The sequence below is a fragment of the Solanum dulcamara genome, chromosome 11 (genome assembly GCF_947179165.1).
Source record: "Solanum dulcamara chromosome 11, daSolDulc1.2, whole genome shotgun sequence".
NCBI lineage: Eukaryota > Viridiplantae > Streptophyta > Magnoliopsida > Solanales > Solanaceae > Solanum > Solanum dulcamara.
Window position 1 is genome coordinate 52,919,974 of NC_077247.1, and position 276,989 is coordinate 53,196,962.

Below are 276,989 nucleotides of genomic sequence, written 5' to 3' on the forward strand. Positions count from 1 at the left end.
ATTTCATTTTGACATTCATCGTAATCGATAGCACTGTCAAGTGAAAACTGTGCAGATAAGGTTAACGAACGAAGGAAAAAAGAACGTAATGACAGTTTTGTTGATTAATATGCTCATGCATACGTTTTCCATTTTTGCTTGAAAAGACAAAAGGATATTGTTCCTGCTGGCTTGCAATTGAAAGTTCGAGTGTAGTGATCAAGAAGAACTAAGAACTAAATGAGTGTGTGCTTGTGTCATGATCGAAGAAATAATTGCCTAATAATAAACATAAATGCGACAGAGAGCTGAATTGCAGACACTGATACGACTGATCAAAATATAATGAACAAGATCCTACATGTCTCACGCAGTACATAAACTGATGATGCTAGTATATATTTCCAGACAGCGAACTAGCAAACAAATAGAATGGTGCACTTTCAAAATCTAAGGACCTCGGAAACTCTCTACTTTATCCAGTCTTGAGGTGCCTGAGCTTGAGGATTCTCCCATTACATCAGGAGGAGATGCTGGACGGGGTTCACGCTTCAAAGAAGTTGGCAATCCTGAAACTTCCTGAAATTTTTTAAAAAGGAGTAACAGTTCTTTAGGCTAAATTTAAACAATTCCATGATTAGGAGAGAGAATGTCATGTTGAATTCTTTGCTCCATTTCTTGCATAGCATTACCAATCACCATAAGAATTGAGATGACTGATTTCCCGCTTAATATTCAATAGCAAGCAATTATACCATTACAACAACATACCCAGTGAAATCCCACTAGTGAGGTCTGAAAAGAGTAGAATGTACGCAGACCTTACCACTACCTTGTGGAGGTAGAGAGATTGTTTTCGAAAGACGCTCGGCTCAAGTGCAACAAATCCAGATACAAAAAAGGAGACAATGGAGAGAATATAGCAAGTAACAAGGAAACAATGCGAAGTCTACCAGAAAGGAGCCGTAAACAACAATAAAATAATGTGATAATTGAAACACAGTAAACAACATACTAGGATAGATTATTGAAAACCATAATAAACAATGATAAAAATCAAAACCAAGAACTACAATAAAACAACTAGTACTATGGCAAACACCAGCCATCCTAAGCAAGACAACACTACACTACCTACTGACTTTCTACCCTAATGCATGTCCTCCACACCCTCATATATACCATTAACGTTTCAAAATTTGAGTAAATCAACAACTGCCAAAAATCAAAAACTAGTTGCCGCTGGAAACACAGGCCTTGGATATAGATTATTGCTATGATTCCTTCAGACAGAAATATCAGGTGCAGAATGTAATCTTTCCTTTTCATAGTGCAGTGACTTCACTATTTTAATCTTTAATGCAGGTATGTGTGCTCTGATGAAACACCACAACATATAAGGCCATAAGAATCATTTCCTCTGAACTCTGAAGTTATCTCATTTTAGGGGTTATAAGAAGAAAAAGTTAAATGCTTCAACTCAATCGTTACAGACACAATACAATGCTTCACTCTCAGCGGTGGCCCTTGAGTTAAGCTGTGTTTAGTTTAATATGTATCAGTAGCAATAGCTGTTTCCAGTTAGCCAGTCCCTGATCTTTTTATTTGGCAAAGGACAGTTGAAAATTTTACTGCGACATAAAGTAACAACATAGAGGATGAAGATGAATCATGAACTACAAACCCTACATAAAGGAACATATTTAGGATGCACCACTTATTAGATCTATCAAACAATTCTTACCAAAAAAAACTTGGATCACATAATAAATGAAAATTTTGTTGGAAAGAACAACTACCTTTATTTTTTAAGGTTTTGTTCAGTCACTCTAAGTTGGAATGAAACTGTAGCACACTTTTGAATTAAAAAAAAAGAAACTGTAGCACAGGGTTTAATGCAGAGTTTTCATTGTTAGGTTTCATGCAACAGTCTCCATTAAGAAAAAGATGGCAACTTACAGAAGAATACAAGAAAGCGAAGAGTAAGATCACATGTCTGAGATCCGCAAACTTGAGTATTTATTACACAACTATACTCATGAGATTGTTCCCATGTGACACTGCTACAGCAAGAAAAAACATTAATGCACCTTACCTTCATCAAATGCAGTCTCAAGTCACAAGGCCGAACTTGATTACCAATACAGGCCATAACAAAATTTGAATATTGAAACAAGACATCTGCAGCAGCTTGCTTCTTTTCTTCAACCTGGAATTGTACATGAGAGTTAAAGCTAATAACAAAATATAGAAATAAAAACTGCAAAGAAGTCTCATGCAGACATGCACATTGCAGAGTTAAATGGTAATCAAACTATAACTTTTCAGCAATTGGTGGTCACTCCTAAAATAAGGAGAACATTAATAGTTCACTAAGGCCGGCAATAATATCTTATATATGTGTACATGTTTCTAGCCATGCTTATTTTCCATCTTAGATGGGTTAACTAATTGATTTATGCACCAGCGGCGTTCCAAATACATGTATAAAAAAGACCAATGACAACAAATGATTAACAAAACAATAATCATCAAACCAATGTTAAGTAGATTTTTTTTTTTGTTGATAAGGTAAATAATTTATTTAATGTGGAAAACTCCATAAACAAGTTGAATACCAGAAAAATAGAGAACCTACACAATAATATGGTTCTCTATGAATGTAAGACAGTCTTCAGTACTGATAAGCTAAGTTGCGGGGACTCTTCATATTTGTTGCCGCACCCGTGTCGACACGAGATGGGTGCGGGTGCAGGTGTGGGATACGTGTGGGATTCGGCCAACCCACATCGGATACTTTGACCAAGAGTCCATGGACAACCTACATCAGATACATCAGACGGATGCGGGTGCGGGATGCGGTCATTCCACATCAGATACTTTGACCAAGATACTTTTCCTCTTGGTTAATATTCATAGCTTCATGTTTCAAGCCAAATAAAGAGATGCTAAATATTCAAGCAGTTGTGTTCCGACTTATGGTAGACAGTAACAATGGTTTGTAAGGAGAGTTGGTTGAAGGTCTTGAATGACTTTCTCTATCTTTTCTGAGGGAAAAAATATTTTTATCTTTATAACTATATTTTTTATAATATTGAATATTTTAGCCGAATCCCCGCACCCGTATCCATACTCAGATTCGTATCCCCGAATCTTAAAATTTAGATTATGCCGAATCCGACTCTCAGATTTGCATCCGTCTCGGACACCCGCACCCGAGTCCGAGCAACTTAGCTGATAAGAACTTCATGGTGCACCAAAACTAAGTAAAAATAAGAGACTATTTCAGAGAAGAAAAATATATGCATATATTTCTATCTATCGCAGTCAAACACCTCCATCAATCCTCAGACAGATGAAGAAAACTCTCTCATTTAGTGGGGATTTCCACTTCAACTTTATTAACAACCAAAATTTCCTATACAAAATTATTTCATGGCCAAAAAAAGGTTCACTCTTGATTATCGTTTTTCACTTTGTTCCAGTTCCTTTCTTCGATTCTTTAGCTAGCAGTTCACCAAACTTGGTCAAAGTTTCAGTCAGAGGAAAAAACCTCCTTTTCTTTTTGTTCCTCTTCAAAGAAGGATTAAGGGTAGATTTGCCACCTCTTAAGCCTTCACTGATTGCAATCCCTGCAATTGCCTTTAAGGAGGTGATCTTTTTGCCAGATAATTCAAAACTAGAGTCTAGAAATCAATACTCACTACTTGCTTAAAAACACTAAGTAATTTCTTCACATTTGTTGTCGTAAGCCTTGATATGCAGATTTACCCGGTACCTCTGTTGGTGGGAGGTAGTACGTACCTGATGAAATAGTAGAGGTGCGCCTAAGTTGGCCATGACACCACTATAATTAAACAAGGATTAAAAAAACACTACTTTCTTGGTGACCAGGCCATCCAAAAGAAAAGTAGTTTCAAGTACCTTGGGTCTATCATACAAGGCAGCGGGGAGATTGACGATGATGTCACACATCGTATTGGGCAGGGTGGATGAAATGGAGGTTCGCTTCCGGTGTGCTATGTGACAAGAAGGTGCCACCACAACTTAAGGGCAAGTTCTACAAAGTGGTGGTTAGACCGGCTTATATTATATGGGGCGGAGTGTTGGCAAGTTAAGGTCTCTCACGTTCAAAAGATGAAAATTGCCGAGATGAGAATGTAGAGATGGATGTGTGGTATACCAGGAGAGACAGGATTAAAAATGAGGCTATTCGGGACAAGGTAGGAGTGGCCTCGGTGGAGGACAAAATGCGGGAAATGCGACTGAGATGGTTTGGGCATGTGAAGAGGAGAGACACAGATGCCCCAGTGCGGAGGTGTGAGAGGTTGGCCATGGATGGTTTCAGAAGAGGTAGGGGTAGGCCGAAGAAATATTGGGAAGAGGTGATTAGACAGGACATGACGTAGTTACAGCTTACCGAGGACATGACCTTAGATAGAAGGGTGTGGAAGACCCATATTAAGATAGAAGACTAGTACATAGTCTCGTTATTCTTTCGTATTAGTAGGCGCATTAGCGCACTATAATTTCTTGTGCTCTGATTTCTATTATTATCTATTACTTTCTGTACTTTGATTACTTTATTTTATCTGTGTCGCTTTCGCTATTTGCTTTCCCATATCACTTTGAACTTTTTAGCCTTATCTGACCTCTTTTTATGCTTCTATTGAGTCGAGGGTCTCTCGGAAACAGCCGTCTTGCCTTGGATCTGCGTACACTTTATCCTCTCCAGACCCCACGTTGTGGGATTTCACTGGGTTGTTGTTGTTGTACTTTTTTTTTTAAAAAAAAAAAAGATGCAAGAAGAAGCTCCTTAATTACTCAAAAGAATTAATTGATTACAAACTTAACCAATCGAGATATCCTTAAATAATATTCTGAATTTCTGCATTTGAAATGATTAATAAATTTTGATAAATTTGTTTTCTATCCAATTTTGATATTCATTCAAGACTCAGATACTACCAAGGGCACAAGATTTCAAGATCCAAGGTTCAATATTCTTTCTTTCATTCTTATAAGTACTTTATGTTTGGTAATACTGGTTTTAATTGATCAAAGATACCGACTATACGGTAATCTTGTATGTCATCACTTCTTCCACTAAAAAAAAGAGAAGAAATTGTTAGAATTTTTCAACTGCATCCGATACAAGGACTAAATTAATCACTAAAGACTTGAAACAAAAACCCAATAAGAAGCTCCGATTAAAGCTTTAAATACCATAAACGGTGTCGGGAGTCTATTAAAATCAAAAGCACAAGATCTAAAGTCGCAATTAAAAACTTAAAGCAACTACAACTAGGGTTACAAAGCAAAAGTATATCAGAGTCAGTATAGATGAAATAGTTAACAGGATAATTGGAGAAATCAGAAAGCTTGGTACCTCGTAATCGTCCTTCATGCCTGGAACATGGGTTTCTTCTCCCTTCCTTCTTCTCCCTCAATTAACCTCAGTTTTAATAGTCGAGTTTTATTTTTGGATCATATATCAATAGTTACCTTCAGAACTATCAAATGGCCCATTAGCTCAGTTGGTTAGAGCGTCGTGCTAATAACGCGAAGGTCGCAGGTTCGAGACCTGCATGGGCCATTTTTTTTTTAAAGTTAAAATTTCCCTGGCTAGTCATGTTATTAATACACTCTCTGGTTTTTCCTTCTTATTTTTGTTTGCCGTTCCCAAGCATATGCCCCAACTATTTCATATTAACTGAATTGTTTCAATATTTAAAATAAATAAATTGTTCAAAGTTTAAGAGAACTGTTAAAAATTTCTTTCATTTTCTAGGTGATAATATCACGAGAGTTAATTATTCATATTTATGATTTTATTTTTAATTATTTATATTTTCAAGAATAGTTTGAAAATAACTAAATGGGCAAAAGTTGAAAGTGACATTCAATTTATGTCTTAAACTTTTTTCTTAATAGGTGTGAATTGTCTCACAAATTCAGTTAATATAAAATAGAGGGAGTATATTTTTTTTTCTTTTAACACATTGTATTTTTTAAATTATTATTTTTCAAATAATAAAATTTCTGTTGTTTGTATTTTAGAAATTTTGAAAAATAAAAATATAATGTCTAAAATTTAAACTTGAAATCAAAGTTAAATCTTAAATTCCAACAAGGGTCAACCTTTAATCTATATAATATAAAAAATTATTTTGTTGAAATCAAAGTTAAATCTTGAATTCCAACAAGGGTCAACCTTTAATCTATATAATATAAAAAATTATTTTGTTGAAATCAAAGTTAAATCTTGAATTCCAACAAGGGTCAACCTTTAATCTATATAATATAAAAAATTATTTTGTCATTGTCTGTACTTTGTAATTTTCTTCAGATGTGACTTGTACTATAATGTTAAAAGCATAAGTTGGTGTTTCTCTGTCAGGGTAGATGATTTCCATATTTGAATTACTAATTCGTTCAATAGAAAGGATTAAGAGTCTCCGCCACGTATAAATATACTATCAAACTTTAAAGAGGAGATTTTCTTTTACTTTGATATAATAATTGAATAAAAATTGTTTAGTTACCAAAATAATTCAGGGATCTTCACATAAATACTCGGACAGATCAACTGTTTACTTTTTCTATTCTATATACATAGATTATATATTTAATCATACATGATCATATGCATATTGTAAGTGAATTATACGTATATTATATATTAATTGGCTAATTTTAGTTTAATCAATTAAATGGACAACTATTTATGTTAATTCTTCAAAAATTATAAATTATAGGATATCCCTAAATTATATTCTAAAAAGTTGCAAACTTTTGCTTCTATTATTTTCAAAACTAAATATATATGTTTTTATAAATATTATTAATATGAAAAACTCAAAAATTAGTATTCCCTCTGTTCGAATTTATCTTGACACTTTTCGCTTTTCGAGAGTCAAACAGTGAAATTTTGACATTGAAATTTTTAATTTTTTAAAAACAAAATTTATATTTGAAAACTACGTAAAAAGTAGTATAAGTCATAATAATTGCCAATTAAAAATAATTTAAAAATATATAAAAATAATTATTGTCAGAAATAGATTTATTTGAATTTTGAAATTGAACCAGTGACATATAAATTTGAGATGGAGAAAGCATTATACTATATACTAATTTTCGAACACGCGCGTTGAACGTGTATCCCATGTTATTCAATACAAAACATTTACAACTGATATAAATATTGCCTTTTACAATGATACATTATATTTCTTAAACTCGATTAAAGGATTTATATAGTCAAAAATTCTATAAAATCTTCTAATATTTCATTAAGATAATATTTTGTCTTCATTTGCATACTGTAAATATAGTAGTGTGCTCCGAACCTCTGATTTAAACTGTATTTATTTAATTGTAATCTACGTAACTTTCTTTGTATAAGCAGAAGAACTATATATTTAACAAAAAAAAAAAGAGAGAAAGAATATATTCTAAAAAAAAATTTAACAGTGGATCTGAAAATAACTTATAAGTATCATTTCTATCAACACTTGCATAGAATAGTACCAAAAATTTGATGCCTTAAATTATATTCTTTGGAAAATAGCAATATTTCCGATCATCTTCCAGAGATATGTCTCCTTTGTTTTTTTAACATCACTTACAATATAAACTTTAGTATAAAAATTATCAGCATTGTGCAAAACAAACATAGATATATCTCGATTTCATTGTAATTCATATATCATGATAAAAACATATTTCCCTTTGAAACATTCGTTTTCTTTCTATTTGTATTCTCACATATTATGAGGTATTCGATTCAAATATAACTTTAATACTAGTGCCTCTAACAGTTCTAAAAAGATTAACATAATTTTTATTATGTCATATTCGGCCTATGACCGATCAAAAAGGGGCACCGAAAAAGAAACTAAATAAATAAATAAAATGAATAAACAAAAATGAGAAAATATTTCTTAACCAAAGAGAGAAATGTCATACTCAGTAAATAGATCAAATGGAATTTGCAAATTCAATTGTCCTTCACTCCTTCTAGGTGACTTTAAATAGAAAAACTTAGGTAAGGGAATTGAAAAGAATAAAATTATTAGCAATTTTCGAGCCAATAAAAAAATTCATAAATCTCCTACTTAATTATTGTGGCCCTTAAATCTTAATCTTCATCAGTTACTTGACAAAAATAAATATCCTTTGACCTTTAATGTTCATCGGTTACTTCACGATCTTAAATAAAGAATGAAAAAAAATAAAAAAAAATGGAAAAGTGTTAATTGATGAAAATTCATGGGGGAACGGAAAAGTCGTTAGACTTATTCTAATAATGAGTATTTTACATTTTTGTGCAATACTAATACAATATATAGTTGGTATGTTTTAAATATAACTAATTTCTGGACACATGCGTTGCATATGTGTCCCATATAATTTTATATAGATCCATTAGAACGATTAAAATTTTATGAAAATATGCATGTAATGATTAATGAAATACAACAATTGCAAATAAATCTTTAAGAATATGGCGAAAACTCCAAATGAGAGGCGGGTCTTAATGTTTAAAATTAATTCATTTGAAACAACCAACCGTAAAATTTGAACTTCCGTTAGTACTTAATTAGCAAACGTTAAATAAAGTCACAAATGGCCAATTTGAGCCCAAACAATAATACAGACTTTCAACAATAATAAATTTATAGAAAATTAAATTAAAGAAGTCTAATTGGAGAAAACACAAAAAATAGAGAAGAAAAATACAACCAATTGAAAAAAGGGCTCTGAAACTAGTGGAAAAAAAAGTGCTATACATGCCTGGGAAACAAACTACATCATTCATAAGACTTTAATCATGACAATAAAGATGAAAAAAAATTAAATTATTAATCAATTAGTACAATAATGATCTCTAAGTATTTCACTATTTTATCTATAGAATGAAAAGAATAATGTAGGAGTCTCATAAAACAAAAAAAGATTAATTTATCTAGATAAAAATGAAGGAATATAAAAAGATATCTTAAAGTTTTAATTATATATTTGGAAATTGTGAATATGAAAACATGATAGTTATGTATATTAATAGTAGTAATTAAATAGATAATTAGGTATTAGTTATTAAGGTGAACATTTAAGGTAAAGAAAAGAGAATAGCAATAAATAAATTAAGGAAATTAAAAGATTAGTCCACACTGTGATTTCAAAAAATGGCAAAGAAAAAAGAACGAAGAGCAAATGGAAGTAAATGTAGGCAATTACAATAATTGCAAGAGTTATTATTGTAACTGTAAACTTTTAATGTTACCAAATATTTATAGGTATTGAATTAATATATTATTTTAACACAATACATTATATTCCTTCTGTTTTAAAAAGAAAGGTCTAATTTGACTTGACACAGAGTTTAAAAAAATAAGAAATATTTTTCAATTTTGTGATCTTAAATTAAAGTTATATCAAATATACTAAAACGTTCTTTAATCTTATGGCCTTAAACAAGTCACATAAAAAATAGAAATTAAAATATTGCAAAAAAGAAAAATGAGTTTTTTTTTTTAAAACATATTAAAAAGAAGTTTTTGAAATAGAGGAAGTAACTTTCATTACTCTCACTTTATAATATTATATTTAAAGTCCGCTTGTGGAATAGAGGAGAAAATGAAAAGGTATTATATGCAGTAACTATCATGTCAAATTTATTTAATTAATTTAATATTTTATTAAATTTTTATTCAGTATAACTATAAAATGATAATCCAATTTTTGATTAGGTTCTTCCCATTTTTAATAATTAATAATATTTAAGATAGAATACATGAGTCTACTACCATGAAATCTTCAATCTTTATGCAGCTCACTAAATTATGTGTTCCAACTTATTTGCATTAGGAATAACAACTATAACTTACAAACACATGTTAATTATTCCAAACTATAATATAATATGCATATAAAATGAGGTCATTCCGAGAAAATCAATCTTCGGTAATCAGTTACACTAAACTAAAAATAAAGAGAAATTAACAAATAAAAGAGAGGGACTAAGAATATTGAAACCTATTTTTTTTCTTAATTCATTATTTTAACATTTCTGTCTTTTTTCATTTAAGTTTAAAACTGTTACTTCATGTTGAAGAGTGACATCAGGATCTTCAGAAATTAAACAAGATATAGAACACATAATCAACTAAAGGTTGTGTTTTTTATATGTATGCAACTTATTTTAGGGCTTTTAAGTCAAAATAATTTTTGAACACCTTTGTAGTATTGAAATAATTGGTAAAACTATTTTTAAACACTTATTTTTAAGCCAAATAACAAAAATAATCTAAAAATCATAAGTTAGAATTCCTAATTTTTGACTTATGCTTGTAAGCCATCTCCTCGGCTTGAGCCGAGTGGATGATACGTGGCGATAGTTATAAATCCATCCAAACAAACTCAAAGTAACTTTTACCGTGGTATTCACGAAAATAATATTGGCCATGTAAAAACAACTTTCAAACATTGCTACAATAGATTTCATGTTTTTTTTTTCAAATCAGCACCGTAGCCATCGTTGTTAATACAATAAACATGGCTTCACATTATTTTTTATTTAAATCTGACATGCATTGATTAAGCATGTCATGCAAAATTCTGGATGACTAATAGTTATAGTAATTATAATTTTTTATCTGCAATAAAAGTTCTTTGCACTTTGTTGCTATGGTGAAACTGAGACAAAACTAATTTGAGCGAAAAAAATTCTGCTTAATAAACCATCTCTTTTAGAAAGTAAAGACTAACAATTAGGGGTGGGCGTTCGGTATTCGGTTCGGTATTTTCAAAGTTTGGGTTCGGTAATTCGGTAATCGGTAATTCAAAGTATATATCAAATACCGAACTTTCAAACTTCGGTTCGGTAATTCGGTAATCGGTAAATCAAACTTCGGTTCGGTACGGTATTCGGTAATACCATATTTTTTTAATAGTTAATATACAATAAAAATTTATCCGCATTTAATATTTACATTAACCTAAAGAATACATATCTTAACTTACATTTTTATTAGTACACCATAATTAAGTAATATATGCATTTTAACTTACCGAATATCAAAATCGAAATTGCTCGTAAGCCACATTCTACGGAGGAGAAATGATACATCGTAAACAAAGAGAAAATAATTTATGAATTGATACAGAATAAAAAAAATATTACCATGTAATAAAAATAATGAAAAAGAGTGAAAACAAAAATCTCTAATATATCATACATAATTTTTATACATATATTTTTCTTTGAATTATCCAAAAACTCTACATCACTGCACTAATTATTAATTAGTTCCTGCAAAGATATGAAAGAGTTGGAATCTTTCGTTTTCAATGTAACTACCAAACAATTTATGTAGATAACTAACGTGGGAATCATGCAAAGTGAAATTAGAATTCTTAATCAATTGCATAAATTTAAAATTAGAATTTATAATTTTTACATGTACATGAATTAAATTTTAACAGTTATCCATAATGTACGTGTAAGTGTGCATATAATATACGGTAAACGTGGGAAAGTTGAAATGAAAATGGTAAGGAAAATGAAAAAATGAGATAGTTTTCTCTTACTATACTCTTATTTTTTTGGTAATTTTTTTCCAGTTTTTTTGTAAAAAAATAAATAAAAAAAAAATTAAAAAGTTCGGTATTCGGGAAATCCCGAATACCGAAACCGAAATACCGAATACCGAAACCGAAATACTGAAATATCAATTTCGATACCGAATACCGAACCGAAATATCGAATTACCGAATACCGAAATAGCCGATTCGATTCGGTAATTAGGAAGCGTTACTTTCTAATGCAACTACTCGAACTTGAGGAAAAAGTAAAAATCCTCCGAAGGAGCGAATCTGTTTGCAGCTAAGCGTGGGTTTTAGGGTAGTTTATGCGGCAGGTTTTATTTCGTTACTAATTAGGATATTAGGTTTTATTTAAAAAATAATATTTTAGTAATTTAACTTTTAAGTTTTGGGGTTCATATTTTTAAAGTAATATAAATAGATAGATGTAATATAAAATGATATGATTATTATTTAGTTTTGAATTAATTTAAATATTTACTTTTAATATTAAATTTAATAAATATTTGATTTAATATAAAAATAAAATTTTTCATTTTGGATATTCCCCTTTTAGTAATTAATATATATTTATGGAAGGGATTATAATTTGATTTTTTTCACTAGGAAAGGCTTTTCTCTTTTTGAGAGTGATGGGGTTCCTCTTCCATGTAATCGAATTACCGAAATTGACATTCTTATGGAGACATCTGAAATTGATGGTGATTGTTTCCCTGACTCGTCTGGGTCTCTATAAACCTCCCCCAGAAGAAGACGATGCGGATTCCAGCTACAACCCCAATAGTTACATCCTCCTACTAGACGGCACTTGCCCTTCCCTCGTCACCGTTCCAATCGAGGTCGCCACCGCCGCCGTCAAGCTCAAAGTCCCCATACTCCTCTACAGCGATTACCTCCTCCTCCGCCGCCGGAACTGCGGCCAATTTGTGAAGGAATGCTCAATCTGCCTTGAATCCATGGAGCAAGACGAGGAGGTTAGAGAGCTCATCACCTGCAGCCATGTCTTCCACAGGGGATGCCTTGATACTTGGGTGAACGACGGACACGTCACCTGCCCCTTGTGCAGATGTATGTTGCTACCCCCTAAGTTGACTTCTTTCCGATCTAATTGTAGAAAGCCATTCATTTCTAGTTCTACTTAGTTTTCGATGCTTATTACAAACTTTTACACAAAACTGTAACAGATACAAAATTACTGTTCGGAGTGATACAGACATTTCCTGGACAGATTGCCATACTTTTTCTAATAAAAATCTTCTTAAGCTAACTATAAAAAGTTGGCGAAAAAATAGCCAGTGCAACGCTTATTAAAACTTTTGAATAAGCTATAGGACAGATATAAAGTTAGTGTGAGTGTAGACAATTCCTGTACAGATTGCAAAACTATTGCTAATCAAAACTCTGCTTTAAGCTCATGAATTTTCTGAGCTTCCATTTTGTTTGTTTCTTTCTTCCGTTTTTGTTATTCAGTCGATAGAGAGGTATGATGGTTAGGCTTTTCTTTTAGTCAAAGAAAGAATGGTTGAAACCATCAACTTGCTGTCTATGGGCTTGGTTAAATAAGCATCCATACCAACCTGTAAGCATTTTGCTTCATCTGATGACATTGCATGAGCTGTCAGTGCAACAATGGGAATGTGTGTTCCTGTCCCCATTTCTGATCTTCTAATTGCCTTTGTTGCTTCATAACCATCCATCTTTGGCATCTGTTAAGAAGCAATTATATTAGAATGACCATGTGGTGGGAGTTAGAATCTAACACACAGCAATTTCTTATAACTGTTAATTCATGCTCGACTTACTTGACAATCCATGAGGATCAAGTCATAAGGAAGGGAATAAGAGCCTTCAGCTTGGGAGGTAATGGAACCATCGTCTTCCTGAAGAGTATCATTTCTACCTTCATCTGAATTGGACACAGGTTTCAGTGCATCCACTGCCTGCTGTCCATCTCCTACAACAACCACTTTAGCTCCCAATTTTTCCAGCATTATTGTAGCGACTCTTTGCAGCACTGGTGTATCCTCAGCAAGCAGTATACATATACCTGCTAGAGATTTCTGTCCTGCTACCTTATTTGAGCTGGCATTAGTGACCTCTTTGGCGGAGGTGCTTGTTAAATTCTGTTCTCTGTCCCTCGTTTGTCCTAGATGATTTCTTTCAGGAGCATTTTCTTCAAGATCTACGCTATTGAAGTCAATGAAGTAGTTGTTTAAAGTCCCATAATTTGAGAGAGAGGCTTTGACAAAATTTTCGTCCCTCTTTTTTTCAGAAGGGAATGTACTTGCACATTTATCAGTTCCATTATCTGACTTGTCAGAATCATCCGAGCAGGTGATATCAGAGTGGTTAGGATCAATTTCAAGACATTCATGCAAATCTCCTTCTACTGTTGCATTGTCAAAAGACTGCAGCTCAAGAGATTTTTCTTTTATGATAGCTTCCAATATCTGAATCATTTTCCCCTTATATAGTGGTCTATTGACCATAAGTAGGTGTCTCCTTCTTCGGAGTTCCATCTTAATGGTACTCGATGTATCATGGTAAAGAATCCATGCAAACTTTGCTCTTCCATGGTATTTATCAAGAAAATTTAGCTGTTCCTTCCATATACTCGTGCTCAAATCAAGGATGCCAATGTCAACAACTATGACAAAAGGTGATGAGGCACTAGGATCTTGAATACTCAAATCTTCAGGTTCTAAGCATTCACAAGGTGTGTCTTGCAAATGGCTTTTGGATATAGAAATCCCCTGAAGGATTTGAGTGAGCTCATTCCAGTCAGATGCTCCGCAAGTATGCACCCCATTTCTCTCTAACCACTGGGACATTATTACTCTACCCATTCTGCCATTGAGTGCAAGCAATACCTGCATTCAAGTTCCATCGTGAACGAATTGCTCAGACTTTCAAAAAATTATAATCATTATAATTCAAGGTACATGAGGGTGTTTCACAAGTTCAAAGTAAATTAGATATTCTTAATGAGTTTGGGGATTGTGAGGTCTAGTTGGGGATGGAATCATGATAAGATATTCAAGCTAAGGAAAGTACTTCTGGAGCACTGAAATGGAGGAGAGTTGCAGGAGTGCTATGCGAAAGGAGAAACCAAGCAAAGTGAGATGCAAGTATGTGTGTAAATAATGGATGTGTGGTAATACCACATTATACAAGATTAGAGATGACTGAATCCACAGAGAATGATAATAACATCTGTTATACTCTAGTATTCAAGTGAACCTGTGAGTTGAATGAATACATTTAGTCCATGAAGTTTACGTACCCTCATTTTATGTTCCTCAAAACTAAACTGGTAGTGCTGCCCAGCGACTTCTGCAGGACAGTTCAGTTGAAGGTATAGTTGCATCACTGTCCCTGGTCCATTTTTCTTTACAACTTTAATCTCTCCACCCATTTTGTTAACCTGTATATCATCCTATCATCATTAGAAACTGCCGAAGCAGTCAATATATCTTCACTTTTATGCTTAAAGCCTATTCCAAGGGGAAATTTTTAAGAAATGATGGTCAGTGTAGAACTTTTCTTAGAGAATTGTTGTTCATGCCGTCCTTTACCTTGTAAGGGGCTTAAGACCATATCAACTCCTAGAAAATCATAAGATAAAATCTCAAATTCTTGAAATTTATTTAAGAAAAGAATTGAACTCACCAGGGTACGTACAATGCATAGTCCAAGGCCAGTCCCACCATGCCTGAGTATGAAAGTAATCAGACAATGAATTATTTTTTTAAGGTATTCACTATCTCTAAGGTGTGCAGGAAGTAAATTCATTCGTTCATGCATGTATTCTGTTATTTAACTAACAAATTTTACCCATAGATGACAATGATGTGAAAACTTCTTACAAGCGAGTTGTCGAAGGATCAGCTTGCTCGAAACTTTCAAATACAGATTCCCATTTACTTGGATCAATTCCTAGAGCAACAAAAAGGGAAAATCCATAGATAGAGAGTTAATATGCAGTAGCAGAAAGTGGGAAAATAAGTTAACAGGTGAACTTTATGGTTATGTTGGATTTGTGTTTCTTACCACAACCAGAGTCCTCAACTTCAAACCACAGGATCATTTTGTTATCTTTCTTGGAGAATTTTTTGCCCTGGCTTTCTTGTCGCTTCAACTTCACTTTAGGAGCAGACCAAGAATCTTTCTGATTAAGTGAAAAATTACCTCCACGAGCACACCCACACCATCCCCGAAGAATGATGTAGCCCGCTGTAAAGTATTTCAAATTGTAAAATCATCAAATGCACTTGTATTGCCAGAAAATTATTTATCAAGACCCTAATCTCTTCATTTAATCAGAGTTTATATAGGGTGTACTACTCTGTGTAATTCTTGCAAGGGCACAAATCAAAGGACTTGAAAATGTACTTATTAAGAAGTTGCACTTACAGGTTGTGAACTTGAGAGAATTGCTAATTAGATTTGCGAAAATTTGAACAACTCTGGCAGAGTCTCCTTTAACTAATTTTGGCATATCATCTGGAAATATGAGAAAATAATATGCATTCAGAAAACAACGTGAAGTCTCAAATTCAACTCTTAATCATAATTGTATGGAGAACAGTGGATGCACCAGAGAGATCTAGAACTATCTCAACATTGTGATTAATGCACTGGACAGAGAACATATCAACAAGTCCTTCAAGTTCTCGAGCCAAGTCGAATTCTGTTTCTTCCAACACCAGTTTTCCAGATTCTACCTGATAAAAAAAATATAAGACAATGAATCTAATTCTTCTCAGGTCTAATTAAACCACTCTTTTGATTAATGAGCTTAAGCTAGCTGCAACATTACCCAAAATAGTCTATTACCATTTCATCTATGCTATAATTTCTCCGAGGAACAGTAGGATGGCTTTAGTCAATCAAAGAGTAAACTCTTTCCAATAGAATCATCAAAAGAGTTGTTAGTATGCTCTACTATATCAACGTTTACAAATGTTTTGATTCCTTAGTTTGCTTTTGCATCTTACCTTGCTGAGATCCAAAATGTTGTTTAGAAGCCGAAGCAAGGCAGTTGAGCATTTACGAATCTGAGTAATAGTTGCATACTGTTCATTTGTAAGAAAACCATCACTTATAAGAATGTCCAGCAAGCCAATAACTGCAGCCATAGGTGTTCGTAATTCATGACTGTGAAAAAACAAAGCATGGAGTAACTGTAGATATGTACAACTTGCACATATGAGAAACTAAATATTTGAACTGAGAATGAATCTCTTGCTGAGGAAAGATCTAGAGTAGAAGAGTGGAAGTTAGCTACTTATTCTCTATATCAGAGTTAAAAGTAGAAAACAGTCCGAAAGAATGGAAATATAAACAAAAAGCTAAAAGCTCAAAAAAAGTGTGCTTCATTGAACAATCAAAAATGTTAATGCAACTTCTGCTCAACCAGAAGAGAGTACGTGTTGGTTAATATTTCTTGGTGCACATGCATGTTGAACCTTGATTTGAGATGTAATAAGACTTCAGGTACATTATAATACCTATTCCAATCTTATTAAATTTATATGCTAGTAATGGAAATCCAATGTAAAGATCTGTGTTTTGCTCTCCTGGAGAATCCTTTAGCCGCCGAAGTCAGTGACTTACTGAAATTGATCTGGTCTTATAGTGACAAAAAGTGACTAAGACGAAGAGGTTTCTTTTTCTCACCTTTACAGTATAACCTCTTCGTCACCACCACTGAACAACACAGTTGGATAAATAAATCTCGTCTCTGAGAATCTTGAAATGCAAAAAATCCCATATTTTCATGGAGTTAGGCTTTGGTTTGATGCAATTAACCATATGGAAGGCAAAAACCAGACCAGAGACAAAGGATTGACACTGCTGAAACATCTGATAGCTTTATTTCAGATAATTTATTTTCAGAAAATGGCTTTTACTTGCTTATATGAGCTGTGTGTTTCATAAAACAATGTGAATATTTTTCTTTTGAACAACTGCTGGAATTTTACTCATTCTTATTGCAGTAAATCCCCAATGCAGGTACAAATATATTAAGCTAATAATAAAGGACTGATGAGTATTCACCTCATGTTTGCTAGAAATTGGCTTTTGTAATTGCTCGATGCCTCTGCTTTCCTTCTTGCATCTAACTGGCTTATCAGCTCTGCTCTAAGTTTCATTTCCTTTGACACTCCATCTGTTAGTACGAAGATGCAGACACATCCAATGATTAGGATGCATATTGATGCTGAGATCAATATTACAAGAGTCTTGATAGCCCTCTCATCTACCTTTCCCATTATGTATTTCCTTGGAATGATGATAACTCCTACCTGCAAAGTTTGCAGATCAGTAAGCACTGGAAAATCAGCAGAAAGAGCTTATCCAACCATGATACTGAAGTGTGCTAAGCTAACAATTTACCATTGGAAGTCTCTTTAACTGCAGGAAAAATGAGTCAATATAATAGAGCTGATTCCCAAGTTTAGCATTCTCTATGTGCACTTCTTGACTTGGGGGAAGCCTCTTTCCATATTCCTTCTGTAAGCACTCAGCTCCAGATCGTATAACTGGGTCTTCAGAATCAATAGCCATCATTAGCTTTGGTCCTTTTGTAGTATTCATCAAGAGAGGGCTATTCGTGGAAGTAGCGAGCAACCATCCTTCTTGAGAGGTTAAATAAATGTGACCACTGTGGAACTCAACAATTTCTTTCATCAATTGACCTACACTATAAAGTGCTGTAGTAACTCCCACAACAGCAACAATGGTTTTGTTCGATGGATCCCAAACTGGCAGTGCTGCTGAAAGCAACGGCGAGTCTGTATACTTGCTCACAGCCACATGCCATGAAGCTGCACCATCTGGTACTTGTGATATACCAGCAATGTTGATCAACTCATCAGGTGGAATTATGCTTCGCTTTCCATTCCTTTCTCCAGTTGAAGGATCTAAAGGTTCTCGGTACCAAATTGCTGAGATGTTGTTGTGTATAGCTTGGTCATTCCATCCTTGACGAGACGATAACAAATTTACATCATATGTATTACTTATAGAATAATTGGCAAGATCAGAGTATATGTAGAATGTATTGTTACTCCTGTGATCTCTGTGGAAAGCCTGAACAAAACCATTTTTATAGTTGATGGTTAAAGAATTAAGAGCTTTCCGACTAGCAAACAGAGCCCAGGTTACATCCTTCATGGATTCGTACAGCTGCTGAGGGGCAAACATTTGAATTAATAAAAGATAATAAGAAGAAGTTTGCCACTGTTTCAAAAGTAAGAATAGCGCCAAATTAATAAATTGAGCAAAAGGAAAAAGAAACAACCTCAACTTGTTGAGCTTGATCGACCGGTTTGCTATACTTTCTGATTACGTACTCTGACAACTTAACCTGAGCAGTGGTTATTTCAACAGTAGAATTCAAAATGTTCCACATCCTTAATATTGGTCTCTGCAGAAGTTCGTGACGAAGACCAAATGCAAGTGTGTTCAGTGACTTTGTTGTGTAAACTCTGGTAAAATGCCATGTTAATAAAGTTAGCATTCCAATCAAAATAGCTAGCATCACCTGCATATAACCATAAAGAACAAACCCAAAAATCAACAATCTTTATACATCTCCACATCATTTAACTTAGTATGATAACATCCAACAACACTTTATACAGTCTCAAGATGAAAAAAAAAATCAAGATCCAATTTTCAAACCAAAGAGATAGCAATCAACAAAAATTGGAAAGAAAAACTAAAACAGCCAAAATTTAGCTCTGTTGTTGCTTGCATACGAAATTCACCTACCATGATTGCAAGACGAACAACGAAAACACCACGATACGATGAGTGACAAATACTAGTGTCAAATGGAAGTTCTTCATCGACTTCAACATCCTTATGATAGTTTCTTGGGGTACCACTACTACTATTACTACCACTACCACCACGCGAAGGAGATTGATTTCTTTTGAAAAAATCAGCAAATCCAAGCATCTTACTGAGGACCCTTTCAGGCAATGATCCCTTTGGTGTAATTGGTGGTGATGGAGATTCAATGCTCAGAGTAGTAATTCCATAAGCTGCTTTAATATTTGCCATTAATATTCTTTTTTCAACTGTATGGAAAAAGAATAAATCATTAGAGTTGAGGAGGAATTTGGAAGCTCATATAAATGACAGAGACTTAAAGAAGGACTAGTCAGTGTTATTATATAAAAATGCTGGTGCCAAATGAACCAATGTCAGTGTGACACTGAATAGTGGGAGTTGTGTGTGTGTTATTTATTACTACTTTGTTCCTCATCCACATACCAATGTTTTTTTTTTCCTATTCTATCTTAACCGTCACAATTACAGGCTACATAGTTCAATCATCTTTTATTTTTTACCCAACCACCCACCACACTAGTAGCTCATGCCCTTCTATGGCACCACTCTAATTAAAAAGACATTTAGTGACAATAGAGTCATAATTTTTTTTTTAAAATTTGTTGTAGTGTAAATGCTTACTCACTTAATTAAACAATTTAATAATAATTATAAGGTTATGTGAAAATGCAAATTATTTAATAATGATCAAGTGATAACTATGTAATAATGATCAAGTGATAACTGTGAGTAGTGTCATGTATTTATCAATTTGATATAAACTTTTTATCTTTTTTTTAATCACACCTGTTATTTATATCTGATTTGAGACTGTCAGACTAATTTGAATTCAGCCTGAGAAGTTCTACCTTGGGAGTAAAACTCTTCCTATTAAAGACGACTTCATTCTTAGGGTCTGATCGACACCATTGATCGAGTACTTACCACTTCACCATAATCAGAAGATGAGATATTATTTCTTTTTTTCCCCAATATTATGCAAGGCGTCCCAATACATGCCAAATATTATGAAATATTCCAAATGGATAGAGTGCAATCTAAATTAGGGCAGAAAGAATATATAGAGTAACGGGTAAAATTTTCACCCAGAAATATGAAAAGGAAAAGACTTCTAATGTCTTAATTAGTAATATTACAACTTAAAACAGGGTCAGACATAAAATGTCAAATGTTTTTTAATCAAGACTATTTTGGATAGAGTGGGTATTTGATACTATAAACTTCAAGCTTCCGAGAAATCCTTAATCATTGAACCCACCACTTGAAACTTTTTTTCTTTTTCTTTTGGTACTTTTTATCATATGTAACTTCTGAATTAATTGTACAAATGTAACTTGAAAAGAAACAAGGTTTTGTAGCTATTGTAAATAAAGGGAAATGTCACACAAAACCCCTCAAAATTGATAGATTTTAGTTATTAAGTCTATTTTTTGGGGATATGTTTGCTGAAACATACCATTGGATAGATTGAGACCAGTGACAAGTGAGTAGTCACAATCGAAACATTGTACTGGCATTGGCTATACAAAAGATGTAATTGTCTTATAAGACCTTAAAATTATAATTGATTTTAAAGGTCACAAGGTTTCCAAATGTAAGGGGGGACATGGACACTATCTCTTATGGATCCATAAATGGAGTATGGTCTACACTGCCTTGCTGTGTTGAACTGGACTCCCTCTTTCTTGTTTTTTTTGTTTTGTTACAGTACTCGTGCAACATCCCATTTACAATTGCTCAATAATGTCACCTGACTTGAAATTTCACGCTGTTATAAACATGATCTTGACCTCGGCATTACTTTACTCGATTGCATTTTAGTGAAATTGAGGTAATACCTCAAGAATTTGGCTTTACTTTTTTTTTTCCGAAGTAACTCTCATCAAACTAGCACTAATTCAACTTCTTGCACTATAGTTGGATTATGCTTTGCCTAAGTTTATTCAAAATTTGTCTCAACTCGATTAGCTCGATTATACTTTAAAAATAAATTTTATCCAATAGGCTTGATTATTAAAAATTATTAGTTTATGTGTCTAAAAGAATGACATAATTTTAGTAACACTTTTTTTCTTTTTTATAATAATTTAACTTTAACTTCTCATTCTACCCTAATTAATGAGATGATTAATAGTTACACGTATGTTTATGACTTGTTTTTAGTCATTTATGCCACACGTTTCACAAACCTTAAATTTATTCTTAAATTACTTATCCAATCAAATACCTTTGTATAAGAAACTGAGGAAGTGATGACTAATTTAATTTAACGAATCGATACGGCTTGTTGAGCTCAGTTGAACTATAGAAACGCTTGACTCAACTTGATTACCGTAATCATCGATCCACCATAACTATAACCTGCACAGAAATCAGCCCAACCTAAAGTTCACAATGCACAGTTCACAAGATTTCATAATTACAGTCCAACGTTACAACTTACTAATCACAAGTATTACATTTATCAATCACAAATATCAAGGTTATCATGCACAATCAATAATCAAGACTCATGAAAAATAGTCTAATCCTATATACCCGTCGGTAAAGACATCTGCATCAATCACACTTGCCGAATAACCTCGATATCAGTAACAATCGCCAATAATGACTCAACATCTATAACACTTACCGACAATAACCTCGGAATCAACACACTCGCCGACAAGAACCCAATTGAATTTGACTCGAACTTGTGGCTCAATAATATCGTAAGTTAGATTGGGGTCCGCTCGATAGTAGCCAAACTAATAGCAAATCATATACTAGTACTAGTAAATAAAAGTAAACACTATATACCGTCTGCTTTTATTTGAATAATCTCGATACATTCGTCGTAAATCAACGTCACTACACTTTGGAGAAAAATTATAAAGTCATGTTGTTATCTGAAAAGAAAATTCATTAAAAGAATAATTAAAAAATCATATGATCAAAAATGGTGTTGAATCCTACACATCCACCCATTTAAGACCATATTTTTCCTAAATTAGGAGAAGGACCCTCTACCTTTTCTTTTTTTGCCAAGGACCCTCTACTTTGATGATACTAAAGTTTGCATTCCGATTCCATATTAGAGAATTGAAAGAGAAAGGTTCACCAAAGAAATCAAAATTTTGAAGAACCCAAATATTCGAAGCAGACAAGCCATAGATTTGCAAGATTGCAAAATATGGGAGACACAACACGTGTATTTTTTATTGAATTACACCCAGCAAAGTCATAAAGGGTATCCCTGAAAGCGCACACAATTCATCTCTTCCTTTTAATCCATTTCAAGAAGAATTGCGCAATTTCTTATTTGGTAAATATTTAATGATATTATCATCCCACTTATTTGGCAAGAAAAATAAAAATGTACTTTTTTAATTAAAAAATTATTTATTTTAAAAATAGTTTTAGAATAAAATCTTTTTATATTTCTTAAATTTTATGTCCAAGTTCAAATTAAATCACATAAATTAAAATGAGTAATTGTTATTGTACTAAGATATTGTAAGCTATACGCTAATTTATCCCAATTGTGTGACCAAACAATCAGCTTGACACTATATGCTTTATTCATCATTAATTATTATTTTTGAAATATTTATATATTTAGAAATAATTTAATATTTATGTTGTCGTTTTGCTTTCATTGTAGGTTCCACTATATAAAAAAACAAGTAGTTTGGTAGTACTAAATATATACCTTTTTAAAGCATAGTTTATGAATCAAAGTAGTTTTTATTTATTTTTAGGTTGTCCTGTGACCTATTTCCACTGGGGTGCAACTCCTTTTGCCGATATAAGAAAATGGTCTAAGAAATAAGTAGTTGAATAAAGAAGGTAAAGCTCAAAGAACACAAGTATGGTATGATGCCTAGATACGTCAAGGCGGGAGTATTCCCGGTTCGATTTGGTTCGATACGCATTTCAAATATGTTTTGAGATGGTAAATACGTATCTTTTTTAAGTGCTTACATCAATTAACCAATCATAGCATATGTTAAGCTATATACCTAGACCTGAGTATGTTAGCCAATAAACCAATAATCAATATTACTATTACCTCCTTCGTTTCATATTATTTGGCTCTTGTTAATCTGATGATACACTTCTTAATTTTTTATTTATTAGAAGTATATTTTATTGAACTAACCTAATTAATGATGTTTTGGTATTTTAAATTTAACTACTATTACTTTATATATATAGTTATTTAATATTAAGAAAAATAAATAAAATTCTTTTGTTTTGTTAAAATAGACAAGTATAATGAAATCTTTGTTTTGGTTTAGAGGCCAAGCAAAATAAAATGGAGGGAATGTGCTATTTACAACTTATTATATAAGTAGACAAGTTGGGGTACTCTCTTTAGCGTCCATGAAATGTCAAAGGTCGCACGAAAATAGTCCAATTTTAAGACTTTTTCTTAAAATCTTAAAGTTCATGATCAAATATAATTGCAAGAGGTTGCTATAAATTAATAAAATACTCTTTTTAGCTCTTTATTTTCTATTTTAGCTTTGATTTTGTGGGCTTCATCCTCAAGAAGATTAATTGATCACTCACTAATAGTGGTCTGATTTGTGGTCTTTATTCATTTGATAAACATCTGTTGCCACTCTTTAGCAAAATAAACATATAGTGTTAGGTTGCATTTACAAAAGCTCTAATTTACCAAAGAGAAAATCTTGTGGCACTTTTACTTTTTTAAAAATATTCTCCTTTGAACCAATTATGTGGTCAATGTTATGATCATTATGGGCAAAGTGGGGAATTGAACGTGCGCATGGTGAATGGACCCACTTTGCTAGAACTCGTAGTACATTAATGACATTTAAATTAAAATATTTTGTCATATGCAACGAATTAAACATCTCCATTTGAGTCCCATTTCCAGTTTTCTGTAATATTTAAGGAGGTACATAGATAAGGAAAATCAAGAAGCAAAGTGTGCAATACTTTTGATGGTTCAACAATCATAGGGTTATAATATGTGTAATGAGGCGGGGCTGGTGCAGCAGTGGAAATTCAAATTAACTCTTTGCACCCGACTCTGCCGTTAATTGGGTATAGGAAAGTTTTATGATTTGAGAGATGTACTGGAAAGCATTGGTAAATTCATTTTTAGATACGGATAAATATATATGTAGTGGATTTTGAAATGTATATTTAACATCTATATCTATTTATCACTTGTACATGTATATAATTTGGAGAAAGATATTGAGTTTTGTTCAACCTGCAAACTCTTGAATGAATCTATTGCTTGCAATTTTCAAATACAGAAAATATACTGCTTTCACAAAATAAATAAAAAGAATGATTTCATACATCAAGATTATGAATACAAATTTGTTTATTTGTTTTGTGGATGTTTTTAAAGTATTTGGTCGTCAAGAATAATTCAGTCATATCTTGATCTCTTCATAAATATTCCATAAATTTATGGAATTTTTGAAATGCCTTTTCAATGATATATTTAGGCATAAACTAAGGTTTATAATAGAGTAATCTCCAAGAATCCTAACTGAAACTGAACTCATCTCGTAGAGTTTCACAAAACTTTGATGTCCATAAGAAGCTTCAGAACCGACAAAAAAAATAATAATTTGGCAACAACGTCGATGTGAATTGGTTGACACTAAAAATCAATTGAGTATTTGATTCGCTACTTTAGTAGTTTGGTAAAGTGTATAATTTCTTTTTATGTCCATTGGGATTTGAGAGCTTTAGCTAGTAGTGGTACTAATAGAAAAGGGAATTGGAAAACTTTAAATTCTATGCATTTTACTACTGTTGAGTGAGTTGGTACCCGCATTATCTAGAGATCGAGAAAGATATACTAATAAATTAAGTACATGACCAACGACCATCACTAAGAGGTGCTTATCTACACCGTCTATTACTTACCACTACTGTTTGGTACAATGGGGAGTCATTTATTTATTTTTGTTGGAAAGTGACAGATTTTTCTGGAAAGTATATCTAGTGTTTGGTTAGCAGAGTTTAAAAAATCTCTTAAAGATAGATAATAATTTCAGTGAATTGGATAATGTTTCTAGAAAAAAACTTTTAGAGTATTAGAGATCGAAATAATGTTTAAGAATTTGTTATGATTCAAACCTTGTCCGTTTAGCCTTGACATGCTTTATATATTTATCTTTTGGGCTACACCATCATCGAGCTCAAAAGCATGCCCATCATGTCAACTTTCGTTATATCTTATAAAGTTTTTCACTTAGTTCTCTCATTCTAATGTGGGATCTTTCTTGAGAAGCTTGTCATCCTAAAAGTCAAATCAATCCTCTTATATGATATGTCCTTATCGATCTGACCTCCGTCAGGGCATCACATACACCCTTTGCTTATTGGAATAGCGATATATATGATGTTAAGAGTTGAAAGGGTGGTGAAGGAAAATGGTATTCGTCCATAAGGAAAAGATGAAAAATTTCTGACAACCAAACTTTTAAAAAAATATACTAAAGCATTTTCCAAAAGTATTTGATATCATACCAAACACCAATATTTTCAAGATGGAGAGTGGAGACAACGACCGAATTTGCTGATCAAATTTTTGAGTCCTTTTACACGATTAACCGCACTGGCTTCCTCAGTAGAAAATCAAATGGTGCCATGTTTCCACCAACCCACACAACGTTACATGGCTTTCGTCACATCGGACCCAAAGATAACATTGTCAGATCCGAATGACAATTAGGAAAACTATCAAAGAACATTAATGGACATGATTAATTAATCCATTAAATAACATCAAATGGGGCACTAACACTTGCAATTTCATATTATTATCGTACTCACATGTCCAGAAGTTACTAAATCATGAAGCAGAAAATGATGTTTTCCGAACTGATGACATATATATAAAAGAGAGAATGATTTGTGACATAATATCCAGACTTTAAAGTCTAAACTATGTATACTTTGATATCCAGATAAGCTAATAACCATACAGACGCTAAAGGACGTATAATGAAAAATAAAAAGGTCGTTGTTGATCCCTATGTAGGCTTATTCCTCTTTTTCATATTATTTTCACATTTTCTGCTCAGTCGGCCTATGATGCCTTCTGGGTACCTGTTGTCTTGGTACTCATACTACACTCTGCATCTACTTTCGTGATGCAAGACCGAGCACCAGCTACCGTCAGGAATAGATCGAGCCTGTTGCAGTCAGATTCGGAGACTAGGGTGAGCACTTGGCGTTTCTGGATCACTTTTGTCTCCTTCAGTATAGATGACCCGTCTTTTGCCTTTTGAGACTAGCCAGTTGTTGTATATATTTTCGGTCCACTTTCGGGACTTGTACTCGTCTTTTATTTTGTAGCAGCTCTGTACTTGTGACTTCCAGGTTCTGAGAGGGATCTTTAGTTGTTTAAATCATGATTTAGTTTACTTCCGCTTATTCATTCTGTTTACTTTTATAATTCGCTACTCTTATTTGATTTCTTCCCTTAAACCCATTACTTAAAATTCCGGGTTGAAGAGTTGGCTTACTTTGAGCAAGACAGGGCATTAGATAGCCACAAATCTTCCAAATCGCACTAAAGCTAATACTAATTAAATTGGAGATGGAACGCAGTAAAGTAGTTTTAACATTATGTGATGGTGCAAAATATTCAAATCCTTTGTCCTAATCCGGCCCTTGAATTGGATAACCATGGTGATCAATAAGAAATCAAACAAATAACAACTTGTGAAATATCAAGTTGTAGTTTTGCTTATACCACTAAATGAACCAACCCCAGAATAATTACTTTCCTGTTTATCCAACGTTTGGTTGTCTTCAAACAACGCATGTCCTTTAACTTGTTAAAAGGTAAATGCTATTAATGTCAATCCTTATTATTCTCAGCTATCACCAAAAGACTGCACAAATGCTCTATCGCCCATATTCTGTTACCATCAGATGAATGTATCCTGCTTTCAGAACAATAATATTCCCACTGGGGATAAATCTGAATAACAGTAGCGCTGTGCAGTAACAAAATTGTACTTGAAGGAATAAAACCCGTTGGAATATCATTATATTCATGATTACAACTAAATATACAGTCAATTATGGATAACATGTGTGTCTTGTCAATGATTAAAGCTATATCAAAGCAAGAAAACACAAAATGCTAGAGGGTGAAAAAGTAGAAATTCAGTGGAAAGCTTAATTTACTAAGACTAAAATCCTTATACTTTATATTATTATAACATATACAAATATATCTGACATTGAAATTTTTTAAAAGAGGCCTCAATTGACAGCTCCACCAGTGAAACTACAAGAAAGGTCAGTACTATGTGCTCTTGGCCTTCTTCAAAGCAGCAGCTTTAGCACTAGACTTAAGTTGGGTGGCGCGATTAAAGGAACTTTTGGGGTTAAGAGCCTTTCTGATCTTGAACACAGTCCAGGCAGTCCCAACAGCATGCCCTGCTGCGTCAAGCCCTTCACTTGCCACTTTTGCTGCCTCTTCTCCATACCTACAAAAACCAAATTTCACTTCTTCTAAGTTAATTTCAAAAGATTTAAGCAGCATGTATTCATCTTGTTGTATTGCCTAAATAACATAGTGTGGGTTCAATCCGTCTTAATATACTTTAGTTAATTTTCACGAGATGACACATGACAAAGCAAGTTGAAATGTATTTCTATGGTAAGACTAGACTTCATAAATAAGGATATATCCAGGAGAATTCATCAGACTGAGCTTTACTTCTGCGAAACAAGTTCAGCTGTCACGGTGGATGATGTTGACATCACATTCTTTCCAGCAACTTCAACAGCGTCACATATTCTGCCTATAACAAATTAAGACAAATATCAGGCTCTTATTGAAAGACAAATTATATACGTTGACACATACTGATTGTGATTCACTCTAGTAATGCAGATACCAAATGCAATATGCAAAGCACTCAAAAATCCTTCATTCCTCAAATCTTCATTTCCTAAAAAGGTTAACCTGATACATGTGTCTGTGAATGTGAATAAATTCTTTTTTGTTTTTTTTCGGTCCTAAATCTGACTCTTGGAAGAAAAAATAATTAAATGGAAAACATATAGACTTTGGAAGGCTACAAACTCCCAGTCAGAATAAAAGGGAGGACGTTTGACTTACTAAATCCATCCAGAGTAGCAAGGACCATCTCTCCTGGCAGTATCTTGAAGAACTTTTTTCCTGCTATGGAATTTACAACTGAACTAGTGAAGAATCCTGAAACCTGGAGAACTCCAGAAAGGACTCCTAGTGCTACTTTCTCAGTCATCTTTGTTACTCTTTTAACCCTGAAAATTAAACACAATGCAACTTGAGTACCAAGTTTATTCTTCTCTTAGATGATTTATGGCTAGACATATGAGTATCCTTGATAGTGTATTTAATGTATGCAAACCAGCAACAACTAGCTCAAACGAAGAATTCATGTTTGAGATACTTCCATTTGCCATGTGGGGAAACATGGCAGAAGGGTAGATATTGGGGAACTTAAATTCTGGATTTCTCTTGTATCATAAACTCGATCATCTGAAAGGGGCATCTGCTCACAAAACAGTGGTGATATTCTGGATTTACAGAGTTATAGGCATTTTCTATCGAATTAGAAAGCATGTAATAGACACTAGCTAATCACACCAAGGTGAACCAAATTATGCAGTACGAGTAATGGACAACAAGGAAGATCCATTAATGTTTCAAACTGAAAAACATTTCCAATCCATTTTAGCAAAATCCTTCAAACTGATATCTAAATTTTCATACTCACAGGTCATTAGGGATCATCTGCAATACCTCAAATACTAGAGACTGCAAAAATTTGTCCTAAAAGTTTACCAGCTGGTGACCAAAAAATTCCCCTCTTTTACCCATTACAACCATTTATCCTTTTACTTTTGTTCAAAAACTAGAATAACATGTGAAAGAATCATGATGATTATGTGGTAATCAGTTTAACAAACTTCATCAGAAAGTGCCCTAGTATCCAGCCAGTTATTGTACTCCTTCAAAATCTCAGCTCAACTGATGGATATAAAATATATGGAAACTTCCTAGCGAGAAAAGATAACTTGAAACATATATAGAAGAATAGGGAAGCAATTTGGGAATTCAGTCAATAATTTGGGATAACCAGAAAAGAAAATTCTCCTCTTATAAATACTTTCCTAGTAGTCTATAAAATTCTCCTCTTATAAATACTTTCCTAGTAGTCTATGTGAATATACGAGGAAAAGATTTTCCTTTGTGTTCTAGCTCCTTATTCATCATTAGAATTCAAGAAGGAGCCTTGGTAATGAATTCCAGTTACCTTGCAGAAAATTAAGAACCCACAAAAATGCTAATCCAAATTAATAACAATAACAGCAAAGCATAGATAATAATCTAAGAGTCGTCATAGTGTTGATGAGATGAAACAAGCAAATGCCATCAAATATTAAAAGGTCATTACACCTTTGAATCCTCTTCAATGTCTCAGGACTAATCTCGGCCTTAGTCCCTGTAATCATCCTTTGTTTTAAAACCTCATTTCCGCGCATCAATCGTTCTGCTGACACATCTCCACACCACAAAATCCCCTTAATCAGCTGCCCTGATCCTTGAGCAACTAATTTTGCAGCTGATCCACTATACTCCTCCACATTGGGTGCTAACGTGGTCCAGTATTGAGCGCATCGCTCTTCTAACACTTCCTTCTTCTTCTCCGATTTCAATTCATCTGGAGACAACTCCCTTGCCACTGTTCCTCCCATTGCCAATGCCGCATTTTCCTCCACCTTCTGAACAGAAAAGGTGCTGTAACTTTTCAAAATATCATCCAGCTCCTTCAACAATGCCTCCTGACCCTTTGAAGCAATCGTCAAACCATAATTCAATAAATCATCCATCGGTCCCTTATCTTTTTTTTTCTTTTTTTTACTCTTTTCTTTCTCATCATCACTGGAATCCGAATCATCCTCTTTCAAAACTTGAAATGAGAAGAAATAATGCGAATCATCCAATTTCACCGCGGTCAGGTCCTTAGTTAACGGCCATTGGATGTCGTCTCCCACATTAGCAAGGATAGCAACGGTATTCTTATCTTGCAGGAGACGAAACAGAGATAAATCTCCGGTAGCTAGCTCAACAGAGTAATCTTTATCGATCAAATGGACGAGTACACCAGGGATAACGAGAAGGGTTTCCTCGTGGGACTCAGGAGGGGCAGATGGAGCAGAAGAGATAATATGGTAATTGTGAGGGATGAGATTCTCGGCATGGTCAGTTTCGTCTATGGTTGGATAAAGATTGGGACGAGAAGAAGAGGTTGACTGGAGATCTGGATCATTGTGAATGACACGTGGATACAATGGGGCTTTATGGAGACTAGGGTTCTGAGAAGCCATTGAAGAGCTTAGGGAAAAAATGTTGAGGATGGAGGAAGAAGAACAAGATTGGATTTTTTTGGAGGAATAGGTGGCAAATCTGCTGAGACACGTGGAAGATTTGTTTGGATGAATAACTGCTATAACTGTCTCGAATTTTTCCCGCGGAAGTCCATTTGGATTTTCTTTTCCTTTTTCTCAATCACGTATTAATAATAATATCATACAAATAGGAGAAAAAGGATGTAATCTTTTCTTCTCTTGTCCTGGACAACAAGAACAACATATCCTTCATAGTCCCACAAACAGGAGTCTGGGACTCAGAGAGGATAGATGAGATGTTTTCCATAGATAATCCAAAGCAGTCCCAAACAAGAAGTATCTAAGTACAAAAAACAATAGATAAAACAGTAATAAAAGAGAAACTACAACAGAACAACACGATAAACTAGGTATAAACAACAACAACTACTAACAGAAATTTATTTACAAGAAACTACATGGGCAATACTATAACAACTAATATGAACAGACAACAAAACGAATACTCTATTTCCTACTAATCTTCTACCCTAATCCATGTCGACCACATCCTCTTATGCTAGGTCATGTTCTCTATAAGCTAAAACTGCACCATGTACATAAAAAAAAAAGGAAATCTTTTTTTCCTTCTGGTTTTAGAGCTCATTATCTTTTTGGACAAAAAGATGGGGTAATTCTTATTGGAAAATAAAGTTATTGATAGCTAGTTGACTGAAGAAATGATATAGAACAGATATACAGAGAAAACTAAGGTCCAAGATTGTGATCCATTTTGATCATCTTTTATGGCAGAAACATTCTCCTCCAATTATTTTCCAGAATAAACATAATAGATTTACTTTCTTTGGCATACATCATATTTATGAAGAAATTGACTAAAAAGAACTGTTAATGGGCTCAATGAACCAGTTCTTTTGACTTTATTGGGTAGAAAGTATGCAATTTTGTTTTCAAAATTTAACGATGAAAGTCCGTATCTCCATGGGACCAAGCTCGACTATAAGAAGAGACATGTCTACTGGACCCCCTCTAATTGGTGCAGCCTCACTACCACTGTCATGTTCTATATTCCAACTCATCTTCTTCATCTCATTCTTGCCTTGATTCGCCGATAAGCTTGTTTCCTTGATTGCCTTTATCTGAATACAATGCAAACATGTGTCAATGCCCTCTAACAAGTTCAGCAGACATTCCAAGTTAGTATCTTAATATGCATTAGTTAATCAACACAGACAGAGAGAAACTCCCAATATCAGTAAGATTTTAAAGCTGTATTACCCTTTTTCCAGCAAACATCTCCTTCAGTAGAACTTTGGTTATTGTCGAATAATCAGCATCTTCACCAGCCTATCCACATCCACAACACATAAAATATTACATAACGGTCAGTAGTGATATCAGTTAACAACGCACAAAACATAGGTCCAAACCAATAATGATGTCGTGTGTCACACTCTTAAATTTACATTTTCTGTTTCAGAATTCAAGTAAATGTAAGCTGTTTCTCGGTGAAAGTAAGGCTGTAACAAGCAAATGACACGAGACTTTTATGAACTTCCAGTTTTCAAGAACAGCTTTTAGTTTATTTTTACCTCGTATAGATGAGCCAAACGGATAAGTACACCTCCGTTATCCAACTCCTGGAAAGAAAAAAAAACAGAAATGACTTTCATTAATTTATCAAAGGAAATGGATCCCTCTAATCACTGCATGATCTATACATAACCTGGAGAGTAATCAGTGCAACATTAGGAGGTAAACTATAATAGGGATTCATGATGGTGGCTTTGGTTATATGCGAAGCTTTCCATTCTTCCTGATTCTGCAAGATCAAGTAGTACAATATCAAGATATCAATTAGTAATATTGATCATTTAAAATAAAGGAATATCATAAGGTGTGGAGGGCCTGCCGAATTTGGTCCTCTTCATAAATCATAATATGTTGAAATTACCTCATGTCCAAAAGCTAAAACAAGAGGTGAATAAATTTCTTGGCCAGTTGTTCTGCGCCAACGTGAACCATCACCCTTTTTATGAATTCCCAGATAGTAATTCCCTCGAACCTGGAAAAGCAATATGTGAATAGATAAGTTCAAAAGAAGCATTCAAGTCAGAGTTTGCTACATTTTGAATTCAGAGATATTCTGATTCAGAGTAGTATGGGATATTCAGAAACTCTCACTGCAGAAGTAGAAAAACTATTGCGGCCTAGGACTGCTTTGGAATGCCATATCAGACTTACCGTGAGTCCCTCACACATACTTCCAACACAGACAGTCTCATCAAGGGCTTCACCCACTCCTCTAGCATCATCATAGAGCAAGCGCCTGGTTTAATATGAAATCCATTGCATTTGTAAGTCCAACAATTATATTAAGCATGATATATTATAAACAAACTAAAGAAAAAACTTCAAATGATATTTAACCTATGCAACATGAGTTCTATTTCTCCATCCTTAATGCTGGCTCCACCTGTTGCACGATCCACCAAAACAGACAATTCTGATTTGTTATCTGTTATGTACATTCCAAGATTCACCTGAAAATTGAACATAATTAAAAAAAAAAAACTGAGAAAAACAAAAGCAGCAATAGGCTAGCTTGATCACAAAACTGCAATTTCAATTCAAGCAAGTTTGTGTAAAGAAAATAACTGGATAATAGTTCCCTGCAACAGGTTGAGTAACTTGGAGGTCCCAATCAGCTCGGTAATCTCTAACCTGATAAGCAACAAAGTATCACTCAAATTGACTCTAAAACGAACAGAAAATTGAGATAAAGATGAAGCCTGGTATTAAACATAAGATGCAGGATTGAAATCCTGATGACCATTTTCCTAGTTCATATATTGCCAACATAGAAAATGTTTATAAGAAAATTGGTGTTCCATCAACAAGAACATTGAGACAGTATAACAGACAGAAAAGCATGGTCAGCTAGAAATCCAACATCAAAGAATTATCTATTTCCGACTGAATAAATAGGAATACAACTCAGCGACATTTGTTTCAATATGTTGATAAACACTTCAAGGAATTAACATGGAGATTGATATACATGGAAAAATTGGAAAAATTGACTTTCAGAATAACATGGTATCTCGATACTCAAATAATGGTCGAATACCGACCTTAAAATAATATCCTGTTAGCATTACCTCTAGTCAGTACATCCTTTAAATATATGTAGAAGTTCACCACCTTTAGCCATCAGTTCTGGATTACTGGTAAATTATGTAAGAACTGTGAGAACTGATGGTGCAGAGTTTCATTATGGACTTCATGCTTTAAGCAATGACAATGGTATGGTTTAATTTGCTAGTACTTGGAACCCTTGCATGGATAGGCAGATCTGAGGATTTTATATTTTTTTTACTTGTAAGAGTTTTATTTTATAGAAACTCTAGTGTAAACTGAAGTAACTTTGTCTATGGAAGTGTCACAGTAACAGTCACTCACTGTGATGACTCTGTACAAAGTCTTTAAATTTATAATTACCAAGAAACCTGAACAAAGTGCAACATGTTACCCAAGTATAATCTAATGAAATTCAAAGTGTAAAGACAGTAAACATGAACTAAGAAGGGGGAAATAGGAATGAAATGTCAAGCTTACTCTTTTAAGAAAATCTCTCCCATTAGAGTCAGTATAGAACACTTTATCAGTGGCCATATTTGCTGTCATTTTGGTAATAACCTCTTTTCCAACACTATCTTCTGTTGGTATAGGACCAATCTTCAATTGAAGAGGTATGTCAGATATACAGTTTATAGACTACCCTTCAATGTGAAATGACACTGGCCAGAGTTGACTTACAGTGAATTCGAGTTCAGCGTGTTCTTTGTCTTTGTAAATCCTAATTACCTGAAACATTGACATATCAAGACATACTAGAATCCAATGCATACAGTTTATAACTGAATAAATTGGCAAAGATCCAAATGTTTTTGGTGCTGACTAAGATTGAGTTAATCAAGGAACCATGCACCATACCTGAGATATCCATGAGTTGAATTGCTGGTGAATTTCATCGACCAGGGGCCCACGCATAACCTTTATTGAAACCTGCTAGCAAAGAGGAAATTAGTTACTGCTATGAAGAAAACTAGATAGTGTGTCAGATATGCTAATCAAAACTTCAGTAAAATCAGAACTAATTGATTTATCGAGGAAGAGACGGAGAACCACAATTGCAATAATCCGTTTTAGTTGCTAAATAACAGGAACCAAAGGGAGAAAAAGCTACTCACTGATCTCGCAACTATGACTGGGGTTGATCCATCGGGTCTGAAAATGTAGGCACCAGAATCCTGCAATGGGTAATACAATTAACATCCAAACTTACTGTGTCTCCTTTACAAATGATCTCTAACATTTTATTATACCTACAAGAACATCAGCAAGTACCTGATCTGAGTTTGCACTCGAGCCATACCAAAGATAGCTTTGTTGTACAGGTATATCAACCTAATAATTGTCCTTTGTTAGTCAGGAGGATGAAACGTCCCTCAACATAGAAAAGAAAAACAAAGATTAACTAGATAAAATATGGGGTAATATGAATCATTTTGTTCACAATTACAATCATCAAGCATGTTTGTTGCAGCTATTCTCTTGCACAGAAATAGAACAGAAGATCTTTTGTTTGTTACTATAATTTCCTGTAATGTAATTTAGTAGATATAATGCATTTGATAGCATGTAATAGAGTATATTCTGTTGAAGTGAGCGTTAAACCACGTCTAGGTAAATAACTAGCATGTTTTATAAGTCTTAAATCGGCAAGACAAAAATGGTAAGGTCATAATATATAGACTACCGCTTCACAGACTGCTATCTGATTCCTTCAGTAAGATCATAACACCAACATAATGCATTCAATAGGTTGCCAGGTTGAGATACTGACATAACTAAGAACTTACCCCTGTTTTAGAATTATATAGACGTTTAAGTTGACCGGTATTTGAGGAAAAGGATGCCTTTAAGTTCCCTGGTCCAATTTCAACAGTCTCGTTCAGTGGAATGTCCATCTTTGTGACATAGCCAGGAGAGCTCCCTGTATAATTTCAGCAGAAATTGAAATTGATGAAGGATGGATTTATGATTTTACTCTTTGAAAACAGGCAATGTCTTCTGATTTTTGAGTCATCTATGAGCAGATTAATGATGTAAAAAAGACATGGAGAAAGAAAATTGAGTTACCATTCTGTGATGTTTTAGAAATAAAATAAGTATTCCAGCCAAGAGGTGACACAGACACTCGAAAGAAGAGCCAATATTTGGGAGCTTGTTTGGGTGATATTCCGAGATACGCCTCAACATAAAACTTTCTCAAGTTGCTGGTAACATTATCCAACTCTATAAATTGTGCCTCAATCAGATTTCCCGTGGAATCTTTTACAATAAGATTAGCATTGTTGACCTGTTAAAGCAAATACGATTAGATACCCATCAACAGCGAATAAGCCATTTCAAAAATGCATAAGAGAAAGAAAAAGGATTAGGCAAATAGATCAGTTATATAATTTGTCTGAATTATATAGGACTGACATATATAATGAAATTAGCTGGTGTTATGATAAAATGAGCAACGGAAAAAAAAAACAGAAAAGACTATTCATTCACCGGGATCTTGATGATATCAGTTCGATTCCATCCAAGAGGATTGTATGCCACAACAACCTGAAATTGGGAGTATTGGTGTAAAAATATTCTTGCCAGTATATTCATAAGGTATGAAGCAGGTTAATAAATAGAAGGCAAATTTACCAAATTCTTCCCCTCAGTGATGTCTTCTTCAGTTGGTGGACAATAACTTGTATTGAGCAATTGACACTGTACGACATGAAAGAAAACCAGAAAGAAGGACATGTCAAATAACTTGTAGTTATTTGAGACTTCTCTCCTAATTTACTACTTCTCCTAAACATGTCATTTGGAAAGAAAAAACTATACAAACAGAAACTTCTGAAACTCCTACATGTGACTGTTCTAAACTTTAATGATCTTATTAAGAATTAGTTTCTAAGCTTTATTTTAAGCTTGGAGAACAAAAGGGAGAGCCAAGTAACCAAAATTTCACCTGGTTGAATAATGATGAAGTGGTAGAACAAGGACCTGATTTGGAATTAACCAGGCATGATAAAGCAGAATTCACCACAACTTCTGACTGAAAATTGCGCATATGAAAAGAACTATAAATATAAGATCACTCTAAACAAAAGCGTGAAAATTAAAGTTCAGGCAGACAAGATCAAGTTCAAATTAAGAATAGGAGCCCACTTCAGAAGCTCCAATAGCCAAGCGTTTCACATAGTCATCAGTTGTATGTTGTTTAGCAGTACCAGTCACAGCATCATGGTGTTGTGTAACTCCCAGAGCATCTCCCAAGCTAAACGTGTTGAATCCATTTGATTTCCTCCCAGTTAAGAATTCAAGCTGGCGAGCAGCCTGTCAAAGGAATCCAAGGGTTAAATTTGATCTCTTCAACATGTATTCTCACTATTGAACCCATTATACTTTTGCAAATATAGATTCAAGTCTTAATATTTGATGAAGTTTTTGTAATTTTCATATAGATGCGTATGTTCCGTGAGCAAAATGTTGGGTTTAGTTGAACCCGTTCAACCTGTTTGTATCTGCCTCTGCAGCCTATTTTGGTTCAAATCAGTTGTAACTTCATTTCTCATGACCGCATCCTAGATTAAGTGAAGTAGTGACCCACAGAGACTCCAATGTTAGCAAGATAAAGAACATTCACCAATCACCGTGTACATTGACGTACAACAATAATAAATGATGAGACATTATACAATAAACCACTTAAAAGTATATTTATTTAACAGTTTAAACTTTTAGATGAGATTAGTTGCACATTCCAATATGGTATTAGAGCAAGCATGAGGTCAATTAAAATTAAGCCCACATGTGAGGGGTGTGTTGAGACATAATATAATAAAGTAATTAAAAGTATGTTTTCTTTAATAGCTTAAACTATTAGATCAGATGGTCGCATTCCAACAGTAAGGATAGTGGAAATTAGGACAAGAACTAGGTTATCAAGTTGGAGATCATAGTTTCACAATTTTCTTTGCTACATTCAGGTTCGTTTTGACGTTGATGTTGTAATATGGAATCGTGGAACCAGAAGAAAGAAGCTAAGCAGGCTCACCAGATAATATCCACTTAGCATACGAATGTATCGCTTTAAAGCTGGTCGACTGGTAAAGAAACCAGTCCAATAAGAATTTCCACCATCTGCATATCTGAAATTAGTTAGAGATGTTAGATAAACTTCATAAAATTTCAAGATAAACCAGAAGGTAGAGAATGTCAACCAAGTGCTCACGGAAAGTAATCATCAGTTTTTAGAGGCCAAGATTCATTGGTTGCATGTTTTGCATCAACATAAATTGATGGAGTAGAGTACAATGCATTAACTCGACCGTCCTGTCAAAAGAAAATGAAAGCAAGTGAGTCTCTGTGATTTTGCAAATATTTAAACTGGACTGGAACAAATAGAGATATTTATGTTCTCCATAAGGATTCCCTCATGAAGTCTTCCAGCTAGCTGATAAATGTACTGGACGACACCGAAACAGGCTAAGAATCTTGTTTTGGATTAAGATTTTTCTCTGTTGAATAAAGTTATTACATTTTCTTGAAATATAACTTAGGAGAAGACATAGCACAGCAACCACTCATACAGTTGAAGAAACAAGTTCGAGATTTTTGTGAAGGATTTCACTATCTATGTTTTCTGTAGAGCCTGAAGTATTTACCTTGTTGACGTAGTGAATTAATTTATCCATTTCCTTGAACCAAGTTTCAGCATATTGGTATTGGAAATCATCTCCCATGGTCCACATGATGTGATTCGTGCGTGTCACATTTGCCTGCACATCACAACATCCAGCTTTTCATTGATTGCATTTACACATCTATTTCTAGTTACAGTTCTATGAGAATTGATGAGTCTAATAACTGAAAAGAACTGTAATCAGGGTGTACTTGTGTGATTGCAGCATTGATGAAGTCATTAACCCGTATGTCGACATTTAGGTCAAAGATAATAGGATCATCCTGCAATTCATATACCAAATATATGAAATTTGTTCTCCTTTGATATACTAAAATAAACCATAGAGAGGCTTATTTTTTTATTTCTGACAGAACCTGGACTGGAACAAAATCAGCATCATCCACTTCGAAATGGAAACCATGTGGTGGACTATAATGTACAGGAAATGCATTGGTAAATATCTGAAAAGCACCCACAAATGGTGTTAACCATAAGTGAGCAATGATATAAAATACCTAAATGAACAAAGCTTAAGAATGCTTCATCAACCTGGGAGGAAGAACCAAATGTTCTTGAACCACGCCATATAACCTCGAGAGCTTTATCCTCCTTACGTTTTGCTCTGTCTTGATAATCAATACGCGCAAAGTGAACAGAATCAAATCCTACCTGTGAAAGTTATCCGGGAGAAGTGAAAGAAGGATCAATATTTAGAATCAGATCAGGATGATAAACTTCAAAATAATTAATGTCAATAAGAATTTAAGTTGTATACACTACCAATATAAAGGCTTATTACACTAGTGTAGTTGAACATAACAATTTAGCTATCATTTTTATTCGTGCATAGAACTTAAACTCTAAACTACAACTTATGAACACTCAGCCTAAATACCTCTGCCCCAAGAAGATAGGCTTGCACGGCAGAGTGCCCAAATGGATCGATCTGCCATCCTGCACGAGGAGTGATATTGAATTCATTCTTTATCAGTTGATGGCCTAGTGTTGTCTGATCAATCATATCTATGTAATGGCAAGTCGCTTCATCGTGCATACACCAACCACCATTTCTGTTCCAGAATTCTCTTTTTCATCAAAAATCACTGGAAAAAATAAAATATAAGTTCCTTACAAGTAAGCTAACATACACGAATTCCAGCTGACCAGAAGCTACAAGATTTTTCACTTCTTCTTGAATTTCTGGGCTTTGCCTTCTCCACCACCGATGGAAAAATGCCTACAGAAAGATTAATACAAACATGCCTAATAAATTGTGCATATTTTTTTCCTTACAACAACTACGTCTCGATACCAAACAAGTTGCTTATGCACACAAAATTAGAAAACACAGTTATTTCTTCTAGTTAAGAAAAACATATTTACCATTTCAGCAAAGACAAATTTCCTATTCCGGTCACGACGTAACGACATAACAACTGAGTCCAGCACATTTTCAACACAGGCACCCTGCAATGCATCAATCATTTTTTATTAACAACAGCTAACACATAAACTGACATAATTTCCAATTTCAACATACAAGATGTATATATGACCTGAATGCTATTATTTGATCCAACATAGTACTGATCAATGGTCTTTAACCAGCCAACATCATCGTGTGAATGAGGAACCAAATGAACATTCAATTTGCTTTCAACAATGCCACCACCAGTATTGTACTTTAGGTATCCATTTACACCAATTGCCCCATCAGAACAAACAGTAGAGAAAATGAACAGAAAAACTAAAGCTGGAGTGACAAAAATTCTCATTTTGAAACCCAACTATGGTTTCTCTTTGAACCGTGATAAACCAGTTTACTTTTTATGTATAGATTGAATTGTCAAAATTCATTTTTCTTCTACTTTAAGATTTACATTGATGCTAGAATATTGATGGGACCCTGTGAAAGTTCTTACAGTCAAAATTAACGTAGATACTCATATAGCCCCTCGATAGCGACTTATAAATAGTGATTTAGTTATTTTTAAATCAATACAAAGAGTTATCATTCATTATCTCTTCAAATTTCTTTCTAGTTTCATCAATTCCATAACAGTAGTATCAGAGTCTTCATCTCAATGGATTTGTAAGTTGATTGAAGAAGAAAACTTCTAGTCATTTTTAATCCATACCTTTTTTCAACATAATTTTAGCCTGTGTTTTTATTTCAACACGGGGCTCCAATATTATTCCCTCCGGCCTATTTTACCTGTCTATGTTCCTTTTACACGCTTCTAATTAATAAATCATAAATAAAAAATGATATTTTTATTAATTTACCATCAATATATTTTCAAAATCCCCACAAATCTTCATCAATTCCCCAACAAGAATGACATGAAAATTCTGAAAGAATAGTCAACATTAAGGAGTGACAAAAATGCATCGGATTTTCCCATAGCATGTACCAGCCGTCCTGTCACAAATCACAATAGGAGGGAGGGATATTGAATTTCACATGCAACAAATATGGATGTTTTATTAATTATTCCTGTCTGTTTTTTTTGTCTAATTCCCAAAAAATAAAAATAAAAAAGATGAAAACTGTCGAGTAATAATTGGTTATTGGTGGCGTAAATAATTAGGTACGAAAGAAAAACACTAGGGAGTAGGGACAACAGCACGTAAACTAAACTAATCAGGAATGAAAACAAGGAACTTGTCAAACAAGAATCTTTTTTAACAAAAAGTGGTTTACTTCACCCTTTGATTGATAGGAAAATATTATACTTGACATTGGTTAACCTTAGCTTGTATCCTCATAAGGTGTCGTAGTGGTAATTTAAATATAATACTATGTTTAAGATTTTATTAGTATTATTTATATTGTTTAATTCATATTACTAACAATAAAGAGACCTAATTTGGTGTGGTACAATCGTTGTTATTTCTCTTTTCCATTTTCTTGTTACTATATTCAATTGGAGTTATAATTACAGTTTAGTGTTCCTGTCATGAATAATACATTTGCCATTTCATCACTAACGATATGGAAGAAAATTCAGTCTATAGCGACATGGATTTTACTTTAGTTGTACACGATTATATACATAAGATACATGCATTATATATTTATCGGCTATTTTTAGTTTAAGCGGTTTGATGGGCGGCTATTTAGGTTAATTCTTCTAATGATGAAAAAAGAGAATAAGCTTGTTGTTTTCTTATATGATCTTGGTGAATCCTTCCTTCATGATCAGTTAACTTTTGGAATTGATTTAGTCTCAAAATTTATTTATTTTTAATATAATACCAGAGCCAGACTTTTTCCCATTATTTGTTGAGTACCCCCCACCCCCCTCCGTGTTATCTTATTCATAGATATTATATTGTCCACACTTCATATGCCTAATGGTTGGATATTATATATAATGTATCCCACATAGTCTCAGACAATTCTTTTCTGATGATAATTAAGTTTTAAGGTTGAAATAGGCACAACATTCATTTTCTTAATCGTGAAGGTATTCAAAAGTCTTTTAAGGGATTGGATTATTTCGTCCATTACCTCACGAAGTGAGTTGAATATAGTCATAATAGAGCTAGGCCAATAACGCCAAAAGGTTCAACATCAATACATATTAAGCACATAATTCAGTTTCAATGGTTCCAATTATTGTACTGCAATTATTGATGACAAGTTAAAAAGACTTGAGATGAGACATCCAAATTTGATAAAAATTCACAGAATTTAGTGGCTGTTAGTGAACATGATGTATGCTTTCTCCTTTTTTAACATTTTATGCATGTGAATAAAGTCGAAATACAAATCAACCAGCAAGCGATGAATATCTCCCATTATTCAACAATCATTTCGAGTAAAGCAATATGGTCATCGTTCTCCTATGATGTTTGTTAGTGATTCAAAAGGGTATTCAACGTCCATTGGCTCATTTATGAGAACAGGGCCCCTATTCCAACCAACTGATATTAACAGTTTGTGCAAAGACCAAGTCCTTTCCTTAGGTAGCTATGCTACAGTTGATGCCTTTTAATACACAAGGACGCCCTTAAATTCTAGACATAAATGATTCACCTTTATGCACACCTACAAAAATTTCAACCTCTGGTGAGGACCATATTGGACCTCTCCAACACTATTCTTAACACCCTAAAACGTACTTCCCGGTAAGACAACTCTTGGTATAAAAGATCCGAAGTATCTCAGTGAAGAAGGGAAGTACTCCGGATCCTCATTTTTAGAGATAACATAAGATGTTAACAAGAGGCTGAATAAAACGTCCGACGGCTTGAAACTTTTTACTTTTATCACTTCCCAGACATTTGGCCATGCATAATTTTTCACAAAAGGAGAGGATGTGTTGTTAAAGGTAAACACCATCTTGTTTGCTAGGATCTGTCCATCACGTGATACTTTGAGAGAGAAATACAAATCATCTGGAAGCCACAAAGCAATCTAACTGAAGAGTTTCATAATCTTATAACAGTATATTTTAAAGGTTCAATTAGTCCCTCAAGAGTACAAGAGAGTGTCCTTTCCCACAGACATTACAAGACCCATTCCAATGAGCAATTTCAGCAGCAGCATACTTGATTACCATGTCAACTTCTTTTCCTACAAAGAATAACAGTAATGTTCATATTAGCAGAGCATAGTAGAAGCATATATAACAAGATGCAGCTTTCCTAAAAAATAAAGAGTCTAGAGGTAATATACCAGAGCTGCAAATAGTTGTACGCATCTTTACTTCTTGTCCTCTTTCTGTTCCTTATCATTGTCCTCATCCTTCTTCTGCCAGGACAAATTAGTTCATTGTCAAATTAAGAACAGAAAAAAAAACACAGAAAACATGCTATTTTGGTAAAACGATAATGCATAGCATCCCTGGCTTTCCTCCATCCACAAAGAAATATTATATAACCAATAATGAAAAGACAACAGGAAACTACATGAAGGAATGAAAGCAGAATCATCAAGAATAACATGATTGCACTCAGTGTATCTCTTGTCTGAAGCGCACCAATTCTGAAGTGCATGGCTTCATCCATTAGGGGTCGTTTGGTACGATGCATTAGAAAAAATAATGCATGCATTAACTTTGTGTACTACAAATACTTTACTTGGTACACTTTTTCAACCTAACTCTATTTGGTATTACGCTGTGTCTAACTAATACACGGGAAACCATGGTATTAGTAGAAATGCAAGTGGTTTTGAAGAATGCATTAGCATGGTTAAAGACACAATTGCTCCTCAAAACCTTTTCCACATTTTTACCACCATATTTGTGGAGGGTACTATTGTAAACAAATACTTTTTTTTTAGAAATTATGCAATGCATGTCATTTTTAATAATACACAAAACCAAACACTACATAAGAAATAATGCAAACATAAATTACTAATACATCATATTCAGCACTATTCTTAAAATCCTACCAAACGACCCCTAAGTGATATAGCTTGCTTCGCAATGATTTATCGGTTTAAGCGACAGAGAGGAAGGTTTTTAATAACACAGCTTTAGCGCCTTAGTGTATACAGAGAAGCACTGCCTAAGCAAGGTGAAACGATAAGCCTACGTAGTACCTGGCTCCAGGGATTAAGTTTACCTCAAGCGAGTCACTGACAATACTACTATCGCACAACATAGAAAAAAATCGTATGAACATGGCCAAGGGTTTAATGAACAAAATGCCAATCAAATGTACAAATACAGATGCATTAACCAGAAATAACGATTATTAAACAGGAAACTAAACCCGAATTTACTGAACATGCTATTTGATAAAATCTTGTAATCGATAAACTAATTAACTCACCTCAGACTGGCCTTGCATGGAAGCAAGCAAATCTTTAACGGAAGGATCGTTTGGATCAACACCTGGAAGCTGTCAATCAAATGCAAAATTAAGTGAATGTCGCAGAAGATATATAGTGCGATCCTTAGGAAAAACACATACTTCCTCCAGTGATATAATAGAGTTTTGCCTACAGAAGACTTACTGAGGCAAGGATTGATGACACGAATGATTGATCTGCCAACAGCTTGCTCATATCTGTCTGATTTGACTGATCATTTGAACTGTCTTGCACAGACAATTGAAGAGCTGCAAGCACCAGAAGGTTCGAGACAAATCAGAAGTGTACAAGTGCAAGTGTTGACCTTTTCAAAGAATTGAGAAATTTGATAGGGTAAGTCAATGCCATCTAAAGCCTAGTAATAGAGCCTAATATAATCCCTTTTGGCATTTAAAGGAGCATTTTAGGATGGAAAAAGACAAATAAAGCATGAATATAGGCATTATAAACCTTAACTACTATGCAAGCCCTCTTATTCGTTCATATTTTCATATAGTGACAACAAGAAATGGAGATCAGATGGGTGGTCTTTCTTTTCTTTTGGTCCATAGGCGTGCGTGGGGCTCCCATCTCTTTCTTCAAACTTCAAAATATAATACTCCTATTGTGGCACACTTCCCTTTTAAATTTGTCCTAAAAGAAACACACTTTTCTATATTTAGAAACAATTTAACTTTAAGCTTCTCATTTATGCTTAATGAGATGAATTGTAGCCACACAAATGCCCATGACTTGTTTCAGGCCAGAAGTTTTCAAAGTCTTCCATTCATGGTCCATAGGTGTGGGGCTCCCTCTCTTTCTTCAAACTTCAAAATATAATACTCCTATTGTGGCACACTTCCCTTTTAAATTTGTCCTAAAAGAAAAACACTTTTCTATATTTAGAAACAATTTAACTTTAAGCTTCTCATTTATGTTTAATGAGATGAATTGTAGCCACACAAATGCCCATGACTTGTTTCAGGCCAGAAGTTTTCAAAGCCTTCCATTCATGGTCCATAGGTGTGGGGCTCCCTCTCTTTCTTCAAACTTCAAAATATAATACTCCTCTTGTGGCACACTTCCCTTTTAAATTTGTCCAAAAAGAAAAACTCTTTTCTATATTTAGAAACAAGTTAACTTTAAACTTCTCATTTATGCTTAATGAGATGAATTATAGCCACAAATGCCCATGACTTGTTTCAGGCCAGAAGTTTTTTAAGTCTTCCGTTCATTCTTAAACTACAAGCTCATCCATCACCCACGCCACATAAATTGAGACGAGGGAATAGTTGTTTTCAATCAGGAGATCCATAGAAATACATAGAATAATCCAGAATTAGTGAGAAATGCAAGAAAACAAGGAATAAATATTGTGAATGAACTAAGCTAGGAGTTAAAACTATGTATATATATGAGATTGTGACAGGATACCAGCAAAGCAACCATCATTTAAGCCTGCAGATATCGTAACGTACCAAGTGCCAAGTCTTGATCTTCAGAAGCTGCTTCTGACATGTCAGTGTCTCGTGTAGCAACATTGGAGGACGAGTCATCCATCGACATTGCAAGAGCTTGCTGTAACAAGGCATTCTCATCTTCCTGTAAGAGATCCAATTATAATTAAGGTGTTGTTTCATCTTGGCTTCCAAAAGGCCAGCATCACATACCCTTCAAGCTAACACCCAGTTTTATTAAAGAACACTTCAGTGTAAACAAACTACAGGAAGCGATCTCCTCTTGCATAAGCGTGAACAAGGTAAAGTGCAACGCCAGAATAAATCTTACAAAGGTCTTTAAGAAGGCTCAAGAAAATAGAGGATTCATGTGATTCCAGAAAACCAATGTGTAACTAACTATACATGGTTTGACTAACCAGTAGAGTCTTGGATACCCCAACTCCCCTTTCTCCCCCCGAAAAAGGAGGAAAATGCCAATAAACCAAAACAATCAGAGACTTAGACAGTTGATAGGAAATAACATATTTACTTACATCCGAAAGAACAAAAAAGTTATATTTTCCAACTATTACTCAGAGAAATCAGATATGAAGAAGAAGGATAAGATACGAACCATTAGATCAGCTGCTTTGCTTTCAGGTTCAGAAGTTCCTGCATTGACATTTTCAGCCATAGCAACATCCTGGGAAGTAGACTGATTTTCTCCTTTCTCTTGGTTACCAGCTTCTTCTGCAGCCTTCTTTGCAGCTGCTTCTTGCCTCGCCCTTTCTTCCTCCATTGAAACTCGGAGTGCGAGAGCAAGTTCTGGATCCAAATTAGGATCTACACCAAAATCATATCCAGACACTCCACCAGCAGCAGCCGCTGCAGCAGCAGCAGCAAATCCACTGCCACCCTCACCATCACCAGTAAAAATAGGAGTACTGCCAATAACAGATGAGGGATACAACTTATTACGGAATTGCTTTTCACAAGTACATGCAGAAAAATCTTATATATTTATGATACAAGATGGTTAGATAAGAAGATTTTCATATCAGGGGTCACCTTATAAGCACATCAGAGAGAGCATTAGGACCAGGAGGAATATGAATGATGTGACTACTCTCGTTGTTATTAACCGCAGCAACTAGTGCCTCTAGCTTCTCAGATTTCCCTTCATCATCTTCACCAAAATTAACCACATCAAGAGCTACACTATTCTTCTTCAATTTTCTCCCAATCATCTCCAAGACCTTCTTGTCATATTTAACAGGGCTGAAACCAGTGAGATGTCAATAGAATGATCAAAAGTTGAAAGCAGCAAAGACAAGACAGAGAAAAGCATCGGGACATCACCTGCCAGCAAAAACTATGATCCTTTGTTGCTGCTTCTTGTTTTGTCGGTGCTTCAAAGCTAACTGGGCTACCTGGATTCCAGCAGCCAAATTCATCTCACCGCCTATCTCCAATCCTGAATGAGGGAAGACAAGACCCACTCAGAAAAAGCTAATTAGAAGACAAGACTTTATCAAACACCCTAAGACACTAAGAGATACTACAATCATGTAGTATAGAACTGAAGCACCAAATGGATTTTGGAACCATCTTTGTGATGACATAAATATATTCATTGATGGCAGGCACCAAGAAGATGCAAAGAGTACAAAAGTGATTCTAGCTCCATAATATGGGGATTAAGATAAGACTGGAAGCTCCCACAATATAAAAAGGTCAATGTTATTTAGAAGGGACAGTAACCTAGCTTTTCAAGGAGTAGTTTGGAGTAGAGATACCATCAAAATATAGTACAATTTCATTCCGGAACCACACACCAAAAGTACTGATTGGACAATTCTCCAGATTTTCTTCATCTACAGTAAATGTAGAAGGGACAGTAACCTAGCTTTTCAAGGAGTAGTTTGGAGTAGAGATACCATCAAAATATAGTACAATTTCGTTCCGGAACCACACACCAAAAGTACTGATTGGACAATTCTCCAGATTTTCTTCATCTACAGTAAATGTAGGACAGTGAATACTATAAGAGAAGACGAGGCCCCCAGCATCCTTAGTTGCAATTACAAAGCGCCCTCCAAGGCATAAGTCATATTTTTTCCTCAGGTTCTATGCATCTTAAATTTCTTTGAAATTACAAAGTAGCTTCAATTCTACACCTAAATAATCCAGAATTTAAGTTTATGCATAAGAGCACCTTTCAACTTTTTGAAAGTTATTTGTATTCCTTGGAATGCTGGTCACCTCCAAAATTTTACACTTAATAGAAACTAATTAAAGTAATCCTATGAAGTCAACTAACTAAACTTCCTCTATACATTGTTCCTTTTACTTTGTTATCTATACTATTTTGATGCCAATAATTTTTTCTTCTTCAATATTTTCATCATAGTTTTTTGCTATTGACCTGTTTTGAAAATATTTTTCTTGAGCTGTGGGTCTTATCGGAAAGGGCCTCTCTACCTCTCCCAAGGTAGGGATAAGGTTTGCGTACACCCCACCCTCCTTAGACCCCACTTATGAGATCACATTGGGTATGTTATTGTTGGACCTATCATCCTTATTTACAATATTGTCTTTCTGAAAAGGCATAGAACAAGTTATTAGGCACAATAAGGAGATGAATACTAACAAAACCAGTGTAACAAGCCATGGAGTAAGGGCAAGAAGTAGTTAATCATGCAATCACAGTTATTCTAGCAACTCTAATGATAGATTATCATAATCCATTAATCCGAGTAGTCACACCTCTTCTAAATATGATGTGTAACACCCAAAACAAAGTCCGTGGAAACAATTAACAACAGCAAAAAAACTGAGCCCTTTAAGACCCACTTTTAAAAACTTATCTCCACGTCTGCTCTCCTCCAGTTAACATAATAAACCTAGCGCCCAAATATATTCCATGCCAAGGTAACAAAATCTCAGAGAGCTAGATAAGTCGTAATAACTGCCCTCTACAATGCAAGAAATCAGAAAACATAAAAAAAGCACAGAACGGAGCTTACCGTGCATACAAGCTAAGATTTTTCCAAGATCGCTAGTCGGAGTGACCAACACTCGAACCCCTTTACCAGCCATGGTCAGAAGTCCAACTGTATTCTCGGGATTAGACTGGATCAAAAAAAAAAACAGTAAAACATAGGACAATTGGTTTTTACTAAAATTGAGAGACCATCCAGATATATCACAAACCCTAGAAAAAGTATAACTTTTAAAAAATAAAATCGAATACCTGGGTTTTGGCACCACAGATGAGATTAACAGCGTCTGCTAGAGCTTGGAACCTATTGGGCGAGTAATCACCGTTTCGCATCCACTCCGAATTGTCGATGCAGATCATTGTCGCCTGATAGAAAAAAGTTAACAAAAATTAGCCCTAGTTTACTATAACATTGTAAAGATAGAACTGAAATTGGAATCGATAAACAATAAGCTAACCTCGAGCACCATGGTTAACGATTGAAGAAAAAGCTAATGATTATAAGATTAAACTGAGAAATCGTTTCGCTTCTCTCTCTGAAATTTGGAAGGAATTTGGGTTTACTTGCGGAGGGAGTTGCTGCTTAAAGGACGAAAAGTCCCAATCACAACGGAAGCGGTACAATGTGGGTCGGATTGATTAATTTCCTAGGGGACACTGTAGGTATCTAAGGCCCAATTAAAAGAGCGGCCTTATTTTATACGGGTTTCCGACTTTGCCCGTAGAGTAGTGCTGTTCAAAATCGACCGCTATCGATAATTCAATCGCAAAATTGGCTTATTGGCTTATTGGTATTGGGTTATTGAATTAGCGGGTGGGGAATGGATTTAAATTTTATAATTAACGGCTTATCGGTGTGGGGGACGGATTACTCAATTTTGTTATTAGGTAAACCATTAATCCGTTAAGAATTTATTATATTTTAATATATTTTTATCCCTAAACATATAAAATATGTATGATATTGATAATTATAATTTGTAAACCTAAAGATAAGCCTCAACAGGCTGAGCCCATTTAGTTAAACGGGCCTAACCCATTTAGAGTACAAGCCCAGCAACAGCAAGTCATCAACTATATTACATTATTACTATACCCTAATATCTAAATCCCTAATTTTACTTACCTAAACCGAAATAAGAGAAGCACTGAAGCAGCCCTACTACTTGACGCCTCTGTCTCATCTCTCATTTTCTCTTGCGACTTGCGAGGCCAAGAGGTGGCGTCGCTTATCTTCTCCTCCACTAGACCTAGCTGGTTAATTTTTTTTGGTTAAAAATTTTTCCTTTGGGTTGATTCTGAAGCGCGAGCTTAGTTTGTTAGCTTGTATAGCTGGTGCATTTGTTTAAATATTGTCAAATTAGGATGAATTGTCCAGCTAACATGATTGTGTTTGACGTATTTATGTCATTTACACACAGTATTACCTCTGATTTTTTGATTTATTCTTGTGAAGCTTCAAATAATACTTTTAGCTATTTACACGAAGGTGATTGAGGTATTTATACAGTTTAAACAAGTTATTTCCTCTGTTTTTTCCCCTTCAATTTTTCATCATTGATATCAGTTCTATTTTATCTTCCAATCAAATGCTCCTCTTAGCTGATCAGAGGCCTTGACGTGTTTATTTCAAGTGCAATTATTTTCTTTAATCTTCAAAGCTCAGTGATATGCTTTTCTGTCATGTCAAGATTTTCCATTGTATTGAAGCTACATGTTACCAAGATACTCTTCTTGACTGCCATGGTGGCTATAGCTATATATGAATATATTGTGAAGTTTAAGTGGCGGTTTGTTATTAATCTGTTCACATATCTGTTTAACTTACTTCTTACATTGTGCATACCTGTTGAGAAGGAGAATTGAGGTAAATGGCAGAAATTTTACATGTTGTTACCACCGATACGTAAAGTATTTGTCTCAGACAATGTAAAGACTTTGGCTCGAACAATGCGTCATCTTCGGGTCAAACGGTGTAAAGCCTATCGCTCGATAACCGTCCGATAATTGCTAATTCGATACCGAACCATCCGATATCTTATAGATTGGCTAGCGAATTAGTATTTTTAAAAGCCGATAACCGTTAAGTCAAACCATTAAGCATAATAATCTGTCAAATCTGTCCGATAAGCAGCCCTACTGTAGAGGTGGAGCAATCAATTTTTGAGTTAATTTATGCTTATTGAAACTAAAAGTCGACTAATTTGATTTATTAAACAAATAAATCAAATCAAATAAAATCAAACGAAGGAGTTTTGCAATTTCTGGTTTTTTAATGCTTTTTAGACTGCTATCTTTTATTTAAGACTACTATATAGAGAGAGACTACTATATATATATTTATATAGACACGCAAAAGTAGGAAGGGTACTATCAGAATCAAGGAAAATCATCGTTCAAGAAAAAAAAATTAAAAAAGAAAAGAGAGACAAAATGCAATAACTAATCAAATAGACGATGGAAAATAAATCTTCAAAATAGATAAGACATCCTAAATATAAAACCACTTATTCAAGAAAACATGAAGACCTGAAAAGAAGATGAGGAGTCATGACAAGCGAATTAAATGATGTTATTCAGAATGAAATTATGAATCAGAGATGAGCTTTGATTTAGTAGTCTTGCACAATATAGACACATGGACATGTAAGTAAGTGAGAAAGAAGAAAAAAATATAAGGATGAAAGATGACACATAGACACAAAGCAAGTGAGAAAATAGTTAAAGATAAAAAGGTGAAAGACACCTCATGACAAGAGAAGACAATGTGAATAATTATACCGAGAGACTCTTCAATACACTTCATAGTTTAACTTGAATTCGAATTCGAGGTATATATATACTAGTTATTGATATGCGCGGGCCTAATAAGATTAACTCTATATCTATAATTTATTTAAGTCGTAAGTATAATTTAGACTTTGTTTATAAAATACAATATAATACTTCATTAATAACAACAAAATAATTAATTATGCTCCAATTTTCTCCATTTAAGGCCATAATTTAAATCATATTTTAATTATGAAATTGGAGTTGTGTTTGGTTATACTTTTTATAATATATGAAATAATATTTATTTTTGAATGCACTACAATTTTAATATGAGTTAAAAAATAAGCTATAAGTTGAAACACAACCACAAATTAAATTTAGAGTTTTCATGATCAATCACTGAGTTTCAGATAAAGTAGAATTTATTTTGAAAAAATATGAATCGTAACTTTTATAATCAAATCGAAAACCTAGAAGTGAATGAAAATGAGTGACAGCACAAATGTTTTTAAAAATCTTTTTCAACAAAAAGAACATGCAGTTGCTACAATAAGTTTTCTTTGTCCTTTGGTTCTTTGAGTAATACAAATCTTACATTGAAAAATAGTAGAAAGTCATCAAATACTCTATTCGTTCACTATATTAAAAATATGTCAAATATTATTTTTTTTCTTTTCATGTTTTGCCCTTAATATTAATTATTTATTTTCTAAATGTATAATAAAGTGTTATAGTTGAAGCGTGAAATGAAAAATGCAAGCAGGCTCCTATCTAATAAAGGTGAATAAGCAAACAAGCACGTCAACAGACTGCTTACTTATTCATAATAATAATAATTGTTTTGTCATATAATTATTGTTAATCTAAAAATAGATATGTGGAAGTATTCTAAATAATATAGAGATATGTGTAAAAAATACATTTAAATTATCCGTCTTTTTTGAGTTTCATACCTAAATTATTGTAAATGTAATTTCATACCTAAATTATCACTTATTAGTTTGAGAAACACACTTCTCCCTTTTATTCTACTCTTGGTGTGTGTACTACACTATCTCTTTCCATGTAAAAATAAATTGTGACATTACACTCCACATGAACAAAAATAAAAATTAAATAAATTATTAGAATTAGTTAAAATTAAATATTAAAGATTTACTATCCCCTCCCCTCCACCAAAAAAATTATAAAATAATTTTTCTTCTCCCACTCCACCACTTTCTCTCACTATAACCCCCCGGTCCCCTCCAATTTTTTTAGTTTTATTTTTATTTTTTAAATTTCTTTTATAATTTTTTTCTAACCCGCCCCATCTAACCCTCTGCTCCCAAATTTTTTTTCTCATTTTGTGTTAGATATACATATGATTTTAGGAAAGTATTTTTTTATTTGTCACAAGACTTTTATTGCTATTAAATTCGGTGCGCAAGTAGAAAAAAATATTTTCCTAAAAATACATGTACATATCTAACACAAAATGAGAAAACCGTGAAAGAAAAAAAAAAATTAAGAGCGGAAGGTTAGATGGAGTGGGTATAATTTATTTATTTTTAAAATAAAAAATAACATTTTTAAAAAAAGGATTTGGGGGGGGGGGGTGAAGTATGATTTTTTTAAAAATATTTTGTAAAAAAAATTAAAAGGACGGGGATTGTGGGTGAGAAAAATATTTTAAATTTTATTTTTTAAAAATTATTTCTTTTGGGGGGTAAGTGATAGTTTAGGTATGAAATTCACACTGAAATAGTTCAGGTATGAAATTCAAAAAAATAGGATAGTTTGAATATGTTTTTGACACTTATTTGAATAATATACAAATAATTTACATTTTTTGTATAGTTTTCAGATTTTTAAAAAAGTTAAACATTTTCTTCTAAAATTATCGCGTTTGACATTTGACAATCGTAAATTGTAATGACTCGTGGTAATGAAGGTTTGTGAAATGACACATTAATTGAAGTGGGGAAATTAGGTATGTCTCTAATTAGAGCGAGATTTATTTTTAAAAAATTTCGAGGTGAATAGGAGTCTTAAGTTATTTAGTGTTACCAACCTTAAAAGGTCATTAATCTTATTGCAACACATGTTTATTATAGATAGACATCTTTATTATAGTGCTCTCTAGGTTCAACACTTTATATTTATCACTTATTTAAGATCACATGATTCAAAAATCTTCTTTACCTTTTTAACACATATCCTAGCCAAATTAAGACATTTAAATTAAAACGAGAGTAGTAAAATAAGTTGCTTAACTGATTCCCACCATTTAACAAAGAAGGGAGTTTCCATGAGATGATTCTTTTGGCATACTGAAGTTTTACATTCACTGGATAAAACTTGTCAAAACAAGTCTGTCTGTTTGTTTGTCTTTTTCTTTTCTTATAATTTATAATTGTTCATAAAAAGATCTTCTTAAATAGATAACCAGAACTGGATGGACAACAAAATTAGATGCATCTATAGCTGCGAAAATTTGGACAAAATCAAGATGAACAAGATTACTAGGTATAAGGTTGTGGTTCCTGTAGTATAAGGCGTGAAACTGTATCTTCTGATCATTGTTTTGATCAAACCTCTCTTTGATTTCTAGGAGAAAGTGGAATATGTAACTCATCACATTCTGAGATTTCATTCGTGTAACTTTGTTCAAGAGGGACTTCTTGTTCCGACACAATGGTACTCTCATCAAATACCTCTGTGCTGATAGTAGCAATGGTATGAATTTGATCTGCCTCATCCTCCTCCGCGGGGTCTAATGATGTGGTTGCTAATAATGTGTCTGGAGAAACAACAGAACCTTCTAGTCTGGTTTTCACTTTGTGTCGCCATCCATGTAGTGAAGTCCTAACGCTCTCTGAAACAATGGTCTTCTTGTATCTCGAACCCATCTGATTAAACATCGATCACTGATTTAAAATAAAATGTGTAGAAGGATTATCAAGTATAAAAGAAAGAGATTACTTAGTGTTCTTTTTAGGTGACCTGGGCAACAATAACATAGAGGGGAAATGTGACAAAGCTACACCAGAATTGAGAAATAACCCTGCATCAACAAGTTACAAGGGTCATGCCAAAATGAGTGTATTCAGCAACAAGTTAACAAGGAAGTTAGACACAAGATAGGTACCCAAATGACAAGCGGATAACGAGAAATGTCTGATTGTCTGTGAAACATGAAGATCCCTTAATTTCCCACTGCATCAGAAAAGGAAATTAATTGTAAGCCCCATGTACATATGGAAAAAAAATTGTATTCATGCAGTGACTGGAATTTCCGCATTGCCTCTTCTAAGGATTAGGTAAAAAACATAAAACAGACACAAACTACATATGAAAGCATTGTCTGTTTTGCTCTTTGTGTTGCCTGGCCCTATGCAGTTTGTTCTAAGTGTTGAAAAGTCCTATAAATGTTCTTTAAAAGTTGTACAAGTTCTGTTTCCAACCAAAACTAATAGCTTCTCCAGTTGAAAATTTTGGTCAAATTATATTGTAGAGGCTCACAACAAGGCAAAATAATCAAGAGTGTCAAACAAGAAAAACACAAGGCAGAAGATCTATGTCCCTCGCTCTGATCACACAAGGGCGCGGAGTAAATGGAGAGTACGTGAATAGTTAATGTCTGAAAATTGCATCTATAGGCTACAAAAGGGAAATATTTGGTGAAGAATTAGAACTTCTAGCAGAAAAGGAAGAATTTAATTCATTATAATTTACAGGCAAAGCAAAACCTCTATCAGAACACTAAGTTCTCACGTTCTTACCAGTGACCATATGTATGTTGCCATCTCAAATGCATTCTGTATATGATTGACCGAGAAGAACAATCAGTAAAGCATATCCGAGGATGCAATATCATTGAGCTAAAATTAATTGTAATAGTCTTCTTGTTACTATTTGGATATGAGGATAAAAGTTATGTAATTGGTCATACCTGGAATGATACAAATTGTATTATCCGCAGCAGAAACCTAGGCGTCCCAAACCAGAACAGCTCATCTCTGAGGTTAAACCGATGAAATCCTTCCAATGGACTACTGTCCATGATTTCAACTGCCAGCTTGACCACCACGCGATGAAGCTTGGTACCAACCAAAAGGATTAACTTCCAATAACAATTTTTGACAAAGTCAGAAATATGAGAATGAATTATTCTTCTGAAGCAAAATGAAAAAAGAAACAGAAAATAACAAGAACTTACGATAGCTGGAAAGGAGGAGATCCAAAAGTAGATATTTGTGCCTGGACAATGATCATCAAAACTATAGTGAAAAAAACATGCTGAGGCAGATGTTACAGTGAATATCTAGTGGATAAAAATTACCATGAAAGCTTAAAAATACACAAAGTATGACGAAAATCCATAGTGGAACACTGCAACAAGAAAAAGAAAAGGAGTCTTAGATGGCTGGATCCATAGTGGAATTGTGCAATAAAGAAAAAAAAATGTACATCTTAGATGTTTTTCCATAACCATAGTATCTTACAGTTTGTGAAATATTGCATTTGGTCCAACGACAAGGGACATATATGTCAGACTTTGTCTTACAGTACAATATAAATGGACATAAACACATCATATATGCCTAGCGAGTTATATGAATTCTCATAAATTCTTTAATAAGTACTTACGATAGTTCACGCTGAGCAGCTATTTTAATGCCATGAGATTGAAAAGATAAGTAATTCTAGTTGAAGGGAAAGATAGGGAGGCCAAGTGATAGATTTAAAGCAAAATGTTCTTGTTGGTGAAGATAAAACAGAGAACTAGGAAGAGACAGTATTTATATTCCCTCCCTTAAGAAAACATGACAGCTAACGCGAGTCAAGCAGTCAATCTTAATATCTTTACTGGTTTACCCAAACATGATCACCATAGCTATTAAGTGGAAATACGGAACGATAATAATAAAAGAAGACCATAAATTATGTAACCTCAGTACTAGAAATTCCATATATCTGTATGATTGCAAATATTTTATATGGAGTTATTATTGCTTAGCCATCATGTAGTATGATTCATAATGTGGAAGACCTATTACCGAATATTACGTTGTGACACAACAGTTATATTCAAAAGGTAAACTTCAAATGGATGTGATTGTACCTAATGCCAACAATATCACGAAATTCTTCCTCCATGCTTCGAAGCATGTACTTATGGAAATCATAAGATAATGGCAGCTGATGAGTCTGCAAGAACACAAGAACACTATTAAGACATGGAATTGCTTTTCTGTCGAAGGGATACATAGAGGTGTAAGCCGTGAAATCATGGGCTCCATCCAACGACCACAACAAATACATTTGGCAGTATAGACCATCACTGGGAAGTCAATGTAATTCTAGAAAGTGAGCCCTTTATTTCATGGATTAGTAAATGCTTCTATCAAAAAGTCTGACCCACTCAGCAACACATTGACAAGAACTTAATCAGTGAAACTACATAGAAGTACCTAAATAGGGCCTGCTTGGTATTTATTATGTACTGATTCAAATCATTTACACAAGTGAATGTTGTATTAAGTGGTTATTAGCTTAAAGAGTAATTTTCAAAAATAACCAAAATTCGAATATGATTAATGAACTGATTTATACAGTTAAAATTAGGTGAAAATAACAAATGGGGTAGCATGAAGTCCACCATAGAAAATCAGTCAGTCTTCACTTCCAGTTTTAATGATGATAGAGTGAAATATTTGCATTTGTGGAGCATAACAATACATGACTTACAGTAATAAAACCCAAGCGCAAAGCCATGTAGTCAGCTTCATTTATAGAACTCCAGAACTGGCGGCTGAAACAAAGCTAAAAAGGGAATATTGAATTAAATATCTTGAATTGCTGCTCATTGTAGCACATGTTAAGACTCAAGAGGTTGGGAAGATTAAAGCATGACGGTGAAATTTTCATTAGTCGTACATAATGAGAAGAGAAAATTATTAAATTTGATTGATGCCAATACAAGCAGGACATAGGAATATGCTTTCATGCACTGGTTTACAATATAAGACCTAAACATAATTCTTCAGTATCGTTAAGATTTGTGACTTGGACCTGAGTGAACAATGACTGTTTGCATGGTCACAGAATTAGCCAAATGACATTGCAGATTAGTATCACACCAAATCATAGTTTTAGCTGCAAAAGCCACCTGAATTTGTTATTCTCTATTACTTTATAGTTTTTGATCTTCTTATTGCGTACATGTTAACACTGTCCCATGCCACGCTTTTCCAGAACCAATGTACACAGATGTGCAATCTTTCAAATAAACATCTTGTATTTACCACTGTTGAGCCACCTCCATCATTGGGCTACGATAATTCCCCTTAAATTGAGATAGCAGAAGCATTGCACATAACAAGGATTGACAACCAGAAACACAAGACTTTTTGTGAAAATACCAGCCAAACAAGAGCTCTGTGCTGGCTCCATGGGTGAGTGGTCTGGTGAAAAGTAAAAGTTGATAGACGCCCCATTCTCGTGTTGTTTGGGACAGCTTCTTCAGAACCTAAGGTTAAGCTTTCAAGTTAGTGTCCTAGAAACGACAAATAAAGTATGAATAGTAGTATAGCTGGAAATTTTAGCACCTTCCAGTGTTTGAAGAGCCATTGACTTGGCATAGTTTTCCCATGTTCTCCAGCTATATATCTGCATGGTTAATTCATGTTCCTTGATGGATTTGGGAAGAAAGTTTTGAAATGTAATAAGAAGTTAATCATGAAGCTGATAGCCAACCTTGATCATTGCCAGGGCAATGGCAAAAAAGCTATAAGATACGTGGCTAACACCGAGGACAATCAAAAACCGATGGAGCTGCTCCAGGCTTTCCTTTGAAGCAAATGATTGGAGACCCTGGTAAAACCAACATGAGTGTTCTCTGTTCATGTGAATCCAGTATTAGCACTGGCCACTTTACTAAAGTCAATAACTAAAACAATTTGAAACTTGCAAAGGGAATTAAATGAAGCTGGGAAAATGTGATAGAACTTCCATATTCCTTCATAAAAACAAGCTTCACTTGTTGTCTGAGCTAGGGATTCCTAAGGAGTCTTTGTTTAAAATGAGTCTTATTTTCAAGTTCAAGGCACCTTAAACTTCCAAAAAAATATTGTGCTTCTTAACGTGACCAATCTTCTAACCGATGAGTGTTAGATGTAGTAATATCATGGAACTTCAGAGATGAAACCATTTGAATATTAGTTATGAGCCATTTAGGACTTACATAAAGTAGTAACTCTCTAATGGAACAATCTCATGTGACAAATTTTAGCTTACAACAGTAAACTAGAGATTCCACAGTTGCAAGTTATTTTCAGTAGATGATAGCTCATGAAGGATCAACCAAAATTTATTTACAGACATAATTAGGACCAAAAAATATTAAAAGTAAATGTCAATTTAGATTTTGAGTAGAACATTCATTACTGGGCTACCTCAGGACAAAAATCTTTATGTCCACTGCTTAACAGCAGCCTTGAAGTTGAGAAATTCGAGTATGAAGAACCTGATAAAACAAATCCTGTAATTGCTGACTCCGTCTTGTTTCTTGGCGGAGAACATGGATAAAAGTGGCTGTTCACGGCTGACGATTTGACACAAATCTTTGCAACATAAATGATCCAATGACCCATCAACAGTGATAGCAGTCCAAAAACCATAAGCTCTGCTTGCAGCCAAAAAAGGAGGAAGAGGAAGAGATAAAAGGAAAACAAATGAGTTCATCAAGCAATCTTAAATTGGCCTTGGATGGATAGAATTGTGGTGGGATGGATAGTATCCGTCCACTTTAACTCGAAAATGCTAGTAGCGTTTAGAAGAATCAAAACCATTGGTTTAGGATTTATTACACTTCAGTTCTGAAACCAGGGGCAGAGCTAGAGCTTCGCCTACAGTTTGGCAAAACCTGGTAGCTTTAGTTCAAAATTCTGTATTTGTGTTTAAATTTTTAATCAGAAGTCCACTAAGCTGCCTTTTCTAGAACCGGGAACTCATAAACTCAAAATCCTAACTCCGCACTGTTTGGAACATATATTTAACTCTATTTTTACTTATTTCCATATAGAATATTCAAGTAAAAAATAACTGCAGAAACCTTCTATATATGCACTGATCAGGAAAGGCTCAATATACAGATGATTAATAGGTGGCTTACCTTCCTTGATTTTCTCTAGTGCAGCATAAAGAGGTTCCCTCTTTGTCCTATGCAACCACTATCAGAACAAAATACAGAAAGCAGAGAATTCATTATTATGAAATTAAAAAAAAAATCATAAAATTCAACAAATCGAACAGAAAATTTTCAACTGCCAAGAAAGATGGTCTTTTTTTCTTACCTTTCCGAACTTCTTCAAACTGCCATGGATCAAGAAACCAATGCTCACCAAAACAGTGACGACTGTAGCCACAGCCCATGTGGGTGTTTCAGCAAACGACTCTCCTTCCAAATTCCCCATCTTGACAGATAAGTATGAAACAACCTTAAATAGACTGCATAAACCCTATTCACATCATCTTCTTGAAACAGAAGAAAATGTGTTGGAGAAAGATGGAAATTTTTTGAAGTGCAGAACCTGTCATTAATATTCGTCAGCTGAATTTGGTTGACAACTTCATAGACAATAGTCATGAATATTTAGTAAGGCCATGGGGTGTTACGAAACAATGAAAACATAATGGTCCCATGTGAAATGCCTGATGCAAATCTTTTGTCCATATGTTGTATAACCAATTGACAAACTGACCATCCTTGTTCTAAATGCCCGCCCACCGATGTTGTAGTAGTAGTTGCAAGTTTTCCTCTTTTCTTAACAAAATGATATCAGCTAGGTTTAGCAGATAATAAAGAAATCTAGATTGTAGCTATGGAAATTTGAACTCTGGTATTCAAAGATTTTCACCCACTTTCATAGTTGGAGCCACCATATGACATTTGGGTTCACGTTAGCACTCACTAATCACTACACCCTTTTTGTCCCAATTTGTACTACACACGATTCCGCATTAATCGATATTAGCATATCAAATTTTGCATCAAATGTTATATTTAGTGTAAAATTTGGTGTGTGAATACTGTAGTACCAATTGTCCTTTATTATTTTATTATATCATATTTTTAATTAAATATTATATAATTGGTATGTTTTAATTAAAATATTTTATTAGTTTTATGTAATATTTTTATAATATTAATTTTAGATTAAAATTTTAATTTTTTTTATATATTATTTTCCCTTACTTTAATTTTTTTGAAATTAAATTTATGTTAATTCTACTATAAATTTGAATTGGATATAAATACAATTAATCTTGACAAAAATTAAATATGCAAAATTATAAATTGGTGAATATATTAACTTCATGTATTATAATGCACAACATGATAATTGAGGATGAGCGTGATCTTAACGCACCAATTCAAGATGATTCAACTCCAACGGTAGAAATGACAGTAGATGAAAATTATCGATTTCAATAATTTCTTGCTCGACATAAAAAAATTAAGGACAAAGAAGCTCATTTTGAAGTACGTAATGCATTAATAGAGCATTTATGGGAGCACCGTAGTGATCTTGAACGCTGAAATTCATGTAGAACTTAAAATAAAATTTTCAATTGTGTAATGTTTATTTAATTATATTTCGTTAATGTTTTCACTTTTATTTGTGTTATCCATTATTATGTATAATATGTAATATTTGTTAGCAATTTATATTATTTAAAAAATTATGATATAAAATAATTTTATATTAAACGACTATAATTTGAAACAATATGATAGTGAATGTTTTTTAGAAAGAATTTTGTTTTACGAAATAAGAAAATATAAATGAAATAAGAAATAATAATGTAATAATAAAGAGAAAAAAAAAGATTCTTTTAGCACCAAATTTGGTGCTACGGTTGGAGATGCCCTTAAAAGAAATAAGGAATTTTCTTATTTGACAAAGATTTTAATAACGCTACCGATATTTTGCTCATGCCAGATCCTACTTATTTAGCAAAAAGTCTAAAAACGGATGTACTTTTCTATTTAAAAATTCATTTATTTTAAAGTGAAGCTTTGGAATATATCAAAGTTTCATATATTTCTTAAATTATGTGCCCAGTCAAATTATAATAACAACATATTCAGTGTAGTTTTACAAAATGAATCTGACCTAGTCAACCTTCATCAACTAATTTTATTCAAACCCCATATATAAATTGATTTATAAATTGTATGCATATTATTAATTTAAGATGTTGTAGGAATCAAAAACTTCAAATTTTAAATGTGTTTTTGCCAACTTTATTAGTGTTGTCGCCAAGATTGACCTAGTCTTATATTAGACCTTAAAATAAAATGTTCTTTTTTGTAATTAACTGACTAAAGAGTTGTCGTATTGTTGGCGAGGTTGGTTTCTATGTCCAAGGATGGAGTAACACAATGCATCATACAACATATACACAACCAACCTTTAACTGCATCAGCCTTCTCAAGGTGTCACAGGTCAACCTTTGTGCTAAATATTTCTTCGAAAAGAATGATACTAAAACTGAATACACGGCTAACGCAGCATCAAGTTTCTTATTTCAACCTCAAAGTTTCGTAATGGCCATAATTTCATACTCCCTTCATCCCATATAAGTTATCCACCTTATAATAAATAGTTACTCCAAATTACTCCATCCATTTCATATTAAGTGAATTTGTGAGACAATGTACACATATTAAGAAAACATTTAAGGACATAATTTGAATCATACTTTCCACTATTGTCCTTCGTAAAATCATAAATATAACTTTGCAAGTAGTGTGATTTATCTCATAGAAAATATAAAACTTCAATAAATGAAAGCGCAAATATGAAAAAAATTTCAAACATCTATCTTGAACTTTGAACAATTCAATTATTTTGAACAATGAAAAATTCCTCAAAAATTCACTTAATATGGAATAGACAGAGTACTTGTTAATTTACCAAATCAAAACAATTTTTTTTTTTTTTCATTTTACCCTTACCATTAATATTTTTTGAAAGCTTAACCAAGTTTATAAGTTTCAAAAAGTTTCTTTTCCAAAGGAGTAGATCAAGGGTAAATTAATAAAACTATCCATCTTATTTATAATTTCTTAAAAGCGTGTAAAGAAGAAAATAAACAACTAATATATGACAAAATAAATGAGTAAGTAATTGAATAAAAAAAAAATATTATCTGGTATTGTTCTTGTTCTTGGTGTTAAACATGAATTGGCTATTTGAAATTTTACCTTATCAATTTGTCCCCTCAAATAACTCTAATATCTAAATCAACTTGCATGTATTTCGATTAATTTTACGAAATTATTATTACCTCCCAAATCCCACCAACACAATATTGGCTTCGGCAAATCCTGAACAGATCAAAGAAATCAATTACTAGCATTTTTTGTTCCACAGGAATCTATCCTTGTCATTTTTAGGAAGTGTGACATACTATCCGAAGATCCCACATGCGTGTGGGTCTTGCTGGTTCTGACGCTATATGTTTATTTTAGTTGTGGCAGTTAAATATGGACAAAAATATTATTCTGTCGATCCATTTAAGTGATATAATTATCTAAGTCCAAATAAGTTATATTTCACATAATTAATAAAATATATTTTAAAAAATCCAAATTTCTCCATGTTTAGGTATATAGATTTTTATGTAATCAATAGGTATTATTTAATCAAAAGTAGGTTAAAAAAAGTAGGAATGAAAATAAATTTATTAAGATGTATATCTAAGTTAAAAGCACCACTAGACGCATACTCCATATAAATAAAAATGAATAAAGTTAGCTCACTTATGTGCCAGCGAAATTTAACTACATTAAAATAGTTGCAAATGTACACAAATTAATCATGGCACTATTTCACTAACAATAATTTAAGCCTACATTCAAGAGGGCCCATTTGGCAGTTGAAAATTTATAAAAGGGCCAATTTCAAATATATATAATACATTAAATGTATTTTACTTAAATTTTATAGTGAAAAAATTTAATTATAATTTATTTCTACTATTAAATGTATTTTGTGTTTGGTTTGTATCAACTAGCGATGTATCATAAAAATGACTTATGTATAAAATCATGATGTATCAGCATCATTCTTATGTATCAGAAGAAGGATTTTTGAATTTTTTTACAAATGTTAGGGAATAATTGAAAATATAGGAATATAAAGTGTGTAATTTGGTAATTTTTCCATTAATTAATTTATATACAACAAATATAATTATATTTTATTTACATAAAAAATAATCAAATATCATAGGAAATATACAGTGATTATATAATATAGCCTGTCAAAGGTCATAAAAAGTCATAGAAAGTATAGACTGACTATATAATATAGATTTACTTATACATGAGTTATATACCGAATATACATTATGTTATATTCTATACATAAAATATATACTAAGTATACATGAATATATACCAAATATACATAAAAATACACAAAATATTTATTTTGTTGATAATTAAAATGATCAAATTACCAGTGTAATTATCTCTTTAGTAGTTGGAGTTATGTCCACGTTTTAAAAACTGTTTTGGGAGAGAAGTAAAAAGAAAATTCAGCTTCTAAAAGCAATTTTGTACTACTACTGAAAACTTAAAGTATCAACAGTATTTTTTTTCTTAAATATTTGATCTAACATCTTACTCTAAATCTATAATTCTCTTTGCCAGCTGCCAGTAATATGAAAATATCCAACGATCTCCTAGCTAGCCGTCCTATTTTTAATTATTCAGCAGTAACCTTTCTTTCGTCTGTGTCGATTGGTTTCTCATTTATGTGCAACTGTTGTCTCTAGTAATTACTACGTAGAGTGACCGCAATATGAAAAATGTAGATGTCAAAATCAGGCTTTGTACAGTTCTTTTGTTTACATGTAACTCATTTCTCATCGCGGCCCAGTGGATTGGAGGGCACGTGCATCTCTTATGTATATATATATATATATTTATATATTTTGTAAAGAACTATTATATTATATTTTAAAAGAATCCTTCAAACAGATTTATTGAGTCATTTGAGTGCAGATGTGCAACCTGAGGTTGTCTGGTCTGCTATATCATTTTTCGTTTTTAATTGACAAAATACTGTTCATCTATCTTTATGGTGCTACTGTTGTTTTCGAATTCTGAATCCGCCTAAGGGCTTATCTAATGTAGAGAAGTAAGCTGGACCAAGACCAAATCCTGATTAATTTCTTTTCTTTTATCGGCGGACAACTTCTGACATCGTTTTCCTTCTTTTTTACACCGTTAATAGCCCACAGACGGAGTAAAAGAAATAGGATCGAGTCTAATAAATAAGAGTCAATAGTTTTAAAAACGATATAACTAGCTAGTACTCTCTCCGTTTCATATTAAATAAATTTGTGAGCCAATATAAATATATTAAGAAAAATATTCAAGGATATAATTTGAATCATATTTTTTTACTATTGTTCTTTGTAAAATCATAAATATAATTTTGTAAGTAGTGTAATTATCTCCTAGAAAATATAAAATTTCAATAAACAAAAGGACAAATATGAAAAAAGTTTTAAACATCCATTAAAAAATCTCTCAAAAATTCATTTAATATAGAACGGAGAGAGTAACAAATTTAAACCTCGATGTTTGTACAAAGGGAAAAGATAAAAGTCCCATAGTCCTAAAATTGAGCGAGAAATACAGAAAATACATTCTAATGAACAATTTATTCTTTCGTGGTTGATTAAGAAATTGATTATTTGAAGACTAAGATTAAGGTGATCAAAGCTCATCTTGTGATTTGTTCACAGCAAATCCATTCTCCACCCAAGCTTGATACCCCCCTCCCATGTTGCTGGCATGCTTGAATTCCTGCCAATTTCATAATCTCATCTTGTTTATGTTATAATTCTTTCAGTATTAATTCGAATATAGTAATTGTATAAATAATTTTACAATAACGTTCTTAAGCAGAAACAGTAGCAAAATTGAAAAGTTAGTAAGAATTAAGACAAGAGAGAGATTGTATTCAACTTACAGCAGTAAGAAGATCAGTAGTTGCATACAGGGACCTCACACCACTTTTACATCCCTTCACAACAGAAAGTTTACCATCAAATTACAGTATATAACTAACAAAAACGTTTATCAAATTCTAAATCGACACGTTATGTTGTTTCTGTGGGAATTCAAAATGAAGAATCCCAAATTATGAATTTACCACAATTAGCTTTTCTTCCTTGTCACATGCTGAAGATACCTGCTCCATAAATTTTGGATTCTTCACCATACCTGAAAGAACCAAATATAGAAACATCATTTATTAGTACGTAATTATTACAGGAAAATTAAGACCCATACAAAAGAACGAATAAGAAAAGAGAGACCTTGGGGAGCATTTAACATATAGGGAATATTCAAAGAGTTCTCTACATGCCCTTTCTTGAATTCTTCTTCTGTCCTGTTCAATATGAAATGAAAATAATATCAGAAAATACATATTTCTCAACAAATAGATCTTCAGCTTAACTCAATCCAAAAGTTAGCTTATAAGGAGTCTAACAAGACTAGACATTTGCTGCATGGACAATTTATGATGAAGTTTTATATGGGTAAATCATAAATTGAGTTGGGCTTCAGAAATGTATCTTGAGCCTAACAACATTTGAAGATCTAAATTTTGTGTTAATTTTTTTACCTAACATCAAGATAACGGTGTCCAGATCGGATGAGTTGACGAGCTGCATGAACATCTACTGTAACAACCTCTGCTCCTGAGCTACAGAACAGAAGCAGAACAACAAGAAGAGATATAATACCATTCCGGAAAACATTACCCATAATTAATTGAACGAAAAATTGTGAGTATTAAGAATTTTTTTCTAATGTATCCGACTTGACTAGCCATGACAATAAATGGAAGTAGTACTTTATAGAAGTTTTTTTTGAAAGTGAAACTTTTGACTTCAGTGGTTGCTGCTGAATCAAAGGAGATCTATTGGCGTTTTCGATTGTTTTGACTTTTGAGAATGAAAATTAATTGGCAAAATGGAACAGAAAAGCCAGTGGATTTTGGGTGATGAGGCGCCGTCGGTTGTTTTCTAGCACTATGATTCGTGCGCGTAGGCTGTAGAGTTTCCAAGTATTGGACAAGGAGCAAATGGGCCATATTGTAGAGCCCACCAAAATTGGGTAGGCAAACTTCGACAATGACACAAAATCGATAGGGAAATTTACATATACTAGTTAAAAAAATATTTACCATTTATAGCAATAATAATTTTTTTCATTGAACACTTATAATACAATTTTAATACATATTAACGAAAATAATTTATAAAACTCATATAATACAAGTTTTATTCATGGATAATTTATTTATCACATACTTTAATACACTTATAATACATTTATATTGCATGCATAATTCACTTTTAATACATAGTAAATATATCATAATATTGTTATATATTGCTATAAATGGTAATAAATAAAAAGTATCGCTAAAATCAGTAATTATTTATTAAAAGTATTTTTTCTAGTAATTTTTCCTCATTAATACCTGCATAATTCTAACCCGCTGCCAAATAAAAGAGTTTTTTTTGGTTTTAGAGACAAGCAGGTAGGAATTAGTAATGTTGACAAATTAGTTAGGTAGAGATTAATAATATGAAAATTAATTAGGCGCGTTAGTAATGTGAGAATTAGGTATAAAGAGATGAGTTATGCCCAAATTATTTTTTATAAAATGTTTAGTTTAATATATTACAAATTAGTATAAATGTATACTTTAAAATACTTGTTTACTATTTAAATAAGATAAAAGAATTCTTACTTATATTATAAGGGTTAATTTTGTGCTAAATTTTTGTAGCTCAGTTGAAACTATTTAAATTTTCATCTTATTGATAAAGGTTTAGATTCTCCGTCCCTCCTTGTTTTCCCTTCCCCTGTCCGGCTGTCCTTTATCCCCTCCCCTATTTCCCCTTCCCCGTCCCCAATTTCAAACTTAAAAGTGCTACTTTGTCATTTTCAAATTTTAATTCATGTATTATGAGTCTATACATTCTTATTCCACGCTTTATTTCGTATAATAATATATACATTCATGCATTGTTATACATGCATTATGGTATTAAGTATTAACCTATTACATTTTGGATTTAGATATCATAATTTAGTTAGTAATTTTTATATAGACATATATAATAAATGCTGGTTTCGGTTGAATCAGTTGCGGACATGCTACATTAATTGGCCTCTGATTTTTTTTTTTTTTTTAATACTCCTACATCTTACCACTGCTTTAAGATTTTTCCTTCCAATGTCAGGGCCCTTCATGATAAAGAAGAGAGAGCCAAGAATGGATTGACAAGAAATCAATTTTTCCTCATTGCCTTTATCTGCAGCTTTGGTTACTATATCTTTCCAGGTTACCTTTTTCCAATGTTAAGTTCCCTTTCTTGGCTGTGTTCGTTGTTCCCTTCCTATGTCCTAGTCCAACAGTTGGGTTCAGGGCTTCATGGTCTTGGAGTAGGCGCCATTGGGCTCGACTGGTCCAGCATATCCTCCTATATTGGAAGCCCGCTAGCTAGCCCATGGTTTGCTACTGCAAACATTGCTGTTGGTTATTTTCTCCTTATGTATGTTGTTACACCTCTTATGTACTGGTTCAATGTTTATAAGGCCAAGAATTTTCCAATATTCTCGGATGGCATGTTTAAAGAAAACGGTCAAGACTCGAGTACAACATTTCAATCATCATTGACCCTAACTTTCACATTGATTTAGAGAAGTATGACCATGAGGGTCGTCTTTATCTCAGCATTATCCTTTTACTGACTTATGGATTCAGCTTTGCCTGCCTCACTGCCACGCTTGTTCATGTCTTCCTCTTTCATGGACGGTATGCTGCATACTTTACAGTTATAGTGGGTAAAATTCATTAAAAGTTATTTTAACTTGACAATAGTTTTCGGATTAGACACTTTAGTATCCAAAAGTGAAACATCAGTTGACTAGTTATAGTGGTGCAGGGATCTATGGCATCTCAGCAAGTCTGCTTTACAGGAGAAGAAAATTGACGTGCACACGAAGCTCATGAGAAAATACCAGCAAGTTCCTGAATGGTGATTCACGATTATACTACTAATAAATATTGCAGCAACTGTATTTGTATGTGAATATTACAAAACCAGCTTCAATTACCATGGTGGGGGTGTTTTATTAGCATGTGGCCTTGCCTTCTTTTTCACCCTTCCGATTGGAGTCATTACTGCTACCACAGACCAAGTAAGCCCATGTTTACAGTTCAGTAAAATAGCAGCTTGAAATCATCAATACCTACAGTTTTCGTCCAAAGACTTACTGTAGGATTTAGTTAAAATTATAGCTTGGTGTCAGCGTTGTGAATTGATTGCTCTACTCATTTGGCAACTCTGATGTTCCACGATCTTTGTTGCTCAGACACCTGGTTTGAATGTGATCACGGGGTACATAATGGGATACTTTTATCCAGGATATCCAGTTGCTAATATGTGCTTGAAGGTGTATGGTTATATCAGTATTAAGACGTAAAACTTGGACATTATATGAAGATTCCCCCTAGGGGAATGTTCATGGCTCAGGTTAGTTTTTATATCTTTTGGCAAAAATTCAGCAAATTGAAAAGCTTGGTCTGCAAAGGTGTTATCCAAATTTTAGGGGTATAACTAACTATAAAGACCTGTCCCAAATCTGTTTTTTCTTTTTGGACTATTTATCAGGTAGTTTGGACCTTAATATAAGCATTTGCGCATCTGGGAACAGCATAGTGGCTAATGGACACTGTCTCAAATATTTGCGATAGGACTCTGCTTCCTCAAGACAGTCCATGGACATGCCCAACTGATCATGTATTCTATGATGCCTCAGTAGTCTGGGGTCTGATTGGGTCACAGAGGATTTTTGGATGGCTATTACTCAGCCACAAATTGGTTTTTTCTAATTGGCGCTGTAGCTCCTGTGTTCGTTTGGCTGTTACAGAAAGCTTTCCCAAACCATCAATGGATTAGATTGATTTCAGTGCCTGTGGTATTAGCCGGAATAATTAAAATGCCACCTGCTACTGCTGTCAACTACAACAGTTGGATCATCATTGCATTTTTTTCAGGATATGTTGTATATCGATACGACAAGAGTTGGGGGAGTCGTCACAATTATGTTTTATCTGAGGCATTAGATGCCGGATTAGCATTCATGGGTGTATTGTTGTACTTGTGCTTAGGAAAGGAGCATGTTAGCCTTCAGTGATGGGGAAGTCATACAGATACATGCCCTTTGGCTTCTTGTCCAACTGCGAAAGGGATTGTGGTTGACGGGTGTCCTATTTCTTAGACGGATTTTCTGCAGGACAAGTGGTATGGCCATGGTTCCCTCTACATAGTTCGTCTGGTCATGTCTCTCCCCATTGTTACAAGACTTTTGTTTGTGACCATGGCTCTTGCTTGTGTCGATGGGTTTCTACTGGACATGTCATTAGCAGCAAGAACAGGAGGACTCTATGTCAAGTTTTATGACGAGCACAAGATGTCACAAACTTGTGCCAGAAAATCATGACTCAAGAAAATTCTCTGTGAAAATAAAACTTGGATTGCTTCCACTGTTCCTCCACCTCCTGTGATGAAGTGAAAACTGCTTCTGGGACAACAAACAATATTGTAAATTTATTCATATAATATTTTCATTGTTGATGAATCTGTTTCAAGTACGAAAAAAGAGAACTATATTATACTTGCCAATTTTCCTCAATAGTTCAATTTATTTTCTCCTCTAGGTGTAACACCATGTCTAGTAGTTAGCTTTTACTACTCCTATCTCATATTACTGTCTAAATGATTTTGAGGGTCTAAATTCTTCGGTACCCTTGTTTTATTTTCATATTTCTGAAGAATTTGGTGAAATATGAGTCTGGGAAATACAAAAAAAGTAGGATGACGTAGTATCATTGAAAATTCAGGCTGTAATGTTTTTGCTATTTATTTGAAGAATCAGGTTTCCTCTAGGACCTCTACTATAAATTAAAGTATGCTTTGCTAATTGTGCTAGAGATTGCACATTCAGTTTCATCAACATAAATTATAAAAGGTCTAATCTAATATTTTCTTTGATTGTTGCTAATGGATAGTGAGGATTCATGTAACCGACTCAATTAGCTTGGTACTGACGTGTAGTTGCTGTTGTTATATTGTTGCCAATCTATCCTAATTTAGAGACTTTCTTATTGAATAGGTCAATGACCGTCTGAGGAAGTCCTTGCTTACTACTGCATGTCACGCGCATACATACATGTTCAGGTTTTAGATGTGTTCTATGACAAGTTGAATGCCATTTTTTTTTCTTACACCTAAAAGTGATCTGAGTTACACATCTATTGGACATTTTAAGGCAGAAAAGAGTCATTGAACTTGGATCTGGATACGGCTTAGCTGGATTAGCTGTTGCAATGACGACAGAAGCATTAGAAGTTTTCATATCAGATAGAAATCCTCAAGTAGTCAGTTGAATCCTTTTTATCCAATGGCTAGATGAGCATAATAATATTATTGAGTTTGTCCATTGATCACTCTCTGACACGAATATGTGCCGATATGATGCAGTTATGCTTTTACGATTCCTTTGTTTCTTCCAACTTTTTTCGTTCATCAGTATCCACCTGCATACCAAAGAATTACTGCTGCTTTTCCACTTCCTTTGATTATCCTATACAAAAGAGGTGTCTTCTCTTATATTCCCGGGACCATCCTTATTTAAGGATGAACAAGCACCAAGTAATTGCAGTTCAACTCAACTAGACATTCAGAATACTACAAGGAGTAGTTGTTAACTTCTCCAATGTTGATTGAACTAGAAGCTTAAACTCGGGAAGAAACTTGAAGCTTAAACTCGGGAAGAAACTTTGTATTAGAATTGAAGGACAATTGAACTTCACATCTTAACTTAAATACAAGCATCACTTAGTTTCTTAGATTCACTAAAGTCTAAAAGAAATGAGTCTCTTTAGTTCAGCAAATAGGTGGAAGTCATAGTTTCTCTAGCAGTGTATATATTAGTATCATCAATGGAATTGTATATCTTCAGTTCATCAACTCAATTGTTTGTCAAGGTGGCTTATCGCTGGATATTGGGATACAATATACTGGGGAGATTATATTACTTCCATGAATCTGATCACTATGGAAACATCGAAAAACAGTTCTCTTAATTCGTCACTTTATTGTTGTTCTAAATATCTTGCTAATGTGTGGCTAGCCTCAGTGCGAGATTTAGAGAGTGTTTCCCAGAATTCCGAAGCTTATTTAAATCATATTTAACAGGGAAATTAAAGATTTGGATGGTGGCATGGGAATGTATAGAAAAGGTGAAATGTGTGGTACCACTGAAAAAGAGTGAAGAAGCTACTATAGATGCTAGGGGTCCTTATTTTCATAAAAAAGATGGCCACTTTTTGTTTTTCTGACATTGTTTAGTGCCCAACTTGGCCAAAAGGATATTTTCTGAGCGCATCAACTTCAGCGGCGGAGACAACATTTTAATTAAGGAGTTCAAAATTTGAAGATATAGACATATAAATTAGTTAAAAAAGGTTCGACATTTACTATATATATATATAAAAAAATATATTATTTTAATCATCTAAATAGTATAATTTTTTGCTGAACTCTTAACCACAAGGTGGCTCCGCAACTTATCACCTTAACTCGGGTATTTTCTGTCAATTTTCAGTGGCTAATCATCGTCCCAAAGTATTTGTATTGACCTTCATTTAATTGTTGTTTTTTAGTGCGTAGTACTCTTGTGCAATGTGAGTGCTGAATGAAGAGCAGCCACACTTATTTTCGCCATTGGCTGATAAATTTGCTAAGCTTATCTTGACAGCTTTCATTAGGCCAAAAAAAATAAATAACAATTATACCATCTTCTGCTATTAGATTGTAAGGTGGGGTATATCTTGTAATCATCCTCTTTGGTATGGAAGCAACTAGTGAGGATATTTTTTTAAACATATAGTACTTGATTACTGCTCTTCCTGTCCTACTTGATATGCTGTTATTTAATTGAACACAAAATTTAAATTATTTTAATTAATATTTATAATTTGAAACAAGTTAAAAGATATTTATTGAATTGAATAATGAATGGTTAAGGTGATTGAATCGATATCACGAGTCAATATGAATTTTTTGTTTTAGCAAGCCTCGTGGATCGGTATCACGAGGCTTGCTGAAACAAAAAATTCATATGGACTGACCACTCATTTTCCTCCAAGTGCCTTTTGTGGCTGAAATTTTTTTGGAAAAGAAATGGAAATATCTTTATTAAATTCTCTGTTTCAAATGTCATTTCAACAAAAAGAGTAACTGCTAGCAACAACAAATCCAACAAGAAAATTAATGTGAAAGATGGAAATATCTTTGAAAAGTTAACCGTGTAATTTGATTTACTTTACTAATTCCTGATTAGTCAAAAAGCTTTTTGAAAACTAAAATATCTTCTTATCATGATAATTTACCTTTTAATTACTTTAAATAATAATAATAATAGAAAGAACAAATGCTCCCATAAAGTTTATAGGCCGTTCAAAAAAAGACAACAGTAGAAAATATTTGAGAAAGTAAAGACATTGTCCACTAATTATTTTGCCTATCTAATTAGTAATAATTATGTTTGTACTAATTTAATGTTTTCAATGGAAGAATAATGAACACACAAGAATAATTGCTCTTTCAATTGACCGTTGATAGGAAATTGCACAAAGGTAAAAAGTATTACGAGAAAGGCAGTCCAAAAAAATATTCCCCACTAAAAAAATTGGAGATTCCCTCAAATTGGAGTTTATCAAAGTGTAAAACAATAGTGCTTCTTTTCACCAATGACAATAATTATATAATCCATCATGCTTAAACATGTCCCTTGGATAACACTTCCCAGAATTATATATTCTAATAATTTTCATTTATCAGTACAATATACAAAAGTTAATTAATAGCTAGAATTATTATTGAAGTGAGTATAATATTTGATGTGTTACCGTCCAATTAAGAATTTTTCTTTCAACAGAGCAAAACAAAACTCATTATTGAATAACCAAAAGTTAAATATCTAAAACAGGCCTTCACAATCAGCTATTTTTGCATGTGGTAATATTATCAACAGGAATTATTTTAAAATTCTATACGAAAAGGAGCAATGGTCTAACTGGTCATGGATCTGAGTTCCTCCAACTGTGCTTTTATTTGATCTTGAATAAGCTCTAATCTCTTAGAATAAACTTCCAATTCTAGAATCTGTTGCTTCCTCCATTTCTCATCCACCTTGATATCAGAGCTCATTGTACTGATCCCAAATCCTAAAGGGGTTGGGCTTGGACCCAATGCCATTCCGAACCCAAAACATCTCGAACCATTCAAATTGTTTAACAATTCCTTGAAAATGGGTGATACACAGCTCCTCACTGTTTCCTCAATCAAACTGGCCTGGGGGCCGGCCATCGGGGGAAGAATGACATTTGTTCCTCCACCAAATGGCTGATAGTACTGTTGAATAAACCCGGGCTTTTCTTCAACGTTAATTGCTCCTCCTCGAGACCTTTTTCTCGACTTGGGAGTTTTAACGTCAATCCCGTTAGGGTTAACATTGAAGTTAGGGCTGTGATCGATGAAATTTGCGTTGTTAAGGTTGTGATGTGAATCCTCATCATCAAATCCACCATCTTCTGGTGGTGGTGGACCACTGCTACGGACGACAATGGGTCCTGCATTGCTCCAGATCTTGCGAGAGATCTCGAAGGTGGCTTGATCGTGAGGGCTCTTAAACACAAATTCCTTACCAGATCCCATCTTACTCATCACTGTCCGATATTTCTTCTTCAATCTTCTCAACTTCTCTACTAATTGATTCTTGTTGAAATCCAACTGCAACTTGTTCTTAATTTGGTCATAAAACGCACCTGTATCATGATGGTGATGCGATGATGAATTTATACCACCACGCTGTGTCGTGTATTCCAGAAATCCCTGTAACAATTCAATCTCATCGTCATCCATCCACAGCCGTTGAAAAAGCTTTCGTGAATCATCCAAAGGTAACGGCCTCTTTTCTTCCACAACAATCGTAGAGGCCGGAGTAACGCCGAATTGGTTGATCTGCTGTCGTTTTGATTCATGAGAAAATGAATCACTTGCAGCAGGGACGCCGACAACGGCAATAGTAACCTCGCCGGCGCCGGAATGGTTCGAAACGGGCGCGGGAGGAGAGGAAGTCGAATCGTCGTCCTCATCATCGACGTCTACATCATCATCTTCATCAACAGCGACTTCGTTCTGGGCTTCATCATCTTCGTCATCGTCGAGATCATCATCGTTGTAGACGACGGCGTGCTGATTTTCTACAGAAGCCATAAGAGAAGCTTGAAAGGGTAGGTTGGTTGGGGGTTGGGTTTGGGTGGGGATTAGGGTTCGAGGTTAAGATGTAAAAGGGGGTGGGGTGTTTGGTGGTTAGGCCGAGAGTAAAGGGAGTCACGAACGGGAAGAGGTTTCGTGTAAGACTGGGTTGGGTTGAACGGTTCATCCATATGCACACGTGTGCGAGCTCGTTTGGATTCTCTCACGTGACTCGCCATTCAATTCTATTACTTACTTTATTAATTGTTTTTTTATAGACCAAAATTTTACAATTTTTCAATTAATACGCATTTTACTAGCGGTAGGTTCTAGTGGAAAGACAGGCATACTGATATTTAATAATGAACCGATAAGAGAGGACATGAGTTTTTAGTACATTTTGACCTTTAGGAAAATACTCTTTTCCTCTCATCTTTTTAGACTTTTGGGAAAAGGACTGCTTTTTGTTAAAAAAAATAAATATATGAAGTGTATGGTACCATATGGAAATTTCCTATTGTCGCTTTAAATCTGACTTGTTTCAGTAACAATCTCTATCTTGTTAATTGTTTATGTGGTCTTCTTTTTGTGTTTCTTTATCTTTTTGTTTGGCTCCAAAGCACGGAGAAAGGAACATCCAGTCATTTTCATGCGTAATACTATATAATTAAACAATAAAAAAGAATGGATGAGTTTGATGAAAATGTAATTATTGGAATCGTTTACAATGTGAGCCTAACAGAAGCTAGCGTGTTGGTGCTTTATACCTTCTTTTGATCTTAATTTAACAATTAACAATCTTATCTACTCTACTCAATGAAATTTAACAAGTAATTAGAAACTCTATAATTTCACAAGTGAACCTATAAAAAGTACAAAAGCCACCATTAGTGGTATAAATTGAATAATTGTCGAAGGTTGATTACTAGCCGAGCTCCCCGTAGCCAAACTTGCTAACCAAGATCCATCCACTAGCATTGTCTGACCCATCGCCCCTGACCCTGATCCTGATTCAGAACCAGGTAGTGGTTTGGAATCTGATCCTGATTCAGAACCTGAAAGAGCCCCAGAACCTGACTCGCTTCCTGATTCATCTGTCGATCCGTCTGATTTTGAAGATTTGTTGCTGCACAGAAGGCGAAAAATGTTAATCAAAGCTTGTTAAACTTGGCGAAAATCGTTTTAAATATCAATGTACTTCAAAATGAATTTAAAATTTACTAATTCGAATAGTCATTTACAGGCTTTCTTTTTGACTTAAAAGTTCTAACAAGCAATCATTAATGCGACTATCTACACTAGCCCTTCCCTGGACCTGCTAATTAACACATGTTTTATGCATCAGTGTTAATGCCAAAGCTTTTCAATATATACAATAAAAGGGGCAGCCCGGTGCACTTAAACTCCCGCTATGCGCAGGATTCGGGAAAGGGCCCGACCACAAGGGTCTATTGTACGCAGCCTTACCTTGCATTTCTGCCAGAGGCTATAAATTCAATATAGATTTTATGATTTTTATTTTACCTGGGCAGAGATGAAGGACAAAATGTGATGATGTAATTGGCATTAGAACATGTGAATGTACTTGTCACATCGTCATATGCATAGCTATAGGATTTTGGACACGCCGACTTGAACATCTGCGAGTACACCGACGGCGAGCACGTCGCCGGCGAAGCATAAGCACCTTCACAACAGTATTGTGGAGTCTTGAAAGCATCACACGCGCTCCTACAAGCGCCGCCGCCGTCCACCCTCAGCTCCGTCGGGCATTTTTGGTTCAAGTCCACGTTGCAACCCGTCGATGCACAAGGACCTGACCCGCCACTCACCTCCACCATCATAGGCAAATTGTACCCGTCCACTAGGCTCACGTCATAGAAATCTTGAGAACCTGACCCGAGTGTAAACTCTGCTAGCGTCGCCGGAGTTGCGGCTCCTCCGCCGTTGCACTCCATCTGTCCAGAACCACAATCGGCTGTTGCACATGAACCGATTCCCAAGTCGTCGAAATTGCAGCCCGTTCGGCCCCAGAAACGGCCTGACCAGCCGGTCGGCGCTTGAAATGAACGAGAAGTGTCTTTGGTTAGCTCGAAACCAGTGCTGTCCAGTTTTGGACTACCCAAAATTCCAGGCCACACAGTATGGTCACACTTATTCACAAATGTAAACGTAGCCCCCAATATACCTACATAAGCAAAAGTAGAAACACCAAATAAACGAATTAGAAACCAATGTAAATAAAACTTTCGTAACAATTCTTTGAATAAAGATTGAATTTATGGAGAAAGCAAATTCAGAAATGTTTGTGACAGAGCATTCTTTGTTTGGGGATCTAGTAGCTCAATTGATTGGTTTCTTGAACTTTAACATCATGTCAGTTGTAAGGGTTCGATTCCCCAAACTTACAATCTCTTCCCCTGCCCCAATTTAAAAAGGAAAAAAAAGAGCATTTGTTGGTTACCTTGACAGAAGGTGATCAAAAGAAGGCTCAGAATCATCAAAGATGTGGAGATAGCCATAGAGATTCTCATAATTGGTAATGTCTCTGTACGTATCTCTTTTGTTTTGAACAATTATGTTGATAAATTAGCTTATTAACTGTGAAGAAAGCAGAGCCAATGGTTATGGTGATAATGGATTCTTGATTGGTGGGGATATAAATAGTAGGTAATGGGAAATGGAGGAGTAATTAGAAAGAAATGCAGATGAAATTAAAGAAAGAATGACGACCCAAGAAATTACACCAAATTTGAAGCTTAGGGGCCTGGCAGTATATATGAATTGAGAAATTAAGGAGGTGGGTGGTAGAGTGAAGTGAGGGTGTGTAAGAGGGAATCTTTGAAAAATAAGAAATGGGTTTGATGCGTATTGTATAAACAACCAAAGTCGGCACATAGGGGTGTTGGATGGTGCGTGGTGGGGAAGACTAGGTTAGTTACTTTCACCAATTGGGATGCATTTTGGTGACCTTGTAAATTGTTATATGTACTCTTGCAAATAATACATATAAAAATTAAGTTTATTAGCTAAATACTTTGCCACAAAAGATGAAGAGCTTGTTTATAATTGGATGTAAGTAAGGACAGATTGAACTTCCCACAACAGTATGTGCATAAAGTAAATTTGTCATGGATTTTTAATTATCGAAATATGCTTTGTGATTTCCACAAGAAATTACCTGTTTGAGAAAGAGTGGTACATAACTTTTGATCATGGACATCCAACGCATGCAAAGATAAGATTAGATGGGTAACGATTATTAGAGTTAGGATCCCAAAACGACAGGAACTAATTTGAACACTTTCAGCTGCCGGCAAAGGCAGAAAACTAGTGACATGTCTAGCTTTCGTGAAAAACATTCAATCCTTTTTAGTGAATTATACAAGTCCTAAATTCATAATCCTAGCTGTAGTAGATAGTTGAATTGGACATATAAAATTACTAAGAATGCGGAAAAAACATTATATTCCTTTCATTTCATTTCATTTTATGTGTCTTGGTAGGATATATACCAAGTAAAAAGAATTTAAAAAAGACTTTTAAATTTTTACATAACTAAATTTAAAATATTTTTAATATCATATCAAAACATCTTTTGAATCTTGATATATCATGTGTAATTTGAATTAAATTTTTGATCAATATGGAAATAGGCCCCTTAGTTAAATTGTAACTTAGGTAGGGGCGATGGGGAAGTAAAAAGAGATTGCAGTGTGACTGTGTGAGGAAAAACGTGTTGATACCCAAACCCTTATGATGGGAAATGTTGTCACCTAAAATGGATCTTATGAGGAGTTCCATATTAATGCCAACCGCTGCAACGCACCGACATATTACGTTTACTTCTATTTTTAGCGCATTCCGTATAATACAACACATTACTCATATTTAGCTTTTCTTTCTTTCTTTCCTTTTTTTTTTTTTGGTTTTTATTTTACTCATCTCTGGCAGCTGTTTCTGTAACACGTATTTCTTATTTTGTTTTCCACATAAAAACTATACTACTTTTTTTCAATAATTAATGTATAGTACAGCGACTTCTACATTCTTATTTTTTGAACTTCTCACACGAAAAAAGAGGGTACATTATGAGATCGCTCAAGTACCAATTAAAATGTTTTTTCTGTCAAGTACTTTCATTTTCCAAATTACTACATTATTTTTCCTTTCTCAGGAATGCCACGTCTTGGAACAACAATATATCCAGCAAGCAATTACATATATAATCCACAAGGAAAAAAGAGAAGCTATATCAAACAAACCATGTGTGAAGTTTGAGTCACCAAATGACTGTGAGATCAAAGCAAACTCTAGAGGTTTTGGATCCAAACAATTTTCAGAGTTAATTTAAGTTGTATATATTCACATAGTAATTACCATTAATAATAATAGAGCAGGAAGGTTGGGATTATGATAGAAGTTTAACAGGTAATTGAGTGATTTCTCCTTTTTATCTGGGAGAACATGGTTCTAGCTTGAAGCAGGGGTGAAGCCATATGGTGGCTAAGGGGGATCCGAACTCCCTTTGACGAAAAATTATACTACTTATATATGATTAGAATAATTTTTTATGTATAAATAGTAGATGTCGAACCCCCTTCGACTAGTATGTGTTTCTATTTCTTCAGATTTTGAATCTCATTATTAACAATCCTGGCACCGCTACCTCAACTAGATGTAAAAGAACGTATTATATATAAGAGCACTGCAAGGTTCTTTTTTACCTTTTCTGGACTTTATTGCTTCTAGCTAGCATCATTTTTGTGGTGCCAATTTCTGTATTTTTGCCTTGAAAAAGTAGCTTGAAGATATGATTTTCAGAGACTTTTAGATGAGCATCATCATCTCTCTATCTCATTTTCTGCTTTTTTTGTTCCTACGACTTTTCTTGAACATTGGCGTCATCCCACTAAAGATATATGTCGGTATCTGAAAAATTCCTTCTGAAAAGTTCGCAGAAAAAAAAACCTTTTTTTTTCTTCTTCATGTTTCTTTAATTATATTTTCTTGCCTTAAAGCCAAAATCTTGTATTAAATGATCATGATAAAAAGGAGTGGGAAAGTTGGTGTTGAGGATGATGAATTGGTGAAGAGGTTATTCTCATTTGATTAATTAGTCAAGAAATAGTTAATAGACCCACAACTCCACATTTCGAAAAGTGGAAGGAAAGATCATTAGCTTAATAGAAATTTAACAAAAGAATGGGAGGAAGGAGATAAATTATAATTATTCAAAAGTGGAAACATAGTTTTATGGAGGGGACACAAGTGGGGTGCATGCATGGAAATGCCTACTTTAAGCTTTATTGTGATTTGGAATCCGGAAAATACTTTTACCTTAACTAGTAATTAATGGCCTTATTATATATAGTTAATTAGAGCTATTATAATCAGTAATATATAGTACTTAATTGGCTGCACAAATTAACCCCACAATTAAACTGGATAAATCTAGCAGCTTGTATTCTTCTTTGACTAATCCATCAACTATTTATGATTTTGGGCTTGGATTGGGACTTCCGTGTCAGAGGTCTCAAGTTCGAAACCCTTCCTCAAAAGTAAAGGGTTTGCCTTTTGAGTTGAGCTCGTTGAATGACGTTTGTCTAGTGCGGGTTACTTTTTCTATGTAATTTTGGATACATCACATGTGGAACATAGCTCATGAATTATGAATGATACATTACTTAATGTAAGGAATGTATCCGATAAGTGATTTTTATAATTTTTTTAAATGATAGAAAATCATAAAAATTATAATAAAATAAAATGTATATTTACATCATTTTTTCTATAAAATTCCCCATGCGTGAAATCTAATTGGGCCGGACACTACAACATCTGAATTGACTATTGAAATTAATTTGATCTAACACCTCAATTTGATCGAAACAGTCGCTTTTATCATGAAGAAAGCGACTTCCACTAACTTTTTGCTTTCCTATTTTATTACCTCATGCTTATTGCTTCTATTGTTTTATTAATTTTTCCAACGTTAATCACTTGGATACCCGGTGTAAGCATACAATTGAGATTTGAAAAGAGGAAAGTGTTTATGATCTTATTTAATTTCTGCCTTACGAAGGTACATAAATTATTCTTGATAGATACGTGGCTTAGATATTACATATTAAAATTAAGTGTGAAAAAGAAATATAATATTGAAGAAACCATTCTAAAAAAAAGAAAGAAGAAAACTAAAAACAATAAGAAATAATACAATAATCGAAGCAAAGAAAACACCAAGTAATAATAAAATCGAACAATAAGATAGTACGTAGGAAGGTAATAATAATAATACTAATGATAAAGAAAACTAGAATCATGTCCTCGGTAAGTTATATGAGTGTTATGCCATCTCTAATCACTTTTTTCTAATACTTTCTCGGTCTACATCTATCTTTCTTCCTACCTATCATAGTCAACCCTCTCACACAACCTCATTATAACATTTGTTCTCTCCTTCACATATTCAAACCATCTCATCCTCATATCTCTTATTTTGTCCACCACGAAAACTTTCACATTGTTCCAAAAATCATAATTCCTAATCTTATCTCTTTAATTAATATATTCAAATATTGATCTCGACATTATAATCCTCATATAATGTCTGCTAATTCCTATCTACTGCCAAAAACTGCAAATTATGTGTCAACAAAGTTCTAGTTTTGAATCATCTGATCGGGTTTTCAAAAAATCCCCATGCTATATATATTTTGTAGTATGGTGGTCCTATTAATTGCTGATCGTTTTTATCACCTTATCCTAGAGAATTCCTTAGAAGTCAACCATACATATATAGTGGTCATATCTTTTTCTGATTCTCTCTCTTGTTGTATATATGGATTTAGAATGGAAAAATAGACAGATATGCCTACATTCGTCTTATAATATAAATATATAAATAAGACTTGGGAATTTCTTTTGGCAAAATCCCAACAACGGTTACTATAAAAAATTTAAAAAAAGAAGAAGAAGAGGTGGTGTTTGGACCTAAAATATACTTGTTAAGTTCTTTTAAATTTTTTTAGAACTTATTCCAATTTTTTTATATTTTATAATTTTTTTTTTATGAATTATGACTGCAACTATAATTCTATCCAATCATCAATCATTTAACATATTTGTATTAAAGAGATTGTTTATAGAATGTGAAAAGATTATATAAAATCATTGTTAGTTACTATCGTTGTTATTATTTATTTATTTTTTGCATCAATGGATCTTCATAACTAATTGTAATTTGATGAATCTAATAGCTAGTAATTTTATTATTAGTAGTTTTTTTAATCAAAATAACATGTTATGGTTTTGAATAATGTATTCTCTAGTTTACTCTAAAAATGATAATTTTGTGTCAAACTTATGAATATTTTAAATAATTTTATAACTTATGGGTAGAAATCATGTTTCATTTTTATTTATTTTTTAAAAAGAGAAAAATATTTCTCAAACACATTGAAACTTCAATTCAAACTTCACCCAAATTTTATCCCCCATAAATATTTGAAAATTTATGGCCAAACACTAGATTAATATATATAGATAGCCTCCTAAAGCAGTCTATAACGTTCACTTTGCCACTTTAACTAAGGTTAATTTCAGTTGGGCACTTTAACCTTAGTAAATGTGTATTGATAATGATATATTGATTAATTAATTCCCACATTAATTTATTCCCATATTATAACCTTGATATAACTTTTTGTTATAGCCGTGGTCCAGGCCAGCTTTCGTGCCCCTCAACTAATCTTGATATAACTTGTTATTCACAAATTAAAACCGAGGTAAGGAAACCCTCCTCAATACATAGTACTACATCAAGAGAGAAATTAATAGAAGAAGCCATGGATCCACTTACTGATGGAAAACATTTTACTGGAAAACCAAACACCTTCAACCTCGTCAACTACAAAAACTAACCTTGTCAACTACAAAAAAAAAAAAAGAGTTGAAGCTGAAAGAGGTCATCAAGATGGTAACTGGATGGAATCTCGAATCGAAAAGATTAAGATTCAATGAAGCCGTTTTATACAGCAATCGTCAAGTGCAGCCTTTAGCATTGTTTTTTCTAACGTTATCAAGATTTGCCAGCCCAGTTATAAGTGCTGGCCAAGTATCCAGATCTTTTATCTTCCTTTTTAATTTTTTTTAACTGAATTTGATTGTGAATACCAAGCAGTTTGATGCTATTTGCAATGTGTAACTAGCTGAGTCAAGTAAAGGTGTAGTGTAGAGTTGGCTTGTAAGCCAAAGGCACCTAAGTAGGAAATAAGTAACACGACAATGGGAAAGGACTCTTGACCAAGATAAACGAGTATTTTAACGTGTGTTATACTGGGAAGAGGAATCCAATAAGGAAAGATAAAATTCGCATTTGATCTTCCTCAAAAATTCCATGGTATACAGAAGTTGAAACCATAACAAAAACATTGTACTTTGAACTCATGGTACCGCTTTGCTTTAGCCGGCATGAAGCTATTACAGGCAGGAACAGCATATACAAGTAAAATGGAACAAGAACCATCAACTGCTTATAGAGACTGAACAATGGCGGAAAGTGAGAAAACCATCCTGTTATAACACATTCAGAACTCACCTCGGACTTTTAACTATATGTTGGTGTTTTCTTCCGAACACCCCATTCTGCAGCGGAGTATGAACACCCGACAGCTCATGTTTCATTCCTATCTTTAGGAGCATGAAATCAAACACCCTTGACACGTAGTCTCGGCTGGAGTTCAGACCTCAACCTCTTGATCTGGAGATTTTACTTATTTTCCAAACTCTCTATATGTTAAACTTAGAAAGAGCTTAGGACTTCTCACTAAGTAAAGAAAGCTGGATGTATCTACTGTAGTCATCCACTTATAATAGTAAGTAAAGTATCTTGCACCTATGAATGACAGCATTCAAGTAGAGGACAACTTAATCAAATAAAAGTAGTTGTCTGGTGTCCTTAAATCAGCCGTACGTCAAATCACAAACAACTCAGAGGTGAATCAACTGATGAGGTTGAGATTCTGCATCAGAAGAAACAGATTTCACAGAGCTCAGTCTATCTGTTTCTGATGATTCTAGTTCTCCTTTAGATTTTCGTGATGATTTCCGCGATATCGCTTTTTTTTATGTCACCACAACAGGCCAGCATGTTTAAGGATTTTCTTTGCCTTGTGTCTCACTCCCCCTCTTTGTGACGCTCTTTTCCATCTTCTTTTGTTGCCAATGATGAAGGGGAAATGGTGTCATCCACTATAATCTTCACTCTATTTTCCTTGGCATTAACTGCCCTAAGATTCTCGTGTGGAGATGAATCAGGCTCTCCAAGATTGCCTGACTCATCCTCTTTTCTTGGACTTATCTGGAAAAGCGAGCTGATCTTATGTAAACCCCTGTGAATACGGCTTGGACAATCTAGCTTACTTCCATTAGCACTTTCATCGAACCTGCATTCACTATAGTGAGAGGAGCCCCCTGAGGTTGACTTAAAACTTCCCTTGGTTCCCATACTTGTGCTACTTCACTCCTTGGGTGGTGTACCCATTTACCAGTCTCCCGCTGCCCTTCGATAACTTATCTTCAGCTTTTGAAGATACGTCAGCTGATTCAGTGGTTAAGGAGCTTTATTCAGATTTATCCATCACAGCAGATTTGCTATCCTGTTCACTAACCACACTTCTGCTCTCATATGACTGCTCCGCGCCCTAAAAATTGCTGAATTTAAGCTCACTTATCTTCCGTATTTTCAATATAACTTACGCCTATTCCTCAGCACTGTTATTTTGATTTAGTGCATGCGCCCATATAGTATAATGAGTAATTCAAAATATTTTCAGGTGCAAAAGAAGATGATACCGGAGAAATCTTTGATTCTTACATTCTAATTTAGTGTTCATGACAAATTGAACATGAGAATTATATACCTTTTTGCCAGAGTCAACACAGTTACGGCAAGATCTAATCTAGATCCCCATTTCAAGACAGCCACATATCAAGCCTCTGGCCATCCCTAAAATCACAGATATTAATGGAACAATCTCTGTTCACCAAAGAAAAGAAAAAACAAGTAAATAAGCTGCTTATGTGGGATTTGAATAATACTCCACTTGGAGATATACTGATGTAAAAAGGAAAAAGAAAATGATGGATAACTTGTACACCTAAAGGTAGAAGTTTATCATCCAGTAACCAGAGGAGGGACCTGCAATCAATCTCAAAATATTTTCTTATGTTCCAATTTGAAGTCAAATCGAAGCAGTTTTCAGGTATCTACTCTAGTTTAAGAGATAAAATCTTTCTTTTTTCAATTTTTCTTTTTCATTTTTAGAAGGGGGTTGGAGACTTAAGTGGAGCGGGCATTTGGGGGAAAAACTTAAAAAAGTACAAAAATGTTTAGTTGCAGTCTGAAAAAGATAATCAGGAGAGTCTTATATGTAATAGTTTAAATTTTTAGATGATGCGGTACACATGGGTTAACATGGTCTCAGAGTAGGCATATGATCTTAAGATCGAGTTTCATCGTCACTAACCCGAACTTGACACGTATTATTGCCTTAAATTGGATTAAGGTGTTACAAACTAGCAGCAGTAAAATCTTCTTTCTTATTTTGTGGCCTCAATAAGATTTATTATTCTCAACTATTTCATTCTGCCATCATCAAGTGTTTTTATACTTTGAGATTCTTTAGTTTCTGGACTGATATGCTTTTATGCTCCATCACAGAATAACCAGGACTGGCCAATATGGTTATTGGGGTGCCACTCTGCAACTCTTGGCACCCATATACAAAACAATAAAAGTAAAATTGAGAACTTCAATTTTTAAGCTGTAATTTTATGAAAATAGATTCTTTTAAATTTGTGTTCTTTGGCCAATGTACACCATTGGAGCAGATGCACTTTATATAGAGTAAAGGCTCTAACCACTGCTCCTTCGACTGATTGTTCTAATTTCTCATAAATAATTATATTAAAAAAATGGACCTTGGCCCTATCCCAACTCAAAAGCTAGCTCATATGGTGAGAATTGTCTAAAACCATATAAGGAGACATCAATCATAGATTAAGAGATGTTTATTCCCTATAATCAGTATCTTACCATATTGTATGCTAGTAGCTAGTATAAATTCTCAACTAAACTCGAGGGAATAATCAAACTTTTCCAATCACTTCTTAATCTTTTACCTAATTTCTCACCCCTTGTAGTGTTTTCGGATGGTATATCTGTCTTACATCTGGAGTTAGTGCAACAAAACACACTTCAAAAATAAAGTATACATAACTCCATAAGCAACAATTTGGATTTCTTTTTCTTTTTGGTTCAGTTATCCCTGTAACATCATGTAAACAATGCATTGTTAATTTCAAATGGTCTAAACCCTTAGCAGTGAAAAATGACCAACACTGTTAAGATTCAAATGATCCCCCATCCCACCCCAAGCCTGGATAATAATGAAAAAGAGAAATATGACGGCCCTGGATCATTACAAGAACAAGATCCTACAATAGCCTGATAGCTTAAAAGGGACGTTACAGCACTAAGCTTGTCCAAGAGTCCAGCATGGTATTAATGATCTAAATCAACCACACCCAAAGAAAAGTTTAGAACAGTTGAACAACTATGAGTATCGATGCTTGCACTCCCTTTAAATCAATAGCTGCCTTAAGGTGAAACACAGATATATACTACTCCTAATTCCTAAAAGCAATATTTTATACACGAAAAGGGACAAGCAGTCAAACAAGAGAAACAAGGTAGTAATCTAGTGGAGCTATCACAACATTTTTTACCAAATGATACACATTATACTTGTGCATTTGTATTGCAATTATTATACACAAGTTGCAAGGCAAGTATTATGTGAACACACAGGAAGAAGTTGTGCTTGAATATCTGTATTCCAGTTATTATAGCAAGTTGCACGGCAAGTATTAAGATGCAAAGTGATAGCAAAATGATATATTTAATATTAAATTTCATGCATCACAGACACATTGTATAGCCAGGAAATAAAGAAATAGTTCGGTCAGCATGTTATGGTTTATGGAAATGTCTTTGACGAAAGGGGAATACTTACCGCTCAAAAAGCCTTTCAATAGTCTGGAATTGCTTTTCTGATGATAGAATTGTTTCTCTCACACAAATGAGACTACTAAAAGATCTTTCATACTGTGCCCAATCCCGAAATTGGTTCTATACATATGACCAAATTGTTTTTCTCACACAAATGAGACTACTGACATAGGATTTCAGAACTCAAAGTCTCTCTTAAAACAACAAAGCTCCTGCTCATTTTCGGCAGCTGTCTGCCTCTGTCTAGAAGTTTCTTCAACCAAATCTGCAACTCTCTGCCGCATCTAAGTCAGGATAAGATTTGTACCCAGAGCAAATCTTTCCATTTCCTCTAACTTAATAGACATGTTTTCAATCAGGAGCATCTTCCTTTTAATCTCTTCTTCACCTACTGTTACCTTATCTTTCTCTATAGCAGTTTCAGATTCCGCCATTATAATCCTCTTTGACAAGACTTATCATAACATCTGTAACCAATTGTACACTTCTGAGTAATTCACTCATATAAGATCCATCTTGTTCATCAAGTTGACCATGTTTACTCGATATTCCAATCCATAATTCATCAAGAGCATCATCAAAAGGTGAGAGATCAACATTCCAAGTCCAACTGGATAATGGTATACCATTTTTATCAACAAGACCCACTCCATCTAGTTCTTTGATGCCGCATGAGGAATTTTTATACAAGTACTAGATGGAATTTTAATCAAGTACGTAGTTTTTAAAACCCCACAAATTCAAAAACCTCTGAACTACAACAAAACCGTAGATCAGAAGTCTTAAAAATTGAGTCTTTGAATAATCCCCAACTCAAAATCTTGACAAAAATCAACCCCAAAATCACTGACCGGAAATATTAATTGTCATTAGTGAATCACCTTTCCTCAACATGCATGCCCAGCAGATGCAACTTTGCAGTTTGCCCACATCTCAAAGCCCAACCTTTTTCTCAGTTTCACAGCAAGAATTGCACTCAAATCATTGGTATGAAAATCCATTCCCAACTCCAGGACCTGCACAGGGTAGATATAAATTTAAGCCTCACCAAATAGAGCACAACAGGCAGAAGTCAAATCACTGACATATATCAAACAGTCCTGAGTCAGGACTACATACCAAGTGATCAACTCCAGTAGATTCACAAAGAACCCTCATTTTTGTGAACATCGGTGGGTTTCTTCCCAAATAGAGGTGCTGAATTACTCCTGATAAAACTGAGAAGCAACCTTATCCATGTGATAGATTTTCTGTTCCCCTCCTGTTCCATCGCCGAAAAAGAGATCTTGTACCACTATGAAGGCAGTCATTTAAGTTGTAGCCCATAGACCTCATTCTTTCCAAGAGATCAACAGCATGCTGTGCTTTATCTTGAGAACGGAGAAGGGACTGAAGCAATTTGTTGCAAATTCGTGGCATCAAGCGGACACCTCTCTCCAAAGTATATAGGAAAACCTCGACTGCTTGATCCAAGTGTCCTTCCTCGCAAAGACTATGAATCAACATTACACAACTTGGGGCTGAAATCATGACATGAAACTCCATAAGTAAGGAAAAAATCTTCAAAGCCTCGCGTGGCTTGCGTTCCTGACACATCCCAATCAACCAAATGTTGTAAGGTGATGAGTCAAAGTCTTCCAGTTTTAGGTCCATCTCTAGCAATCCTCTAACTACTTTTTCCAGATCACCTTTCTCTAAGTCTTTCTCAATTAACCCTATCAGCTCGCCATCTCGAACAGCTTGATTTCTCAAATACTGCAACCAAAGGCTAAAAGCAATAGAGATCTGTCCCCTCCTACAGGACCAAGTCATAAGGGACTTGTAGACCTCTGCACTCGGCCTGCAGCCATTCTTGCTCATTTGGTCAAGGAGTTTAAAAGCCTCCTCTACCCTATCAACCCTTTGGAGACCATCAATAAGTGTCCCATATGTAATTGAATCGGGAAAATGTCCCTTGACTTGAAGCTCTTGAAAAAGCTTTAAAGCACCATTAATTATTCCTGATTTGCATAATCCATTGATCAAAATATTATATGTAACTGTATTTGGTACAACTCCAGAATCAGCCAACTGCATAAGAAGCTTGTAAGCTTTAAGGATCTTACCTGTTTCACACAATTTCTCAACCATTTTTTGCAGGCTTACACTGTCAAGGACTCGATCAGCACCTTGAGAGAGACGAAGAAACAATGAAGGATTTTTACCTATCTCCATTTTGTAAAACATTATATGAGCCTCCTCAAGCTCACCAGCCTTACAAAGACCATCAATGAGAGAATTGAAAGTTACAACGGAAGGAAAGCATCCTAGCTTCTCCATCTCACTGAAAATATGCCTAGCCTCCTCCATGAGGCCATTTCTGCACATTCCACAAATAAGAATAGAGTAAGTACAGGCGTCTGGAAAGCAATCAGTTTCTGATATTTCTAGCTGAAGTGACCGAGCTTGGTCTAAGAGGCCAGCATCACAAAATCCCTTGATTAGAGTATTATAACACTGAGTGTCCGGTTGCACTCCTCTCCCTGTCATATCTCTTAACAAACCCAATGCCTCTTTCACCCTACCTGCTCCAGATAAACCCCGAATCATAGTTGTGTACAATATAACATCGGGAACGGCTTTTTTTTCGAATAATTTTTTAAAGACAGATTGTGCTTCATCAATTCTCTTAGTTCTAACAAAACCATCAATCAGACATGTATATCCCTTTATATCCACTAGATAACCTTCATTTTCAAAAGACCTAAGAAGTGCCTGTGCTTCATCAACCCTACCTACTTTACAAAATCCATTAAGCAAGGCATTGTAAGTAACAAAATCCGGCCTACATCCTCTGCACTTCATCACATTAAGCAGCCTATGTGCATCATCAGTTCTCTTAGCCTGACATAACCCTGATAAAATAACCGTATAGGTAATCTTACTAGGCAATACACCCCTTTCGCTCATTTCATCAAACAGTGTGAGGGCATCATGAGTCCTGCCACTCTTACACAACCCATCAATCAAAATGCTAAAAGTCGAACTATTGGGCAGCGAATTCAACTTCAACATCACATTATACACAGCTAAAGCTAACAAAATCGCATCTTTTTGAACCGTAATATGAAGAATCATATTGTAGGTAAACAAATTAGGTTTACAATCAAACTCTTTCATTCTACCAAAAACCTCAACAGCCTTTTCTGCCTTATTTACCTTCCAATAACCCCAAATCAAAGCTGCAAAAGCGTTAGAAGCTATGGGTATACCAGAAAGCTTAAGTTTCTCTAGAACATTCCAGTATAAATCGAAACCACCATCATTTGCAAGCATATCGACGATTAAATTTTTCGAAACCCAGCTCAGAAATCGCTTTCGTTTGGCAGCCCAGATAAAAAATCGAAAACCCACTTCAGGATTGTTTCGTTGTTCTTCAAGAATAGAAGATACAATATTAGGACAGACGAAATGAACTAGTTTGTCAAGTGCTGGTTCCAGTGGATCCACTCTTTCGATGATGTTGAGGATCTCATTGGATACCGTCATTTCCCGAGAGGAAGAAAATGATTTTGAATAGATTGAACGAAAGATTGGATAATGTAGGAGTTTCATGGCTCGGTAAAGAATGTAATGCTGATTTTCGATATGAGTCTTCAGTGACTGAGTGGGGGAATCATCATCGGGCCGCCATGAGGGAAGTTCACTGTTTGTTCAGTTTATCAGGGATTTTGCGATTGCGAGGGTGGACGGCGGTGACACTAAGGTGGAGGGCGGCGTGGTAATAAGGATTCTTAAGCTCTATGAGCCAATATAGTAATTGTGTCCCTCAAGTTTATAAACTTAAAATTAAACCCCTCTCTACTTTTGTAAATGCAAATATAAAATTTTGTCCAGTGTGAAACACAAATGCTCACAGTCGAGTCGATCTTCATTTGATATACTATTTTACATATCTTTAAATCACAAAATTAAAGTTAAAAGTTTAGTTTTAAGAAAACTATGAGAGCATATATGCATGACGAAACAAATCTAGGGGCATATATGCACTTTTACGAAGCTAATGGGTCCGTACGTGGTTTTGAATAATTCTGGGGTCCAAACAGAATTGGCGTCTTCCCGAACGCGAAGCCTATCGCACCATCACCGGCGAATTCCACCGAGTAATTTTAATCTTACCTCTGTTCTATGGTGGTAAAGTGAAGCAACCTCTGAATTAATTTCGAACTTGAATATTACTCTGAAGATATGTCAAATTCGACGAGGCGGCGACAATGGATGAAGCTCTTTCCTTTGAATATAGGACGCAGGTTTGCTAACATAACGATGATTTCTTGTATCTGCAGTCATCAATCTAGATATATATATTTGTTTTTCGCTAGGCTATTCTCGCAAGAAACTGATAAAACTTCAACGAAACCGGTACTAATTGATTACAATTATTAATCTTCTCTTGAAGACGAGGATGAAGGTTTTTCCTCAATTGTTCTTCTATCTTAAGCACATACAAAGGAATGTTCATCGATTTTGCATTTCTCCGATATTATACTAGTACCTAATTATCAGGATTCACCGATTCAGGTATATGTAGTAATGTAGATAAGAGATTGATCTTGCAAACACTTAGCGGAAAGCGGTGTATTAACAGCTTTTAGTTGATTCATATTACTCAGTTCGAGAGATTATGTGGTATGAAATTTTGAACATTTGGTACTTGTATAGTCTTTCAGTCTGCAATTTGAAATGAGTGCTTCGCTTAGCTAGCTGCTTTCCATCATATAAGGTTCAGCATTTTACTTATTATGAATTTACCTTTTATATCATAGCATTTCAGGAGAACCATCACAATGCAAATAACGGAGAACACACCAAGTTAAGGTGCTAGAGAGTAAAAGAGCTCCCAAAACCTTCCTGGAGCTATTTCATGAGTGTAGAATTTCCCTGGCTTCTAGATGCTATCTATCTCAATTTATTGAAATTGTTTAACTAACCTCTCTCCGTATTATAAATGGGAAAAATGCACACATGTATTCCCTGTCACCATATGTACCAACCTCTTTAAGAGCAGCAGTAGGACCTCACTGATTCCGTCCGTCATTTTGAAGAGTTTGTGGTTTCTTATGCTATGTGGGATGTGTTTCTGTTCGATCTGATTCCAAACCATCCACAATGATACCCGCTCCAGGAAATTTGTTGCTTGATTTGTTAAGAGGTGCGAGCTAATTGAATGGGTGGTCCGTCCTATCTTTACTCATTGATATCTTGTACTTTAGCATTATTTAGTTGCTTGTCCATGTCCCCTGTGTACATAGTTGATATAGTTTTTCAATCCGAGTTAATTTTAAATTTTGTAGATTCCATCCCTTTACTGGAGCACATGTTGTGATATAATGTTTATTTTGTTGGGTTTAGTTGATAGGTTGAATGGGAAATGGAGGGAAAAGAAGTGGAGGAAAAAATGATTTGTTCTCTCTTGCTGTATGAAATAAGCATTTGTCCCACATAGGTGGTGGAAAGAAAAAATCTCCTTTCATATTGCTAAAGGGTCAAGAAGAGGGTCTCCCCTCGCGCCGTCGTGGCTCGCTCGGCTACGGCTACGGCCCGTTTCTTTCTTTCCCGGATTAATTTAAAAAATATTTCCCTCCGTTTTTCCAACGGATTTTTTGAAAGGTTGCAACCTTGTTCGAAAAGTTGCAAACCTTTTCTCAACAGGCAAGCATTTTCCCAACAGGTGTTTTTTCTTAAAAGGTGCAAACAGGCTATATATATATATATGTTAATCCTCAGAATACTCTATACGAAAATTCTGATAGACATCTTCTTCTTCTTCTTTTCTGCACTTACCAACATATTTCACATCTTACTGAATCTGATATTGGATTTCAACTCTAACAGACTCTTCAACAAATTAGTTGACAATGGAATGATCTTTTTCTCACCTTGTAATTTTCCATTGCACTGCCTTTGCCCCCATACTGCAACTGTTTCCACGTGGTGCCATACAGAGGGCATCTCTTACAGTATGTAATGTTCTCATTCTTGGGAAACAAACTTCCCACATCTTGAGTTTCACCACTTTTGGCCAATTTTCTCTGTTTTTAGGTGAGGTGTTTTTAAAATACACTAGGCATTTTTTTCAGCCAGCTAGTCATAATCCGTTTCAGGTAGTACTTCGAGGAAGTCTACAAAAAATTCTTTCACATGGATGGTTTCATCAGTGTCCTATGGGCTAGACACAGAACCAGAAACTTTGCAATTTGGCTTGGTAAGTTAAAGCTTCTGCATTTGTATGCAGTCATTACAAGATGGATATGCCATCTTAAGTCATCTAGGCTAATGTAAAAACTCTTGTTTGCTTTGAGTTTACTGCTTAAACACCTTTTATTTTCTATCCTCAAGTCATGATCTTACTCATCTTTTCACATTTGTGTTAATATGCATTTTTCTTGTATTGCAGTCTCTTTGTTCTCTGCATGTTAACTATGTTCAAATACATCCATAGAAATTCGATGGAAAATAAGGGATAACCATGAAACCACAATTGTGCTAGCATTGCTCATTAACTTATTTGTCCATCATCATGGAACTCTAACTCTACACAAAGCATCTGTGCTTCATTATTCCTTGAATTAGGGTGTTTTCTCTTGTAATAATGAAAAAGGAAGCTTCCCCTGGTCCCAAAAGTATTTTGGAAAAAAAGAACTTATTTCTGCCTGTTTACAGTAGCTCTTGGAGACGATTTTTAGGATTCCCCGTAGTTAAGAAGGCAGCTTTGTAAGGCTTAATGCACATGCATAACTGAATTTTCATTTGTTTGACTATAATTGTGCAAAAACAATCTACTTTCATGCTTATAGCTAGCTGCTTATAGTTAACAAACGGCTGTGAATTCACAGATATTCTTGTCTCTTCGCTTTTCTTACTCTGATCAGATAACCATTGGCTATAGAATGACTACAACACAATGCAAAATAAATATAATAGCGATGTTGGCTGCTGATGGAAGAAGGTGAAAGGTATGATGAACAACTTTAATTCTTTATCTACAGCAATATATGTAGCAACTTTGATTTTATAATCTGGCATTGTAGGTGTAGCTTTTCTATCTTGGTTTCTATTTATCTCTTCATCTTATAATTGGGAATGATTTAGCTTTAGAGTTGAGAGAAAGGTGGAACTCTCAAATAAGAATTTCAGCTATTAGTGGATGCTTTATAGATTAACCTTTTCTCCACATGCTATTTTCCCTTAATAGGTGAACTGCCTAATGTGGATTTGTTCATAATTAGTCTTTCAGCGTGAAGAAAAGGGACTTTTTACTGCATATTGGTGGAGTTTAGACTCTAGTTCTCTCCTTCACTTCATTGGTTATTAAATTATTCTAAACGTTTCCAGTAAAATGTGAAAGCAAATGGACATTTGGGGATTACACGTCTCAGAACCACGATGCCCCGACGTGGGAAAAGCAACTCAATTTCTACATGGGCTACATTCCTATACATTAATCTCTTTTTCTTTTCTATTTTCAGTAAGAATTTCACGTGCTATTTTTTTTTTTACCTTTAATGGTTTGCTCATGAACTTTTTTTTAATCTGCACGTTGGTGGAGTTTGCCAAAGCAAATTTGCCTTTATAGTTAAACAATAGCTATGGTGTTATAGTTTTACATTAAATTAGTTGCTTTGTTTTGAATGGTTATCATCACTAATATTGCCACTAAAATGTATCTTCAACTAGGTAATCATAGCTAGCACGAAAGCGTTCTGTCTCCAATTAATTGATGTCGACATATTTTGAAAGGATTAAATTATAAGGGAGGCAGTTTTTCTAAAATATGATAGTTTCACACTCAATTTTTAGAAGTTTTTAATAACAATTGCATCCAGTCACCTTGCCCTTTCGTACTACACAAACGGGAGAAAATGTGATTATGGACTCCTTCGAATGTTCATTAAACACACACTCTAAACCAAAACCAATTACTTAAGCAACTAGATGCCCATATTAATTAGATTAACATCAATTCTTTATCCTCGACCTAAAAATATCTTTTGATATGAGTTCTTTTTTTAATTTCAAATAGTTCAATTTCTGTCCGAAATGGATAGATCAACTTCTTTCATTAAATTAGAGTCAAGTTGTCACACAAGGTCTTTCAATTTTCTTAATTAATTGCTTAAGGTAAGGTCATGATCAAACCAAAAGGAATTACGGTGACCGTTCACACCCACATAGTTAGATTATAAGAAGAATGTGCTTAAAAATCATATTGACCCTACATAAACTAGGCCAAGAATGATATCTTAGACATTCGATCCTTTTCTAATTGTCATCATGATCTATTGGCATTAGTTAACAAATATAAAAATGATGTCTTCTGCCTCTAATTAAACCTTGTCCACACTCTTTCTTATATAATACCAAACAACTTCGATGAAAATTACCATAATTAAATTATATTCCACCATTTAAGTCGGCAATAAGGCTTTTACAACTTGGCTGCTCTTCTTCTTCTTGATGTAATTTTACTATAATAATAGGTAAAGTTTTATGACCACACATGAAATTAATATGCTGTAAAATGGCAATGGAGCAGTAGTAGACTAGTAGTGATTAAAATACCATTAGTAGTGAGTACGTAATTAGTGAGCAATGAAGGTTATCGCCAACTTCCGTACTGTTGTCCAGTTGATAACTGACTGCAAAATTTATTAGTATTATATAACACCATAGTACTTAATGCGAGCATGGGCCGGTGCCTTGTTAGGACGGAAGTAAGCATTTTGGATCTACGTACCGTAAAAATCATTGTTTTATTTGTTTGTTTACTATATATATATATATATATATATATATTATACGACACAACAAACCGCCATGAGAAGTTGAGATTTTATGTAATGTTAGCATCAAATATAAAGTGTTGAAGCACACGGTGCTACTGCTACCTCCTCTCAACTTTGGAATTATTTTAAATTTACATATAAGAGCTAATTATATTATTTTCTTACTTTTTTTAAAATTACAAAAAATTCTTAAAATTTATGAATTTTGCTTTCGAATACATAGGGGAAGGATGTATCCGAGCGAAGGGATGCATCAGAGAGGGGATAGAGACATCCGGATACAAAGGAGAGGGATTATCCGAGAGAAGAGGAATGTATCCGAGAAGGCGATAGGATTGTATCAATGAGAGGGAGTGATGTATCCAAAACGGAATTTTTAAATTTTTTTAATGAAAGATAATTTTAGACATTATAGTAAAATAATTAAAATATGTATTTGGGTAATTTTTCGTTATTTTTGGCATGTAAGATACTGTACGCCTGCAGAAAAATAGAGTATCTCTCCTTTCCTTTCCCTTAATATTCGTTATTTTTCTTGGTTTGTCTTATCAGATTACCACTTACAATAGAATTAGTATAAAAGGAAAGATGAAGATATAGATCAACGACACACAAAAGCAATGATTTACTTTATACAATGCATTATCTACGACGACACACAAAATTTGTATGTTGCAATTTGAGGACTTTCTGAAGTGGCAAAGCTTTTCTATCTGTTCTCTTTTTATCTCTTCAGGTTTATGTTATATCTAGCATCGTACGTGAAAGATCAAATTGAGAATTAATGCTTACTTCACATTTGCCGGCCGACTGATTAATCTCCAACTAGAATTTCTACTACTGTTATATTAGTGGACGCTTTCATATTGTGTATATCTTTTTTTCCTTAATGGGGATGTGATCATATTATTTTAGCCTAAGCTGCTTGCAAACGTCAATTGAATTTTGTATCCACATGGTGATGGGAGTGATCTCTCAAAGTAAATTTGACTTTGTAATGGCTGAGGATTTTTTTGTCGAAAATTTGGATAATTAGGTGATTGCTTTGAATAATTATCAGTGTATAATTGCAAGAACTAAATTCTTCTGTTTCGGCTATGTTATGAGCAAAATTAAATAAAATACTTACTACAAAGTGTAAAATATCCGATGATATATATAAAAAAATACTTCCTCTATTTCATATTAACTGAATTTCTAAAATAATGCACACATATTAAAAGTATTCAAAGACAAAATTTGAATCATATTTTTCTTTATTATGTTTTGTTTAATCAGCCTCATAAAAATAATTAAATATGAAATTATAAATATAAATAACTTCTTATTGGAGTATAACTTTATAACTAGTGTAGTTTAATTCCTAAAAAATTACAAATCTTCGTTAATACAAAAGATAAACATAAAAAAAATCAAATATTTTTCTTAAATTTTAAACAACTCAACTATTTTGAACAATGAAAAAAACTCTAAAAATTCAGTTAATATTGAACCGAGGAATAGTATATTGACATACATGTACTTGAGACTTCAACAATTTGGCGGCCGTTTTGTATTCTGTTTTTGCTGATCATGGTGAGTCCATCCTTTATTATATTACCTATAAGATAAGGTTATATTACCCTACTAACATCATCAAGGCAAACTAAATACGGCGGTCAATTTTAGACTACAAAAGATAATATCAAAATTATGCACACTGATCCATCATAAGTTACAAGACGAAATCCTTTTTAATAAGGACATTACTTGACAAATAAAAATGATGTTAGTCTCACGCCACCAAACCTTGTCTACACTTAATTTTATTTATTTACAAAACCTATCTGAATGCTAATTAATCTCAACCAACCATCTTTAATTAGTACTCGAGATAATTCCAGTTAATATATATATATGCATCGGCAAATTGTCCTTGTTTTTGTTCCCTTTGGTCTATATTCATGCTGCTGCTGTTTTTTTTAATTATCAAAAAACAATAAACAGAGATTCTCACGTCACATGGATACCAATTGTTGAAAGTGTCCAAAAAATTGGCCGACTTTGGCCTTTTGAGTTCACATGCAAAAGTTGGTATATTCTCTGCTTGCCGGCAACAATAACTTTGAAGGATTGTCCACTGCCCCACTTCAATTCTTAGAGAAAAGAAATTCACAAAAAAAGGGTTGCTAGAATGGTGATCATCAAGCTTGTTAAGAATGGTAATGGACCAGAGGATAAAATGCCACTGCTACTGACCAATGAAACGTTGCTGCCACCACCAGCGTATTGTCCTCCAGATGATTTCTGACTGCAACATTATATTATATATATATTAGCACCATCTTTTATTTAATTAAGGTGACATAATATTAACATGGATACTTAGGGCATGGACGGTGCCTCGATTTGTTAGGGACATAAGCAATCTACCAAATATGAAAACCTTTTTTAAAAAAATATAGGACTATGAGATCAAGCCAAAGATGAAAGCCTTATGTATGGTACAACGCACATGGGTCCCAACACCCTCTATTATATCAACTTTAGGTTTTGCTTCAAATCAAACCAACAGTGTAATCCTTTTTTGATGTGACCCATTATAGATGATCAAACGGTAATATGAGACATCACATATGTTCCCATTTCCGACATCATGAGATACACAACTTCAATTCCATCATCCGCTAACATTTGTAATACCATGTTACTTGTTCAACAAATGTCCACCTAAAAAAGGCCCTTTTGCATGCATATGCATGTTACTACATCTTGACTTAATAATGCACATGGCACTCCTAATACAGTAGGAATAAACAATTAATTGTTACAAAAAGTGCATTGTAAATATGCTAATACCGATAGTTAACGGTTAAAGAGTTCTTTTCTATCATACATCTTATGTTTATTGCGTATAAAGGATTAGTTAAAACTCAAACCTTAACTCATGATCCTATATATAGGAGAGAGAAATTAGTTGAAAATACTAAAAAGAAAGATATCTACTATAAATTTTGCAATTTGAAGTTGAGTTTGAACATGTAATTTATTTGAAAAAAATTAAAATATCTAATTAAATTTTAATGGTCAAAAAAATATGTGTGTACATATATTTCTAAATCCAACGCTAGTTTAGTTGAGTTAATTCAAATGGAGATATGAAGTTACTTGATGAGGAAATTGGAGAAACATAATGTGTATATATGTACCTAGTTGAAGGAGCAGGACAAAATGTGATGACATAATCTGCAGAAGCACAAGTGAATGTGCTGGTTCCATCATCATACGCATAGCTGTATGCGCGTGGGCATGAACTCTTGAAGAATTCCGAGTAATCCGTCGGCTTGCATGTATCAGGTGTAGCATAGGCCCCACTACAACAATACATTGGATCCCCAAACGCTTCACACGCACTCTTACACGCTACGCACTCGCCTCCACCTTCACCGGTACTCATCAACTTCAGCTCCGCCGGACATGGCCCATTAAGATCAACAACGCAACCAGTCGCCGAACAGTTTCCGGCGCCGGTCCCACCTTGTGGGGTTATTAACATGGGCAAGTTATAACCATCCACAAGACTAACGTCATAGAAGTCGAGCCCATCTGCGCCGTTGAGTGTGAACTCCGCTAGAGTCGCCGGTGGAGCAGCTCCGCCGGTGCACTCCAGTGTTCCGGAGCCGCAATCACCTGTTACGCAAGTGAATTTACTCGTAGTGGAATCTTGGGAACAAAAAGACCGACCCCATAAACGACCCGACCAACCTGCCGGAATAGAAACGGGAATGGCCTGTCCTGGATTCAGCTGAAATCCCGTAGGAGAAATCTGGGATGTTCCAGCACCGGATAATATCCCCGGCCATACTGTATAACTGCACTGGTTTACTAATGTAAATGTTGCTGATGACACCCCTGTTTTTTTTCCAAAAAATGAACAAAAATGAATACCAAAACATCAAACTTCACAACAACAACAACAACAATTATCAACCACAACCAAAACCTTACCTGAAATTAAGAATAGGAAATATAAAGTGAGCAGGGCAAGAAAAACTTGAGTTTTCGCCATTGTAATGATAATACTCTGTTTTTCTGTAATAAGTTGGCAATGTGGATCGGAGTCAGATATTTATAGGGAAAACTTTGGACCGACGTTAAAAGGGGAACACAACACCGCCACAGTGTAAGGTCGGCTCCGCTCAAAATGGGTTGTAAATTAAGAGAAGAGAGCTTTGGGATTAGGAGAGCTAATTCGTAATTTTAAACTTTATTTAAGAATGCTTTGTAGTACTAATCGTATGTGTTTAAGAGCGGGATTGCAGGGGGGGTTTAAATAGAATGTGGTTTAAGGTAATTACAGAGTTTAAAGAGAAGTAACAAGAGGGGGAACTTTTGGGTATGGGGAAGGTCGGGAGTTAATGACTGTTTAATTGGACGGGAAGAGAAGGCCCAATGACGTGAGGTTCATCACTTGGCGGGACCCATCTGTATGAAAAGGTCAAATAGTAGAGATAAGAAGCAAGTTGAAACCAGTGAACTGAACCCTCACCCGCAACCATTCATATTGTTTTTTATTCTATTTTAATTTTTTGTACTTAATTTTAAAAAATTAAAAAGAAATCTTTTGAGTAATAAAAACATAATGTTGAATTAAAAATGAATGTTAAATTTTATGATTTTAAATATGATACATGAAAAATTATAATTAAAAAAAAATAAGACAAACAAAATAAAACGAAGGAGCAAACAAGTAATGTTTCTAATATGTTTTGACGGTTTCTGTGATTCTGTCCCAAGATTAAAATCGAAATGGAGAAGTGGTTGCTAGTTGATGCTCTCTCCTATTAAAAATATATTACTACAGTAGTTATTTCAATTGTTAATATATATATATTTTTTTAAAAGGTAATTTAAACACACACTTACTTATAATTATGCTTATTAAATATATATTCCTAAAATGCGCAAAAACTCGAAAAACAGATTAAATAGGCCGAAGATAGAATCAATATTAAAAAATATAAAACTAAGATCTTTTCATAGTGGACAAAAAAATTAAAAAAGGAAACACAAAAGTGGTAATCAAAGTTGCTTATCCTCTACTATATGCAGTTTAATTGTAGGCTTTAACTACTTGAAAGCTGTAATTATTTATGAAAAAGTATTGAAGACCACATGTGATTCTGATTCCTCTTGCTGCAAGTATGGATTAACTTTTGGGTACGATGCAAAGCAAAAAAAGATTGGCTATTAACACACAATACTTGTTGCACTATTTCCAAAGGGAATAATCACTAGAAACCATTCAATCAAAAGTTTTACCATTATTCATTAAGCATTTACAAATGATATACTGTAACAAGTCAATGATTCTATTAGGCTCTATTGAGGATCAAGAAAGTGGACGAGAAAAAAGTGAAAATTAAATTGTATGTGTGAGTAGAAGGAATAAGTTTTGGATGTGTAATGCCTTTAATTGAACCCAAGTTACATATTAGCTTGGGCCCAAACACTCCCATTTAACTTTGCAATAAAAATGTTCCACACATATAGGCAAACGTATAACGCACAAACATTGATCGGGTGACTCAAAGTAAGTCTTAAAATGAAAAGTGAACTCTTCTTAACAAACATCTAGAAATCGAACAAAAACGTTTATGAGTACTAGCTTCCGCTTCATCTCCCTTCCAGTTTTGAATCTTAGAGAAAAAAATCAGAAGGCCGAAAAGCGTTCTGGTTAAGCACATAGTATCTTGAATCACTTCGTAATATAAATCAGTCCAACTATTAGCTCCAAGTCTACACTTCCAGGGAGAACTTGAACAAGAAATGAACTGAGTTACCGAATAAGCAAGACACCGCCAGTTTAAATGTTTATTTGACTGTGGCCAGGAAAAATTTCAAGGATAGATGCACTTGACAAAACTAATATGAAGATTCAAGGATCCAAGTCAACAGCCACCTCCTCCACAAGGAGGAAAGCTTGGTTTAAGAACATAACATGAAAGTAGAAATCTTCGGGAGTTCAGCCAGAACAAAAAGGCTCTTTTCATTTCCATATGATTTTAGAAAGATGTGCAAAAATGAAATAAAGCAAACAGACCTAAATAAGCCAATTGGAGAAAGAGGAGAGTACTAGTATGAACTTTGTCTCGTTAGTCACAACTATAATACCATTACCACAGGGTTATAGCACCATCGCTACCATAGAATTTGAAAGACCAGACTATTCAACAAAAGGACATTATGGAGCCACAAGTCTATCCTATATGATCAATCAAAAATTTCCAGTCTCTCTCACATGATCAATCAAGTTATCCAAAAGTCTAAATAAGGAATATGGTTCTATGTCAATCAACTATACTCAACATTCGCGAAAATTTTTCCCCAACTAATTCTGAAAAATAAAAACCAAGCTAACACTTCAATTGGCAGTTACTAATAAACGCAGCCTGGTGCACGAAATATCCGACATTCAAGAAAGATCCATCTTCCGTGAAAGGGATGCACCCCAAGGAGATGTAATATCGACAACCTACCTACCTACAGGATACACCAATATTCTATAAGTGATCTCTCACCACCCCCACCCCCCGGTGCCTTTCCCTGCCAATATCTCCTACCCTACCTACAGACACTTGATCAAATCTTTTCTTCCACATCTCCCACGCTGCCAATAAGTCATTGTTAGTGTTGTTTTTATATATTATCTCATCTTCCCATTTCAATCGTTTTTACTTGTTTATATGTTTAGCATTCCACCATTTTGTAAGATGGCAATAACATAAACAGGTGATAATTGTAAGTGTAAATGAGATTGGAACTACAAGGGAAGTGGAGAAAGATTCTGGCTCATGAAATTCCTTTAATTTGAGATAGATCTAACAGAAAAACAAATTTTAGAAAAAATCCTAACTTCAACAAGAACAGAACAGTTAGCTTAGGATACTTTGCTAGATTACTTGTTTGAAGACAACTCTTATTATAAAAGGGAAAGATCACGAGCACCATTTTGCTAAAGCAACAAGCTAGATGCCCATGAAAATGATGATTTGGAAATCCCAACTTCAACAAGAACAGAACAGTTAGCTTAGAATACTTTGCTAGATTACTTGTTTGAAGACAACTCTTTTCATAAACGACAAACTCTTTTTATAAAAGGAAAAGATCACGAGCACCATTTTGCAAGACCAACACACTAGATGCCAATGAAAATGCTGATTTGAAAATCAAACCAGTGTTCTGTTTGGCTATGTTGTTGTCGTTGTTACTTTGACCAAGAAAGTAGCATATTCCCGACAAACAAATAAGAAAAATAGAAATATAAACACAAGCAGAGATCACAACGATTCCAAATAGAGGGCAATATAGTAGGACAAGCTTATTATCAGGCTCACAACTGAAGTCACTCAACTTAATCAGCATCATGCATCATGTGAATTCTCAAGTTTTTCCCATGAAGCACAAATATATGAGTGTCTCTGTGTATTGTATATAGTATCATATTTATTATAAGCATAAAAGATTTTCCTGAAGTGCAAGAATTGAACCTTTAGCTTTTTTATATACTTGTATATAAATCCATCAACCAAAAACTTAACAGATCATATAGCTAATGAAATAACAACTGGAAAAACATGTCACTGAAAAGAAAATAAGTACTAAGAGGATGGAGAGAAAAAAGAGGAAGATCATATACATGATCAGTTCACACATTGGCTAGTGCATTCCCTAGCAAAGTGGCCTGCCTCTCCACAGTTGTAACACTTGCTTCCTCCACTACCACCACCAGATCTCCCAAAATTACTACCACCACCACCTCCCCCACCGGGACAGTCTCTTGCCAAGTGTCCTTGTGCACCGCATGTATAACAAGCCCCACCGCCACGACCGCCAACACGTCCAGCACTCGGGCAATCTCGAGCCATGTGGCCATACCCGCCGCAAGTGTAACAGCTACCACCACTCGCTCCTCCTCCACCACCACTACTACGGTCACAATCCCGAGCTAAATGTCCAGCAACACCACAGTTATAACACCCGCCTCTGCCACCGCCTCCACTGTTGCGATCACAGTCCCTAGCCAAATGTCCAGTCCTACCACAGTTATAACACTCACCAGCACTACGATATCCACCATCATTGCCGTTCCTCCGATAACCACTCTCACCACCACCACCAAAACCGGAATCACCACCACCGCGACTGTTACTGTTTCCCCTGCCATTACGGCCACTATCGAGAGGAGCACCATCAGGCCCAGTGACATCAATAGCCTGATACTTATCTCCCTTCACAGTCATGGTGAACTCCACTTTCTGGCCTTCGTAGAGGGAACGGTAGCCATCAGATTTGATCTCCGATTGATGAACGAATAGATCTTCGGATCCATCATCAGGTTTGATGAAACCGTAGCCCTTTGGGTTATTGAACTTGGAAACTGTCCCTGTCATTCTCGACGCCTCCACCGCCATTGTTAACCGATTCTCCACAAGCCCAAAGTCCCCAAACCCTTGAGAATGTTCTAATTCTATAACAGATTTTTTCTCTTTTTTAATACAGAGAAGCCTAGGGGGAACCCTAAAAGCGTTTTAAAAGGCGGCGTTAGCGCTTTTTCGGTTCCTAATTTGAGTTAGGTTTGGATCTAAGTTTGTTGCAACGTATCCAAGGTTTTGTTTGGTGATAGGAATAGTTGTATTTTTTTCATAATGGTGAGACCTATGGTAAGAGGATTACAAACTAGAAAATCAAATAATCGAATAAGTGAAAGTTTTAACTAAGAGTTAAACAACCACCAATTGAAAATGTTCATAAAACGATAAAGATTACAAAAATAAAATTATAAAAGAAAACATATAGAAGAATTACTCAAAAATATAACTGTAGAAAAGACAGCCAATGTTTTAAATAATGGCAATTCACTTCGAAAACATACAGAGGAACTACTCAAAAATACTAATGTAGAAAAGATGACATCTCTATAAAAAGATAGCCAATGTTTTAAATAATGGCAATTCCCTTCATAGTCCTTGACTATTTGAATAAAAGAAAACCCACATTATAAAGATTTTGATATATTATTTCTGATCATTTATGTGTAAAAAGAGATATTTTTTCTAAATAATAAATTCATAAAGAACTACAAAACTAATTGACACATACCTCAACAAGGAACACAAGGATATTGTAGTAGTATTAAGAAAATTAAAAAACAGGTTCATTATGCATAGACTGCGATTGAGGTTGATTCAGCTATATGTTATTGATCCAGGCCCTCAAGATTCAACCTTTTAGAGGGACAAATGCCAATACACTGATTCATTAAGAGATACAGATGAAAGATCAAAAAAAAAAAGGGAAGTCCCAAAAAATGAAATTAAGATTTCAAAAGGAAAAATTTACCTATCTACATGGATGCAGGGGAGAGAAGCATAAAGTTGGCTCATATTTGTACAAAGAAAAGTAAAAATATTTAGTAGACTTCAACATTCCATTGCTCTGCCTTCTTCAATTGCTTCTTGTAGTCCGCCCAGACAATACCTTCAAAAGTACAGCAAAATGTAAGCCTCGGATCGATATTTATACTATAGTAACATGCCCTAATCCCAAGCAAGTTGGGGTCGGTAAGATAAGTTCCGACTGTCCAATGAATCCATATTTATAGTGGATGAGTAAATTATGAGGATTTTATTAATGTGTGTGGAAAAAAATGACGACACAGTTTGGACGTATGTTACCATCTCTTTCAGCAAGTGAAGACATAATTTCATCAATTCCCTGCTCCATGCCTTTAAGTCCACACATGTAGATGAAGGTGTTGTCTTTTTTGAGCATAGTCCATAATTCTTCAGCATATTGAGCCATTCTGGTTTGGATGTACATCTTTTCACCCTTTTCGTTTGTTTGCTCTCTGCTCACAGCAAAGTCCAATCTGAAGTTTTCCGGGGCCTTCTCCTGCATTTTCTCGAATTCCTACAACAGAGCAACATGAAAAGCCCCAAGCTCAACATATTGATCAACTTTGCTAGAAATACTTTGATTTAGCAGAGTGAATAGTAGAGATTGATATGCTCGAAAATCACCTCCTTGTAAAGTAGTGAGCTGCTGGTGGGAACACCCAAGAAAAGCCATGCCAAACCGTTGAACTACATAACACCAAATCCATGTCATTCAGCAGATTAATGATCAGAGGTAAGAAAATGCTACATATGACTACAATGAAATTCTGCCGAACCTTGGAATAAACTACAATAACAACAACATACCCAATGTAATCCCACAACCTTTGAGTATCTAATGTTGGATATTTTAAATGTTTAATGAACATTCATCCTTGACTCAGACAACACTCAACAGTTCACGATTTTGTCCATCTAAAACTCTTACTTTTATCGGTAATTTGACCACATTAGATAGAACACTTAAATAGACACATCCAAGAAAAGACTTTTGAGGTAACCAAGCAATTTTTTCTTTTAGTTCTTTTCATTTCCCTAGCATGTTCTGAAGCCAATCAATTTAAGAATGAAGAAAAACAATCAAACAAATGTTTATTTTGTGTACCTTGTAATCCTCGTGTTTCTCAAAGAACATTTTCCACAGGAATGAACGGAAAGGAGCAATTCCAGTTCCAGTGGCAAGCTGAGAGACAAGTTCAAATAAGAAAGACCGCATAGTCAGATTGAAAAGCAGCAGATATATCTTAGATGACAATAATGGACCTACAAATAAAATTCACCATTATAACGGTGGCATTTGGATCTTTTGGCATGAGCATTTCTTTGCCAACGGGTCCAGTAATCTTGACCTCTGCTCCAGGCTTCAAGTCACCTGAAATATGTAACATTTGAAGTTACATATGTACAGGCCAAGCATTATCTAGTACTCCTACTATATATTAGGAACATTCAAACTAAAATAAAACAGATAAACCTTAACATCATCTATGAAATTAGGGAGTCTTTGATTCTTACATAAGAAGTTTGAGCAAACTCCTTTAACTTCTTCCCCTTTATCATTGATGTACACAAGCCTTTTGACGCACAGGGAAACCTGAAGAAAACCTCAAGTTCAGACACTTTTGTTCACCCTAAACTATGAGTAATATTAGAAATTAGTCTAATGTATCACCCTAGAGTTATCTAATCTCAAATTCGTACAGTTACATGTGATGGCAAACTTGCAGGCCCAAAAACAACTATGAGTATTTCTGGTATTTGTATAATGTATCATCTATAGTTGTTGGTAGAAATGATAATTGCAGGCCCCAAAATATGTGAAAATTTTCGAATAAATAGGAATATAAAACTTACGGTTTTGGTGTCACCGAAGTCACCAAGGGCACTGCTAGCAATGGAGTACAATCTAAGCTTGTGAGGCTTCCCATTGGCATCAACACCATCAGCAATCACACCAATGGATTGTCCTTCTCTATATGGGACCTCTCCTGATCAACCCATTAAAATTAATTCAGCTCACCAATATATACAACAACATACCCAATGTAATCCTGAGTGTGTACCCCTACCTAGTGAAAGGCTAGAGAGGCTATTTCTGATGTAGAATCAATTTATACAACAAAAGAAGAACCAATGATTTGTTAGATTAAGAGCATACCCTCAGTGCTAAAAACCATGTGCCAAGTTTCACCAGGTGCATCATCCCCAGTGATCTTAGTGTTGAGTAGACATCTACCAACATAAGGTTCCTTTGGCCTGAATTTGTTGACAACCACACCTTCCTCCTGTTTCTTTGAAATCTTCTCAACTTTAGCAGGAGCCTCTGTGGTCACTTGGGCTCTGATAGAAACTGATCTACTACCACCTGACACATTTCTGTAGTATAAAGGCACCTGTCATGACAAATTAATCCATAGTCAGTATTACACACTATATCACAATGTCCAAAAAATAAATTGGAATTGAATTGAATTTTACCTTGTTAAAGTTGATTTTGTCTGAGGAGATGATGGAGGTTCTAGTGGGAAAAGAGTTGGACTTGGATGAAGGAAGAGAAACTGCAGCACTTACTGCAGCAGCCATATTTTATGAATTAAGATTAGAGAGAAATGGAATTGATAATAAGGGAATGGTGAAGAAGGAAAGAGAATTGGGATGTTTTTAGTAGGGGTTGGTTAGTGGATTATGAATTGGGTGGAGGAGATTGGAAGGGACAAGGCAGTGGCAGATGTGAGGATAAGACTACAGCCTTAGCCTTTGCTCCTTTGGTACTCAGTTTCTAATTAATCTGTGGCCAACAACGACGTCCTTGATATTTATTCATTCCAACCAAAACACATATTTCATGTAACAATTCAACTTAAAACTTATATGCACACTAAAAAAATCTTCTACTATCTTGGAACTTATTAATTATCTGCTATTACCAAATCAATATTAGTACATGTTAAATCATTTTTACACGATTATCTGTTTGGCCATATGATTTGATCAAATTATCTTGAAATATTTTTGAGTTCCTAAAAATTGGTTTCGCTCACAATCTTTAAAAAAATTATAAAAAAAAATACATGTCCAAACACAATTTTAAAATTCCAAAATGTATGGTCAAAGGGGAGGTTATATAAGGACATGCAAGCTACTGTATCTGTGGTCAAGAAGCATTTAAGGCTTTCAAATTGATGTCCAGTTAATAACATGATGTTAAGATGAATGAAGTTATATGGAAGTAAAATCAAACATTGAATCAGGTGAATTTCTTCGTGTTAGTAGTATCCTTTTTCCTTTTCTTTTTTAACCTTTTACATATTGAGAGCAAAAGAAAAAGAAATGTCTTTTATTTAGAAGTTAAAATGGAATTGCGACATAAACTGTTAGTGTGTGAACATTTTAACATTTTATTAAATTGCAATTTTAGCAATTGTCCATTGATGACATTTAATGTCATCTTTATTATTCTTTCTTTAGTGCATAAAAATGTCTTTCATTATCATCTTTATTTAGTGCAAGACTAAATCATTCCATTATGTATTTTTAATTTAATTATCACTAATAAGTGGTGCACTAAATCATATTATTATGTATTTTTAATTTAATTATCACTAATAAGTGGTGCACTAAATCATAATGGTGCACTAAATCATAATGGTACACTAAATGATGATAATGATGGCATTCTATTATTTTTTCATCTTTGTATGATTTTCTCTCCTATAAATAGAGAGGTCTTCTTTGTTTTGAAGGGAGAATAAGAGAAGAAAAAATTGAGAGAGTTAAGTTTATATAAAAAAGAGAGTTCTTATTAGTTGAAGAGAGGTGTTCTTTGTGTAGAGCTTTAAACTCAACTCTTGTCCAGAGTTTGTTGAGTTACATTTTTGTGATAAGGCTGTTGTATCCTGGAGGGGACAAGTCAAGAGGACTACTGCTGGACCAGTGAAACAATTTACTGCAGTGGGCTTGAATCTCCTTAAAGAGAGCGAGATATCCGCGCCTCAGCCAAGAAGTGAAGTTAATTTCTTCATTTTATTTTTTAATTGTAATTTGTAATCTTATAATTTCTCCAACAATTTTAAGGAGATTCAATATGGCTACAATTGAAAAATCCGCGGATATCAAGATGGGAGATCTAAACAAACCATTTCGGTTTAATGGTAATCATTTCAAGAGATGGAAGGGTAAAGTACTTTTCTACTTAAGTCTTCTCAATGTTTCATATGTGTTGACTCAAAAAAATCCTAATAAAGTTGACATCCTCTCCATGGATAACGATGAACTAATTTCTCATCAAGAGAAAGTGGAAAAGTACAATAATGATTCCTTCAAGTGTCGGTATTATATTCTTAATTGTCTATCTGATAATTTTTATGATTATTATGATAGAACTTACTCTAGTGCAAAGAAAATATGGAAAGCATTGCAGAGTAAATATGATACCGAAGAAGCTGGAGCGAAAAAATATGCTGCTAGTCGATTTTTTCGTTTCCAAATGGTGGATGATAAATCAGTGATAGACCAAGCTCAAGATTTTATAATGATCGTTGGAGAGCTCAGGTCTGAGGAAGTCAAAATTGGAGACAATCTTATTGTTTGTGGCATAATAGACAAACTTCCACCTTCATGGAAGGAGTTTCAAAAAACTATGCGCCACAAACAAAAGGAAACCTCTCTTGAGACTTTGATCATGAAAATCCGCATGGAAGAGGAGGCAAGGGGCCAAGATGCACTTTTACAAAATGAAGAGAGCAACATCACAACGAAGGTAAATTTAGTTACTTCAAAATATATTACTCCTGAATCTAACAAAAATACCTCTTTGAAGCCTAAGAAGAAAAAGTTCAAGAAAAATAATGGTAGACTTTCCAAGAAAAATAATGGTGAAAATAGCCAAGCACAAAATCAACAAGTTTATGATAAAGGACCGTGCTTTGTCTGTGGCAAGAGTGGGCATATTGCTCGATTTTGCAGATACCGGAAACGTGGTCCTATACCTCAGGCAAACGTTACCGAAGAGCCTTTTGTGGCAATGATTACAGACATAAACATGGTTGAGAATGTTGATGGATGGTGGGCTGATTCTGGTGCAAACCGTCATGTCTGTTATGACAAAGATTGGTTTAAAAAATATACTCCTTTTGGAGAGCCCAAAACCATCATGCTCGGTGATTCTCATACTACTCAAGTGCTTGGAACGGGAGATGTCGAATTGTGTTTTACCTCTGGAAGGATATTAACTTTGAAAGATGTACTTTATACTCCTTCCATGAGAAAAAACTTGATGTCTAGTTTTCTTCTTAATAAAGCAGGCTTTAAACAAATTATTGAATCTGATCAATATGTAATTGTGAAAAAAGGTATTTTTGTGGGAAAGGGGTATGCTTGTGATGGGATGTTTAAACTGAATGTTGAAATGAATAAAATTTCTACTTCTGTTTACATGCTTTCTTCTACTAATTTTTGGCATGCTCGTTTGTGTCATATTAATGATCGTTATGTTGGAATCATGAGTAATTTAGGATTAATCCCAGTGATTAAAAAGAATTTTGAAAAGTGTGAAGCTTGTAGTAAAGCAAAAATCACTAAAAGGCCTCATTTTAAAGTTGAAAGAAAAACTGATTTATTAGAATTAGTTCACACTGATATTTGTGAACTTGGAGGAATTTTAACTCGTGGAGGAAATAGATATTTTATCACTTTCATTGATGATTTTTCTAAGTTTACATATGTTTACTTAATGAAAAATAAAAGTGATGCTTTTGAAAATTTTAAATTTTTTCTCCATGAGGTTGAAAATCAGTTTGGGAAGAAAATAAAAAGAATTAGAAGTGATAGAGGCCGTGAATATGAGTCAAATGAGTTTAATTCTTTTGTTAGATCATTGGGAATAATTCATGAAACTACTCCTCCTTATTCTCCTTCATCTAATGGTGTAGCGGAACGGAAAAATAGAACTTTGGTTGAATTGACTAATGCCATGCTTATTGAGTCAAATGCACCTTTGAATTTTTGGGGTGAAGCTATTTTGACTGCGTGTTATGTGTTAAATCGAGTGCCTCATAAAAATACTAAACTAACACCTTTTGAGTTGTGGAAAGGTCATAAGCCAAATTTGGGATATCTAAGAGTTTGGGGTTGTCTAGCCTTTGTGAGGCTAATGGATTCCAAAGTTACAAAATTGGGTAAGAAAGTTACTACTTGTGCTTTTCTTGGTTATGCTTCAAATAGTACAGCCTATAGATTTTTTAATCTTGAAGATAAAATTGTAATAGAATCAGGTGATGCTATTTTTCATGAAAATAAATTTTCTTTTGATTCTAAAAATAGTGGGGGTCAAAGAATTGAACAAAATATTTTATCACTACCTAGTTCTTCTTCTTCCATTTTAAAAAATAAAGAAATTGATGATTTTGAGGTAAGAAGAAGTAAAAGAGCTAGAGTAGAAAAAGATTTTGGGCCTGATTTTTATGTTTTTAATGTTGGAGATGACCCTTTAACTTTACAAGAAGCTTTATCTTCGTATGATTCTATTTTTTGGAAAGAGGCTGTAAATGATGAAATGGAATCACTAATTTCTAATAAAACTTGGAAGTTAGTTGATTTACCACCAGGTTGTAAAACAATTGGTTGCAAATGGGTCTTACGAAAAAATTTAAAACCAGATGGATCAATCGATAAATATAAGGCTAGACTAGTTGCTAAAGGGTTTAAGCAACTAGAAGGCCTAGAGTTTTTTGATACTTTTTCTCCGGTAACAAGAATTACATCCATTGGACTTTTAATTGCTATGGCTGCAATTTTTGATTTGCATATTCATCAAATGGATGTAAAAACTGCTTTTTTAAATGGAGAACTTAATGAAGAAATTTATATGGAACAACCTGAAGGTTTTGTTGAAGCAGGCCAAGAAAGCAAAGTATGTAAACTTACTAAATCCCTATATGGCTTGAAACAGGCACCAAAGCAATGGCATGAAAAGTTTGATTCCTGCATGATTGAAAATGATTTTAAAACAAATGAGTGTGATAAGTGCATATATCATAAGTCTTGGAATAATACACATGTTATTATTTGCCTATATGTTGATGATTTATTGATCTTTGGCTCGAATATGAATGTTATTGATGATACTAAGAACATTCTTAGAAGCCATTTTGATATGAAAGATCTTGGTGAGGCAAATTTTATTCTAGGAATAAAAATTACTAGAACATGTGATGGAATTTTCCTTGACCAGTCACATTATGTTGAGAAAATTTTAAAAAAATATAACTTTCTTGATTGCAAGCATGTTTTAACTCCTTTTGATTCAAGTGTACACTTGTTTCCTGTTCAAAGTGAAATTGATGTGATAAATCAAAAGGAATATGCTAGCGTAATTGGAAGTTTGAGATATGTGACTGATTGCACTAGGCCTGATATTGCATATGCAGTAGGAGTACTTAGCAGGTTTACTAGCAAGCCAGGTAATGAACATTGGCATGCTATAACAAGAGTTATGAGATATTTAATTGGAACAAAAACTTGTGGTTTGTTCTATAAAAAATATCCTGCTGTACTTGAAGGCTTTTCTGATGCAGATTGGAACACTTTAGCAGGTGATTCCTGTTCTACCACTGGTTACATTTTTACATTGGGTGGTGGTGCTGTTTGTTGGAAATCAAAAAAACAAACTATAATTGCTAACTCTACCATGGAGGCTGAACTAATTGCTTTAGCTTCAGCTAGTGAGGAAGCGAATTGGTTAAGAGATTTATTATTTCAAATACCTTATTTTGAAAAACCAATTCCTCCAATTTTAATTCATTGTGATAGCACTGCAGCAATTGGTAGAGTTTAAAATCGTTATTACAACGGTAAATCCAGACCTATAAGGAGGAAACACAGTAATGTAAGATCATATTTGACAAGTGGTACCATTAATGTTGATTATGTCAAATCTTGTGAAAATCTTGCAAATCCTCTTACTAAGGCCTTAACAAGAGAAAAGGTCTGGAGCACATCGAGGGGGATGGGATTGAAGCCTATAAATACATGAGTCATATATGAGGAAACCCAACTTGGAGACTAGAGATCCTATAACCAGGTTCAATGGGAAAAACGAATCATATGATGACTTGTTGTGAAAAAAATGCACTATTTTTATTCCCTCCCTATGATGTGAGTGCATTGTTTCCTGTAGTGAATTGAGGAGGTTGAGTTTTAAAAACTCTTAATGAAAATCTGTAGCCCGTATGGGTGGAGTGTTAAATTTACAGGAGCACTCTTGATAGATTTCACCTATGTGAGTATGGAAGTAGGCCGCTTCCTATGAGAATTAGGCTTATTCTCAAAAGCACTCATAAAACCGGGATAGCACAAGGCCGTAATGTGCTGGCTTATAAAGCTCGTGACAATACCTTGATTACTATGTGTGAGCAGTAATATTTTATGTCCCTTAAGCAGTCATAGTTCAAGTCTGAGACCACTACGATTCTGGAGTAAAAGTTATTGTTTCACTAAGTGGAGGTTCAATGCAGAGCACACCTTCATTATGTATAGTAATCTTCCTTCAGCTGATAAACTCTCTTATACAATATTAAAATGAGTGGGGGATTGTTAGTGTGTGAACATTTTAACATTTTATTAAATTGCAATTTTAGCAATTGTCCATTGATGACATTTAATGTCATCTTTATTATTCTTTCTTTAGTGCATAAAAATGTCTTTCATTATCATCTTTATTTAGTGCAAGACTAAATCATTCCATTATGTATTTTTAATTTAATTATCACTAATAAGTGGTGCACTAAATCATATTATTATGTATTTTTAATTTAATTATCACTAATAAGTGGTGCACTAAATCATAATGGTGCAATAAATCATAATGGTACACTAAATGATGATAATGATGGCATTCTATTATTTTTTCATCTTTGTATGATTTTCTCTCCTATAAATAGAGAGGTCTTCTTTGTTTTGAAGGGAGAATAAGAGAAGAAAAAATTGAGAGAGTTAAGTTTATATAAAAAAGAGAGTTCTTATTAGTTGAAGAGAGGTGTTCTTTGTGTAGAGCTTTAAACTCAACTCTTGTCCAGAGTTTGTTGAGTTACATTTTTGTGATAAGGCTGTTGTATCCTGGAGGGGACAAGTCAAGAGGACTACTGCTGGACCAGTGAAACGATTTACTGCAGTGGGCTTGAATCTCCTTAAAGAGAGCGAGATATCCGCGCCTCAGCCAAGAAGTGAAGTTAATTTCTTCATTTTATTTTTTAATTGTAATTTGTAATCTTATAATTTCTCCAACATAAACTAATTTTCATTTGAATAAGTTTAAGATTAAAAAGCATTCGGAATTTTTATTTTAAACATTTACTACTCAAATTTGGAATCTCAATTACATTTTTCTGTTACAATAAAACTCCATCTCTCTAGGTGCATTCGACCTCAAGTCCTTCAATGGATCTCTCACAATTTTGAGACTTTGATTAGTCCAGATCTTTTTCCAATTCACGCCATGAGTTTAATTCCTCAAGAAGTTTATATGGTGAGCTTAGTGAAGATGATGAGCTTGTTCTTTCAGCCCATTACTTCATGAGGCCATCATTTTGGCCCATCAATTATCAAATGTTCCAAAGGCTTTGCTCTTACAAGTTATCATATTCACATTTTTCCATGAGTTGCTTATATATACATCCTGTCAAAAGCTTCAACTAACATCACAAGCAAGATTTCACATTAATTAATTAGTATCAGAGGTATTTTATCTTTCTATGTCATCTTTTCCTGGTTATGAATGTCAGCAACAAGTAAATTGAATGACAACTCTCAAAAAAAACATCATTCACTTCCTCTGCCTCTAAAAACTTTAGTATGTAATCTGGAATTGTTGTCATAAATTTTAGAACGAAATATACTCACAATGGATAGCTGTATACAAATACAGTTGTCTGTAGAATATAAGTAGATAGATATGGACACACCATTTGATTGAAGTATCATGGTATGTTCCAATGGTGGGTCTATTTGTACTGCCTCGGATTTTAAAACTTCAAAAAGTTTCTCAAGTAGTTGGATGAGGTGTGGATTCCTCAATATGTTTTCTCTAATCAAGAGAATTAAAATGATTATGCGGTGATGATGACAAAAGTATAATCGCCTATTTAATCAATGCGACAAATAGTTGGGAAGAAAAAGTTGGACGCCGATTTTTTCAGTTATAAATAGAGTTTGTGAAAGCTGGCTTATGTTATCTTTTTAGAAAGTATGCAGTCACCAACCTAAAACAACTGTATATTAAAAAGACAGATTGAAAACGTCCAGTATCCAGCCTGGGGCCTTTGGCGCCAACTTCCATAATTCACTCTGCTGTAACAAGGTCATGGATTGCTCACAGGGGCAGAGCCAGAACTTTTGACAAGGTGATTCGTAAGGTAAAAAGAATACTCTCTAGTCAGACTCAAGCCCGCAACAATGAGGTGCAATTCATATTGTGTTGAGGGGATTCAAAACTTAATATTGTATATATCCCCGTAGATCCACCCCTGATTTCTCCTTCCTACCTATTCTCTGGGATCTAGAAAGAATAGAAAAGGTTCCTTCGTGAGAATGCTGCAGTTCTTTATTGAAATTTCATGGGTCAAGAAGGGTGTTTCTATATTGGAATCAGTTTTCTATACTAGTCCAATCTTGACTCCTCATTTTGTCAAATTCAGGGCTGCTTTGGCTGGGTCAATCGACTCAGCAAAAGAAGGTGGGCTTCAACCAAATCAGCCTTTTCTAAAGGAAAAGAAAAAGTCATGTGCTCACATTTGCCACTAGGAGTTTAAGAAAAGTCAGCTGCTATATAGTAACTCAATTCAGCACTGAAAGCTGAATCCAGTAAATAATTAGATTCGTACTATTTCCCAAATTAAATACTTAGATATCGTACTAACAAATATGTTAAAAATTGACACGTTCTCAACATATGATATTACAAAAACAACAAAGTACCCAATGTAATCCCACAAATGTGGTTTGGAAAGATTAGCATAGGCAAACCTTACCCCTACTTTTGTGGGGTTAGACTTAACATATGATATTCATTTCAAAAAAATCAAGGTGTCAATTACTTAGTCGCTTTTTCTTTTTATAACAATAGAGGCGTTCAAACCGATGTTGGGGGATAAAAGATAGAGGATAAGACTTCTAACGATCCTTTTAAGATACATAGATTATCCTAAATGCCCATAGCTACAGGAGCTAATAGAAAGGGAGGGATACTCGCCTCTTTTCCAAGAGAGCCATGGGAGTCCACGTTTGCGTGGGGCCGGGTACCACACATATGTGGTGAAACCCGACTTGCCTTTTCATGGTCGAGCTTCTTTTCTTTCCTCAGAGTTGGGATCTCGCTAACCTCCTTTCTGTGAAACTCACTTTGTTGGATTGTTGGAGGCAGATGAGCCCGTGCAAGCATCAGAACATGCATTCTCGCGATCTACAGAGAAATTCTCAAGGATCATTGTGAATTACTTGGACCTCCTCCTCTCTACCATGGCGAAACTATTTATATCCTTTAATTTAAGAAATACCAGTACAGAGCAAACCACTTTCTTCATACAAAGAAACAACTAGTTACAAATAGAAAAATAAATTATACAAGTATTGAGCGAAACTCATTGACATCAAAAATTCATCTGCATTTCTCTTACAATAGTTTGCTAAAATACAATTTATCACAAATCTTATATATATATAAAAGAGAATTTTAAGTCCGCCTACGTAGCAGTCTCAGAAATTCAGGAATTATATCTAACTATTATTTCCCCTTTCCTAGGCAGTGTTTAGTTTTAAAAATTCTCAATTAAAATTTTAATTATATTTAAGAATTCAATCGTCACTACTCAAAGACCGCAAAAGCCAATAACGTCTCCCGGGAAAAAAGAGACACTTTCAAAAACTCTTTCTTCTCTCTGACTCTAGTTCACTTGAAAGTGAAGCCAACATTGACTTTCAATGTCAATCGCAATTAGAGCGTGTAAAAATATCGAAAAAGTGTTATTGATTTATTATTATTAGGTTAACGATTATTTAATGGTTTTATAAAAAATAATTATTGGATTATCGGTTCGGTATTGGTTTTATAATATTAGGTTATTGGGTTAACGGTTATTTAATGGTTTTATAAAAAATAATTATTTGGTTATCGGTTCGGTATTGATTTTATAATATTGGGTTATTGGATTAACGGTTAACCCATTAAGACTATAATAATTTGGTAATTTAATTTTTAGTTTTTTAACCATACACAAATATCAAACAAAAAATATTAATATAAATATATAATAAGTTAATCACTATATAATACTATTTAGTATTTTAGTGTTTACCCTTTAGGCTTTGTCACTTTAGGTTCAGCCGCAAGGGTTTGCAAGTTGCTACGACGACAGCTCCAAGATTCGTATATTTGTTTTAAAAGTTTTTCTTATTGGTTAAAACCGAAAACCGAACTGTTAAAGACCAAAAATCAATAAACTAATAACAAATATCTTATTGATTTGGTTATCGATTTAGTGTATTTAAAAACCAAAAATCGATAAATCAAATTGATAATACTTAAAATCGAACAGAACCGAACCGAATCGACCAATACACACCCTAATCTCAATTACAACCGCAATTGCAATCGAAGGCTTCTTATTCTCTTCCTCTTCCCATTTGTAAGTTTAATCTAAATTTTTTTGCAATTTTTGTTATTTGATTAGGTTTTCATAACTGATTTGTTGTATTTTGGGTATATTGTGGACTTTCTCTGTGAAGTTGTGGATTTGGGGTATTTTTATTTTGATTTCTCTCCGATTCTGATTCGCTTGAAATTGAAGCCGACAATAGCATTGAAGATTTCAATTGCAATTACAACCGCAATCGCAATCGAAGTCTTCTTATTTTCTTTCTCTTCCCATTTGCAAGTTTCATCTTCTTCTTTTTGCAAGTTTTGTCAGTTTGATTAGGTTTTCATATCTGATTTGTTGTATTTTGGGCATACTGTGGATCTATGAAGTTGTGGATTTAGGGTATTTCTACTTTGATTTCTCTCCGACTCTAGTTCACTTGAAATTGAAGTCAATAATGGCATTGAAGATTTCAATCTCAATTGCAATCGAAAGCTTCTTATTCTCTTTCTTTTCCCATTTGTAAGTTTTATCTAATATCTTTTTGCATTTTTTGTTACTTTGATTAGGCTTTTATATCTGAGTTGTTATATTTTGGGCATACTGTGGACTTTCTCTGTGAAGTTGTGGATTTGGAATATTTCTATTTTAATATTTATTATTTTTGTTTATTAGATGTTTTTGGTGATTATATTGTAAATATTATACCTTTCCGATGGTAATTTTTTTGTTTAAATTTATATGATTGAATTGCTTAACCAAATCACTTATTAGCAATAACACATGTTGAATTCCTCTATATAGGTCTTAACAATCCCTCTCTACGATCAAGTCTTGATTCTCCCATTTAGTGTACATAGGGGTGTGCATTATTTGGATTAAATCAAAAAATTAAATTAAATTAAACCGAATTTTAATTTGAATTGGTTTTTTGATTTTTTTGGTTTGGTTTCGAATTAAAATTTTACTTTTTTTGATTTTTTTGGTTTGGTTTCGGATTTAAAAAAATAAAAACCGAAAAATCAAAAAAATTGAATTATTATATTCATCCCTCTTTTTTTAGTTAAATAATTTTTATTAGGATTAGTAATTTATCATATTAGGACTAAGCCCAATTCACTGGTCATTCTTATTTCCCTAAATTATAGGTATTAGGTTATAATATTTTTAAACTAGAGTTAATTTCATTGAAAGTTTCATTATGATTTAGTTTATATTTTATGTTTGAACATCTATTAGTATAATTTAAGTTATTGTGTTTAAATTTTAGTCGTAACTTATATTAGAACGTATATTTACGAGATTTAATATTATTACTTCTCCTTGTATGTAATTTTTATTTTATTTTAGCATGCAAATATAACTTTGATTATGTTTTTAATTATTGACATAATCGAATAGCCAAATCGAAAAAAACCAAGAGAAAAACCAAACCAAATCAGTTTTTTTTGATTTAAATTGAATTACACTTTTTCAAAATCGAAAACCAAAATATCGAAACCGAAAAACCGAATGCACACCCGGGAACAAACACTAATCTACATTAAAAAAAATACAATTCAAACTTTATTATACTAGAAAGAATTGTAGTACCCAAATTATAATTAATAGAATTTATTATAGAAATCCACTACTGAGGCGAACAATTAAATTTAAACATATTGTTCTGAAGGTTCGGTTGACAAGTAACTAATAAAGTGATTTAGTCATGCTCCTGGAAGATTATTTCTGGTATGGTTGTCTCCTTAATCCAAATTGGAGTTTAGTCTCGAGATTCATTTTATTAATTTCAAATGTTTGAATTTTGTTTATTTTATTGCAGATTTGGAAGCAGAAGTTGATGCAAATGGGGCTAATATAGAGGACCGAATTACCAAAATATGTTATCTATGTTTTTGCCATGGATGCAAATTCGCTTTCTTCAAAAACTTTTGAAAGAACAAAAGCTGTGAGTTTTACTAAATCTTTTGCTTTGTAGATTCTTTAAAGTAATTGAGGCCTTTGATGTTGCTTTTGAGTTCGAATAAGAATAGGAATAAGAATCATATATAAAATCCTATTTGGATAAGGATTATAATGTAGTAGTGTCTATAAACAAGGCTCAGTGTAATAACGTAGACACACAATTCAATAATATTTTTCATCCACAATAGATCCTTGTAGTCGGATTCTTCCTCGAACCCTGTGCATAACGGGAGCTTAGTGCACCGGGCTGCCCTTTTACCTATATTTCTCACATGGGTTGTAGGGTCAAACGGGACATAATAATGTTGATACAATTACATGTGCAATGGCGTTCACTAGGAGTTTTTTTTGGAATCAATATAAAAGAGAAGTGTGTCCAAATAGAATGGAATTGATATTTGTGGCTTCATACAGGCACTCAAATTAGTTCGGGATTGATTGACAGTAGTAGTTGTTGTAATTTTACTTATGTGGTGGTTGAAATCAAGAAGCCTGAACCATTAGTATTTGGGATTGTGCAGTTTCTTTCCCTCTTATTTCTACCCATGAATTCATAATTTTCGATCAAAGTTACTCTAATTAGATTCCAACGCTTCTTTGGTGACTTTTATATTCTGACTTTTTGTGAGTTGTTCATCATTTTCTCTTTCTTTGTTAAAGTATGTTTTGCTAATGGGAGTTTGATAGATATTTACCTTAGTATGTTTAAACAAGTTCTTTTTTCATGTTTTTAGTAGAAAAATTCTTGCACCAATCGCACCATTAAAAAATCATGTCAGTCCAAAAATTATCTGATAGAAATATTATTATCCCAGCAAGTTGAGCAAGTTTTCCATCCTAATATGACCAAGAAAATTGAGTTCTTTGAGGAGAAAATTGATGTTTCTCTAATATGACAACTTTGTGTGGAATTGAGTATTGCGTCCAGGGTTCTTTCTTTGAACTAACAAAAAAGAAAATGAAAATAATGGTTGAATTTGTTTAGAACTTGGTTAGGAAATTACTGAAATAAAGCTGCCATATTCGTTAAACATTCATCTGGCAACTAAACTTTTCTCAATGTTTATGGCAGGTTTCAAAGTGAAGGATAGCATGCTAACATAGAATACAATATGGATCCAGCATCATACAAGGATTTTATGTAGTTCAACCTTCAAGATTTGATGTACTAAGACTATTGATTATTTTTCTTGATAAACTTTGAGATAATTGTATGAACACAATTTAGCCAGGCTTAATAAAAGCACATTCACATTTGAATTTTGATCATGTTCATTTTTTTTTTTGCAGAGACTAACAAGTGGGATATAAGTCTACCTTTTAGATAATGAAAAAAAAAATCCAAGTGTTAAGCCCCCTTATGTGAATTTGCATGATTCCAATATTTCAATTGGGGAGATTATGAAAATTGTGGTCTGACACTTACGTGGTATCAAACAAAACAAACTTTTATCCATGTATATTATCGAATGTTGGAATAGTTCACCACCACGCTTTCGCGCGACAATTTACCTAGTGTTAAATTAGAGGGGAAGTCTTTAGTTATTCACCTTGGTTAGCATACTAGAATTTAAAAAATCATTCGCTTTTAAGTTTACTTTCATTCCATTCATAAAAAATTCCATTACCTAAACTTGAGTTATCATAATTCACTCCTCAAATTTCTCTTTTAACAAATAACAGCTTAGGCCTCACCTTAGAAACATTCCAGAATTTTGAGTCGCAATAGCTACACACAAAGGAAAATAAAGGCTTATGTTGGCATAGGGTCTTTCCGTTTCCCTTGCAAAATGAGAAATGCCCTTAAGCATCACGAACTAAAAAAAGGGAAATTTGAGAAAACGAATATCAATATAACCAAAGAATAAGGTATTCTGTGTCCTAGATACAATAATACACCTTGTAGAACTGAACAATATTACAATGGAGCAAGAGTCATTTGATTTTTGTATGGGGGTGAACAGGGTGTTCCACTATATCATTAGGGAAGACAAAAAGTCCTATCTTATGTACACTCCCAAGACCATAGTAAACTGAGAGAAACTGTAAATAGAAATAGAAATTTTCATCTAACAACTTACAAATCCTGCACATTGAGTTTTGCAGATGCAATTAATGGAATCCCCTTGAGCCTCTGGACTGATAGAGTTCCAGCCTGCTTTTAGCTTCCTGCAGTAAAGACTCCACATCTTCATCTTGAATCAAGTAGGACTGTTTTGATGCCCATTCAAGAACTGTAAGCACCTCAGCTTGAGCAAGCTCTTCGCTATCAGGGACGTGCAATGCAATGTAGCATAGCAAAAGCAATGCAGGACTCTGAACTATTTGTTCACCAAAGTAAACAAGTTGGATCAGATGTTTTGCCCCTCCAGCGCTGATGATTGCCTTGGAATGATCAAGGTGAAGGTAATTCACCGAGCTAGCAAATTTTGTGAGGGCAATGGCAGCTTCCTTAGAAATCTCTGCTTCTCGCTCATCCAGCAGTTTTACTAATGGAGTAATCATCCTTGTCTCTGTAGCTCGAAAAGTCCTGGCCAAACTTCCGATAGCTTTAACACATGGAACAAGCAGATCTGAATCAGCTTGTTCAATGATTCTTAGCAATTGATCAACAACAGCTTTGCAGGCAGAAGAATTAGGCTTGAAGGCTGACCTTCTCAACTCAGCATCTATTTCTGCCACGGATGTTATTTCCATTATTGCCATAGCAGAATCGTACTGAACATCGTCAGGTCCTTTCTCTAACAGTACTGCAAAACAAAGCAATGCTCTTGATTCAGTGATACTACGACAAATGGGCGAATTTCCCTTGGCAAGTTTCCATAGTGCTCTTGCAGCCATTGCCTTCATATCAGCCTTGGTAGCAGGGTCCTCTAGTTCTCTCCCTTTATTAGTCAGACCAGATGAAGATAAACTATGCTGGTTGTGGTGGTGCACTTGATTTTGCTTCTGACTGTTATTTCCATTAACCTTGGTCTGACTTGTCTGGTTTAAACCATTCACAGGATTCTGCTGAGGCTGTTTTATTTGACCCTTCATTGCCGTAGCAACCACACTGTGCATATGATTAGGCTTCTTATTCCCCAGTGGATGTGAAAGAGAATGATTTTTGTCTTCATCCTCAATCACCTTATTCACAGTATCATGAGCATTACCATTGGTATTACTAGCCAAGACAACAGCGTGGTGAATCGATGTGGCTTTGCTGACAATGGCGTATTTGCTATGTTCCTGAACTGTCTCGAAAGCAAGATGACTAACCAGCAATCGAATTGTATTATGCTGGTGAAAAAGATCTTGACATTTGGGATAATGAGAAGCAAGCTCAGATACTGCCCAAGCCACCACTGCTTGAACCTTCATAGGACCTTCTTTGAGGATTTTCGCAAATACTGAGCAAACCCCAGCATGTATCATGTGTTCGACGCTTTCTGGGTCACGTCCAAGAAGACCAATTGCCCTCGCAGCATTCTCCTGACCCTCTGATTTCCCTTCTTTCAACAACTTCAGCAATGGCCCAACTCCGCCTTCTTCAATAATCAATTTCCCGTACCGGTCATTATCTCTGGCTAAAGAAACAAGCGAATTGGCCGCGTCTGATCTGTCATCAACACTCCCCGTGTACAAAATGGCGATCTGCTCCCAAATAAGGCATAAAATGGGCTCGTTAGCAGCAATAGGAGGGAGACCCAAACAGTCATCGGCTCGTTCATCAGCTGAAGCCGATACACGGAGAAGCCACGACACGTCACCAATGGAGTTTTCCAACTGGGAAGACATTTTACGGAATTGTGCAGCAGGGATGATGGTAAAAACTCGCTTGACAAGTCCATGAGCTCTGCACTTGAGCACAAGAGCCAAAGCTTTTTCAAGAACTTGTTCAGTGTCGTCAATGATCCGACGCGTGGGCCGTTCATAAAGGTCGTTTCCGGCGCGTGCAGCCTGACGGAGAAGGGCCACAAGTTTCTCAGTTTTGGACCTGAGATCAGTACATTCTTGCTTGAACGAACTTGCCTCATCGGCGGCCTTTATCACCTGGTCTGCTAATTGGATCGGCTTTGTCAAGATCTGCTTCACTAGGTCCGCCATGAAACCCCACAAATTCAAAAACCTCTGAACTCCAACAAAACCGTAGATAAAAAGTCTTAAAAATTGAGTCTTTGAATAACCCCCAACTCAAAACTTGACAAAAATCACTGACCGGAAAAATTAGAAAAATGGGTCTTGAAATAATCGTTTGTTTTAATGAGAAAAAGGAATGAAGATGGAGGGAGAAGAAATGAGAAATGGATTTTGGTTTTGAAAGGAATTTGTTTACATTGAAATTTGAAAAAGCTGAAGTAGTCTTGAAAGGTTTGGCAATGGAGGAGGTGAGGTTGGGTGACTGACTTGGACAGTCTTACGATATTTACGAGGTCAAACGCCGTGTTTTATTGTAGTAGTATGTTCTTTTTCCTTTTGCGACTTACTTTTATAATGTTCGACTGCGGGTGCAGTGTTGTAATTAGCTGTCTGAATACTACTAATATCTCAAAGTGAATTATTTTTCACTGTTATAATAAATTACCCATCCAAACATTGGAATAATTTGTAACAGATTTTAAAAAATTGACATTTGAAACTGTCGTAACGCTGCTCAATAACGTAACAATATTAATATATCAACAGAAGTTTTGTTTTTTTTATAGAAATTTCACGATAACACAAAGCCTAAATAACATCTTTATTCTTCGAATGAATACTTTAAACACATTGAGTAAATTCTCATGATAGATGACCACCCTTCAAATCAACTGAATCATCTCGAATTACTATAAATAAAAGGTTATTAGTTGTCACTTTAAATTACATACTATTGGAAATGGACCATTTGCTCCAAACCCAAAAAAAAAATAGGAACAACTGGGTCTAGATTGATGTATAGGGGTGTGGAAGAAAAAGGTTTTGGGCAGGAATTTTAATGAGAAATCCATATCATAAGCTATGTGGGTTTGTTTTTGTCTCTTCAAGGACTAATCTATCACATGCCTCCTTCAATGGCAGATTAAACGGCTACCCTTTTTTGGGATTAAGCCTATTACTCCCCCCATTTTATTTTATTTAATTTTTATATTAAAAATAGATATTTTATTTTATTTATTTATTTTAAATAACTAAATAAAATAATAATAATCAATAAAATACAATATAATTAAAACAGTGAGAGAACTATTATTTCATGGCCCTAGATTTTTCCTCTCCTTTTTTTTTTCTTTTATACTTTTTTTCATGAAGCTAATTAATGAGTCAACATTGAGCTTTGATCAAGTTGTAATATTGTGGTTTTGTGAATTTGGAATATCTTGTCTCTGTACACCTTCGATCCATAGGAAGTACTTTTCAAATCTTGATATTTAATCTCTAACTCAATTGAAGTAATTATCTTCATCAAATTTTGAGCAAAATTAAGACATGCTTCTCTCAAACCTTTACTTTTTAGCCTTCTTCAATGCCATTACTCAATTAGTTACAATCTTTTACAATTTTAGCATTTAAAATGTCTACTTTCAAAATGAAGGGATAAATAAGATTGCAAATATTCAACCAGAAGGGCATAAGTTTTTGACTTTATAAGTATGAATATGTTAAACGTGTCTGCCTCACTTAATAATAAAGATGATTATTCTAACGATGAATATTATAACAAATTAATTGACGCGTGGTTGCATTAGTGATAAAGTCAAGCAACATATACAAAATCATGTACGCAAGTATGATGGTAAAAAATTGAGATAAAAGGTATGGGAATTGACAGTTGCTTGCAGGTTTCATTTAATTACCTGAGCGCCATCAATGCCGCAAAGCCATGGCAAAACTTTTTGGAGTGACATAATTGAGTGGTTCCTGCGTTTCCACAAATTATGCTATATTCCCACTCAACCTTTCCCCTCCTAAAATATCTTCACAGTTATATTCCTTTTTAGTTACTCCCATCCATCCCTTCACTTTTAAATATCCCCGACTATTATTAATATTAAAAATTGTTTAAAAAATTAATAGTTGTTGTAAAATGAGACTAAATTAACAATTTAATACTGAAAGAGAGAGTAAATAGGAGAACTGAAGAAGAAGCAAAGCACAGAATATTTTGTTTTTTTTTCTTTACGACTATCAATTACCAATTCATGGTAATGTATATATAGGTGTTAATTTAGTGGGATGCCCACTTTTAGTGGGCCCCACTTTAATATAAAAATGTGGTGGGCATTCCACTTATATGTGGACACTCCACTTAACACTCCCCCTTGGATGTCCACGTGTAATGTGTTTACATAAAAACACTTTACAAGAAATAATATACTAAGTTATTCTGATGTTGTGTCTACATATCTGATAATACGCCTTGATTGCTGCCTCATTAAAAACCTTACCAGGAAAACCCAATGGGACAAAACCTTGGTGAAGGAAAAAAGAGTGCAGCGCGTATTTACTCCCCCTGATGAAAGCTTCATTTGATATTTTGGAGACGGCGCATTCCAACCTTATGCCTTAGCTTCTCAAAAGTTGATGTTGGTAATGCCTTTGTGAATAAATCTGCAAGATTATCACTTGAACGAACTTGTTGTACATCAATTTCACCATTCTTCTGAAGATCATGTGTGAAGAATAATTTTGGTGAAATGTGTTTCGTTCTGTCTCCTTTTATGAAGCCACCTTTCAATTGAGCTATACACGCGGCATTGTCTTCGAATATAATTGTGGGTACTTTAACATTATTTTCCAGACCACATCTTTCTTTGATGAACTGTATCATCGACCTCAACCACACACATTCTCTACTTGCTTCATGAATTGCTATTATTTCAGCATGATTTGAAGAAGTAGCAACAATGGACTGTTTTGTAGATCGCCATGATATAGCAGTCCCTCCGTGTGTAAACAGATAACCTGTCTGAGATCGAGCTTTATGTGGGTCTGATAAATAACCTGCATCTGCATAACCAATAAGGTCTGCGTAACCTTTGTTAGTATAAAACAAACCCATATCAATCGTACCCTTCAGGTATCGCAAAATGTGTTTGATACCGTTCCAATGCCTTCGCGTTGGGGAAGAACTATACCTTGCTAGCAAATTAACAGAAAATGTTATATCAGGCCTAGTTGCGTTAGCAAGATACATAAGTGCACCAATAGCACTGAGATATGGTACTTCAGGACCAAGAATTTCTTCATCCTCTTCTGGAGGTCGAAATTGATCTTTTTCTACTTCAAGTGATCGAACAACCATTGGAGTACTTAATGGATGTGCTTTGTCCATGTAAAATCTTTTTAAGATTTTCTCAGTGTAGGCAGATTGATGGACAAAAACTCCGTCTGCTAAATGTTCAATTTGTAGACCTAGACAAAGTTTTGTCTTTCCAAGGTCTTTCATTTCAAATTCTTTCTTTAGATATTCAATTGCCTTTTGGACCTCTTCAGGGGTTCCAATGAGATTTATGTCATCAACATAAACGGCGAGTATAACAAACTCTGATTCCGTTTTCTTAATAAAAACACATGGACAAATAACATCATTAATATAACCTTCATTTATTAAGTACTCACTTAGGCGATTATACCACATACGCCCTGATTGTTTCAGACCATATAATGATCTTTCGAGTTTTATTGAGTATACTTCCCGAGACTTTTTACATGCTTCAGGCAATTTTAATCCTTCTGGGATTTTCATGTAAATTTCATTATCAAGTGAACCATAAAGGTAAGCTGTAACCACATCCATTAGGTGTATTTCAAGATTTTTATGTACAGCTAAACTGATGAGATATCGAAATGTTATCCCATCCATAACCGGTGAATATGTTTCTTCATAGTTGACTCCGGGTCTTTGAGAGAATCCTTGTGCAACAAGGCGTGCCTTATATCTTACAATTTCATTTCTCTCATTTCGTTTTCTAACAAAAACCCATTTATAACCAACTGGTTTTACACCTTCAGGGGTTTGGACTACAGGTCCAAAAACCTCACGTTTAGCAAGTGAGTCTAATTCTGATTGAATTGCCTTTTGCCATTCTGGCCAATCACATCTACGTCGACAATCTTCGACGGATTTAGGTTCAAGACTTTCACTATCTTGCATGAGGTTAATTGCAACATTATACGCAAAAACATTATCCACCGTAATTTTTGATCGATCTAAATTTATCTCATCACCGGTAGAACTTATTGAAAGTTCTTCATTCACTTGAGTATCGGGTTCACTGATTTCTTCAGGAATATCAGGATTACTCAAACCTTGACCTTCTTCAGGAAGTTCCTGTGTAGTATCATCTTTATTATTTCTTACGCTTCTTTTTCTAGGATTTTTATCCTTTGAGCCCAACGGTCTACCACGCTTCTGGCGTGTTTGAGATTCAGAAGCTATGATACTTGTAGATGATCCTTTTGGGACATCAATTCGGATAGGTACATTCACTGCAGGGATATGTGACTTAGTTATCCGTTTCAAATCAGTAAATGCATCTGGCATTTGATTTGCTATTTTCTGTAAGTGGATGATCTTCTGGACCTCCTGCTCACATGTGCGGGTGCGTGGATCAAAATGTGATAGTGATGAAACTTTCCACGCAATTTCTTTTTCTTTTTCGGGTTCTTTTTTCTCTCCCCCTAATGGCGGGAAAATTGTTTCATCAAACCGACAATCTGCAAATCGAGCAGTGAATAAATCTCCAGTCAACGGTTCAAGGTATCGAATTATGGAGGGTGAGTCAAACCCAACATATATGCCCAACCTTCGTTGAGGGCCCATTTTTGTACGTTGTGGTGGTGCTACAGGCACGTATACCGCACAACCAAAAATTCTTAAATGAGCTATATTTGGTTCATTACCAAATACTAATTGTGACGGGGAGTATTTATTATAATGAGTCGGTCTGAGACGTACAAGTGCTGCTGCATGTAAGATAGCATGACCCCAAACAGTAATTGACAATTTTGTTTTCATTAGTAGAGGTCTTGCTATTAATTGTAGGCGCTTAATAAATGACTCTGCAAGGCCATTTTGAGTATGAACATGAGCAACAGAATGTTCAATTTTTATCCCAATTGATAAACAATAATCATTAAATGCTTGGGATGTAAATTCTCCAGCATTATCAAGGCGAATGGCCTTAATTGAATAATCTGGGAATTGCGCTCTCAATCTTATTATTTGTGCTAACAATTTCGCAAACGCCAGGTTGCGAGATGATAATAAGCACACATGAGACCATCTAGATGATGCATCTATTAGGACCATAAAATATCTAAACAATCCACTAGGTGGATGAATAGGTCCACATATATCTCCATGTATACGCTCTAAAAAGCCAGGAGATTCGATGCCAACCTTCAGGGTCGATGGTCTGGCAATTAATTTGCCTTGATAACAAGCAGCACATGAAAATTCATCATTTGTAAGAATCTTCTGGTTCTTTAACGGATGTCCAGTTGAATTTTCAAGAATTCGTCTCATCATTATTGATCCAGGATGACCTATTCGATCATGCCATAGCACAAATATATTTGGATCAGTAAACTTCTGGTTTACGATCATATTTGCTTCAATTGCACTAATTTTTGCATAATATAGGCCAGATGACAGAGTTGGTAATTTTTCCAAAATATATTTCTGGCCTGAGACACTCTTGGTTATACCAAGATATTCAATATTCATTTCATTTAGTGTCTCAACATGATATCCATTTCTGCGGATATCTTTAAAACTTAACAAGTTTCGTGAGGATTTAGAAGAAAATAGTGCATCTTCTATAATAATTTTTGTTCCCTTAGGCAGAATTATAGTAGCTCTTCCGGAGCCTTCTATCATTTTTGAATTACCAGAAATTGTAGTAACATTAGCTTTTCTTCTAAGTAAATTGGAAAAATATTTCTCGTCTTTAAATATAGCATGGGTTGTTCCACTATCAATTACACAAATATCCTCGTGATTTATCATTGATCCAAACAAGATTTGACGCATTTCCATATTTTCTTCACAAAGAAAGAAAGTAAATATTATAATTAATACATAATTTATTATACAAAATTTTATTTTATTACATGGATCTAGAAAAATACAAACATAATATTTAATAAATACAACAACAAAGATAATTGTTTAAATATTATCTGGCTTATCAACATTCATATTTACTTCTGGAAAATTAAAGAAATCAGCTACATCCAGATGCATGGGCTCAATATTGTCCTCAGAGATAAAATTTGTCTCTGGATTATTTTCTGTCCTCTTTAACGATGCCTGATATAGCTGAACCAAGCGTTTTGATGACCGGCAAATCCGCGACCAGTGCCCCACACCTCCACATCTATGACATATTGTTTCTGAATTATTCTTCGGTAAAGCTTCTGGCTTTTTACCCTGCCTTTTATATTGCTGGTTATTTCTCGGTGCCAGCCGAGCATCATGATTAAAATTTCTTCTTTGATTACGACCACGACCACGACCACGACTGGGGCCATGACCTCTTTCTCGTTGGTTAGAATTTGCCTGATTCACTTCAGGGAGTGGCAAAGAACCAACTGGCCGACTATCATGATTTTTCATTAATAGTTCATTATGTCTTTCAGCAATAAGAAGGTGAGAAAGTAATTCAGAATATTTTTTAAAGCCTTTTTCGCGATATTGCTGCTGCAGGAGCATATTCGCGGGTGGAAATGTGGAGTACGTTTTTTCAAGTTTATCTTGTTCCGTGATTTCATCTCCGCATAAAGTTAACTGAGCTATAATTTTAAATAAAGCAGAATTATATTCAGTTATATTTTTAAAGTCCATCAGTCTCAGATTTAACCAGTCATAACGTGCTTGTGGAAGCATGACCAACTTCAGGTGGTCATACCTTTCTTTTAAATTTTTCCACAATTTCAAGGGATCTTTTAATGTAAGATATTGTAATTTAAGACCCTCGTCAAGATGGTGGCGGAGGAAAATCATAGCTTTTGCACGGTCTTGACTAGATGCCGTGTTATCATCTTTGATGGTGTCTGCCAGACCCATCGATTCAAGATGAATTTCGGCATCTAGTGCCCATGAAGAGTAATCTTTTCCAGAGATATCCAAAGCAACAAATTCAATTTTTGAAATATTTGCCATTTTATGAAAATAAATTTAAATAAACTTCTTACCACTTTTTGTTACCTTGAAAAATTAGTCGGAGCCTCGTGCTGATAACGTGTTGTAAAATGAGACTAAATTAACAATTTAATACTGAAAGAGAGAGTAAATAGGAGAACTGAAGAAGAAGCAAAGCACAGAATATTTTGTTTTTTTTTCTTTACGACTATCAATTACCAATTCATGGTAATGTATATATAGGTGTTAATTTAGTGGGATGCCCACTTTTAGTGGGCCCCACTTTAATATAAAAATGTGGTGGGCATTCCACTTATATGTGGACACTCCACTTAACAATAGTCAATATTAAGAGTAAAATAAAAAAAACATTTTTCTCTTAATATCTTAAAACAGATAAATAAAATAAAAGGTTACGTACTTTTAATACAATAAACAAAATAAAGGTGAATAGAATGAATAGTACCATAATATAAAGTTCACGCAAGAGGGTAATATTCTTTCTCTTTTTATTGGTTCTAGAAGTTTCTTCTATCCTCATTTTTAAGGTAATTAAATCATGCCAATTGCCAAGTAAACACCTAATCTAGTTTGGACTTTAGTGAGTTGATTTCGTAAACTGTATTGCATCATTAGTGCATAAACTGTTACCTCGTAAAGTAATAGAATAGATTTATTTTTGGATATTCTTATACACTATAATGTATATATGGTTAAAGAATGACTTAGGTAATTTCACGAATAGTAAGTCAACTTTTTATTTTATTGCATTTATTATTAATATTATTATTGTAGTTGTTGCTGCATCAAAGTTGATAAATTGTTTTTTTTAAAATAAAAAATCGCTCAACTAATTTAGTTAAATATCACAGAAAATCATAAAACTATTTTTATAGACAAAAAAAATCATTAAACTTAGTCTAAATACGACAACACGTCATTGTAAAATCTTTTTAAACCAAAAAGTCATTCAATTTGTCTAACTATCACATGTCTTTTATTTTTCCTTCTAATAACTTTATGAACATTTAGGGAAAATTAAGCGATTTTGATTAAAAAAAATAGTCTAGTGACTTTCTTGATACAAAAATAATTCAATGACCTCAATTCAATAAATAAAAATTGAATGACCATTTGTGAAATCAACCCACCAAAGATTTCACACAGCGGGAATAATATTAATTGCAGTAACATAAAATGAAAAGATGAAGCTTTCTGATTTTTAACAGCAATGAAACAGTATGATCATTTTAGGTACTTAGTCAAGTATTGACTTTCAATATTTATTTTACAGTTGCAGTTATCATAATCTTTGTTGGCAAATTGTGGGGACAATTGGCATATAATTAAAGGGATTGACGGCAATTTTTATCGTTTTCTCCTATTAAATTAGAAGGGTGATCGAATAAAGCTCTCTCCGACTGTTACATCTCATTATCAGCCTTTTCGTCTGAAAACTCTTCACAGAAAATCCAAAAGGATCAAAATTAATAGAGACAGAGTTATCAGTGGTAAATTTGCGGACAAACACCAAATTTTTAACTAGGTGAACGGCATGAAGGATAATGTTTAAGTGTAAGGGAGGACATGTGGAAGACAGTCATGTGACCGCCATAGCCATGAATTGGAATTGATTGACCATTATCAATAATTATACCATGTTTAATCCTCTTATTAAAATAAGACGTGAGGTTACCTTGCGTGGATGTCACGTGAGAAGTGGCACCGGTGTCCATGTACCAATTTGCATCCGGAGGAGTGATCCCAAAAGTATGCATAGCGAGTTTAATGTTCGTAGGAGTAGGGGCTACCGTGTAGGCCTGCTGAGGTCGGGGGCCAAGAACACCCGCTCGTGGTGGCACATGCTGTCCATAATTGGGTCGGGACCAAGAAATTGAAGGATATGGACACGGTGGTATAGCCCAAGGACCCCATGATGCCATCCACGACCACTGCTGCCCGCCAGCCCATGGAGAATAGGGCGGAGGGTTCTGCCCCGCTGACTGTGCCGCAGTTGTTGCCGCCTCCCAACTGACCACCACGACCTATATTACTGCCACTGCTGACAGCTCTTTTGCCGCCTCCACGACCTTCATTGTTTCTGTGAAATTTTCCCTCATTATTGCTTCGGTTGTGGTTCTTCTCCTCACCATTAGAATTGCGGTTGGAAGAGGAATTATCAAGAACATTAGGAGGACCCTCGGACGAGCGAGCAACTAAGGCAGCGAAGGAGCTTTGAGCGCTTTCTTAGCACGGACAGCTTCCTCAAGAGTGAGCATCGAACGAGCTTGATAAAATTGAGGCAACGGGGCACGTTGGCGAATAAGAGTGACCACACCTTGGTAGGGCTCAGTAAGGCCAGAGACCAGTTGAAGAACTAATCGATCGTTAGAGATCGGGGAGCCGACATTCTTGAGTTGATCCGCCAGAGATTTGAGATGTTGACAATAGGCAGAGACATTCGAAAAATCTGTCATGTCGACATGAGTGAAGTGTACTCAAGGGTGACAGCATGAGAATGTTTGTTATCCTGGAATATGTCGCGCAAACGATTTCAAGCCTCCACCGCCGTGGTGTCGGGTTCAAGAATTGCATGCAAAAGATCATGAGAGATAGTAGCGTAGAGCCATTGGAGAATGGTGGCCCACAGTTCTTTGTCCTCCTCTTGTGTAGGTCGTTTCTCAGTGGCCGTTGCCGGAGGAATAATATGACCAATCACTCGATGGGATCTTGCATGAATCTTAAAGAGTTTCGCTCATGTGGAATATTGTACGTTCTCCATTTTAAGAGTGATGGGAACATGGTTCTTGATGTTGGATACAACAAGAGTAGAATAAAAGGAAGATTTGGAGTTAGACATGGTGATTGAGAAGAGATGAAGAGGGAGAGGAGAGGGGCGGCGGTAGCAGGAATTCGAGAAGAAGAAGAAGGTCGGATCGTACCCTAGAAATCTGATACCATGAAAGAGATTAATCCTTTAATTTATTTCATTAACCTCAATAGTTTATATACACAAATACAAAAGTATAATTAGGCTATAATTAAGAAAATTAAATATCTCTATATTAGAAACTAAATAAACTAAATATCTCTATATTAAGAACTAAATATATACAATCTGTCAGAATATATTTTCATCTATTCTAACAATGTCAATTTACCAATTCAAACTCCGATAATTTAATTGATGTAATTTATTAAATCAGTTCGTCCAAAATATAGATCATCCAAAATTCTAAATGTTAAAAGAATAAAACTGAATTGTTTGAGTTGTCTTTGGTTGGATTTTTTGCTTTATTAGGTAAAATGGAGGGGAATGATAATTATTTTCTTTTGTATTTTTCAATTACCGATTGAAACTAAAAACGGAAATCATGGAACATTATAATTAGTTGGCCCCGACATTTTTTTTTTAAAAAATGAAGCAGGTATTTATATATTAAATTTTAAAAAGGGAGAAAAAGAACAACTACTAGTAGATTCTATATATATTATTGGTACTGTATATTGTTTAATAAGTTGGTGAATATTAATTATTGTTTAGTTGGCAAACCATGTATTGGAAGTGGCAATCACGAAGTGCCAAATTTATAGAAACTTCAACTATTTGGAAGAGTTGTTCTATCTTTGTCCTCATTTTGATTTTCATTACGGAGATGACAACCATGCCTGCTTCTTTATAATTGAATCTCAACGTTTGAATTCATAGATTAAAATATTGAATCCGTTCCTGCTTCTCTGGAGTAGAACTTCTATTTGTTTGTTTTTTCTGCGAAGGATAAATGTAAGAGGGGAAAAAGCAATTTTAGTGAGTTATCATTGTGACAGAAATAATGACAATATTGATGCAATCATGCTAGAAAATTGCGTCTAGATTCATTATGATAAAATTAAAGTGCACTATACTCCTTTAAATGGGAAGTCATACTCTAAACATAAACAGCCTTTTATAGAATTGTTAACAATGTGCATGCATCTAACTAGGCTTAATGCATGGGGCGTCCTCTCTCACACATAAATACTTCTCTTCAACTATTTTTTTTTTCTTAGTCTAGCTATATATGATGAACAATATTGGAGCCTCTTATTGAGCCTCGAATATTTTCTTTTTAAACAAGGAGTATATGTTAGATGGAGATTGATGGAACATTTGGTGATACAAATTGCAATAATTGTACGTTATATACGGATTCGGTTCCTTATATTTATGCAATACACTTTCCTTTTTAATTTGTCTAAAAAAAAGTGTTAGTTTTCTATAATTGAACAAATTTACTTTTAAAATTATCTTTTCATCTTGTTACATAAATGTCTAAGATTTATGGAATTTTTGTAATTTGAAAAAAAATATAATTAATACTTAACACTATAAAATTTATGTAAATTACACATATTTTTTACTATGAATTTCAAAAGTTTTTATCTCCATCTTTCTTATATTTTGTGTTCAGTCAAATAATGCTACGTAAATTGAAATAGAAATGATTAGTACATATATAGATAACCTGACATATCCTAAGATTCCTTTTTTTGAGGCAAATGCAACAAAAAACAATAGGTGAAAAGTTTGATAAATGCAATTTCAGTTGAGTGAAAGGATATCACAATATATTATTTTTTTAATTTTGCAGGCAGGTACAAATATGGTCCATTCTGAAAGAATAAATCAAACAAAAGACAGTTCATAACTTCATATTAGGCTAAGCAACAAAGAAGGAAAGAGATTGAGAAAGCGAGATGAAGTGTAAATTACTTTTGTCTGTTTTTTCCACATATCTAAACACAAAATCTTCTTTGGACTCTGGCAAAAGTAAAAGGAAAAAAATAAATTAGATTCTGCAATTTTCTTCTAGAAAAAATTATTGCTTGAAGAGATAGAAGCCACGTGTCATCGCAAATTGATTCGAACTTCACTGTTAGTTGAAATTTTATGTGATGAAAAAACTAGACTAAGCTCATGAAAATTGTGTTAAATGTATTTCTTACTTTGTTCTTGGGAGAATTAGTACAGTTTTGACATCATTCTGATTCTGATCTTTCCAAGAAGCAACACAAGCAATGGCATATTTGAAAGGATATCTTTTGAACACAGTTGATGCAGGGTACATAAAAACAAATTAAATTCTGCCATGAAAAAAAAAGACCAGATTTATACTCAAAAAACTATGAACCCTTTGTTTCTGGTAAAGAATATTTGTAATCCTCGAGCTTTATCTACCAATTCTCAATCAAAGTTCAGCTGTATTTTCATTTTTCTTCTTTTTTCCATGATCACATTCTTACAAGAACTAGGACCACAAGCACAAGAATGTCCGACATTATTAATTGGGAAGAATCAATGAATATATATAAGACTGTTGTCTCATTATATAGTTTTGGGTGATCCTCAGTTCATGGCCCTATGTTTGAGGTTGAGTTAATTTTTTATGTTAGTAAAGTTACCATAATATTCTTGATTTACTCAATGTTGGGACTTATTTCATTCCAGCCATGTTATGTTGTTTACGCTCCAAATTGTTCAATCTTGATTGTGCAAGACATTGTCCTATATTAGTTGAGGGAATAAGTTGTAATATATCTTCTTAAACGTTTTAAAATAATTCTCGATTCATGATCTACGTACATTGAAGTTAATTTAGGTCCATTATTAGTAAGAAACATAGTTTCATGTCAACTCCTAGTAAAACCATTATAATTATGAGAAAGTTAGTTAAGCAATCCCAAGAGCATTTGTTAATCTCATTTTTTTAAACCAAAACTTGGAATCTACAAGTAAAGATGCTAGATGAGTCTCCAGCCCAAAACCTGGTTGTAACATTAACCATAGGCACTCCCATATTTTTACCTATCTGATCCCTAAGCGAAAAAAAGGGAAGAAAGAAAAAACTGAAAGCTTTACAAGGATATAGCTAGATAAAAGCAACACTAGAAGCATCAAGATTAATTTGGTCTAATAATTCTTAGATTGGAAAATTGAATAGTAACACACAGGAAAACAAGTGACAAGATATGCTTTCTCGACCTATATCATTTTGTCGAATCGATCAATGTACTTCAAATGACAAATATTCTTTTGAAGAATCGAAAGCAAACATGTGTAAAAATTGATGAATTCCTAACCAGAATATTCCTCAGCACCAACATCAAGATCTAGATAGTATGGAATTAATTTGGGGATCCATTTGTCACCTTGCAAAAAGTTACGAACTGTGAACTTGGACGCTTCTGTTTTATCGATTGTTTTCGACCATTTTACTCTGTGTGTGGTATCGGAACCTGGTCCTCTGTTATTATACTCCGCCAAATATATTTCCGTCACTTCCGGATTTGCAGTCCAGCCTTGCGGGTCAATGAAATCACCAATATAACTTGACATAATTACTCCCTTCCCTCCATTTTTCCAAGGCCACCCTAAGAAACTTTGCACGTCTGACTTATTAAAATCTGTTGCATGTGATATATTACAATTCTGAAGAATTACCCCTGGATTCGAAGTAATGTTGTCTCCACCTGGGGCAAGTATTCTGATTACTTGTCCATGTATTGGTTGTCTAGCTTTAACAAGACAATTTTGAAAAAAAGCACGTCCACAACCAGTGATAAAATCGACTGTACCGAAAATTTTGCATTCTCTAAAAAATGCAGTGTCTAGAGAAAAAATTGTATCCTGGTAACCCACGAAACGGCATTGATAAAATGAAGCAAACCCTCGAAAAGGAGCAGTGGTCAATGCAGCTGCTTGACCACCTTCTGCTCCAGCGGTATTTCTGATTGTCATCGACATTCCAATAAAACCACTGCCATATACTTCTGTTCAATCAAACTTTATAACGTTACGACACTGATCTAAAAGGTTCATAACTTCAAAAAATGACTAATATTATATAGTTGTTGAATTAGAGAGTTTTACCTAATGTGGCTGTGTTAGGCGTTGGGAATCCCTTACTGCTTTTACTTGCTGTAATTATTGTGATTCCCATACCATCACCAACAAGGGCTATATTTGTTTTGTCATTTGGAATGGTGACGTTTTCATTGTAAATTCCTTTTTTGACATGTATAAAGTATTGTTTTGAACTATTTATCGGAGCTGCATTTAACGCTTCAGTGATTGTTTTGTATTTGCCTGAACCATCTTGTGCAACTGTTGAATCGAACGTCATACAATTCACTGCACTCCACCATAGCATCACCATAATTGTCGAAATTACTATTGTTTTCCCTTCCATCTCCATTTTTTTCCTACATAAACAAAAAATATAAAATAAGATCAAAAAAAAATAATTAAAAAAAACGTCATTTTGTAGCGACAAAACACCATCATAAATATTTTTTACTGAAAATATTTTTCAAAAAATATTTTTGTTTAGTATTGTATGCTTAAGAATTGCTATAATCCATCCTAAAGTGCCAAATTTGACTCTCAACAGGTGTTTAGTTGATGTAGCCTTCAGGTAATATAAGTACATCTGAACTCATAACTTTTTGATATGGAGTATAGCTATATATGTAAAATTAAAATTAATTTATTAAATTCTCAACAAAGATTAGATCTAAATTCATAATAAATATGAAAATCTCAATAGTTGAATTCATTAAATTTAAATCATAGATATGCCTCTATGATTTTCCAGCCGCCCAAAAAAATTGAAAAAACATTTAAGTAGATAACTGGTTTAGTAAAGAAAAATTCACAGAATAAATACAAAAAAATGCCTAATATATCTGTCCTAATTAATACTATCGGAATTGCGGGGCTAGAGTAATGAAATAATTAGAATCAACTTACCACGGAATTAACAAACTTTGATGGACGCTTATGTGGGTGGATATTCAAGACACAAAAATAATTGTTTGATGATAAATCAAATAATACATTATAAACCTACAACTATAAATTTGATTATGGAAAAATGATGAAACATTTGTAGGTGAAATATGAAATTGCACAGGCCTTCACCTTCATTATATAGGGGGACAAGTGATAGTCAAATTAAGTCATTAAATCTGAAAAATGATTTTTGGTATTTAGATGTAACGGTTTAAAGGCATATTAGCTGATATATTAAAGAAGCTACCAAGAAGTCAAATTTGCTTCAGATTTAGTTTTTAAATTTTGTCCGGTAAATTCAAAGAGGATATATTTAACATAAATTACGTACCTAAGTAGGCGAATTTAAAAATAATAACATGGTCGAGTTTTATGTAGCAACTTATAATTTATGGGTTCATGCATAAAAGACTCCTATTTTACATTTATTAAGTTAGTGTAAATACTGAATACAAGTAAATTTTATGCCAAACGAAACCATTTTCTGAAACAATTTACTCTTGGATGTCTGCGTATCTAATATATACTTTCTCTGTCTCAATTTATGCGGCGGATTTTGAAAGTCAAACAATTTAAGTTTGACTTTGAATTTGAACATAGAAATCTTCCAAGATTTTTAAATAAAATTTATATATTTGAAAACTAGGTAAAAATTATTATAAATCATAATAATTAACAATTCCAAATATTTTTAAAATTATGATCAAAATAAAATTATTTAAATCTCAAAATTTGAAAATTGTCACATAAATTACGACTAGTACAGATTTAACCAAGATTCGAAATCCTGAAAAGGACGGAGGGCTAGTGTTGGGGGTAGAAATGAATCAATGATAGAGGGCTTCTTTCTTTTCTTTTTTTTTTGGGTGGGGTGCGATGATTTGGAATTGGGCTTATAAGATTTCTTAATGCTAATTTGGATCATATGGTTTGGGTTACTTTACAAAGTAATAAAATGGAACATAAATGGGCATGGGACTTGGGCTTAGTGAAGAGGTAAATGTTTGGGACAAAATTTGTTATTTAACACAGATAAAAAAATAGGACAATTTTAAATATATACAATAAATTAATTAATTTATAACAAATATAGTCATATTTTATTTACATAAAAAAATAGTTAAAATCATAGGAAATATACAGTGACGATATAATATAGCTTGTCAAAAGTCATAGAAAGTATACATTGACTATACAATACAGATTACTTATATATGAGTTATACACTGAATATACATTATGATACACTCAAAAACTGAATATTGCTTGACTATATGTGAAATATACACTAAGTATACATGCTTATACAATAAATGACCATTTTTTTGATAATTACTTTTGCCGAATGGTCATTTGGCATAATTAAAAATGTATTTAAAAACGTTATAACTATTTGACGAAAATTATATAACTATAATTTATTTGTTATAGATATACCACATTCTTGATGTTTATTTAAAATATACAATAAATCGGATAAATTTTCGGATAAACTTACAGATAAGCTTGCAATCGGATAAACTTGTAATCAAGCAGGCAACTTGTAAGTAGCTTACACAACAACTTATGTTCTTCGATAAATAAGAAGTTAAATTTAGTTTATTACCTTTTCTGAAGTTGAATATAGAAGGAGACTTTGGAAACACTGGTAAAGTTGTTGTCATTTGACCAGGAGGTCACGGGTTCAAACTTTGAAAATATTTTCTGACAGAAATGCAAGCTAAGGCTTCATACAATAGACTAGGGGTGTACATGGACCGGATTAGTTCGGATTTTTTACAAACCAAACCAAACCAAACCATTTGTGTCGGACTATTAAATCTATAAACCAAATCAAACCAATAAAAGTCGTGTTTTTCGATATCAATTTTTTTCGGTTTTTTCGGTTTTTTGATTTTTTTTGAATTTCTCGGATTTTCATAGTATCTAATAAAAAGCACAGAGCAATGCTTCTTAAAAAGAGTTCTAGTACAAAATATCAACATATAAGATGGAGATAGAACATTGTTTGAAGTTTTAACTTTATTATATAACTTTATAAGATGAGCTTTTTTTGTATAGTATTTAGATGGGTTTCTCAAGTCCAAATCTAAATGTAAGAAAGAAAACAAAAATTATAAAAAAAAATTAAAAATATTTATAAATTACATTTTGATAAATATTTTTATGTATAACATAATTTAAAAGTAATATATCTATAATCGGGTCGGTTTGGGTTCGGTTTGACTTTTTTTGGTTAAAACCAAACCAACCCTATAATGGTCGGATTTTTTGTCCAAACACCAAACCAAGTCAAACCAAATCACTAGTCGTATTTTTTTTCCGATTTGGTTCGATTTGTCGGTTTGGTGCGGTTTATCGATTTGCCCTGTACAGCCCTACAATAGACCTTTGTGGTCGAATCCTTTCTCGGACCCTGCGAATAGCGGGAGCTTTAGTACATCAGGCTGCCACCATGAGCTTTTGCCATTTTGAATAAATACTTTGAAAGCATTAAAGATACAAACTTTATTTTCTTAATTAGTGAAAAATCTCTCTAAATTTGAATTTCTTATAGTGGATAAATATTTATTCGCATTCGTTATTTAAACAAAATTAATTCAAGCAATTATAGTTAAATATTCTTTAATGTTAAGAAAATACATACTAACGGATATCATTGTTAAATAATGTATATCTACGCATATGTGAACATATCGAATTATTGTTTGAGAATTATAATATTGGATACGAGGAAATGTTTATCATATCATGCAAGGAAAAAGTATTCAGACATATATTTCACTATTATATTTTTTTTCTCTACAATTTAATTATAATATGATGGTCCTACTGAGTTCATTATATTTCTGGTGCAAGTAATGAAGGTCAAATACTCAAATTATTATTTTAATTATCAGACAGCTCATGTTAGTATGTTACCTTTCATTGGCTAAGGCACTCTTAATTTTTTTCAAGCTTCAATTCATGGACTAATATGGATAATGTAATTTACGGCTACTAAGCAACGACTTTTGGTCATATTTATGCGTGATATCGTAAATATAATCAGAAAGAAAAATAATCAATGTGATGAATCAAAAATATGACGGAGGTCTCTTATATTATTCTTAAAAACTAATTATATTATGTAAGTAGTTATAAATAGGGTGAGAATCATGTTCATTTTCTAACTTTGTTTTTAAAATTAAATTCTCCTTCAACTTTAAATAATAATTAAACTCCCCCATTTATCTCGTGCTTTATCTATTTTACTTTTGTTATATCACATCTATTTAATATCTCTTTATACTATATATAATTTACTTTTTAACATATATATTTATAACTTATTCTTTAAGTTCTTTAACATTATAAGTAGAATAATATTTTTAAGAATTTATCATGAAATTTAATATTATTCTTATGACCGTTATTTCAATATAATATGCATTAAGTGTGTGTATATGTATGTATAAGTATAGTTTTTTCTTTTCTTCACTATTTTACTCCATGTGTTTCATATTACTGGACTCTTCTTAATATACATGACACCCCTTAAAAAAATTAATTAGAGGTGTATTTTGCTAAACTAACACTATTAATAATATTTTGAAACCTTAAATTTGACTATTATTAGTTTATGCAGTTATTTAATACTAAGGGTAGAAATAAAAAAATATTAAAAATTTCTTAAATTTCATAAATTAGACAAGTAAATTAAAACAACTATTTTTAGAATTAGAGTCAAGTAATATAAGTGGCGGTGGGTATTCTCTTCTATATAAATAAACAAGTTTTGTTCGACATTGATAAAGTATTACATCAATGTCGACATTGAAATATATTTGTATAGTTATTATTCTCTACTATTTTCACTTGTATAAATAAATATTAGAGTTTTGATTATTATTAATAAAATTAATTTTCTCATTATGCTAATTTACTTCATTATAGGACATTATTAACTTATATACTTAATAAGTATTTTTTACTTTTTTGTCTAAAAAATAATATTTATGCTTTTATGAAAAATTTGTTATATTAAATAAAAAAAATGAAAATATCACAATTTTTAAAAAAGTAAAAAAAGTTGATAATGAAAGGGTATAAGGCATTTTAAAATTTTAATTAGAATAAAATGGGAAGTTTGATTATTATTCAAAGTTGAGGGGGAAGTTTGATTTTAAAAGTAAAATTAGAGGGTGAAAATGTTTTCCACCGTTATAAATATGGTAATAAAAACAAAATAAATTAAAAGGGAATAAACTGGGGCCTTGCGTTATATGTTAAAGATCTTCTTATTCATTATCCGTTTTAATTTATTTATTTATATATATATATATATATATATATATATATATATATATATTATTTTAAAATTCGTGTTCAATATCAGACAAAACAAAAAAGGCAGAACTGCCCCACATATATACCTACAATTTTTTATTATATGAACTGAACCAGTCATAGCTAGATTCTCTAGCAAGTCTGTCATGTTCAATGGTTTAAGAGGTGATATTTTTTAAAATTTCATGGACCGACATGGATAATGTATAATAAAGTTTATAACCAGTAATGTAGCAATTATTGAACATTACTTTAGCAACTGTCTGTAATGAGTGAAAAATTGTATTCTCGTTGTTCTAATTTATGTAGTATAATACGAATTTCAAAAATTAAATAATTTAATTTTGACTATAAATTTATGTGTGAAATCTTTAAAAATTTTGAAATAAAATTTGTTTAATTTAAAAATTATGTAAAAAATATTATAAATAACAATAATTTATAATTCAAAATATTTAAAAGGTATATAAAAATATTATATTAAAAACAACTTATTTAAATATTAAAATTCAAAGATACCAAATAAATTGAGCCAATAAAAATAGTACATTTCGATTCTAATTGTAGTTGGTACATTAGGCTCCATAAGAGTACCGAAAACTGAAAATTTGAAGAAAAAAAAAGATCGAAAAATAATCAGCAAGTACCAACAACATTCCTTTTGAGAGCCACTTTAATGGTGATCGAATTAGTGTTACTCTTGTATTAAAGTTAGCAAATCAGAAACAATAAAGATGAACATAAAAAATAGTATTCAAGTCCACAGAATTCACAGTGTGTCTTTACGGAATTTAATCCCCTCACTGTACTTGAGGTTATGGATTATTTCTTCCCAAGATAAAATGGATAAACTATTAAAAAAGTAGCGATATCTCAAACTTCAATAATTTCAGCGAACTCAAAAGCCAGCAACAAAATCACACAGACTTAACTTTGTTTGAAAGAAAATATATATGCAGAAGAAGAAAAAAATTGATATTTAAAAATGAGAGAAAAATCCTCTATTTATAGACAACAAAGGGTAATGTGAACATGTGATTATTGTGGATTATCGAAACAGATACAACACTTCTCAAAAGACACAATCTTTCAAAAAAGTCGCAACTCTTTTTAAAAAGTCATAACCTTTCATTTCTCATTCACACCTTTAAAACCTAACAATTAGTTGAGCAAAAAAATCTCCCAAATGAGAAATTTTGAGTTCGATACCATATTTATGCGTTTTGCGGGTTTTCTTCTGATTGTTTGATTTTGAATCTATCAATTTCACAAGATTGAAATAACTGACATAAAATTCGGCCATCAATTAAGCATGTGAGATGGATAGAATCATTTATGTTTAATCAAATATGTGAATATAGAAATTTCTGATAAGGCATTGCTTCTACTTTAAAAAAAGTCATACACAACGCAAATCTAATTAATCACAACAGTAAGTACCTAACTATGTCTTTTCACATCTGCCAAACATTAATAAGATCATGCAAAGGGGCAAAACATAAAGCTACCCTACCAAGTTTTTTATCTTGCCCAATTTATATGTTGTTTGATTAATACAAAATTTCTTTAAAAGAATTTTTTTTTGGATAAAAAAGTATTCTGAAATAAGTCATTAACCGCTTGTGTGACATTGAATTATTTTCTTAAGGTTAAATCACAAACTATAAAATCAAAATATTTTTAAATATAAGAATTGATTAAAAAAATTATCGATCGGCTAAATAAAAGTATGTCACATATGGAGGTAATAAAAGTAATTATGTCACCAATTGTTAGGTCCATCTAAAGAGTGTGTAAAAGTCAGGCACCCACCCTACTTCTTTTTTTATTTAATTATTTGATATTTGTATTAAAGTCTAATTAATTTAAATTTATATCGAATAAGATCTATTTAGGAATCATGCTTCTTACCATCCGTTTTTCTTTTCTATTTTTAAAATTTAAAATCGAGAACTCAAATTAAGAAAAAAACAATCTCGTCGAATACATCACATCTAGATAGCCTCTACTTTTTTAGTTATTAGTTATTTTTTAAACTTTGTATTAAGCTAAATTAGATTATTATTTTTTAAACGGGGGAAATATTTAGAAGAAACAATGACTGCATCCTCCAGTAGCAACGTCTTTTAGTGCAAATCCGTTACTCCCAACATGTCGATATTAAAATAGATGACTTTATTTTTCCAAAGCACTAAGTAGTAAAACTCCACTACATTACAAGAGACAAAACGTAGTGGCAAGCTGCAGTTTTGCGTTATGTCATATAGCTACAAGGATGTACATAAAACTCAAGTGGACATATCCTACTAAAATATTCTTAAATTCATAATACTATGATTTGAATTAATTATAATTACTTGATTAGCTGGTTTAGAGTACCAATATCTTTGTTTAGTTAGACTCAACTTATGCTTGAAGAAGATATATTAATATCTATACAATTTTTATCGCTCATTGCAAATGTACTTTTAGTATATATGGCTTCTTCTTTTATCAAAAAAAACAAACAATAAATGGGTAAATTATACTTCATCAGTTTTAATTTATTTATTTTAGGTATTAATTTGAATAGTTAAAGTTTTATTTATTTTTATTTTATTAATCAAGAAACTTTTATGTAGTTTTTTCTTTCTTTCTTTTCTTAAAATCCAAAATACACCATAGTGGATGATGAAGTTTAGTATATCTAAGTTTGATTTTGGGAAAATTGAAATTTTATGCTTGAATTTACATCAATTATTTATTAATTTAACACTTATAGTCTGAATTAGGAGTCACAATTGGGTGGATAATTTAGGTGGATTTTAATAAGTCAAGATAATAAACGGATCAAGATTCTACCCAATTAAACGGGTGAGATAATGGGTCATAATCCAACCTATTCAATTGAATGGATTCGATTTTGCCACCAATCAAATCCCAATAAATGTAAATCTACATAAAATGAACTTTTTGAAGTGTGTTCTCTTTCATTTATAAATTGTAGTAATTGGTTAAAGAAGAAATTACGGACCTTCTGCTTTGTGAAGGATACAAAGATCACTAAAGTCCCACAAAATTCCCTAAAATTCTTCATATCTCAAAATAGATTTATTTTAAAATCCAAATTATAAAAATATAAAGTCTGGACACTTCCGATTTTAGGCATAATATTGAGAATGGTAAATTAATTTTTAATAAAAGAGCTGAGCTTGAATTGATAGTGATACACTTATTGGATCTCTGATTTCAACCATTGGAAGAAGTAAAGGATTCTGACAACATGCATAGAACAGAGATATTTGTAGAGTACTGGAATTTTGAGAAATGAAATTCATGTTAGTATTCAGTTATATACAACATAGAAACCCTAATCAGATACACTTAACAGAGAAATTCTAACTAATTTTTCCTCTTTTTTTGTTTCTTCCTTTTTTTTAATCTCTCTTTCCCACTGCACCTCACGAAATATACACAACAGGCTTCGAATTCTGAATCTGAGGACGCAGAGAGCTACCAGCACTGATCTGTCTCCCAGTTCCGGGGAGTATAGCCGGTGAATCCCGACATTGCTGAAGGAGAACAACCGCCGGAGTACAAATTGATGCTCCGGCGTTTCCGGAATAGGCGGCGGTCATAATCGGCACGTTTGTACGGATCCGATAGAGTAGAATAGGCAGAATGAATCTTCATGAAATCGTCCGCCGACGAGTCTTTCTGATCAATTGCCGCCACATCAGGATGGCAAACTCTAGCTAATCGCCGGTAAGCTGCCTTGATCTCCTGGATCGTAGCGCCCATCGGAATCCCAAGAATCTCGTAAAAAGACACCGGAGAAGCATGGACAAGGTTAGAAGGCAGCGTCGAGTACCTTGAAGCCGTGGTAGATTCGGTTTCAACGGAAGCACAGGTTGACGCGGCGGCGGTCGTGAAGTAACCGGACTGCCGGAATCTGACGGAAGACGGTGATAAAACAGGATTATCGCCGGAGGAAAATATATTCACCGGCGGCGGTGGGACTTGCAGAAACGAACGAGTGGACGTAGATATCATGGGCATTGTTTAGTTTTTTTTTGTGAGTGTAATGAGTCAAAGAGTGTAGAAGGGGCATTAAGTTATATAGAAGAAAGAATGGGATGAAGTTTCAACTGTGCGCAAAAAGTTAAAAACAGTAAGTGAAATGTGAAGAGTTGAGGGGCCAAAAAGTGAAGTAAATAATGGAGGGGCCAATGTATAATTATGAGGACAAAGAAGTTTAATGCAAGGAAGGCTTATCCCGTTATCCGTTCCATGTATTTGGTGAGTCAGCACTTCTACTTATCCGATTCATCAATTAAATGAGTTCTGAGTTAGATGTCGGTATTCGTTCAATCAATGTTTTTGTCCTTGCTAAAGTAGCACAGTCTCCGTTGGACTGTTAACTCTTAAATGAACGGATTAAAAATTTAAGACAAATTTAAAGATATTAAAATAAAATTATTCAATTAATTATATTTTAAAATAATTACATAATCACACTCTCTCTCTCTCTTGCTTTCTCTCCCCCGTTCTCCCACTCGCTCTCTCTCTCCTCATTTGTTTGATGATAATAGCACTAGAGGTAATTGATGGATATATTTGTGTATATTTTAATATCGAATACATTGAATAAAATTAATATCAAATAATTCATAAAATTATAAAACTCAAATACATTGTGAAATATATAGAAGTAGATGGATAAAAGAGGAAGAAAAGAGAGTGAGAGAGAAAAGATGCATTCATTAGATTACACATAAATACAATGTATCTAAAGATAATTCATACAAAATATATAATTGTTGAAACTATCAACACATTAAATCAATAATTTTCTGTGTTTTAAAAATATTTGATTTGATATATTAAAAAGTTCTTTTAAATTTTTTTTACTAAACAAGGTTAAGCTAATGCTTCCCGTGACTTTTATCTAAATATCAAACAAGAAAGAAATAAAAGAAAAGTATATACTACATTAAAATCTTATTAAAACTGGAATGGTTGTAAACCGTTGAAACGGAACCGAGGCCCACACTTTTTGGCCGACCACAAGACATAAATAATATTCCATAGCAGTTTCAATTAATTCATAAACATTAACGTTATTTTATTTTCAATTATAACTGTGACATATTCACCACCAGCAGTAAATACTACCATCTTCTGCAATTCTTTATTCACTTTGTGAATAAGAATTAATTAAAGAAGATCAAGTCTAACACATTTAGACCCCTTAAAAGGCTCTAACCAGTAATCATGGGATACATGTACAAATCATAAAAATGAATAGTTTCCTCCTTAAAAAAATGAATTCTCGATTGGAAAAATGTATCAGATAGTTACCTAATTTTGCCGACGTGGTTTTGGAAATTTAGTAAAAAGATGGTTTAGTTTGACAATAAAAAGTATGCTTCTGATCACATATTTCATAGTAAAAAAGTGAAAAAGTGAAGTTAAGTACAAATAAATAGATTTCAAATATAATTAATCAAATAAATTGTGTGAGGTATAAAATTATAAACTAGAATCCCTAAAATTTAAATTTTAAATTCGCCTTAGAAATGAAGTGGAATTGATAGTAACAATTGGTGCATTGAATCAACAAGGATTATGATAGAGTAATAGGTAATCTTTCATCTTTAACCAGATAATTGGTAATCTTGTGCATGCATGATGAGTTAAAGTTTTATGTATTGGTGTTATAATTTTTTTTACGCAATTAAGTTATTATATTTAAATTTTAGTGTTAGTTTGATAAAAACTATTTATTAATATGCTGATTAATTAAAATTTACCAATTAGAAGATTTATCTCCAAAATAATACCAAGTCACGTCCCAAACGGTACGCCACTTGAGATTCTTTGTTTAAAGATAAGAGCAATCTACATATCTCTATCGAACCAGAGTGGACATGAACAACTACTCTATTGCTGTCTAGTGTCTGTTAATTCATAACAAAGAGTTTTTCAACGATAATATAACCAATTAATTATAAAACATCTTTGAAAAAATCAAACTAGATACTCCGTTCGTTTTATTTACATGTCATCATTTTAGATTTCATCCCTTAAGAAACAGGTAAGTTTATTATTGTATCCTTATTTAGTATTCTCTTGAAGTCAAGTTTTCAATAAATGAACATAAATTAATATAATTTGATTAATTAAATTGATCGATAAATATGAATTAATCATTTAGTTTTCGTATGTTGCTTAAATTAATATTTTCAAAGCTAATAACTCTCAAGGATAAAATAGGTAGAATAATGTTATTTATGTATTGCTTTTGTAAAATGACAAGAATTAAAGAATATTTATTTTTAATAAAAACGACATATAAATAGAAACAGAGGGAGTAGAAACCACAAATTAATTAAGAAATAAAGAACAAAATTTGAAACTATAAATTATTTATGCATGCATTTAATTTGTCACCGTTTGTTTCCAGAATACCTGTCAAAATCAGCTAAGGAAAAAAATGGTTCTAGATATGGACATCACATGCAAGCAACAAAAAAGAAGAATAAAAAGTCATACTATGCTTGCAACTATTAGCTAATTAGATGATGCAACTTCCCATAAAAATAGACCATTTTGTAATATTTAAAAGACTTTTTGCAAACTGCCGATCAACTTATTGTATAGCGGATCTTAAAAAAAGTATATTTTTGAAATAATGTTTGTAGTCATTAAAATTTTTCCCACTCAAATAATATTAAAAATAAATCTCAAGTGTAGTATATACTCGAATACAATTTGAACTTCATAATGTCATTTTTTAACTTCAAGGCGAAATACTTTTTATATCACTAACAAAAGATAATATTAACTTTATGTTAGGATTATAATATGTATCTGTTCGTTCGATAAACCAAATAACGATTGTAGATTAAAAACATAAAATAATGATAAGTTAATTACCAAGGTAGTAATATACTTTACGAGTCCCCCCAAGAGTCACATAACAAAGAGTTTCGTGTTTCTTGAATTACTCATATGAGGGATCGTTTTCTTCTAGCCTGATGTGCTTAGCTAAATTTGTTTTTCTTAAATTTGGCCCCACTTCATATTGTTTCTTGTCTGATTCTCCTTTCTGGATTTATATTCTAACCATAGACAATTAGAAAGTTTTTTAATTATATTCATAACACATTATCTACTTAGATTGTTAGAGTCATTTACTAGAGTCATTTACAAATTTTTATTTCCTCTCCATCCTTACGAGGTAGAGTTCAGATGTAATTACATAATCTCCATATTTTTATGGATATATTATTGTTATTGTACCTTATAAGTTATAGCCTAGCTCATAACAAATGTAACATGCTTCGCCATTCCAACAAAAATGTCATAGCTTGAAATCATGAGATAATAAAATTGTGCTTTTTTTTAACAGCTTAAACATTTATATGAGATAGTCACACTTTAACATGGTATTAGAGCATACATAGGTACTGAGATCGAATCTCATCCTAAAAGAATTTTCAGTGAAAAAAATCCAGTTCCACATGTGAGGAGACATGTTGATAATATAATTTGATAACTCCAGCAGTGGAGTTTAACCTGAAGACGTCTGAAGAAGAAGTGAAGAAGAGAGGAAGAGAATGTACAGAGAAGAGGAAGAAGAAGACGACTGAAGGGAGAAGAGAAAAGAGAGAAGGAAGAGAGAATGTGTATAGAGAGAGAAAATATCTTCTGGAGAATGAATTGTAGCCTTTCATTATTTTGAGATATGTATATATACATGTATTTCTGAAATTGTACAAGTATAGTATTTTCTACTCATACCAACTATACTAACTACTTTGTAACTGAATCCTAACTACTTTATAACAACCAATTAACTACCTCTAACAATATTTCAACCAACTCTAACAACTCTTCAATACATGAAAGCTTGCTATGTCAACACTCCTCCTCAAGCTCATGGTTTGAAGAGATTCATCATCCCAAGCTGATTCAGTAAATGTTGATGTTGAGACTTTCCCAGACTTTTGGTAAGTATATCAGCTAGTTGGTCCTTTGTGTGTACGAAATTAGTTTTCAGCATTCCTTGGCATATTCTTTCCCTTACAAAGTGACAATCTATATCAATATGCTTGGTTCTTTCATGAAATATTGGATTTGCAGAAATCTGAATAGCAGCTTTGCTGTCACAGAACATGTTAACAGGTAATTCAATTTGTACTCCCAGTTCTTTAAACAGGCTTACCAACCATGTGATCTCAGCTGCACAGTTGGCCATGCTTCTAAACTCAGCTTCTGCTGAGCTTCTGGAAACTGTCTCTTGTTTCTTAGATTTCCAAGAGATTAGTGATCCTCCAAACTTCACTAGGTATCCAGTGACAGATCTTCTTGTTTCCAGACAAGCACCCCAATCTGAATCACAGTAGGCAGTCAGTGTATCTGTGCATTTAGAAGACATTAGTAGCCCAAGGCCAGGTGCTTCCTTGAGATACCTGACCACTCTCAATGCTGATTCCATATGTGACTGCTTGGGATTGTGCATGTATTGGCTCAGCACCTGAACTGGGAAGGCTATATCTGGCCTGGTCATGGTGAGGTACAAGAGTCTTCCCACAAGTCTTTGGTACATTTCAGGCTGCTTCAGTAGCTGGTCATCCACTCTGCCTTCAGGTGAAATGTGTTCATCATATCTCACTGATGTAAGCTTCTTATTCTGTTCTAATGGTGTTCCTGCAGGTTTAGCTCCTCCTAGCCCACATTCAGCAATCAGTTCCAGTGCATACTTTCTCTGAGACATGTGAATTCCTTGACTGGATCTAGCACATTCAATGCCTAGAAAGAACTTCAACTCACCTAAGTCTTTCATTTTAAATTGCTTTTGTAGGCCTCTTTTTGTGTCCTCTACTAGTCCAGTGTTGCTACCTGTAACTAGTAAGTCATCCACATAGACTAGCACAATAAATATATCACCATCAACTTGCCTGGTGAATAGGGAGTAGTCATAGTGGCTTTGATGGAATCCCAGCTTCAGTAAGGCTTCAGTCAGCTTCAAGTTCCACTGTCTGGGGCTTGTTTGAGTCCATATAAGGACTTGTGGAGTTTGCAGACCTTAGTATTGGACTCCCCCTGTCTATCAAACCCATCAGGAACAGTCATGTACACCTCCTCTAGCAGGTCCCCATTGAGAAAGGCATTGTGGACATCCATTTGGTGAATAAGCCACCCCCTAGAAGCAGCAAGGGCCACAATAGCCCTGACAGTGACCATCTTGGCAACTGGACTGAAAGTTTCAATGTAGTCTAGACCTTCTTGTTGGTTGAACCTCTTGGCCACCAGCCTTGCTTTCAGCCTCTCAACTTCACCTGTGGATTTATACTTGACTTTGTACACCCACTTACAGCCAATGGGTCTCTTGTCAGGTGGCAAATCAACTAGGGACCAGGTGTGATTAGCCTCCAAAGCATCAATTTACTCCTGCATGGCTTGAACCCACTGAGGATCAAGTGAGGCAGTTTTAAAGGAGTTGGGTTCAGTGATGGCTGAGTAAGCAGCTAGGCAAGAGCTGTAGGAGGGAGATATATGGGAATAGGATATATGGGCTGCAATAGGATAGGAGCAAGAATTGCCTGTGGAAGTAGTGATAAAGTCTTGAAGCCAAGATGGTGGCTTACTGGGTCTGGAGGACTTTCTGTTGGCTGAGAGTGTAGCTCAGGAGGTACTGTTGGAGTTAAAGATTGGGGAATGGGATCTGAGTGTGGCTGTGAGGAGTCTAGAAGTGTAAGTACTGGAAAAAGTGGATTAGAGGAAACTTGGACATCCTTGAAAGGAAAAATATCTTCTTTGAACACTGCATGTCTATTCACAAAAAAGGATTGAGAGTGGAGATCATATAGGATATACCCCTTTTTTGATGAGGAGTACCCCATTAGGACAGCTGGTATAGCTCTAGGAGAGAATTTGTCAAGAGCATGAGGGGCTGTGGCATAACAAAGACAACCAAATACCTTAATGTGAGCTAAGGAAGGAGAATGCTGATGAAGCATTTCAAATGGAGTTTTGTACTGAAGGAGTTTTGAGGGGATTCTATTGAGAAGGTAGACTACAGTAGTGACACACTCACCCCAGAATTTTAAGGGTACAGAAGACTGGAACCTGAGTGCTCTGGCCATCTCCAGGATAGTCCTATGCTTCCTCTCAGCAACTCCATTTTGTTGAGGAGTATAGACACAAGAGGTTTGATGAAGAATGCCAAGTGTAGACAGCATGTTTTGGAATGCAGCACTGAGGAACTCACAGCCATTATCAGTTCTCAGGGTCTTCACAGTTGTGGAGAATAAGTTTTGAACCTGTGTGAAAAAAGTTCTTAACACCACAATTGTGTCAGACTTAGAGGCTATAAGAAAAATCCAAGTAAACCTGGAGTAATCATCAACTACAGTTACAAAATATTTCTTTCCATCATGAGTGGTTACCCTGTAGGGACCCCAAATGTCACAGTAAACAAGTTCAAATACAGCATTTGACACATGAGAGCTTACAGGGAAAGGAAGCTTAGTCTGCTTAGCAAGTGGACAAACTGTACAAGTAGAATGTTCATTATCTAGAACCTCAATACTAGATGATTTCTTTATTATATCTACAGGTATATGACCTAGCCTTAGATGCCACAGAGTAGCCTTTTCAGCTGGAATGACATTACTACTTGTGGAGTTTGCAGGAGCTATATCTTGAAGCTGATTTGCACAACCATTGACTTCTGCCTTTAGAATGCCTTCCTTCAGAATGTAGAGTCCTTGATCCTCTTTACCAATCCCCTTGACCTGACCACTGAAGAGGTCCTGGAAAACACAGAAGTCAGGGAAGAAGGCTGCCATACATTTGAGCTCTTTGGTGAGTTGTGACACAGAAAGGAGATTACATTTGAAGTCAGGAACAAATAGAACATTGCTAATAGATTGATTCCCAAGAATATGAGTACTACCAACATGTGAAACTGAAACTGTATTTTCAGTGGGTAGCATTACTTGTCTTCTCTCAGATGGTGGTACAGTGTGAAATTCAGTTAGAAGTTCAGTCTTAGAGGTCATATGATTTGTTGCTCCAGTGTCAACTATCCAACTTTTGTCTACATATTTAGATACTAAAGCAGATATAGTACTACCTGCTGTAGCTGCTTTAGCTGAGTGTTCTCCTCCATTTTCACCTCCTTTGGCCAGCATTTGTAATATCTGATGATACTGATCTTGTGTGAAGAAAGCTTTAGGTGTAGATGTGTCAACCTGTGAATTTCCACATTGATTAACTTCAGCTTGATTGGCATATGAACTGGAGTTAAACTGTTCCCTCTTCTTCTTTGATTTCCACCCAACCGGATAGCCTTTCACTTTAAAGCATTGTTCCTTGGAGTGTCCCCTGTAACCACATACCTCACATATAATAATTGACTTCTGGAATTTTTGTGGCTTGTTTTGGTCGTTATAGTGTCCCCTTCCTGGAGTGCCATCACCTCCTGGTTGATGGCCAAAACTGCCTCCTTGATTAGAGCCATTTCCTCCTTTTTTACTGAATAGAGCAGTGTATTCAACTGTTCCAGAGTTAACACTTTCATGACCTGTACTTGCTAGGTTTCTTTGGCTTTCATGATCTACTATCAGAGAATAGGCCTTGTTTAGATTAGGTAGGGGAGTTTGCATCAATATCTGACCTCTTGCAGCTGAATACGACTCATTTAGTCCCATAAGGAACTCAAGCAACCTCTGGTATTCAAAGTGTTCTTGGAATCTTTTTGATTCAGCACACGAGCACCCTGGGCATGGCATGATGGAGTCAAATTCATTCCACAGTCCTCTTAGATGAGTGTAGTACTCTGTAACAGTCATAGTTCCTTGAGTGAAACTATGAATGTCCTTGTGCAGTTGGAAGACATGTGCACCGTTAATTTTGTCAAATCTTTCTTTTAAATCACTCCATACCTTGTGTGCATCACCAACATAGACAATACTACACAATAAGCTGGGTGCAACCGCATTCATTATCCAAGATAGGACTACATCATTACATTTTCCCCACATATCAAACATCTCAGGGACAAACTGATCCTTAGGAAATCTGCCATCTACGAAACCTAATTTACCTTTCCCTAGGAGTCCGATCCTCATAGATCTACTCCAGATAGCATAGTTCTCGGAGCCGGTAAGCTGTAAAGAGATTAGGGAGCTACCTGGGGTGTCGTTCGGATGGAGATAAAGGGGATGATTGTGACCTATATTCGGGACTTCATAGCTGGTTGGACCAGCTGTTGCATGTGCTCCGTTTAGGTTCGCACCTCCGATTTCCATGGAATCTGATGTAGCTTAAGTTTTATACACCTTGACTGAAAGCTTGAACTTTAGATCGCTAGTTGATCTCTTCTTCTAGTTTCTCGCGACTGGGCTTCTTTTACCTTATGGTCCATGAAGGCTCTGATACCATGATAACTCCAGCAGTGGAGTTTAACCTGAAGACGTCTGAAGAAGAAGTGAAGAAGAGAGGAAGAGAATGTACAGAGAAGAGGAAGAAGAAGACGACTGAAGGGAGAAGAGAAAAGAGAGAAGGAAGAGAGAATGTGTATAGAGAGAGAAAATATCTTCTGGAGAATGAATTGTAGCCTTTCATTATTTTGAGATATGTATATATACATGTATTTCTGAAATTGTACAAGTATAGTATTTTCTACTCATACCAACTATACTAACTACTTTGTAACTGAATCCTAACTACTTTATAACAACCAATTAACTACCTCTAACAATATTTCAACCAACTCTAACAACTCTTCAATACATGAAAGCTTGCTATGTCAACATAATTAAATAATAAAAGCATACTCTATCTAATAACTTAAATTTTTTAAATGAGATGATCAACAATACAAAATTAGATCCATATTTACCAAATGTAATTGTACTTCTCCGCTTACCAAAAATATAACAGAAGTTTTCTCTCAAAACATATATAAAACTAGGCAACAGAGCGAGAAGGAGACGGAGAAAATGGTTTAACTCTTTTTTTCTTTTTCTTCTTTTCCAGATATGGTACTATATACTTGTTATTTTATAAATAAATAAAAAATATATCTATACTTTTAATAATATAGAGTCTTATTTGTTTTCGATAAGAAAATATATAAAATCTTATATAATTATGAGGATTAAAACTCAGTTTTGGAGATTTATGTGAGTGGGACACCACAAATAATGGATGCGTGATGTTGTTTTCTAATCTTATCGATCGATCATATATATGCCCGAAACGCCCACAGATATAGAAATTTGTGTATTGATAACATCATCCGTTTAATATTCCAAAGCATGATGGACAATTAGATAGTCGTCTAGTGTCCGCTGATTGTTTCCAGAAACATGTCAAATCAGCTCAAGGAAAAAAAGGTTCTAGAATCCATGAAACACATAGAAACACCCAAAAAATAAAAAAATCACACAGTTTGCAGCGATCAACTATAGGCCAAATGGATGAAGCAAGTTACAGTGAAAATAGACCATTTTGTAATATTTTAAAAGGTGGTGTTGTTGCCAATTGCATATATGCGGAGTTACGGTGAAAGCATAAAATCACCGGCCCATAACCAAATTCATTGAAAGTCAATACCAGCTCCAATAATATGCTTTACGAAATCCCAAGAGTCATTTCATGACAAAGATCTTACTTAATTGGACACAATTAGCTTCCTCTCTCTAGTTTTCTTCAAATTAAATACTCCCCATTATTGTTTTCTTCCAGAGTTTTCAGCCTGACATACTACACTTGTATTTCTCTAATTTAGCCCCACATCTATTGTAAGTATATGTTTAATTTTTATTACTCTATAGTCTTTATCTTTCTATATTTCTTATTGAAAATATTCTCTGTTCAAAGAAAGTGTATTTTAAAAAAAATAATATCAATACATTCTAACAAGTTATTTTCCAAATTGTTTAAGAATCAATTACAAGTGGGTGTAAGAATATACTAAAGGTTGTTTGTGGTGTTTAAAGTTGAATCCGTCAATATATATGACAGAGCTGCGCCATTATATTTATGTCATTATAAATATATGATCTGTTATGAAATAGAGATAAGTGGATGCTCCATTATTAATGGGGCTCACATAATGATAAAATTAGGTTATGTGACTCTTTCTTTTTTCATGAAAGTTTGGCTATAAATACTCATATGTTCTCTGTGGAATGATACACACAGAGAATAATTTTCTCAACTTTCTCCGCTTTCTGTCTTTCTTTCTTGTCTTTTGCTTACTTTTTTTTTTATAATTTTATAACTTTTATAACATGTTATCACCATGAAACTCTAGTTTTCTCCAGACAAATTAACTTTTATATCAGAATATGGAAATTTTTCTATCATTAGTTGGATCTCAAATCAATTATGATGATATGTGTCTTATTGATAATGCCACAACACACACTATTTTAAGAGATAAAAAATAATTCTCTTATTTGGTTATGAAAGAAGCTAATGTTAATATAATATCAGGTAATACAAGATTAATTGAAGGATCCGGAAAAGCTAAAGTTATACTTATCGGAGAAACAAATTTAACAATTAATGAAGTATTATATTGTAGTAAGTCTCAAAGAAACTTATTAAGTTTCAAAGACATTCGTCAAAATGGCTATCATATTGAGACTACAAATGATGAAAAGAATGAATATCTTTACATTACTACAATGATATCGGACAAGAAATTTATACTTGAAAAGTTATCCGCTCTTTCATCCGGCTTATACTTCACAAGTATTAGCATGGTTGAAGCACATGCCACAGTAAACCAAAGGTTTACTAACTCAAATAAATTTATTATTTGGCATGACTAGTTGGGGCATTCCGATTCTAATATGATGCGCAAAATAATTGAGAGTTCACATGGACACTCTTTGAAAAAATAAAAGATTCTTCAATTTAAAGAATTCTCTTGTGCTGCATGTTCTCAAAGCAAATTGATTACTAGACTATCACTAATCAAAGTGGGAATTGAATCTCCAACATTTCTGGAGCGTATAAAGGGTGATATAAATGGGCTAATTCACCCATCATGTGGATCATTTAAATATTATATAGTTTTAATAGATGCATCTATAAGATGGTTACATGCGTGCTTATTATCAACTCGTAATATGACATTAAGAGCACAATTTTCAGATTATGCAATAAAGACAATTCGTCTTGATAATGCTGGTGAGATCACATCTCAGGCATTTAATATTATTGTTTGTCCACTAGATAACAATTGAGCATCCAGTTGCTCATGTTCATACTCAAAAGAGTTTAGCGAAATCATTGATTAAACTTCTTCAATTAATTGGTAGACTAATGCTTATGAGAGCAAAACTTCCCATTTCATTATGGGGTCATACTATTTTGCATACAACATGTCTTGTGCGGATCAGACCCACAAGTTATCATGAAGTTTCCCCACTACAATTGGCTTTTGGTCAGGAGCTGAATATTTCCCATCTTAGAATATTTGGATATGCGGTATATGATCCAATTCCTCCACCACAATGTACAAAGATGGGTCCCCAAAGAAGATTGGGATATATGTTGGGTATGAATCTCATTCTGTCATAAAATATTTGGAACCTATGACTGGAGATTTATTTATTGCAAGATTTATTGATTATCATTTCGATGAATCAGTATACCCAGCATTATAGGGAGAAAATAAGCGGCTGAAAAAGCAAATAGATTGGAATGCATTATCATTATCTCATTTAAATCCTTGTACAAATAAACGTGAACTGAAAGTTCAAAAGATATTTCATTTGCAAAATATTGCAAATCAACTGCCAGATGCATTCACTAACCTATCAAGAGTTACTAAATCTCACATTTCAGCTGCTAATGCTCCAATTCGAGTTGATGTCCCAGTAGGATAATTAATTAATATAAATGAGTCTAAACCACGCTTAAAATGTGGTAGACCAATTGATTCCAAATATAAAACACCTCGAAAAGAAAAAGGAGCAAACAATCAAGATGGTCATAATATGAAAGAACCTACTCAAAAAGAGCGAGAAGATATAACAATTGATAAAACCTTGGAAGATGTTAAGATGCCTGAAAATGATGAAGAAATTTTAATAAATTATGTCTTATCAGGAAAAATATGGAATCAAAATAATTTAATTGTAGACACTAGTTTTGCTTATAATGTTGCTATTGAAATAATGCAACAAAATGGGGATCTTGAACCAAAATCTGTCGATGAATGTAGATAGAGGAATGATTGGCCAAAATGAAAAGATGAAATTCAAGTTGAATAAGCTTCGCTTGGAAAAAGCAAAGTTTTCGGAACGATAGTCCCAAAATCTGAAGGTATAAAACCAGTGGGGTACAAATGAATCTTTGTGCGAAAACGAAATGAGAAAAATGAAGTCGTAAGATATAAAGCACAAGAATTTTCGCAAAGACCTGACATTGATTATATGGAAACATATTCTCCGGTGGTGGATGCAATCACTTTCAAGTATCTTATAATTTTGGCAGTTCATGAAAAGCTTGGTATGCATCTGATGGATGTCGTTACAGCCTATTTATATGGCTCTATGGATAACGATATTTTTATGAAAAATTCTGAAAGATTTAAAATGCCTGAAATGTATAAAGATTTCCGGAAAACTTGTTCAATAAAACTTCAAAAATCTTTATAGAGGCTGAAACAATTAGGACGAATGTGGTACAATCGTCTTAGCAAATATTTGCTAAAAGAAGGATATAAAAATGATCGAATTTGCCCTTGTGTCTTTATGAAAAGATTTGGATATGAATTTGCCATAATAGTCATATATGTTGATGATTTGAATATTATCGGAACTCTTAAAAAACTTTCAAAGACAATAAAATGTCTGAAAAAGAAAATTGAAATGAAAGACCTCGAAAAGACAAAATTTTCTCTTGGTCTAAGAATTAAATATTTTACAAATGAGATATTTGTCTATCAATCAACATATACAAAAAATATTTTAAAGAGATTTTACATGGATAAAGCACACCCACTGAGTACCCCAATGGTTGTGAGATTTCTTGATATTAATAAAGATTCATTTCGACCTCATGAAAATGATGAAGAGCTTGTTGATGTTGAACTACCATATCTTAGTGCAGTTGGTGCATTAATGTATCTTTCTAACAATTCTAGATCAGATATAGCTTTCTCTGTAAACTTGTTAGCAAGATTTAGTTCTTTCCAACGTGAAGACACTGGAATGGAATTAAGCTTATATTCAGATACCTCCGAGGGACCACCGATATGAGATTGTTTTACTCAAATGAATCCATGTCATAATTGATTGGTTAATGCAGATGCAGGATACTTGTCTGATCCCCATAAAGGTCGATCGCAGACGGGCTACTTATTTACATGTGGTGGTACAACTATATCATGGCGTTCAACAAAGCAAAATATGGTTACCACTTCTTCAAATCATGTAGAGATAATAGCTATTTATGAAGCAAATTGAGAATGTTTTTGGTTAAGATCAATACCTCAACACATTCAAGAAACATGTGACCTCTATTTGAAAAGAGACGTTCCAACAATATTATATGAAGAAATGATGTATGTATAACTCAACTGAAGGGAGGATACATCAAAGGAGACAGAACAAAACATATTTCAATAAAATTCTTCTTTAGTCATGATCTTGAAAAGAAAAGTGAAATAGCTGTATAACAAGTTCGTTCGAATGATAATCTTGCAAATTTATTCACAAAGGCATTATCAACATCAACTTTTGAGAAGCTAAAATATAAGATTGGAATGTGTTGTCTCCAAAATATCAAATGAAGTTTTTATGAGGGGGAGTAAAATACGCGTTGTACTCTTTTTTCCTTAACCAAGGTTTTGTTCCATTCGATTTTCTTGGTAAGGTTTTTAATGAGGCAGCATTCAAGGTGTATTACCAGATGTGTGTACTCTTTTTCTTTCACTAGGCTTTTTTCCTACTGGGTTTTTCCTAATAAGATTTTAACGATGCACAACTTTTATGAGTGTTCACGATAACTATGTATATTGTTTCTTGTAAAGTTTTTAATGAGACACATTACACATGGACATCTAAGGGAGAATGTTATGAAATAGAGAGAAGTTGATGCTCCATTAGTAATGGAGCCCACATAATGGCAAAATAGGTTATGTAATTCTTTCTTTTTTTCATGAAAGTTTGGCTATAAATAGCTATATGTTCTCTGTGAAATGATACACACAAAGAACAATTCTCTCACTCTCTTCACTTTCTATTTTTTTTTCTTGTCTTTCGCTTACTTTTCTTATAATTTTATTACTTTTATAACATGATCCACTTTGATTTGCTTGGGGATAAGTGTTCCATAATTTATATATATTTTGGGCGAGCCTCGAAGAACAAGTACGTGTTGATCAGAATAATAGTTTATTCAATTAAATTTTTTGGAAATTGTTGCCGTGTGATATAAAGAAAAGGTCATTTCTATTGGAGACCTGGTGAATATTAATTTATTAAACTTATAACGTTGGCTCAATCAACAAATGGCCCATTAGCTAAGTTGGTTAGAACGTCGTGCTAATAACGCAAAGGTCGCCAATTTTTTTAATTCTAACTCTATGCCTAAGAAAATTACACATCCTCTACTCTATGCTGTTGGGGAACACTTGCAAGAGTACTTTCGAATTATATTTCACCAACAACCAACGGTACAAGCATATTTTGAATTTGCATTACTTTATCCAAAAGTAAAATTAGACATATCCACAAGATCGTAAAGACATTGATTTTCTTCCAGGATATAGTTACAAGCTGATTGAAAAACATTGACACGCTTATAAAAAGGTGATGCACCAACTGATCTATAACTTTTAGTCCTAGTAATACATATATATTTTATCTATAATGACGTACTCAAAGGGAACCCCAGACAAAGAATGTACATTTAAACGACCAGATTACACACATTATTTGCCGCTGGTTGTTTTGGAGAAAGTAACTTCATGCCAAATGCTTTTCTGGCAAACTCTGCAGGAAATGTGCGGGCCGATGGATACACAAGGCCAAATCTCTAAACACTCAACACTTTTTGTTGGAACAACACATAAGCAAACATGATTTTCCAACAAAAAAATTTCCATGATAACTTTCACATCTCTAAACACTCAACTAGCTTTTCCGAGAGCCTCTGATGGTTGGACTAGTCACCATTCGTGAACTTATACTTGCAGTTCTTAGAAGCCTGCGGAATTCTGACAAGCTTATCTTTCCATCTTTGTCGATATCTGCTTCTTCTAGCAGTGGGTCTATGGAGCCTTTTAAGCCGGTATGCTGCATGTGAGTAAAAGACAGATATGAGTATTGTTAGAATTTCAGGGCTAGAAATTCAGTCTGAACTCTTAGTATTTCTTTTCTTCTTCCTTATTTATCTTTGAAGAGTTGCGGAACAGGACAGGGTTAAAATTTCTAGAAAGCCTAGCATTTGTATATACAACAGTGATGATCACTTGAAGCAGAAAATACGACATACTAACCATTCTAAGTTCGTCTGGAGTTATGAATCCATCTCTATCAACGTCAAATTTCTCAAAAGCAGTTCGCGATCTTTGCTGCCATTTTGTCAAATTATGCTCCTCTAACTGATGGACATGTAGAGTCGCTGCAACAAACTCTGGGAAATCAACAAGCCCGTCTGTGTTACTATCAATCTGAAAAATCAATGATCAAAGTGATTCAGGATTTTGAACTGCAGGAGAAAGAACTGTAGGTAATGCAGTATATATACAGAAAAAGAGCATTGACAATGGTTGAGTAAACCCTCAGATTATCACATGGATTCATGATCCGGATTTACAGAACTACTATGTGACATCACATTCCTTTCCTTTTCTCTTCTGTTGTTCCCCTTTTCCCAGATGGCTTTTAGGTGCGTTTGTCCTTTTCTTTCCCTATTTCCTTATGGATGAGTAGGGACTAAATTGGTTGCAAACACATTCCAGCTTGAAGCCATAACTTAATCCCACATGTCATGTTAAAGATATATACTTCATTCCTAGATAGATAAGCTTACCGCTTGAAGAATCTCAAGAACCCGTGATTCTTTCATCTTCCATGGGAGATCCTTGGCAAGGGCCTGCATCAGAAATGGATGTCATAAGCCATAACATAGTTGAAAAAAATAACATCTATTACACAATGCTTTGTTGTAAAGATAGGAATATAAGTGTTTGTGATGTTAGCCAGAAACTTAGAGAAACTGTACAGGAAGAAACTAACTAGACCATGAAATATGGGAAATACCTGTCTCATTTCTTCAAGGCTAATGACACCATTTTTATCCACATCAATTGCAGAAAACTGATCCCGGACATCTGCCAGCTCCTCCTCATCAAGTGTGCTAGCCAATGCCTGCCGGATAATGAAATTGCATGAAGTTAATGTTCTCTACATTTTATTTTTGACTAAGCATCAGAAAAGTCTAAGAAAATAAGAAAGCTATGAAGTTACCCGTAAAGCAAATTGTTTTAATCGACTGTATTTGACAAACTGTCGCATGTTGGACAAGACAGAAATGTCTAGTGGAATCTCAGATGCATCACCTCCTTCGCGGACCCATGGATGTGCTGAAATGTTTGTATATATCAGTTTGAAAAAGTCATTCATTGTATCAACAATTTAAAGGTGCTATGAGAACACCAGTAACATCTAATTGAGTGAAAAACAATGCAAGAGGTCTATGAAAGTTATTCAATAAGTTATCAAAAACATTAGAGCTATTTAGCCAAAACTGATAAAATGGACATCCAACACCGAACATTGCTAATGAAGTAGCTGACTCAAAATTGAAAAAATTCAGTATATGAATCTTTTGGACCTTGAGCTACTCCTCTGATGATCATGCTTGACCATTGTAAAACTTAAAAATCACTTAAAAAGTTGTACTAAATCAGAATACTATTACTTACACAGGGCCTGGGCAGCAGTAAGTCTAGCACGAGGATCTTTCACCAATAATTTCTTAACAAAATCTTTAGCACTGTTGCTTATAGTTGGCCATGGCTTGCGACGAAAATCAGGCTTGTTTCGTAGGACCTTAGCATAGTAGGACCGGAGTTAGAAATGACACTAAATAAAGCTAAAGCATAAAGAATTTACCAAACATTACAAGGAACAAGTTACACTTCTCAGAGGAATAAAATAACACTTATGAATAAAATTTTCTTTAAAGAAACACCAACCAAGACAACCGTTATTCGAAGATATAGCAGTAGCTTGAATGGACTCAAAAGAGAACGGGAAAATTTCAGGTTCAAGAAATTTTAATACTGACTATGGAATGCAGACCAAGTTAATCAAGACCTAAAAATAATAAAGCAAAATTTTACAGGAGATTCATCACCAGTACCATATTGCGAATGGAATTCTGAAATTTCAAAAGTAAAATTGGCTCTACAGACAAAGAATTACAATATTCCAAAGAAAGGCAAGTAAACATGAGATGTGTTTTGCAAAGACAACAATGGTAAACATGACACTTTGACAGAATACAAAGTTTATTTCCTAGTAGAGCTTAAATATCACAATTCTTTTCCACAAGTTCCCAAGGAAAAAACACAATTTAGAATGTTGCCCAGCTGCAGAGCTATAAGAATAAATGTTAGCACCTCACCTCCTTGAATATGCCATCCTCTGTTTTATCCCAGAAGGGCCGACGACCACAGAGCAAAATGAATGTAATTACACCAATGCTCCACACATCTGATTCAGGTCCAGATTTACGCTTTAATACCTCTGGGGCTACGTAATATGCACTTCCAACTATATCTTGGAATTTCTTCCCTGCATTTATTAATTTCCAGTTATAAGTTTTTGCTATCTGAGGAAGAACCACAAACATCTTTGACTGCTTTAACAGATTTATGAAGAATTGAAATTCATACACCAAGCAAAAAGAGTGTTTCTTTTTCAAAAAAGCAAAATGAATTTGTATTTAAAATATTTCATTGAGTAGATTTATGGACATCCAATCACCTGGTCTTATGAAGTCTGAAAGACCAAAATCTGTGGCCTTCAATGGTGAGTCCTCCTTTGGAGATTTAAAGAGAAAATTCTACAAGAAAGAAATGTGTGTAAGAAAAGAAACATGAAGCAGCATTAATAAACCAAAGTACATTACTTCTTGCAGACCTCAGGTTTCATATCACGATGCACCAAACCATGTAAATGACACTGAGCGGCAACTTTTAGCATCTGACCTACAATTATTGCTGCATCTTTCTCCGTATAACGGCTGTCTTTTCTGATCAAAGGAAATTATCGGCAACTCATATATGTATTCTTCGTAATAAGAAATAAATTATAGAACAGGCACTGCAGCTCATGACTGATTAACTAAGCCTGGTTGATATTACTTACTTGGCCAAAATGCGGTCCAAGAGTTCTCCGCCCTCACATAACCTAGAGGAAAACAAATTTGTAATCTATTAACTTACCATCAGATAGCATAATCAATTGTAATGAAGGAACTAGGACAGGACAAACCCAAACAGAGCTCTTAATAATAAAACTTACTCCATTACTATGTAAACATAGTCATCATCCTCAAATGCATTATAGAATTCAACCACATTCTCATGACCAGCTAAGGCCTTCAATATCTTCACTTCTCGTTTTACATCCTCAACCGCAATTGGAACAACCATCTGCAACGATTAACTAGAGTTATGCTATAGTTATAATAAACTGGAACTTCAAGACAAGGTATTGATCATGCAATAATACTAAAACTTAACAAGTTTCTAAAAGAGAAACTTCTGCAAGTATTCGTATTTGTGTGAATAACCCCATCATTCCAGAAGGGTGAATACATCTTAACTGATGTGAAGATATTATAGGAGACAAAGCTGGAGGAACCTTTCACCAAAAGGAAAGTTTTTCTCCATAAAAGCCGATGGCGAAAAAATTAGTTGCATCATGCATCAATAACCAAGACTTGTCAAGTCAGTCACAGATAAGTCCATTCATCAAAAACCAAAGAAGCTACCAGTGCCTATTGACAACAAAAAAACTAGCTCTCCTCTAAACCATGTCACGGAAGCCATTATCTACTTAACTGGATATAATAACAACAGCAGCATTAATCATGTAAAGCAAAAGTCCAGTGCCGTCGGTATTTCTCAATATATATCATGTTTAGAACAACAACCATCAACAGCTTCCACAAACCTATAGTTTTCGAGATATTTAAGTATCTTAAAAAGCATAGTTTCACCTAATAGCAATCTATAAAAATTAACTACAGCTTAAGTAGGTATTTCAAAATTTAGCAGAAGATAGCCCTTTGTAAAGCACAAAAGCTATAAAAATACACTGATTGAACCAAATAAACAGAGACATGAACTTAAAAGAAAAAAGGGGGAAAAGCATGCAAAGCACTTTAGTAGTTTATGGATATTCTGCTCTAGGAGCATAAACCATTTTGAGCATCTCTGTTAGAATCCACAAAAGCATGAGTCAACCAAAGTCAATCGAGACATTTAAAAATGATTCACAAGAAATACTTTAACAGATATGTTTCACAACCCTGACATACATGTAAGAATTTGATATGAGAGGGGGAAAAGAGAACCTTTTTCTTCTCAATTCTCTTGACAGCCGCGCGATTTCCATTAGACCTGTCTGTGGCAACATATGTATATCCAAATTGGCCATGACCCAACAATTTCCCAATGGTAAACTTCTTATCAAAATCTTTATCATACCCAAAATCTGTTTTTTTCCCACAAGGAATAACTCCACTTTGCCTCCTTGTATTGTGCTTAACATTTTTCTGACAATTTCTCTGTTGTGGCTGGTTTTTATGGTTATCTTTACCTTTCTGTCGATTGCAATGAGACCCCTCTTGTTTTCTTGATGTATTTGTTGTTGTTGAAGCCGGATTGGCTGAGCTCCGCCGATTACGGTGGCCATTCACGGTTGTGGTTGTGGTGGTGGTGGAAGGGGTGTTGCTGTTAGAACCACTAACTTTTGTGCTAGAAAAACAGATATTTCCCATTGTGGCATATGAATAAAATCCTCAAAAGTTGAAAATTTTCAGATGAATAATCAAGATTATGGATATTAATACAGGGATGAAAGAAAACAAAAAAGAAGGGGGTGGGGGTGGGGGTGGGGGGGAATTAATTATAAGAGGAAAGATTAAAAGAGAAAGGAGGAGGAGGAAGAAGAAAGGAAGAAAGAGAGGAGAGGTGATGGACCATGGTTATGGTCAAAACATTTTTTATTTTAACAAGAAAACCATAAGCCCTCTTATTTCTTATTTTCAGTTTGGAAGAATGGAGGGAGAAAACTGAAAATTTGCAACTTCTTTCTTTTGATTTTCTCTGTCTAACATTTTCTTTCTAATAATAATAATGGCCTCTCTCAGATTTTTTCTTCTCTCTCTCTCTTTTTATTTTTAATTTAATTGCTTTAGGAATTAGGTTGCCCATGGAAAAAGAAAATATATTCCTGAGGGGGGTTTTGGTGTTCTCTTGTGGAAAATTACCAATCCGTTCCACGTATTTCACATGCACGTGCAGAAATTTGGTTCGTCGGCTATTGGAAAAGCAAGCTGACCAAAAAAAACGTGGCAACATATACAATAGGTATAAAATATATAAATGTGTCATCAATTGATATCTATATCGTTTAATTTTGAATAGAAATAGATAACAAAATTATCATAAAGTTAAATACGCATGATGCTAATTCAAAATTTTGAGTAAGTTCGTAAAAGTTGCTCTATAAACATAGCAATACGTATAAAGCATTAATTTGTCAACATTCTAAAAAGTTGAGCATAAACCTATTAAATTTGGAGTCAATTAATATCTATATTATCTAATTTTGAATATGTATAAAAAAATTGAATTATCGTAAAGTTAAATAAGTAGATACATGCACTATTAACGCACGTAACAAAGTACCATGATACTAATTCAAAATTTAGAGTAATTTGGTAGAAGTTGTTCTACAAACATAGCAATACGTATAAAGCATTAATTTGTCAACATTCCAAAAGGTTGAGCATAAACCTAATGAATTGACAACCAGTAAAATGATATAAGCCTAATCAATTTGGTAGAAATTGAAAGGCATTTTTGGTATGCATTCTCACCGTCTCACAATGGTGCTACAGCACTTTATAGGTCTATGATACTTTTTTTTTCTATATATCCCAAACTATTTTTGACCATGTTTTGATCGATAATTTTAATTTTCATTCACGTGATTCAAACATTCATTCATATACATTTAGTATTTTAAAATATACTACTATTCTCATGCTAAGAAGCTAAGTAAGAACGCATCAGAGGGAATACCATTGTAAGGAAAGAAAATGAACTAAGTTACTCTCTTCGTCCACTTTTAATTATTGCTTTATATAGTTTAAAACGATAGTCACTTTAGAAATTTAAAAATTTAAAATTGACAATTATTTTTAACTATATTATTGACATTAAAAACGTACTTTATTTGTCCTATTTTAATTATCGCTTTAGCTAAAAAAATTATTCCAAAACAAAATAATTGTCACTTTAACAATTCAAAACTAAGGTTAACAATTGTTTTTAACTATATTCCTAACAAAGAAACAATTCTTTGTTAGTAATGTTCAATTCTAAAAAAAATCTATGAGTAATAAACAAGTATACCACATTTTATGCATCAAAATCAAGAAGAAACTCATGGTGATTAAAATAAAATAAAGCTTAAGAACATCATATAGATATATAGATTTATAAATAAATAAGCATTTTGCAGAGTACAATATTGTTTGAAAATGCCTCGCCGTCCATCAGAGGGATTAAAAAAAGAAACAAAAACGTTGACAGTGAATTTATACTTGTAAAAGTATAATATGTTCAATGTTAATACCTTTATAAATTTACCTCGAATTACTTACTTGAAAATTTTTAAAAGGAGTAAGAGGGAGTCGGTGATATGCGTTTGCCTAACTAAGTATGCTATGTACTTAATTAGTTAACTAAGATCTTTTAAACAAAGACACAACTCTGTATATATGGTGAGAAAATTAAATTAAAGAAAAAAAATGTCCATTGCTCAATTATAGAGAGACTATCGACAAGAGGTAGATAAGAGACGTAGTAAGGTGATAGAAATATTAGTCATATATAAATAAAAGATGATTAAATTGGTTTAACAACCACTTTTTAATAATTATTAGAAAGTGAAATACCATATACTAAACTACAAAATATATTAAATACTAATACAATAGATAGCCCCCCCCCCCCTCACCCCATCAGTGGCGAAGCCACGACTTTCATCGAGGGGTTCAGATAAAATGAATTGGATCAAATATGAACGGGTTGAATTAAATATAAGCGGGCTAGATAAAGTTCAACTCTACCTTAGAAAACACAATTATTTTATTTTTTTCATACTATTTAGCCAAGAGATTGGTTATTAAAATTATTTTATTATTTTACCTTAGAGCGGATCAAAATTGATTACATTTGCGTCAATTTTTTTCAAAAAATAACTATTTCATATAACAAAACGAAGACGAAAATGTGGAGTGATGAGCTTTTAATAGCTAAAATGCTGAAAAGACATCAAACAGGTATTCGAACACGCATGACCTTGCATTACTTTGAACCTTTTTGTGACTGAGCCAAGCATTGAACTTGTGTTTCGGGGGTTCAATATTCAATATATACTCATAAAATAAAATTTTGATCGTATATATACAACGTATTTTTTTTTATCGAGGTGATTCGGATAAATCCCTAAGCTGGCTCCGCTCCTGCACCCACTCCCTTATTCGTCAAATTTTCAAACATCTCACAAATGACAAGTTTCCTCTATCCAACACGCTAAAGAAAATATCTATATTAATGGGCTCTATAAGATTGAATGATCAAATATCTCAATAATTGAAAAGAGTCACCACCAAAATTAAATTAAAAATGTTTGCAATACATGTCAACTATGTTAAAAAAAAAAAAAGTGAAACTATATATGAACTTCTTTGCTAAATCGTTCGTAGTTTACATAAAAAAAAATTAAAAAATCCATCGCTAAGATTAGACAAGAATTTTATTATTTATCTACAAATTAATTTTTTCTGTCGTTAATTCTTTTTTTAAAAAAAATAGTGGACCAGTAAGGCCTGAGGTGACCCATCGATATCTGCCCCAATCCCACTTGCTCACATTTACCAATCTCACACTTTGCTTATGAGTGTATATATGATCAAAGTTTAGAGTGAATCATGCACCAAATTAAAATCCCTATCTTTGGCATATGTATTGACCTAGTCTTTGGAGTTCAAATTTCCACATATTTTTCCAAGTACTTCAAGTCATCTCTAGAAACTTTCAAATTTGAACTACACCAGTGAGTGACTAGTTAACTTCTATATTCTGATTAATGGGATGACCATTCTAGTTGACACACACAAAAAAAAATTGGTCATAAAGATAATGAAGATTTATTCTAATTAATGGTGTTAATTGGGTTTCAAATATCGTTAGTTTTTGGTAACTTTTCTCAAATTCGAAACACGACGATGTCTTTGATCAACATAAATGGATTGTTTTTAAAATACATTTCAACAACCAAATACATTTCTTTTTTCTAAAAAAAATCCAAAGCCCAACTTGTACGGGTTATGGAAGTTTCCTGAAACATTTTGTGGAAAAGTAATCCCAACACTTCAAGAAGTACATCTCCAATAACTTTTTAAGAATTATAAGATGTTTAGGGTTTGACTCTTGAGATTAAAAAAAAATCAAACATCAAACGTTTTCTTTAATGAGTCGTACACAATTTAAAATTAAATTAATTAAGCCTTCAATTTAAGTATCAGACACTAATAAAAATATCTTTGGACGGAACTTAATTAGAAGATCAGTAAATTAAACAGGCTCTATAAATTTCAGAATTAAATATAGAATTTGTGTGAACTTAGAATTTTAGAATTAATAATTTATACGTGTGAACAAATTATTAAATAACATGAATTTGGCGTATCAATGGAATTGACGTGAACTATGTTTAAATTATGAGAAGCAGACAATAAGAAGGATTAAGCAAAGTATTAGGTCCTACTAACAAAAAAATAATTTTAGAATAATTAGTCGAATGAACTAGTCGTACGTAATAAAACAATTAAACAAATCGAGTTTTTAAAAGTATCTTCTTACTAATCTCAAGGTACATACCATGGGATCTTACTTAACTGGAGAAGCGTTCACATTTATTTTTAGAAAAATGTAAAAATTGCAGAAAATAGAAGTTTTGCCGGAATATTCCAGAGTCTTTTGGTTAATTATTTGGTTGTATTCCTCAGAATTCAAAGTTAACCAAAAAGACCTCTTGAATGACAAAACAACACATTTGCCCTTTTATTGACATGCTTATCCTTTAAATGATAATAATACTCAAATTGACATCTTTCAGATTTCGAGATTCAAACAAGTTTATTTTTTATCATAATTTTTTCATATATCTTTTAAATATATAATTTTAATTTTAAAAAATTTAAAAATTCCGACATCAATTTACAGTCAAACTTAAATTATTTAACTCTCAAAATTCAATCTGTGCCATATAAATTAGGTCAGACGAAATATATAATATAAAATAAATGAGGGTGAAAATAAAACCTTAAATCACAGGGAGACGCTAGAATTTGTACCCTAGTGTATATATGCTCCAAAAGCTATTAAAAATATCTTGTTTTATATAGAGTTTCAACTTTTAGAAATTAAAAATAAATAAATTAAGAAGGTATGAATAACAATTTAATAGTTTATATTCATATATAGGTTACGAAAATGTAATGAATATCACTATTTTTTTCTTTTAAAAAAATGTTCAGTGACTATTTTCACAAATATATTGATGAATCAGTCAGCAAAGAGAAAGAATAAGTATTTTCACACAGAAAAATTGAAAGTTTCTCAGTATTTTAATAAAAAATTATTTTCTATTATGCATTTTTCCAATGAGTTATTTCAGTAAAAATATGACAATAAAAAAATTATATTTTATAACATGAATTTCTCATTAATTCGCGATTATAAAAATATTGGCTTCTAGCGGATGGTAAACGCTTTGATCACTTTGAAGCCTGTTGGGACCATTCAGACTTAGCTTTTAGTAGAGCTCGATGAAAGGACATCTTCGAGAATGATGCACTTGTAATTAATTAAATTGAGTCGACTCTATTGAAACATGTTTAATGTATCAAGCCTCTCCGTTTTGTTTTCACACTCCTTTATTTGATCTCCATTTCACACAGCACAAGAGTGAGAATTTTATCATTTTATACGTTGGGTAATTCAAATCTCCATTTTCTATTTCTTCTTTTCTTTCTGATGGGTACATAAAGAATATCTACAGGCAAGTCTACTAAAAGTGTGTAATTTATAAAAATAAAAGAATTCAGAGTCTCGGAAATAATTTCTCTATCTTCCTACTACACATTGTGTTTGGCCAAAGTTGTTCGGCAATTTTTCATGCCTTACACGAAGTACGCACTCATTGGCCACATTATTTTTCAACTGTATTCGCACATTAGCTGCTGCATTTTTGTGGAGCCTCCTTTATTTTATCTTTTCTTGGTGGGGTTGGTTATATGTACTCAAATATGAAAGCAAGGTACATAATTGAGGGTTAAAAGAAAAGGAAACGTGCCCCATTATACGTGTACGTCGGTGTTTTAAAAGAGCCACTCACTAGTACAGTAGAGTCCCAGATGAGTATATAAACTAGATGACAAAAGGATCAGCAGGACAGATATGTAGTTGAAATTGCCACACTAGTTTAATTAATGTTCTAATTAACTTTACTCTTGACAAAAAAAATAGAAAAGTAATAGGGAACGCGAGGTAGCTCCGCCACAAGCCAAAAAATGTGAAACGTTTTTCTTTTTTTTAATTATTATCTATCTAAACTGTGGTGTGTAGATTTGTCTCATATCTTTACTGGTGAATAGTTAATATAGTCGAGATATATGCAAGCTAGCACGACACTATTTTTTTTACCTCAAGTACTTTTTGTGTTTTTCATTTATATCTTTCTTACGAAAATATTAATTAAGAGGTGTGTTTAACTATTTATTAGCCCATTGAATATTCACTTTATGTGTCATAATTGAGGTATTTGTAGTTTTTAAGAACACTTATTAAGGGTAAAGTGAAAATAAAATAAAATTAATTTTGTCTTGAACTTCTAAATTGACAAGTATTTTGAGTCAAATATTTTTTCGCAAAAATAATAACTATTTTGCAACGGAGAAAGTAGTATTGAAAATGAATTAACAAATTAATAGAGGGCTACTTACGAAAATCTTACTAGATTAGGAGCTAATTACTTAGATACATGTTGGTTTGCAATATCATGAATCTTAATTACCAGATTTTGGTGTGTTCAGATACATCCAGATACATGTATCACGGAAAACATGATATTTTTGTGTAATTTGTTCTAGATACACTGTATCCAAGTAGATTTGCATGTATCCGAGATACACAGACAAATCTCGTTCGCCACTCTCCTATGTATCTGGTATCCCAAATACATGCGAAACACACCAGATACATGTATCTGGTGTGTATCTAACGTGATTCGCACTTATTTGGGATGACAAACCTCACTCGCCTCCCATGTGTTCTTGCTCACCTCTCTCCCTAATTCAGTATAAATGAGAAACATCGACCCATTAGGTTTGCAAAGCGAGACGGCAAAGGCCAATTGTGTTTCTTGCAAAAAAGGTTCACGCGTGTATTAGCTAACAACTTTGAATATTAATGTTCTCTGTAGAGATTACTAACAGATTTCGGTTGTAAACTAGCTGGCATATATATATATGTATGTAGGGCTAGCTATATATGGAGGTATACAATGTTTTCATATGATTATTTACTATTATTCTCTCCATATATACAATGCACAAATTGATCCCCGCCTTGCATGCAAGAATTTTTTCAGCAAATCGGATACTCTGGGCTATGATTTCGGTTTAAGTTATTTACACCGATAGTATAAAGAATTTTATAGGTAAATCAAGTGGTTATGCATGATACCATTAAGTTACCAAAAAAAATCTAACTAATCTGATATTTTCAATTTTTTTCAACGAAAGATTTAACTATTTCATCAAGGATATCATATGTCCAAAAGGATTGAGTAGCATCTACCAAAAAAATTGTGCTGAATGGAATGGGCTAAGAGAACCTTGTAATTGAGCAACTGGGCTGGTGTATACTTGGGCTAATTATACCATCTTCTTTAGTAGGACATGGCGCCATGTACCATCTAAGAGATGGGAAAAGGCATAAATTTTCCTTGTAGTTGTACCGAAAAGTCATTAAGAAGAAGAATTCTTCTCCCCATTTTGATGGAGAAGACGATTGGGGTTTGGATGGGTGGTTAATAATTAATTAGGAGTTAATTAGTATAAAATATAGTTAATAAAAGAAAAGTTAATTAATAAAGAAAAGAAAAAAATATAAAAAAATTTGGATGGGTATTTAATAATTAATTAGGAGTTAATTAGTATAAAATATAGTTAATAAAAGAAAAGTTAATTAATAAAGAAAATAAAAAATATAAAAAAAATTGGATGGGTAGTTAATAATTAATTAGGAGTTAATTAGTATAAAATATAGTTAATAAAAGAAAATTTAATTAATAAAGAAAAGAAAAAAATATACATAAAAAATTGGATGAGTAGTTAATAATTAATTAAGAGTTAATTAGTTTAAAATATAGTTAATAAAAGAAAAGTTAATTAATAAAGAAAAGAAATATAAAAAGTCGAATGGATAGTTAATAATTAATTAGTATAAAATATAGTTAATAAAAGAAAAGTTAATTAATAAAGAAAAAAATATAAAAAGTCGAATGGATAGTTAATAATTAATTAGTATAAAATATAGTTAATAAAAAAAAGTTAGTTAATAATGAGAAGAAAAGAAAAGAAATATAAAAAATCAGATGTGCGGTTAATAATTGATGGGTAGTTAATAATTAATTAGGATTTAATTAGTATAAAATAAAGTTAATAAAAGGAAAGTTAATTGATAAAAAAAGAAAAGAAAAAAATATAAAAAATCGGATGGATAGTTGATAATTAATTAAGAGCTAATTAGTATAAAATATAGTTAATAAAAGAAAAGTTAATTAATAAATAAAATAAAAGAAAAAAATATAAAAAATTATAATTTTTGATGTGGCGATGATGTGGCGCTCAGCGAGTGTAATACACTACATACTATAAGAGTGGTGTTATGCGTTCAGGTGTGTAATAGTTTCACTTTTATGTAGGTTAGGGGTGTAATAGATCGTCATGATAGTTTAAATGTGTAACTGACTTTTCGATATAACTTCAGGGGAAATTTATGTCTTTTCCCTTTAATTGGCATAAAACAACACTAGTTTGTAATATTAGCATTAAATACATTTGGGTTCCTTTGGCAAAATTGACAGGCTGTCCGCGTATCCCCGAATATGCAATACAGGCAGACATCTCCCGTAACACAAGCATCGTTGTGATCCATTCGAGAAACAAAAGATTCGTCAATTCAAGCTGAAAATACATGCATAAATAATAGTTTAATGTCAAGGTTGAGAACGGAAGCTCTGGATGGAGCCATACAAGTAGAAGTCAAATTACAATTTTACATTGAATATTGTTCTTGGAGTTTTCAAATTCCAAATTTTAGGTCCGTATTTTGTCTCCCTCCCCCATGTTGTAACGAGCGCTACTACATATTGGAGTTAATTTTCGCTTATTGGCAAAACAAAATTGAAAAAGCAATAGAAAAAAAAAAGCTATTGAAAAGAATAATTAAATGGTTGTAGGAGTGATAGTAACACGCGAGTAATAAAATTATTAAACTCTCATTAACACACGTCACCAATTCACAAGAACATGATTTATCGTTATTCAAGATCACAACAGTGATAAAAGAAATTACACGAGTAGCATCTTTTTTTCAACACCCAATATATGTGCTAAAATTGTAAAAGCTTAAGCAAGAATTTCCTCAATGGGCTTGGACTCCAATTGGACTTTTTCAGCAGCCTCTTCAGCTTGTATCTGTTGTTGCTTGGCCAGCTTCTTGAGCCTAGCAAGCTCAAGATCCTTACTCATTTTCCTTCTGTACATTTCTGCAAATGTTATGGGCTCATCCATTATTGCCTTCTCTTCTTCCCTAATTTTTAACGGATACACTATTGCCTCCGGTGCTGGATTCTGGAAAGTGGCTATAGATAATCTGCTGCTATTCGAGTTCACCACTGCTTGATGATCAGCGTTCTTGAACCTCCCATTGCTCAAATACTGTCCAAAATCACATAATTAAGTGTCAATTAGTATGATTTCAAAACAATGTTAGGTTTGAACAAACTATGTTGCTCAGATTCTCAAAAAAAAAAAACGTAACAACACTCATGTCAAATTATAAAAAAGTATATTTTGAAGAATCTGACATGGGTGACGCACAACATAGTGATAGAATAAATATCGACTGGCCACTATCATAAAGTTTCAAATTTCAAAAGTGAAATTCCGTGATAATATCTTGGAATTTCACCTATTTAAATTTAATGGCATTTCCTATTTTTCAATTACAGAAATTGAAAAGTGGCTGTTTGCGGAATTTATCGGAAAATATAATAGTAGCAAAGTGTAGAGAACTTACGTGACCATGATCACCAAGATTAACAACAAAAGCCCCTTCAACGGGCTGAACAGTGATCCAAGTTTTGCCATTATCTTTAGTGGCTTGAAGGCCACCAACTTGGTCTTGTAACAAGAGGGTGATGGTTCCTGGATCAGTGTGTCGTTTGAGCCCAAGTGTAAGGTCAGGCTGTGGACACTTTGGGTAAAAATTGACAACCACTTTTTGGTCCATATCCACACATGCCTTGGTTAAGGCCTCCTTATCTAAGCCCATTGCCTCTGATAATACTTCTAATAATTTGCAAGCCAACTCCATTAACTTTTCACTGTACTTTTCAGTTACAGCTATCCATCCTTGTGGTTTGTCTGGCCATCTAGAGTAGTCTCTAGCACGAATTGGGTATGAGAAGTAGGTCACAATTTCACGCCAATCTTGGACTACTTCACCCTACAAAACAAGTAAATATCTATTACTTTCGTCTCAATTATGTGATGTGATCGTGTTTGATTGGACATAAAATTTAAAACGAAGAAAAAAATCCTATTGAAACTTATCTAAAATAAGTCTTCAATATTAGTTTGATTATAAATCAATAAATAGAAATTTTGAATTAAATTATTACTAAAGGTAAAAATAAATATCATTCATTTCGGAGATAACCTAAAAAAAATGCCACATCCATTAGTTTAGACGGAGAGAATAGTACTTTATACTTTCTAAAGTCAAATTGATTTACTGAATTTTTGAGCGAAATATCTACTTGTAGAAATAAAAAATCCACATTTAAATGCTACATTTATTAGTTTAAGTCAATCTGATGCAACTTTTTATAGTTACTCTTATTTTTACTTTACTGGTTCAGTATATTAAAACTAAATATTTATTTTGTTTTTTTAATTTACAAATTCAAATGATAATTTATCACTTAATTCTTTTTATTTACCATACTCAAGAGTATATTTTTTCTATATTTGGAAATTCATCTCCAATTCTTTAACAAATTTATTCTGCTCTTATTAGTCATAGAAACTATAAAAAATTGTCGTGACATGCATTTCTATAAATGCTTTTGATACATGTCTAATGATTGTTACCTGTAGATGGCTAGAGACAATGAAACCACCTTTCTTGCCACCAGACATGTCAAACCGAAGCTTCTCCTCAGGAGGCAAGGCGAAGAATTCCTTAGCAAATTTAGTCATTTGTGATATTAATTGATCATCAACCCCATGATCAACTACCTGAAAAACGCCCCAATCTTCACATGCTTTAACAATGTTTTCACATATTTCACCTCTTCTTCCATTAATCTCATCAATACCCTTCAATGATATGACTGGAATCTCATCGCTGAATTTGTTGTAAGCCACTTTAGGACGCTCTTCTTCATCCCTTATGAAACTTGTTTGAAGAGTTTTTTCATCAGCCAAAGCTGTTAATGTTGAAGGTGCCATACTTTTTCTTGTTTGTACAAAAGAGTTAAGTACGCATGCACCCTTACTTTTATTGTTGGTAAGTAATAAGTAGTGAGGGAGTTGGGGGAAATAAGGGGCTCAGATTTATAAAGGAGTTGGACTTGTGTGTAGGCGTGGAGCTCTAACTACCTCTCGTGGCACCTAACAAACATTTCACATGTTTTCTTTCTAGAACTAGAATTGTATTTGCTTACGAGTTGAAGGGTAGATACCATATTGAAAAAATTAAAATGGAAAGTGTGACACTCAAAACGATTGTTTAACTTCTCAAAAACGTAATACTATAGTCTAGTCCGTACTCAAAATAATACTCATTTCCTTTTAGACGGAGGACACTTTTATTTTAATGAGGTTCTTAACTATTTTATATTTTTTTAAGAAAAATAATTTGATAATAAGCAAATAGATAATAGTGAAAATTAATCTTTAATTTATGTCTTTATATAATTTTTTTCTTGAAAGACTATATCATACCTCAATACTTTACTTAATATGGATTAGGGAGAGTATTTTTGGGAGAAAAGTGTAGTTGCTTTTTCGAAAGTTAGTTTCTACTACTAAGTATTTTATTTTTAAGAAAAACAAGCGCACCAAAGAGCTGTTTTTCCAATATAATAATGTTTCCAACAAACGCAAATAATATTAAAATTCTTCAAATCACACAATATTTGTTATTATGAAAAATTCACCTTTTCAATTAGTATTAATCGCATATGTGTTTAGTAACATACCGAGGGTGCAGCCAATTGAATGTTGGTTAGGACCAATCACGTGACCGGTACCAACCAGCGTTGCCAAGCTAAAAAGAACATGTCAATAATTAACCATCTTGTGTTAAATTTCTGTTATTTATTACTCCTCTCTTAAATTAATTAAATCGTCTTGCTAGTAGCTTTTGTTTAGATTTATCCTAAAATTAGTGAATTTGTCGACACTTTGCGCGGTTATAAAAAAATAATAAGATATCAATAATTTTATTAAATATAATATAAATAAAAGAGGTGTGTATATATACACACCTATAATTGATTTCATAAAGGAAAATTTTTGTTTAGTAGTTAGTAGATTTCCAACGAAGTCATATGTTACTGTTTTGAACTAAAAGAAATTGTAAATTTATTACGACAATCAGATATTCATACAAAATAAAGAGAAATTATAGAGAGAACATATAAAATAAAATAAAATAATGCAACATCATTCTTACGACCTTAATCACTGAAAAATAAAATAAAAAATACGATATCAATGCACAAAATATAATAATTTAAAAGACTAATTTAATTATTTTTATAAAGTCCTATAATATCTATATTTATAGGACTAAAATATCTATATAAATTTGAGTCCAAGAAAAAACAGTCTAATCCTTTAACTATCTGAACTGAAATAGATTCTCCTTTTATTAATAACTGGGGTCAAATGTGTCCATGTCCTTACTAAAATAGGTTAATTTTGCTCTTATTTTTTTTTATTTTTTTTGGGTAAATAAAAGAATTTTATTCTCAAAAACAATAATTACAGAACTAGACAGGTGTTGTCTCTCAAATATATGTACTAACTGGAGTAGGACTGACTTTAACATGCCTAAGGAGTCAGTATTCATAACTAGAATTCAAAACAGAATACAAACTGAGTAAAAACAACAATCTAAGAAATAACCAGCAAGTTAACTATTTTAAGTAGAACACAAGACATAACTTCATGGCATGGTAGCTAACTGCTAAAGCTGTGCATACCATTTTGCTCTTATTTTCAAATGGCAAAAGTTTAGTATCATTGATATGACATGTCGTGCAATTAAAAATTATTATTTTCTTAAACATAGGGCAAATCTGAACCTTCCACAGAACAAATTTGACCCTTTTCCCTAATTTTGACTTTTCATTTTTTTATTACTTCTTTCTCTTTCCCTGTCACTAGCGCCAATCACATTTTCTCTCTTTTCTCCTCTGAGCTCTTTGTGGCTATACACCTTCATTAAGATAGTTATGTTTGCATGTTCGTTTAGCACATGATTCCGTCCTGATGGGGATGGTGTTGGGTAGGAGACTAGGAGTACGCGTTTGGTTTAATGTTTTCAAACTTCAATTCACTACTTTAGTTTTATTCAATTTTTGAATTTGTTGATGGACTAGACTTTATAATTATTTATGATGAGCGGTCAAATTTATAATTTTCCTAAATTAAAATGTTAGGCGACAAAATAAGTAATAAGATGCCAAAATTCCACTGAGATCTTGTACAAGTTATGCGGCAACATGCATGGGTCACGGCTACGCCCAACAAGCTAAAATTATGTATTTGGTTTTGTTTAAATGTTAAAACAAATGGCTGAGAAAGTGGGGATGAGCTTAGGTTGCAAGTTAGTGGATCGGAAACTTTTTGGCCTATATTGTTTTTTTCAACTTTGTGTTAATATCTAGTGATTTATAAGGCGATGGTGTCAAAACCTAGTGATTATTGTTGATCATCCTGGAGTAGGTTCCATATCTGTAATATTTATGAAAACAAACAAATCGATTGCCAGCGAATAGTCAAATAATAATTCAAAGAACTTATTTCATATCGCAAATTTGACTTGCAAGCTTCCTTGATAATTTAGTGCAACTTGTAAAATTATATGTGTGTGTGATCTTAGTTTGGAGTATCAAATCTTATTAGTGGTCGAAGGTTAATGCTTTTTATACAAGACTAATACTAATATTTTAATGAAACTCTGTTTGAAGTTAGGCTGGCAGTGTGACTTTCTGAGCTTTTTCCCATTCTTGGTTCTTGCCCTGCCAGCATCATTACTTTGACAAGTAGGCATGTTCCTCCAGATGCCGAGGTTAAGTTAATAGAAATATTTAGATAATCAGATTATATATTTGAAAGGTTATTACAGATAAACCTGTAATAATAATACTTATTATTTCCTCCGTTCCAAAATACTTGTCACTATTTCCTTTTTGAAAGTCGATCAATATGAACTTTGACCAACATATTAAAATGAATTTTTCCATCATAGTAATATGAGAAAAATAATAATTAAAAATAGTACTTTCTCTATAGTTTTCGATTATTCAAATTCTAATTTCACTTAAAAAATCAGTCAAATTGACTCTCAAGATGCAAAACGTGACAACTATTTTAGAAGAGAGTGAATAACTCAATTATTATCTCAAGTTGAATTTAATTACACTATCTGTGTATATAACTTAAATATCATCTTAAGAAGCGGATCTACTGTTGAATTTACCGGTAAAAGCAGAACGATTTACTTAATATGTTGGAGTATAATTGAGTAAACAAAAAAGATTGTGTGTCCAGAATCAATATACTTAAAATTTCAAATGAACTATGGCTAACTGGGGTGGGGCCGTGGGGGTGGCCGGTCTTTTTCTTGTGCTATAAATTCTGGTGCAACACTTCTTTTTGCTTCACATCCAAATCGAAGACCTGCTCAGTTCTTAAGAGCTCTCTGTTTGCTCCTTTTTTGTTTCTGAAACAATGACATTCCAAAAGGCATTTGCTTCTATGCTTATTGCATCCTTTCTGCTCCTCCATTTCGCTAATGCCCAAAAGGTTAGTTCGTTTTTAAGTGGAGTGTTCATTATCATAATAAGTAGTCGATTAGGTAATCTACTGCCAAAGACCATGTCACTCTCACATCATGTTTTAACTCATTAATTCACCTTAGAAATAACATAATAGTACATATTTTTTGGAATGTTGGCGCAGGTTGACTACAGCAAGCCACCATCACCAGCCCCTCAAGCTCCACAGCCACTAGGTAATGAATCTATGTATTACATATTTGTCACGGAACAAATTACGAATGAATTATTTGTTATATGTATAGAGACATGTCATTAAAGTTGTGTTGGAAATGGTTATACAGATTGTACAGGATCTTGTAAAACGAGGTGCCTCGAATCATCTCGGCCAAATCTATGCAACAGAGCATGTGGAAGTTGCTGCCGTACCTGCCACTGCGTGCCACCAGGGACTTCCGGAAATTATGAAGCATGCCCTTGCTATTTCAACCTTACCACTCATAACAACACCCGCAAATGTCCTTAATTAATAGTATGATACATCCGTTTTTTCCATAATTCCAAAAGTGTAACTTTAAACTTACGTACGTTGTGTCCGAACAATTTAAGCAAGCGAACCTCTGTTCATTTTGAGATTCAATATAATTCAATGCTCCTTTTGTTTTCTCTGTGTATGAAGCTTGTGATGCAATTATAGATAAGTATTTATTTGATATGATTCTTTTCTACTGACTCTTTCCATTTCTTGTACAACAAGTAGACAAGTCTTTTAATAATCTGGCTGACACTTATTAGTAAAATAACAATGATACATCATATATATGTAGGGAATTTCACGCTAAGATCTCCTTAATATACAACAACAACAATCCCAGTGAAATACCACATGAGTTCTGAGTAGGGTAGAGTGTACACAGACTTTACCAATACCTCGTGAAGGTAGAGATGTTGTTTCCGAAAGATCCTCAACTAAAGTGCAACAAATCCACATACACATAAGAAGGAGACAGTAAAGAGAATATGACAAAGTAACTAGGTAACAATGTAAAGTCTATCAGAAAAGAGCCAAAAACAATAATAAAGTAATGTGATAAAAGGAGCACACAAGCTACTTCCATTTCTTTTGGTTGTATTTTTTTTTATAATCCTTTGTATCAAGTGTAATCGATGACTTATCTTTATAGTGTGTGTATATATATATGTGTGATATATATTTGTAATTGATATATAGAGGTGGAGTTGTCGAAACTTGAATTAAAAGAACAATACAATATGTGTGTACGTGAAACAAACTCAAATACTCCTTCCGTTTAAAAAAGAATGACCTAGTTTGACTTGATATGAAGTTTAAGAAAATAAAAAAGATTTTTTCATCTTGTGGTACTAAATTAAAGTTATGTTAAATGTACCAAAATACCAAAATGACACATGAAAAGTTGAAATTAAAATTTTTACCGGAAAAGAAAATAGGTCATTATTTTTGAAACAAATTAAAAAGTAAAGAAAGTCATTCTTTTTGAAACAGTGGGAGTAACTAGTTCACAGACAAGCTGGACACTTATGTAGTATTGCAATCACTAAACAGAATTACAAGTAAATAGCAATGGAAATGACATAGAAAACTGATAATTAAGAAGGAGGAGACGAGAATACAGAAGGGGATAAGGAAATGACGTATAGAGCAGAGATGAGAAAGAATATTAAACATCACAATTCACATAATCCTTCCTTCAAGCTAAAGGCAGTTGAGTTTATTTCTGAAAAGAAAAATAAAAGGAATTATAGAGAATGTAATATTTCATGTATTATATCTAAAATAAAATAGTATTTCATTTTCGTACAATATTATTATTTTCTCAAGAACGAATTCTATTGTTAACATACGTACTTAGACTATTATATTAGCAATAAGTTGGGTCTGCAGTCGTGGCTGACGAATAGTTGGCATCGTTAACGGGTAAAAAACTCATTACATATATACCCAATACCTCTGTCCTCTGTATTAGTTTCTGTGTGTTGCATGTTACCCATTGTTAATTATACTCCAATATTCTTAATTATGAAAAGGTGGCATATATTGTTCGGGTGACTTTGTGAGTGAAATATCAATAACTGAATAATATTTTCTTTATAAAATAAAAAAATACTTTTTAAAAAGACTATCCTTAGTTGAGTAATCATCCCAACTAAAGATAACAAGGATTAGCGATAAATTTAGAAAATTATTTTCCTAAAACTATAAAACATGAATGACAAGTAATCATCCCAACTAAAGATAACAAGGATTAGCGATAAATTTAGAAAATTATTTTCCTAAAACTATAAAACATGAATGACATATGAAGTGGACGAGTGCCAGCTACATATGACCCTTTGAACTAAAGCCCGTTTGGATGGGCTTATAAGTTTGTCAAATCAACTTATAAGCTATTTTTAGCTTATTGTGGTGTTTGACTATAAACTTAAAATGCTAAATTTAAGTTATAAAGTTCTTAAAATTATCCAAAAATAAAAAGTTGAAAATCCCAACAACTTATTTTCAGCATAAACACTTTTATCCAAACGCTTAACTGTTTATTTATAAAAATAATATTTTACCACTTAAAAATTTTAAAAAAACACTTCATATATAAAAATCACTTTTTTTAAGTTCATCCAAACTATTTCTATTTCTAACCACTCCAGCTGTGCACCATTAATTGATATATGTATTTATCATTTTTTTTAATAATGGAAACTCTTTAAGAAAAATGGATTTCTCCTACTCTTTTAATATAATTTTTTTTTACACAGCTTATACTAACATGTCCGGATCTATAATCTATTTTATATTTTAAGGTACAAGTTTCATTTTTTAAGTACAATTATTATTAATTATTTTTTGTATGACTTAATAGTATGGACTTAGCAAATTGACTTTTTTACTGTTTCTTATAAATATCATCCAATCCCGATCAACTTTTGGCACAAAAAGTCATAATATAATTTAATTTAATAACTTGTGTTGTTATATATATTCACAGTGAACAAAGTCTTATTATATTTGGCGAAATGATCTGATGACTTTGTATGAGTTTATATTATGGACTCTTTTATTTAATTATTTATCAATTGAATTTTTAAACTCAATTAAGATAAGATTTTTAAACTCCTAATGAATGTAATATTTTTATTTTAAAAATCTCAAAAATACAAGAGAAAACAATAAAAAAAAAATTAATAAAAAAAGAAAACAAATCCCTTCAACCCCATCCCCAGGACAACCCCCGCCCCTTTATTTTCTTCTTCTTCAGCCCCCCACCCCACCCCAATCAGACCGCCACCCCCGCTTCTCTGTTCTTCTTCTTCAGCCTCACCCCCGCCCCACTACCATCCTTTCTCTCTTCATCTTCAGTCCACTCATCCATCTTCTTCTTTAACGGACACACCTATCACCATGACCATAAAAAATAAAAAAAATCTGCTAGAAAAATATACATGTTCATCATTTTTATAAACTTAATTTTTCAAGATCTATTATTGTATTAACTTATAAACATGTTTTTCCTCATTTTGAAGTTTTTTGATATCTTTTTTTTTACCATATCAAAATAAATAGAATTCTCATTTAAATAATATTTATAATCTATCACATTATAGTGGCAAACATTTTTTTGTGATTGGAAAAGTTTTTAGGTGTGAAGAAGATGAAAAATGATGGAAGTAGAAAGTGATTTTTTGTTTTTGTGTGAGGGTGTGGGGTGGGAGCGAAAAAGATGAAATGGGGAATGGGGGAAATGAGGTAGAGAGAGAAAATTGCATTTTTTTAATAAGTATTATTTATTTTTTAATATGTAATTTTTGATGTGTCATTAAAAAAATAATAAATTATAATGTGTCATTAAAAAAAAATTAAAATATTGTATTTTAGTAAATTTAAGAATTTAATTGACAAATAATTAAATAGAAGAATTTAAAATACAAATTTATATAAATACAAGGATCAATTAGACATTTCTCCTATACTTTTCTTAATGTGACTAAAATCTTATCAATATAACAAGAGTACATTATTTTGACTTTTCAACTGTGAGAGTGTCAAAGTGGTCTTAAATCTTTTTTAGAATAGCAAGATTTGCTACAGCAACATCGATTACAAGCACATAATTTATTAAAGATTCTCCCAAGTTGCATTAAATAACAATACTAAGCTTGTGATTTTGCAAAGTGATCATTATTTATTCAGGTTTATAAAATTTGTAATTTTGGTTGGTCCTTCTAACTTGAATTATTGTTTTGACCATTTGGTTGAAACTTGGCTCATATTGGTTTATTCATTTGGACAAATAAATAATAGATCTGGAAAAAAATACTGATGTTTACAACATTTCTACCCAAATTGAATATCTTATTTTTCTCTTCGTCTATTTCAACATGATGTACTCTAAGAAGAGCTTTCAATTTTCATTCTCCACGACTTGAAATTTTATTTTTGTCAGCTTTCAGTACCAATATTCTACATTTAAAGTTAGTTTCAACAAATTAAAATTAAAAATTTCTATTTTTGTTTCTTAATATCCGATATCTTTAATATTGATTAATTACTTAAAATAATCATAATTTAAAAGTCCATACATAAATTATGTTAATTAAATTTGACCAAAGTGGCTTGATGAAACATGGACCAAATAATAGTAATAGCAAACTTCTAAAATCAACTTATTTTAAAAGTAAATAAATTATTTCAATGAAATTTGACCAAAGTGACTCGATGAAACATGGACCAAATAATAGCAAACTTCTAAAATCAACTTTTGATAAGAAATAATTTATAAGTTTGAGGAATCAATTTGAAAACACTTATGAACAACAATAAGTGTTTGCCTAAACTTCTAAAATATGTTTTTAAGTGTATTTCTCTAATGTGTTTTTCATCAAATATTTTTGAGGAGAAGTTATTTTTTCTCAAAAACACTTTTTGTTCTCTTAAATTTAAGTAATATGACTTTTCTTTATAAGCTTGGGTTTCAACTAGTCTTCAAGTGTTGGGAGTTGGGTTTCAGGTCGGGTGTCTAAGAGTTGGGTCTTAGGTTGGATCAAGCATCGAGTCTCTCGTTGGGTTTGGGAGTAGGGTCTTGTGTCGGGGTCTCGGGTTGGGGTCATGGAATTGTCTCAGATTATACCTAAATTCTTTTGGGACAATAATTTTTTTTTTACTATCCAAACATCAGGAAAAAAAATAAGAAAATTACTTATTTTACAGAATTTTTTTTTAAAAAAATCTATGAAAATATTTTCCATCATGCGAAACAAACACAGAGACTATAGTTCACTAGGATTTAACATATATATACACAGATGCAAAAAATCAATACTCCTATGACATGAAAGCTGCATTATTTTTTATTATTGAACTTTTCTTTGTAAACAATCATCCATATATAATTATTTATTAAATAACAAAATAGTATGAAATATTTTTTAAATTTGGACTAAACTCTTTTTCCAAGAATAGTGGTGCGAAGCTAGGCTGGCAGTGTGACTTTCGAAGCTACTTCCCATTTCTCGTCGTCATCATCACTTAGACAAGTTGATTCTGCGGAAACATGATAAATGATACTCTACTTTCGCAATTGTATAATCAAACAAGTATTTTGAGCCATTGTTTAAATACAACTTTTTACCATGTAATTACCATCAAATGGCAGTAAATATCTATTCAAAACAATGTTTTACCCTCAAAATGTGAAATTTTTAATGCAAATTCAGAATAGTAAGATATCAAAGCAGATGTGAAATAAAAATAAGTAGTAGAAACAGTACTTGCTTTAGTCGACGCCCAAAGAAAACGTGGGGTGGATGGGCGTTCTTTTCTCGTGCTATAAATACCACATCTCTCTGTTTCTGCTTCACATCCATAGTGAAATCCAGCTCAAATAGTTCTCAGCTTTCCCCTTTCTCTTTTTTTTTTTCTTCTAAAAGAATGGCATTCCTAAAGGCATTTGCAGCTTTGCTCATTGCACTACTTGTGCTTGTCCATTTCACTTGTGCCCTTCAAGAGGTTCCTCTTTTTCTAAGCATTACAATCATGTTAATTAGTACTAGTAACTAATCAATTTCTTTCATCTTGAAATAACTTTTGATTTTAAAATGTTGGCGCAGGGAATTAACAACAAGCCACCAGCACCAAGCCCTCAACCACCCAAGCCAATAGGTACTGCAACATTTTAAATAATTCCACTGTAAGTTTCGTACATTCATTTTGAATCGAATGACTTTAAATTCTGAATTCGTCTTTGTTACAGATTGTACAGGATCTTGTAAAACAAGGTGCAGCGAATCATCTCGGCCAAATCTATGCAACAGAGCATGTGGAAGTTGCTGCCGTACCTGCCACTGCGTGCCACCAGGGACTTCTGGAAACTACGAAGCATGCCCTTGCTATTTCAACCTTACTACTCATAACAACACCCGCAAATGTCCTTAAAATTGATCGCATAATGATTTTCCAAATATTGTTGTTATGCCAATTTAAATGTATCTCTTATTGAATGTTATTATGTTGTGTACCGATAAGTATGCCAGCTATTCATTTTGAAATTTAATTCTATTTTACTCTTGTGTAAAATTGAAGGTTCAGGGTTTTCAGTGCAATATTAATATGGATACTATTAAATTGATTGATCTGCTATTGACTCTGGTCGTCCTATTCACTGTACACAAAATTAAGTGGGCCATTCTTTGATATGGATACCACAGTCTACGGACAATGGTTCCAATTCCAAATCAGACTAATATGATCTCCTTTTATCTTGTAAACAATATCGACCAACAAGGACCAAATGTTGATTGAAATAGCTACATTTATGTCTTTTTTCTTTTTATGTAGAAAGCGGGAAAGAAATGATCATTGAAAACTTTATTACTATTTCAAAATGAACAAATAAAAAAGAAAAAAAAATATTTAGTACATACGACAAGTAAAAACAAGGAAACAAAGTGAGTAATGTACCACAACCAAAAGCTTCACAAAATAATACTATGTGTATTTTTTTTCAAGTTTTATCTCAAAAAATGTCACTAATTTTTATTTTTTATTTTTATATACACAAATATTTATGGTTCGTAGAGCACGAATTTCAAAATTTTAATTTTGTTTTGTAAATTTTATCAAATTAAATAATGTCTCATGAATTGAGCGGGAGAAAATAAGGTTTTTTTTTATCCTATAAAGATGACAGAGAATAGCCTCGTAAAGTTTAAGAGACACGCTTTTCATCAATAATTTGGAATGAAGTAAAGTTGACGAGTCCTTGCTGTACAACGCGCTCAAGCAAAGTACACTTTTGGACATATTATGAGTCTTATTTTCTTCTTTTTTGTTTACTTCTTTATGTTCAGATAAAATATATTGTTTAATTTAGTATATCTTTAGTTCATAACTTAAAGACTAGTCGAAAACAAAAACGCTATTTGATTTACATCTTTCACACTTTGAGAGCCTATAAGTGTTAATTTTTTAGTTTATAACTTTATATATGAACAAAAGCTCAAACTTGTTCTCTATTAGTGGTGGAACATTAGAGTTTGAGAATGTATAGTATTATTTGAATCTCATTGGGAGACAATCATGAATGAATTTTACTTAAGGAAAAAAGGAACAAGTTGATATTAATTAGGAGCAGAATTCGCTTATTTGGGTAGAAGATTAGTGGGGATAGAATGTTGTCTTTCTTTTGAGAGTTTAGATTTGTTAGTGTCTGTCATAGTAATAGTCGTATACTTGTAATTCTTGCTTTTGGTGTTTATCGCTTTATGTTTTTTTTGTGTTTTGATTACCATAGTATTTTGTTGTTGTTATTGCATTTTTTGTCGATTATGCACCGTTTTTCTTATTTAACTATTATGTTTTCTTCATTGCCTTCATCGTTTTCTTCTTCTTTTCTTTGAGTTTGATGCACTTGACTCGAGAGTCTTTCGAAAATACTGTCTACTTTCATAAAATAATAATAAAGTTTTTATATATTCTATCCTTTTCAAACTCAATTTAATGGGATTTCAAGTTATAAAAAAAAAAAAAAGGAACAAGTTGAAATAGAGAATCTTGATAAGTCAAGTGATTAGCTTGATTGTAATGTGAGTTAGGTGTGTATAGTATCCAAGTTGTGGTCACTCCAATCAATGCATCCTACACATTGACCTACATATAATCAAAGCTTACTCACCCACAGCTGGCTGCCTACTTTGCAACGGCGGTGCTTTTTTTATTCTGCTTTGTCTATTTATCTTTATATCTTAAAAAATTATAAATAAGAAAGTCATTTTTACTAATTATCCTTTTTTAATACACTCTTTAATGCGATTAAGAATTTGGGACCTAGGCAATTAATGCACTCTTTTAACTAGATGAGTACATGAAAAAGATTAACAATGGAGAAATTTTACAATATTTATGCAGGCAATCAATGTTGTTTATACGTTCAAAAAGAATTAATTTGGTAATTTTTTTAATTAATTTATAAATGGATAAGTAATTTGGAACAAATTTTTTTAGACGTGGCAAAGTAATATAGGACTGATGGAGTATATCCAAGTAAAGTATTCTTACATTATTAGTAATTTGAGACAAATCTTTTTAGTAACCTGGATAACGTAAAATTTGTACTCATAATAGAACTATGCACAAAACCTTTTTTTTTTGGCTTTAACAAAATGAGTTCTGATCCCACCAAAAGCTACTTAAAACCAAGTGAAACTATGAAAGTGCGGTATATGTACTAGCTCATCGTAATTCATACTCCATGCATGAACCAACCAACTGGAAAATGTAATTGACAGTTGTATATGAGACTAGATACGAATTTGGGATATCAAATATGTAAGTTAGTGGTTAGCGAGATAGGAGGGAGGCGAACGAAATTTGTCAAGTATCCTAAATACATATGAATCCACTTGGATACATTGTATATAGAACAAATTACTCCTAATTTTGACCTCATGTCTCCAAGATACATGTATATGGATGTATCTTGATGCGTCAGATACATATATTCAAAGTCCAAAAATCTGGTAAGATTCGTAATACTGTAAACTAGTGTATATCTAAGTAATTAGCTACTAAACTAGTGAGATTTCTATGAGTTACCTTTCTCTTGGGTGAATCAATGTGTTATGTTGCGACTTGTGAGTCAAAACACAAGTCATCTACCGTAAGACTTGGTACAATTTCTTGTAACAACTAGGCCAGAGATATAGACAATTCACTGCTTTTACAACTAATATGTCCCCAAAGCTATTGGCTTGAAATACAAGACTACAGAGAGAGCGTTGAAAAATAATCTTCATCCTCTGGTCATTAAGTTAAACTAATTTATATGCTGATCAATGCAACTGAAATAAGATAACTATTTCACTTTCCCCAATAGCAGTGCAATTATGTGGAATAGTATAACCGATACGTGCATGCAAACATGAATACCAAACCATTAGGGGTCGTTTGGATCAAAATAACGTTGCCTCATGATTATAATCATGGGTCATAACCATTATAGATAATCCATCTTCTGTGTGTAATAGATAATCTCATGATTTTAATATTTTTGTCCTTTGTTTCAATTAATATACCTACAACCAAATACTAGACAAATTTAACCCCAAATTCATCTAATCAAACGGTGCCAAGGTAAAGATCCTTCATTTCAAACCTTAAGGCTGAGAGTTCTAGTCACCAAAAAAGAAAATAAAGGTGGGAGTTGATCCCACGGAGGGTAAAAGAAAGCCTTGGACTGATTTCCTTCATTTCATTAATAAAAGAGAAAATGTCATAGGTAACTTTATCTGCTCCCATTTTCGCAAACTACAATGAGATTTTTTTCAAAAAATGTAGCAACATTTCCTTTCAAATCATAGCAAAATTCATTATCTCATTGTGCATAAAAAATCTAATCGTAATTGAAATCGCGTAGATACAATATCTCATTGTAATATGTGTATGTATGTGTGATCAACTATTGGGATATATACTAACTATAGAATATATACTATTAATCATGAGTTTAGATATAATATTTATTATAGAACAATTGTTTATTCAATTTTAATAAAAGTTTTAATAGATCATATATTCATTTATGTGTCCATTTACTGATATAGTAGATGATTTAATGCATAGAGTTTTAGCTTATACACAGAGGATTAAGTCATCAGTTTTTATAAATATAAAGTTTTTTGTTCACAATCTAAGATGGAAATTGGACAAGACATCGGTATGATTGTAGCACAAGATTATATGTAATTTATCTTGATTATGAAAACGGTATAGTTCCAACTTCTTCTGCTAGTGCATTTTGTATGTATTGAACGAGACCGAGTAGAGATAGTTGTTTTAGACTGACTAACAAAAACATATTCTCTAAACTATTAAAGTACTTATATTCTCAATCTTGATATAACTATTATGATCTGTATATATCAATTATCGTTTTGATTTATTAAAAGGTGAGATTCTGAGATGGTCAATATGCCTGGTAGATTGGACGATAATAATATATATTGGTGAAATAATAAGTTAGTTAATGGAATCCATGTCTCGATATAGAGATTGATGATATGCCTTTTTGAGAAACTTATAAGTTTTCATCGTGTCAAACCTTGCAAGTGAATTTATGAATCCGACACATTAAATAAGTTAAGCAGCGCTTTAAAGGAAATTAATCTTTAAATTAAATTCGATAGTAATTTAATTTATTGATTAGTATCTGTAATCTTAACATGAGAAATTACATAAGTGTTTAATGAGGAATTTTGAAATATAAATGGAGGAGTGCAATTACGAATTTCTAGTGGAATGATTTGTAATTTATTATGGTAAGAATAATATCAAATTAATTATTTAAATTATTTTCATAATAGGGAGCCTCAGTTAATTTCGTGATCCCTACAGTGCCCATATTTAACTAGAAATCATAATCCTATTTTCTTCTTCTTTTTGGATTGGAAAAATATCCTTATAAATAGGGGTTCTCCTAACCTAGAATAGATGTAGGGTTTTCTATACAATACTTGTCCACCCAAGTGTTGACAGAGTTCGGCTGTAAATTTGCTTGTGAATTCGCTTTAAGGTATTTGTTCACGCTTCAAGAGGTATTTATCAAGTTAAATTTCAGCAAATTTATATGTTCTAGCATGATCGTATGTGTACTAACATAAACATATATGTTGTCTATTATTAATATAAGCAGTATATTTCTGATATACTTCCACTGTGCATATAGTTGTCCAACATCAACTACATATGTATGTATGTGGTCCAAAGTTGGATGTAAGTGTGGTCTAACTTTGTATACGTATGTGAAAACGTTAACTGCATGTGTGGCCAACTGGATCCAATATATGTATTTTCGAAACTGTATGTGCACAACATTGGACAATTATATGAAGTCAAATTGTATATGAAGTATATATAAAATGTAAGTTGTATCGTGTATGTATGGGGAATCCATCACCTAAATTGGAGATAGATGACAATCTCTGGCGAAGCAACGACAATTTTTAAGAACTAAAACGTTAACGAACTCCGAAGACAGCGAACGAATGAGGTTGATGAGATGGACAATAATGGTTAGGATTTTTAGATATATAAATACATGTATAAGGGTATGTATATGCTATAAAATTACATAATCTCGCTATGTCTTATACTAATCTAAAATTACCACTATAAAGAATAATAAGGGAGTAGATATTAGGTAATTTATCCTTAATAGTAGGGAAATTTATAGAAATTTCACTAGTTTAGGAGCTAATTACTTAGTTACACTTTAGTTTACAATATTACGAATCTTACCAAATTTTGGTGCATCCAGATACATGAGATGAAAATTATATGTAATTTGTTTTAGATACAATGTATCCAAGTGGATTCGCATGTATCTAGGATACATAGAGAAATCTCTCTTGCCTCCCTTTTAACACGATCGTAACTCTCCTATCCCAGATACATGCTAATCACACTAGATACTTACTATCTCGCCCGCCTCCCTCCTTATTTTTAGTGTATCGTGTAGAAAAAATGCATGTATCTTCGTTAATATATGACAGAAAATTCTTAATTAATGGGTAAAATACATAATTATTTGAAATTATATGTAGAATTAGTATATATGTATGGTATGGATGTATATCTAATAAGAATAAAACAGGGGCTAATCACTTGGGCCAATGAAAAATTTGAAAACCGGGCTGATCCAGACAGAGGCCCAAGTCCCTGTTTCAAATCCTAACGGCTAGTTTACCAACACGCTGCCTGCCTACAGAATGTTCCAACGGTCACTTTGTGTTTGCCCCTCTTGAAACCCTATTTCCACAATTATAAAGTCGTCTGCTCTTTGCCCAAATCCCATCTCATTACATTGCTCTTTTTATCTTGATAGGAATTCTGGTTATTGGGTGACCCAAAATCAAACTTACTGCAATTTTCTTGATTCCTCATCAATGGAGACTCCATCATCAACAAGAAGGGTGACTAGATCACAAGCCTTGGCTGCTGCTAACAGTGCTAACAAGATCCCTCTGTCAACTAGTGAGTTTTCTATTGTCCTTTTTCATCTTTCGTTTCTGAAAATTTATTTGATTTGTGAAAAGTTATTTCTTTTCTTGTTCAGAGAAAATTGAAGATTCTGAGAAGAAACCAGTGGCGAAATCAAGAAACAGAACTGGGAAACAATCAGCATTGATTGATATAACGAATGATTCCCCCATTGTTGGTCTTGCTATGGGGTATTTGGAGACCCCATCTTCAGAAATGTCCAAGAAAAGGACTACCGGTCAAGGCAAATACTTGACTACTCCTGGATCTGGCGAGGATTTATTGAGGGGACAAGTTAAGACTCTGTTGCAAAAGGTTGAAGAAGAAGCTGTGCTCTCAAAAATTTCTCTGGAAAATAGGCCTTTCCTTCATCTTAAAGGAATTGTCAACTCTCCCATGGGTCTTCTTGCCCCAACTCCTGCAAATACACCTCTTATGGGTTTCTCTGTCAATGAGTTGCCTGCTGTCACTGCTTCCCCTGTTGAAGACAAGTTTGTCATTTCTCAGGTACAAGTTTGTCATTACTTGTATCAATTAGTCTTAATTCTTTACTACTTGGTTTGATTTTTGAAATTGAATATTTGAATTAGTTGATTTTATGTTACAGATAATGAATGAGATATTTGAAGGGGAAAAACAGGGGACTCTTGAATCTGAGAAAAGTTACTTAACAAGATCTCTGCTGCTGGATTTTTATGAAAAATCAGAAGGCTCGGAACAATCTTCTGTGTGTTCCTCTGTGTTGACATACCAAGGAGGTGAGGTTGAAAGCGAAGAGAAGATGACACCTTCAGATGACGACAATGCATCTACGTGGTCGATTCAGTTGAATGCAAGTACTAAAGATGAAGAAGAAGATGAGGAAGAAGGAGGGCTTGAAGAAGAAGTAGAAGAATATGATGACAAGTATGATGAAATTGAAGAAGATGGAAGTGTAGTTGACGATCTATGTGAAGCAATTACCAAGATCAATGTGAATGAAGAAGGGCACAAAGTGATGGCGAAATTTGAGGGGAAGCACACGCGTTTTGTTTACAATAGTGATGATGAACTTGAAGGAGCTGAAGAGTGCAATGTTGAGGCTGCTGCATCATCACCAGGTGTCATGCACTTGAAGGGATTGCCAACTCCGAAAGGGAAGCATCTTCGCTTCCCTGAAAAACAATGAAGGAAGAAGTTATATTGATGTTTTGATTCTTGACAGACACATACTCTACTCATGATGTTTTGCTATTTTAGTTCTCCCCATTACTTCTGCTGCTATATTGTATTCTTTTGGTTCATATCTCATTTGGACCTTTGAAAGTTGGCTGTCAAATTGATATATTTCAAAATCATCTCTTTCCAAAGTTCTTTATTGCTGTTGCTATATTGTATTCTTTTGGTTCATATCTAATCTGGACAACTGAAAACAAGCTCTCCAATTGAAAATCATGGTTGTTTTAGAATGATTTATCCAAGCTCTCTCCACATTCCCTTAATGTTTGAAGCATTCTTTCAGCTATGAAAACCGATAACTCATTTGAGTCTTTGCTACTAAAGAGCTAGAACGATCACAGCTACAGCTTCTTCGAGCTGAGAAGCACGAAACTGAGTAAAACTAGCACTAGCAACAATATTTACAAGAGACTATATATAGTGTGACTAATTAATGTTAGATTACATATCAGACGCCTAAAAGCTGGCATAAGACTCGATTAAATTAGAAAAAGATAAATCAGAACCAAGGATGCCACGTCGGATCCATCATGCACAAGTTCCTTGGAGTAAGGGCAGCTTCAACCAACTCCGCAACACCCCTCTGCACAGATTGTGGCGGATCCATGCCATTCTCCTCCTATACAAGTAGAAAGAAGCCAAATACCGCAATGTCACAATGCAGGCATTTAGATATTAACTGAAGCCATACTTATCTAAGCATATGATTTCAGTCACACAGAGATATGTGGGAACATAGTCATAGAATACACAGGAGATAGATAATGCCTCAATTTTTATTGGAACAGGGAAGTGGTATATAAATAGCACCAAAAGGAAAATACACAGGAGATAGCTAATGCCTTGATTTTAGGACAAGTAGTAGTACCATTACTAGGTGAGGAACTCAAAAGCTATATAAATAGCACAAAAAAATAATAATAAGTGGATACCTCTTCTGAGATGTATTGAGGGGCTATTCCATTGATCCGCCCAATGACATTCTCAACATTCGTAGCGACTTTTTGTTTGAAGTCCACAGGGTTCAGATTACCTGCCCCTACAACAGGGCCCAGAGGCATCCCAAGAGGTCTTCTCCAAGACCAAGATAATAACTCGTCTCGGAAAAACATTGCCAGATGATACCATAAGAGCTGGCTTTGCTGCAGATGGGAATTTATTGAAGTCATCAGCATTCAGGAATTAAACAAAGTAGAAAATATGATGTGCGCAGAAATAAATCTTACTTTAGGAGATACCACAGCCTGAGCAGCTGCACACATGGCAGAAACAACTAAGCCTTCTACTCCAAAATGAGAGAAAAACGCTTGCAAATTTCTAGTCAAGCGGAAGGGCACCGGTTCATTAAATTCAATCATTCCATTTGCATCATAAGCAGGATGGAAATCAGTCTGGAAAATTTTTCCAGTGTTTTTAGCAAATAATATCTTGTTCGGAGACCTTCCACCAATTTGGAGCATGAATGACATAAAACTAGAAAGAGCCAGCTGGATAGCAAACTGCTTTTTGAAAGCCCACATGTGATTGCCACTCGAGAGTGTTTTGTACATATACTGTGAGAATATGCTTTCTGTGACAAAACTTTTTGTAATCTCATTATATGCTTGAAGACGGAGATCAACAACAGCATCTGGTGAAATCTGTCCAGAAATTGCTTGGTTGAGTTGCTCCTTGAAAAATGTGATTGGTAAGTCCGCTTCTCGGTCATTTCTTGCACAATGGTTCTCATAAACCTCAAGGAAAGTGCTGTACATCAAATCATCTTCTACCATGCGAACCTACATCATGAATTCACATGGAGTTATTCCAAAGAAAAAAGCTCAATGTTGAGAAGTAGTGATAATCAAACAACACAAACTACTAGATATAAAAGCAGTTACTGTGAAGAATGCAATTTGCATCAGTACAGCAATTATACTATAACTCAATAGAACATGACTGCCTTGTAACATGGCTACCTTATTTATGGCTAATAGAGCAAAAAGGGGGAAATGTAACACTAATTTATGAGGTGAAGAAGATTAGTATTTACCTGTGACCACACGGGTATAATAATAGGGGTGTGAATGCAGATGTGCCGCCGTCGGGACTCCTTGTGCTTATCAAACATCCGATTCATCACACGGAAAAGCTGTAGGATCCGCTCATCACTTCTGGCATTTGGTGTTAAAGATGTCTGAACAATAAAATGGCGCTGAGAACCATCTGATCCAATCAGCGTCAAACGGCGGAAGCTGCTACCATGCCTCCGCACTATCGGAATATCTGCTGCCACCCTGTCTAACTTCACAGTATGATCTGGCGCAACTTCCTGAAGGGAAGACCATAGATCAGGGAGAAGTAATATGATATCAGCTAAAGCAAGAAACAGAACAAGGCAAACCGAGAAACAAGTCGCATTGATCATTACGACAAGTCCATTTTGTCATTCATATAACTAAAGCCTTGTGAATACATCTAGCACATGGAAATTCACGTCCCAGTTCGGCCATGGGTTTTTACTGCAACACTAAGTCGTTACATTATATTTACATTATAAAGGAATAGACTAAGATACTTACATGATCAGTAAAATATTGTCCTGGAATTTCCACATCAACAACATGAAAATCTCTCAACACCCTACTTTCATCTTCCAGCTTAAGCACAGCTGGGAACCGGTCCTCCACATTGCTTTGCAGGACATTTTTCCAATGCTTCAGTCTTTCAGTAAGTTCAGAAAGAGTGGCCGGAAATGTTGCAGCACTGTCAGGATCGAGATCACGTTCAAAATCCTGCTTGTATTCTCTTACAAAGTCGACATGTTTGTTCACTGCATCTGCTGAGAAACATGCTCTACACACACCAGAAAGCTCCTTCTTCAGAGACTGAGGAACTTCAGCTGTAGTTGCAGTCGGGTACTTGTAACAACGGTGAAGTAAAGCATTAACAACTGCCAATAGTCTCTCCTCTGGCAAAGTGACAAATCTGGATCCAATCTCAGTGAGTAAGATCTGACAATTGTTTTCAGAAGACGCATTAGCAACTCTACTAATGCATAAATGAAGAAATAGATTTACAATGTAGGTTATCCCTTTCGATAAATCAAAATATTTATCGGTACTACCCAAGTTGGTAAGGTCTTTATATAATACAAGTATATATTAAGCCTCCCAATAATCAAAGCACTCATCTATACAAGTCGGTAATTTCTGTTTTCACTAAAAGTACAGCACAGAGAAATCTTTTCTCAACTCCGAGCCCTCCAAATGCTTCCTTTTAAAATTTTCATACTGTCCATATAATCCAAAATACATAAAGTATGCTGTCCATCATAACCTTTACAAGAAGAAAATCCAAAATTCGATTTTCCTTTATATGGTATCAGTGAAAAGGTGCACAACTTAAAAGGTTCCGAGAAAATGTAATATTCAATCCTTTTCCGTGTCTGATAATGGATACAACATCCAATCCTTGCTACTGTATTAATGTTTAACAACCATATTGAGTGAAAAATGGAAGTGTCTCATCTAACCAGACATTTATTTGTGAAAAAATAGACAATACCAGTTACCCACCTCAAGTTCACTGGCCAGATTAGAGTGTTTGCTGCGTAAAGTTTCCATTATATCTTTGGCTGCATCAAAAGCACTGGCAGCAGATGCAACTAGACTCAGAGCACTATTACGACGTAGTGCAGCTTGACCACCATCACCGCCTGATGAACTCTGGTGTAAGGACTGGTCATTACCAGAGGGCATACTACTGTCTGGCCTTTCAGGTTCGTGAATTTGAGAACTACTGCCATCCTGTGATCCAACACCTCCACCAGACTGAGCTCCCTGGGGAATATGATTGTCAGCAGCTGAAGATCCCCCACTCTGGCCAGCCATTCTAGCATTCCCATCAGCAAGGCCCATAGGAGCAGCTGCATTGGCTCCAGAAACATTTTGCTGCATTCGTTGCTGTGCCATTGCCATTCTGCCATATTCAGACTTACTTGCGACATCCCGGCGCTCAAGCAAATATGTTCGCAACCAGTAATACAATGCCTACAATTACATGCAAGATGGCATCAAATCTAAAGGTCACTAAGCAAATGAAATGCACAAAACACCAACACACACAAAATTACCTGTGGAAAGACAGTAGCAACTTTCAATAGCACAAGCTTGCAATGAGGAGCTTCTGTCCTCTGCAAGGAAAGTAACAACTGTGGAATCCAAGAAAGCCAAACCCAGTTGGGTATCTGCTCCAAGTACTTATCAAATGCCCTCCCCACAGGTTCATTTGGAGTATCAAAACTGAGAAGATATAGAACCCGCGCAAGGTGGCCTCTCGAATTAGGAATACCAAATTTGATGCCTTGTAAGAAGCAGCTAACAGCGTACTCTAACCAAATCTCTTCGTGTGTTTCCTTATAAGCCTGTCACAGGCCAAAAATTATAGCATCTTAAAGAGAAAAAGTTGAACCAAAGAACTGAACATGCAATAAGCAAATACATACCATGTCACAATAGTTTCCCCAACTAATCCACCCCTTCGGCAGATTCTTGAAAAGGCTAATGGCATTTGAATAAGCAAGATTAGCCCCTTCACAATCATTAAGCTTTAACAGAAAGTCTCCCTTGAGGCGAAAGATTTCAGCTTTGTGCTTAACAGAAAAATACTCCAGATTAGTACTGTTTATCAAATTAAGGCCACTAGTCAGCTCTCCCTTCATTTCTAAATAAGCCTTCGCTTGTTCTCTTATTTTCACAAAAGCTTCCTGCATACATACGAAAGAAAAATACATCAAACCATGCAGCATATCAAACCATTCGACTTTGCTTCTTTTGGGTTTTCAGTTTTTCCTGTCTTCTTTTCGGGAGTGTCAGGAGGGGGCATACGCATTTAGAACTATAGGAAAGAACCAAAGTAGACAAAATGGAGCGTACTTAGTACCTGAACTTCCATGGTGGAATGTCCATACATCTTCTCCAACACAGACACACACACCTCATAAAGACCCTGCTTACGAGCAATATGAGCAAGCTTATTTACATTCCAAGCCTTGTCACGATATCCAAGGTGATGCAACTGTGAATTTGTACTACCAAAATCCTTAAAAGCATCAATCACAGCATTATACATTTCATTCCTCCATTGAAGCAAATCATACCAAACAGACGAACTATCCCATTCATTTGGTATCCTTAGCCTCCATGTCTCAAGGATGTCCTTAAGATCAGCATATAGGCCACCATGAACCCCAACAGCAGAATTTCCAGAGAGTTTATTTCCATTGGCAATGTCCACAATTATCCTAGCTGATTCTTGAACTTCAACTAGTTGTTGAAATTGCTGTAATAGGGAAATTTTGGCATGAATGGACATTTCAGGTAACTGCCACCACTGTTCCAAAGCAAGATCAACACCTTTTCCAACAGTGTTTTCAGCCTCTGCCACGCCATTTGTACTCTTCTCATGAAGGGAAAAATAGGACTGAATAATACGAAGTTTTGGACTATCCTCCACTTGAGCCTTTGGAATAACATGGTCTTTTAAATATGCCCAATCAGGCTGTTTCCACAGACTATCAAGCAATATCTCATAATTTTCAACCATCTTGCCAAAGTCAACCAACACATCCCATTGACTAAGCTGACTAGCACAACATAGCCACTGCTCCTCCCAGAGACACATTTCAGCTTTTGGTACCGTATTATTGTAAGTGCCCTGGGTTGCTTTAACCATGGCTTGGTAGAAGAGACTTTGAGCCCGCTGCCAATAGCCATGCTGAACCAGTGAAAGTCCGGCCCGTGTCTCAGCAGTAATTGACCGTTTCTTCCACAATCCACACCTCATATCTTCTTCATTGAGTAATCGGTAAAGCTCAGCAAGAGACTCCGAGCATTTTGTGTCATTCAAGAAAAGCATAACATGACTTTCCAGCAGCGCTAACGCAATGTGCCATGCATTGTAAGTTTTTCCAATGTACTTGATTAATTCACTAGGCATTCTAGGCTGAGGATGACTCAGCTGAAGTCCTTCCAGAAGAGCTTGCACAACATTTGGCCGATGGTTTGCCTGCTTCTTATGATAGTCCTTCGATAACAGAGTTATCATTGGCTTTGCAAGCGCTACCTGTTCTTCCTTGTGCAAAGTCACCCACACAATAGGGAACACCAAAACCCAGAGGTGATACGCAACATTTGCATCAGTGTGTGCCAATTCTCTCAGTGGAATGACAAGATCAGCAACCTTAAACAAAGGCGAAATCTCAATTAATGACGACTTAAAGATAAAAAGTGTAATGCAGACATCATGATGTGCAAAAATTGCTGTAATACACATCTCACAAGGATGGCTAAAATGGACTTTCAAATATGCAAAGACGAGTCACAAACACCGTATTAGAACAAATGACCCAGTTCAATAAGTGTATATATGATTAAAAACTGCATAAACAAACCTAAAAGGGAATTCTGCCCAACAATAGGAGAGCCGAGTTTCAAGTAATGCGGGTAGAAAATATTAAAAACCGGTTACAAAAGTACGGAATAACAGAAATTTGACCAAAAATGATTATCAAAGAAATAAATAAACAATAAACAAGGACAAAACACAGACTGTAATTATGATCATGAGTGCTTGCGCCAGTGACAGCCTTAAAGGGGTATATGATTATCTCAAGGAAGAATCGCGATATATGTTTGTCAGCTAAAAGAAAATGTCATTACCTGGAGCTTGCTCATTTCATTCAAAAACTGTGCATGTTTTGCTACAAAACTATCAAAGGTTAGAGGAGCCTCTTCCGAACCTTCTGGAACATCCAAGACCATTGGTTGTGGCCCTGTAGAATCACCAACAGAACCCGAAACTACAAGTGGAGGCACCTTGGCAGAATTTGGAGCTAGCGTTATGGACTTATCCTCAACCAAAATAGCTAAAAGAAGATCAAGCCCTTGTTTCAGCCAAAATACATCACTCAAAGCTTCCCAGTCCTGAATTTGGATGATGTACTGCAATCTTGTGAACAACATTCTCCCAAGGGATTCATGATAGTGAGTAAAGAACTTCTTTCTCATTTCAGGATCTTTTGCCCGTATACCAAGCAAATATTGCCTCTCTACCTTCTGGAAAACTTCATGACGCAAAGAAAGAGCATACCTGGAAATCAACAAGGTCGTTCCATCTCATGCCATGGTGAAAGCAAGCTGACTTCCCTCTCAAATTGGAAAATAAATGAGTATAAGTAAAATAAAAAAACGCTTACTTGTTTGAATCTGCACAAAGACCATAGAGAAGCTCAATATACTTTTTGTCCCACTCTTCTGCAGCACTGGGCGTGAAGTTCTGTTTATCCACTTGTGAAAGCCTCTGGAGGAAAGAAACAACATCTTTTGGAGACAGAAAGGTACTAGATGCAACAGAAACTCCAGGTTTTGTCATGTCCTCTTCAATCCATCCCTTTATTACATCTAGTATGCTAAGCAACACAGAAGAGTCGGTACCCTTCTCAGTAAGCAGGGAGTTGAGTATTTGGGTTACAGGTCGTTTACAATCTGGGATGGCCATGACCCTTTCGTTAATAAGGCCCAACACAGATTTCAGGTTGGAAATGACGACTCCAACATCAGCACCTTGACGAGAAGAAGTGACAGCAGAATCAGGATCTGATCTCTGACCCTGTAAGTGAGAGTATACCATGACTTGTTGTCAACAAAACGCATTACTTCAAAAGAATCCTGCCTTACATACAGTTTAGAGAAGAATTGGGCAAGCTCAAACTCAAGAAAAATGTATAAAATGAAATCTAGCTTGTACCAAAAGAAACTCGGGACTTACTAAATAAACACATCTCATACCCCCCCCCCCCCAAATTATGAAACAGCAGAAACTAATGATAATAATTACAGCATCAGGAAACATTATACAATACCTGCCGCACATGGGAACCAATGGATGACCCCATATCCCGAGCCAGGCGCTGAAGAAGACGGACCAGATTTACTGGCTCAATAAAGCTTTTGTGCACCTCTGCCAAGGTTTTGATTACATAAAGCACAAAGCTCACCATGCTACCTGAATTGTCTTCTCCAGAAGTTTGAGGAGTTGCAACAGCAGCAAGGTGCTTCTGTATAAGCTCTTCTACCTTTTGATACAACATCTTCACATCTTGTGGTGTATTAGCTGCTTCAGGTGGAAAAGCAACAGAAACCATTTTCAAGAGGGAGCACATTGACTTCCCAGCATCTAGCACTTTGAACTTGAAGCACGGTTCTAGAATCTGTAAAAAAATAAATGTACATTTAAGATAAGGTGCACCGATTGGAAGTAGGGTCATAGTAAATGATTCTGCCTAGGGACATACCTGAGATATATGGTTGATATTGTTGCGGATGAACAGATGAGGTTGCTTCTCCAGAACCTTGTTCATCACATCTAGACCCTGGGCCAGTGCTGTGGAAGGGTCCTTTGACTGAGAAGGTGGCAGATTGTTGAGCAGCTTCTCCAAATAATTAAATTTGACATTAGCATTTGGCCACACCTCCAAAGCTTGTGATAGCAGATCCAAAGCTTGTTTGTACATCAAACTTGCCTCCTTATCTTTGGGCTCTATCACTAACGCTACCTAATGCCAGACCTCAAACAAGTTAACATCAGAGAACGAAGAAACCTCAAATCATGAAAAAAAAACTTCCACTAGAATGGTATCATAAAATGGAAAAATAAATTGAAAAAAAGAAACGCAATATCCTCAACATTATGAAAAGAAAACAAAGCAGGACTCCCACATGCTCAAAAAGATTCAGCTGAACTATCCACCCCAAAAAACCCCACACAAAAAAAACAGAGCTAATGATTGAATGTGGACACTGAACTGTAGCTTCACACTATAAATTGCACCATCTACTGAGTTCTTTCGAGGCAAGTGAATAAAGAATGTCCAGAAAGAACAGAACTACTTCAAAGACTTGGAAGGGAAGCATCTCAGGAAACTCAGCTTGAAGACCCACACAAGCATTTAACAAATTTAACTTGTGTACCAAAAAGTGCAAATTACAAGAAAGAGGATAAATAAAAGCCAAATATTCACGGACTATCTTCTTTCAAGGAAGTGGATACAATAGCCAATTTCATGTTCACAAAATAAAAGAAGCAGGCAAAGAATGGATAAAATAGAATGAAGTATGCTCCTGCCTAGAGCTTCACAAACCATTTCAGGGAAAAACCATACTCTGATCAGAAAATTAATAATCATCTCCTCCATAGCTGCATTTGGCTTGAACTCTTCATCAGGTTGCCCGCCAGATCCAGGAGTTTCAATATTAGGAATTGATGAAGCACCGCCAGGTGAGATAACACAAAGGGATTGAAGACCAGGTTCAACCTTCACACGCTTACTAGGGTCTTCTGAGAATGAAGATCCATCTGTTGGATGCTTGGGATCAACACTACCAGCAGAAGCATGACTCAGTCCATCAGCATTTTGACCAATCCCATCATTAGCAGGTACTATTTTCATTTCGCTTTGTCTTTGTCGTTCCCAGTTCACAACCAACCCAGCAAGTTCAATTGCAAGACGTCTATTTTCAGCCGTAGTATTATATGGCAATCCCAAACGACTCAGAGAGTTCACCATCTGAGGTACAAACTGTGCTCTACAACTGTAGAATAGATCTGAATGGCGAACTATGAGCTGGAATATGTGGATGAGATTAGGGATAGAATGACCCTCCTCAACGAGAATCTTTTTGGTGTAACGAATCCATATAGGCATACGGGAATCACCAAGAGGTAACCTTCTTGGAAGTGCTGGCATGAGTATATCAAGTGCTTGTTTAACCAACATTTTATTCTCCGGCTGGCAAGTCCTAAGGAGAGCGACAAATACCTGCAGTAACTAACTCCCTCTTAAGATCAGATTGCACTAAGAAAATAGAACAGCACACAGTTCACAGAAAGAATTTAAGATGTGTCAACCATCAATAAAAAAACAACAATTTCTCCCACGATCCTCGTAATGAGATGAAGTAGAAATGTAACGGGTATCACAAACTCATGCAAACACAACCTAGCCTATTCTATAAACACTTACCAGCATTAGTTCAAACATTTTTATCCTATTCGTAAGCATAAAAATATAACCTTCAACAAAATATAAGACTCGCAAACTATTGCACATATGGAGAACATGATGTAATCAAAGTTAGCCAAATTACAAACAGCATTGCACTGGTTGGAGGCAATGGAATAGAAGCAGATATCTCACAAACAGGAAAAACACACAAGAACTAATGCTTGTTTCATACATTTTGAGCACAAACGGATAGAACAGAGAAAACACCAAAACCTCTCCACACAGATTTTTTTGGGAAATAATCCAAGAGAAGGCCACAGCAAATGCTCCAGGAGGCCAGCATAAAACATATCACTGATGAGGGTACATCAAAGCAGTGAAATACTATGTCTGTTGATACAGCTAATATCAGTGGGTGATTGAATCTGATATATACAAATATATATATATATATATATATATATATATAGAGAGAGAGAGAGAGAGAAGTCGATAAGCACTACAATAATAAGGGAATTTATATTGGAGAGAGCTTTTATAGATTAATTGAAATATATAATAAATAGAACTTTACGCCAGTGACGTATTGCATGCAGATGGCATTGTGAAACCACCACAAATAGTGGTACCTGAAGAATAATTTTCTCTGGAGCTTGATAAGCCTCCAAGAAATGGCAGACATTAACAAATGCCCACTGTTTACTAGCACTATCTTCACGTTTCAGATGATTCCAACCAAACTTTATAAGTTCCTTCCGGTGATGAACAAGGTCTGTCTGTAGATACTTGAGAAGCAGAGTAGCAAGTTGCAGAAGCTCTATCCTCAAAGGCTCATCATAATCAGCAGAAACCTACCAAGGTAAATCAGGGAAGAAGATGAAATATGCCCAAAATCAGCACAAGATTAACCGTAAAAGAATATGGACTCCATAAGAACATAAAGATATGCAATCATTTACCTCTTCTGGAGGGTCAAGAAGCTTGTCAACAATAGTCTTAATTATCGCAGAGTCAACTACATCCCAAGTCTGACCATTCTGAAATGCATGAGCTAGCATTGGAAGAATAAGCATTTGCATTACAACCACCAAATGATCATGACCAAGTTGTCGCGATTGGAAAAGGTTCAAAAAATGCAGGAGCAGGGTTCTCTTCATGTTGGGTGGATAGCCTTCAGAAACCTTAATCGCAAGACAACAATGGGTTACCAAAACTAAGGCCTCTAGCGAAAAAACTTGATAGACAGATAGCAGCCTAACAAACATACCTCAATGATATAGAACTCCTTCAAGAAGGTAAAATCTATACGAGTACGAAAGAGGAAGATGGAAAGGATATCAAACAGAACATTAATTTCAGTTTTATCATGTCGCAAATAATTCAGGAAGCATTTGACAAGCCATTTGCTCTCTTTGACCTGAAAATTTGTAATCCATAAGTTAGCAGGAAATTCAGGTGATAAAGAAAAAATCAAAAACCAATTTCCTGAATAATACACCAATACCAAAAGCATCACTAGAACATCTTGGCAAAATAATGAAGAAAAGCAATACATTTGAAACCTCAGAAATAACATAATTATCTGCTCATTAAGCAATGATTGTTCTAGACTAGTTTAAGTGGCATGGCAACTAAAAGTAAACCATCATCCTTTCCCCAAAAGACTGAGGAAACTAATTATTAACTCATCGAAAACAGCATGAGGGAGTAAAATATGACCATAAGACAGGTAAAAACAGTCCAAGTTTCATACAAGGATCTCAACTATAAAAACAGAATTCACAAAAGAATAGGTTTCAATACTATAAAGCAATCAAAGAGATAAAGCTTTCATGTGGAACAAGCACCTTAGAAACAAACAATTATCCAGGGACGATTATGTAATGAAGAATAAAAATACCAGTTTGTACGAAAACGCAACATAACTTGCCTGAACTAAGTTTAATTCCTGTTCATTCTGCAGACGGGAGATTCTTGCTGGTGACTTCCACATCAGTACCAGCGTATCAAAGATAACACGATTGTTTTGTAACCAGTTGGGCATCAACTTGACCAAAGTTTTCACTAAGGCAAGACCCTGGAAATAAGCATCTTGAGGTGCCACATTCGTTGAAGCTGAAGGAATAGAAGCCTCTACTTGAGGAGTACCAAGGCCTTCATCACCAGTAGAAGTGTTTGGCCGACTCAAAGATTCTTGTACAGCAGATGCATCAGATTTGGCAATAAATTCAGGAAAAGCACTTGCAATTATCTTTTCCGGTGATTTTGCAAGTTCTTCTCTTAAAGGCTGTCCAGCATCTGACCTTATGATGTACATAAAGCTGCAAATATATTAAACAAATCAGAGAGCTGTGGAAGCAAAAAAGCAACATAACTGCTCATACCGCAAACCAGGGAACACAATATCAACAAGCATATTGCCTACCGCCTGAAGTATTTAGGTTGACATAGGCGAGCAAGAAAGTAATCCACAGCAGCAGTTGGATATCGATTCAGGAACTTGGTCAATGGCAGCCTATATGGACTGTTAATCTCACTGTAAAACTGCCCAGGTGGAAGGGCTGCTTCCAAATCGATAGTCAATGTCACAAGCTCATCCAGAAACTTCCCAGCCGCAGATGGAAGCAGGTGGAAGAGTTCAATAATAGCTGCAACCGCAAGGACAAAATACGTGTCAAAAATAGAAGTATATCCACATAGAAGATGCCCATGTGATTATTAGGATTGAAGCTGTATCCTACCAGCAGCTATTTTTGGTTCCTCTCCAGCCTTCCACGACTTCTGACACTGTGCTAGCTTTTCAGGTTCCAACCATTTCCTAAGATGCTCCAGTAACTTGCCACCTAAGGTCACATTAAACCAATTGGCCAGTAGCTCAAGCAGGCGGGCCAAACCTTGAAGAAGAGGCATGTTGAGATTTTTAGTGTGGGCTAAGTTAACCAATATAGGCCTAAGGCTACTTTGTAGAAGTTCTTTAGGCATCCTTTGCTGTTGTATGACCTACATAACAAAGACACCATGAAGGAAAGAAGAAACTAAAACTAATGAAGCAAAGAATTGACTGAGACTCCTTCTTTTGGAAAAGGTAACTGTGAAGAATTGACTGGAACTTATAGCAACAACAACATCAACCACAAAGAATTGACTGAAAGTTATAGCACGCAACAGAAAAACAAGCATCCAGCTGAGCATGTGTACATTATCCAAAACATTGGTATGCCTTAGGGAGTAGAAGATGAAAGTCTAATGTCAAAGCATGCTTGAAAAGCCTTTAAAATACAACACCCAATGTTCTACGTTGGCACACAAAAATCGATTCTCTGTCAAGCCTAACTGCATACCCTTTTTGTCAATTTGTACTAACAGTCCCGCAAACTAAAACAAGTTATTTTTCTCCCAACCTCGCCAGTAAAGAAATGTCCAAAGGAACACGACTGTAACCCAATCACATTTCTAAGAAGATCCACTAACATGCCATAAGCATGGAAGAATAAACAAAATCAATAAGTGGTGATGGAATGGAAAATCTGATGCCAGAGAACTAAAACCAACCTGTCTCAACCCTTCCTTTGCAACAGCTACAATTTCTGAAGTTCTGCTTGTCAGAGACTTGAAGAACATCGAAATAATTTTTGAGCGCAGTTCAGATTGATTTTGGGTTTTAAAATCGGCCCACGCCATAGCAGTACAGAGTAATTCAATGCAGGCTGTGCGCAGTTTGTTCAATGAGTTTGCAACCTTAGGATTCATAAATTTTATAACCCATACAGTTTCATCAGCCTCAGCTATTTGCAATGCTTCTTGCAGGAAATTGATTAGCTCCTGAGTCAACTTAAGAAGTGGAGGTCTCAAGGCCAAGCAAAAGTTCAAAGCTGTAACAGTCCCCACCTGAAGATGCAAGATAATTAGTTCAGATGAAAGAAAATCATAAATATAACTCCAGCAGCAAAATTTTACCTGTTGCTCAACAGTCTTTGACCGTAACGGACGCAGTATAAGAGGCTGAAGCAAAGGTTGGTATAGGGGTTCTAGCAACTCAGAAACCTCACTACCAGTCCTGCTTGCCAGAAGTGCTAAACAAGACTGCACAATCTTCCTCACATTAATAGACACATTAGGATTAAACAATTCCGATGCAAAGTATTCAACTACTCCTTGGAAGCTTTGCCTCCGCGCTTCACTATTTGCTTCATCAACATTATTCACCACACGAAGAACTTGTGTAAGCACCTGGCTGGTCTCCTCCTGCTCTTTAGTGGCATAAACAGGAAGTCTTTTGAGAACAAAAACAAGTCCACGCACAATACGCACTTGAAAAGCGCACAAAGTTTCAACAGTGACTTTCCCAACCAAAGCACCAAGCCCCATGACTCCCCCCATTTGTGATTGCCATGTACATCCAAAGCAACAATGCAGAAGACGGGGAAGAAGCTGCTCAAAAACAGGGACACGAACACTAGGAGGTGGAGAATATACAGGACTCATTGATGGGCTAGAGACCATCATAGGTGTGGCAGGACCTCCTCTTGACATCAATACATCTGAATGTTTTGAGCGAGAAAGGAATAGAAGTGTCTCAGCAAACACATTTAGTGCATTTAAAGCTGCCTTGGCATGCAGTCTATTTTCATCTGCCAGGACATCCACTAAAGCATCCAAAAAGATAAGAGGGTCCAACTCTTTCAGGTTGGAAGAAGTACTATATCTTGACTTTGCACTAATAATGGTGCTAGACGAAAGCACAGAAGCACCAACTGGAGCGGCAGAAAGAGTACCATGGGCAGCAGAGCTTTCGATATGAAATATGATGGCAAAATGTCGACAGACACTGATGACATACTCATCTTTGGAATCATGCAGATCTGGTTCAGCACTTGCTGCGATGATGGTCATAAGGAGAATTTTGAAAACAGATCTTTCAGCAAGGAGTTGAGTCTTTGTCTTGACACCCAGGTCAGCCTAGAAGCATGACAGTTTCAATCATTACTATTTGAATCATAATGGAAATAAGATGAGAAGATAACCTGAAATCTTCCTAACTCTCAGGAAACTACTAGATTAAATAAATATCTAATATTGCTGAGCCAGCAACATAAAATAAAGGAATTGCCACCAATGAAGTCATCAACAGGTTTTTAGGAATAAACACAGCAACTAAGTTATATCACGAACCTTAATTTCAGATGTCTCTGATCTTCTCCAAGATGGATCAACTGAGGAAACTAACAATGTCGAGAGCATCCTAGAAGTAAATCCATCATCAGTAGCACTACCTGGAAGATTAAGTTGAGATGACAAGCATACACGAAGAAATTTTAGAGCTTGTTTTCTATAGAAAGCATCCACAATAACGCTTCTTTGCATGACAGCAGCCACTGCAAGATTTATACAACGATCTAACGGCACCAAAAATGGGGTGGATGGTTCAAATGTAAGGATCACACGAAGCCCATGCTCAGGATTTTCCTTGCATTCAAGAGCAAGAGGTTCTTTGAGAAAACGTCTATTACGCCCACCTAACTTGCCAAGGAGCTGCAGAGACTTCCCACCCCAAGGATAAGGTGCAGGCCTCAAATGAGACCATAATGCTAAAATCACCTCAGACATGACATTTGCCATGCTTGGTTCCAAAAAATCCGGATTAAGACTATCAATCCAGAACTCAAGTGTTCTTAAACCAAGACTCACTAGGTCATCACTTCCTTTGAGACACATAACAAGAGGCTTCATCAGGCGAGGAAGGTAAGGTAACAGTGAACTTAATCGTGCAGGCAGTGTCAAGCAAAGCTCCAGCAGAAGCTCCCTCATATCTTCACCATTAGGCCCCTCAAGCAAAGCCAATAGCATACTCAAACAGAGTTGCAGCATAGAAATCAAGTCACGCAATAGAAGTTCAAATTTTCCTCCAGCAAGGGCGCGAAACATTGTACGAAGGAGTTGCAAATAACCAATGGGTTTTTCTACCTCGGTTGCATTTTTCATGCAAGTTTCCATAATAACATGCACATGAGGTTGCAGAATGCGCTCAGAGTCTGAAGGAGCCTTAGCAACAGCACCAAACAAAAACCGAAAAAGATGCAAAACCAGCTTTGCTGCAGGTGAATCTGGATGCTTCAGGACATCAAGTTTGCTGCTTACAAGGAAGTTAACCAGGACATCTGCAAATGGTCTAAAAACCTTTGGTGCTTGCAATAGGCTGGAAAAGATGTGGACTAACTGTGTGTTAGAAATCATGCACTCAAACAATTCAGGCATGCACAAGGAGAACATGTCCATTAAATCCCGTGGTTCCATAATAGCCAAAATCTGGGAAAAAAGGTGGATCATTTCTCTCTCTTCCTCCTTCTCTTTGAATAATGCCAAGCAATGAACACCACTTTTAAGCACACCAGAAGCTTTCCAAACCTACCAACAGTTAAAACATAAAGTGAATTAACAACATTCCTCGGCCACAAGCATCCCCTAAACAAAGATTGAAGTGATGTAATTGAGGCCACTATGCAAGATCAAATGCTGCATTAGCATAATACCTCATCTTCTCTCATCCCTTTAAAAGGTTGAGGTACTGCTGAACTAGTTGAAGCTGAGGCAAGAACTTGAGGAGGCGTCCCCTGAGTGGAAGCCGAAACCTAGAACCAGCTGGACCACATTAGAAAAAGTAGAAATATGAAAGTGGAACTCCTGGAACAGTTAATTTTATATACCTGTGATCGAGGCAAATGTGCATGGGTGATGCTCCATATTATGGTTTTCATTCCTGAAAGACGTAAAGGTAACTAGTTACAAAGAAAAAGAGCAGACTAAGTCAAATTAGAATAGAGCAAGACAGTTCATCTATCGTCCATGATGTACAAGGTAATGTTAGTGAATTGTTACCCATAACCAAAGTTTTAATCAGATGCTTGCAATCATTGACTTCCTTAGAGTGCTCCACAGGGACTTGCAAATTGAGTACCGCCTAAGAAATTACAATTCACGGTCAAGAGAGAAGACCAAATACAAACAATGAAATTTAATGACAGAACAATACTACTAAAGTAAACTTTCCGGCATTCAAACATCACCTCTAGTCTATGAGTGTTCTTTCAAGCAAAAAAGTAGTGACGGCAGCCAAGCAAGAAAATAATCCAGTAATAATATCACCCTAGTGTAAAATCTTTATACTGGCGGATTCTCGTTCTATGTTCAAGAGATTCATGACTTAATATGCACTAGAAAGGCAATGCCCACTACACAGGAAGAAGTTTTAATTATGAATACAAAGTTCATGCACATAAAGGAGTTTTTGGCAGTAAGAAGCTTATTTTTGATACTTAGTGGTGGAAAGAGATTCTTTTTATTCTACTTAAGGCTCCCAACAACCTCACATATAAAAGTAATGTCTTACTTATCAGAAAAATGGTATAACAAATCAAACAATAATGTGATTATAACTATCGCACTTAAACAATTTATTCAACTTGTACCATTGAATATGCAAATTATCAGTACACATAAAAAATTAAAAAAAAGGCATTAGAACTAGAAGAGTTACATAAACCCTCAACTTTGAATCCACTAGTGCTTCAAACCATATTAAAGGGACTCAAAAAGAGCTTGACAACTCAGGAAAGACACGAATTGAGGAAAGCAAAGATATTCACGAAAATTACCTGCACTGGAAGTTCTAGTTTTGACCTCAACGTAGATCGACCTTTCACATCCTCCCCCTCTTCGAGTAGCTACAGTCCAAATATACAGAGGAAGTATTAATCCGAATACAGTTGATTGGTTTATAAACGGGGAAAACTGGGAATATCCGACAAATAAGCACATTTGATGCTATTGTATTCAGGAAGTAAAGTAACTGTGAATGTCATTGAGCACAGTACACATGTATAAACGAAATTTGTAAGACTAGATTAGAGAATATTTCATAATATTCCCATTGAGACCAATATTTTTTATATTTAGACTACTTAATTACTTTTTTTATGAAGAGAATATTTCTTAATTAGAAGCAATGAATATCTATTTACAATATTGTGCATAACCTAAAACTCCTACATTATGAGCTGTTTTGCACATCTTTTTTATTAAATAATAGGCAGTACCAAGCCGGTACAACAGCATTACAGAGATTAAACTGGATTTAGATTGCATAAAGCTGAAGGGAATCCAAATTACCCAGCAAACAAGAACTAGGAAGCTCTTGGACATCGTTACCCAACAATTTCAAAAGCTATTCTTTTTTATTTATTTTTCTATTTGCACACTTGATATCTTTCTAATGAGTTGTTTGGAAAGGGAAGTGAATAATAACACACAGATTAAAAATTGGATTATGATATGGCTAGATTGAACAATCGATACTGGTCGGAATTAGGATAACAAATAGGGAGAGCTAAACTGGGAATAGTAGTAGTATTTGTGAGTTTAATAATCTCCAACTTACAACCATGAAGCTATACAAGATAAAAAACAATAGACTGCAACAAAGTTCAAAGCTACTTTGGATCTAGAAAACAAAAAAGGGATAGAGCTAATGATCTTTCTCAAAAAGATAAGTTAATAGAGTTAAAGAAGCCCAAAGACCCAAGAGAATTCCACATCATCCAACCGAAAGTCGAAATCGATTTATTACCTGCGGAATTGTACGCTTAAACGTGTTGAATTTGCCGACAAAAGCGTCCAAAATCCGACCCTAACACAAATATAATGACATGAGTTCTAGTACAAAAATATCTGGAAAAACTGTGGTTTTCCAAGAAACAAATAAAGTCTTGAAATATGCAATAGTAGTCCCAGACCAACAAAATCCTTGCTTCATCCATAGATTGCTGGTCGACACCTTTCTCAAAAATTGGTTCCACCTGTCAAAGGAAGATGAGGGTATCAGTCAAATTGAACATTGACCACTACCATCTAAACGTCCAAAACATCTAGTTATACTGCAGCTGCAATTGGGGGGGGGGGGGGGGGGGGCAGATATACATAATGCTTTCAAGGACAGAATACGGTCCTTACTAGATTTAACATCAAACGAGCACATGTGGTATGGATGCTGAGCGACAAAGAAGCATCATGCATGTTGCTTGAGAAAAGGTAAATAATCCGTGATAACTGCACACAAATAAATCAAGATATACCCTTTTCAGTAGTAGCAATGGAAAAGAAAGCATATGCAGACGGCATTATCAGTCGAAAGATAAGGAGAAATTATAGATCACAGAAGAAATCTGATAAATAAATATTAGACAAGGAGAAGGGTGAAGATAAAGAAAAATCCAACTACTAATGTTCCTTTGTTCAACCACAACATTTCAAGCACTAATTAATCGAAAGAAGCAACTATCAGGCAATTCGACCCCTCTCCTTCCTTATCTTAAGCTTCTTTGTCAAGAACGGGATCCAACTAGTACAGTTTATCCATTAAAGTCTTCCCTTGGTAGGGCCTTTATCCAAAGAAAACAACTGCCATAATTCTAACAGAATTGAAATCATACAACGTTCCACTATGTTGAGGAACTAGGGAGGAGGTGCAAAGGCACTCATTGACATAAATCATTTCACCAAAAATAATCCCTTAGGAAGCAATAAGAACAACAGACTACCACAGAAATCAACATCTTCTTACAGAATAGGACCAAAGTATCAAAGCATGCAATACCTGGGACAAAGAAAGATCCCCCCTGACATGGTGAACAATCTCCGCCAATAGGCTGTAAGCCAAAGGCCTCAATGTCTCAAAGCATGCACGACCAGTTCCAACAAGGACCCTGATGGAGTTTATTTCAAACATCAAATTGCAACATCTAACCAAGAGACTTAATTGACTAATCCTTGTTCATTCCTGAATTCCCACAGGCAAAAACAAGATAAGAAGTACGATCCACAATAGCATGAAGGAAAGAACTGGCAAGAAGTTAATTAAACGCATATACATACTTTAACAGCGACTTAGTGGGATTTTTTTTCTTGGAGGAATGCTAACGGCAACCAATTTTATTTAATGTTGTTGGTTATTCTCCTAATCGAGCAAAGACTTCAGCATTCATATATCCCTACAATCTTCTCTCTCTCTTCCGATAACGGCTCTTTCTTCCCAATAACGGCTATCGATTCCGCCGGAGGCCACCAAGGACCAGCCAGGTATCTTACTTACCCCCTTCTCTCTCTCTCCTTCTTCTCTCCCCTCTCCCCCCTCTTCTTCTCTCTCTTCCCTTCTTCCTGTTCGACGCAACCCTAGGCAGCAAACTGGAGAGAGCCGGTGGCATCACTGTCGAAACAGGTGCCGGCGGCATCACCGGCGACCACACATAGCATCACCAAGCTTCCAACGGCTACCAATCCGACCAACTCTTCATCGTCTTCTCTCGTTCTCCGGCGAAACAGGTGCCCAAATTCCGGCGGCTCCAAGTATATTCCGTTGACGTCCAGGAAGCCAGGTTCAATCTTCCTTTTTCTATCGGATCCCTTGAACCCCAAATACTGTTTTTGCCTCTGATTAGTTTGCCTACCACTATTGTTCTTATTTTGTTTTAGTCTTACCTTTATTGTCCTCCCTTTTCTTTCCGCTTCCAGCACTTATTGGCTAGTGTGCTTCCGTTAGCATACTTGCCTATTAGTTAGGGAGTGTTGTAACTAGTCTACATTATATATTGTTATCTATACATTATATACTGTTATATATCTTGTTGCTTGTATCCACTTGATTTATTTGTTCTCAACTTTTCACTTTGTAGTTCATAGTTTCTAATGGCATTAGAAATTGATGGTGGACTAGGGTCATGTCCTCAATTGGGGTTGAAGGCAAAGGAAAATAGTGGTAAGAGGGGGGCGGGGTATCTTAAGTTGAGAGTAGGATCATGGAACATAGGGTCACTTACAAGGAAGTCCATAGAGCTAGTGAAGAGTCTTAAGAGGAGAAAGATTAATATAGCTTGTGTTCAGGAGACTAGATGGGTAGGTACCAAATCTCGAGATGTGGACGGTTTTAAATTGTGGTACTCAGGAAGCTCAAGAGATAGAAATAGGGAAGGTATTCTAGTTGACGCGGATCTTAGAGAGAGTGTGGTGGAGGTAAAGAGGATCAGTGATAGGTTGATGACTATTAAGTTGGTTATACGCAAACTTATTGTGAATATTGTCAGTGCGTATGCACCCCATGTGGGTCTGGATGAGGAAGTCAAGAGGCTCTTTTGGGAAGATTTGGATGAGGTAGTGAGAGGTATACTGAACACCGAAAAGATTTTCATTGGTGGAGATTTTAATGGTCATATCGAAACAACATGTGGTGGGTTTGATGATGTCCATGGAGGTTTTGGCTTTGGGGAAAGGAATGGTGGCGGGGTATCTCTCCTGGAGTTCGCTAATTGCTAACTCATGTTTTCTGAAAAGGAAAAATCATTTGGTTACCTTTAGTAACACGGTAGCTAGGAGGCAGATTGATTACCTACTCTTTCGGAAAGGGATAAGGGCCATTGTAAGGATTGCAAGGTTATCCCAAGCGAAAATATTACTACCCAACATAGGCTTTTAGTGATGGATTTGGAGATTAAGAGGAATAGGAGAAAGAAGATACTTTATGATCGATCGAGGATTAGATTGGGGGGGAGGGGGCATAACCCCTGCCTTTTATCAGAAAATGGGGGAGAAGTTAATTAGTACGGGGGCCTGGAGTAGTAGCGTAGATGTACACAACATGTGGGACATGACCGTTGGTTGCATTAAAAATGCAGCTACCGAGGTACTAGGGGTACCGAGAGGAATCTTTGGTGGTCGCCAAAGAGATTGGTGGTGGAATGGAGAAGTTCAAGACAAAGTGAAAGCTAAGAAGATAGCCTATACGGAGTGGTTTGAGTGTATGGGTGAAGCTAAGAAGTGTAGGCTTAAAGGTATTTATAAGACGGCGAAGACGGAAGCAAAGTCGGCGGTCACGAGTGCTAAGACGGCAGCTTTTGAACGTTTATATGTCGAGTTAGGAGAAAAAGATGGGGAATAAGAGATTGTTTAGGCTCGCCAAAGCGAGAGAGAGAAAAGCTCGCGACTTGGATCAAGTAAAGTGCATCAAGAACGAAGAAGGTGAAGTGCTAGTAAATGAGACCTCTATTAAACAAAGGAGGCAATCTTACTTCCACAAACTCTTAAATGAAAGAGGGGACCGAGATGTTGTAATAGGTGATTTGGTGTACTCCCATAGTGTTCGAAATTTTGGGTACTGCAGGTGCTTTAGGGTTGAGGAGGTTAGACGTGTTGTTAGTAGGATAAGGAAAGGGAGAGCGATCGGACCCGACGAGATGCCGGTGGACTTTTGGAAAAGCATTGACAAGGCAGGTTTAGAGTGGTTGACTAGGTTGTTTAATGTTATTTTGAGGACAGCTAAGATGCAAGATGAATAAAGGTGGAGTACTATGGTCCCATTGTACATGAACAAGAGTGATATCCAAAATTGTAATTGGTATCAAATTGTTGAGTGACACTATGAAAATTGGGAGAGGGTGGTAGAGATGAGGGTGAGGAGAAGAGTGTCAATTTCAGATAACCAATTTGGGTTTGTGCTGGGGCGGTCGATTACTGAAGCAATCCATCTTATGCGGAGACTGATGGAGAAATTTAGGGAAAGACAGAGGGAACTCCATCTAGTGTTCATCGATCTTGAAAAGGCTTATGACAAAGTGTCGAGGGAGGTTCTCTGGAGTTGTTTGGAGGCTAAAGCTGTTCCGATGGTTTATATTAGGGTAATACAGGATATGTATGTTGGAGCCAAGACTCGAGTTAGGAGGATGGGAGGTGACTCAGAGCACTTTCCTATTGAGATGGGAATACAACAGGGATCCATGTTGAGTTCCTTTCTTTTTGCCTTGGTGATGGATGAGCTAACACGATCTATTCAAGAGGAGGTGCCATGCTGTATGCTATTTGCAGATGACATAGTTTTGATTGATGAGACTCAGGACATAATCAATGATAGGTTGGAGGTTTGGAGAAAAACATTGGAGTCGAAAGGGTTCAAATTGAGCACGACCAAGACAGAGTACCTGGAGTGCAAATTCAGTATTCCATCGGATGAAGAGGGCATGGAAGTGAGGCTTGCCACTCAACTTATCCCCAAGAGAGAAAGCTTTAAATATCTTGAATCCGTCATCCAGAGTAATGGGGACATCGACGAGGATGTCACGCATCGCATTGGGGCAGCATGGACAAAATAAAGGCTTGCCTCTAGAGTCTTGTGTGATAAAAAGGTACCCTCCGAACTTAAAGGTAAGTTTTACAGAATGGTGGTTAGGTCGTCGTTGTTATATGGTGTGGAGTGTTGGCCAGTCAAGAACTCCCATGTTCAGAAGATGCATGTTGCGGATATGAGGATGTTGAGATGGATGTGTGGGCATACTAGACGAGATAAGATTAAGAACGAGGCTATTCGAGATAAGGTGAGAGTGGCTTCTGTGACAGATAAGATGAGAGAAGCAAGACTGAGATGATTTGGACATGTGCAGAGAAGGTGTGTCGACGCCCCAGTTAGGAGGTGCGAGCAGTTGGATTTGGGGGCTACGCGGAAGGGTAGACCGAAAAAGTTTTGGGGAGAGATGATTAGACATGATATGGCACAACTTCATATCACCGAGGACATGACCTTAGATAGAAAGGAGTAGAGGTCGCGTATTAAGGTAGAAGGCTAGTAAAGGTAGAAGACTAGCAGGGGTAGAGTGTGGTATTGTCCTGTGACGATCTTAGGCCTAGGCGTGCCAGTTTAGTTGTGTTGCTACTGCCATCTGACTAACATTTTCTTGTTATTAATATTGTTCTTGTCTTGTAGAATTTGTAGCGCTTCTTGTTTTAGTTGATATGGTGTATATGTATTGTTGCTCTCTCATTCTTGGAACAGGTACTTTTAAGCCGAGGGTCTTCCGGAAACGGCCTCTCTACCTCCATAAGGTAGTGGCAAGGTCTCCGTATACTTTACCCTCCTCAAACTCCACTTGTGGGATTCCACTGGTATGTTGTTGTTGTTGGTTATTCTCCTAATCTTGTTTCCTATCAACCCTTTCCAATTGTCTGCCAGTAAAAGGCACAGTTCTGTAAGCACACTTCCAACGTGCAGCTCAGGAACTTCCTAACCAGGAATAGATATCCAGGAATGCAAGACTGGGTCAAAAGGCCAGTAAAGTGGTACTAATCAAGGGACAAGGCAAATACAGGGACACTTTTACAGGTAATGGTGAATGGGGAACACTTCACAACCAGCTTTTATCGCTTAGGGGTCTTTTGGTAAGATGCATTAGAAAAATAATACAGCCACTAGCTTTGTGTATTCCTAATATCTTGTTTGGTGCACTTTTTCAACCCATGTATAACTAATGCAAGTATTAGTTATACACTCTATTTGGTATTAAGCTACGTATAACTAATATATGACAAACCATGGTATTAGTAATGCAAGGGTTTTGAATGCATGCATTAGCATGATTAAAGACACAATTGCCCCTCAAAACCTTTTCCCCATCCTCCACCATATTTGTAGAGGGTGTTTTTGTAAACAAATAATTTATTTTAGAAATTATACAATGCATGTTATTTTTAATACACCAAACCAACCAGTGCATAAGAAATAATCTCGGCATAACTAACGTCGGCATTACTAATACACTATATTTAGCACAATTATTATACATCCTACCTAACGACCCCTTATAATGCTGAGCAATTTTTATGCACCTCATACAAGACACTAAATTTCTAAAGTCACAAGAAAGCATGAGTTTTTCCCACCCAACATGTGATTGAACATTTACCTCTCTTCCAAAAGCGTGTCAATAAGGGGGAACAAACCCCTCTTGAAATCTGTCCCAAGAACATGTTTCAGGGCCACCAGCAGTTCCTAAACAACAAAGTTCAGTTTTCAACTATATGCAAAGCAAAGACAAATCAAGTTAACACGGAGATCACCTTTCGAATAGACACAGAATCTGAACATGTGACAAGCAGATTCACAATGCTTTTACATATACTCTCTTCATGCGGCTTAATGTAGTCAGCAAAACTCTTCAACAGGTAAGTCAAGAAAGAAACTGTCTGCAGATTTGAACAAAATAAGTCTACTTAGTCTTCTCCCCCTCAAACTGAATGGGAAAATGTAAGTTATCTAGAAAAGAATTAGATCAGGTGAACAGAAAACAACAAAATAAGCAGATAAGGTGAACAGAAAACAACAAAATAAGCACAAACGAACCTATCTTCGAATTTATCAACGATGGAGGTAACAAAATATTAATAAATCTAGGACGTCACTTTTTTTTGGTGAGTATAATTAATAAGAATCTGGGACATTCCCTCAAACATAACTGCTTGTGCTTAGACAAAATTTCAGTTAATAATCATGGTTTTCATGCTAACTTGTGTGTACCTCAACTGAGTCACCAAGTACCTCCAACCTCCCGCTAGTGCAGTACGGGATCTTTCTACCCACCAAAACTTAGACAGATAGGTAAACTTCACCTGGCGTCGCTCTTATGGCATTCTAACCTTGGAGCCAAGGTTGTCAATCCAACTCTTCAACTGCTTGGCCACTTCTTTCTGGGTTTTACACTTGGACACACTATTAGAAATCACGAGAACGATCCTCTCTTGAATTCCTTTTAAATTCTTTTGGTCGGTGGGTGGTGATGTTGAGTGTTGGATGGACTTCTATTATACATTTTAGTTTCCTTTTCCTGTTGGTACTTTATGCCATAAAGACTTCATAAACTCACTCAAGACCATCAGTTTCTTCAGGTAAGGTCACTCTATGATCAATTAATTATGCCTCTGCGACAATTTAATCCAAGATCTTCAATTAGGAATAGTATATTCGTATTTCATCAAATACAAAAATAGGATAATGGAAAGGAATAGACGTAATTTCAAAAACCATCTCTATACCACCAGCAGCTCCAATTAGTCAAGCAACACTTAGCCCACTCCCAACACAAAAATGGGGATGGGGCAGAAAAAGTTCCAAGGGCCATTCGGTTCAGATACTAATGTGTGTTATAATGCATGGATTGTTTATGTGGTGAATATATAAAAAATAAAAAATAAAAAGGACAAACAAGTGGTGAATGTAATGGTGCATTACCAAGCAAATAGCAAACTGACAAATGTATTTCTTCTTTCTTTTATTTGGCTTGCTTTCAAGAACCTCACTAGACCTACTTTCCAGTTCTTTTCTTTTCCTTTTTTTGTGAAAAAAACTCAATTGACCTACTTCCCATTTTTAACCAACCAATATTCTCGTCTTGATATGCCTTTACGCAAACTATCCTTGGACATCTAAAATATTGTTTGTGCCAATAATAAAGAGGGGAAAGTGGCTATAGTGTGATGTTTAAAACTTTCACAAGTTACTCCCAATATTACCTTTATAACCACAAACTAACAAGAATAAACGAGGTTTACAGGGTCATTCTACTGATCAAGTACATATTTCCTCATAGATTCACACTCTCCCACCTCCTATCATCACTATTTTGTCTTTGTGTTTATCCTCAATTAATGTTTCTTCTTCATTAAGTTGTAACAGAATGTGACGTTATTTACACAAAACAGACTTCCAACTTGTTTGGGACTAAGGCACGGTGGTTGGAGTTCAAGGGTTACAATAAGTCCAATGAATCAAGTTAAACTTTTTTGACTTTGATTTCTACACGTGTGTTGTACTCAACTGATGTAATCTGATTTGACTAAAGAGGTAATACACTTGAACAGGCAGTTAAGGAAGCACAGGAGGACATATTAGGGAGAAAAAGATGAATTGCCAAAACCACAGGAAAGCAACAAGACATGATCATAAACTTATTCACCTCAAGAGACGCAAGATAAGGTTAAGTGTAAAGCAGAAAAGGAAGAAAAAGACAGGAAAAAAAAGAACAACAGTTTACCAACCAAAGGTGCTGAAGAATGAGGACTACAATTTGTTTTCAGTTAGTAGGATGAGGACTACTAAGTAAGCTTATGCTTTCTCTTTTCCCTATATTCTTCCTCAGGAAAAGAAAAGGTAGCTATATGTCCAAATATGCCTATGAAAAATGGTACATCACTAACCAGTAATCCTACAATAATGGCAATCTTAGGGACAATTGTAGCATGAACCAACAGTTGATGGGGTTAACACCATCTTACTACAATAACAAAGAATACAATAACGGCAGAAGAAAACCCACTAGACATGGCACAGCTGAATGTACAGAAAACTAAGTTCTCCAAAAATAAGCATAAGTAGGTAATGTCAAATAAACTAAAAGCAAAAGATCACGAGTAAGATTAAATGGGCTTCGTTTCTCCATCGGCAAACTCAGAAAACTATCATGAGCAATTGTCTAACAGCTTGATTATCAGAATTGGCCTAAAAAGGAGGTGACTTACACCAACTTGCACAAAAACTAAAGAGCTCAAGTGAAAAGTGTATTTTCAAGAGATCAAAATCTTACCTTAACCTGTGCACCCTTCAGTTCAATAAAGTGGGTCTTCAAATGAGGAGGCACCTTTTCGGGACCCGCCACTGATATGGCCGAAACCATCAAAGGCAACAAATGGGGAATATTTGTCTGAACCAGCCGTCCATATAATTGAAACAGGAACATCACTACCAACGGACTCTCAGTAACTATCTTAAATGATCTCGTACTGGGATTAAGCTGACCAGCGCCCAAATACCCATTAGAAGTACTCATTTGATCTGACACCTCCATTGGTTTCACATCAGCCTCACCCAAAGAGGACACAGACGACGTGGGCATGGGCGGTGGAGGCACTGCCATTGCCCCACTCTCAAAGAAATAGCTTACAGTAGCCCTAAAATTCTGGTAAATTTTACAAACAAAGTCCAAAAAGGGTTGAACTTCATTTTCTAAAGAAGGCCTAAAGTTCCGAAGCAAATCAAAGATAATACGAATGCAAATTAAGCCATTTTCTTCATTATCCGTTGTAAGAACGTGCATTGCCACCTTCAAGAGCTCCTGTACAAATGGTCTTAGGACTTCACTGTGAGGAAGCCTATTTAGTATCTCAACCACAATGTTCCTCAGCTTATGTTCAGGATTATCTGAGAACTGTGGCTTTGTAATTTGATATAAAACACCGGAAAACGCACGAAAATAGCATTTAAGGAAATTTAAGTACTCCCCTGTGTGTGTTATCTCCAAACTATCCCGCACCTCCATTGCCATCTGTAGTCTTGTTTGAATTGCTGTTACAGAAAAACAAAAAAACAGATAATTATAGACACACACATGCATATAATTAAATAGAAAGAAGAAAAAAAATGAAAAACAGAGTGAACAGTAAAGGTAGTGAAGTACGGAGGTCGGGTTCGAGAAGGTGCCGAGAATGCTGATCGAAATCCTGAATGGGACTCATGTTGTATAAACTCTGAAAACCAGATGCAGAAATCAATAATCTTTGAAGTAAACGGACTTGAACTGGGGTTTAAGAAACGAGAAATTGAGAAGCTTTTCGACAGAACTGATTTTTCAGAATTCACAGTTGTAATTTGAACGAATTGAGAGTGAAATTGCTAGCTTTTGTATATGAACTGACGTGAATTTCGAAAGGAGGATTTTAGACTAGGGTTTTGAAAAAGATGTAATTGATTGAACTGAACAGACGGGGGAAATAAATTTTTCTTTCCCTCTCCAGGACGGAGGTTGTAGCTCCGCCCGGTTCGCGGTGGACAGGCTATTTAAGGTGCAAGACTAAATTTTTTTCGTGCACTCCCCGGCGTTTGTTAAAATTGCAGATCATCCCCCTAGTGTCTTTCATAAGTTCACTTAACTGCGATTATTATTCTTTTATTTGTTAACTTCCTCTTCTGATCAGTTTAGGTTAACTTATCTAAAGCAATTTATAAGTTACTTTCAACTTATAAACGCCAAGAAAAAAAGTTGGACTAAGCTAAGTCAAATAGGTCAAATTATTTTTTGGGATTTATTTTAAGCACAAAATAACTTTAAATTGATCAATCAAACACTCAAAAAAACTGAAACAGCTTATAAGCTATTTTCAAAATCTTATAAGCCAATCCAAATGGGCTCTAAGTACCAACTTATCATCAGAAAGGTTATCTTTATTATAGTGGATCAAATATTTGATTATATTAGTTTATAATTATATTTTATTACAACTGATAGGATCAAGATAAATATGTGCATTATAAGTGGTCAAGATCGTATTCAAATCAAATAATATAAGGGTCAAAATTTCAGTAACTCTATGTTTGACCATATTAGTTTAAGGTTGTATTTTATTGAAATCGATAGGACCATTATAATGTGTGCATTATAAGTAGTCAAGATCGCATCCAAAATGTGTTTATGGACTAAGCTAACATATTTTGCAATAATCTTTTTAAAAATCTATAGCTATTCGAGGATATCTTCGATTGTATCAACGCATATAAATCTTTTGAATAGTTAATTCAAAAAAATACTTATAAAAGGCAGAAAAAACATGTTACTCTACAAAATAATAAGATTAATGCTTTCTTTATTCACTCAAAAAGGGTTTTCTAGTGCTTTAATATAAATATTAAATCAGAAAATATTATAACCTCTGTCAAATTTTTAAATTGTTGTTATTATCATTATTTGCAAGAAGATGTAAAATGGGGGGGGGGGGGGGGGAGATTGGTCATCATATATGGGAATATCGAAATAGAAAGAGCAGAGTCATTATGTCAAAATATCTTCATATCGTGCTTTTTACATATCCTTACTTTTGAAGCTCGGTAAAATCATAATTCATTTTATTTATTTTTCGACTTCTACTGAGAATTTTGCACTCATAAATAAACTTCTCTCTTAATAAAAAGATAAACAAAATTACTAATATAAAAATACTACATTCACTGCACTTTGCAATTCAAAGTGCTGGAAACATTTTGCAAAGATGGAATTTGCAATGTTATTTCGTAATAATATTGATTGATTGATTTGGGGCTATTGTGAAAGCATTTCATGCGTAGTAAATATATAGTACGGCCGAGGTGATAATATTACATCAAAAGCAAGAGATAATTGTTATTAATAATTTATTACAAATTAACGTTGATTCGATCGATATTATGACATTATTATATTTTTATTATTAAATTTTTCATTGAAAACATAACGTCAGATAATTTCTATCGTTAATAGAAAATATTCATCGATAATCATACTCAATAGTGAATCATCGAAAAATTTCATTAGAGACGAACTATTTAACAATTCAAAAATATTTTTTTTGCGATAAATAAATAAATAAGTATATAGTGTACTCCAATATTCCTTATGAATATATGGGTTGTATGAGAAACCCATAGTCCAGCTCCAGCATAAACAAAATCAAGTGGCGGACTTATTAGCCACAAATGATGGTGCTATGCAATGTATTATTTACTTGATCTCATGATGCTTTTAGTCGTTTTTAATTAAAATAGTATCGAGGAGGAACATAAATCTGAGTGTCAGTTGTTAATATTATACTAATTTTAATATATATATACTGTCTAATTTACATAGAAATCACATATTCATATGGCTCAATTTTTCCCTATAAACTCGTCCATCTTTGTAATAGTTCTTTGAATTTGGTTGATACTAGTAATACTATTACCTCTTTGTACATTTGGTACTAAGTATACATAATATTTCTTTATCCAAAAATAAATATAAAATTCACTGTACTATAGAAATTTTATGAGTTTATTTATTTACTGTGATTTGAACAAATGGTTTTATTTTTCCGATGCGATCGTTTAAATTTAGATCTCATTTAAGAAAAATATTGCGACATTAACATCCACAAATAAATATTGAAAGCACACTCTTGACGGTGCCGGCATGACTTACGGTGCTTTCATCATCAAAGACTTTTTACTTGACATTGTTCTAGACTTGTGTTAACAACAAGTTATGATAATTTGTTAAGATTTTTGGTCAAGTTCTAACAAATAAAGCATTTTGATTTAAACCCAAGACTTGTCACAAATCTCAGCCTTCCATCAAAATACGTAGACAAATCATGTGATTGCATTATGTATATAAATTAATCAATAGATTTTTGTTCAAAATTGATCCAAAAGACTTTAAATTTGAAATACAACTTTCTAAAGCAATCCCATTACTTTTTTTTTTAATAGACCCACTTTGTCTTCTCTTTGAAGAAAAATTCAAGCTCAATATGCCTCAAAATCAAATGGAAACAATCCAAATTATTAAAGATAGACAATATATAATAAGCTCAACGAGATATTAATCATTCAATTCCAATTATAAATAAGCAATGAAAAGGAGAAAAGATGAGAGAAGGGAAACAAAAGGAGTCAGGGGAGAAAAAATTCCAACCATACTATGTTTTGCATACTTTTCTTAATAGAGTCAAAATTTGAACTAAAATTCTTAAAATTTCGTATGTAATTTAAGAGAGACGAAAAGAGGATGACTCAGGCCAATTGCCAATTGATGGTATTATGTTTGGATATGAAGTATGGACACAAGCAAATAACTGAAACTAAACGACATTTTTATGGGAAGAAATAAGTAAATACATGTTGTAATTTAAATGGAAGAAAATGATACTCTCAATTTTATATATGTGCTATTAAATCTTTCATGTATAAAAATAAAAATTCTTTACAAAAATTTAAAAACTAAAATGAAATATTTAAAAGGCTACAAATTTATTTCAATTGTCATTTTCAAAGTTCAACAAGATAACACAAATGAAAAAATAAATTAAAATACGGTACTACTCTACATCAATTTAATTAAATGTCAAAATTTTGACGCAATTGTATTAAAGTATATCCCCATTACTTCTAATTGTACTAATAATTGGAGAGAGAAATTATTAAAACTTTGCATAATGAAATTAAATCAAATTGTCTCAATATTTTACTAGAAATAATTATAAGTGTGGAAAAAATGAAAGATGAATGAAGCGTTCGCATAAACCAACATATTTAACAAAATCAAGAAAGCTCAAGGCATAATTTAAACACAAAGCTTGTGTTTTCTTTTTTCATAATCCTTTGAAATTCTGCTAGGTGACTTAAAGACTTTGTTCTAATTGATATTTCTATAATATATAAAAATAGGATTAAAGTATTGCAACATTGAAAATTCTTTTGTCTAATTTTATCTGACCGTGATTAATTTAGATGACTAAGTTGTGATTTTGTCCTAACATATATGAATAGTGTTTTTTTTCTTTCTAAAATAACAACGAGGACATGGAGGATGAAACTTCTAGTGAACATAATAATTACATCATATGCTCAAGAGGACAATTGTGTTGACTATCTCAATAATTCATTGTAAAGAGTATGCGAGTTTAAAAACCAATTTAATAAGAACTACTTGGAGGATAAACTAGATTCAATGTGGGATATCTTGATAAGATTTGTCTTAGGAAAAGATATATGAAACTCATATTTAACCAAATTCTATTATAAATTAACTAACTTGACAATTTTATAAAGGAAGAAGAACAAGAGAATATGTATATGGAAAGTGTTAATAGAGAGAGTAATAGCAATTCTTTCTTTTATGTGTTTTTACATTGAAGTTTAAGGCTATATTTATAGCCATATTTACAAGTGGAGGAAAATATTAGTGGACATTTTACCCACTTAAAAAGTAAATGGATTATCCACCATTTTAAGTGGACAACCATTTTACTTGGTTGATAATACTCCCCCTTGGATGTCCACGAGAAATGTGCCTCGTTAAAACCTTATTAGGAAAAACCCAGTGGAAAAAAGCCTAATGAAGGAAAAAGAGTACACATATCTGACAATACGCCTTGAGTGCTGCCTTATTAAAAACCTTATCAGGAAAACCCAGTGGGACAAAACCTTGACTAAGGAAAAAAGAGTACAGCGCGTATTTTGCTCCCCCTGATGAAAATATCACTTAATATCTCGAAGACGACGCATTCCAATTTTGTATATCATTTTCTCAAAGGTTGAAGTTGGCAATGCTTTGGTGAACATATCCGCCAAATTGTCACTTGAACGAATTTGTTGGACATCTATTTCACCCTTCTTTTGAAGATCATGAGTGAAAAAGAATTTTGGTGAAATATGTTTTGTTCTGTCTCCTTTGATGTATCCTCCCTTCAGTTGAGCTATACATGCAGCATTGTCTTCATACAATATTGTTGGAGCGTCTTTTGTCAAAGAAAGACCACATGTTTCTTCAATGTGTTCAGTTATTGATCTTAACCAAACACATTCTCGACTTGCTTCATGAATGGCTATTATCTCTGCATGATTTGAGGAAGTGGCAACCATAGTTTGCTTTGTTGAACGCCATGATATAGCTGTATCACCACATGTAAATAAATAGCCTGTTTGCGATCGACCTTTATGGGGATCAGATAAATATCCCGCATCTGCATAACCGATCAATTGTGACATGGAATCATTTGAGTAAAACAATCCCATATCAATGGTACCTCGAAGGTATCTGAATATATGCTTAATTCCATTCTAGTGTCTGCGTGTTGGTGAAGAACTAAATCTTGCTAACAAGTTTACTGAGAAAGCTATATCTGGTCTAGAATTGTTGGCAAGATACATTAATGCACCAATTGCACTAAGGTATGGTATTTCAGCACCAATAAGTTCTTCATCATTTTCATAAGGCCGAAATGGATCTGTATTAATATCAAGAGATCTCACAACCATTGGAGTACTCAATGGGTGCTTTATCCATATAAAATCTCTTTAAAATATTTTCAGTATATGTTGACTGATGGACAAATATCCCATTTGTAAAATGTTCAATTTGTAGACCAAGACAAAATTTTGTCTTTCCAAGGTCTTTCATTTCAAACTCCTTTTTCAGGCATTTTACTGCCTTTGAAAGTTCTTCTGGAGTTCCAATAATATTTAAATCATCAACATATACTGCTATTATGACAAATTCAGATCCAGACCTTCTCATAAAGACACAAGGGCAAATTGGATCATTTTTATATCCTTCTTTTAGCAAATATTCGCTAAGACGATTGTACCACATTCGCCCTGATTGTTTCAACCCGTACAAGGATTTTTGAAGTTTTATTGAGCAATTTTCTCGAGAATCCTTGTATGCTTCAGGCACTTTGAACCCTTCGGGAATTTTCATAAAAATGTCGTGGTCCAATGAGCCATATAAATAGGCAGTGACCACGTCCATTAACTGCATTTCAAGCTTTTCATGAACTGCCAAATTCATTAGATACCTGAAAGTAATTGCATCCACCACAAGGGAATATGTTTCCATATAGTCAATGTCAGGTCTTTGCGAAAAACCTTGGGCTACAAGTCGTGCTTTATATCTTACGACTTCACCCTTTTCATTTCGTTTACGCACAAAAACCCATTTGTGCCCTACTGGCTTGACACCTTCAGGTGTTCGAACTATTGATCCGAAAACTTCACATTTTTCAAGTGAAGTTAACTCTGCTTGAATTGCATCCTTCCATCTTGGCCAATCATTTCTCTGTCTGCATTCATCGACAGATTTTGGTTCAAGATCCTTATCTTGTTGCATTATTTCAATGGCAACATTATAAGCAAAAATATTATCGACCACAATATTATTTCGGCTCCACCGTTTTCCTGTCGAGACATAACTTATTGAGATTTCTTCATTCTCATTATTTTCAGGTACTTGGACCTCCTCGGTGGTATCACCATTTGTTGTGTCTCTGGGCTCTTCTTGAGCACTCGCCTCCAAATTATGATCTTCTTGATCATTTATTCCTTTCCTTTTCCGAGGATTTTTATCTTTGGAACCAAATGGTCTTCCACGTTTTAAGCGTGGTCTAGACTCATTTGCCTGAACAAGTTGTCCTACCGGGACATCAACTCGAACTTGAGCATTAGCAGCTGGGATATGCGATTTAGTAACCCGTGGAAGGTTAGTAAATGCATCCGGCAGTTGATTTGCAATATTCTAAAAATAAATCATCTTTTAAACTTCTTGCTCACATTGATTTGTTCGAGGATCTAAATGAGATAGTAACAATGAATTCCAATCTATCTCATTTTTCATCTGCTTATGTTCTCCCCCTAATGTTGGGTATACTGATTCATCAAAATGACAATCAGCGAATCTTGCCGTAAATAAATCTCCAGTCATAGGTTCCAGATACTTTATAATAGAAGGAGATTCATACCCAACATATATTCCCAACCTTCTTTGGGGACCCATCTTTGTGCGATGCGGTGGAGCAATTGGGACATATACCGCACACCCAAATATTCTAAGATGGGATATATTTGGCTCCCTTCCAAACGTCAACTGTAATGGAGAAAATTCATGATAATTTGTTGGCCTTACGCGCACAAGTGCTGCTGCATGCAAAATAGCATGCCCCCATACTGAAATAGGAAGTTTTGTCCTCATTAGCAATGGTCTAGCTATCCATTGGAGGCGTTTAATCAATGATTCCGCTAGACCATTTTGTGTATGTACATGAGCGATCGGATGCTCAACTTTTATTCCAATCGACATACAATAATCATTAAATGATTGAGATGTGAATTCACCAGCATTATCAAGACGAATTGTCTTTAATGCATAATCTGGAAATTGTGCTCTTAACCTTATAATTTGAGCTAACAATCTCGCAAAAGCCATGTTGCGAGTTGATAATAAGCACACATGTGACCATCTTGTAGATGCATCTATCAAGACCATATAATATTTAAATGGTCCACATGAAGGGTGAATTGGCCCACATATATCACCTTGTATACGTTCCAGAAACGCAGGGGATTCAATCCCAACCTTAGTTGCTGATGGTTTGATAATCAGTTTTCCTTGGGAACAAGCAACACAAGAGAATTCCTTAGATTGAAGAATTTTCTGATTCTTCAAAGTGTGTCCATGTGAATTCTCAATAATTCTGCGCATCATATTATAACCGGGATGGCCCAACCGGTCATGCCAAATGATAAAATCATTAGAATCAGTAAACCTTTTGTTTACAATGGCATGTGATTCAACAGTACCAATATTTGTATGGTACAACCCAGAAGAAAGTGCAGGTAATTTTTCGTGCACAATTTTCTTCTCCATATTTATTGTAGTAATATAAAGGTATTCAACCTTTCCTTCATTTGCAGTCTCAATATGATAGTCATTTTGGCGAATAACCTTGAAACTTAACAAGTTTCTTTGAGACTTACTACAATATAATGCATTATCAATTACCAATATCGTTCCTCTAGGTAGTAATAAGACTGCTTTTCCAGAGCCTTCAATTAATTTTGTACTACCAGATATTGTATTGACATAGGCCTTTTTCATAATCAAATGACAAAAATATTTCTTTTCTTTTAATATCGTATGAGTTGTGGCACTATCCAAAATGCACATATCTCCATTATTCATCTTGAATCCAATTGAACACTGATAAATTTATTTATCTTCATAAAATAAAAATGCATTGTAAGAAATAAAATAAGTAACAATTTTGCTAGTAAAACATAAGTCCCCTTTTTTTTTAAAGTTAAATTATGCTAATTTAGAATTTAAAAAATTATATGATTCAATTATGATGAATGTTACAATAATTTAGTTTATGGAATTATATACTTATTAACCTTAAATAAATATTATACACAAGTATTAAAAACAAATATAAAATATTATAAAATATTAATATAATATTATTCACCATGTATAGATAATTTGTTTATTGACAAAAATAATACAATCATTATACATTATTAATGTCTAAAATATTAACAAGAATAAACAGTTAGTATAATGACATTAAATAAAGCGAATATTATTTTTAGTAACAATATGATATTAAGATTAAATAATAGCACACTAATAGTAATTAATTACAACATTGTAAAATAGCACAATGTAATAAACAATATACAATTATCATAAAAATGTGACCTTGATTATTATTATTTTTTTTCTTCAAATACATAAACATAAAAACACAATAATTCGAAATACATGATAACATATTGAAAAACATGAAATTAAACATCAATTAAGATCCTTAAAAAAATCTTCAACCTCCAAATGAGTAATATCATTGAGGTCATTAAAATCATCATCCCTTAAGGCCAGATTTGTTTCAATATTATCATTATTCAAAGGCCTTGCTTCAACATTATTTTCGAACGCCAAGTGTGACTCTATCCGAGCATTAGAAGAAGAGACACCACCTCTATTTGCCTTTCTTTTAAAAGAATTTTGATAATGTCTTACAAAATGCTCAGGCGTCCGACATTCATTTTTCCAGTGGCCTTTCATGCCACAACGATGACAGTTACTTTTTGAAGGGCCATTTTGAGAACTGATATTGTTCTCCCTTTTATGTTGACTACCACCACGACGATTATTATATCGTCCTCTACCATTGCCACGCCCACGCACATTATTGTGACCTTGATATTTATGATGTCTTCTTTCAGACTGGCCATGTGCTTTTACCATATTTGCCTCCGGTAACTGAGCAGTTCCAGTGGGACGGACTTCATGATTTTTCATTAAAAGGGCATTATGTTGTTCAGCCACCAGAAGGCATGATATCAATTCAGAGTATTTTTTAAAACCCTTTTCACGGTATTGCTGCTGTAATATTACATTAGAGGCATGAAAAGTAGTTAGTGTCTTTTCTAACATGTCCTCATCATTTATATTTTCCCCACATAATTTTAATTGGGAAGTTATTCTAAATACAGCAGAATTATACTCAATTACGGTTTTAAAATCTTGAAACCGTAAGTGCATCCACTCATAACGAGCCCTTGGCAATACCGTTGCCCTGAGGTGGTCATACCTCCCTTTTAAGTCTTTCCACAATTCAAGTGGATCTTTCACTGTCAAGTATTCCATTTTTAGGCTTTCATCTAGATGATGACGAAGGAAAATCATAGCCTTTGCTTTATCCTGACTTGATGCTGTATTTCCTTCAATTATAGCATCACCAAGACCCTTAGCGGTAAGGTGAATTTCAGCATCAAGTACCCATGACAAATAATTTTTACCAGAAATGTCAAGTGCCACAAATTCCAATTTTGACAAGTTTGACATGATGAAAATTAATTTGAAAGTAACAAAGATAACTTAAAAATTAAATTTCTTTAGTAGATATACCTGATATAGAAGTTAATTTTCTGAAAAATTAGAGTTTCGTGCTGATAACGTATTATAAATTAACTAACTTGACAATTTTATAAAGGAAGAAGAACAAGAGAATATGTATATGGAAAGTGTTAATAGAGAGAGTAGTAATATAGAGAGAGTAATAGCAATTCTTTCTTTTATGTGTTTTTACATTGAAGTTTAAGGCTATATTTATAGCCATATTTACAAGTGGAGGAAAATATTAGTGGACATTTTACCCACTTAAAAAGTAAATGGATTATCCACCATTTTAAGTGGACAACCATTTTACTTGGTTGATAATAAATTCTTTTTTATCCTTAATTTATGGAAGATTTGAAGGGTTAGTGTTTTATAAACCAACTTACTTAGAAGACACAAGAAAAAACTTACGAATGGTTCTTTTTTAAACTCAATTAATTATTGAAAATAATATGATAACATTTTTATGCTCGTGAAATTTGGTTTCATGAGAATTCCTCCGAGACATTTCATGAAAAATATGGAACAACTCTTTTTAGTGACAAAAGAAAAAAAGGGACAGAGACATGAAGTTCTAGTTCTACAAAATATGAAAAATATTCATAATCAAACAAACCTATTGATGCAAAGTATTTACAAAAAAATAACATTGTCATTCTAAATATTAAATTTTGCATATCATAAAGAAGGACCTTGTTATTAAAGTTACACATAAGGTAAAGTAACGCCCAATATCCTTTCTTCACTTCTAAACCTTGCGACAAATACTATAAAATATTAAAAGAAGTAGATTAAGTCTAAATAGACGAAGGTATGTAGGAGATTTATCTTTTCCCTTTTAGTCGTTTCATTTTCATTTGGTTAACAATATAGAATTACGTGAACATATTTTTCCTTTATGTGTTCGATCTTGAGATTTCATAAACTCCTATGATTTTGGTTGGGATTGAACATGAAATCGACTACCAAGTGTGCCTTCTTCTGTCAAAGTGATCTATCTACTACTACTACGTAATTATACAGGTAAAAAGACAAAAAAAAAATACATGTATCTTAGTGGACTCCTCTCAAATGGATCAGGAGGGAGGTCCATTTCAAAACACCGAAATTGGGTCTCTTTAAACTTTAAAGGTCCACTTCTGGTGGGTACCGTCGCGGTCATTTACATTTTTGTCCATATTTTGTTGGGCAAATTACATTCGGTGGTCATTCGGTCAAAGTAATTATCAAAAAAATGATCATTAGTTGTATATGCATGTATATTCAGTATATATTTCATCTATAGTCAAGTTATATTCAGTTTTTGAGTGTATCATAATGTATATTCGGTATATAATTCATATATAAGTAATTTATATTGTATAGTCATTGTATATTTTCTATGATTTTGGCTATTTTTTTATGTAAATAAAATATGACTATATTTATTGTAAACTAATTAATTTATTGTATATATTTGAAATTGTCCCTATTTTATTTTATGTTGGCCTTCGATTTTTGTCTGGGTCATAAATTTATTTTTTTGCATCATAATACCCATAAGTTATGCCTGGACGCGTCCTTAAAAAAAGGGCATAAATTCGCTTAGCAAAAAAAAAAACCAAGTATTTTCTAACATATTTTATCTCTTTGTTTTGGGAAATTCATGTTATTGCTGTAAAGATTTATTATGCATATGAATTAGGATGGTTCAACTACCAAGCAGACCAAATAAACAGTAAATATCACCATCAAATAACAAACAATGATTTTCATACATATCTTCTAGTGAAGTGAACGCGAAGAAATGAATTCTCCCCACCTAGCTCCAATAAGCTCCTTCCTAAATGATTTTCATGACATTCTTTATTAGGTAATCCTAGAATTATCCTACCAATTTGCAGCAAACAATATTATCTCTCTCTTCCTTCGTGGTTCTCACATATATATAAATCCAAATTGGACCAGCCAAAATTCAACAAGTCAAAAATTTCGTCGTCACCTTCATTAATGCAGTTGAGATGGAGTTATAATTTTAATCTCATTTTGATCATTATTAATCATGCACAGATATAATAGACAGAGGGAATTGAAGAAGGTAAGTTAATATTGCTTTGTTACGTTGTGATAATTGTAAAATGGAAAGGGAAGAAGGCGTGGTGGTGCGGGGACGTGTGGAGATCGATATGCGGCAGCCTTTTCGGTCTGTGAAGGAAGCAGTTATATTGTTTGGGGAAAAGGTTTTGGCTGGAGAAATTCATGCTAAGCAGCTTCAAGAGGTTCATTTTCCTTCTTTAATCTACTTCTTCATCATGTTATGGACTATATATTTGATGCATTCCCGAGTATTTTAAGGTTGAGTTAATTGAGTTCTATGCATTGGCAGAATAATAGCCCATTTATAAGTTATCAGTTCAAACTATATTATATTATCAATCAATTTTTTCTATATATACTATTGACCAAAAAGATATCTACAAGAGAATCTTCTCTTATAAACTGTGAGATTTGTCATGTTAAAAAAAAAAGTAAAAAAAAGTGAAGGTGCCTTGAGGGTGTACAAATTTTTTATACCGACGGTGCATATAATTTAAATCAATAAGTTTTTATGTATGTGTAAGCGAGTTCTAAGATCATATTTTTGGAATAAAATCCAGTTAGAAAAAGAAATTTAATTAGAGATAAGCTGTCCGTGTGCATCAAGACATAGGTAAAAGGGAACGAGGAGGCAAGTCCCTCGTCTTCCGCATATCTTGCTCATTCGACATGGCATGGATCACCGAATCTGCACTCAGGAATAGTAATGCTTTGAAAAAGGCATGATTCATTAAGTGAAAGATGTTAACCGAATAGTTAGAAATGCCGCAAGCAAAAATTATGTAGCCTAGTTGACTGCAAGTTGAATAAGCTACGATAAAATATACCATTAGCAACATATTAAAAATAGTACTCTCTTTATTTTATATTAACTGAATTTTTGGGATTTTTTTCATAGTTTGTGAATTATTCAAAGTTTAAGATAAATTTTGAACTTTTTTCCATTTTTGCCCTTCATTTCATTTTCTAGGTAATAAGTTCAAAAAGTTAATTGCACATATTTATAATTTTACTTTGATTTTTTTCTATTTTCAAGAATAGTTTCACAATTACTAAAAGGGAAAAATTGGAAAGTGATGTTTAATTTATGTCCTAAACGTTTTTTTTAATAAGCGTGTATTCTCTCACAAATTTAGTTAATATAGAGTAGAGAGCAATTGCTAAGTATATGCTAGTATGGCAAGAGTTAAAACAATTTTGGCTGAATGACAATCAAAGCTTCCATACTACTCCCTGCAATTTATCAGTATGCCAACGTCATGTACAGAGCAAGCTAGTAAGTAGTGGTGGACCAAAGCAGTATAAATTTGGGGCAGCACGAGTTGAGCTTGAAGAGACAAAGCAAAGCCTCCAGAAAGCCAAAGAAGAAGGAGATTTTATGGCGCATTGCCTTCAATCTCTTAGAGAAGAGCTGGAACAGACTAGAAGAGAGATACAACAGTTGAAGAGTACAAGAGACGTAGTACCCCAGCAGAAAGTACCACTACCAGCTTCTGATGATGATGACATTCATGAAGAGCTAAAATTCATTGAACAACCATCATCAAAAGTACTTGAAGTTAAAACACAAACCGAACAGGATGATGATGACAACGACGAGATCGAGTTCGAGAAGAAGAGGTCTGTCAAGTTTGCTAGTCCTCCACTGCTTACTAAGGTCATTGCTGTCAAAAAGGAGGATTATGTTAAGAAAGAAACCGGTGAGAAAAGCCCTTCACAGCTCAAGAAGAAATTGATGAAGAAGCCTTTAATCCCTTTAATTGGTGCATTGTTCTCCAAGAAGAAGGTAAATCTGGAAAAAGAATCTCCAAATTAAATCTCGTAAACATGGGGTGCAGTGATAGGAAACTAGCAAAACGTTTTTTTTTTATCTCCCGATTAATGGACCCAAAGTTTGTGAACTCAAGTGTATAAGAATTGGGCCTACTAATTAATCGTGAGTCAATTAAAAGAAGTCTCACACAACTAACGTCGGTTGTATGAGGCACATAATGATTTTTTTTGAAACTAGCTATAGATATTACTCTACCAGTACAATCAGCTTCTGGCCTTGTTTTGAATAAGGAAAATGGTAGAGGTCTCAAAATGATTTGTACCATTTAAGTTGTTAGCTACTACTCAATGTATTTCCTCTTACGTATTAATTAGTCAATCTTTTATTTTGATTTATTCATTCGCGATCAACACCGTGCTGTCTAGTTTCTATACATAGTAAGTACTATTGTATCTTTTATTCAATTCGTTCCACTATACTTCTTACGTCTCATTTTTCAAAGGTAAAAATTATATTAACTTTGACCAATATTTAGTTATTGTTTTACTATATATTAATAGGGAAAAATATAATTTACAATATTTTTTGGTATAGTTTCTGAATATATGATTTTCAATTTAAATATATTATATTAATTTAATTTAATTTAATTCTAAAGATTTAGTTAGATTGACTTTCGAAAATCGAAACTTAACAACTATATTATACTTTGGGATGGATGGAGCATGTATGGGATTGGAAGCTGGTGCACAGGATCCCAAGGAATCATGATCTTGTTCATAGATATAATTTGCAAAAATAATTTGCTTCTACTTATAGTGCCATCTTAAGAAACATCAAAATGGGGTGCAAGGAGCATGCAAATGCAGAATTAACTTACTATCCTGTTGACTGCAAAGTTGACCAGAGACATCTTATATAACATTGTCAGTTACTTGAGGTTCCCTCTTCATGTAAGGCCATTGTCAGTTACTTGAGGTTGTATAACATAATAACATAAAGGGCTTTGTGTTGTATTTTTGTTCGGGCTGTCAATCCGAGAAAACCCTAGAGTGCTTTTGAATGGGCCAAGCCTAATACATCGTCAGCAACTACTTCCTCCTTGTTTTGCATCCAAATGAGGTTAAGGCTGAACCGAGCCCAATCGACCTAACTTGTGGTTGCTTCTGTTACGATTTAATTAAGGTTTATTTACTTAAATAATATAATATATAATATTAATTATAAATTTTAATAAATATTTTATCTTTATTAAAAATAACAGTATTTTTTTTTACCCCAAAATAGTAAAGAAAATATTTTTTCTGTTTCTTCTTCTCTCTCCTTTCTCTTACTTTTTTCGTCCTCTCTTTCTTTTTCTCTTTCTTCCACTCTCCCTCCTTTCTCTTTCTCCCCCCCTCTCTCTTTCTTCTCTTTTTTCTATTTTGGTCATTTTTTTCTTTTTCTCTTTCTCCTTCTCCATCTTTTAAAAATAATAATTAATTATTTTAATTTAAAACTTAATCTTAAATTAGATATTACAAAAATAATGATTTTACTATTTTTAAAATTAAATGACTTTTATTATAATTTTTATGTAACATATATAATGCATTTCTAATCCAATAAAAGAAATAAATATAAATAATAATTATAATAATTTTGAATTTAATTTATTATATACATATTTCAATGCATGTTTTAAATACATAACTGAAATATTTTTAATATAATAATATATTCCGTTACTAAGAGAAAAAAATAAAAAAATAATTATAATAGATTTAGAATTCAATATATTATATTATATTATATTATAGTCATGTTTCAATGCATGTGGTAAATATATAACTAAAATATTTTTTAATATAATAATATATTTTAGCATCTTTAATAAGAGAAAAAAATAAAAGTAATTATAATATTTTTTAAATTCAATATATTATACATATCATAGGCATGTTTTAATGCACGTGATAGATATATAACTAAAATATTTTTAATACAAATCTATTATAAGTATTATGTGTGAATTTCAAATATTTCAGTACTATTCAAATTAATTTACATTGTTAAAAATGTATTATATTTGTTGAAATAACAACAATCAAATTTATAACAATGTATAATATTAAATTCGAATTGAAATAGATTTTGAATTCAATATATTATACATATTATAAGCATGTTCAATGCACGTGTTGAATATATGCTAAAATATTTTTAATACAATAATATAATCCTTTAATAAGAGAAAAAAATAAAATAATAATTATAACAGATTTTGAATTCAATATCTTATAATTAAAATGTGGTAATTAAAATGTGGTGAATATATAATTAAAAAAAATTAATATAAAATGTTATAAGTATTATATGAGAATTTAAATATTTTGATGCTATTTAAATTAATTTTAGATTAGAATAATTAATTACTATTTTTAAAAGAGAGGAAAAAAAAGAAAAAGAAAAAAATGGAAAAAAAAAGAAAGAGAAGATGGACAAAAAGAGAGAGAAAGAGAGAGACAAAAAAAGAGAGAATAGAAACAAAAAAGAAATGGCTCAGAAAGAGAGGGAGGGAGGAGAGAGAAAGAGTGGGGGAGAGAGGGATTAATTAGTGATTTTAGTTATTAATTAAGATAAATATGTTATAAATTTTTAATTAATCCTAAATAAGTTAACGGTTTATAAGCTGCTTATCAAAATAATAGTTGACAAATGTATATTTGACTAGGGAATGTATATATTTTTGGCCAACCGTCTAATATGTTACTTGATAGGTGATGTAATCCTATTTCACCCACCTAACTTAAAAATTTGAAATTTTCATCTGACTCGTTATTGCTTTTAATGCAATTAATAGCCATTTGATAAGCTTGGTTTAATCATCCTCTTGTGGTAGAATTGCGAAGTCTGAATATCGTATATATTTGTTTGATTTCTTGACATTGTGCTTATGCTGGACCTAGACAGTCGTGTGTATATATTTGGGAACCCTGAACGTGCATGATTTTGAGTGCAATTGATAAATGATCATGTCTCCAGGATTTTGTGTCATATCTTTGTTTGATCTCACAAAACACTGAACATACCCTTGATTCAGATTTCAGAGCAACAATATAATTTGGCGTGTTCATGGATGTTTCAAAATGAAACACAAAAGGCAAAGCTGCAACTTCTAAATGGACTGCAATTAATTATTGTAGAAGTCCGTCAAAGAAAATCCAATTCATAAATAAATGAAGATTTTTCGTTCATTGGTGTGCAAATCTCGTGTAATCTTCAAATTCTCATTTCCCAAGAGCCACCCATTTTCGAAGTAATCTAATCCTTAAAATCTGTTTCTTTTTTGGTCACCATCTTGGTATACGTAGGAGAATGGGGGAAGAACATTGAATGTGGTCTAGTGATGGGATGGGACAAAAGCCAAGAGAATAGGGTTATATGGTCGGTAATTGAATTTGGACGTCATGGTAATGGCAAGGATATATATATATATATATATATATATTTTCATTTGGTGTCTAATGCCTTAATTTATTAGAGTCCAAATAATATGAAATCTCATTAAAAAAAATCCTTCCAACCAAAAATTTTCTCAGACATCAAAAAAATTTAATTAAAAAATGAACAGTCTTATTTTTGCACCACATTTTTTGCCAGTGAGGCACGGATATTTATTTACATTTATAAGAAAAGACTGCTACTATTCTCCTATCAAACTAAGCTCACATGTATGCATGTGAAACTCGTCCACACGAGACAAGGATTTTATTAACTCCCATTCTTTGTCTCAGTTTTTTTTAAACCATGAAAAAAGCTGAAAATTCTTATATTTATATTTTGTGAATATATAATATTTACTCAGCAGGGGCATTTCTCTAAATTAGTTTACTCAGTGAGTGAGGGAGGGGGGAGGGGACCATTAGCTTAATTAGTTGTCATTTTGTTACACAATTAATGTTTAAGTTGTTGAATTTCTGGAGTACGTAGCCTCTGGCTTCCAGTGTTGACTTCAAAGTGATTCGCAGCATTTTCAGCAAGATTTTCGGCCTTAATAATGGCCTTTCATATATTTTTCATTACTAGGCCTTTTTTCACAAACAATCATATATATACATATAATTTTATTTTTTATGTAAGAATATCTATATAATGAACAATTTATTAGAACCCATCAGCAAAAGTCAAAATTAAGCATGAGTTGATGATCTGAAAACCATAAGTAATCGATTTTTTTTTACATGAACAATATTATTTTTTTTTCGATTGGTGTTTGATATTCGTATAAAAATAATGAATAGTATTATCATCACTTGCAATATTTTGATTAGTGGTAGAAAGTAATTAAGTACTCCCTTCGTTCATATTTGACAATTGACACGCCCCTTACTTAAAACCTACAGAATTTTATATATGTTTATCAATATAATTAATAATGTTGTCCCGTTTTAGTATTAGATATATTTATCACCTTTTCAGGTTTCCATCAGTATAGCCGAGATGACCTATTTTCAAATTGAGATGATTAACCTCTTTGTTTGCTTGGTGGCCTAATTCAGATGCCTCCTACTCCCCCACCCCACCCCACCCCACCCCCCAACACACACACTCTCATTTTTGGACTTTACATATTCTTTTTTAAAAAAAAATATTGATTTATGATTTTATCATAATGCACATATAAATTGATGTGTAGTATTAGGTTTTAGAATATGATTTGGAGAGCTAGTAAATAATGCTAAAAATAAATATAAAAAAAAATGATTTTTTTTTTTTATATATGTTAAAGTGATCAGAGGTGTGGTAATCAGAATTTATCTTTACGCTTTTATCACGCCACGCAACGCTTCCTTAATTATCATGATTCATGTGTATTTTTCTCCATCTTGGTCCCTAATTTTGTGCCACCATGAGATTGAAGAAAAAACTTTGATTATTGCCTTTGCGTTAATAAAAGTTTGAGCAGTTATTTCACTTGATGACTGCTCCTTAATGATTATGCAACTTTGTCGCGAAGCAAAGTGCAAATTGGACAAATTAAGGACAACTAATTTTCTGCTAATTAATTGAACAATCATGTTAGTCTTTGTAAAGCAAAAAAAAAAAAGAAAGAGAAAAAAGGGAAAAAAAAAGGGAACAATCATGTTAACCACAATTTCATATTCACACTATTTTTTAAAACTAACCAATATTCGTTTTTTCATAATGATGCGGCACTTGCCCATTAGCCAAAACTTTCAAAATTTGCCTTAAAAATAATACTAGAGTAATAATTTAAAGACACGAGAGAAATATTCTTCTTTTATTTAACTTTGCGTTAATAGCAATTTGATCCCTCAATTATTAATAAATTTGAATTATACTCATTATGATATTTAACTAAGTATATTTATTTTTAATTAATCAAAATGTACGCTTTAGATTCCTTTTTTTGTTACTAATATTTATAATTTTGCCATAATTATCAATTGTTCCAACATTTAATAATCGATAAGTTATATTCAACGTATATTGTTATTTCATATTTGACAATAATATAATTCTAAAAGTAATTCAAATATATCACAAAAAGATTAAGAATGTATATTTTAATTGTTCAAGGTTAAATATGCTTTGTTAAATATTACAAGGACTGAATTAAAATTTATTAATAACTGAAGGACCAAAACTGTTATTGTTCCCTTTTTTTCATCTTTAATTTAAGCAGCTCCAACTTTAACATCAGCCCATTCTCTGTAGGGTATTTGGTTTGGTGGATAAGGTAAAATAGTTTTGGAATAAATTTTTAGTAATTCATCAATTATTTGTTTGGTTATAAAGTGTGGATAACTTATCCGATGATTAATAATTATGATTGAGATAAGTTATCCTTTTTTTTGAGTGGTATAGTAATAAAAAAATAACTTTTCTCGGGATAAAATAGATAAATGACAAAAATATTCGTTTAAATCTTTTTTATATATCACTTTTCACATTCATAGAGGGTATTTTTGTAAACAAATAATTTATTTTAAAAATTTATATAATGCATATTATTTTAAATGCAACAAATTAAACACTTAGTAAAAAATAATTTCATCATAATTAATCCATAATAACTTATCCTGTCGTAACTAATATCATTATTCAAAACAAACGACCCCTACGTACTATATATTAAACAGCATGTGCTTGGAACATTGCTAATAGATTCCCACACCACATAACATCCAAGAAGCATCTCATCGATAAATTTTCATTTCAATGGAGAAATCAAAAGGAAGACGAAGAAGAATGAAGAACCCATTTTGCATGCCGAAGCTCGGAGGTAATAACTGCAGCCGGAAAAGCAGCCGGTTATCGCCGATGTCGTTGTTGGATCGATTCCGGCAAGCCGTTTTCCGACTGATAATGTTATCTGCTATGTCAAAGGTCACACAAGAACAACGATCTAATTCATCGCCTATTTCACATAGGTCTTATTATTCCCATGAACATCATCATAGTGAAGCTGTTGCGGACTGTATAGAGTTCATTAAAAGGTCCTCCACCACTGATGACGGCGCCGACGGTGACACCTCGGAGGTTGTATTTTCTGTGCCGGTTATGTGAGGAATTTTTATATTTCTGTATCATCAGGTTTTTATTTTTATTTTTGAAAAATTGGGGAGGAGAAATATTGGAGGGGATTAAAAGTTGAGGAGTCGAATGGATATTAAGATTCTCCAATTCTTTTTCCTTTTCCTTTTCCTTTCGTGTTTTAAACTTTTTTTTTTTTTTGGTTTGTGTTTGAAAGGTTGGAGGCTTGATTTAACACATAGATATTGTAAATTGTTGTGTAATGGAAAGTTACAGAGTGAAATGTAGGGATCTTTTTGTTATTTTATATTTTTTCTTCTTTTGACTAGTGTACATATGGTGATTTGAGAAGTATTGGAGGGATCCAACTCCAATTTTACATGTAAGAATTTTTTTTCAAGGTAAACAAAATAGCGTGAAGATTTAGAATCATTGATTCCTCAAAGTAACCAAAATATAATTTGTTTGGACAAATTGAAAAAACGGGGTATCTATTTGCATTTATTAAGATTTTATTAAACGTATTTTACGCATTACATTTAAAGCATGACATGATTTACAGTAATATTAAGAAAAAAAGCTCAAAATATAGTCCCTTAAATTTGGAATTAAAAATTTACTTGAAATTATCTTTTACTAATATCACTTGTGGAGCACTAATAGTCGTCCTACTATTCAAAACTGATGCACATTAGTCTCTTTTAAGAGTTTAGCACAAACAGCAAAAGTCACAAGTTCACACGTTTTCTATTCCTAAACAGAAAACAAGCATGTGTCCTCTTCATGCTACAAATTTTAAAGCTCAAAATATAGTCCCCTAAACGTCAATAGAATCTGAGATCAAATGGTCCTAACTCGTAAGGGGTTAAAATGCAATTTGGATTTAAAATTTGTCTTTCAAATTTTAATTCATTTAAAAGAAAGAATTTTAATTCCAACTTTGTGATTTTAAAACTTGACCCATGAGTTTTATCTTACAAAAAAAAACATAATTTAAAATTTTATGAAAAGAAATACTCATGTTCTACGCGAAGAGATTAATTATCTATATATGTAAGATAATTATATTGAAATATAACTAGTTAATATTATTGTTGATTTATTGAATCATTAGATTTTATAAAATTAGGTGTATTTAACGGTTTGCAATAATAATATAGAATCACAAACATTTATTTATATAAAAAACATAAAAATATGCAATTTATTTAATGCAATGCTTTAGAATATTTGATACTTCTTTATAAACTATAGTATGCTCTTTGATAGATTTTTATATAAAAATTTGAGAAAGTTTTAATAATTTTACGACTAGTGAAATTTTTATATTTATGAGAAAAAAAGTTTCTTAGACAAAATTTAGACTTGGAATCGAACCTCTGAAGGAAAGCCAAACTAGTAAAATTGTTGACATGTAATCAAGAGATTACGGTACAAATTTTATAAATAATTTCTAATAGAAATATAAAATAAAATTATATATAATAGATTTTGTGATCAAATTTCTTTTCGAACCCTACGCATAGAGTTTAGTGCACCTCCCTTTAATCGAACTTCTACCCAAATGCATGTCCAAAGACCTACTAAGCCCAATTCTAACGGGTCCCGGAGTTATTATCCCAGAGAAAAGCGCGACATCTCCCCCGCTCGAGTTCTCAGTTGTAAACTTCCGTCATCCGTGGTACACAATACAAAAAGAACCCTGCAACTCGCCTGTTATCGAAGAGCACCATGGCAGGTATAGTAGAAATTGAGAAGCAAATTGTGTTAATAGGCTATTTTCTGTTGCTTGTTGACGATGTCAATTTATTATCAGGTGGACAAACTGAGAGAGAAGACAAGGTCTCACTAGAGACCACTGAAGAAATCCTACAGAGCATGGAAGTCGGCATGACATTTCGCGATTATGTAAGTTTGGGAATTTGGATAACTCTTTTGTTTAAGAATTCATAAGCTACAGAAATGAGAAAACCGAATTTTAAAAAGCTGAAAAATTGTCCTCGTTTTTTGTCCCTTCCTTATTATTATTGTTTAGACTGGTGCTCGTTGATTACCTCAAGGGAAATATTAGGTCCAGAAAGAGCAGCGATAGTATTGATTGCAGTATGTGTTGTGTAACTGCCAAATCCAATAGGACAACCCTAGCAGAAGTGGTGCCTGACCTTTAAATTGGGAAAATCTTGTTTTTCTAAGCTAAATTTAGCTTTAATTGGTTCAATAGTTACGAGTTTGATTATTACTAATATTTAAGAGCAGTATACACCTTCTTCTAATTTGAAGTTTTGCATTTGTGGCTGTTAAAGTAGCCGGAGAACTTGCTGGTGAAACAAACACTTTTATTACTCGTCCCATTTTACCCTTAGAGGTGGCCCAGTGGTTTGGGCTTGGGACTTCCATGTTGGAGTTTTCAAGTTCGAAACTCCTGGCCAGCGAAAGTAAGGGGTTTTTCTTTTGGGTCGAGCTCGTTGCACCGGACTTGCCTATTGCTGTTATCTCTCCTGTGTGGTTTGCGAGCTATTGCATAGGAGTGGAGGTTTTATCCTGTGCTCACTCAAAGGGTAGCGGCTACGGGTTTCCCTTGTCATAAAAAAAAAACTTACTCGTTCCATTTCATGAAAAAGAGGAATATACATAGGCATGCATTATAGATGCACAAATGTTTGCTTCTATTTGACAAGAGTAGTAAGACCCTTTCAATTATCATATTGAGGGTCGTTTAGTTCATGCAACTATTATAACATAGTCGCAAATTAGAGTTGTATTAGTAATACAAAGTTCTATACAGAAAACCGATCATTGTACTGGTAATATAGAATATACCGGTGGTTGTTTTTTCCTTATACAACAAATAGAACGAGCCCTAAAAGAATACTGTAGTCATATGATATTATTTTTTCAAAATATAACAACATGATCATTATCTGCTAATTAATGTATATTCTCGTCAATACCTCGTGTTTAGAAAGGTTGAGTAACGGTATTATGGACCAACTATCAAGAGCTATGGTCTGATCACCTTGCAACTCTTCCAGTTAGAATTCTTATGAAAAGTAATTACATCTTCCTACAAATTTATTATCTTCTTTTTGTTGGATTTGTGACTCAGAAAATTCTGTTTGCTAAAACAGCTGCTGTTCTTCTTCACTAAAGTGTGTAGGCTGTGTAAGCATTTAATATTGACATAGATTTTGCTACATGCAGAGTGGTAGAATCAGTTCAATGGATTTCCATAAGACATCAAATTTTTTGGTGACAGCCAGTGATGATGAGTCCATACGTTTATATGATGTTGCAAATGCAACGTAAGCATTTTTTCTTTTAATTTATTGGCAGTATATTTATTTAAACGATTCATACTTTCTTTATTGTTGTTTCTTGGTTCTTTTGGCAGGCAGTGCTATAGTTCTTTTAGCCTCTGAATAAGTGATAAATTAGAAAAGTTAAAAGTTTGTTCTTTCAAGAGCTCAACTTACAAGATATTCTTACATTCCTTCCCTTCCCAAAAAGAGCAATGTTTAATAAAATGGTGTATTTGTTGTCAAAAAATGATGCGCTGCTGCACCCAGTAACCACTTAAATTCCTTTCACATCTATTAATCATTTCCATTTGGGGCTTGAAGTCATCCTCTTTATACTTATGATACACTAAATTTGTGGAAGTAGCGATTTGTCATTAAAAATAACCAAGTTAGAAATCCTTCATGGATAGGCTATTCCATTTATGTCATCTATGTTAATTAAGGTCCAATGGAAGAGGATTCAATGGTGCAATAATGTGCCCAAGTACTCAAAAAAGTCTCTCAAGCAGGTTGGCTTTCTCAAAACCCCACTTTGCCCAGTAATCATATCCTGACCATCATTGTCCTACTTTAAGATGAGCATTTGTTGAGAAGCGCAAAATAATTTTAAAATAGAAGCTTGAGATCATCTACTTAGGTGGGTTTGAGGGCTAGCTCACTTGGTGAGCTCCTTGCCTTCCACCGTTGAGGTGTTTAAACTCCATCACTAGCGTAGCATCCCCTCTCCTTCTCCTTTTCCTTCTCACTGATGTAATAAATTAAAAAGAAAAGGCACACACACACACAAAAAAAAAGAGATCATCTGCTGTATATCTGCTTCTTTTTAATCTCACATGAGCCTTCCAAAGTGAATTTTGAATCTGAAATTAGAAATCCTCAAAAATGTTTTGTTATTGGACTCAAATATGAGCTAAGATTCTTATAGCCTTCTCATTCATCATTTGTTAGATTGTTTGGGCTCATAAAATAACTTTACATTTTATCATTATTAACAAGGAGGCTTCTCATAGTAACATCTAAAGAGCTTCTCTTAGAAACTTGGGAAAAGTATTCTTCTTCTGTCTCTTCTCCTTCGGTGTTTTTTCATTTTTGTTGGATATGTCTTCTTTTCATTAAATGTCATCTTGTGGCCTTCTTCTCAATGTTGTTGGAGATGCTATGTAATATATCCGTCACTGCAGATGTTTGAAGACTATTAATAGCAAAAAGTACGGGGTCGATCTGGTTAGCTTCACTTCTCATCCAACAACTGTAATATACTCCTCCAAGAATGGATGGGATGGTATGCACCTAATTTTAAGATGATAAATTCCTGCATATAATCCTTGAAAAATAGAACAAGTGAATTACTAATTTGTCTGATGGACTGTTTCAGAATCTCTACGACTTCTTTCATTGCATGACAACAAGTACTTGCGGTATTTCAAGGGTCATCGTGACAGGCACAGTTCTAAGCAGTATCAACTTTGTCTGACTTTCAGGGAATATCAATCCTCAGTATGAAGTATGTATTTGTTATTTGCAGGGTCGTCTCTCTTAGCTTAAGCTCTAGAAAGGAGTATTTTATATCTGGCTCACTTGATCGAACTGTTCTACTTTGGGATCAAAGAGCTGAGAAATGCCAGGTAAAGTCCTCATTGACTTATTTGTTCTCATCAAATGTCTTCTTCATTTATCTGATTAATTGATAAGTTTACTGTTATTAGGGCCTTCTTCGAGTGCAAGGAAGACCAGCTACTGCTTATGATGAGCAAGGCCTTGTATTTGCTATTGCTTTTGGAGGATATATAAGGATGTTTGATGCACGCTATTTTGAAAAGGTTTTGCATTTGATTCATGAAAATGAATTACTTGTTTGATATGCGTAATATTTGTCAACTGCATGTTTAGCTTTCGTTAATTTGTCGAAAGTTAACTCTTTGAAGGGACCTTTTGAAATTTTTTCTGTTGGTGGAGATGTATCTGATGCTAACATCGTTAAGTTCAGTAACGATGGGAGACTTGTGCTTTTGACAACTATGGATGGGCATATTCATGTGCTTGATTCTTCCCGTGGCACACTTGTGAGTTGTTTCCATCCTTAAATTCCAAAAGCATTTGAGTTATTGTTGTGACTAAATTGGCTCTGCATTTACTCTGATATTTCCTGCAGTTATCAACATATAATGTACAGCCTGTTCCAAGTAGTTCAACATTGGAGGCATCTTTCAGTCCAGAAGGAATGTTTGTTATATCAGGTAATGGTTTCGTCATGATTTTCATGCTGGGCTCCCATAGTCTAATACTTCTCTGGCTCGTCCTTTTTGAACTTCCTGAAATATTTGGTGTATCAACCATTCTTCTATTACTGGAAATGCTATTTCGTGTACTATCGTTGGGTCCGGATAATAAGCTTTGCTTCTATACTGTGTCGTTCTGCTTGTAAGTGGTGGGCGCACATGGCTGGGGTTGCTTAAATGGAGAAAGATTGCTTGAATTTGACTGGCTGCTTGGTTGATATCTGGAGATTTCCTATAATAAGAGTTAACATTGTGTGTTGCAGACTTAAAATAAATAAATATAAGTGTCCTCTTTCCAATATTTTAAGCTTTTAGATGAGATTGTCCTGTAAGCCAACATGAACGAGCTGAAAGAGGTTATGTGTTCAAGTCTCATTGCCAATCATTTAGAAAATTCTTCTCGAGTGTTTGACCAAAGAAAAAGAATGACTTGTTGCATGCCTAAAATATATAAACAGAAGTATCCTCTCTAACAGTTTTTGTTTTTTGATGAGATGACACATAATCCAATATTGCTCATGCAAGATGGATAATATTAGGAGTGATCTTCTTCAACTGAGGCAGCAAGTAGCACACACAGGATATAATGAGAGAAAATCACTTAAAATGGTTGTCATGTCCTTCGTAGACCTCAAGTATACTGTATGTAGGCCTCAAATGCACTAGTGTTTAGTGTAACACTGTAATGATTGAAGATGCTAAAACTATGTTTGGTATACCTAATATCACATGTAAGGTGGTTGTCTCAAAAGACCTAAAATCTCCGGGCACCAATGCAAACTTAGCTAAGAGCAGAATATAATAAAAGCAAAGGATCCATGTAGGCGATAAGTTGGGATTAAACTCACTATTTGTGTAGGGATATGTGTGAGGTTTATAGAACCCTTAATTTGCATTCAAAGGCAAAATATTTAGGATTAGAATAAGTGGACATGAGTAAAGCGGATTCAATATATAGGATTCATGTAGCATACATCAACAGATTTACAATTGAGTCTTAGTTGATTGATTGACAAAACTGTGAATGCTAATATGCTGTTGACTTGCATGTAATGAGTTCTTACTGGCATAATATATGCATTTGCTCGAAAAAGTCCTTCTCTTGTCCTGCATTATATTAAGATCATCTTTATCTTGTATTTTTCAGATTAGGTTAGTTCATAAGTGAGTCTCTTCACAAGTACATTCATGGAACTTAGAAAGTACTCCTAATTGAAGTGGTGCACTAAAAAAACAAAAATTTTGTGCTCAGTAGTTAGTGGTGAGATGATCTTAAGACTCACTTAGGAAAGTAGTTAAATCATTCTAGAAGAACTTCATTCAGCCTAAGAGAGAAAGGAGGGAAAAAAGGGAAGTTTATTCATTTATTGCTTTAGTAAGCAACTTGTCATTTAGTTGGGAAAGTAGTGTATGTGTGTAACAGCAAGAATCACTTGATATATTATAGCTCGTGAACTCATGAAGCTGCTTAATCAGAAACCAATGAGTTAGGGCGGAATGTGAATGCAGAAGGGTGTATGGATATCAGTTTCTTTTGTCCCATAAGTGCTTTAGATGCATAAGTTCAGTTTGTCAATAACCAATTAGGCACATTTTGTTTTTCTTAACTTTATCCTCAGATGCATATCCTAATGAAATTAGGTCATGTTAGAGTTTTATAGTTATAGAATTGTTTTTCCAAGCAAATTTATTTATTTATTTATGCCATTCCCCTCCTAAAAGAAAGCGAAGGTAAAATCTATAAAATGTTGCTTTGAATTATCTTGCAGGATCAGGTGATGGTAGTGTCTACGCTTGGAGTGTCCGGAGCGGTAAAGAAGTATGAACAGAACCATATGCCTGCTACTATCAAATCTTTATGTATTTGCATGTGATAAGCAGTGTATAGCTAGCTATAATTTAATTTTTATGAGGAAGACTCACGATCTGTAATCTTATAGGAGGTTAATGGTGATATTCTCTTGCAGGAAACTTTAGTTGTAAATAAGAAATGGAGTCTCTTCAGAAGGAAATATAATGCTTTATGGATCAGTGTTTTTCTTTTTGCTAGTTATAGGGATCAGTTCGCTTCTCTATTGCTGCTCTTGCATCATGTGTGTTTCTGGCTTACTATCTGGAAGTTCACTTCTCTTGGTATCATGCCACACTTGCGAGAATGGGATGATAAAAGAAGTGTTAGAATTAATTTTTAAGTTGAATCACTTGTTTATTATCAGTTATAAATAGCTTGAGAGAGCAAAAAATGATGTGAAAATAAGTGGAGATTCATAGCTAGTAGTGTAAGGGAAAATGTATCATTTAAAGATGAATTGGAAAAAAAAGAAAAGATTTCAAGCAGCTGCTTCCATGCAGAAGCGGTGAAGCTTCTTTGCTTAGAAGAGATCTTTGTATGTTGCTTAATATTGCTTGTATTGAATAGTCTAATTCTTCTATTTGCATCTCTTAGGTAGCCAGTTGGATGAGTACAGATACTGAACCACCTATGATCAAGTGGGCTCCAGGAAGCTTAATGTTTGTGACCGGTTCTTCTGAGCTTTCATTTTGGATCCCAGACTTGTCAAAATTAGCAGCTTATGTGGGAAGAAAATAGAGGAATTTCATACTGTAGTCCATGTGTTGGGAAGTGATAACAAGGCCACCAAAACCTATGGGATTGTTCCTCCTGAGCATTATCTGCATGACGTTAGGATTTGACAGATCATAATGCATGCTCCTCAGAGTGCTTTCTGAAGTTGAACACTGGACGATCAGGTACTGAAATGTTCTTTATGTAGAGCTCAAAATTTATTTTCTATGTCTTAACTTTACACAGGTTAGTTGTTGCATGTTGTCAATTTGTTTTATGTTGAGACACTGCCATGTACTGATGCCACTGGTTCTTAATGCTTAGAGACATTGTTGTCTGATAATCCAATCTTTTATTTGTTTTCTATACAGTGGTGTGAAATTGACAGGTTTTTGCTCCAATTTGTGTTTATAACATTAGGTGGTGGTCTGAAATATATGCTAAATGCTTTGACCATAATCATACCTCCAAAATATGAACAAACTTGCTTGACAAGAAATTGTTCAGTGCTACATTGGGGACAATTATGGATTACACCTCTACTCTAAGTAGTTGTGATAATTTCATCATTATGGTGATGTATTTTTGTCAGGACACCTCTCTCTCTCTCTCTCTCTCTCTGATCCCGTCTTCCTTTGAAACATGCTATAGCAGCACTATACCGATATTTTGATGTCCATAGTCATCAAATGGAATGGTTGTGTAATACAGGGGAAAGAAAATGAAAGCTGTTAAGAACACCTGCCTCATTTGAGTTGTCTAACAGGGAAAATGGTGAAGTCTTTAGGTGTTTCATAACAGTTCTTGAGTTTTAGCGCTGATCATGTTAACTTTATCTGGATGAAGGGTAGAACCCTCGTCTCATGTAAGCAAGGAGCCTTGTCAGTGGAATCTGTAGTTTATAAAGCAAATTGGGGAGTCTAGATTTCGTAGAAGGTAGGACAGCTTTTGGTTAGTTTGTTCTTAAGCACTTGCTATAATATGTCTGTGCTATGACCTTGTGATCAATGAAATGTGAGAAGAGCCATAAGGTCTAGGGTTAAATCCCAGCAAAGGCAACAACACTAGGTGACTTATTCACATATGCCAAAGTCTTGGTGGGCAGGTAGTGCGGGGTTTCAGGTACCGGTGGAATAGTCAAGGTTCACACTAACTAACTCGGACACCACCGTCATCCAAAAAAAAAATCTCTGTTATTAGTTCAGCAACTGGAATTATACCATGTGTGTAGAACATTAACAAGCACTCCAGTAGTTCAAAGGTCAGAGAGCTGATGACTCCATTTTCTTCCTTTCGTTTGCTTACAAGTCCGCTTGTGAATGCACTCCAGTAATTCAAAGGTCAGAGAGCTGACAACTCCATTTTCTTCCTTTCTTTTGCTTACAAGTCTGCTTGTGGATGCCGCGTAATGTCCTGGTTCTATCATAATACCATAATGACAATAGTTTGTTGAAAGCTCATCCTAATCTCTCTCTCCAAGGCAGGCTCGTGGAAGATAAAGATACCTCCTTTTTTTGCTGAATGATGCAACTTAGAGAATAGAAGTCCCCTTATGGATGCTGCATAGTGTCTTGGTTTTGTAATAGTATAAATATGAAATCAGCTTGTTGAAATATATACCCTAGTTGATATCATTGATTTCTGCATTTTACTGATGTTCTGTCTAACATTTGCAGTGTCGGCTACAAAAAAATCAGTTGTTGGGAGGTCAAAGGATTGGTCTAGCTGAGATCTGTGGTGGTATAGTTTTATTATTGAATTGATTTGTCATGAAACTTTATTTGATTGTTTGAAGACCACATAGTGTTTTGTCACAAATGAAACTTCTAACACTTGGGCTATCATATGATCAATGAGATTGGACTTTCGGGTGCTCCGCCTCCTAGTAAGTCTCGATTCATCCTGCTGTGTCTGGAGATGAGGCATCTGCAGAGACATTCTGATGCTGTACCACCGATGGCATTAGCTGATTACCCTCTAACATTTCAAGATAAAAAGTAAAAGAAAAGAGGAAATTGATATTATCGATATCAGGTATTGTGCTGTAGGTAAATTAGATGGTCTTTCCATATTTGGTTCTTGTAAATTACTTGATCTGACTCAATTATCTTCCTAATGTTCCGTTCCTAAGTGCTTCCCTGCTCTATTGTGAGTTGCAATAGCTTTGTTCACTTACATTTCGGTTTGCTGTAATAGAGAAGAAGCTTATCAAAAGTCTTTTATGGTCTCTAATTCTTTTGTTATGTAATACTGATTTCTTAGGATGTATACCTTTTGTTAGGTGAATTCTTTGTTTGGAAAGTGACCGACCATGTTAGTTTGAATTATTGATTGGTTTAGAGTTGGTAAGCGAGCGATCATGTTAGTTCTGTACTTGATGAAGTATAGCAGAGGTGAAGTTGAAACAGTAAGTGAAGGAAACTGAAATGTGGCCAAATTGTATGTCCTCATCTTACTCGTAAAGGACATTACGTACAAGTTGATTCAAAAAGTTTTAAAGATCATGGTGGATCCACAACTAAATCTCCAAGTATCCATGAACTAGGAATAGAAGCATTGTCCATAATTTCCTCATTGGCTCTGTTTTCCTCCAAACACATGCTCAGTATAAGGTCAAGAGGACAGTGCTCCAATGGGAATGAGGGTCATCAAAACCAGTAAAGCATGAGAAACTTGTCAAACCATATTTGGGAAAGCATCCCACCCAAATCTTTGTGATTGGGACTGGCTTCATAATTATTGAGAGAAAAAAATACTCTAGCTTTTGAAGGCAGTGGGGCCAAGGAAGGCTTTTGATGGAAGAAAATTCACTACAATGTGAATGAAGTGTTATATGTGCCCATCACCATAACTGGCCTGGACCATCGACGTCAGTGGCCCACATGTCAGTTAGATAGCTTTGTCTGTTCTTCTTTCGAGTCTGGTGACTTGCTTCTTCATGACTCATTTTCTTTAGCTGTCATAATTATCTCCATTTTTCGGAGGGTTGCTTGCGTGGGAGAATGAGTTTATGGGTAATTTCATTTAATTTCTTCAATAAGTAAAAAAGAAAATAAAAGACTACTATTATTACAGTAAATAGAATGGGGAGGATTATTGTTTTTGCAACTGGAAGGATATAGATTGAAGTGGTAAAAGAGATGGATTCAAGACTTGAATTTTTCATTGGCTGATCCTAATTACATCTGAAAGTAAAACTTCACAATGTGAAGGAATATCAAATTATAGATGTTATGCAAGATCAATTTCTAGGCGTATAAAAGGCCTATGCCTTCACATACGTATAATGTAGATAGAGTAGAACACTTGCATTATCCGATCACACGTTATCGGCTCAGTTGTCAAGATGATATATAGTCCAGATGACCACTTATTATATAGTACTGCATGCAACATTTCGAATTTCAGTTGTCACAATCCAATTAAATTTTCTTTTTCCCGTAAACTATATTTCCTATGATAAAATGAACTGTGTGTGTGGAGGATACTGGCATTGGAAAACGTAGTTCTAGTAAAGAGAGTGAAAATGAGCATGTATGTATAAGGAGACATGGAAAGAAAGAGAGTGAAAAGGAGCGGCATGTATGTATGAGGAGACATGCAAAAAGTTTTTTTGCATTTCTAGAGGTAGGGGGTGGGTGGTTCAAACCTCAAAAAATATACTACTAGTCACTCTATTGCTCCAAAATAACGGCCGCATTATAGTGGGGGCAGACACTTTTTGCTAAAATTTTCTCAAAGCTCATGATTTTGCTATTGCAGTTTACGATGAGCAAAAAAAAGTAGGAGCAGTCTTCTAAAATCATGATCATTGGAAATCTTTTATAAAGTGTACTATTTGGATTAGATGAGATTGGATATCAACAAAGGCCTGACTAATTCACTCACTGTCACTGACTGCCTTTTTTTCTCTATAGCCCTATTAGATCACTTAGGATTTCAGAGCTATGGCACCGCCTTCGTATGTCTGTCGCCGGTACAAATCCTTCAAGATCACCATTCCCACGCGTCCTTCATTGTTTCTAGCCCATCCAAAAAAACAATTTTTTAAAAATCCTTTGGTGTAAAGTTTAAGAAAGTAAAGAATTAAATTAAAGATATGTAGATCATTATCAAAAAAGAAAAAAATGTTTTTTTTGAAACAAATTAAAAATAAAATTAATATAAATAAATTAAAGCGAAGGAATGCTAACTCTTTACACTTGGCATTTATTGACGTAGCCACTTATACCTCAGAGTCGTCAATCAAACACCCTTCATAAAAAAAGTATATATATAAAAATTATATAAAGTATATAGGTCAAAAATTATATAAAGTATATAGGTCAAAAATTTCTGAGTTTGTCACTGTTGATCAAAAAAATTAATTATAAGAAAAATTATGATACATTACTTATATTTTTAATTTAATATCATAAAATATAAAATTACTTTTTATTTTCAGCGTCGCTTCGGTGAATCACTTGAGCCCCGATACATTTTCGGTGCCTTGGAGCTAGACCAGTGAGCTATTACATTTTCTTCAAAGGATGGCTGCTTCCAAGCCCACCTCCGGATAGTCATTGCTCGATCACTTCCTTTTCCACTAAGTGATTGTTTAGAGACCTTAGCGTATGATCTGGGTTGTTTCCCTCTCGACTTTGGATCTTAGCATCCAAAAAGTCTGTCTGTACAAAACGATCTAGGCCTGTATTCGGAGTTTTAAGATGAAATGAGGCCACCATAGCCCAATAAGTGCTCTACCTCGGGCTAAGATACACAAGTTGAAATGAAAGAGAGTAGAGAATATTACTATGTAGGAATTGTCTAATTTAATGAGTTAGTTGCTCTTGTCCATTTTCCATCTTGTAATTTAATTAATAAGGCTGCCAAAGGTTGAGGCAATACAAGTTTGGGATTCCCTTGGATGTTTTGGGTCATACACGCGCTACATTAATGCATTCTAGCTGCCTTGGCCTAGAGGTTCGATAAACGGAAATAAAATTGAGGGATATTTTACGTTGATTATGTTATTTCTTCGATGTATCAATTTTACGGTACTCCATCCATCTATTTCTCATCTCCGTCATATCAAATTCCTAATTTTATCCTCATTTTTTATAGTATTTATTTAGATTATATATAATTTTTTTTAAAAATAATATAATGTTTTTTACATATATATGAAAAACGCGATAAAAATAAATATGAAACACATTTATTTTTTGAAAAACCTTTTCCTTTGTGGAACAGTCCCTATATTTCAAACCAAATGATCCCTTAAAGTACTACTTATATCTTATAATGCCTCGTGTCCTTTGTTAAAATTCAGGACAAAACAATATATCAAAATTTAATAAGTTTTAAATATAGAAATAGTGTTTATCTTTATATAAATATAAACAATGTCCATCTTTATAGAAATGTAAAATATGTCCAAAAAATGGAATGCAATGAAACGTACAACTTGTCCAATTAGTAAACATCATAGCAAATCTTTTAGGAAAGGGAAAGGCAAGACAACTTATTGGTAAGCTAAAGTGTGAAAAAGTCACTTCAAAGTCTATTATGTCCTCTGAATCTTCATCTTAAACGCAATCCTAATTCATGTCATTCAGATAATATTTCTGCATGAACATGTGGTCCAGTAAACAGATTCCGACAGAGGGGTGGTTCAGATGGCTAACACTCTTCACATCATCTAACTCTGAGGCCGTGAGTTCAAATTATCAAAGCAAAAAAGGGTAAAGAGCTCTTAGGGGAGAGATTATTTTTTTTTCTTGCTCCAAATTTACTAAACTAGTTGAAGTACCTAATTAAAGTGATGGTCTAGTTGGGGAGATGTCCCAATATACATCTTTCCCGGTTAACGTAATTTGTACCTGGATTTAATTTACGAGGCAGAGGTCTATGCCAAATCTCTGTCACAATAAGGTGATATTAATTATACGAAAATAGAAAAAGTTATAATGGGAAGGAGCGTCTACTTTGAAGTGCAATAGTCATCCATCTAAGACCATGATCAAACCCTAAACATAGATTATTAACTACTACACATAATTTCATCCGTTCATTTTTACTTGTCATATTTTGCTTTATGTGAGTTAATTTGACTAATCTTAGGAGCTAAATTGAATTAGATTAATTTAGTACAAAAAATACTATGAGTCATATTAATATGATGAAAAAATATATATTTTTTAAATATTGATCAAAATTTATAGAATTTGACTCTCGAAAAGCAAAATGCGACAAGTGAACGAAGAAAGTATAAGAATATAAACACTAAAGTTATTTCAGAAAAGAACACCAAAATGTATCTGTTATTCCACGTGAAAGAGATGTAAAACAGAAATGTTCAAGGCACGCATGAAGATGATAATTTAATTCAATGATATAGACACTTTGTTGACCAAAATTCTAAGAGCAATAAAGAAAATTCTATAAGTTACACGTTATATGTGGTAAGTGGCAACCAATACTTGCACATATATTACTATATATTCTTCTTATGATATATTGAATGATTTAATTATCCTCTATCACTAAAAATATTCTCCAAAGATTTTCCTCAACGTTAGAGTCATTCTGTCCTATTCTGCTCTTCCTCCTTAAAATTATGCCATTATGGATGACCAAATACAATTAAGTATACACTTAATTAGTGTTGAAAGTATCAATAATTAGGGTAATTAGTGTTGAACTAAACACAACAAAAAGCTCAGTAATCAAAAAGAAAGTTAACAGGGAAGAATGGAAGAGGAGACACTATGAAACTGTTTCCAGAGAAAAATGGCTTGATACTTCATTCCATATGTTGAGTGGCCTTAAGGCTTACATATTTTTTGGAATCATATTCTCATTAAATCACTTCCCCTAAACTCTAGAAAAATAAATCTGCACTACTACAAGAAATACCATGACTTAACTAAATAACAAAGTAACAACTAAATCCTAGAAAATAGCTACTGATTCCCTATTTGATCAGACCGCTCTGAGAAAGATAAAAAGCAAACTCTCATAGTTCGAAGCCCATCTCACTTCCAAATATCTGGTGTCAAATCGTCGTCCCTTTCCTTATTTCTTTGATAATAAAATTGGTTACACTTAGTCAAACTAGAAAAATAAGTTGATGTTGTACCTAGGAATTAGGATACATATATTCCAAACATTTCTCTTCGTGAGCTACCAAAATTAACAACAAAACCAAATATAGGAAATAATATATATTTCTGTTATTATGAATTTGATATTCATACCCTAACGGTATAAATAATTTCTGCACTATTATTATATTTTGATATGTTATGATAGGTTTTAACTTTATTTTCTATGTTATCATATTAAGCATTAACATATACAATTACATGATGTTGTAAATGTATAAAAGGAGTCAAAAATTTTTATAAAAAAATTCAAAATATAAAAAAGTGAATACACAAAGAATCTAATGAAATTTAATATTTATGTACTAGGTATATACAATCAAACAAATTACCACTACGCTCCCAGTCATGACTTTTTTCTTTATGGCGTGATTTTTATTTTTTTACACTGATTGCACAAAGTTATAAATTCTTCCATTCTTGATCTTCTTGAATCAACAGTCTCAATTAATGTTTAGGCTTAGAATACAATAAAGCCTAGAAATCCTATGGCATGTTGATTCTATATTGCCGTAGGTGTAGGTACAAACAGTACAGTATTTCTTCGTACTGTCTGCTTGTGAGTAGTGCCTATCAAAACTAAAATTCCTCCATCCATAGTAACTTAAAATTGCAAGTTGCTGCCGAAAACATGGAATCACATACTCACTCCATCTAAATTTCACATAATACTATTTAACTTGATATAAAATTTAAAAATAAATAAAATAAATTATATTTTTTTTTTATTCAACACAATTCTTAGCTAAAGTTTGGCCACAAATACTCAAGCATTTTTGGGTTAAATTTCACCATGCATTTGACCATATATTTTGAGAGAAATATTTTGTTTTTTTAAAAAAATTATGATTTATATCCATAAGTTATAAAAATTATTAAATCACTCATAAGCTTGTATTATCATTTTATAATGAACAAGTTTCGTTAAAAATAATATTATAACATAATTGATGACAATCAATAAAAACAAAAACAATAATGTGGGCAAGAAAAGTACAATAATCATACACTCAAATTTGTCACTGATTTATGATAAATTATAACTCATTAAAAATAAATTATCCCTTTTAATATTGTTTGTTGTAGAAAGATATTAATTGAGATTAATAAAAGATAAGTGTTTTTATAAAATATAAAATTTGACATAATTTTTAAATTTTTTAAAATTCCCAAATACTAAAATTTGGCCCAATTTTTTTTTTCTAGAACTTGAAAACTTAGGATGTTTCTCAAATATATTTGCCAAATAATGACAAGTTATATGACCAAACACTAGTTCCTAATTTTTTTTAAAAACATTTCCCAAATATATTTGTGACCAAACGACACCTTAAATTTTGTGGCTATAAATCAAGGTAAAAAAAATAATTAAAATTAATTAATTTTAATTATAAAAAGATAGACATTATTCACATATTCAAATAAAATATAACACGTTAATTGAGACATAGAGGGAGTAGTAAAATTTTCCGTACTTTAATCAACAATATTAGTACAACTTAGATTAACATTATATTAATACACATTACCATATGGTCCAAAGCTTGGCACACGTACCAAATTAGTTTACTAGTACTAAGTACTAACATAAGACTAAATTAACAAGAAACCAAATATAGAGTAATTTAGGGGTAATCAGGGGATGTTCCAATGAAAGAGTTGAGAGTGAGTTCAAGAGCAGCCAAGTTGTTATTATCAGAAGGGTACCATCCTCCTGAAGACTCATGATGTTTGATGCAGAAATTTGAGATCATGTTCTCTTCATGCATGGGAAAAAGTGACAGAGTTTCTAAACCAGAGTTTCCCCTTTGGTAATTTTCTTCTTCTTGCTCTTCTTCTTCTAGGGTTTCTTCATAATGTTTGTTGTTACTCTTTTCAACAAATGGGTAACCTGCTGGAGAAGTAGTATTCATATTGTACGGATCAACACCAACCCATGTGAAATTTTGATGATTCATTGAACTACCACCTGGTGGTGATATTGAACACTCCTGTTTCAACCATTCATTAACAAAAATTATTAGAAATTCAGAGTTCAATTTCACCATCTTGTTTTTTTTTTCTAGTTAAAAAGTTTGAGGTATATATGTAGAGAATAAGGAAAAAATTGCATATGACAAGTTGTTTGTTCCCATATTTCAAAGAGGAAGTAATAAAGAAAAGGGTATTTTAGTTCTTTATAGAAGGAACTAAGTTTTGGGAAAATGTTGTCTTGATAATGTGTCTCTCTATATATATATCTTTTTTCCCCCTTCATTTCATGTGTACAATAACAATACTTGGTAGATAAAAAAAAAAGTAAACATAAGCAACAGAGACTATTTAACCCAAGATTGGTGGGTTGTCATCATATCTAACTTGAAAATGGTTCAAAATGTTGAGGGGGGTGGGGGTTAACAAACACCAAACTTACCCTAAAGCTCTTCTCCATAGCCAACGTTCCATAACCATAGTTTCCAGTCTGTCCAACTGCTAGTACCCCATGTGAAGAAGCTGATGTACAGTGAACACCTGTATATATATATATATATATATATATATATATATGAAACAGGTATTTATATACTCGTAACTATTAATGTATTTTAACGTGTTGTAGCAGGTAGTTCACTTTATTTTATGAGACAATGCTAAAGGTAAAAATAAATTACCATTGCTGTTGTTGTTATACTTGTGGTGGTCATCAGGAGATCTCCAAAGATGAGGTATCATTTGCATGGGGGGAATATTATTATTGTTATCAGTAGTGGCAGAGGCAGCAGCAATGAGCCTCTTCTTTTGCCTTTCACGAGCTTTATGGTTCTGAAACCAATAAAACACATTTTTACCTTCAATCTTTCCGTACTGTCTCAACTTAGCAGAGATCCTCTGAATCTGTTCAGCAGTTGGAGACCTAACTCCATTGTTGTAGTAAAGATCCTTCAATATTCTTATCTGATCGCTTGTCGGTGTCCACCTACTACTGCTTTGCCTGCACATGAAACTGTTGTTGTTTTTGCTGCTAACACCACCATCTTCTATGTTGTTTGTCAAATGTTGTTGATAGTTTTGTTGGTGTTCCATGATAATAGACAGAGCTACTACTAGTAGTAGTAGTACTAAAACAACAAGAGAACAAAAGTTAAAGAATTTGGCTATTAGGCTAGGTAGGTAAAAGACTGAAGACTGAAGACTTAAGAGTGAGTTAAGAGAGTGAGAGAATTATAAAGGGATTTTTTTGGAAGTGTTGGGGTGGGGGTAGGGGGGTGGGAGGGGGCACATGGAGGGTGATAAAGAGAGGTAAATCAAGAGGGATATCTGGGAGAGAAGGACTGAAATTGACAGAGCAAAGGGTAAGAAGGAAATAAAAAGTATGGGACAAAAGAGGGACTAGAAAAAGGTGGGTAATCAGGAGGAGTTTGCTTGGATGAAAAGGCAAATGACAATGTATGTTATGATTATTAAGATGGAGATATATGGGAAAGAAAAAAGTATGCTTTATGAGAAGACAGAAGAAGAGAAAGTATTAGAGAGTTTCTTGTCAAATGAATGAATGAATGTATAATATGTTCTTCTTGTGAATTTTAGACTTTCATTTAAGGGGAATTCTTCTTTATGTGGAGCTTATTTGTCTCTGGTTAAATTATGCCACAAATTTTGGATGTTTTTTTGTACTCTATCTAGTACTTACAAAAAGGTTACTGGGGTAAACTTGTAAATGTGTATGCAGTAGTAATTAAAAGCTGAGTAATGACTACAGATATATATATATATATTTCTATTTTTTAAAAAATACAGAGAAAAAGATTCAAAAAGTTTACTAATTTGCAAATGATGTGTGGTCATTTGCATATAAATGCAGCTACTATTGGGAGGCTATTATTAAAGCCACATTCTCACAAGTAGCATTAATGTCAGAGTTTTCTGCTAGTTGAAGCACTTGCAAATATCCAAAAGATCATTAGTGAACTTCTTCACCAATAGGAATATATATATTATCTCCTCATTTTTAGTTTTTGCCTTCATTTCTTCTTTTTTTATATTTTTAAAACCAAGTATATATTCACGGTTTCTATAGTGCATCTTCTAAGAAATTATTAAATGAACTTTCCCATCCTTCATTTACCCATCGGTACGTACTGCCCCTAAAGAAATCCTATACAGGAGCTACCAAATTATACAATATATGCATAGATAACAGGTAGCCTGTGAAATAATCAAGATGGACATAAACTGACTTACTAATCACAGTTGTTATGCCAAAATAAACTGTAATTTGGCTCTATAAGTATTATCGTATTCTTAATTATGAGCGTCTTACCAAATTTTTAAACATGTCCCAATTTAGGTGACTTTTTAAGATTCAAGTTTTCAAATTTTGACCGTACTTTGGATATAGATTTATTTTGTTTTTCAAAGTAAAATTTACAAACATATATGTGTGTGTCTACCATTCACTTTTACTTGTCATGTTTTGCTTTACAAGAGTCAATTTAACTAATTTTTGAAGCTAAATTGAGTTATATTAATTTACTATTTTAAATTTAAATATTTGAAATTTATACAAAAAATTATAAATTGCAATTTTTCTCATACTATAAAAAATATATCTTAAAATATTAATCAAACTTTATATATACTATAAAAATATATCTTAAAATATGAATCAAAATTCATGTAAATTGATTATGAAAAAGTTAAATGTTCAATTGGGATAGTAATAAATAGGTTGCGAAAACTATAGACACGAGAATAGCAGGCAGAGTATATATTGATGAACTTTTTAGGGAAAGAGCAAGTACAAATTAAAGGTAGTGAGTAGTCATAGAGAGAGAATGGAATGGAATTAGAAGAGTGAAAAGATGACAGAAAGACCAGACATTGAAAGCCATGGCATATATCACGTCTACATAATTCATATTCTGCACCTACGGAACAGTAGAGCACGCTACCCAATATTAATTGCCAAAACTATTTTTTTTTCTTTTTAGTTTTAGTTCGGGAGACGTATTAGAGTTTGATTAATTCAGATTCACACATTGAATGAGATCATTTTTTTTAAAGTAACGCTTTTAATGTGATTTTAAAAAAAAAATATTCAAGACTCGAACATGAAACCTCTATATAAAAGTGAAAGAATTTCATTCATTCCACGACAATCCATGTTGGCAATTGTCAGAACATTTACACATGCTACTCCTCCTGCATGACCTATACCCAATCAAGGATTGTGATGAAATGGATAATATTTTGCTTTTTCTAAGACAAAGATTGTGATACATTTCTATATTTAGAAATAATTAATTTTAATTTTTTACTTTACCCATAAGTTGGTTTATAGTTATGCCAATATTTATGACTTTTTATTAACCACATGCTTTTAAAAAACTTATTTTTTTCGGAAATTTCATATTTTGTTAAAGTGCATCAAATAAATTGAGACAGGCGAAATCATATTTATTTTAATAAGTCATAAATTAAAGTAAAAATAGATATTATTTTATCATATCATTAAATACTACAATAATATTTTACTTTTTTCACTAAGAACTCGCGAATACATGTATAAAGTAATTTTACCCGACAAAATTTCACAAATAGAAAAAATACATGAAGCGATTTTCGCCTTTACTAGATTTGAACCAAAATCCTCTATGATTTTGATCTCAGGTCATTGATCAATGATTTTCATACATTTGATTTAAATGTATTTTTTATTCATTCATCTGGTATAAATATTATTTTAATATATATATATATATATATATATATATATATATATATATATATATATATATCAAACCATATAATTTAATCTTAAGGGTTTTTATTTGTGTTTGGTCCTAAATTTACAATGAAACATGATGGAGAGAGTGAGAATATTAAGAGAACGAGTTCAAAATAGTGGATGTTTAAAAATGATGATTAGTGTGCTGTATGCACATGTCATTCACAAACTAATCGTAATAATTATGATAAAAAATAGTAATTAATATTATAATAAAATCATAAGTTAAAATAACAACAGCAAATGTACATTAATTAAATCCTTAAAAGAATCCGTCACTTTCAGCGAATTGCTTTCTATCGCCGCATTTTATTAATCACATGTTCAGTTACGTATAGACTGCTACTAGCCTCCCCATTAATTACTCAATTCGACACTAACAACAACAGTTGTTTCTCTTTTTCATTTTGGCCATATATATAAAAGCTGTATCACTTTTTTATTGTTATTTTTATAAATATAACATTAAATATGAAGGTTTGATATTTTCTTTTTAAAATCAAAATGACATTTACACTAAATTTACTTTAACATGTTTTTACTATCTCTATTATATGATATAGTACATATGTAATCACAGTTAATAATTTTAAATATTTTAAATTTTTTTTGACAAACTGATAAAAAAAAATTATTTGACTTTCAAATGGTAAAACAAACACAGTAAAACCCTCCCACAAAATGGGACAAGGGAGTATTAAAACAAGAAATTGACAGGTTGAGTAAATTCCTTTTTTCCCCTATCTTTGGCCATGCATAGTATATTGCACAAAGAGGTGCCTCTTTTGGCTTAAGGAAATGAAATTGTTGATTTTTAATCGAAGAAGAAATATTCATTTCGTATTTATTTCCGGTAATATCAAAAAGAGCTTGAAGTTTTTATTGAAAGAGAATTTCTCAAATAAATATTTTCTTTAAAAACTACGTGTTTGGTAAAAATAATTGCAAATAAATATTAACCTTTTTCAGAAGTTCCAAATACGTAGTAGTCCAACTATTATTAGGTTTCAAGTTTCAAGCAATTAGAAGCAACGATCAAATACGAATGTATAGAAAGAAGGCAAGTATTGTTCTAAATTCAATTATACGGGGAGTGTAACATTACATTAGTAAATTAAAAATATCTGCAAAAATACCATGCGTTATTTTATTAAATGACAATTGATCTCTTGTGTTTCAGATAGGTTAAAAATAATTTCTTAAGTATACGCTTAGGTAATTTTCGACTTTTAATTTTGTCAAAAGTGAGCATTTTTCGCTTAGATAAATATTTAATAAATTGTTGTTGTTAGTTTTAATGAGTCACTTAGTTGAAATCAACTAGTTAATTACAAAATAAAATGAGTAGTTTACTATTGTATACTTACTAATTTCTTTTTATTATAATCTTTGTGTGTATGTCTAGCTAATCCTTGAACTACCAACAGGGTTGTGATGTAATGATAAGTACTCCTTCATTTATAATTAGATATTTTGGGTTCAGTCTCCTTGGGTACGAAATCAACTTTATTAGAAAACACTTTACCCCAAATGTGAAACTTTAAATTTAGTCGGATTCTAATATAAATATCAAACATCGAATGAAAAATAAAAAAATCTTTAAACTAATATATATATTAAATTTAATGAAATCTTAATATAAATATCGAATACCGATTAAAGAAAAAATCTTTCAAAGCCCATGGACATTGATTTGCTAGTAAAGCTCAAAATCAGAAGTACTCTTTGATCTTTCCCTTTTAAATTATTACTCCGTATTTTTTAAACAAAGCAAAGCCTCTTACCTCATCCCTAGCCTTCAACAATTCTTGAAAAGAGCGTACATTCCCTTTTCTTGCGGGTAATCATAATGTATCCTAGTATTAGTAGATAAATATATTTTATTATAATTTTGCCATAGCTAGCTTTCCCAATATCTCTAAAGATTTCCCTCACATCATCTTTAGATATCCCTCAACCTTTTTCTTCTACCACATTAATCACTCTTTTCGTCGTATCTTAGTTGTCCCCTTTCAATTCAACACATTCTTTATGAAAATTTTAAGTAGAATTGTATTTTAATAAATCAACTTTATTAATGATGTTTTAAAATTTTATATTTAACTATTACTATTTTATGTAGTTATTTAATGCTAAGGATAGTATAGAAAAAAATAGTAAAACTTTTCAAATTTGCTAAAATTAGGCAAATAAAATGAAACGTTTATATATAACTATTTTGAATTATTTATTTTTAGTAATTGTGACAACTAAAATGGATGGAAGGAGTACAAATCTCAATTGTGTTTGTAGCTTTCTTGTCAATTAATTCCTAGAAAGAGACAATCAAACCAAATGCAGAAAAAGAAGAGGAAAAAAAATACTAGGCACAAACTTTATATTCACTGTTTGAATAAGTTTTTTAGAAGAAAAAAAACAACAAATTTTGATGCTCGTGAAGGAAGTATAACTTACAAAACTAGGATATTCCCACATACTCAAAATATATGGTCATATATAATGGTCCATTGAAGGAGAAATTTTTAATGTAAATGGCTGCTTTGATGTATTACTTTTTTATTCTTAAATTATTCATACTTTTGTTGAGTTTTAGTGTGGAGTGTTCTAGGTAGGTGGCTACGTCTTTAATGCGTTATGAATTTGGATTTTGGACTACTACCAAAAAATGATTATTTGTTTGAGTTCTAAATGAATTTACTATTTATATATGTTCTAATTAATGTGTTAAGTTGACTGAAAGTTCTTGTAACAGGGGACCCCATATGACATTTGTTCCAAACAAGTTCTATCTCCGGTCCATATTATATCATGGTGTATTTTGTATTCATATTTGGTCCAAGATAAATATTTTATCACATAATTAATCAAGAAGATATTCGTGATAAATTTTTTTAAAATTTAGTTTAATTCAGATAAGTGTTTTCTTACAAAATCAAGAAACCGTGATTAAATAAGTATTATTTAATCAAGAATAATTTAGTGTAAACACCCTTTAGTGTGCTCAAGTTAAAAACACCATATAATATAGACCGGATAGAGTAACAATGTGATTTATCCAAGACTTTATTTTTTACACCATAAAAGGATTTTGATAATGTTATACACGGTTATCGTCTATAATAAGTAGGACTACTCACCTGATTATCTGCTACAATAATTTTTTGTTTACATTAATCATGATCAATCATCAATATATCAATTATTATTATGAAATTTTGTTTGAGTTATATATTGCGTTGGGATCGCAAGGTTAATATGAATACAATATCAATAATCGGTACTGATTCTTAGGTGATTGAAATATGCATCCATTGTAAAAAAATGTTTCGTTGTTTTCGGCAGAACTTTTAAGATTTGAAGTGTATTTCAACTAAATAGAAATTGATCCAAAAATTGAAGATAAGATAACTTCTTAACAACTACATAAACAAACCCATTGATTCATTATAATCTTACAAGTGGTATTTGGAGAGCATAATGTATATTACCTTAATGGGATAGAAAGGTTATTCCAATCGACATATAACTTTTTAAATATTTTTAAATTTGAGTTGTCATAGGATGAAATTTTGAATGAAAAACTCATAATTATATTATAACGATGGAGAGACAGAGAGATTTATCTATTATCAAAAATCAAAATCCCTATGTTGTATATCGTGGGCCAGTGAAATTCTCCAGCCCACTGAAGTTGGGCTTAGCTGGACTGTGTCGGACTTGTTTAAGGGTTTTAAATTGGGAAACTTACATAAATATACAATATTAAGAAAATATTTACCATTTATAGCAATCAAAAAATAATTTCACTGAACACTTATAATACATTTATAATACAGTTTTAATACATATTGCAGAGAACTATTTATAAAACATATATAATACAAGTTTTATAGATGGATAATACATTTATCACATATTTTAATAGACTTATAATACATTATGTTAGTTTCTTACTACACAAACATAATATATATTTTAAAACACTTATAATACATTTATATTGTATGCATAATTCACTTTTAATACAAGTGTAGATTTATCATAATATTGCTATATATTGCTATAAATAGTAATAAATAAAAAATATCGCTAAAATCAGTAATTAATTTTTAAAAAGCACTCAATCAAGTAATTTTTCCTTTTAAATTCTAATACCTAATTTCGCTCAGAGCCTCGGACTATTATGGTATGATTAGCCAAGAAAATAATCGTGGTTCCGAGTCATCAATTATTTAAAGGGACAATTTTAAATATATACAACAAATATAATCATATTTTTTTACATAAAAAATAGTCAAAATCATAGCAAATATACAGTGACTATATAATATAACTTGTCAAAAGTCATTTAAAGTATACACTGACTATACAATATAGATTACTTATACACGATCTATACACTGAATATACTTTATGATACACTCTATACATGAAATATATACCGAACGACCATTTTTTGGTAATTAAAATGACCAAATAGTCATCTACTGTAATTATTCCTTTTGTAAATGCTTTAGTATTTGTTTTCAAAATCTTAAACAACAAATCTGGAACATGAAGTAAAACTAAACTATAACTATCCACAAAATTGCACCAAGAGAAAGAAACTCCCGAACGAGAAATCAATCTAGTCTTCAACAAGCACAACTTAGGAAAAGAAAAAAAATGGCATATAAACTATTCATATTTATCGCGAATGAAACACATCTAAAAGATATTTATATAAATTAGTGTATGTGTGTTGCACGTGTATATCGATCATGAGTAATCAATAAAACTTATATGAAAGAACAAAAATTTATACCTATTTAAATGATATAGCTTGTCCCAAAAAGAAAAGACAGTCAGTAGAGCCTGCTATTAAAAATAATAATATGTTTTTATTCACAATTAAAACGGTTGTATATAATTAAAATTGTAAAAGAGTATTCACACATAATTAGAATGACTAACCAATTTCTTGTGAGGGATTTAACGATCCAAAAAATCTAGTAAAAATTATAAATAAGTCAATTTCAAATTATTAATTGTATATGAGTCATTATAAAAATAGAAATCGCAAAGAACTTCTCAATTAGTAATTATCTTTCAAGAATACATGATAATTTGTTAGTTAAACTTCAAGAACATACTATAATTACAAAAGAAAATTTCTCAATTAGCAATTGTCTATCAAAATACATGATAATTTATTTTTGTAAACAAAAAAATATATCAAAATCTCATAAAACTTAGCTTAAATCACAAAAAAAATTGTCTCTACAATCATAGATACTATCATTATTTCACAATTTATTTTTTTGCAATTGTCTACAAAAAATAGATGATAATATATTATTGTAGACTTCAAGAACATACTAAAATTTTAGAAAACTTACCTCAAATCAAAAGGAAATTTATCTCTTCAATCATATATACTATCATTATTTCACAAAAGAACTTCGCAATTAGCAATTTTCTATCAAGAAGAGATGATAATTTATTATTGAAGAACTTCAAGAACATACTAAAATTTTAGAAAACTTACCTCAAATCACAAACAAATTTTCCTCTTTAATTATAGATACTATCAAGATTGTAAGCATCAAAAACATAATAAAACTGTAGAAAACTTGCCTAATATCACAAGTAAATTTGTCTCACTTCAAAAATATACTAAAATCTTAAAATACTTGCCTCAAATCAAAATCAAAGTCAAATTTATCTATTTAAATCATAGATACTATCAAGATTTCAATTAATAAGAATATTTTATGTCTAATTCTTTCCCTACATATGAAGGGCAACAACAACGAAACATATGGATTTTTCACAATTCTTCAAGATTTCAGGTATATTTTCTTTCAAATTTTTCTACAAAATTCTTTCAGTTTTCTACTGACTTGAATTTTACGACTCAATTTCCCGACTGATGTCTTCGTTATTCTGTTTAATTCTCTTTCTCAATTTTAAGGCTGAAATTCATGGGTGATGTGAAGGTTTATATAAGAAAATAACAGATTACCGACTGATTCGAGTTCACACTTTCTGGAATTGAACCTTTTTTCTTATCATTAAGTATGTCTATACCGATTGCTAAAGGTTTCCAACATTGTAGTCTGGAACCAGTTACTCTGTACTCTAGCTCTTCATTCTCTTTGTGTCACTCCTCCTCTGTATAAATGCTTATGATATCGAAATTCCTTCTAGGAGTGAATGGACAATTGGTAGGTCTATAGTGATATACCCTTTCAACTAGATTGAAATCGAATTGAGGACTCTTCTTCTGCTCGCTCTGTGGAGATCTGATGTACTAAAACTTAACAACAACAAACAAACAACAACATACCCAGTATAGTCCCACAAGTGGGATTTAGGGAGGTAGAGTGTACATGAACCTTAACTCTAAATTGTTAGATAGTGAGTTTGTTTCCGATAAACACTTGACTTAATGAAAGCAAAATCACAACATTAATCTCACGCGCTAAAACCTAGCTCAAAAAATTATGTGCACTCACAAATTTGTTTTTTGATATTCTCCTTTACAGTAAGAAAATTATTATGGTTAGTTCTCTACATTACTTTTTGCTATTAATTGCACAAGATAAAAATGTTAAGATGAAATTTGAATATATCCTAAATAGTTGCGAAGTTTCTTATTGCTTTTTGATTCTCATACACTAATTTAGACGTAGTAACTTTGACAACATGTGATTACCTTGTCTTCTTGTTGTATATAAACAATTTCGGGATGAACATCAACTTGCTCATCCCTTTTAAAACATCTGAAGAAGGAACCAATATAAGTTATCTGGTATTCAAATGATTCATCACGAGCTTGAGGCACATAGCAAATACCTAAGTCATCCCTGCATTGGCAAGAGTATTTTTGGAAGATGACAAGTATAGCCTGAGAATAGAGCTGTCTCTTTTGAACCATTTTCTATCTTCTTGAAAATCATTTTCAAAGATGTCTGTATTTGAAGGAATCTTATTAGCGGGTTGTACATTTTATACTCCTCTCAACATGTTTTGGTAGTTTTGTGGCATCAAAATGGTATTGACTTTGAATGGCTAACTTTTTCTTTTTATTTCTTGTGGTATAAATAGCAGCAAAAATTCATTTAGTCATTATTATATCATGTTATCATCAAAATACTAAGAGATCCTTTTTCATTTGTATACTCTCCTGACCAAAAATGTATTGAGGCTTAAAATGTTACGACACGAAATGTAGCTCCACCACTTGGTATCATATCTTCGTCCCGACCTGCCATTTTGCAAGAATAAGAAATTGGATATAGAAGAGTAAGGTTGGGTATAGAAGAGTACTGAGGGCTCAGGTTTATATAGAGATCGAAGAGAAAAGGATAAACTTGGACAGAATATATTTTCTATTTTAATAAAATTGACCTTATTTAAATTATTTTTACTTTTTGTTTTAAGAAAAATATATTCCAACATTCAAATATTATTTCTTTATGATTATTTATTAGGAAATATTAGCAGATTGAATTGGGTGAATTAATTTTTATAAATTTGAGTTACCTCATGTATATGGCAGTTCAAATATACATATTGTATATTTTTAGAAGAATTACGTATTACCAGTGTTTTAAAAGACGGGGGCATGAGGTAAGGCGTAAGTCCTATGGATCTTTAAATTTTTAATTTACAATATGATATAATAGTATAATAACACACAATTATAAAAACACATTAATAGTTTTAAATAATTACAAATATAATTAAGAAAATTATAGAAAATAAAACTTCTAACATGATTATACAAGTATAAATAATCTAATATCTTAACTTTCTAATAATAAAAGAATCATTATTTCTCAAAATATTTGTTATCATACTATACAATTTACCATCCTAAAAGAAAATAATCAATAAAATCTACTAGTATTATAATAAAAACATTTTTCCATCATGAATAAAAATAAAATTACTTTCAAATAGCTAAATAAAATATAATAATTTTAAGATATGACAAAATCACAAAAACCAATAATAATTCACAATATATTTTTAAAAGAAATGTTGCATAATCTTACGGAATTAAGTGTCAAACTTAAATTTTAAAGTGTTTTGCTACAGCCTCACCCCACGGCGAATCTTCAGAGTATTTTAAAACACTGCTTATTAGTAGTGAAATTCAGGCGGAAACATTCATGGTTTTTGGGAGAAAAAATAATTTAACTCCCTCTGTCCAATCAGATAGCGAGTAGCATTTTCCATTCTGAGAAGGAGAAAGAGAGGGCCGACAATTGAACAGAGGCAGTACCAAAAAAACAAAAAGAAAAACAGAGCTAGGTTCGTACGGAAGAAATAATAACAAAAAAAATAAAGGGCACAATTCTCGAAACAAACTATCCTGTACTATTTCCTCCCTATCAACATAAATGAATTATTAAGACATTTTTCATAGTTTAAATTAATTTAATTATTTGATTTTCAAAAATAATTTTAAAATATTTTTTTATTTTTTTCCTTCATTTAGATTTTCTATGTGATAGAGTCGTGAAATTCTAATTTATTTGAAGTATTGGGAGTAGTCATCATAATCAATGTTTAGTTAATCTAAAGAGTAATTTTATATTCCATCTATTTCATATTAAGTTACTTGTTGATACTTTTTTTAATTATTGAAAATAATTGAATTGTCAAAATTCAAGATAAATATTTAATTTTTATTTTATTTTTTTTCTTTTCATTAATGAATTTTTATATTTTCGAGGAGATAAATTACATTATTTATAAAATTATTTTTATAATTTCACAAAGACAATAGTGAAAAATATGATTAAAATTATTTTCTTTAATATTCAAAAATTTACGTAATATGAAATAGAAGAAGTAATAATTAAAAAAATAACAATGAAAAGTAATATCTAATTAATTTCTTAATATTCTTTTTTTTCAAAGGATATGAAAATACTCTAAAAATTCACTTAGGGTCTGTTTGGAAAGTCACTTGGTAATTAGAATTGGTGTAATTACAAGGGTAGTAATTACACAGTTTAGTAATTACGATGACATGTTTGTTTGCCACAGTATAATTCCAGTTTAATTATAATTGTTCTGTTTAGTTGCACAAGTATAATTATAAGGTTATATTAAATATTAAAATTAAAAGTTATTTTTTCTAAATTTAAAATTTATATTAGACAAACAAGGATCTTTATAAATGATATTAAATTAAATATTAATTAATAAACATATGTTCTTAACTAATATTATAAAAAAAACAATATTTATATATTTTAAATTAGTTTATTTTAAATAATTTAATCAAATAAACTAAAAGTATAAGATTTTTATGAACATCATGAAATGTATTTTTGACAAAAATGTTAATATTATAAATATAATGTCATAAAATTATTAAAACATTTGACAAAAAATAATCTATCAAGTTTAACTAAAAAATAAATGTTTTGCAATGTGAAATATCAAGTTAATAGTACTAAAACAAATGAAATTGAAAATATGACATTAATCCTAAATTCAAAACAAAAAATTTAACATAATGCTCTTATATCAAATTTTAACACAACGTACATAAATATGATTTTAAAAATTAGACTACTAACAAGATTATTTTTAAAAATAAATAGAATAATAAATAAATAAATAATATGAAAAATTGAATGGAATGAAAAAGTAAAGGTTTAGAATGAGAATGAAATGAAATATAATAAAAAAATAAAATATATATATATTTAGAAAATATTAGAATAATAAAAATATTTCTTAAAAAAATAGTAGAAATAAAAAATAAATTAAAATGAAAAATACAAATATAAATAAAAGAAGAATTTTAAAAAATTTCATGTAATTACATGACGTAATTACATCAATTCTTTACTTTTCCTTGGGAATTAAATTAAAAAGTGTAAGTACTCCCCTCAATAACACTCGATTCCTCTTTTACCAAGTAATTACTTGGTCTACCATAATGCCAAAGAGTGTAATTACATTTAATTATACTAAATCCCAATTACATGATGGCTTTTCAAACATGATCTTAATGTGAAATGGAGAATCTATATTAGGATTAGTGTTGTTGTCATCAGCTCAAAGCTGTCAAAAATGGCAGGGAGCAATGCTAAGAATTTCCTTTGGTTTTATGTTTTCTTTGCTATTTTCATCACGATTAACATTTCTTTGTATCTTTACTATCGTAAGAAATTCGATACAACCTAATTAATATATTGCTCATAAGTAAGTTATTTTGTACTATTCTAATGGGCGACTTAGATTACTCGGTCATACAATTGATAATTAGAATTATTTTAAAATACTAATTAAAAAATAATAGCTACTTCATGTACATGTGAGATGTTATTAAGTGAGATACACGGATTATAAGTGAGAAATATCTGTATTTGACTAATTTATTATCATTCATTTTCATAGATTTTTCTATTATTGAAGCATTTTAATTTGAATAAACAATTCACCATACGGCAATCTCCGCCTTTTGTATATTGATGATGAATCTATTGGCATTTTCAAAAGATATTTTGAAATCTACTTTTACCGTTGTTTACGTAAAGATTTAATTTAAAGTTACAAAATCAAGCCGATCTCTCAAAATTATGAATAGCAGGCCGTACACATTCTTAGCTTTTCCAAATTAATAATTGCGTAAATATGATATTATAATAGAAATCAATGGCAATATTTAAATTTTGATGGAAAATCATATACAGTTAGACTAGATATTTGGTGTTCAATTGATGTTATGAATAAGAAGAGAGCAAGGAACATACACCAAGGCAAAAATAAGAAAAAGCAAAAAAAGAAAGGGTAGAGCGAGCAATATTGCTCTATTTAGAAGACTTTGTTGGATTTAACAAACAAAGCCAAAAAAGAATGGCTGCATATAGTGAATAAAAGTTGAATGCAAGTAAAGATATCTGGTTTGAAAAAGGAGCTTCTTTTAAATTCTTCATCTTCATTTCGTCGTACTCCAAACCTTTAATGAATGCATGTAATGCAAAAATGCTTATGATTACCATACATATAAATTGGAACCAGTAGTAGTAGTAGTAGTAACATGTCCCATCTTTCATTGACAAGCTACTGTTATTTTTTCAATTGACATTTTGATGTGAAGAAAAAATAAATTAATGAAAAGAGATGAACTGATCGATGTAGGGTTATAATTAATTTCACATATATATAGGATGATTTAAATCATGTAACTAATGAGAGAGAATCTTTTTGATTGGATACCCTTTTGTTTGTACTAGTCTTTACGTAAAACTTGTGGCCAATATATATTTTATTCATTAAAATTATATTTGAAAAATAATGTTTTCAAGTTATTGAATCTTTCGAGAGAGGGTTAATTATTCTTTCTTTTATCAAACCCATACTTCTTTCGTTTCAATTTAGCTTGACACAATTTATTATTTTTTTCCAAAACAAACTTAAGATATTTATATAACTATAAAATTATATTAATTTATTAAGATATTTTTAAATTAAGTTATTTTAGATTATAAAAAAGATAATGTTCGTTTTGATTTGGACAAAAAAAAAGCAGCCTAAATTGAGTGTTAAATTTAATTCAAAATAAATAAAAAAACATGGTAGATCAATACAAATCAC

The 276,989-nt window shown here is 33.6% G+C and overlaps 26 protein-coding genes, 2 long non-coding RNA genes, 1 other non-coding gene and 2 pseudogenes across 43 annotated transcripts; 10 read left to right on the forward strand and 21 right to left on the reverse strand.

Moving 5' to 3' along the window:
• Nucleotides 1-288: 288 nt before the first annotated feature.
• Nucleotides 289-5,539, reverse strand: LOC129875092 (uncharacterized). Its single transcript, XM_055950524.1, has 3 exons — nucleotides 5,369-5,539; nucleotides 2,075-2,188; nucleotides 289-558 (listed from the first exon to the last, which is right to left on the reverse strand). Exons 1-3 carry the CDS (start codon nucleotides 5,384-5,386, stop codon nucleotides 430-432), a joined length of 261 nt encoding a protein of 86 aa, XP_055806499.1. The 5' UTR covers nucleotides 5,387-5,539; the 3' UTR covers nucleotides 289-429.
• Nucleotides 5,502-5,575, forward strand: TRNAI-AAU (transfer RNA isoleucine (anticodon AAU)). Its single transcript has one exon. It is a non-coding gene; the product is annotated as a tRNA-Ile (tRNA).
• A 6,595-nt stretch (nucleotides 5,576-12,170) lies between these two features.
• Nucleotides 12,171-12,856, forward strand: LOC129872205 (E3 ubiquitin-protein ligase RHA2B-like). The gene has a single exon (XM_055947100.1). It carries the CDS (start codon nucleotides 12,222-12,224, stop codon nucleotides 12,729-12,731), a length of 510 nt encoding a protein of 169 aa, XP_055803075.1. The 5' UTR covers nucleotides 12,171-12,221; the 3' UTR covers nucleotides 12,732-12,856.
• LOC129872204 (histidine kinase 1) lies at nucleotides 12,852-19,749 on the reverse strand. Of its 2 annotated transcripts, none has more exons than XM_055947097.1 (13): nucleotides 19,369-19,749; nucleotides 18,896-19,138; nucleotides 17,989-18,780; nucleotides 17,650-17,897; nucleotides 16,587-16,746; nucleotides 16,187-16,313; nucleotides 16,003-16,092; nucleotides 15,640-15,822; nucleotides 15,456-15,525; nucleotides 15,259-15,301; nucleotides 14,873-15,013; nucleotides 13,392-14,459; nucleotides 12,852-13,295 (listed from the first exon to the last, which is right to left on the reverse strand). In XM_055947097.1, the coding sequence occupies exons 1-13, from the start codon at nucleotides 19,660-19,662 to the stop codon at nucleotides 13,080-13,082; spliced, it is 3,675 nt and encodes a 1,224-aa protein (XP_055803072.1). In that variant the 5' UTR covers nucleotides 19,663-19,749; the 3' UTR covers nucleotides 12,852-13,079. The 2 variants fall into 2 exon arrangements, with proteins under 2 accessions (XP_055803072.1, XP_055803071.1); XM_055947096.1 differs by having other exon boundaries at nucleotides 17,989-18,783.
• Nucleotides 19,750-27,596: 7,847 nt separating this feature from the next.
• Nucleotides 27,597-31,015, reverse strand: LOC129872003 (protein EARLY-RESPONSIVE TO DEHYDRATION 7, chloroplastic-like). The gene is made up of 4 exons (XM_055946823.1): nucleotides 29,897-31,015; nucleotides 28,571-28,737; nucleotides 28,166-28,250; nucleotides 27,597-27,932 (listed from the first exon to the last, which is right to left on the reverse strand). Exons 1-4 carry the CDS (start codon nucleotides 30,826-30,828, stop codon nucleotides 27,749-27,751), a joined length of 1,368 nt encoding a protein of 455 aa, XP_055802798.1. The 5' UTR covers nucleotides 30,829-31,015; the 3' UTR covers nucleotides 27,597-27,748.
• Nucleotides 31,016-31,574: 559 nt separating this feature from the next.
• Nucleotides 31,575-40,520, reverse strand: LOC129872001 (alpha-mannosidase). The gene is made up of 29 exons (XM_055946822.1): nucleotides 40,210-40,520; nucleotides 40,037-40,120; nucleotides 39,802-39,890; nucleotides 39,549-39,723; nucleotides 39,203-39,322; nucleotides 39,028-39,114; nucleotides 38,863-38,934; nucleotides 38,634-38,747; nucleotides 38,201-38,301; nucleotides 38,024-38,117; nucleotides 37,135-37,302; nucleotides 36,935-37,021; nucleotides 36,622-36,687; nucleotides 36,478-36,534; nucleotides 36,055-36,274; nucleotides 35,775-35,908; nucleotides 35,260-35,319; nucleotides 35,103-35,162; nucleotides 34,846-34,917; nucleotides 34,669-34,716; nucleotides 34,468-34,587; nucleotides 33,508-33,573; nucleotides 33,280-33,392; nucleotides 33,094-33,178; nucleotides 32,804-32,914; nucleotides 32,576-32,671; nucleotides 32,442-32,489; nucleotides 32,128-32,196; nucleotides 31,575-31,988 (listed from the first exon to the last, which is right to left on the reverse strand). The coding sequence occupies exons 1-29, from the start codon at nucleotides 40,426-40,428 to the stop codon at nucleotides 31,800-31,802; spliced, it is 3,024 nt and encodes a 1,007-aa protein (XP_055802797.1). The 5' UTR covers nucleotides 40,429-40,520; the 3' UTR covers nucleotides 31,575-31,799.
• Nucleotides 40,521-43,058: 2,538 nt separating this feature from the next.
• LOC129873659 (26S proteasome non-ATPase regulatory subunit 4 homolog) lies at nucleotides 43,059-49,553 on the reverse strand. Its single transcript, XM_055948791.1, has 11 exons — nucleotides 49,361-49,553; nucleotides 49,155-49,268; nucleotides 48,928-49,033; nucleotides 47,261-47,375; nucleotides 46,970-47,179; nucleotides 46,536-46,845; nucleotides 45,941-46,064; nucleotides 44,628-44,731; nucleotides 44,444-44,512; nucleotides 43,338-43,412; nucleotides 43,059-43,235 (listed from the first exon to the last, which is right to left on the reverse strand). Exons 1-10 carry the CDS (start codon nucleotides 49,370-49,372, stop codon nucleotides 43,365-43,367), a joined length of 1,212 nt encoding a protein of 403 aa, XP_055804766.1. The 5' UTR covers nucleotides 49,373-49,553; the 3' UTR covers nucleotides 43,059-43,235; nucleotides 43,338-43,364.
• Nucleotides 49,554-53,962: 4,409 nt separating this feature from the next.
• Nucleotides 53,963-60,756, reverse strand: LOC129874343 (MLO-like protein 4). Its single transcript, XM_055949604.1, has 15 exons — nucleotides 60,017-60,756; nucleotides 59,836-59,893; nucleotides 59,117-59,346; nucleotides 58,419-58,535; nucleotides 58,271-58,331; nucleotides 58,085-58,191; nucleotides 57,411-57,485; nucleotides 56,785-56,870; nucleotides 56,002-56,051; nucleotides 55,879-55,919; nucleotides 55,612-55,782; nucleotides 55,442-55,477; nucleotides 54,808-54,875; nucleotides 54,663-54,723; nucleotides 53,963-54,568 (listed from the first exon to the last, which is right to left on the reverse strand). Exons 1-15 carry the CDS (start codon nucleotides 60,134-60,136, stop codon nucleotides 54,248-54,250), a joined length of 1,602 nt encoding a protein of 533 aa, XP_055805579.1. The 5' UTR covers nucleotides 60,137-60,756; the 3' UTR covers nucleotides 53,963-54,247.
• A 4,503-nt stretch (nucleotides 60,757-65,259) lies between these two features.
• On the reverse strand, nucleotides 65,260-66,586 carry LOC129873813 (thiosulfate sulfurtransferase 18-like). Its single transcript, XM_055949002.1, has 5 exons — nucleotides 66,377-66,586; nucleotides 66,066-66,139; nucleotides 65,900-65,970; nucleotides 65,717-65,770; nucleotides 65,260-65,550 (listed from the first exon to the last, which is right to left on the reverse strand). The coding sequence occupies exons 1-5, from the start codon at nucleotides 66,517-66,519 to the stop codon at nucleotides 65,461-65,463; spliced, it is 432 nt and encodes a 143-aa protein (XP_055804977.1). The 5' UTR covers nucleotides 66,520-66,586; the 3' UTR covers nucleotides 65,260-65,460.
• A 1,346-nt stretch (nucleotides 66,587-67,932) lies between these two features.
• On the forward strand, nucleotides 67,933-70,136 carry LOC129872710 (oligopeptide transporter 7-like; annotated as a pseudogene).
• Nucleotides 70,137-73,782: 3,646 nt separating this feature from the next.
• LOC129872301 (probable transcription factor At3g04930) lies at nucleotides 73,783-75,604 on the reverse strand. The gene has a single exon (XM_055947238.1). The coding sequence runs from the start codon at nucleotides 75,114-75,116 to the stop codon at nucleotides 73,911-73,913; it is 1,206 nt and encodes a 401-aa protein (XP_055803213.1). The 5' UTR covers nucleotides 75,117-75,604; the 3' UTR covers nucleotides 73,783-73,910.
• Nucleotides 75,605-75,928: 324 nt separating this feature from the next.
• Nucleotides 75,929-78,052, reverse strand: LOC129872302 (thaumatin-like protein 1). 2 transcript variants are annotated; one of them, XM_055947239.1, is made up of 3 exons: nucleotides 77,563-78,048; nucleotides 76,623-77,286; nucleotides 75,929-76,224 (listed from the first exon to the last, which is right to left on the reverse strand). In XM_055947239.1, the coding sequence occupies exons 1-3, from the start codon at nucleotides 77,630-77,632 to the stop codon at nucleotides 75,942-75,944; spliced, it is 1,017 nt and encodes a 338-aa protein (XP_055803214.1). In that variant the 5' UTR covers nucleotides 77,633-78,048; the 3' UTR covers nucleotides 75,929-75,941. The 2 variants fall into 2 exon arrangements, with proteins under 2 accessions (XP_055803214.1, XP_055803215.1); XM_055947240.1 differs by lacking the exon at nucleotides 75,929-76,224 and having other exon boundaries at nucleotides 76,619-77,286; nucleotides 77,563-78,052.
• Nucleotides 78,053-83,451: 5,399 nt separating this feature from the next.
• Nucleotides 83,452-91,033, reverse strand: LOC129871935 (pentatricopeptide repeat-containing protein At1g79540). 3 transcript variants are annotated; one of them, XM_055946759.1, is made up of 4 exons: nucleotides 88,294-91,033; nucleotides 87,179-88,190; nucleotides 85,025-85,140; nucleotides 83,452-84,805 (listed from the first exon to the last, which is right to left on the reverse strand). In XM_055946759.1, exon 1 carries the CDS (start codon nucleotides 90,766-90,768, stop codon nucleotides 88,405-88,407), a length of 2,364 nt encoding a protein of 787 aa, XP_055802734.1. In that variant the 5' UTR covers nucleotides 90,769-91,033; the 3' UTR covers nucleotides 83,452-84,805; nucleotides 85,025-85,140; nucleotides 87,179-88,190; nucleotides 88,294-88,404. The 3 variants fall into 3 exon arrangements, with proteins under 3 accessions (XP_055802734.1, XP_055802735.1, XP_055802733.1); XM_055946760.1 differs by having other exon boundaries at nucleotides 83,452-84,875; XM_055946758.1 differs by having other exon boundaries at nucleotides 83,452-85,140.
• LOC129872711 (uncharacterized) lies at nucleotides 84,280-88,332 on the reverse strand (annotated as a pseudogene).
• A 142-nt stretch (nucleotides 91,034-91,175) lies between the features above and the next one.
• LOC129871937 (uncharacterized) lies at nucleotides 91,176-94,848 on the forward strand. Of its 4 annotated transcripts, none has more exons than XR_008762348.1 (4): nucleotides 91,177-91,463; nucleotides 91,988-93,418; nucleotides 94,086-94,169; nucleotides 94,409-94,846. It is a non-coding gene; the product is annotated as an uncharacterized LOC129871937 (long non-coding RNA). The 4 variants fall into 4 exon arrangements; XR_008762349.1 differs by having other exon boundaries at nucleotides 91,183-91,463; nucleotides 91,988-92,365; nucleotides 93,318-93,418; nucleotides 94,086-94,848; XR_008762347.1 differs by having other exon boundaries at nucleotides 91,176-91,936; nucleotides 94,086-94,848.
• A 2,663-nt stretch (nucleotides 94,849-97,511) lies between these two features.
• Nucleotides 97,512-100,459, reverse strand: LOC129873452 (pathogenesis-related thaumatin-like protein 3.5). 2 transcript variants are annotated; one of them, XM_055948551.1, is made up of 4 exons: nucleotides 99,987-100,456; nucleotides 99,744-99,890; nucleotides 99,188-99,668; nucleotides 97,513-98,289 (listed from the first exon to the last, which is right to left on the reverse strand). In XM_055948551.1, exons 1-4 carry the CDS (start codon nucleotides 100,045-100,047, stop codon nucleotides 98,151-98,153), a joined length of 828 nt encoding a protein of 275 aa, XP_055804526.1. In that variant the 5' UTR covers nucleotides 100,048-100,456; the 3' UTR covers nucleotides 97,513-98,150. The 2 variants fall into 2 exon arrangements, with proteins under 2 accessions (XP_055804525.1, XP_055804526.1); XM_055948550.1 differs by having other exon boundaries at nucleotides 97,512-98,289; nucleotides 99,188-99,890; nucleotides 99,987-100,459.
• Nucleotides 100,460-103,514: 3,055 nt separating this feature from the next.
• LOC129873454 (cold shock protein 1-like) lies at nucleotides 103,515-104,824 on the reverse strand. The gene has a single exon (XM_055948552.1). It carries the CDS (start codon nucleotides 104,450-104,452, stop codon nucleotides 103,682-103,684), a length of 771 nt encoding a protein of 256 aa, XP_055804527.1. The 5' UTR covers nucleotides 104,453-104,824; the 3' UTR covers nucleotides 103,515-103,681.
• Nucleotides 104,825-105,215: 391 nt separating this feature from the next.
• LOC129873451 (ferredoxin--NADP reductase, leaf-type isozyme, chloroplastic) lies at nucleotides 105,216-108,233 on the reverse strand. Of its 3 annotated transcripts, none has more exons than XR_008762720.1 (10): nucleotides 107,915-108,212; nucleotides 107,595-107,829; nucleotides 107,291-107,424; nucleotides 106,952-107,030; nucleotides 106,717-106,808; nucleotides 106,542-106,619; nucleotides 106,061-106,123; nucleotides 105,716-105,950; nucleotides 105,381-105,518; nucleotides 105,216-105,265 (listed from the first exon to the last, which is right to left on the reverse strand). XR_008762720.1 is itself a non-coding variant. In XM_055948549.1 (9 exons), the coding sequence occupies exons 1-9, from the start codon at nucleotides 108,017-108,019 to the stop codon at nucleotides 105,451-105,453; spliced, it is 1,089 nt and encodes a 362-aa protein (XP_055804524.1). In that variant the 5' UTR covers nucleotides 108,020-108,233; the 3' UTR covers nucleotides 105,216-105,450. The 3 variants fall into 3 exon arrangements, 1 of the variants encoding a protein (XP_055804524.1); XR_008762719.1 differs by having other exon boundaries at nucleotides 105,216-105,291; XM_055948549.1 differs by having other exon boundaries at nucleotides 105,216-105,518; nucleotides 107,915-108,233.
• A 9,724-nt stretch (nucleotides 108,234-117,957) lies between these two features.
• Nucleotides 117,958-121,290, forward strand: LOC129874392 (uncharacterized). 2 transcript variants are annotated; one of them, XR_008762878.1, is made up of 3 exons: nucleotides 117,958-118,587; nucleotides 119,888-120,013; nucleotides 121,103-121,290. It is a non-coding gene; the product is annotated as an uncharacterized LOC129874392 (long non-coding RNA). The 2 variants fall into 2 exon arrangements; XR_008762877.1 differs by having other exon boundaries at nucleotides 117,958-118,113.
• Nucleotides 121,291-121,862: 572 nt separating this feature from the next.
• On the reverse strand, nucleotides 121,863-124,486 carry LOC129873654 (uncharacterized). Its single transcript, XM_055948783.1, has one exon. It carries the CDS (start codon nucleotides 124,117-124,119, stop codon nucleotides 122,143-122,145), a length of 1,977 nt encoding a protein of 658 aa, XP_055804758.1. The 5' UTR covers nucleotides 124,120-124,486; the 3' UTR covers nucleotides 121,863-122,142.
• A 3,509-nt stretch (nucleotides 124,487-127,995) lies between these two features.
• LOC129872328 (uncharacterized) lies at nucleotides 127,996-195,904 on the forward strand. 2 transcript variants are annotated; one of them, XM_055947283.1, is made up of 4 exons: nucleotides 127,996-127,999; nucleotides 194,426-194,561; nucleotides 194,644-195,074; nucleotides 195,175-195,904. In XM_055947283.1, the coding sequence occupies exons 2-4, from the start codon at nucleotides 194,474-194,476 to the stop codon at nucleotides 195,733-195,735; spliced, it is 1,080 nt and encodes a 359-aa protein (XP_055803258.1). In that variant the 5' UTR covers nucleotides 127,996-127,999; nucleotides 194,426-194,473; the 3' UTR covers nucleotides 195,736-195,904. The 2 variants fall into 2 exon arrangements, with proteins under 2 accessions (XP_055803258.1, XP_055803257.1); XM_055947282.1 differs by lacking the exon at nucleotides 127,996-127,999 and having other exon boundaries at nucleotides 194,350-194,561.
• LOC129872712 (probable pectinesterase 30) lies at nucleotides 137,256-138,375 on the reverse strand. The gene is made up of 2 exons (XM_055947633.1): nucleotides 138,051-138,375; nucleotides 137,256-137,950 (listed from the first exon to the last, which is right to left on the reverse strand). Exons 1-2 carry the CDS (start codon nucleotides 138,373-138,375, stop codon nucleotides 137,256-137,258), a joined length of 1,020 nt encoding a protein of 339 aa, XP_055803608.1.
• LOC129872329 (chaperone protein dnaJ 11, chloroplastic-like) lies at nucleotides 146,581-147,443 on the reverse strand. Its single transcript, XM_055947284.1, has one exon. The coding sequence runs from the start codon at nucleotides 147,336-147,338 to the stop codon at nucleotides 146,793-146,795; it is 546 nt and encodes a 181-aa protein (XP_055803259.1). The 5' UTR covers nucleotides 147,339-147,443; the 3' UTR covers nucleotides 146,581-146,792.
• LOC129872326 (calcium-dependent protein kinase 28-like) lies at nucleotides 162,058-167,728 on the reverse strand. Its single transcript, XM_055947279.1, has 12 exons — nucleotides 166,914-167,728; nucleotides 165,857-165,987; nucleotides 165,701-165,742; nucleotides 165,473-165,584; nucleotides 165,317-165,395; nucleotides 164,955-165,124; nucleotides 164,251-164,377; nucleotides 163,793-163,908; nucleotides 163,586-163,693; nucleotides 163,356-163,418; nucleotides 162,820-162,993; nucleotides 162,058-162,616 (listed from the first exon to the last, which is right to left on the reverse strand). The coding sequence occupies exons 1-12, from the start codon at nucleotides 167,337-167,339 to the stop codon at nucleotides 162,455-162,457; spliced, it is 1,710 nt and encodes a 569-aa protein (XP_055803254.1). The 5' UTR covers nucleotides 167,340-167,728; the 3' UTR covers nucleotides 162,058-162,454.
• LOC129872327 (naringenin,2-oxoglutarate 3-dioxygenase) lies at nucleotides 176,224-178,520 on the reverse strand. Its single transcript, XM_055947281.1, has 3 exons — nucleotides 178,083-178,520; nucleotides 177,007-177,435; nucleotides 176,224-176,645 (listed from the first exon to the last, which is right to left on the reverse strand). The coding sequence occupies exons 1-3, from the start codon at nucleotides 178,440-178,442 to the stop codon at nucleotides 176,334-176,336; spliced, it is 1,101 nt and encodes a 366-aa protein (XP_055803256.1). The 5' UTR covers nucleotides 178,443-178,520; the 3' UTR covers nucleotides 176,224-176,333.
• Nucleotides 181,904-182,659, forward strand: LOC129872331 (snakin-2-like). Its single transcript, XM_055947286.1, has 3 exons — nucleotides 181,904-182,030; nucleotides 182,187-182,238; nucleotides 182,347-182,659. Exons 1-3 carry the CDS (start codon nucleotides 181,956-181,958, stop codon nucleotides 182,526-182,528), a joined length of 309 nt encoding a protein of 102 aa, XP_055803261.1. The 5' UTR covers nucleotides 181,904-181,955; the 3' UTR covers nucleotides 182,529-182,659.
• On the forward strand, nucleotides 187,884-188,661 carry LOC129872330 (snakin-2-like). Its single transcript, XM_055947285.1, has 3 exons — nucleotides 187,884-188,042; nucleotides 188,144-188,195; nucleotides 188,287-188,661. Exons 1-3 carry the CDS (start codon nucleotides 187,965-187,967, stop codon nucleotides 188,466-188,468), a joined length of 312 nt encoding a protein of 103 aa, XP_055803260.1. The 5' UTR covers nucleotides 187,884-187,964; the 3' UTR covers nucleotides 188,469-188,661.
• Nucleotides 195,905-196,127: 223 nt separating the features above from the next.
• LOC129872325 (uncharacterized) lies at nucleotides 196,128-224,521 on the reverse strand. 3 transcript variants are annotated; one of them, XM_055947277.1, is made up of 36 exons: nucleotides 224,386-224,521; nucleotides 224,148-224,217; nucleotides 223,278-224,035; nucleotides 220,759-220,884; nucleotides 220,605-220,690; nucleotides 215,480-215,588; nucleotides 214,837-214,932; nucleotides 214,620-214,682; nucleotides 214,454-214,513; nucleotides 213,483-213,551; nucleotides 212,707-212,788; nucleotides 212,535-212,587; nucleotides 212,361-212,459; nucleotides 211,003-212,235; nucleotides 209,788-210,789; nucleotides 209,383-209,718; nucleotides 208,572-208,830; nucleotides 208,256-208,478; nucleotides 207,761-208,151; nucleotides 207,098-207,247; nucleotides 206,790-207,011; nucleotides 206,460-206,681; nucleotides 204,967-205,644; nucleotides 204,121-204,381; nucleotides 203,689-204,036; nucleotides 203,023-203,435; nucleotides 202,487-202,916; nucleotides 200,709-202,007; nucleotides 200,272-200,532; nucleotides 199,900-200,190; nucleotides 199,343-199,816; nucleotides 198,347-198,778; nucleotides 197,818-198,096; nucleotides 197,012-197,563; nucleotides 196,718-196,927; nucleotides 196,128-196,404 (listed from the first exon to the last, which is right to left on the reverse strand). In XM_055947277.1, exons 2-36 carry the CDS (start codon nucleotides 224,203-224,205, stop codon nucleotides 196,285-196,287), a joined length of 11,745 nt encoding a protein of 3,914 aa, XP_055803252.1. In that variant the 5' UTR covers nucleotides 224,206-224,217; nucleotides 224,386-224,521; the 3' UTR covers nucleotides 196,128-196,284. The 3 variants fall into 3 exon arrangements, with proteins under 3 accessions (XP_055803252.1, XP_055803251.1, XP_055803253.1); XM_055947276.1 differs by having other exon boundaries at nucleotides 224,312-224,521; XM_055947278.1 differs by having other exon boundaries at nucleotides 204,988-205,644; nucleotides 224,148-224,521.
• An 11,344-nt stretch (nucleotides 224,522-235,865) lies between these two features.
• On the forward strand, nucleotides 235,866-238,156 carry LOC129873938 (WEB family protein At3g51220-like). The gene is made up of 2 exons (XM_055949134.1): nucleotides 235,866-236,194; nucleotides 237,280-238,156. Exons 1-2 carry the CDS (start codon nucleotides 236,054-236,056, stop codon nucleotides 237,826-237,828), a joined length of 690 nt encoding a protein of 229 aa, XP_055805109.1. The 5' UTR covers nucleotides 235,866-236,053; the 3' UTR covers nucleotides 237,829-238,156.
• Nucleotides 238,157-245,859: 7,703 nt separating this feature from the next.
• On the forward strand, nucleotides 245,860-254,595 carry LOC129874836 (protein ANTHESIS POMOTING FACTOR 1). The gene is made up of 12 exons (XM_055950209.1): nucleotides 245,860-246,064; nucleotides 246,143-246,234; nucleotides 247,528-247,628; nucleotides 248,807-248,907; nucleotides 249,001-249,067; nucleotides 249,151-249,250; nucleotides 249,332-249,445; nucleotides 249,551-249,688; nucleotides 249,778-249,862; nucleotides 251,674-251,723; nucleotides 252,351-252,655; nucleotides 254,147-254,595. Exons 1-11 carry the CDS (start codon nucleotides 246,058-246,060, stop codon nucleotides 252,492-252,494), a joined length of 999 nt encoding a protein of 332 aa, XP_055806184.1. The 5' UTR covers nucleotides 245,860-246,057; the 3' UTR covers nucleotides 252,495-252,655; nucleotides 254,147-254,595.
• Nucleotides 254,596-261,072: 6,477 nt separating this feature from the next.
• LOC129874315 (protein WUSCHEL) lies at nucleotides 261,073-262,798 on the reverse strand. Its single transcript, XM_055949577.1, has 3 exons — nucleotides 262,267-262,798; nucleotides 262,029-262,126; nucleotides 261,073-261,606 (listed from the first exon to the last, which is right to left on the reverse strand). The coding sequence occupies exons 1-3, from the start codon at nucleotides 262,676-262,678 to the stop codon at nucleotides 261,241-261,243; spliced, it is 876 nt and encodes a 291-aa protein (XP_055805552.1). The 5' UTR covers nucleotides 262,679-262,798; the 3' UTR covers nucleotides 261,073-261,240.
• Between the last annotated feature and the right edge of the window lie 14,191 nt (nucleotides 262,799-276,989).

Bases quoted from the DNA above. Each gene is read 5' to 3' on its own strand.
- LOC129875092 (XM_055950524.1), bottom strand. The intron at 559-2,074 runs GTAAGGTGCATT...AAAAAATTTCAG, and splicing joins TGAGACTGCATTTGATGAAG to GAAGTTTCAGGATTGCCAAC.
- LOC129872205 (XM_055947100.1), top strand. From the start codon at position 12,222: ATGGGGTTCCTCTTCCATGTAATCGAATTACCGAAATTGACATTCTTA.
- LOC129872204 (XM_055947096.1), bottom strand. From the start codon at position 19,662: ATGGCAAATATTAAAGCAGCTTATGGAATTACTACTCTGAGCATTGAA. The intron at 17,898-17,988 runs GTAAATTGTTAG...CAAACTTTGCAG, and splicing joins AGTTAAAGAGACTTCCAATG to GTAGGAGTTATCATCATTCC. The intron at 16,747-17,649 runs GTGAATACTCAT...GTTTTTTCACAG, and splicing joins CAATTTCTAGCAAACATGAG to TCATGAATTACGAACACCTA.
- LOC129872003 (XM_055946823.1), bottom strand. From the start codon at position 30,828: ATGGCTTCTCAGAACCCTAGTCTCCATAAAGCCCCATTGTATCCACGT. The intron at 28,738-29,896 runs GTGTAATGACCT...TTTAATTTTCAG, and splicing joins ACATTGAAGAGGATTCAAAG to GGTTAAAAGAGTAACAAAGA. The intron at 28,251-28,570 runs GTAAGTCAAACG...AATTTGTTATAG, and splicing joins TGCTACTCTGGATGGATTTA to GCAGAATATGTGACGCTGTT.
- LOC129872001 (XM_055946822.1), bottom strand. From the start codon at position 40,428: ATGAGAATTTTTGTCACTCCAGCTTTAGTTTTTCTGTTCATTTTCTCT. The intron at 38,118-38,200 runs GTGAGCACTTGG...AACTAATTTCAG, and splicing joins AAAACTGATGATTACTTTCC to ATATGCAGATGGTGGAAATT. The intron at 36,275-36,477 runs GTGAATGAATAG...TTGCTTTAACAG, and splicing joins CTGATATCATCAAGATCCCG to GTCAACAATGCTAATCTTAT.
- LOC129873659 (XM_055948791.1), bottom strand. The intron at 47,180-47,260 runs GTGATGTCCCGA...CACTGGTTTCAG, and splicing joins ATCATAGTTTTTGCTGGCAG to CCCTGTTAAATATGACAAGA. The intron at 46,065-46,535 runs GTTCGTATCTTA...GATCTCTTACAG, and splicing joins GCAAAGCAGCTGATCTAATG to GAAGATGAGAATGCCTTGTT.
- LOC129874343 (XM_055949604.1), bottom strand. From the start codon at position 60,136: ATGGGGAATTTGGAAGGAGAGTCGTTTGCTGAAACACCCACATGGGCT. The intron at 59,347-59,835 runs GTAAGCCACCTA...GGCTGCAAGCAG, and splicing joins ACTAGAGAAAATCAAGGAAG to AGCTTATGGTTTTTGGACTG. The intron at 56,052-56,784 runs GTACAATCACAT...TTCTTGTTGCAG, and splicing joins CGTGATATTGTTGGCATTAG to TGTTCCACTATGGATTTTCG.
- LOC129873813 (XM_055949002.1), bottom strand. From the start codon at position 66,519: ATGGGTAATGTTTTCCGGAATGGTATTATATCTCTTCTTGTTGTTCTG. The intron at 65,971-66,065 runs GTCTCTCTTTTC...TGGTTCTTTCAG, and splicing joins TATGTTAAATGCTCCCCAAG to GTATGGTGAAGAATCCAAAA. The intron at 65,551-65,716 runs GTAAGTTGAATA...TGAAATTGGCAG, and splicing joins CTACTGATCTTCTTACTGCT to GAATTCAAGCATGCCAGCAA.
- LOC129872301 (XM_055947238.1), bottom strand. From the start codon at position 75,116: ATGGCTTCTGTAGAAAATCAGCACGCCGTCGTCTACAACGATGATGAT.
- LOC129872302 (XM_055947239.1), bottom strand. From the start codon at position 77,632: ATGAGAATCTCTATGGCTATCTCCACATCTTTGATGATTCTGAGCCTT. The intron at 77,287-77,562 runs GTAACCAACAAA...TTGCTTATGTAG, and splicing joins TTTGATCACCTTCTGTCAAG to GTATATTGGGGGCTACGTTT. The intron at 76,225-76,622 runs GTAAAATAAAAA...CCTTCTGTGCAG, and splicing joins TGTCCTTCATCTCTGCCCAG to CAACAAATCTTCAAAATCAG.
- LOC129871935 (XM_055946759.1), bottom strand. From the start codon at position 90,768: ATGAAACTCCTACATTATCCAATCTTTCGTTCAATCTATTCAAAATCA.
- LOC129873452 (XM_055948550.1), bottom strand. From the start codon at position 100,047: ATGGCGAAAACTCAAGTTTTTCTTGCCCTGCTCACTTTATATTTCCTA. The intron at 99,891-99,986 runs GTAAGGTTTTGG...GAAAAAAAACAG, and splicing joins TTTCCTATTCTTAATTTCAG to GGGTGTCATCAGCAACATTT. The intron at 98,290-99,187 runs GTACATATATAC...ATAATGTTGCAG, and splicing joins TGTCCTGCTCCTTCAACTAG to TCAGAAATCATCTGGAGGAC.
- LOC129873454 (XM_055948552.1), bottom strand. From the start codon at position 104,452: ATGGCGGTGGAGGCGTCGAGAATGACAGGGACAGTTTCCAAGTTCAAT.
- LOC129873451 (XM_055948549.1), bottom strand. From the start codon at position 108,019: ATGGCTGCTGCAGTAAGTGCTGCAGTTTCTCTTCCTTCATCCAAGTCC. The intron at 106,809-106,951 runs GTAAGAATCAAA...TACATATTTCAG, and splicing joins AGTTTGCTCAAACTTCTTAT to GTGACTTGAAGCCTGGAGCA. The intron at 105,519-105,715 runs GTAACATACGTC...GTACTTTTGAAG, and splicing joins TTCACTTGCTGAAAGAGATG to GTATTGTCTGGGCGGACTAC.
- LOC129873654 (XM_055948783.1), bottom strand. From the start codon at position 124,119: ATGGCGGACCTAGTGAAGCAGATCTTGACAAAGCCGATCCAATTAGCA.
- LOC129872712 (XM_055947633.1), bottom strand. From the start codon at position 138,375: ATGGAGATGGAAGGGAAAACAATAGTAATTTCGACAATTATGGTGATG. The intron at 137,951-138,050 runs GTAAAACTCTCT...TTGATTGAACAG, and splicing joins GCCTAACACAGCCACATTAG to AAGTATATGGCAGTGGTTTT.
- LOC129872329 (XM_055947284.1), bottom strand. From the start codon at position 147,338: ATGCCCATGATATCTACGTCCACTCGTTCGTTTCTGCAAGTCCCACCG.
- LOC129872326 (XM_055947279.1), bottom strand. From the start codon at position 167,339: ATGGGAAATATCTGTTTTTCTAGCACAAAAGTTAGTGGTTCTAACAGC. The intron at 165,743-165,856 runs GTAAGTTTTATT...GTTTTCCTCTAG, and splicing joins TATGTTTACATAGTAATGGA to GTTATGTGAGGGCGGAGAAC. The intron at 163,694-163,792 runs GTAACTTCATAG...ATTATCCGGCAG, and splicing joins TAAAACAATTTGCTTTACGG to GCATTGGCTAGCACACTTGA.
- LOC129872327 (XM_055947281.1), bottom strand. From the start codon at position 178,442: ATGGCACCTTCAACATTAACAGCTTTGGCTGATGAAAAAACTCTTCAA. The intron at 177,436-178,082 runs GTAACAATCATT...CTTGTTTTGTAG, and splicing joins TTGTCTCTAGCCATCTACAG to GGTGAAGTAGTCCAAGATTG. The intron at 176,646-177,006 runs GTAAGTTCTCTA...GATTTTGGACAG, and splicing joins ATCTTGGTGATCATGGTCAC to TATTTGAGCAATGGGAGGTT.
- LOC129872331 (XM_055947286.1), top strand. From the start codon at position 181,956: ATGACATTCCAAAAGGCATTTGCTTCTATGCTTATTGCATCCTTTCTG. The intron at 182,031-182,186 runs GTTAGTTCGTTT...ATGTTGGCGCAG, and splicing joins ATTTCGCTAATGCCCAAAAG to GTTGACTACAGCAAGCCACC. The intron at 182,239-182,346 runs GTAATGAATCTA...ATGGTTATACAG, and splicing joins TCAAGCTCCACAGCCACTAG to ATTGTACAGGATCTTGTAAA.
- LOC129872330 (XM_055947285.1), top strand. From the start codon at position 187,965: ATGGCATTCCTAAAGGCATTTGCAGCTTTGCTCATTGCACTACTTGTG. The intron at 188,043-188,143 runs GTTCCTCTTTTT...ATGTTGGCGCAG, and splicing joins TCACTTGTGCCCTTCAAGAG to GGAATTAACAACAAGCCACC. The intron at 188,196-188,286 runs GTACTGCAACAT...TCTTTGTTACAG, and splicing joins TCAACCACCCAAGCCAATAG to ATTGTACAGGATCTTGTAAA.
- LOC129872328 (XM_055947283.1), top strand. From the start codon at position 194,474: ATGGAGACTCCATCATCAACAAGAAGGGTGACTAGATCACAAGCCTTG. The intron at 194,562-194,643 runs GTGAGTTTTCTA...TTTCTTGTTCAG, and splicing joins CAAGATCCCTCTGTCAACTA to AGAAAATTGAAGATTCTGAG. The intron at 195,075-195,174 runs GTACAAGTTTGT...TTTATGTTACAG, and splicing joins ACAAGTTTGTCATTTCTCAG to ATAATGAATGAGATATTTGA.
- LOC129872325 (XM_055947277.1), bottom strand. From the start codon at position 224,205: ATGAGTCCCATTCAGGATTTCGATCAGCATTCTCGGCACCTTCTCGAA. The intron at 214,933-215,479 runs GTATTGCATGCT...ATTTGTGTGCAG, and splicing joins GGGATCTTTCTTTGTCCCAG to TTATCACGGATTATTTACCT. The intron at 213,552-214,453 runs GTAATAAATCGA...TTTGGACTGTAG, and splicing joins TTAAGCGTACAATTCCGCAG to CTACTCGAAGAGGGGGAGGA.
- LOC129873938 (XM_055949134.1), top strand. From the start codon at position 236,054: ATGGAAAGGGAAGAAGGCGTGGTGGTGCGGGGACGTGTGGAGATCGAT. The intron at 236,195-237,279 runs GTTCATTTTCCT...CGTCATGTACAG, and splicing joins ATGCTAAGCAGCTTCAAGAG to AGCAAGCTAGTAAGTAGTGG.
- LOC129874836 (XM_055950209.1), top strand. The intron at 246,235-247,527 runs GTAAGTTTGGGA...TGCTACATGCAG, and splicing joins GCATGACATTTCGCGATTAT to AGTGGTAGAATCAGTTCAAT. The intron at 247,629-248,806 runs GTAAGCATTTTT...CCGTCACTGCAG, and splicing joins TATGATGTTGCAAATGCAAC to ATGTTTGAAGACTATTAATA.
- LOC129874315 (XM_055949577.1), bottom strand. From the start codon at position 262,678: ATGGAACACCAACAAAACTATCAACAACATTTGACAAACAACATAGAA. The intron at 262,127-262,266 runs GTAATTTATTTT...ATATATATACAG, and splicing joins GTATAACAACAACAGCAATG to GTGTTCACTGTACATCAGCT. The intron at 261,607-262,028 runs GTAAGTTTGGTG...TGGTTGAAACAG, and splicing joins CTATGGAGAAGAGCTTTAGG to GAGTGTTCAATATCACCACC.